At 41.1% G+C, this 259,576-nt stretch overlaps 4 protein-coding genes across 7 annotated transcripts; 2 read left to right on the forward strand and 2 right to left on the reverse strand.

Annotated features, from left to right (window-relative positions):
• Positions 1 to 1,142: 1,142 nt before the first annotated feature.
• Positions 1,143 to 10,480, reverse strand: LOC137295522 (uncharacterized). The gene is made up of 6 exons (XM_067826895.1): positions 10,314 to 10,480; positions 5,638 to 6,489; positions 5,016 to 5,391; positions 4,539 to 4,709; positions 3,848 to 4,150; positions 1,143 to 3,394 (listed from the first exon to the last, which is right to left on the reverse strand). The coding sequence occupies exons 2-6, from the start codon at positions 6,474 to 6,476 to the stop codon at positions 2,387 to 2,389; spliced, it is 2,697 nt and encodes an 898-aa protein (XP_067682996.1). The 5' UTR covers positions 6,477 to 6,489; positions 10,314 to 10,480; the 3' UTR covers positions 1,143 to 2,386.
• A 3,096-nt stretch (positions 10,481 to 13,576) lies between these two features.
• On the forward strand, positions 13,577 to 44,404 carry LOC137295523 (pseudouridylate synthase 7 homolog). Its single transcript, XM_067826896.1, has 16 exons — positions 13,577 to 14,136; positions 17,101 to 17,191; positions 20,104 to 20,205; positions 21,497 to 21,623; positions 27,461 to 27,575; positions 27,860 to 27,937; positions 28,178 to 28,243; positions 28,573 to 28,635; positions 29,303 to 29,428; positions 29,624 to 29,685; positions 30,032 to 30,189; positions 39,473 to 39,620; positions 39,831 to 39,953; positions 42,026 to 42,095; positions 42,480 to 42,631; positions 43,602 to 44,404. The coding sequence occupies exons 1-16, from the start codon at positions 13,880 to 13,882 to the stop codon at positions 43,751 to 43,753; spliced, it is 1,890 nt and encodes a 629-aa protein (XP_067682997.1). The 5' UTR covers positions 13,577 to 13,879; the 3' UTR covers positions 43,754 to 44,404.
• An 856-nt stretch (positions 44,405 to 45,260) lies between these two features.
• Positions 45,261 to 122,918, reverse strand: LOC137295520 (filamin-A-like). Of its 4 annotated transcripts, none has more exons than XM_067826888.1 (39): positions 122,447 to 122,864; positions 99,453 to 99,704; positions 98,927 to 99,024; positions 96,014 to 96,280; positions 95,732 to 95,809; positions 95,181 to 95,343; positions 94,555 to 94,761; positions 93,630 to 94,031; positions 93,074 to 93,264; positions 92,334 to 92,597; positions 91,908 to 92,028; positions 91,482 to 91,706; positions 90,416 to 91,009; positions 88,973 to 89,146; positions 88,552 to 88,662; positions 87,915 to 88,127; positions 87,410 to 87,580; positions 86,858 to 86,981; positions 86,402 to 86,555; positions 86,047 to 86,236; positions 85,527 to 85,771; positions 67,303 to 67,341; positions 65,594 to 65,720; positions 65,220 to 65,360; positions 64,742 to 64,870; positions 64,166 to 64,339; positions 61,056 to 61,217; positions 59,287 to 59,490; positions 58,923 to 59,075; positions 58,267 to 58,395; positions 54,330 to 54,494; positions 53,829 to 53,930; positions 52,128 to 52,265; positions 50,570 to 50,700; positions 49,911 to 50,034; positions 49,412 to 49,582; positions 48,990 to 49,205; positions 46,861 to 47,058; positions 45,261 to 46,659 (listed from the first exon to the last, which is right to left on the reverse strand). In XM_067826888.1, the coding sequence occupies exons 1-39, from the start codon at positions 122,778 to 122,780 to the stop codon at positions 46,472 to 46,474; spliced, it is 7,269 nt and encodes a 2,422-aa protein (XP_067682989.1). In that variant the 5' UTR covers positions 122,781 to 122,864; the 3' UTR covers positions 45,261 to 46,471. The 4 variants fall into 4 exon arrangements, with proteins under 4 accessions (XP_067682989.1, XP_067682988.1, XP_067682992.1 ...); XM_067826887.1 differs by having other exon boundaries at positions 94,555 to 94,803; XM_067826891.1 differs by lacking the exon at positions 90,416 to 91,009 and having other exon boundaries at positions 122,447 to 122,918.
• Positions 122,919 to 213,783: 90,865 nt separating this feature from the next.
• LOC137296399 (vezatin-like) lies at positions 213,784 to 232,366 on the forward strand. Its single transcript, XM_067828199.1, has 13 exons — positions 213,784 to 213,870; positions 214,730 to 214,843; positions 215,396 to 215,491; positions 215,663 to 215,820; positions 216,240 to 216,527; positions 218,317 to 218,466; positions 219,224 to 219,431; positions 220,041 to 220,131; positions 220,286 to 220,508; positions 222,545 to 222,732; positions 223,623 to 223,720; positions 230,582 to 230,662; positions 231,187 to 232,366. The coding sequence occupies exons 1-13, from the start codon at positions 213,838 to 213,840 to the stop codon at positions 232,174 to 232,176; spliced, it is 2,718 nt and encodes a 905-aa protein (XP_067684300.1). The 5' UTR covers positions 213,784 to 213,837; the 3' UTR covers positions 232,177 to 232,366.
• The last annotated feature ends 27,210 nt before the right edge of the window (positions 232,367 to 259,576 follow it).

Below are 259,576 nucleotides of genomic sequence, written 5' to 3' on the forward strand. Positions count from 1 at the left end.
CAGGACATGATTAATACACACTACAATAAGGTGAAGCCTTTCATCGTTTTAAATTAGTATTAATTTATTGTTATTTATTTGATATAGGATATTTATATAGCGCACATATCCACGCAACTATAACATGCTCAAGGCGCTGGAATGTTTCCCCTTGATGACTGGATGTCTAATGTCAAGTCACATCCCATTATCAGTCTAAACTTGGTGATATCTAGAACAGGGATGATTCATTCTCAGAAAGTTCACGACATATTTTGCCCGTACACGAGTAATCACCCGGATGTGAATATGGCTTTGCCGTGTGAATTATTGAGTCTAATGTCGTATTTCCGAAATGTCTTTGATGACCAACCCGAATCACACCCAAATCAAGACAAAAACTATAATCAAAATAATGACATATGTCGAACTATTATTCGCGTGAGGAGAGGACTGAAATGTTACTATTAAGATTGCTTTTTAAACGTATTTATAAGTAAAATTGTCTCCAACTGTATTGTCCACAACGCAGCTGAGAGGATGGGTTATCCACCTCTGGCTAAATTTATGTCTATTGGCTCTGTTCCGAAGTTGAACACACACTACTCTCCACAGACAACATCGGGCTCCTGTACAACTGGGTTTTGTTTATTTTTGTGTTTTCGTGTTAATTTATTAAACAGGCGAGATGTTGCAGCTTCCGTTGTATCTATCAAATCTCATGCATGAGTGACTGGCCGGGGACAGAGACTGATGCAAAGTGTGGGAGGTAGGTGAACGCCGTGACGAGGTAACTCTATACATGCACGCAACCTCACTGTACCTCTTAAAAGACTCACGCACAGCGTTATTAGGCTGAATATATAGCATTGTGATGCTGACAATTAAACCCATTTAAATTGAAAAGGAGCCCAGTGAGATGGGAGATTCAGAACCTGGGAAAATCTAGACTTGCTTCATTTGGAGTTCTAGCATTGCAGGAAGTTGTGCAAATATTGTGAACTGACAATGGTGTCATAAGATCGCGGACCAGGAGCCGGAAGACACTTCCGCATTTCAAAACGAAGCCACACTTCTATTTTCGCAGCTTGTATTTTCTGTACCACTGGAGAACTAATGATTTTCATCACAAATATTTCAGAAGAAAAATATGAAGACGGGGGTTTCTTTTCGATTACATATTTTAGTCTGGAAAAACAAAACAAATACATTAAACAAACAAATTTATCAGACACTGCTGCCTTCACGATCTACACTCAGTTAATTAATATGATAGACAATCATGAATCTAGTACATGACATTTTTCAGTCCTTTGACAAAACATTCAACAATATTCACGCATTCATCTGGACATACCAGCTACATTTTTTTTAAAAAAGTTGTGTTATTCAACTGGAGACGAATTTAATCATATTTCTAAAACACCCTTTCATCTGGACATGTCGATAGTGTTTTCACAAAAGCACGTATCCACCTGGACATGAAATCAATCACAGTCAGATATATCAGCGTCCATTTCGGTAAAATATTCGTTTACCTGCTCTTTCAAGATATGTTTTCACTTTAGCACTTATTTCCCTGGACAAGAAATCAGTCTTTCCACTAAACCAGTTAACTGGACTTCCGACATACGTATCCGATTAAACACTCGTTAACTTAGACACACCATTTATAGTTTCACGATTTCATTCAAGCATCAAAGCACGGTGCTGAGGGAAGTTTTCCCACCTGAATCTAAACTAATTTGTGTAAAGTAATAAAATTCTGTTCAAAAAACGTATTATAATTTCTTTCCAAACAGCTAGAGGCTTCGGTGATCATTTACAAAAGTCTTGCATTTACTAAATTTACTTCACAGGAAAATGTGGTTTTAGGAAAACCACACGACTTACAAAATGATCCCAATAAAAAGAAAAACAAACAAACAAACATTGCACAGGTCTGTTAAATACAGTCAGATCTAATATAAAAACGTATGTGAATAGAATACACATTATTTTAAAAAGGCGATAATATGTTACAATTTACAAATGCGGAGTATTACTAAATAGGAAATGATAAGAAGTCACGATAGCTATGGTTCGCATTGTGTAATGTCTTTCAATTTCACCAGTATTCCACGCTGGAGAAGTGATTTAACTGAAAATGGAAAAAAAATATATTTAGCACCATCGCGTCTCGTCCCCTTGGTCTTGCATTCTTCCATGATCGTCCAGAATATTTGAGAGGTTTCTGGTGCTATATTTATTCAGATGATAGTTCCAGTAACAATATTGAAGCCAAATGGCAGTAGTAGCATTACGATGGAGGTACTGCCGCGCATGGCTGCTCCGGGAGCCTTCAGCCGGCCAGTAACCCTATCGTGTGACTACTGCAGTTGAACCCGATTCAAGTATTTTCAACTGTCTACTTGACTGCTTTCTTCCCTTTGCCTTTCGCCTTTTTGGTGGATGGTTTTGTCGTTTTGGTTGGTTTTACTTTTTTAGTAGGTGCTTTTGTCTTGCTTGGTTTAACAGTTTTAGCGGTTGTTTTTGACTTCTTGGTTGGTTTTGCCGTTTTAGCAGTTGCTTTTGTCGTCTTTCCTGGTTTAGCCGTTTTAGCAGCTGCTTTTGTCGTCTTTGTTGGTTTTGCCTTTTTAGCAGTTGTTTTTGTCTTCTTGGTTGGTTTTGCCTTTTTAGCGGTTGTTTTTGTCTTCTTGGTTGGTTTTGCCGTTTTAGCGTTTTCCTTGGTAATTTTGGTTTTCGTTTTTGATGTCCTAACTGCAGCTGCCTTTGTCTTTTTAGATGCGCTCTTACCCTTTGAGGCGGCTGTTTTCTTAGGTGTTGTTTTCTTCCTGGGAGTGGCAGGAATCTTTCGGACTCCACTGATGAGAAAATTAGCCTTTTCAATGGTTCTGAAGTCTTCAGCACTTCTGTTGGGCCTGTACCAAGCATAGTTAAACACTTTCTTGATACGCTTGACAGCATCGGCGAAGGCAGTTTCTTGACCGGGAGGGAACTCAACACGCCTCACGAAGATCTGCCCTCGCTCGTTTATTACCCTATTCACCGCATTGAATACTCGTTTATTCTTCAACAGGAACTCATCCCATCTCCGAGTATTGCTAAACCCCTTGGAAGCCTTAAACAGCGTCGTGTAGATGCGCTTCCGTCGGGTATTAGGAGGTCGTACGCCAAGTTCGTAAATGGCTTGGACCTCGTGCTCGTAGTCGAATATGCCAGTATTCATGTGTCCGAAACCTCCTTTGAATAAGCGTTTAGGGTCGCGCCAGAACCTGGACCGGCGGGCCTCCATCGGATATACGACTGGGTAGATAGCGCGCTTCCAACCCGTCCAGTCCATGTCCTTCAAAGTGCCTCCTGCGAAGTCGTCGTCGTTGAATTTATTGTCGCTAACGTTTTCACGTAGAAACCTCTGAAACAGAACATCAGCTTTGAATATAACATTATATCACTTTAAGCTGGGAGTGTTGGGGGTCAAAAGGCACGTAGGGATTGTAAAGGAATTCCCCACGTACCCTGCAAATACCCCGTCACAGCCGCCAAGAGGGAGCAGGTTTAATTACTTGTGGCAGGTAGTGGACCCCGATGACCTTTGCCGTATATATACTAATATGCTCATCACTGTCACCACTTGGTATGCCTGATGCAGCATTTCCACTGCATGTGAGTGAATGGGAAGGGGGAGGGGGGAAGAGGGAGGGGGAGGGGTTGGAGTGAGTGAGTGAGGTTTTGTATATAATCAATATTTCAGCAATATTACCGGAGAGGGACACCAGAATAGCCGTAATATAGGTTGGATATTGCTGACACTGGGTTTCAAAATAATGCCGACATGTAATTGTCTGGGAACCTTGTGCCATCATACCTTAAGTTTCCTTGTTTTCCTCTTCCCTTTCCTTGATTTCGATATTCCTTTGGTTTTCCCTGCACCCTTGACCTTCTTAGCTGCGCCTTTAGCGTTCACCACAGATTTTAATTTCTTCAAGGCTGAGAAGCTCGGAAGGCCCTTCTTAGCCCCAAACAAGGACATGGTGGGGATTTTCTTCAAGGATGAGGACAATGTCAGACTGGGAGGGCCACCAGCATCCCTAAGCGTCCCGAACAGTCCCTCCAAATCCTTATTGATAGCCCCTCCTCCGTGGCGGCCTCTAACTTCATCCTCGTATGCCTGTAATGCACAAAAGACTCATTTTTCTGTATGCCGAAATTAATAGCATTCCTTGCTCGCATTCCTTACATGTATATATCTATGCATGCTTGCGCGCATGCCGAAGTCACGATAGATAGATCGCTACAGCCGCAGCTCCCTTACACACACAGGTAACTACGTCTTACACACCACAAAAATCCACGCCTTAGACACACCCAAGAAAAACCATCCTTAAACACACCCCTATTTATCATCTACCCATAACATCAGATCTACACATCTCTCACATACCCATATTTTATCTACTCACCCTTACAAACAACGAAAATATCCACCCCTTCATATGACCCACAGGTACCACACAGAGTACACACTTAGCACCTCAACACTGAGTCATGTGCCTCACCTCCAGAAAGTCCGCTCCCCTCTCTCTGTAGCAGATAGCCATGATCATATCGAAGATGTTGGAGAACTGAGCCAGTTGCAAGTTGCGACCATGAGTGATGTTCGTCATTTCTGTAAAGAACTGAGTTGTCTCATTGCTTGAACCGGCCTGTACTCCGTAGATGCGGACACCCTGCACGAGTAAACGTCATCATTGGTCAGCTAACTAGTTTTCCTGGACAAGTGGAAACCGACACCATTTAAACACTTGCTGTAACTGATCTCAGTTTTAGTATTTGATAAACCTGTTTGGATTTGCCTCATAAGGTGTCCGTATAATGGCTAATATTCTACTAAAAACTGACACAATCAGCTCTAATCCTACTACGATCACACACCTGATGCTAACAGCCATAGACAAACATGGAAAGGTACCATCAAACTCAATAAGGAATAGTTAAACATTGACTTTGTGTGCACACCGTTTCGTCTCACATACCATGTCTCTCAAAGCCCTGCACTCTGTCTTCCAGTCGATGTTCTCCTCATTCTGTGGATCTTCAGCCTCGTGGGGGATGGCGTCCCCGATCATCACCAGGGAACGCTGACTCCCGGGGGTCCAGGACAGAACGCTCTGGCAGCGTCTCAGGACCACTTCGTAGGCCTCCGGGAAGTCACCTCCTCCGGTAGGCTTTACTTCTTTAACAAACTTGCAGATCTCCGGGGTTGATGCACCAAAGTCGATCCACTGAACAATGTAGTTGCTGGCGTCGCAGTAGTCACCGTGGGCGAAGATGCCGATGCGGATGCCGGGAATATCTGCCTGGAGGCGCTGGACCATATCCTGGATTTGACTCCGAACCTGCTCCAGACAGCTGCCAAAATAAGATGAAACCGTTACAGCGGCGTAGTTAGTTTACAGGATGAGGCACTGTGCAGTCTCGCTCTAAATTGTCCCTTAAGGAGGAAGTGAGTTTCGACAGGGGCCTAGATTTTGAATTCATGCTAACAACCATAATATTTACCAATTACCAGTAAGGCATTACGAGTATGCTTCACATTGCTATTAGGCAACAGTGTCAGTTTATAAGTTCGCCCCCTTCCGACCCCACATCACTCACCTCATCATGGAGCCGGTTGTATCGAAGGAGAAGACGATCTCCATGAGTCCCCCTGGTGGAAGGGGAATGTCCACCGTGACAGCACCGTCACCATTGTCTTCATCAGCAGCTGCAGCTTCTTCGACCGCGGCACTGATGAGACTGGCAGACTTCTCCTTCGTCAGTGACGGTTTGGACAAAGACTTGCTTAAACTGAGCACCTTCTCCAAAGCGACACCAGTCTCGGAGCCTGATTTCGACGACACCGACTTGGACTTAGACGACGACTTGCTGAGAGATGGGACGTCTCCCTCGGCGACAACGATGCTGCCCCCTCTGCTGATGCTTTTACAGATGAGAGGCGTCTTGGTGGTACTGGATGTCTTGGACAGTTCCTTGCTTATTGCAGCAGGTGCTTCAGACAAACTGGTGGTGCGGCCAACAGTTGACCCAGAGCCCAGCAGTGTCAAAGTCGTAACTCTATCGTCACCTTCAACGATGGACGCTGTTTTTGGCAGTGATGGGGCAGTAACGACCTCGCCAACTACAACAGATCCTTTCTTGGACAAACTCTTCTTGCCAGATAGAGGTGAATCCGACTTCGACTCTTTGTCCTCCAGGGTTAGGGTGGGGGCCCTTCTCAATCCCGGTGGAGGGGACGCGTCTCCTGGTCCCTCAGGGGTGGCGCTTTCTTTAGTCGTTTTTCTTTTAAGACTTGGCCATTTTGGCAAAGGCAGTGTTGGACGGGCGATTGATTCCTCCCTGACAGGGCTGACCGTAGTGGAGGTTCGCTGTTTGGTCAGTTTATTGACCGGTTCATAAGGCGAAGCACGTGACGCCTTCCGTTTTATTCCCGGCATGTTGCTAGGTTACCTGCAATGTTTAGATGAATATATACAGGCTATGTCGTCACACACTTTGAGTCTCTGTGTGTCTCGCTGTTTAATCAGTATGTGTGTACAGTGTTTGTATGAATGTATTATTGGATACTCAGGGACTCAGGCTCTCACGTTTCAGCTCCCTGGAGCCACGACATGGTCACTCGAAAATACCATTCAGCAGTACGTTCTTTCCCTGCAACGTCACATGTCTGGCCAGAATAAAAAAACAATGGACAAAACTCACTGTAAAATGGAAAAATGCATGTTGGAGACACGGCCTTTTGTGCATTTGATATGGGTTATATTTCATTGCTACGAGCGGAGAGCCTAGTGTTGCTCTGGTCTGCTTTAGAATGTGCTTGGTGAAAATATATTAATGTTGGGAGAATGCTTGTCCTTGTACACTTCACTTATAAAAACCCAAAGATCAGCAAAAAAGAACAGGGTTTAGTCCATAGTCTAGGGCTGTGTGTAACAGATAAACTCTCAGAACATAGGAGGTTGGGAGTAATGCATATGAAAATCATGCTTTTTCTACTTCCGTTTTCAATTATCTGCGGCAGTTCAGTTTGGATCTTTGTGGTTTACACATTTCTTATTACTTGTGACTGTATCAATATCAACTATCAATAATCCCCTTTGAGCCCTGTGGTGGAGTGGTTAATGCGTTCGCTCCTCACGCAAAGGCACGGGGTCGATTCCCTACATGGGTACCGTGTGAAGCCTATTTCTGGAGTCCCCCGTCGTGAAATGGCTGGAATATTGCTAAAAACGCGTAAAACCAACTTCACCCACTAGCAAGCCCACAGACGTTTTGCCGTCATAATCAGTCATCACGCAGGTAACTGTGGGGTTACAACGGAGCCCGTAAATACGGGAAACAAACAATGATGGAACCATTTAAACTGGAAAATGTGAACGAATACTTTATTCGAACGAGGATAAATTTTTATCCTAAATATGTCTCTGTTCATACACGCGGACAAATTTTTGTCGCTATTTGGAATGGCTTTCAATGGGACTAAAGGATCGATAATTTAAATAAGACCACATCAGTAAATGAACAGAAATTACATGTATTTCTATTTTTATTACCATTTCTAGTCCTTGTCATATGGGTCCTAAAACTCGATATTTTGTACTTATTCTGGAGTTGTTTTCTTCTTTTTAGAAAAAAAGACTGACAGGTAGGGGCGGTGTCTAAGCGCTAATCCATGACAACCGGAAAGAGACGATTTATTGGGTTTCATGTGCTATCTTGCACGGTATAAGGGAGGTAATCTCAATGTTGTCAAACATATGTTCAAAGCAGAGGAGAATTTATTGTGTCAGGTCACTGTTAAAGTCAAACAGACTTTGGTGGCATGTTGATGCATTGCATCGAACGTTTTCTTTTCAATAAACTGTAACAACACAAATGAACAGAGGCGTCGGCACATGGACACGAGGAAGACCTCAAGGGGGGTAACTCGCCTGAATATTCGCACTCGCACCGTCTCTGAAAACATCAACCACGCTCGATATCATTCTGAGTGACAGAATCTTATGATGGCGGAATCGAGATGCCAGATTCGCCCTGGTAACGACTCCTGATTTGTGTCGTGCCATAGTTGCAGGTTATTGTGGTGGGAAACACGGTGGTACCAGAGATCATATTCCTTCTCAATCTACTGTGACAGAAACGGTCAAATGGTCACAAAATCAATTATACACGGTTACTGTATGTAATGTACATTGACGTTTGTGAAAATGGTCCTCGTGGCTTTAGTAGTTCTGAGTAGCTTTCCTTTGCAAAAAAAAACAAACCATATTATAATGTGCGTATGTCTCCGTACGGCTCCGAAAGCATTATCACTGTCAGCCCCAAACTGGCATTCAAACAAACGTTACTGTAACGTTCGTTGATAACGTGAAATCATGTTTCGTTTGTACTATCAGCTTCATAAAGTTACGCAAATTAATATGAAATCAAAATCAGAGACTAATAGCGTCATTTAGTGAACCACCAACCAGTGGCACACGGATACTTTTAAAAAATCATGAGGTTATGTGATGAAGTTCAGCGAACATCGGGGACATTGACAACAGTACTGTTACATGACTGGCCTAAAACGGCACGGATTTCGCGAACGATACACATTTTCAGCGATTTTGTCATTTGACATGTGCGACAGTTGAAAGGTTGACATCTTCTGAGAGACAAGATAGAGATTACGATTATTGTAATCAGTTTATTGGAGCTGTTCATGTAATCTTTGACTGTCAGTCGCATCCAGTGAAATCCAGCTAAGGAAATAACTCTCGGTCCGGATATTACGCAATATTGTTTACGTGGTTACCAGAGTGCTCATTTGCGAATGTCTGCGCATCTGCTGCGCATGTGTTCCGGTTACCGGAAGTTAGCAGCAGGGTGTCGATGCGTATCAGTTACACGCCAGACCGTAGCGCTGATGTTTAATGATAAACTGTTGGAGAGGGCCGTCCCTCTATTATATGGTCTCTGGTGGTACACGGTGGTAGGACTGAAAATGGCACAAATGAGTGTAAACTGTTCAGGATAATATAAGTGCATCACGGTATGAAATGGATTCAATTCTAACAAAATAGTAGTGCATTTGGGGTTTTTTTCTCGTAAAGGACTAACGAAACCTGCTCTTATATCGCCCATGTTTGGTTGTTGTGTTTTGTTGTAGGTGCATGTTGTTATTTACTGTCCCTGGAAACATGCTGCAGGTCGAACTGAGACTCTTAACAGTCAGTCATTGATTTTGCAGCAACAGCTACCTGCACTCAAGCGCAGCCCCGATTATCCAGCCAGTTGCTAACTTCACTCTGTTTAACAGACTAAAGTACATTGTTATCCCCAAATCTGCATGTCTTATCTTCTTGATACTCTTTAACCTATCAAACAGTATTATTCAACAATTGTCATAAATATGAATATTCATTACAGCAAAGCCCAGAGACCATAAAATAGCATTATGGTCCCTGAACAAAGATATGGCGTTTTCTAGCAGAGGTTGAGCATTGAAATATCGATAATATTTTCTCACAGCTGCTTTTATCGAAACTGTAAAATAACCAAACTTGAAGCACACACTAGGTTTTCTACAAATGTTAAGGAAAAGTACAATTGTTTCAAAAAAAAAATAATAATTGAGCTGATAAACATTTACACAATTTGCTAAGAATCGGTATCACCACTTTATAGTGGACTTATTGCCACCTCATGAGTACCTTGCATTTCTTGATTGACAAGCACTGATACGAGCAGGTACATGCAGCTTAATGCAGGTGGCGATATGCTCTAATGAACGGGATTATGACAGAGTGGGGAGGGCAGTGAGCCAGGACAGACTGTGTGAGACTAGCGGACACTTTGACGAGGCGCCGTCTACAATGCCGGTTAATTCCAGCATTTAAGTAATGACAAAATGATAAAGATATTATCAAGCACTTGCAGAACAGGAATAAAATTGTCACTGTCTTTGGAAAGACGGGTGGTTGTATGATATCACTATGTATTCTCTATACATTTTTTCTACACAACCATATTCAACATTCCAACATGGAGGTTGTGTTCCCTGGCAGTGGGTAAGGTGACCGCGACTTACTAAAGAACAAGCATAATACGCCGTAGACCAGATGCAAAAATAGCATCTGAAACAATCAAAATAATAACTTGTTTAATAGCGTCCGTGTCAACTGGTTTAACTTCTCCGATGCCACGCCCATCTACAAAGCGGTGCATGTTCCCAGTTCGTATGGCGCTGCATCAACTGAGTGTTATGTTTAGTGTCAGTATATAGGACTCACCTCTTTCCTTTGCAGATCTAACCTCTACTTCCGTGTGTCACACTCAGGTTCCTTGTTATATAGGAGTATTCGTACAAATTTAACAAGCGTCAGCGCTGGTTAAAATAGATCGAGTGAAAGGACAAGTCTGAGCTTGCTGGGTTGCTCAATGGAGCCGGAAGCACCTCGTTATAACGTGTGATCGATGTCCTTCGTATACGCTGTATTAGGTAAATATCATCGGGGAGTGTATTTGCACTGAATGTGTTGTAAGACATCTATATGTCAATGAATAACAGAATAAGACACACCGGTAAATGTAGACGTAACGGTAAAAGGAGAGATGTCAGCAAACTGCCTCGTTAATACTGAGGTCGATTGTTTTGCGCATGTGCGATGCCCATAACTGACACGTCATGAAAGAGATAGAGAGAGAGACAGAGAGAGAGATTGATTTTCTCAAAAGCTTTCTTATTTTAATATTTCATTTCGACTGAAATATCACTATGCCATCCAAGTCCACATTCATGTGCACAGAAATAGAGAAAGTATTTGCATCGCAAATAAACTCGTCTAAGTGTGGACGCTTGTTGAAATAACACCACTAGAACAATATGTCTCTGTGAAACATGCAATGTCTTAGAAGATGAACAACGCCATATAATATAACTTGTTCCAAGTATAGCAAAGAAAGGAAATCACTTCTACAAACAATGCTTTATCGTGATAAACCATTTGCTACACTCTGTAAAAAGAACTATTCTTCACAGTCTTCGCAAACAGAAATCCTGAAGCAATTTCAGAAGTTCGTCATTATATTTTCAATTTTAAATGAATTCTGTCTATCACGATAGTATCCTATATTGTTTCCGTGTGAATATACTTCACATGACTTGTACAATTGTTGTAATGTACATCATTTATTTGTGAAATATATCTCCATATTTCCATATGTTTGTGACTACTAAGTTTATATAAGTAGATTAAAGAATTTCGTAACTGTTTCTTCTTGGAATGCTCTGCAACATATATATTATCACTGGGGGCGGTGCAGGAGCTGACGCGTTGGTTCGTTCGTTCGTTGGTTCGTTGGTTCGTTGGTTCGTTCGTTCGTCTCATGGAAGACCCGTGTTTCATTAACCACATGGTCACAATCAGTAGTCCCATTCGTAACTACTCGCCTCTTTCCCTAATGACCCGAGTAGTTACGATTGTCAGTAGTCCATCTCTGCTATGACGTTGAGAGGATATTGATGAGAGCGACGAAAAAAATTTACTCACTCACTCATGTAACACTGAAACCAGCGCTAGAACCATTTTAGGGTAAACGGATGTGTTCAAACCAATTGTCAGTAATTATACAAATGAGAAACATGGAGCTGAACAATTTTTTTTTAAATTTATAGCTATAACAACATTTGTTTTTCAATACATACGGACTGTGCATTCATCCGAGTTGACATTTATCAAATACGAAACTGTCTGTCTACCACTTCTCAACAGCAAATGTCTAGGCATCGTCATCTTCAAGACCTGGTTTCAGGGGAGTGAATAAGGTCACATGGGTCAAGTTCCGGTCTGCAGTGAAGGGATGATCTATTGTCAAACAATGGCATGCCCGCCCGTGAAAACTGGCGGTTTCCTGTTGAACTACTGTCAAATAGAGATCCAATAGGGCATCCAATGGATGTGCACAAGTCTCTGCGGTAAAAAGTAATAGTTTAAATGATTATCTCTAAAAAATATATCACCAAGATTTGGGTTCGCTTATCTAGATTTGCCTCCTCCAAGGATATACTATGCACCCATGAGCTCAGGATTCAGTACAGCCTTGGAACAAAGCAGAACAGAACAGTACCGAAACTTATTCTAAAAACACACACAGGGGAAATAGAGAACATACAGACACATAAACATATAAATATTATATTCTCATGAAGAGGCACAAGCAGTGTTTCACATATTTGGATAAATTGAGGGTAAGTTGGTGATAATCACATTTCATGATATAAATAAATGTACATATTGAGGATACACACAGAAATATTTTGGCTAAAAGCTGGGTATCCGTGTGTCCACAGTTGTGGTAGGACAGTGCGATGACTTGTCAAAGTTAGCCGAGCCACAAATGGGTTAATCTGTCTGTTCATGCTGCATCACAATCGTACTTGAGACCGAACAGTGGGCATTTAGAATACATTTTACTGGGTACAGAAACGTTGTGCCTGATGGGAATCCTTTTACATGTGTCCAGCTGGCAAGAAGTTAAGGTTCTGTGTCATCCCCCTTGTACCTGAAACAACAGCTCCCTTCTCACGTCACAAATTATCATTTATTTTTTTAGTTCTCTAACTGGCACATTTAGACAGGCCCAGAGATTTATCCATAAGAGTGCCATAAACTTGATTACTGAATCACTCTCGGTTATATACTTTACGACACAATACATTCAACACAAACTCCCCAAAGCTGGAACATTACATCAATATATAACTGAGAGGTGGAACATAGCAACCCGACTAACGCAATACAGAAGCGTGAAAATGAGAAGAATGGGAATGTGCAAAAATCACTGTGAGAGTGGAGTCTTTGTGATTTTTACGACTAATTAACACTGGTTTTGTGTGTGTGTGTGTGTGTGTTTTATTTTTACACTTCTTTATGGGGTCATTTGCAACAGTATACCGATTATTTATCAAAAAGGATTAAGTTCGTGACAATTGATGGTTTTACATGATTATGAACAACGTTCTGAACAACATACATTTACTTATTACTGGTGGCAGCCTAATGTAACTAAATGTGAATTCAGCTCTCTTGTAGCATTGATTTTGTAGACATACAAGCCATTTACCGAACCTTACCCACCCTTTGCTGACGCTAACAGCACTAAGACACTGTGACATACCGCAAAGTTTCCGTCATGAAAGTCACAAAGACTCCTCTCTCACAGTGACCAAGTTCCCTATCAGTGGAAACGGTTATGTTGGGCGCGTAAATAGAATCGTACCATTTGAATACGAAGGGTTTTCTAACTTCTAACTTTCTCAGAGCATTGTGTGGTTCATTTTTCACGTCTTTGATGTCATAAAACGGTCATTTACAGATTCAGGGTGGGCAACTGACCCAGGCCTAATATAAAGTGCGACTGTTTGTCTGGGACGGGCATCTTTCCACATCTTACGCTATAAAAGTAGGCCCGTAAAGTACCACTACCACATACAGGACATAAGTTATTTCGTAACCCATTTTACGACCGCATCCTTTGAAAATGTGGAGGAGGTAACTCTAAATTCATAAGTGCACTTCCGGTGTAACCTGTAAACTAATACACGTGCGGACATCATCAGTACTCATAAGTACTCATTCGCTGACAAAATGACCGTGACATAACGAATTGTTCCTCCGAGCGTTGGAAATATTGGAAATCAATGTTTCTCCAGAAACTGAACAAGTGTGTAGTTTTTCTGTAGAAATTTTCTCGTTTGACAAACCTTTTTGCAGACGGTTTCGCTTACTTTAGAGTATCGGGTTTGATGGAACTCTTCCAAATAAGAGGATAAAGTACTAAACTTTCCAAATACTAAATGTTTCAATACAATATGGATTCGGACGCCGTCGCAGAAACCAGCCCACCTCCAGCGAAAAAGGTGAGGATAGAAAATGAGGTGACTGACACAAGTGAGCACAAGTCATGTACAAAGTCAGAAGACAAGAAGGACAGTTCTTCAGCGGAAACAGCTGACACAATCAGTGACACTGATGGCCATGTCGCCGAGGCTGATGTGGGGATCACACAGTACGTCAGCAGTCACAAAGGGTTCTCTGCCATCATAAAGCAGAGGTAATGAATACAACATTGTGTACAGTGGGTAAGGGTATTCCGGATCACAGCTATTCCGGATCACTGCCATGTACATTAACCCCTAGAAACTGTAAATCTCGATGGATTTCTTCCCTCAATCTCTCATTTTAAAGCCGATACAGTGCTCTTTAAGGTGATATATTTTGTTTTACTTGATCTGAACCAGAAGTTTACTTGCACGCCCTGCAACGAGGATACCTATCATCGCGTAATTTGCCGTTGGCACGTCATTCGGAATGGCGCGTCTCAAATAAGACTAGAATCAAGTTGCTTCACGTTAACACCCCATTGCATGCATATACTTTTCACCTGTGAAAAGCAACAAAAATCTTCTCTACATGTGCCATATTTTTGGAGAAATTAGCAATTTATGGAACCACATGTTTAAACTTTAAGCCAGTACTGGATCACCAGAAAATAGGAATCACCTCAAGACTGCCAAACGCCGAAAAATGTTGATTACTGTTGAAATAAAGTAATTAGTTTCACGATCTTACTTCGGTTGCCTTTATTTAAAATATGTACTCACTAAAGGATCCGTCTTAGATGTTCTTTGCATAGAGTAGATACATGAAACGTTTTGGCCTTCATTTCGCCAAAACGTAATTTGCGGTACAGAACTGTCTGTCAGGTAAAAGGTTATGAATATTGGAAATAACCATCTTGACAATGCTTTGGGGTTGAAATTGTTTTGTTTTGTTTTCAAGTCATATTATTCTTTTTTTTAATAACTTGATGCATTTTAGTATGGTACGACTCACTACAAGTGCCAAGCAGTCTTGCAGGGTCATTCAGGCAAATTCTTTATGTAGGTGGCAGTGTGTTTGCTGAGCCAGCTGGAGAACCTGTTCCACTTTTTCTCCATTGGCCTGCTGCCCCGGCAGAGAAAGGAGGAGGCATGGTCTTACTATGTCATTATGTTATTACCCACAGCAACAGAAAGTGACCTTTTATGACAACCAAAAATACCCTGTTACTTATGCCAGAGGCGGAAGCAATGAGGTTGGAGTAGACTCGAGCTATAGTTTGTTTCATTTTTAAACGCAAGAAGATACACACCCATAAAGAGTTCATATAGGCTGGTATTAATAGATTTTGCTCTTTAGCTTTACAATCTGTAACTGATGATGTGATGTTAAAAAGCTCCTGACTGAATTGAGCGTTAAAGGTTCTGAACAAATGGGTTATTTTGCCTCGATAATTGTACTTTACAAGTTAAAGCCGCATGTAAAAGTCACGACAAAATAATATAAATCAATACTGAAGAGATCAGTACCATAAACCACTTATGTATTAACCCCAAGAAAATATTTTCAGCCCACATTGGTACCTGGAATCATGATTCTGGAGTATGTTGTTATGAGCAGCAGGTGTTAAAACTATCTGCCAAGTGGATGTTGTTATCAACTACAATGTTTGTTAATTATTCATTTATCAAACATTATGGATATTGTTAATGCATCTATGTAATTAAACGCGTGTTACTGTTTGACACAGACCCCTGTTGCCTCAAACGAGTACCAATAACCGAACAAATCCTCGTTATGTCACGTGATCTGGAATACCCTGAAATGATTCGGAACTGCCATATTTCTAAAGTCAATCAGGATCGAATTAATTTCATATTTTGGTGTAAGTAACATGAAACATTGTTCAGTCAGAAATTGCCCTGAGGTGCTTCAGATATATTTTTGCGGGGGCGCATGCAGTTGGTTTTTCATTAGTGATCCGGAACTGCCCTACGCACTGTACTGACTTTTTGGTACACATACAGAATACGGGATACCTACCCAGCTATGTTGTTTACCCTGAACCCAACCCTAAACCTAACCCTAAACTTTTCCCCATGCCCTTACCCAGCTAGAATGCAGTCTACCAGGGGCAGCTTCAGTGCCCATGTTGTCTTGCTGTATTCTTCAGAAGAAAACAGCCATTGATGATTTGGCTCCCCTTTACAATCCTTAGAGTTAGGGTTTTGGGTTAGGGTTAGGCACCCTTTGTCATTTTCAGGTTAGGGTTTGGGGTAAAAGTTAGGCTTCCTTTGTGATCCTTAGGGTTAGAAAAAGTGCATCTGGTAAAGTGCAGTATGTCCCCTTAAACTAAACCCTACCCAACCCTACTGTACCCTATTCTACCCTACCTTAGTTCTAAACCTAACCCAAACACTAATCCTTACCCTTGCCCTTACTCTAAACACTAAACCTTACCCTAAACCTAACGTAAACAAAAGTAAACTCGCATGCTTTCAGAGTAGGGGGAAGGTATCCTGTATTGTGTTGTCTTACAGACTTTGGGCAGAGTATGATAGTGGTGAAAGTGTTTGCTCATCACAACAAATTCTTCACATTCGATTCCAAACATTGGCATATTGTGTGACTTACATTTGTATTATCCCTTGCTGATGGACGTTGTTTGAACATGGATAAAGAGTGTCCAATTCAAATTCCACTCTTCATTATTGGATATCTAATTATACAGTGCCTTGATTATCACTTGTAACAGACTGGTAAAGCAGCAAAGCTTTCACTTGTTGAACATGTTGGAGAGTGAATTCTTCCACACTAAGTTAATAGAGAATTGTCTTCTAAAAGGTGATATTTGACATTGATTATCCACACATTGTTTATAACTTTGTTGTGGTGTATCATTTGGCCAGTAATGTAAAACTGGCTGTAGTCCCAACTAGAACAAGCGTGCACAAGCGTTCATGTATGTGCAGGCTTATTAGGGCAAAAATATTGAAAGCAATGTTGCACCCTATTTCATCCAACCAAATTAATAGCACAGGTATTTGTCAAACTATGGCAGTAGTTCAGCAGTTAAAATGATCTTATCTAGTTTTGAGCTAATGTTTATTGACCAGCAGGTGAAGTGATATTTAGGACTGATGCAGTCTGATATTGTCTCTGCTGACATATTCCATGATGTAGATGTGTATTCCAGGTACTCCGATTTCATCGTTAATGAAATAAGCGATGAAGGAAGGGAAGTTCACCTCACCTCGACAGACGTGCCACAAGAAGTGGAGGAACAGGTTGGCATTTATTCTGCAGTTGATTGAGTTTGAGTTGTTCATATGCAGATATTTTGTGGATCAGGCCTCCACATTTAGGTTTGTAGGAGTAAATACACTTTATATTGCAGGCAGAGTTATACTGAGATGTCTGAGGGATTACTGACATATTTTTGTGTGAGCAAGCCGGTGATGTGGTTTGTTATACTTATTTGTTCTACTTATTCATAATAGTAAACAACTTTTCAGCTATTAAATTTTATGTAGATTATACGTACAAAGGTATTCATGTGCATACATGTCACAACTGAAATCTTAAATCTGTCATACGTCATTGATATTTAGGTGTACGTTATGCTTGTACACCCCATATCTGTGGCCCTGGCGGATCATTGCTCACATTACTGATGAATGGATTTTGTTGGCCAGATTTGATATTTGTGTAAACATCACTGTCATGTTGCTATAATCGTGATAATACTGCTTGGTGCTGTGTTAAAACAAGGGTAGAAATTTTAGAATTACTAGTGTACTTTGGTACAGTAGCACATGCAGAATAACTTGCCTTGATAATTTTTCCACTATAACAGCTGATTTTTTTGTTGATTTTTTACATAAGCCACATAATGATCATTGAAAAGTCAACTGGAAACTGGTACAGCATGATATACAAAACTGCTTGTCCGACAGAAAAAGCCCACTAGACTGGGACGTCAGACAATGGGTTATTTCCACCCCAGTAAACAACACAAAAGGCAGAGTAACATATTGCTGTAGGTCACCAGTCAAAGATTGATGAAGTTTCAGTCAGACAGGTTGTTTACGTATGCAGGGAATATGGGTTTCTGGATGTTTGAGAGATATTTGTTGTTCTGTTGCTAATCACTTGAAGTACCATACAATATTTAACTAACTAGTGAAAGACAACTTTAGACAAATGCAATCATCAGAGTAATGGCAATATCTGTGTGATGTAACAAGCATTGTTATGGCTCAAATAAACACTACTACAGTCGAACACTGTTTATCCAGACGTTTTGGTTTCACTCGAAAATTGTCTGGATAGCAAGACGTCTGGTTAAGTGGATCAAACAAGCAAACCATGATAATTAAGTGAAAGCAAAAAAATTCATGTACATATATCAATAAATCAACGGTCAATTGTAATAATAGTGAATCATCATTACATATAAGTATGCCGATAATACATGGAAGGCGGAACAAAGGTTATCATTTGTCAGGTTGTCTCAGACGTAATCATGTAACAAGTGGAACTTCAGGTGGTAAGTTAGATGAATTCCGTAAATCAATGACAAAAAGTCTCTATTTTGCCAGTTGCATATTCTTTCTTTTATTATTTTAAATGCACTTAAAACATATGACATTGCGTCAAACTTATGCTGTCTGCAGAAAGTAAACTTCAGGACGGGATCACGTGACATAGATCATGTGGCAGGCTATTTTTAACTTGCATTGTGACAGATAGTAGGGGGCAATTTATAAGTGTTACATACAGTACAATACTGTGTTGTTTACCTTAATCCTACTTAACATGTGTTTTCATTACTGATCAGATGTTCTCACACCTGTCAAATTCTAATGAATAACCTGAGTGACACGCTTCCCTAGTGTTTTCAGTTCAAATTAAATCAGTTCAAATCAGATGCCTTCCAATAGATTAAGAATGAAATCACATAGTTGTGCGGTAAACAGTATTGACGTGACACGTACACATGCATGTTGCACAGATCTCTCCGTCTGGTTAGCTGGATCATTTTTCAATGGAAATCTATGGAAATGGTGTGAAAATTTGCCGTCCGGAAGCGTGGGGTCCGGTTGTGCGAGTACAATTAAAGAACATAAGTTTCGCTTCACATAAAAATCGTCTGGAAGGCGGGGTTTCCGGATATGTAGGGTCCGAGTAAACAGGGTTCGACTGTATATTAATGGAAAGGTGATATGTGGACTTTTGACAGACAAAAATTCTTCCTCTTGCAACATTTTAAGCAAGGAATGATATCTGTTTCTGCAATCTGGAATGGTATCACATGGATTTGTTATTATTGACCATTGTTTTGAAACTTTGTTTACAGTCTCTAGCTATTGACTGAATACATTCCTTGGGTGCAAGTCATTGTCATATGTTTCAGTGTTTTGTGTCAGAATCACTGAAAGCAACAATATGAGAAACCATCATTCTCTAACTGTTTAAGTACAAAACTTCATATTCTGAAATACAATAGTTTAGTGTAGCTGCTGTGTGATAACAGACATGTTCAGACATCCAGAGTTAAGAACATGTCACCATGGAAAGCATGACAGACAGGGTGTAATGGCAGCTGTTTGTAAGATGGATCCTCTGTGTCATATCCTGAAACATAACAGACGATCATGTTGAAAGTGCAATAAGGGTAGACAACTCCGACAGATCACCCCAGAAATACTCAGTATTGTAAGCTCTGACTCTCTTAATCTCTGATGTTACTAGCCTCTATTTCTTATACATTCACTTCCCACCATCAAACCCATGAAGATCTGGCTAGAATGCAACCCATTCTTCTTGTAAGAGGCAGCTAGATCAGGTGGTCTGACTCCCTGAATTAGTACACATGCCACCATATCCTAATTGATTGGATGGATGATCATGGTGTTGATCACTGGACTTTCCGGTCCAGACTTGATTATTTACAGACAGCTGTCATACAGCTTTATACTGCCGAGTGTGCTGTCAAAAAAGAAACAAACAAAAATCACACCATCAAAGGGTACCTGTATATAACTAGTTGTATAGCCATACCTACTAGGTTTCATCTCTATGTAACCATTGTGATATAGTTTTGACATGATGGTATAGTTTTGAAGCTTTTGCACTCTCCATATGCAGTCCCTCCTTGCATGACATTGTGTTTGTATCAGGAGATAAATATTGACAGGTTGCGCCAACTCATGACCCAGGCATCTTGTCAGAGGAGCATAGAGCCAAGCTGCAAACACTGCTGAATGATGTTGACAAGAAGGCAGCCATCATGCTTGAGGTGAGGGTTTGTGTTTTTGAGACCTGAAAAAAAGTCAGCAATGGTAACAGAGTTGCATTGATGTTCAACAGCTGATGAAGGTGTCATGGTTGATAAACTTGCCTGTTATTAGGTATCATGAAGGTGTCTACTGTTGTACCAGCTGATTAAGGTGTTGGCTGTTGTACTAACTGATAAAGGTGTCTTCTGTAGCACCAGTTGATGAAGGTGTTGGCTGTTGTACCAACTGATGAAGGTGTTGGCTGTTGTACCAACTGAAGAAGGTGTTGGCTGTTGTACCAACTGATGAAGGTGTCTACAGTTGCACCAGTTGATGAAGGTGTTGGCTGTTGTACCAGCTGATGAAGGTGTCTACTGTTGCACCAATTGATGAAGGTGTCTTCTGTTGCACCAGCTGATGAAGGTGTTGGCTGTTGTACCAACTGATGAAGGTGTCTTCTGTAGCACCAATTGATGAAGGTATTGGCTGTTGTACCAACTGATGAAGGTGTCTACAGTTGCACCAGTTGATGAAGGTGTTGGCTGTTGTACCAACTGATGAAGGTGTCTTCTGTAGCACCAATTGATGAAGGTGTTGGCTGTTGTACCAGCTGATGAAGGTGTCTACTATTGGACCAGCTGATGAAGGTGTTGGCTGTTGTACCAACTGATGAAGGTGTTGGCTGTTGTACCAGCTGATAAAGGTGTCTTCTGTAGCACCAATTGATGAAGGTGTTGGCTGTTGTACCAACTGATGAAGGTGTCTTCTGTTGCACCAGCTGATGAAGGTGTTGGCTGTTGTACCAACTGATGAAGGTGTTGGCTGTTGCACCAACTGATGGAGGTGTCTGCTGTAGCACCAACTGATGAAGGTATTGGCTGTTGTACCAGCTGATGAAGGTGTCTACTATTGGACCAGCTGATGAAGGTGTTGGCTGTTGTCCAGCTGATGAAGGTGTCTTCTGTTGCACCAGCTGATGAAGGTGTTTGCTGTTGTACCAACTATTGAAGGTGTCTACTGTTGCACCAGCTGATGACAGTGTTGGCTGTTGTACCAACTGATGAAGGTCTCTACAGTTGCACCTGTTGATGAAGGTATTGGCTGTTGTACCAGCTGATGAAGGTGTCTAATGTTGCACCAGCTGATGAAGGCGTTGGCTGTTGTACCAACTGATGAAGGTGTTTGCTGTTGTACCAACTATTGAAGGTGTCTACTGTTGCACCAGCTGATGACAGTGTTGGCTTTTTGTACCAACTGATGAAGGTGTTGGCTGTTGTACCAACTGACAATGGTGTTTACTGTTCATTGCAGGCTGATGTTGACAAAGAGGCACGGACAAAGATGCACAAGGCCATCAAATCTCTCTTCCCATCCCTGAACAGCAACACAGTGGAGCAGGATGGAAAGAAGATGCTCAGGATCACCAAGATGAAAGCAGGTGAGCATAGCAAACACATGATTTGGTATTTTTATACTGTATGTTAAGTAATGTATAAAATTGTTGACTCTTCAGGATTTGTGGCAGATTTCACTCACATCCAGAGGAGTTCGAACATTTTGAGAATCACAAACTGCCTTTTTTTTTACCTTTTTGTAGTTCAGGGAATCTAAGACATGGATCTGTACAAAGAAATAATTTAAGTTTCCTTATCCTGTCTAATGCTTATTACCCTTATATCCTCCCTCTATTCAAAGATAGTGGAACTCGTGAAGGTCTAGGGTAGAATAGGCCTTCAGCAACCCATGCTTGCCATAAAAGGCAACTATGCTTGTCGTAAGGGGCGACTAACGGGATCGAGTGGTCAGGGTCCCAGTTCCGCAGATCGATGCTCATGCTGTTGATCACTGGATTGTCTGGTAGCTTGTCATATAGCTTTAGCATAGTGCGGCATAAAACTAAACTCACTGACTCACCCAAAGATAGTGGAACACTTGAAATCCCTTGAAATTCCCTTCTAATTGAAACGGACATACAATGCACTCACCCATCAGAAGCCTCGATTTCCCACCACTATGGTCGCATGACCAGCCATATCACTCTCTCTTTCATCGCCTCACAGGATGGTTGGAGGCACTTGGGGTCCCGATATGTTGATAAATGTTTGCTTGTATTTTGGTCCTTTAAACTAAATTGTGTTATATTCGGTTTTTGGATTGTATTTATTATCATCATGATGTAAATTTATTGCTGAAATATATTAATTTTCATGTGTTTTCGACTTGTTTTCTTCAACTTAGACTTAGTCTCAGTTGATAAAATCGTGCTCCCAATGTAGATTACGGCTGTGCTGTTACATGGTAAAAGGGTTGTACGAGGGCTGTTTTGATTTAGTTTATTCCCGGTCAGTGCAATGCTGATTTATAACTGTCGCTCATGTTTTATATCATGAGTAAGTCATCAACGTAACTTCTCAGCCCTTGTTTATGTCATGACAATCTTTATTTATGTGTAAATCGAACTAAAAGCATTGTTGTTGAAAAAGAACATGGTCTGTATCTGGCTACTTGTTTATGTTGTGAATAGGAACTCTCAAATCAAATCTTAGATTTTTAACTGTCAACAATAAGCCTCAAAGTATTATTCAACAGTTCTTGTTGAGAGATGTTGTAATACTTTGATATTCTGGATTCTTTGAAGTTATGATGACTGATTGTTAGTACTGCATGCGCCCAATCTGGATTCCAGCTTTACTGTCAAAACATGATTTGTATTTGTTCCAGCTTCTTATTCTTTTGCTCTTAGAAAATAAAGCTGGAGAGACAAAGAGCTCATGTTCGTGATGCCTGAGCTTCGGACATTACAACGGCTGTCAGCGGTTGATCCGCATATATTATGTCCTTCATGCAAACCTACTTGTTCTTCCACTGTTTGCTGTGAGATTTGTAATAATTTGTCTGATTCAAAATTTACCTGATATTTACATAATGTTCAAAGACATGCTAAGGACAAACAGCATAGGCTCCCTCAGGTCATGTCTAATAGTCGGTTGATTCTGTGTCTAGTAACCATATGTTGACCATGGCTGATGTACCCAGGGGCATGGTTGAGATACCAGCGAGACTTTGTCGAGATCACGGAAGTGGACATCGTCAGAATTGGGATCATCTCAATCTAAGAAGTTGAAATCGTCGTCATCATCGAAGACTAAGTCTTCAACTACTAGATATAGCGCAGGAAACTACACTCAACATCATCGATGAGTTTGTCCCTCCTGATAAGCGTCACATCTACAACGAACCTCCACTACTGCTTCCTGAGGTACAGGTCATCAGCACTTCTGATCAGCATTCAGTGTCTGTTAGACTTTCATCAACTACAACAACGCTGCAACCTTCAGAGAGTCTACATTCTGCGCAGACATCTACAACGTCTATGCTCAACACGCCAGATGCTTCTGAGAATCAACCTCCGCTGCATGCACCACAGTCACTGGACTCCGGCCTCTTCGTGTAACAGCTCACCACTCACATGATCAATCTTGTGGATCATAATTTTAAAGATCAGCAGCTGCACTAGGTCTCTCAGATGAAGAGAATGCATCATATGCATGTTCCCGTTCACAGAAATCATTGTGTTCGGCTTTACATCTCATCACAGTCTGAATGAAGTTTCTTCCATCAATTTACCGAGTGCTCACACTCTTAGATTCCACTACAGCCACAAGCGTTTATTGTCTGCATCCCCCTTTCATTGGAGACAGCGTCGTTGTTCATCTTCCTCATCAGATGCGGATTCACGCTGGTATGCGTGAAGGCATTCATGGAATATTAGTCATTTCAGGGAGACACACAGACAGGAGGATCACACTGATGTTCACTGCATGGACATTGTTCCCACTCATGAATGCATTCGAGGAAGGACAGAGAGGATTCAATGGACTGGGTTAGTCGTCGCTGATCTCCATCACAGAGGTATCCTTCTCTCTGACTCAGACATCATGTGGATTACAAACGGGTGTACCTCGTCTCACAAGTGAAGAACTCTAACATAGATCTCACCTATAAGATGAGTAATGAGGACACTGACACTTTGACGTTTGCTCCGAATGCACCGATATTACAATCCTAGAAACTTTGTCAGCAGCCTTCCAGACGGTGACCAAGTACCAGCAGCAACACTTCCCAGCCTTCAGCACTGATAGATTCCCACTACATCACATGGAGCCCTTCACAAGCTCATCAGTGAGACTTGCAACAGGTCTTACAAAGTGAGGGATAAGCGACTGGCTCAACTGGATACAACCACTCAGCGTACCTTCTTCGGACTCGCCCTTTCAAGGCCTCTCATCTCCAAACTCAGCAACCTGGAGACTGAAGAAAATAGGACTGGACTCTCTGAAGAAGGATCAGCAATTGATATCAGAGCATCTGGCTTTACGTCTGCCATGGAACAGGACATCCTGCCAGGGGCACTAAAGGAGGAAAGGGCTGAAGATCTTGTTCGAAAAGAATCAGCCAATAGAACAAGCTTTACTCTCACTGTTAACACTTTGACAGTGGCAGCATCTACTCGGTCTGCTCGGTCTGCTCACTTCAGCACATTATTTGACCAGATAAGGACGCCTACAAACTACGCCCATTACTGATTCAGTACCTCAACACCTCAGATTGGATTATTCTGTCGGACAACTTGAGACCATATCTACTATAGTGGACTTGCCATTCGAATGTCTGCGCAGGGAGCTATTTACTAGAGCCAGTCTACGACAACAATCCCTACATAGAAGGGTTACCACAAGGTTTGGGTGCTCACCTAAACAACAAGGTGGCAGCAGGAATCTGGATGAGCAATGAACGCTTTCTGCGTATCAGCCACCTGGATATGAAAGCTGTAATCACTGATCAACAGCACTGAGGAACAAACTATTGATGGTTCATACAGACAACTAGACAGTAGCGTTCTCCATGAACAAGCAAGGGTCAACGCGATCTCACAAACTGCTACAGCTGACCTTTCAACTCCTTGACATTGTCAACGACTTGAATCTTCACATAAAGGCATGTCACATCCCAGGTGCATGCAACATCATGGCCGACACGCTGTCACGCCCTCTAGAACCATCTCCAACCGAATGGATGCTACATCAAGAGGCGTTGGGACTCATCAGTCTGACGTTTAGATCTCCACAAATAGCCACAAGATTCAACAAGCAGATACCAACATTAGTATCACCAGTGCCAGACCCATGAGTGTGGCCAACAGACGCTTTCAGCTACTTGTGAGAAGGGCTGAACACTTATGTGTTTCTCCCATCCAGTACTACTACTGAAAGTCACCAGAAAGATAAAGCGGACAATGCTGATACAACTGATTTTGGTCGCGCCTTCGTTGACAGCGAGAGATTTGTTCCCAGTACTCATTGATGAACCCTGACAACCAACACTACAGCTGCCAGAGGAACATCGTCTATTCACACACCAAACAAGCATACAACAATCTGGCATCGTTCCACCTTCACATTTGAATTGTGTCAAAGCTTGCTTAAAACATCAAGGATTTTCTACATAGATCTACCCACACATTATACAATGATAAATGGATGCAGTTTGAAAGATACGCTGGGAAGAAAGGCATCATTGCAATGAAGGCCACACATCCTCAAGTAGTGGACTACTTATGTCATCTACGACATACCAGAGGACTGAAAGGTTCTACACTCCAAACTATACTTGGCAGTAGTCAGCTCTGTTATCACCATGAAAATGGGGATCAAGCTGACTAAAGTACTGGAACTACTTGCCTTACTATGTTTGTTCAAGCTGAAAGACCAACAATGCAGATTTAAGGCTCCAGCTAGGGATTTGAATGTTGTGCTACAACACCTCATGAGTGATGTCAACGAGCCACTAGACCAAACATTGTTTGAAATTATTGACACAGAAAACGCTGTTTCTACCTGCCTTAGCAACAGCGGCACAGATGTCAGAAGGACATACCCTGGACTTCAATCACACACGATTTGACTATAGTCATCATGAGATTGCCACAGACATTGCAACGGAGGATGTCACTGGCATTCACCAATTTATGCCACTTGTTGTTGTGAACAAGTAACGATTCCACAAAGGCGCTGGGTTTCACTCACCCTTTCATCACATAGCTTGAGACCAAGCCGCTCTGCAGAGTATCTTGGTTGAGAGTCCACGCGCATGTCTAGAACAGACTAGCATGATTGATTTTGACCCTGTACTTATAATGAAGATACTTGTACATAAAGAAGGATCATGACTGGTCTTGATAGAAATCTTGACATATAGTTGTATTAGAGACTAGCAGGATGCTAGCTGATCTAAATATCATCACATTCCAGTCAAAGAATGCTTTACGAGAAGACATGTTCAGCTGGATGTGATCCCCCCTGTCCCACAGATGGATAATGGAAGAACGGGACTGCACTACCACCGTTATGGTTTCCCAAATAGGGGTCATTCTGGACATGCCTATATTGCAGTCAACAGAATTGAGCGTAGCCTGACCCACAGCCGTTTCTGTCACATTCTGTAAGCATAATAAATATACGTCAGGATCAGGAAAAATATGTAATTTTTTAATAAAATTGATATTTTATACTTATCCTGACTCTTGGCATCAAGCCCTCCCAACCTCCCATCCTAGACATGGTGAATTTTCCAGTATTTCTCGTATCGGGCTTATGTGACAAGCATGGCTAGTCATGTGACTGTATTGGCGGGAAAGGAAGGCTTACAGTTCAGTCAGCGTATTGTACATGCGCTTCAGTAAGAAGGGAACTTCAAGGGATTTCAAGTGTGTTGCTCTATCTTCGCATAGAGTGGGGGTGGGGGGGGTTAAGCATGATAAGCATGAGTATAAAATATTATTTTTATTCAGAAAATTACATTTCCTTGTGGCACATGCCTATTGCTGTTTCCCCTTTCAGTGTAGGCCGCTGTCCTATGTTCCCAATAACAGTGAAAATAGCACACCCCAAATGAGCTTCTCCTGGACCCTGTTCCACAAAACTCTTGTAAACCTAAGAGCTCATGACTTTTTTCGTAGCATTCACACCTCCAGTGTTACAGTATAGGAAGTACGAATGGTACAAGAGAAATAACGAGATCTTAGGTTGACGAGAGCTTTGTGAAACTGGGCACAGGATGGGACTCGACCAACCTCAACCCAACAAAATTACTAGAATCTATACTTTACCCAGAAAGAGTATTCCCAAACATTATGTATGTTACATCTTGTGAAACCAATACTGTTTGTTACAGGTACCATGCTTTCTGTGGTTTAATTTACCTTCTCACTTTCAGACCAGCGAACACGTCCTGAATGGAAGCCTAGCCGTGGCAGTTACTGCCGCTTTGTGTTGTACAAGGAAAACAAGGACACTATGGATGCCATCAACCTCATCTCAAGGCTAGCCAGGTGGGTAGGGTCCCTTCAACCTCATCTCAAGATTAGCCAGGTGAGTAGGTACCTTCAACCTCATCTCAAGACTAGCCAGGTGAGTAGGTACCTTCAACCTCATCTCAAGACTAACCTGGTGAATAGGTACCTTTAGCCTCATCTTGAGATTGGCCACCTGAAGGTATCCTTCAACCTTTTCTTAAGACTAGCCAGATGTGCAGGTTAACTTCCAACTTTAAAATTGTCAACTTTAGTTGTTTGTAAGTTTCAAAAGTGTCTAATATTAATCGCTTCCCTTCCAGGTTGAAGACTCACTTGTTCAGCTATGCAGGTACAAAGGACAAACGAGCTAAAACATCACAGGAGATCACTGCATTCAAGTGAGGCTGCATTCTTTTTGAGAATTTGGATGAAAGATGGAGTTATTTCCCTTCACAAACAAGTCCTGGCTACATGAATTACTTCAGAATTGTTACATCAATAGCACCTATGTGGTGTTGAAGCGTGAATATACATGACTCCTACTGTGTTGGACTGTTCATTGACATTATGAAGATATCACAGACTTCATATGATCAGTATCTGTGGAGTAATAAGAGATTGAACAAATTGGGTTTCAGAGTCACTGCCAACAAGCTTCAGGCTGTCAACGCAAGACTGCGCAACATGATGATGGGAAACTTCAGGTAGGTGACAAATGGCCTCTGTCTGGTTGACTGCTGGTAGACTGTATATGTGGACAAAGTTAATTGCCTTCTGTACATGTTGTTATAGTTTGATTTCAAGTCTTAAGATATCTGATATTTGTACTTCACACTAGTTGGAGGGTATATGCATACACGGTAAACATTGATTGTCAAAATGAGATGAGATGTGTTAATAATAACTATTATGGATGTAGAGAGACAAAATGTTGATGTAAACAATTGACATTGAATGATGGCAACATTCATTTACATGTGATTTGTTAATGACATGATGAAAGGTAAAAAATTTAAATGTGTCCAACTTCTAGTTATGTAAAGGATCCATTGAAGCTCGGACAGCTGAGAGGGAATCGCTTCAAAATAGTGCTGAGGTGAGTGCCCACCATGTCTGAGGTATGGAGGTCATGACTCCATACTTCCACAGGGACGAAAACACATGGGTATAGGTTAATAGGAGAATGTTGTTTGGATGTAAGTTAATGACCTGTTCTTCTTATAAAAGTCAACTGAAATCTGTCAGTGGTGTGGTTCAGTGACTATGTAGATTGTGAGACATTACACCTGATGGCTTACATCTCGGGCCATGCTTTTAGTGACCTGGCTGTTAAATAGCCGTAATGTATGATTGAAATATTACCGACAACATTGATTGTGGCTGTGACTGGAAGATTGAGGATAGGAGCGGTTGAATAAACTCTGCTTGATACTGTGGCACGAGTGGCTATACAGACTGATGAACATTTCTGTAACTCTGTTCTCCTGTTTTATGTGTTAGTGGTTATGATAGCAATCTGAGATGTAATCACTGTTGCTACATCTGCTTATACAAATTTTAATTTTTCAAGGTGTATAAAAATGCATATACATATTGTATAAATCTTAATATCTACTTGCTGTAAAACAACCCTTGTGTGTGAACTTGTTAGGAAGCTGTTGGTGTGATCCCTTACCAAAACTGCCATCCCTCTCTGGTTGGATCATCACTGTTAGGGTCACTGGAAGTCTTAGCGTGTTCACTACTGTTACTGGTGTTTACAGAAATGTGACTGGCACAGATGACCAGGTCACTTCAGCCATGACATCACTGAAGACACATGGTTTTATCAACTACTACGGCATGCAGAGATTCGGCACCACGTCCATTCCCACACATCACGTGGGCAGGTAGGTCCATGGTGGAGTCATAAAAAGATGTGTCCAATAAAGGGAGATAGAAACGTTATTGACTGTCACTTTTCTCATGCTATGATGTCATGTTAATGCTTATGTTGACAACTCACTCACTCGCTCACTTGCTTACTCACTCACTCACCAAATCACTCACTCACTCGCTCACTCTCTTTCATGTTTCTACTGCAGGGCTCTGCTGCACTCACAGTGGATGGAAGCAGTGGATCTCATCCTCAAACCACGGAAAAGTGGTACGTTGGTTTGGATGTTCTTAAATGATTCATCGTGCCGAGGACTTATGGAACTGCTCAGTCATTCAAGGAGCCTGAACTTTCACTGCAGAGTAACATTCCCTGACAGAGACAGGATCCAGTACTAGAATCTGTAATTCAATAAGAAAGTGTAATCTCTATTATAACGTATGTTACATCTGACCACTTTCTACGTGGCATTGTGTAATCATAGCTTTTGGCCGTGGGTCCTGTGCCAGTTAACACGTATCTACATGGCATTCCAAGTTGTAATATGAGTGAGACATGATATGAAGGGGTTAAAAACATTCAAAGGGTTATACCAGAATATATCTGATGTTAACAGGGGACGACAGTATGAAGAAGTGCCGTGAGGAATGGGGCAAATCACGTGATCCGAGTGCTGCTCTGAAGTATGTCCCTAGTCATCACAACATTGAAAGGACTTTGCTGGAGACACTGATGAAGCAGGGGGAGACAAACTATGCCAATGCTCTGCAGGCGGTGAGTCAGAACAACAGAAGTAGTTGCAATGAAAGTAGTACCTAAAACCAATATTAGCAGCAGCCAGATAGTAGGTTCAGAAATAACTGTGTTGAGCGTACCATTTAGATTCTTGGATGGATTTATGCTTGTTATAAAGACCCTAAAATATTTAGTGTTTATTTGATTATGGCAATGTCTCAAATATCCTTACTTCATGAATTCACCTGTGGAATGGGTATCTAACAATGCATATTTTTCCTTATCCTTACTCATGCTTATAATGCGTTTCTCCTCCTTCGATATGAACCTAGTGGAACACTTGAATCCCTTGAAGTTCCCTTAATTGAAGAGGACGTAAAATCAACTCTCACTCACAAGAAACCTCCCTTTAGCCCATGCATTGGCATGTAAATCGGTCACATGACTGGCCATGCTTGTCACCGTCTCCTCCATCGCCCAGCAAGATGGTCGGAGTCAACTTGAGATTTAAATATCCTTTTATATTTCGGTTCTTTACCCGAAAGTTAGTATTTTACGGCATTATGATATGAAATTGTTGATAAATTTACAGATTTTTTCTGTTGTTGAACATGTTTTCATCATGTGAGATTATGTTTTAACTGATGTAATAGTGCTGCTAGTGTAGGTTACATCTATCTACGAAGTAACAGGGTATTTAGCATTCATTCCATCCGGTCTGTCCTTCTTGGTCTGTCCTTCCTTCCATCCCAAAACATTGTGTGGAGCATATCTAAAGTTTACAAAATAGGTTCACCAAACTTCACACTCATGTTCATCATTACCCATAGATGAGAATTTTGCTGTTTTGAAGTTTATCAGAATTTTGTTTTTGTGTTTTCATGGCAACATGACAAATGTGTTTGATGGTTTTGTCTGGAGGGTATCTATCCAAATCTACAGGTTAGGTTCACTAAACATCACACACATGTTAATCATTACCCATTGATAACCCATTTTCTAAATTTTTTTTCGGAATTTGTTTTGTTGTTTCTATGGAAATATTGACTTGTGTTTGATGGTTACCTAGCCACAGTATGTCACCAAAGCTATACATGCTAGGTTCACCAAATAATTCACAAGTTAACCATAACCCGCAGATATGCCATGTGTTATTTAGGAGATAAACATCACGTGCTGGCCAATTTCCGGGTGTTATTGAGTATTTGAAGCCCGGGAATGCATTTGGAACCGACGGCGTCAGCGGCGTGATGTTTTGTGTTGTCAAGTCCTTCTTTTTTTAGCTTTCTTATCATGGACAAAAATACATTGTTTGCTGTGTGAAAATCTTTATCTTGGAGGATGTTTATGTTGCGATCATAAGGAGACGCTCCTATGTGCCTGTGAATAGCAGCCCTTAGGCCGACAAAGGTTGACTTGGAGTACATATGGCCATTCACGTTCTGAACTTCGGCATAGAACAACCTCAGCCTCTCATTCAGCTCAGAGCTTGCCAGAAACTCGAATTCCCTTCCATATCCATGGAAATCCAACCATTCTGTAAAAGACATTGCCCCAATTTGAATCCAGTGAGTATTTATATCTACATATTTTTTCTAACAAAATTTAATAGTGTCAAGCGTAACAGAACGTGGCATTCACCGGTAAAGTCTGTAATATGTCCTTATTTGTTTTGAATTTGGGGTGTTAATTCGTTTCACAAAGAGGAAAGTAAATTTCGAAGTTATTACAAGTTTTCTATGTATTATGAACAGTGTACAAATTAAATGCAATGTCAAGCCCTCCAGGTTAATTTTTGCAGAGTTGTTCTTGTCATGTGGGTGGCAGGGGACATAACTCTAAATGTCTCAGTTTGTTTACATTTTTGGATTTCTTACGTTTGAAGACCTTTACACCCCATGCAGTGTTTCTTTCAGTAGCTTTAGATAATGAGGTTTCCATTATTCCCCTCAGCCCCACTTCATCCACCATAGCAAATCTCCCCGTTTCTGTTGTTGCCTTTATGTCAGCTGTCTCCGCCTGAACGCTGGGTTGAGAGTTTGCAGTTGAAGCAGACGTTGATGGAGCCAATTCCATATGTTCATCAAAATCTGTAATTTTACGATGATTTCTAACTAAATTACGTGAAAATCATACGTTTTTGTCTGTTTTTTTTTTTATAATACTTTACTTGTTATTTTTTATTTTAAAAACTGGCAAGCAATCTGCATTACTGCTTCCAAGCATGTTATGTATTTCTTGATCTACTGTCATTTCAATTTAATTACTTACTATCATCCTGCATTAATAATTCCAAGATGTTCTCGTCTATTCCTCAATGGTGCCAACATCGAAATTTGGAATGTCCAAATTTTCATGTGCTGTGGAACACATCTTGAAAATGGTGGAAGCGAAAAAAGTGCTGATTATTTGAACGTATTTATACGCAGCGAATAGTCTTGAAATTTCAGGGAATCGAATGCCATTCGATCATGTTTTTCAACCAATCAGATTACAGAACACACTGACTTTTGGTTTACAATTATTTGCAACATGATACACAGTCAAGTTCAATTGTATATTGGGTTTCCACGGAAAGCACAAAAAAATAATACTTCCATGAATTCCTACTCTAATCAGTACATGGCAAAAGTTTTATCAAACATGTACGTAAAGTTTAGTAGAGTCACATAATATATCAATATCAGTCATTTCCATGTGGGAGGCAGGGGTAAGTGAGCTTCTACACTTGTTGCATCTGGTAGCCATGTGCTGACTACTGCTAATATTCAGGGTTATATTGAATCAACAAACATACCATGGGGGCGCTGTCAGGATAGCATGGAGACTAGGTCCTAGTCCCAGAAGAGGGTGTCATCAGAATCGATGTCATTTAAACTAAAGTAGTTGAAGTCTCTATGTCCTCCTAGACTGGTCTTCAGCTACTAGGGCTTTGCCGAAACAATGGACCAGCTCTTCTTTATAGTCCCTCAGCAATGATATCGCCCCTCCCAATGAACGAGACGTCTATGATGTATCACCTACTACCTGAGGTACAGAACTTCAGGGAATCAGCACAACATGCAGCATCTAGTAGACCTTCATCTACTGCATCTACGGTGATGCTGCAACCTCCAGAGTGTCTACTTTCAACGCAGATATCGACATCGTCCACACTAATCATGTCGGATGCTTTTGTGAATCTGCAACCACCACAGCATTTGGACATCATCAGTCAAGTACAGTCAACTACAGTCAAGTACAGTCCAGTACAGTCAACTACAGTCAACTACAGCAACCTTGCGTGACGATTAGACAGGTCCATCAGGTGAAGAAAATGCTTGTGAAAACTCCTGTTCACAAAGATCTTCACCATCAGTGGTATCATCTTGACGCAGTTTAGAGGATGCATGTGAACGCTGCCATTCACATGGATCTTCTCCATCAGCTGTATCATCTAGATGCAGTTAAGAGGCTCGAGACTCGAGGGCACGCACTCACATATCCTGCTACAGCTGAAAGGATTCACCAACTGCATCCCCCTATCGTCACAAACGTTGTCATCTTCGTCGGATGCGGTCTCCACACGTAGGCCTGTGTGGAAGCATTTACAGAATGGTGACCATTCCAGAGTTGCGCCCAGACATGAAGATCACGCCAACATGTGGCGCAGGGACGACATGCAACAAATCCTTTCGGACAACTCACAAAGAATAGAGATGACTTATGGCACAATCACCAGCTTATTTCAGAGGGAAAAGAAGTCGTCTTCTCAGATGCAGAGATTACAGCTTGAATTACGGCTGGGCTAGACCTCACTTCACCATCAGAGTCCAGCGCCCTGACCTACAAGATGATCTATGACAACTTGACATCTTGACCTTCCCTCCGATTACGCTTATAGCTACTGTGCCGGACATCTTTTCTATACTGCAACAAAGTATCAGCATCAACACATGCCATCCTTCAACACTCAGAGATTTACTCTACAACTCACTCAGCGAGTGAGCTCAAGCACTGTCAGCATTTCAGTAGGAAGGGTTCCCTGTATGCTTCATCTGGACACTACAGCTTGAGATATGGGTCGTCATCACCCTTGAACACGGATCTTCATACTTCACAGGAGCATGCACTCATTCATGTGCGATCACATTTGAGGAATGCAAGCTATTCTACTAGAAGACACATGCAGAATCCACATACAAATATTTGCCATTTGATGCCAGAAGTTTCCAACTTCAGAGAGGGCAAGATGATCTTATCTACTCTACTTACATCAAAGGAGAATCAACAATTCATCTCCACGCGTCTGGCACTAACATCAGGTTGCTGTGCACCAGCAGTGAGGAATCCAACAAGATTAATTTGACGCTTCATAAAGCCCGGTTACTACAGTGAACCTCCACCAATAAGCCATGGGGAAGCTTGGAAAATTTTTTTTGCAACATCTGGTTTAGACTGGAAGACTACAACTACAACTTTCAACTCATCAGTCAGACATTCTGATCACCACAAATAGACCTATTTGTCACCAGGTTCCAACAATGGACCAACAGATACCAACATTTGTATCTCCAGTACCAGATCTGTTTGCATGGACAACACTCGCTCTCAGCATCTTGTTGGAAGGAATTAACACTTTTGTGTTCCCGCCACCAGTCTCACTACTGAAAGTCATCGGAAAGATATAATAGACTACAATGCTGCAACTGACTTCGGTTGTGCCTACTGGCCAGTGAGAGAATGGTTCCCAGTACTCATCAGGAACTAGGACATCCATCACTGAGTCTTCCAGAGTGGAGACTCATCCATCCACACACCAAACAAGCACCTTGCATTCAGATATGATTCCAAATACAAGTATGGATCATATCTGAGGCTGCTTGAAACATTGAGCAGTGAAGGCAGTCACCTTAGATCTACGTAGATCTACTCGCACCTTCTACGACGATAAAAGGATGTGATTTGAGACATACACCAAGCGGAAGGACTTCACTGCATCGAAAGCCACACATCCTCAAGTAGCAGACTACTAATGTCGCCTAGAGCATACTACAGGACTTAAAGAACAACTAAACTCAAATTTTTGGTACTCTTTTTACCACTGCATATGAAAGATTTCTGGTTTGTCATAAACGGAACACCATTCTTTTTTTTAAAAAAAACTTGGGATTAATTAATACCAAGCACTTAAAAGTTGCTAAAAAGCCGTCTGCTTCTCTCGCGCCCTCAAACGAAACCACAGACAGGTTATGTAACACAGTCGCCTGAGCCCAACAGTGACGTCATAGAAGGAACGATTTTCAGTTATTTGTATAGAAAATGTGTAGGAAGCTCTTCGTTTTGCTGATTTCTCAACGTCACCAAAGGCATGCCGAATTGTTGTGTTGCCGTCAATTGCTCCTTGGGGTCGGGTGATGGTGTCACTATGCACAGATTTCCATCGGACCCCGTAGTTTGTGCTTAAATTGGTTGTTTGTGTGTGCGAAGCGAGCGTTGTGGAAGCCTGTGGTTTATACTATATCGGATGGTTCGCCCCCTACCACTCTTCCAGGATACAAAATGGAGTTCAAGTTTCATCAAGTTTATAAAATAAAGACTGCTTACTACACACTGCTGACCAAAAGGATTTTGCATGAATATAACGCTTTCTTCCTCGGACGCGAGGTTGTGGTCAAAGCGCCAATATTATAGTAAGTAATATTATTTCGACTCCCGCCTCGATTGAAAGAGTGAAATTGTTATGTTATAAGCAATGTCATGTAAAATCCTAATGTCCATCAATAAAATACATATTTTACTACCAATGAAAAGTAGTTTTGATTTTGTAAGTCCGTGAAGAGAAACTTAAACAGCATTTATCTTCAGACAGGACGCTGCCATTTTTGAGAATGGTGAAGTCGCGGGCTAAAAGTCTGTTCCAAGTATTGAGATTACGGTTTGTTTTCATCAAGTTAGAAAATCAAAACTACTTTTTACTAGTAGTTAAATGTGTATTTGAATCATGGCCAAAAGGATTTTGCATGACACAACTTGTAACATAACGACTTCTTCCATGGAAGCAAGGTGGGGGTCGAAGTGACATTAATATTGCAAGTAATATCATATTGCCCTCCACCTCGCTTCCAAGAGTGAAATTGTTATGTTATAAGCAATATCATGCAAAATCCTATTGTCCATCAATAAAATACATATCTTACTACCAGTAGAAAGTAATTTTGATTTTGTAAGTCAATGAAATCAAACTTAAATAGCATTCATTCTCAGACAAGGCGCTGCCATTTTTGTAAATCATGAAGTCACGGACTAAAAGTCCATTTGAATTATTGAGATTATGGTTTGTTTTCATCAAGTTAGAAAATCAATCCACTTTCTGCTAGTAGTTAAATATGTATTTGAAACATGACCAAAAGGAGTTTGCATGACACAACTTGTAAGCGATCTGCGAATGTATAACAGGAATTTAAATATCTAGACATTTTATAGTTTGCCTAAATGAATAATAATTTGCATGTATGCCCTAGTGTATGTCGTCTGTATCATTACAACTTCACGACGAAAACAATGATTCTGTTGAAAGCTATGACAACTTAATAAAAACAAAATGCAAATATTAAAATTAAAACAAAATAAAGTTACAGGAGAAATGTCAGGCTCTTACCTTGTTCGAGGAATGTATCCATCAATATCCACAAAAACAAGTGATATATAATTCAACTGCAGATTTCCCAAGTGATGTGTCTTTAACAGTCTAATCTACGAAATGTAACGTTTCAGGTTTTTCACATTGCTGTATAGTCTCATTGGTCACCCAAGATAGCACACCTGGCCACTAATTGCATAATGTGCATCATTCCTTTAAAAAAGTAATTTAGTTAGCCAATAGTGAGCAGTCAATCAATGTATTGGTGGTTAATCCTTTGAAAGACGGGTGTTGTTTGTACAACGTAGACACAGATTGTAGTCAGTATAGATTAGTAAATGTACAGACATAAACACTACCTTTTGACAAATCCCCATTGAAATCCGCATAAAAGTAATTAGTCAATCAGTGTGTTATCGGTTAATCCTTTGATCGATCCAGATACAATTAATGCCAAATGGGGACCTTTGTCGGGTAATCTAAGTGGCGTTACCACTAATTATACCTGTTATAAATTCATTAACCTGAGCATCAAGTGAATGATGACAAATAATGAGTAGGTTTATACCACCTAACACGGATTACAACCTAGCGTCACCAAGTGATTTTGACAAAATCATCTATAAAAACTCAAAAACTAGGCAAAGCAGGAGACAAAACTAAGTGATAGTAGATTGTGATAACATATAGCTTTCTTTTTGCACAACAGCTTTCGCGATTTCAGGTTTGTACAAACCTGTAAACAAAATAATTTAACCCCTGAAATGTAGATGAATATTGCACAGACCCACATTTCTATACCTACAGTTACGTCATGGAGATGTGCCGCTCTGATTGGTAGAAATTTCGTTTGCGGCTGAGAATTGTGCACTGTTGACAAAAAGGATTACAAAAAGGTTGATTTAAGTTAATTAAAGGTCGAAATGAGTAGTTTCAATGGCGGGGTTTCATTCATAGCGATCTCAGCAAGTGATTTTGTATTTGTACCCAACCTGAGTATATGTGATCTTTAAAGGTCATCAGTATCAGCCTTCTAAGTGTCACTCAGCTTCGTCATCACTATGAGATTTGGGATGAGCTGATGAAAGTGCCAGAATTACTCGCCCTACTACGCCCGTTCAAGCTGGAAGACCAGCAATGCACCAGCTTGGGATGTGACCACTGACATTTACAAGCCTCTAGGTCGGACATCCTTCAAACTGATTACACAGAAAATGCTGTTTCTTTTTGCTTTGAAAAAGGCCCCACAGAAAATGCTCTGTACATGATTTGACATTGATCATCATGAGATTGCGCACCAAGGACCGTGATTTATCAACTGCCGGGACAACCTGTATGACAATTCCACATCCCAGCATTATTGCCAGTTGTCAGAGTACAAGGAGACAAATTTCAAGCACCTTTTCATCCCACTATCTACTGAGACACGTACGGACGTATCCCACAACACTATCTCAATGTGGATGAGAGTCGTTATACTGAGAGCCTGCAAAGGAGCAGGATTTGAACCTGCTTGAGCCTCCAATCCACATGAAGTCAGAGCCTTGGTGTCGACACCTGCTCTACATGGTTCCACAAAGGCACTGAGTGTCACTCACCCCTTTTTTATCAAGAGTGATGATGACCCTGTACTTGTAAAGGAGTTACTTGTACTTGAAGAAGGGTCGCAAATTCATGCTGAGGACATCATGAAGAAAGATTTGTTATAGATAGCTAGTCAGAGGAAGAAACTCGTATATCTAAAATCTCACCTTATCATGTTGCTTGTTGAGACCAAGATGCTCTGCAAAATAAAATGATTGAGGGTCCATGGGCACGTCTCAAACAGACTAGCATGAGTGATTATGCTCCTGTACTCGTAATGAAGATACTTGCACATGAAGAATGGTCATGACTGGTCTTGACTGGAAATGTTGACATACAGTTCATTAGACACTAGTGGGACACTTGCTGAGAAAACAGAGAGAAGTAAGCATCTGTAAGCATAACAACCATGAGTCAGGATAAGGAAAAATATGTAATTTTTTTAGTAAAATTGATATTAACATTTTGGATTTCAGTGTCACAAACTCCAATACAGTATTGTATAATTTGCTATTAATTTCATCTTGAACTCAGCACATTTATGTCCAGTTCCTGCTTCAAACTTGGGCACTTGGCAACTTGTATTTTGCTGGGAAGAATTGTGTCCCCTACGCATACTTATCATCACTGGTTTAAATATGGTTGCATTGATTATGTTAAAGGGTTTGTCAGGCCCATACATGCATTTGTGGGTTTCCCTAATGCAGAGTGTGATACAACCACTGGTCCACCAGGCCTTGGCCAGAAAAAACTTAGTCAGGTCAATAAATCTCCACAGTCACTTGCCCAACTGGCTAGTAATTTTTCATGGGGTAATTTTGTAAATGTATCGCTTTCTTTGACTTAAGTTAATACACCTTTAAATCATGCAAGATTATGGCCTGATAAAAATGTCCATCATATCATCAGTTTAATGGTGAAACCCTTGTCTACATTCACATTTCTGGCTAGTGAATTATTTGGAAACTATGTTGCTCACTGCCCAAAAGTGATAAATATCTCCGAAGTGCATCATGTTAGGATTTTCTCCCATTCCAAAGTGACCTGCCTTGATATAATGGAACACTGTGTTTTATACTAAAATCACTCATTCCTTCAGTTTATAATTGCTTGTAGCTGCCAAGAAATACCCGGCTTATGTATGCCCACGCCTACCAGAGTTATGTTTGGAATGCCATCACATCCCGCAGACTGGCGGAGTTTGGTTACAAGGTGAAGGTCGGTGACATGGTCATCCCACACAACATCAGCTGGGAAGGGAGAGGTGAGAGGAACAATGTGATTAGTGAACATGTTGAGAACACCCAGCTGCTTGTAATCAAAGGTCCAACAAAGCTCTATATTATCTGTTATATTGATATGTCTTGTACCCCTTGTCATTCATATCAATTGTTTGGATGCGTAACTAAATATGATATTAAACTCTTTTCTGAAGAATGAAAATCCGATATTTGAGGAGTAGTATATATTTCAGGAATGGATGATGAGTCTAAGTTGCAGCCGATAGTTGTGACAGATGAGAATCAATCAGAATACAGCATGCAGGATCTGGTGTTGCCCCTCCCGGGACATGACGTCATCTACCCTAGTGGTAAAGGTTAGTAGTGCACCATGGGAATACAAGCATGGGACGGAGGGAGGCATATGGTGGACAGCTGCAAAAGTCAATAGACAAACTTGTGTGTTTTCATGTAAATCGTTTCAATGTCAACTGGTGAAAGTTAAAAAGAAACAGATCTGAGACTTTTATGACTAAATGTTGATATATTTGATATCAAAAGATATGAGAGCAACTTTCTGTTTGTCATCCAAAATCATTGTTCAGTTTGTAAACAGTAATATGCTGCTGATAGCATCTTGAGTGTGAGCATACACCTGACTAGTTTCAGTGACAGATTCATAAGTAATGTGATATGATTGAAATGTCAGTGTGACAGATATTATCTTAACTCACACATAAATGTCGTTTTCTGATTTGCTGAGCGCTCTTCTATTATTTTCAATGTGCCCCACTTTCAAGCGAGTGAAATTTCTATATACCCTGCTGGGAATGCTCAAATAGCATTGAATTACGAGTGATGTATGGAAATTGCAGATGTTTTGTGAATGCATACTCTACAACTGTTTTCTTGTCATCTGCAAAATCTATCCATTGCTCCATAAATTTGTACCCAAGATTCAAACAATCCAGAATTAACATTGAGGTGTCAGGTAGTATAAATACATTGTTCACTGGTCACGAGGGGAACATGGGTTGATGTACCCTCGTTGGGCTCAGGGAGCATAAACAAACATCAAAGTTTCATCAAGCCATGTCCCCCTTGTGTCAGTGAACAACTTATGTTGTTACAACTGTCTGGGGGGGTGATGTTGCCTAATGGTTAAAACGTTCATATGTCACACTGAAGACCCGGGTTGATTTCCAACATGGGCACAATGTGTGAAGCCCATTTCTGGTGTTTCCACCTGCGATATTGCAGGAATATTGGTAAAAGCAGCAAAAAACAAAGCTCACTGACTGCGACTGCCTAGCAGTGGATGATAAAATTTATGTTTGTACTGATCATTATTTGGTTTCCTTCAAAGAGGCAGAGGTTTGTTATGGTAAGAAGATGTACCAGTAGTGCTGGTTGTAGTCCTGGTTGCTGTGGGTTGTGATTATAGTCCAGGTTGCTGTGGGTGGTGATTATAGTCCTGGTTGGTGTGGGTGGTGATTATAGTCCTGGTTGCTGTGGGTGGTGATTATAGTCCTGGTTGCTGTGGGTTGTGATTATAGTCCTGGTTGCTGTGGGTTGTGATTTTAGTCCAGGTTGCTGTGGGTTGTGATTATGGCCCTGTTTGTTGTGGGTGGTGATTATAGTCCTGTTTGCTGTGGGTTGTGATTATAGTCCTGGTTGCTGTGGGTTGTGATTTTAGTCCAGGTTGCTGTGGGTTGTGATTTTAGTCCAGGTTGCTGTGGGTTGTGATTATGGCCCTGTTTGTTGTGGGTGGTGATTATAGTCCTGTTTGTTGTGGGTGGTGATTATAGTCCTGGTTGCTGTGGGTTGTGATTATAGTCCTGGTTGCTGTGGGTTGTGATTTTAGTCCAGGTTGCTGTGGGTTGTGATTATGGCCCTGTTTGTTGTGGGTGGTGATTATAGTCCTGTTTGCTGTGGGTTGTGATTATAGTCCTTGTTGCTGTGGGTTGTGATTATAGTCCTTGTTGCTGTGGGTTGTGATTATAGTCCTGGTTGCTGTGGGTGGTGATTATAGTCCTGGTTGTTGTGGGTTGTGATTATAGTCCTGGTTGCTGTGGGTGGTGATTATAGTCCTGGTTGCTGTGGTTGGTGATTATAGTCCTTGTTGCTGTGGGTGGTGATTATAGTCCTTGTTGCTGTAGGTTGTGATTATAGTCCTGGTTGCTGTGGGTGGTGATTATAGTACTGGTTCCTGTGGGTGGTGATTATAGTCCTGGTTGCTGTGGGTTGTGATTATAGTCCTGGTTGCTGTGGGTTGTGATTATAGTCCTGGTTGGTGTGGGTTGTGATTATCGTCCTGGTTGCTGTGGGTTGTGATTATAGTCCTGGTTGGTGTGGGTGGTGATTATAGTCCTGGTTGCTGTGGGTTGTGATTATAGTCCTTGTTGCTGTGGGTGGTGATTATAGTCCTGGTTGCTGTGGGTTGTTTCAGTGGGCTCATGGTACCGAGAGCTGATGGAGAAGGATGGCATTGACATTGACAATATGAAACAGAAAAACAAGTAGGTCCCAAGTTCAAGATCTCACTGATCCAATAGCAGCAACAAACACCTGTTCTATGACTTTGTTTAAATCTATGTTGAAACCCAGATGACAATGTGCAGACACTTAAAGATGTAACAGTGGCTAATGACAGTGTTCGAAATACCTGTCTTCCTATTCACCCAGATGAATTATTTTCAACTTAAACTGCCAGATTCTTAAATTCACAGTTGGGTTAAAATTTAGACGTGTATGCAGATATTGTGTGAACAGGTACAGTTTAGTCTGGGCTGGCAAGTTTTACACCTAACAGGCCATGTGGTCTGGCTGAAATTTAGGGATTTTCATACCCTGCTAGAGACCAGTAAAATACGCTTTTAACTGAGACCATTCATGTGTTACAGGGATTATTCCCTGCCCGGAGACTATCGCCACCTACTGGTGACCCCAAGAGATGTGACCTGGGACGTGGTTACCTACAATGACTTCACAGTACCCCTCTCACAGGGAGATCTGGATATCATGTTCAACAAACCTCAACCAAAGAGTGTCAATGGTAGGTGTACAAAGAATATTGTTGGATAAGGTATACAGTGTAGGCAGTGACTGATGTAGAGAATATAGGATAGGCATATGCTGATATAGATGAGAAATTAGAGAAGGCATGCATACAATGAAGGTTTGTACTGGGCTACTGATAGAAGGCATGCATATACTGAAGGTTTGTACTGGGCTACTGATAGAAGGCTTGCATATACTGAAGGTTTGTACTGGGCTACTGATAGAAGGCTTCCATACATTGAAAGTTTGTACTGGGCTACTGATAGAAGGCTTGCACATACTGAAGGTTTGTACTGGGCTACTGATAGAAGGCTTGCACATACTGAAGGTTTGTACTGGGCTACTGATAGAAGGCTTCCATACATTGAAAGTTTGTACTGGGCTACTGATAGAAGGCTTGCACATACTGAAGGTTTGTACTGGGCTACTGATAGAAGGCTTGCATATACTGAAGGTTTGTACTGGGCTACTGATAGAAGGCTTCCATACATTGAAAGTTTGTACTGGGCTACTGATAGAAGGCATGCATATACTGAAGGTTTGTACTGGACTACTGATAGAAGGCTTGCATACGTTGAAGGTTTGTACTGGGCTACAGAGAGAAGGCTTACAGTGGAATCTGTTTACATATAAGGCATAGAGGATGTTTGTAGGTAGTTACTGCCTCCTATTTATATCCCTTGTGTGGGGTATCACTGAATTACCCTCAGAAGGCTGGAACAGGCTTCAGGAACAGAAATAATAGTTTGATGCAGTCAACATGTACCTACCTAATGTCAGGGGACTAATCCTGCTAGTCATAAAGAAAACTTTGTGAAACATGTGTTGTCACTTTGGCTTAACTGTATAATAAAGCCAGTATGAGATTTAACACTACTCAAGAGGAGTGATTGTAGAAATGTTTTCTGTGACTGAAAGGTGTTTGCTGTTAAATGTAGAAGTTGTTCCTGTTTGTCTCTCCCCAGAGGGCAAGTTCCGAGCTCTACGACTGGAGTTTTCCCTTCCCTCCTCAACCTATGCAACAATGGCTCTGCGTGAAATCCTCAAGATTGACACTTCCTCCACTTTCCAGACATCGCTGAATGTCATGACACCAACAGATTGTGAACAAACTTAAATCTACAGTCAGATAGTGAACCAATTAAAATCAGTCAGTGCCAACAAGCATGGCATGGAGCTCAGATAAACTCACTTCAAAAAGCTGGTTTCGGGGATGGATGAGTGTAGCTTCAGTCTGATCCAGCATCTGGAGACCTCTTGATGTGACATTTACGTCACCAGTGCCACCTACTGGAAATGGGAACAATCAACAAACAGGTGATTCCTGGAAGTGTTTGTGGAGGTTTGTAATCAGGGTTACTAATGCAAGCATATATGCATAGTATTCCTGCCCTACAACACAACCCCGCTGTATGTGGCCACAGAAGATTCATTGATTGGATATTTGTTTTGACCTCTAGAGGTCAACAGTTGGAAAAGATTGGACATAAATATGCTTCTGTCTAATAAATGTTTTGGGCATTTTGTCTGATCTCTACAGATGTCAGTGGTTGTCATGTACTGAACATTGATTTTGGACCTTGACATATGACAGTATTTACCAGCAGTAGGTGTGGTTGTTTCTGAGTCTCTTGGAAGTCATAGTTCTGACTGGCCATTTTTGCCGGGAACAATGGAAAGTGATTGGCTGGTACTGAGGCAGTACTTGAGCCTGTCCTTGGTTATATGTGTGTAGTTGTAGCTAATAATACAGGAGGTGTCTGAGGAAGTAATGTCTGTGTTTTTTATCTATAATGGTAATAGGGACGTCAGTGTCAATGATAATTACTTCACACACACCTTTTGTTATCATGAACACCCAAAAGTAGTAACATCAGGAAACAGCAAAATATTGTAACTCAAGACCCACCCATTCTAACTAAATTTAAGTTAGCATGCCAAGGATTACCGTCCATCCTCGGCCCCCATGCAGACAGGATGTGTACTATGTTGAGTGTGCTATCCCTGGTCACAGTTGTTGAGCGTGCTATCCATGGCCACAGCTGTGGAGTGTGCTATCCCTGGCCACAGTTGAGTGTGCTATCCCTGGCCACAGTTGTGGAGTGTGCTATCCTTGGTTACAGTTGTGGAGTGTGCTATCCATGGCCACAGCTGTGGAGCGTGCTATCCCTGGTTGCAGTTGTGGAGAGTACTTTCCCTGGCCACAGCTGTGGAGTGTGCTATCCCTGGCCACAGCTGTGGAGTGTGCTATCCCTGGCCACAGCTGTGGAGTGTGCTATGCAGTGTCATCCCTGACTACAAGCTTCATTACAGAATGTATTATCCTAGGTTTTCAACCTCTATAGAGTGAGGAAGTTTGGCTTTACAACGCTTTTGCCAGTATTCTTGCAACATAACTGCAGGGAATACCACAAATGGGCTTCGCAAACTGTACCCATGTAGGGAATCCAACCCAGGTCTTCGGCATGATGAGTGAATGCTTCAGCCATTAGGCTACCTCATCGCCCTTTTTTTTTAACTGAAATCACTGTGACTTCCTGTGAGATACTTGTATAACATGCATGTATATGCCATGGTGCAAACCTTACTCATTCTAATTGCATGCAAGAACAACAAAATTCAAGTCTCCATTATGAAAAAAGAATAGTTTATTGATAAAAAAAATCTTAGCCTACAATATGCTTATATGCAGAAGCATTTTGTAAACATAAAATAAAAATATGTGATGGCAACTCGCTGGCAGAAGCACTTATTGAGCATATTAGTCCTTGAATATGTTTGACATCTGCGAGACATCTCGGTAAACTGGAGCTCATCTACACCACTTCGTGGAGAATCTAACAGATCCTGGGTCAGAAAGACAGACTGGGGATGACGCTTGATTGAAGCTAAATAAACACCTGCCATACAATTTGCACAATTATGCAGAGCCAACGGCAGTCGCCAAAATGTCTATTTTTTTATTTGTTACAATTTTTGCGAATATTTGTCGTATTTTAATTGCGTAACACAAGACAAGTTTACACTCAAGATCATATCACCCTGTGAAAAAAACAATCCTAAAAATACATACACAAATAATATTCACAGTATATTGACAGATCTTCAATAATTGAGATTTCACTTATTATATCCATGGTGGGGCACAAGGGTATGGGCAAAGCAAGTTAACGTATGGTTTGCAAATGAAACATTATGACTATAGGAAGTATTTTAGTAGATGACTTCATATGAAACTAGCAAAAACATCTATATTTGATTTTACACAGAAATTAAATACATAAAATCGAAGTCTTGTTGCTATATAGACCAAGTCATATAGATTTAATGGTAGCCAGAAAAATTTATTTCCCTAAACCTCAACCCATCAAAATGGCTACTAGTAGTAACAAGTCATTGTTCACTGCTCAAACTGGCTTCATAAATTGTATACAAAACATAACTTCATGTAACCATGGTAACAGCAAAGAGCACCTTTGATAATTAGATAAATCCGCTACCCTCGGTTTTATATCGAGGAAATGGAAAGTAAAAGATAGAAACATTGACACAAAACTATCTTTCCATTCCCATTTCCTTGGCATGGCAGTTTATGCTGGCCTCAATGACTGCTCACTGAGAACTCGCCACCCCTACATCATCTTGTAGGATCTCCCATTCCTTTCAAGTTGGGATCACAGAAGATGGTTGGATGTGTGCAAGGAAGAAACAGATGTCTTCATTGCAAGGATAGTTTATCTACCCTTTCCACTTTTGCTGGCAAATGTGATCTCCATGTCATGTCATGATGGAAGCGTCTATTGTGATTTAGGGGTGTAAGGTGTGGTAGGGCACCTTACTCGCACTTGACACAGAAGGGACTGCCTGGTATTTGCTCGTCTCCCCACTTCACCATCAGCATATAGGTGCCACGTTCCTTCACCATGTAGTTGATAGTGTACTGGTTATTGCCCTTGTGAGCCACGATCAGCTCCTCACAGGGACCCTTAGGACCCATCATACCCACATACAGGATGTTGTTTCCTGAAAACAGACAAAGTCTTGTGAGAAGTTTGCATCGTTTCAAATGACAAATGTGACAACATACCAGGTCTCTCTGAGAAGTTGGAATGTCTTTGTGCACTAGGAAATAATTCATTTATAAAGATGGTGGTTCTTAACATAAAATAACTGTATGTGAGCAAATGCTTTCTGTTATTATCCTGTAAAGAACTTGCAACTTACCAGCTCCTGATGTGTCAACTGTAAATGTAGACTTCTGTCCTCGGAAGGCTTTATTTAATCCATTACCCTTTGCAGACACCTTGCTAGCATCAGAGCTGAACCTTTGGATTCCGCTGAACTTTGTCATAGTGCTCGTCTTGGTAACCGTTTCCACAACAACTGATGCATGCTCCTGTACTGAAGAGACTTGTCCTTCCCCTGAAATACAAGTTGTTACAGCCTGAGAACTTGGTATAGAGTGCATGGATGATAAACTATGGGGATGGGTTTACAGTAAAAACACAGATATTGATTGAGGTGTTAGTAGGAGACAGTTGCAAGTTTGTGGTTACTGACAGTGTTAATATTAAGGAGAATAATAAAAACTAAATACATAAAAAGATGTATGTTCTGAAACAGTTAAATTTTCAGTAATTAGTCAACAACATTGTTATTAATTATTTTTACACATCAAAATAGAAAACATGCAGGTTCAGCACAAGCTGAGAAGTCTGCAGACAAAAATGTTGTCATGTCTTTGCACATACACACGGCAGTGAGTCATGCACGAGCAGATGAACAACATTCTTGTCCGGTGCTACTATCCTACTGAAGCATACAGGTTCAAAACAGCAGAGTTTGTGATGAAAACCTTGTCCAACACCAACAAACCTCAGTGCAATGCCACACCATACAGTCACGTCTGTTTTCCTTCCACGTTAACTTACCCAGTCAACATATAGGAATCTGAATATAGCCATGCAATTCCTTCTTTCTCATGCTAAGAGCTTTTCACATGAAGTAATTTTAAGAATGTTATTTCTGTCAAATTATTTTTTATTTTCAGTTACAAATGTAACAATTTGAGATTCTAAATTTGTCCTGAAAACCTCCCCCCAAAATTGATGTAAACTCTATGATATAGGTAGATAAAACTTCTCATGTGAGAAGGGGCACTCTCTACTGTATATCTTAACTGTGTGCACAGCTCGTGTGATCAGAACTTTGCTAAAATGGATTTTCTAGATGTCAGTCTACTAAAACCAAGCAGGGAACACAACACGACCAAAGTGAAACCTTTGACAGTCTGTTTGGTGTTCACAAAGCTTTTTGTGTTTTCATCGAAGATCGGAATATCCTGTTGAGATCCGTCTCCCTGAGTTACTGGAATGAAATCTGACTATACAGCATTCAGAGTCTACAGCAGGTCTACAGATGCTGTCATTCTCAGCTCCCATAGTCAGCCAGGGTTGCTAGGGCAACAGCACAGTCTGAGGCAGTTTTAGAGTTCAAAATTTATTAAGAGAATTATTGCTTCTTCTTTGAACATTTAAATTAAATGTTTTGATCTGCAGAAAGTGTTGAAATACACATCCACTACAAACTTTGATGAATGCACACTGTGATCTACAGGAAGCTCTAGAAACCCTGTCTGCCATCACGTCGCTTTGAGAGAGAGGAGCCAACACTGGCAATGCAAGGATATTAAATAACTGAACTCAAGTCAGTTTGTAAGTGCAGTAATATAACAAGACACTAAGTGATGGAAAATGAAAATAAAGCAATGTTGTATACAATTATGAAAGTCAAGGCATGTAAATAGTTAATAAAAAAAACAGAAACATTCTATGAGATTATGAAAGTGGAGCTCATAACTGTGAGATACTTCCATTAGTGTTAATGTTTATGACACAATGGAAACACGTGTCAGTGAGGTCTGTTAGTCAAATAGATACAGGAATGATAAACCATGATTAAGGACAAGACAATTACACTGATTTCACTATTTTCATTTTCAGTGTGACAGTTAGTTGGGAGTTTACGATTTTGACCACAATGTCAACTGGGTGTTTCTTGTCACTACAGCCATGATGTTCACAATTCTGTACCAACTCACCCAATAATATCTGAACCATTCCACAAAGTGATCTTAACATTAAGATATTAAACTAACAACAACAATACTTTCACCCAGATTTACAAAACTGTAACTGTAACTTTGTGGAACATGGCTCTGATAAAGAATGCTCTTACATGTTCTCACAGACAATTTAATATTTCACCTAATTTCCCATTCTAAAGCTTCCACAAATCTGTTTCCGCTGTTGACTGTGATAGTAGTGATGCTTTGGAAAAGTTATCTCCCTTACCTTCCACCTTGGCCTTGAATGGACTGCCAGCAATGTGGACACCAGCATATCTGATGGTGATGAGATAGTCGCCAGGGGCATTGGGTGTGTATGTGAACTCATAGCCCTCTTCTGTTTCCTTGCATTCAAGTCGGACCTTTGATGGTCCCTCAACAGTGACAGCCAGGGCACCAGCGCCAGCATTGACGGTGTTGACAAAGAACTTTGATACTTGACCTTGATAAAACAAAAAGAATGCAAATTCACATACCAATAATATTCTCAACTGCCATTTTCAAATTTTTTTAAGCATAAACGTCTACATTTGATTTTTCAGGAATTATGCACATAAAGTAGAATTATAATGGTGACCATTAATCTTATATACCAAATATATTTAGTCCTCTAACACAACATAATGGCCGAACCATTTGCATGCATACCAGTTTTGCCTGTCTTGAGACCATCCCCATGTGCGGTGACTCTGCCAGGGTCGGCGTCAACTTTGCCCACAAGGATCCTGAAGGGGCTCTCGGGTATGTGGTAACCATCAAACATAACATGGACCAGATGAGGTCCGTTCTCGCGGGGGATGAAGCGGACTGCATACTCGCCTGTTGGAAACAAAAAAATTGTAAACAACGGAACATGTATTATGGCAGATTAGAATGACTTCCCGGCAAATAAAAGCTTATTTTTACTGCATCATTACTATAAGGAACGGAGTGAGTATATAATCTTTCATAATCTTTTTATTTTTTGATTGTGTATTGCTCTTAGCAATGTTCCTGCAATATCACAGCAGGTGACACCAGACTTCCAGACATGGGCTTCACATATTGTACCCATGGATACCTGGGTATTCAGCAAGATGAATGAATGCTTTAACCACTGGACAACTACGTTCTATCACTTAGAGAAAAAGTTCAGTGAAAAACCTACCTTCATCAATTTCTTGGATGATAGCCTCATCTTCAGATCCAGATGGTGCCACAACTCTTGCTGTCAGCTTGCCACCACGCTTCGCACCATTGTAGTTCACAATAAATGCAGCTGGTTTCCCAACCTGACACACAAGAAGACAGATCTTAATACATGCATTACAACTCGTTAGGCAAGTGTTTGTGGGAGGGTACAGAATTTGCTGACAAAGACAGTCTTTTAATTAAAACTGTACTTTCTAAAACCTACTTTAATATTTCACACACTCGTACCTAGCATAAATGTTTGTCTTTGTTTCTAATATAACAGAGAATACATGATATCAGCACACTAATTTTACTTGATGAGTCTCCTATTGACTGATGCTGAAGACGACATGATCTGGAATATCCATGTAATGTCAGGAATTACCCTCGACCTGCAAAGTGGACCATATGCGGTCCTACATCTGCAGCAATGTCAATAATATTTCCTAACCAGAATTACTATCTTCCTATTTACTGATCATGTCTATAGTCGTGGCGTGAAATGACTTATGTATACAATTGACAATTTTGATCAAAATGACTGTCTATCCCTCCGATTGCCTGCCCAGCACTTAGTCTGGAGTCTTGGATAAATCACTGAATGTAGATGTTGTATGAAAATAGTTCTCTCACAGTCAAACCCTTGTCTTGCAGTGCTGCCACAGACAGTTTGCGGGCATCACCGATACTTGGAGAGATCTCCACACGGAACGGGGAGTCAGGTATGTGCTCATCGTTGAACTTGATGGACACCAGGTACTCGCCTGAAATATACATAGATGTATAATCATTGTGAAATCTACATTATCTGGGCATTATAGCGAAATATACATCATCATGTCATCATAGAGAAATGTATATCACCATGTCACTTTTGGGAAATATACATTAAACTTACATTACAGGCGCCTAATACACACTCAAGACTTTAGTATGCAGTTCCTGACTTTGGGAACTGTGACAGCTCTGTCCTAGTGTATAGTTTATGTTCCCATATGATAAATAAATCAATAAAAAATTCTACTAATATTAAAAATTTATTAATCATTTTGTCAAATCCAAAGTTTCTTCCGAAGAACAGGTTACATACATACTGAATACAATATAAATTATGAACATTTCCTTTGGAACAATTGTTTATTAACACTTACCAACCAGAATCAGTTTATATTATTAACAACAGGACAGTTAATGGCATGATGTCAAATATCTTACATTTGATTCTCCAGATTGTAATAACAGGAAACTAAATTATATGAGTTCACAGTAGAGAAGCCTTAACTCCCAAGTAACCCTGATTATTTCTAATCTAAATCCTTGTAAACATGTAACACACAGATAATTCTCTCTGATTCACACAGCAGGATATTCCATTAATAAATTTTGCAGTTCAGAAAGAACAGCTTCCTCTCCTTCAAAAGAGGCAATCGCCTGAATCACACCACGCAATTCTACGGAGGGAGACCTGTATTAGGCAAACAGTCAGACTGCTGTGGCTTCCACTCGGAGCCCCTGTAACCTGATACCCTATAACAGAGATAGCGCCACCAGACATATGCCAACACACAGATCTGAGTTCCAACTGCACTAATGCTAGAACAGCAGCCTCCCCTACAACATCTAGTCCTCCATACTGTACATCATCAAGTCCTCCCTTACAGGGGTATTGAGTGTTTCACCAGGCATGGCCTGCATTTATCCAGTCTCTAGCTACTGAAACATGGCTTAAACACATGACTGATAGTTGTTCTGTGATGTCATACCCAGTGTTATAAGACTGTTATATATCACGCAGTTATTCAGTGCAACATTCCACTATTGTTTTCATGATAACCAACTATTCTGTTATTTGAGTTATGTTCTACATGTTATGCATGTTATCAGCCCACCGTACACAATTAAATGTAGAGTTCTACTGTTATTCAATGTAACATTCCATTTCTTTATTCAAGATAACAACCAACTTTACCTGACTGAACCTAGTGTTCTACTGCTATTCACTGTTATAGCTGTTGATGTGCTGCTCAAGTACTGGTTTGGTAAACTAAACAGCCTATGGTCTCACATTAAATGTAATCTTCTGCTTGATGTGAATTACTATCCGGATACCCCAGTGTGTGCAGGGTATGTGTATTGTGTACTATACTTTGTAATGTAACACTGTGTGGCACTGTGTGACACTTCAACTAACCTGGCTCGGTGACCTTGTATGTGACCCCACATGACCCATCCTTGCGATCCTGGAAGTCAATCTCCGCCTTGGATGGACCTTCAACAGCGATAGACAAGCCACCTGCACCTGCCTCACGTGTGTAGATATTGAAGTCACCTGCAGATTAAGAACATATTCTTCACATACCTCATGTCTGCAGCTATGTTTTAGTTAAGCCATAAACCGAGACTGTTCATTAAAAACAAAAATTCTGAAATTCCCAAGAGAACTAGTTTTTCAGGATTACTTAACACACCTAAAATGAGCTATTTCACCTCTTCTTTGTTGTTTACATCTTTCTTCAAAGGGAGACACAATAACTTCAACATTATCTCAAACTTCAAAGGACAGCTTGCAATCACCTCTAAACAACCGCCAAGGGACTGTATGATCCACTAGGTGTCTATAATTATCTCCACTGAAAATCTTCTAAACACAAACAAGAGCTGACAGTCATCCTTTTCTGCAGACTTTCCTGACAGCCGGAATGTGAGGAATGCAGCCACTGGGGTGTGAGCTTGGCCAACATCATCCTCACATCCTCCATGTCAAAGACTACTACACTCCAAGAATCATTCTGCATACTTCTGTCAGTCCTGCTTCATCCAAGCTAGCTTTACTACACAGTTCATGTTATACTAGACAGATATACATGTACAGCTCCGGATATACAACATGGAACACCTACAAACACCTCCTGATTTACAAGATGGAACACCTACAAACAGCTTCTGGTATACAAGATGGAACACCTATTAACAGCTTCTGGTATACAACATGGAACACCTACAAACAGCTTCTGGTATACAAGATGGAACACCTATTAACAGCTGATATACAACATGGAACACCTCCAAAGAGCTCCTGATATACAAGATGGAACACCTTCAAATAGCTGATATACAAGATGGAACACCTACGAACAGCTCCTGATATACAAGACAGAACACCTACAAACAGTCAGATGCACAGGCTCCCCCTGCTGCAAGTCCCCTAACCCCTTGTGCTGAGGTCAGCAGGTGGCATCTACTAAGCTCCAGGTGCCTCCCCTTCACATTTGAAGAACTCTTGCATCAACATGACATATCCGTACATCTTCCATAATTCTCTACCCTTGTCTTGCCTCTTCCTTTCTCCTCCCCCACCCAGAGAGGTGAGCAAGTAAAGACACTCTGAGCCAGGTGGCTGATTCTGTGGCAGCCATTACCTCTCTCCCCCACTCTTCCTCAAGCAAGATTCATGCCACTCTTAACATCATCCACGAAGGGTAATTGCCACTAATGAGCTTCCCCACTACCTATCTGGCACTGTGCCAAACAGGTAAATCTTGTCAATGGGCTCTTCCTCTTCCTAAGGTTCCTGTATTTCTTGTCTGTGTCATGTCTGCCATTCATCAAGTCATCCAATTGCTTTCAAACAGGAATGCAGCAAAGGGGAGGCAACTCTATGCCATATCAGACAACTGAGTTAACCAAGGTACCATGCTACAACAGACACAAGCTTAAAATCACTTGAATAATGTACTGCTCTAGAATGGCACGCACAGACAAGAGAAGAACTCTGCAAGGAAACTAATCCATGACATATGGAGATAACTCTGCAAGTAAAAAGTATCCATTTGAACACTGTATCAGAAGTCATATTTAACCTGAGCGAGTGTTAATACTTGAGAGCACTTACATGGCTGGTTGATTTCACCTCTCTCCAGACCAGGTCCTCCAGCCCTCACTTTATGAGAGCCACCGCCAGCGATTGGGCCAACTGTGAACTCAAATGGACTACCTGCAAGGATGAAAATACCACTCTAACCAAAACTTCACTGCAGAAAGTATATACTTAACCTCAACATGCAAGTTTCTTTCAAAAACAACTTATATTGCTTGCTACAGACTCATGTAAAAATCAACACTGGAATATCACTGTCGTTTTATCAAGGTAGCTCATTCTCTATGCCCTCCTGTCACATATCTAACTAACAAAACCACTTGAACATATTCACTAGCATTTGCAGTTGAATACTGCCACAAATATACTGAGTGCTTCCTTTTATGAGATTTCATTTTTTTTTAAATTGTGGTTCTTTTGCTGTTGAGTACACATGTACTGAACATGGAACACTTGCACTTTCTTCCTGAACATGTTTCTTTACTTTCCACCCTGAGCATATGTATCGGGTCATACCTGGGATGTGCATGTCCTTATGCTTGACGCTGACTGTGTGGACACCCATCTCCTTGGGCACAAACTTGATGTTGTAGTGTTGGTCATCCTTGCTCATCACGTCACACAGCTCCGTCACACCAGATGGACTTGTCACAGAGGCCGTCATGTCAAAGGGACTTGTTCCTGAGAAGAAACAATAATGATAAAATATAAGCAAACTATAGCCAAACTCAAAGCAACAGAGGAAATACAATTTTGCTGAATCTGCAAATTTTGTCATTATAACTTTACTGATAATTACTTATGGGAAACCAGTGGGTTTCTGTTCCTAATAATCGAACATAAGGGCATAACATTGATTCTCATGTTAAAACTAAAATTCATGAAATTCACACTGGCTTATTGTTCAATTCAAGCTAAATAAGAACTAACATTTTATTACAAATGTACATCATTATTAATCCTCAGGGAAGAACATGTACCAGACAGTGACTTCACAAACTCCAAAATGAGCAATCTTTCAATATATCATAGAAACGAAAGCCTGCACTTTCACTAAATGTAATAACATAAAATTATTTCCAAATATATCATAGAAACGAAAGCCTGCACTTTCACTAAATGTAATAACATAAAATTATTTCCAAAGAAACGAAAGCCTGCACTTTCACTAAATGTAATAACATAAAATTATTTCCAAATATATCATAGAAACGAAAGCCTGCACTTTCACTAAATGTAAAAACATAAAATTATTTCCAAAAGAATGCATATACATACTACTTTCACAACAACTATACATAGGTACACAGACAACATGAACTATGAAAATACCTGCTAAATCAGCTGAGTTGATTCATCCCCACAATATGAAATTCATCTCGGAAAGATTCCTGCTATTCTCACCACCTTACACAACAAATACTGCCCTAAGATCATCTGACACTACCGTCATCAAACGTTTATCCTCCCACTGGGCTATGCAGTATACAAGCAGACTCCACTACTGACATACAACCTGAGATAAATACAGTCTTCCTTGTACCAGCTGACACAGTTCAACTACCTCAGTGCCACATGGGCAACGATTTTATCTAAAGAAAGGTTTCAAATGCTATTCTTAGATTCTAAAAGTGTCTTTGGATTTGTTCTCAATCTAACATTCTATTTTAATTTGAAATCTGTGAGTCAGATCTTGTTAAGATGCAACTGCTGGAATGTCAAGACCAGCCGGTCTGCTTCCAACATCATTCTTGTCAAGATAAATCACAAAACTACAATAATATACTTCAAACACATTGACATTCTTACATATATGAACAGAAACAAAATATTCATGCAGAGAATCAACATTTGTTTTCAGAATCTATTCAAGGAAACCATGCTCTTACCCTTAAAAATAAACCACGTGAAGACAGAAAAGAAAGGAGAGAGAGACAGTGAGAGAAGGAATTGAGCAGCTTTGTCGATTTAGCATTACAATACACAACGATCGGCCAAGAGGTTTTCCTCCATCAAGGTGACTTTTCAAGCACCTGCATTCCTGCCCTCCTGAAGCCAAGTCCAGATACTCTTTTAATTATCATCTCAATGGCCCTGCCTCATCCCACACTACCCACCTGCCCCACTATAACGCCACTCTGCCTCACTATTAGGTAACAGGTGGAAGGATGATTTGCAAATACAGGCTTAGTGATTCATACAATTGCAATCAATATTTCTCGTTTCAATGTTTATTCGAAGTTTACAGTCAACATATAACACAGATTGGGACCATAACTACATCACCAGGACAAAATAATACATGTATTGTATGAATTTTGGAAAATTTGTTGATATACTTAAGATATGTGTATTTGTCTTCTATGATATTTGCCTAAAACATATTACAGTTCATGGATATAGTTGCATTAGTAAAGAGGCAGAGCATGGCATATTTATTACACAGATCGTGGTAAGTTAATTACAGGTAGTGTAATTAGTTGTGTTTGTTAATTACCTTCCTGCTATGGAACAACAGCAAAATAATCAATTATCTCTCCACATCTGGCTAGATTCCAAATATTTACAGTATATTACACATTACGTCCTGCTTGGCTGGTACAACATGGACAACCAAAATAGATATTTTATTGCTTTGAGGAAAACATGTTTTCTTCCCCAGATTATTTGTTAACAGTTTTATTCGATCTTCACGAGCATGTGAGTGTTTGTTCATCCCCTATGTAGTCTCATAATCATGTAGTAAATATTGTACATATTGAGCAGTCTGTTGTACTAAGTGGCCACTGAATCAGTGTGCAGTCAAATATCATTCTAAACTCCCTGTGGTGTCTACAACAGCCATGATAGGCACGTAGCTTCTGGTTACTACATTGTCAAGTTTGAATTTACCAAAATTGCACTTTAGTGGGCTTTAGGCCATAAACTTTTCACACAGGTGGATGTAATACGTTACTTCTTTTTGCTTTTTTTTAAACATTTAATAATTAACTATGCAATTCTCACAACCCAATATTTTTTCAGGGCATACAAGTCTGCATCATGTTTTACAATTATCAAGAATGGGTAGAGAGATAAACAAAACGTTCCATCACTGATATACATGATTATATGATATCAGTGGCGGAACACAGAGATATCTGCATCAACAATGTAAACATTCCTAATGAGTACATATACGGATGGCACATAGGGATGGGTGTTTATCCAAAGTGTTTATTTCTGGGATGATAGTTGATGGTTCTTGGCGGGCTTTGTGACAGATCCATTTGCTAATCCTATTGCTAATTAAAGTTTCTCCAGGCACTGCGAGAGTTTTTGCTTCAGTATCTGACAATGTTTGTTTTTGGTGCCACTCTAAAATAATTGGCATTCCTGCTAAATCCATGTAAATATTTTACTTCCTTTGTTCTGTAAAAGGATATGGACCAGACTGTAAAAGTTCCTATGCACGTTCACAGATACATTTTCTATGCCAACTAGCCCTTTATAGGACTATCTGAAGCCAGTTCCCCCTTTAATCTGCATATGTCATACAACAAAAGTACCAAGCTGACATAATTAAAAATGTGCTTTTTTTCACCCTTGTTAACCTTTACCCCTCACTATTTGAATAATACTATCAACAGACTGTTATACTTCTATTCTTTTCCCTCATGCCTTCATGTATCTGGAGTATCAAATTCTATAAATCAAGTAATCTGTTGAGAAAATATTACTGGACTGATGTAAGGCAAGCTAATGCTGATTCACATCGTACCCTCCTAACAACAACCTGTCTACACTTGCGTCACCAGCTGGGTCAGTCTGTTTTACTGAGCAATGTCCGTATTAGCCCATGTTCGACTGTGGTTGTACCAAACAGTGTGAGAACAATGCTACAGTCATTTGTAGAATATTCTGGCAATCTCTTGCAAAAGTTATTGCTAGCTATCTGCAATCAAGTTTCCATGGCAATTAAATATGGTACTGGCTGGTCCATGAAATTTTTTTCTGAGCTGGGCAGTTGCCAACAACTAGTGCTAAACTGGTTGCTTTTTCAATAAAGACTGATTGGAAAATGTCAAGAATTAGATTATTTTCACCATTTAATTTATTTCTTAGCATATAATTCTGCTCTTGGTTACAGAAAAACAACACACTACTGTTCACACTATCTTCAAAGTATATTAAATTAAATGACAAAACTTGTTCATTCCATGTTCAAAAATACTTAGCATAAAACTATCTTGTAAACACTTCTCAAAGAATCATCAGCTTTCAGAACTTACTTAACACCCTGTCTCGTAATTTGAAAATAAACCAGAAAATTCCCTATTAAGCTTGGCAACACAATTATTGATGGATATGTACTACCACTGATTTCCTTAGCAACCTGCCAGATGGTTTTCCATCCTGTTCCTGTTCCTGTGCATGATAGATGAACACACAAAATGGTGACTACGAAACTTACCCGGGATCTTGAGGCTAAGTTCACACTGACTGCCGATGTGGGTGACATCTACAGCTTCCTTATGTCGGGTAATCCTCTCTGTGATCCGTGATGAAGGCTCGCCGCCGATCTTAACACTGTATGGGCTGCCTGCAATCACAGATCAACAGGTAACACAGGATATCAGATGTGTGGTTTGAGTTTTGTTAATTCAATTCATGACAAAGTGTGGGAGTTTTACTCCATTCTTATCAATACTAGAGTAGTTTTATGGATGGTGTTTGTGAAGAATCAAACACATGACTTTCACAATGGGGTGACCACTACTCACTGCCGTTACACCAAAGTAACAACAAGACCCATTGTCTACACAATCCAGTAATAATGCAACTAATCTTGTCTCTTACAGAGCTACTTTGTCCACAGTGCACAGACAGACTGTAATTCACACTTCAATTATCAAGTAGGCATTCATAGGCATTCAAAGTCCCAATCTGATTTTCTGGTTTTCCTTTCTAATGGTGCACATTTCTGTTATTGATTTAAGTCCAGAGCCGTGAATTTACATCCAGTCTGAGATTCCGTTTTGGCTGGGCGACCCTCCCATCACAGTGTCCTTACAAAAGGAGAGAGCTCCTTGAGCTCAAATCTAATTCTGTCCATTTGGAAGAACATACCTGGCACATGTTGATCTGCAAACTTGATGTTGATGATGTATGTTCCTGGCTCAGTGGGCTTGTACAGAACACGGCAAGTGCCATCCTCGTTGTCATGGCACTCAATGTCTGCCTTACTTGGGCCTTCAATTGACAGGCTCATTCCACCATAGCCTGGAGCCAGAAACATGCCAATGTGAAACGTTTGTCAAAAAGGTATTTTCAGATGAATTGAAAACATATCTTTTATACTGTGCTACTATTCATATCTCAAAAAGTAATCTGAATGTTTGTTACGTACAACTATATACATGCACATAATTTGATGCACTCCTATAGGGAGATAACTCTTAATATATAACAACAAACTGGAATGACATCATACCTGCTTCACGTGTATCAACGATGAATTCATTGATCTCATTGGCCATTCCCTCTGTGAGACCTTTGCCAGAGACCTTGACCTTGCTGGCATTGCCAATTTCACTTTCACCCACAATTATCTTAAAGGGACTATTAGCTATGTGTTTTCCGTTTCTGAAGACGTTGACCAAGTGATCACCAGTTTCACGTGGTGTAAATGTAATACCTGAAACATAATGATGAGTGTAATCTAACTGTCAAACTATTTAGCGAATATGTGATGAAGGAGAGAGATGTGATATTGAACTCTGTAGCAATGTACTTGCCTATGTGTGTGTGCTGAGAGAAAGAGTAAGTTTGTGTGTTCAGTTTTACGTCACTTTTAGCAATACTCCAGCTATATCACGGGACACCAGAAATGGGCTTCACAAGTTGTGCCCATGTGAAGCATCAAACACGCGATTTTGGCATGACGTGTGAATGTTTCATAACCACTAGATGCTCTATATACACTAGATGCTTCATAACCACTAGATGCTTTATAACCACTAGACTGCCCATCAGCCCTACTGAGAGAGAGTGTGTGCGAATTAATGTGTGTCTGTACATGTGTCTGCTCATGGTTTTGTGTTTCCGTGTATGTGTATCTGTCTGTATGTACTTATGCTCACCCTATGATTTACGCCTTTAGATACCATCCCACAGTTTAATATGGCTACTTTAGCTATGAACTTTCATCTTTCCCCCCACACCATCATACATTCGTACACAGGAAAACCACAAGAACATGACGAACTACTACTCTATATTATTATTCTTTTCTACATATAACTCTTGTTATTACATAACTTCCTTTTCTCAAATATAACAAATCTTCAGAAAAATATTTTCAAAACTCAGTGCCAAGCCTATTGCATGCCTTTTGCTTCGGTCCATTACTCTCTGCACAGTTGTGTTTCCCTCATAGAAGCTCTGGCCACAGTAGGAGGCTACATCCTAGCTGCCCGCCAACTAATTACATGCATTAAATTGCTGCCTGTACGGTCTTTTTTTCAAACATGGTTTATCTTTCACTGGTGTTACTTCTGCAGATTAGTGAAGTGAGAACTGCACAAAGAGTTGGACTTCTGACACATTAATAGAACATCCTTACTTAACAGCCTGTCAAAACTATTACTGAAGGTGTGAATGGTAAAAGATCACCACATTTGTTAGACATCAGAAGAATTAAGAACACTCGTTCCAGCCTCATAATCTCTAGTTGATAAACATCACCGTGTCTTTGGCTGAAATATCATACTGAAAAATCTGGTAAATTAAGTTGCCTGGGAAATAGCGCCTTAACATTCTAGCTTAAGCAGGTTATGATTTCCTATATTTTTTAAATATTACTATCCTATTACGCAGTTCTCTAACTAGCATACATTCTACAGGTAGACACTGATAGGTGCAGGTAGCCTGTTTCCTTCAGTAAGATACAGATGCGATTTTGATTAATTAGCTTCCATAAATCCTAGCATTTTTCCACTTCACAACACCAGATAGTTTCTTGGTCCAATGTTGTAATTAGAACATTTTCTACCTATGTCCCCACATATTCCTATCCACATATTTTGTACACTTACTTCTTATAATGAAAAACAAACTAAAACACACACTTCCTCTCAAATCCTTTCTATCATCTGTCATTTATGACATTCTCAACCCTGAATGCTTCAACACATTCCTGCAGCAGAGCTCAGTGAAGTAGATGCACTGTGAAGAGCTCCCATCTATCCATCACTGCCTCACCTAAATGTCCATTGGCAAGTCTCTTGAGGATACATGGCTCCTCGCGGCCAGAGGGGCTTCGGATAGATGCTGTGAGACTGGCGATGTCACTCTCAGTCACTTTCAGAGAAACCTCACTGCTACTGCCGACTGAGATCTGAGCCCGACGCTTTGGTTCACTCGCTACAAACACAAAGCCAGCATTGAAACCATTCTGTTTCCTGTTCATAATCTTTGATTAATATGAAACATTGTTAAACACTGGTATCACCAACCTTAAACAGTGATGAATACTACTATTCATATGAATGGCAATGTCTAGAGTGGTTCATAAATGCCCTTGAATTTAATATATGATGTCAATATAATACCAGCATATGAACAGGTTAACATACACATCCCTGGTACACATGCACCCATGTGACAACCATATTTCCTCTCTAGTGACAGAATCACTGCATTGATTCATAATATACAATATTATTTATTCACACAAGACAAATAAAATGTTCTTGACAACCTGTATTCAAAGTAGTATTTAAAGCAAAATGAAGTTAGAACTTCAAGCAAAATACACTTCTGTACTCAAGAACCAGTGTTATCAATTTGCGAATATAGTGTTAAACTAAGGAGACAGGTTATCATGTAAGCAGCATATTTGAAACTGCAATAAACATGAAATCAAGTCCACCTTACTCTTTCAACACAATTTCCTCAGTTAAATCGGGATCTAAAAATATTTGTCAGATTCTACATGGAGAATCTTTGAAAAACAAGTTTTTGCTCTCTCAGTATTAATTACGAACACAAATTCCTCCCATGTGACGTGCACAGCTTGAAGGTCTCCACAACACTGGGTTCTTTAACACTGAGTTCATCTCTCCAAATATATTCAAAAGGGAGTTGTCATGTTGTAAAAGAACCAGTGAAATAACCTTTATCTTAAAAGAATTAATCATTCTGACATCCTCCCAGACAGTCTCTATGTTTTAATACAAAACAACTGACTGAGCTGTCACATGAGCTTAATCAGAACCATTTAGACGAGGTTCTCATTAACCTACACTCACAGGCACACAGCATACATTCCTAATTTTCTTGTCTCACTGGCAAAACCCTTACACAAAGAATTATCATGGAATTCCATGACTCCAAATGGATTCTTTAATGGCTAATCATCCTGTTCATGACTCACAATCTCCGAAGCTGAGAAGGACAAGATGGGTTAAATGCCTTCACAGCGTATCCCAGACATAGCTGGGTGGGAGATGTCCCAGCAGGCTCAACAGCAGTACTCGTGAGGACTGAACCCAGAAACATGGTGTGACAAGTGACTACTTTAACCACAAGGCCCCCCACTAAAAGGAAACATGAGTGAAGGAGTGGGGACTACTCTTTTAGAAGCACTGTGACCATATACAAACGTAGTTCTCAAAAGAATTCAATGCACTGGTATTAGCTACAATCACAAATTCCTCCCTCTGGACCAAGCAAAATTCACATGTATGCTGCATTACGTGCAAAATTTGACATTTTTTAAATTTTTTTTATTTACATTTATGAACAAGACAGCTACCGGTCTTACATGTTCTGGTACCTCATCTGCTCAATTTTGCCTCAAAAATGCAAGAAAAACAACATATACAATGATCAAATTATCAACTGATAAAATATAAGGAAAATAATAAGCACGCATCTGAAACCAGATACCATAGAATTGTCACAGAATCATGCACATGCATGCCATTAAAAACAAGTGCAGATAACTGTAAATATGCCTCATCACCATAATCCATGCCAAACAGAATTCCCACTCTTGAGTTTTGTGTGAAAATACTGTTCACGCAATATCATTTTCTTGTGTTAGTATAACTTGCAAGGATGAAATCTGCATGCACGTAATGTAATAAGTTTGTACTATTTGTCCAAGCTGTTTCAACATGGAATACTCATCATCCTTTCCACGGGCCAAACTGATTTGTTTCATAGAAATTTCTTACATGTTGACAGAAGATAAAGTAGACAAAAGATTTATGACTGACAACTATCTATTATACTTTAACAGAGGCATTTCAGTGCAGATAATTACACTGCCAAACAAGTAAAGAAGTTAAATGTTTGTCTACTTCACTGCTGCAAACCGTTTTAAGACAGGATATAAAAAGTTGTGCAATTACCCAAAGCATTTCACGTCAAGTTGAAACATTTTCTCAATCACACAAAGGAATGTACATCCTTTTAAAAACTTTCACAAAAGGGCAGGTTGTTGATGTTAGAAAACCATCTATGGGTTGTAATCTAGGTGGGGGTATTTGAAAGGTATCAAATCGGAGGGACTGAATCCCTCAAGTGAAAGGTTAACATCTAAAACTCATAATGATAACTTCTACTTGAATCATAAAGACGGAATCTACACCGTGAAACAAGAAAAGCAACATAACATAGGCAAATAAGCAAAATTTGTTTTAGTGAAAAAACCTTTGATTTTATTCATTCACTAGCAGTAATATGATGTTTCTGCCAAGCAGACATACTGAGGCGGGAAAATGCTATCTATATGTTGGCAAACATGTCAGACACATGTTACATGATCAACATTCTCTCCACTACACGATCGACTGCGATGAATAAGCAAAATCAGGATCATTCATTAGTGAAAAGTTATAAGACCTTATATTACCTTTTTCTGAAAAGACAGAACAAAGACATAAGATAGTAGAAGGTTGAGATACTACACTCATTCAAAATGATGATGGTCTGTTAATTCTGAGCCAAACTAATAATTACATAACTTACATAAATTTAGATATCTATTGTCCCAGAAGATTTGATTTTTTGGAAGCATATTTTTGTTGAATGCATATTTTTCATGAATTTCTTTCTGCAATTATTGTTTTTTCTACATAAAAGTATCTTCCTGTATACAGCCATGCTAAGAATAACTAACCATGAACAACACATGTCCATCCATTAACAACAGGCAATAAGACAGACAGACTGATGGTTAACAAAATATCTCTCGTATAAAAAACAGTTGCTAAAACAACAAATTGAAATAGTATAGAAGAGGTTGGCATAAACTTTAAATTTGAAAGCATTCGATCAAGACAGTTAGCATTGTTTCTACTTACGGGTGATTTTGGCCTTGAAGGGTGATCCTGTGATGTGCTTGTCAGCAAACTTGACGGTGATGCAGTACTCTCCAGGGGCGGTGGGGACATAGCTGACGGTGCAGGTGCCATCCTCATTGTCTTTACAGTTGATTTCAGTCTTGGATGGGCCCTCAATGGCCAGAGACATACCACCTGCAAGCATATCAGTGAGTGAGTGAGTGAGGGTGTGACTGGAGTGAGTCAGTGAGTGAATTTAGTTTTACGCCGCACTCAGCAATATTCCAGCTATATGGCGCCGGTCTGTAAATAATCCAGTCTGGACCAGACAATCCAGTGACCAACATCAGCATCGATCTGCGCAATTGGGAACCGATGACCGATGTGTAAACCAAGTCAGCAAGTCTGACCACCCGATCCCATTAGTCGCCTCTTACGAGGGTGTGACTGGAGTATTGATCTACAGAAATCAAGAAATATAATCATGGATGGGTTTTACTATTTCAATGATGAAAAAATAATACAGACATATTATTTCCACTTGTTGACAAATTCCAGATGATGAAACAGAACAGTTTCTGTTGCTAGGATACGTACCAGCACCAGCATTCTTTGTGTTGATGGTAAAGATTGCAGGCTCACTAGTGACACCATGGCTCAGACCAGGTCCATAGGCGGTTACGTAGCCGGAGTTGACAGCATCAACATGGAACAAGAAGGGGCTTCCTGTTGACAGAACAATTTGATTAGAGCCCTTTCTTTCAGATTCATAAGCCCATTTACTAATGGTGAGCAAGCAGGAAAGTCAAGAATATGTCACAACTTTTAATTTTGCAAATGACTACATAGGTCTATTCACAAAGCATATTCACATTCAAACAAGCCAATGAGTGAGTGAGGGAGTTTGGTTGTACACCACTTTTAGCAATATTCCAGCAATATCATGGGGGGGGGAGGGGGGCAGAATTGTGCTCAACACACTGTACCCACAGGGAAAAGAACACAGGTTTTCAAGACGATGAACAAATGCCTTAAACAGTACCATACCGCCTGAACTATCCAGTGACAAACTGACCTTCAATGCTCTGGTTGTTGTAGTTGACATGCATCTCATGGAGTCCAGTCTCAGAGGGCTGATACTTGATGGTGACAGTGCCATCTTGGTTGTCCTCAATCTTCGGGTACGCTCGCTTTCCTGACGGCATTACGACATACGCTGAAACACAAACACATCAACAGAAGTCAGGAGAGGTTATCTCATTCATCATCACAAGAACTATATCAAACAGAGATATAAGGTACATGTATTCTGAAACACAGAAACAAAAACTTCTTCTCTCTCATGAGCATCACCTGTCAATTGCTATTATCTCTGGTAAGTGTTCTTAGCCTCTGATTCTCTTGTGTTCATGTGAAGTTGGCTTGGGTTGACAACCATTGAATATTTACCTGAGACAAAGTTGAAGATAGGTCCAACTGGGATGCAGAAGTCGACAGGCTGGTACAGGCCTGATCCAGGTGCAGCACTGACACTGTCGACAGTTTCCTGCACAATCAGGTCCTCAGCAGTGCCAACCTGAAACACAACACAAATACAGTATGGTACACAACAGGTACTTTAGCTTACCACTATGTAACTCAGGATGTGGGATATTACTCTTAGTATCTATATCAATACTCTTAGCACCTATATTATTCCAGAACCCTATGCAATATTATTCTCAGAACCTCCGTGATAATTTTCTCATCACAAATATGATATAATTAAACACCTGTGAAATTACTCTCAGAGCCAGACTACTAACTGGTAAACATTCTCACTGCAACTGACAAAAATGGGCAAGATAAATACCATTAAGTCACCAGGTGCTATTAAACTGCATGTTAGAGTTAGGAAATGAAATAAATTATTTTTAGAGAAAGTTTGGAAAGGTTATTTTAGCAGCTATGGTGCCAGAGAAATATTGACTTTCTCTGAGATTCGTGTGTCTAATTAATGCAATGAGTTTGAGGTAAGTGTTTTGGCAATGTTATGATTAGGCACTGACACCAACTGAGAGACTGAGATACACCATGTGCAGACTTGACAGATAGCATGGCATTTAACTCTGATGAAAACTAGACCTTTACTATAACTAGACATCAGTGGATCAGTGGATGTTGGTGTATTATCTAGTCATAAGCAGACTTAATGAAAGCATGCTATCAGAAAGACTGGCTTTAATACTCTTTTTCTCATTTTGTTTTTCAAACATTAAACTTGATTTTGAAGACAACAGTTGAGCTGTAGACTGATGAAACAAGTAGTAATTAAGTAGATGTGATGTGACTAGACATCAGTAGATGACAAGTAAAGCCATGCTGTGTCAGTAAGATCTCATGATTATTACCGCATGATCATAACGGATCAGACAATGGAGACAAGTACTACAGACGTGCAGACACTAGCACACAAGTGGTAATGTAAGTCTCAAACAGCTACTGCAATAATGTTCTTAATGCTACAATCTAAGACTATTAAGTCTAAAACTGTTTGAAGGAGATCTGCTTAAACGGCCAAGATGTTAACTTTACAAATTATTGCTAAGAAAACAGATTAGTCTGAGCTAGTATGGTCTTACACATAGTTAATCTGATCATATGTAGATAACCAGCAGAGACTATTGCTGTGCAAGTTGCTAACTTGATCAGGTCTAGCTTGTCACAAATTCCTTCCCCTCAGACCACCCGATTCTGGATGAAATGAACTATCCAGTCAGACAGTGGGCATGGATCACATGATCCATCACAAAGAATTCAAGAATAATGCGTATACAGGCTACTGCAGATACATGTACTCCAAGTACCTGTCTGTATTCCGAATGTTCTTAATACACACATGTACTCCAAGTACGTGTCTGTATTCCAAATGTTCTTAATACACACATGTACCCTAGCTTTATAGGATCAAACATGAGTAAGTCCATTCAATAATGATTGAAAACAGCCTCACTGTAGACTTGACAGTTTCAACTTATTAAACGGGTTTGTCAATCACAGAACTAATCTGGCGAATCTGTTGGCAGCGCATGTTAAGATGCACTGTTTGTTAGAGCGGCTATTAGTGTTAATGGCAGTGTGTGTTAAAATGGTGAAGTGTGTTAAAGTGCCAAACTCACCTGACTTCTCCATAGGTCATACTCTTCGGGTGAGACGGCCTGGGAAGCAACACACAAAAACGGGGTGAGACATGCACATGCCACACGGCAATAAACACAACTTGCAATATCTTAACACACAAATTTTTATCAAACAAAGTCTAAAAACATCTTTGTTTCTCATAAAAGAAACAAATGAAACCAATTTGACTTCTAAATATAATCACCAGTCTTCTTGTCAGATCAAAAAACAATATTTTCAAGAATTGGTTTTTGCTGTTTGTGTTAAGACAGTGCTAACAGTACTCAGGCAGTGTTCCATATATCCTTGTTGCTGCACGTACTACTCAACTTCACATAGGGACAATTCTATACTGGACAAAAAAGTGAGGGGTCATTCATATTTTGGGTATGTTCTTGTAATTAAGACAAAGAACCAATTTCTGAAAAATATGCAGAAAAATCCTCATGATCCCTCATTTTTCCCCCAGTATATTGTTCAATAACACACCTGACTATCAACTGAGTATTTTCGAACACAAGGCTTTCATACATCTGTATTCCTACAGTTATTTATCTATTTGTTTTCTTAATAAATAAAGATATATCACTCAAAACAAAATAAGGATATATGAACACTGTTGGACAAATTGTGTAATGTGCTTGAAAATTTGTTCCTTATGCCAGAAAACTTAACGCAGTGGTGTTTTTCACTGTACCTGACTTATCTGACAACACTATTGTTGACAAGTCTATTGATAACAACTCTATTGTTGACAAGTCTATTGATAACAACTCTATTGTTGACAAGTATATTGATAACAACTCTACTGTTGACTAGGCACTGACAACACATCCCTGACTAGGACTAAACAGTGACTAAACAATGACTGACTACACACTAAATACACAATGCACCACTGAAGACACTCAAACAGCATTCTATGTTTCACACCTGATCCAGTACCAATGTTCCTACTTTTTCAACAACCCATATCACAAAAGTGAGTGAGTGAGTGAGTGTGGTTTTACACCACTTTTACACTGTTAAAGCAGTATTCTAACAATATGGCAAGGGACACCAGAAAATGGGCTTCACCTATTGTACCCATGTGGGGAATCAAACCAGTGTCTTCAGCATGATAAGTGAATGCTTCAACAACTAGGCTACCCCCACATCACAAAACACATTTATAACTATTTTAACATTGGCCGCAATAGTCATAGGAGAACTGCTCCCAGATCATCATTTACTTGAAACAGGCTTTTTGCATTTGAGAGTGCCTCAATGAAAGGCTGCTCCAGCTTGGAGCATTCACAGAATCTGCCCGATACTATAGTAGACTGAAGAAGGGACGATTTATTGGTTAACAGGGCACCTCTTGAAATTAATTGCTTCAACTTCCACTACCCACATTGCTATGGTAACAGGTTTACATCTCTACTACTTTCAAGCACATTACACTTGGGTTCAAGTTTTCAAATATTAATGAGAACGCCTGCATCATGATGAGTTTCATGCTTTAGTTTATTTAGGTCAAGGAACTGAAAATGGTAGCAAACACTTTAATGTGCACAGCACACGCTTATGCATTCATGTTAACACCTGACATGCGCAAAGCAGTTGTTACACACATCAGGATTCACATATCAGGACACATGCTTACACACAACCACACATACATGCACACACTCACACACCCACTCATGCACTCACACAGTCACTCACTCACTCTTTGTTAACATTTCGATGTATTCTAGCTGTATGATGACAGCCTGCTGAAAGTTGACTGGGACCAGACAATCCAGTATGAGCATATTCGAGTACGAAGACCAATTAATAAATTAACCAATTCTCATAACAAACAAAGATAGCCAAGGCCCTGCTCTTGTCCAGTGGGGAACAACATGCAACCTTGCTCTTTCCATTTTTAAGTCATCACAAATTGCAAAACTACTCTAAATTACTTCAGTCAGGGTAATGAACACATATCACAGCTAAGAAGTTGATATTGTACAAAGTCCTAATGAGAAAACTCCTTGTCTTATCAAGTTCCTCTGTTAACTGCCCTCCACCTTTCAAACTGATCTACAAGTCAACTATCTGATTCCCTGCACAAGTGCCACTAGCAAAAGTTCACATGAACTAGATTATTTTCCTTTCCATGCTCTCCACACATGAGGATCCAAATATCCTGAAATTAACATTCCCTTAATGGCTTACAAGAAAAACCTTTTAAAGAGAGATCTTGGGACCTCTACAGTCTGTGGACATCAGATCTTGTAAATAATTTATGAGTTCACATAGGAATACATTTTTTACTCTTGATAAACACCCCCTGAATCTATCTACACTTTTGAATAGTGCATATTCCTGGTGTTACCAACAGGGGAAATCTTTAAACCAAACTTCTAACATGCTGTGCTTTAACATCAGCTCCTCCACAAGATTCGAAAACAGAATATGTCCTATGCATCAAATGCTTTGAAAATGCCTACTCATAGAGGTTTGTGTTTTCTCAATGGCCAGCTATAAGTCTCCCCAGATGGTGTTGACCTGTTCATACTAGGCCAGACAACAGGTTGGTACATATAGAGGTGTAAAACAACATTCACTCTGCTTCAACCATGCTGACTGGATACATAAGCACGCACATTATGACAAGCACAACAGACAACAAAACAAATACTAACAATGCAAAAAGGCATTCAACCCCAAATATCCATGACTCTTTAGAAATAATGGACACAAATTTAATAACAATACCTCAAATCTGATATTAATAGCTATGTGTTTTTCCACAACAAAAACATCATGTTGGAAATAGATATTATATTTTGTGTGCCTTTGGTGCACATAAAATATCTGATATTTCAAATCATGATATTTATGCTGAAGAAACCAGCAAGATTAATGATTACTAAATCATATAGTGCCACTCTTCAGATCCACTAAAACAAGTAAGTTTAAAAAGAGTGTATGAATACAATGTTTGGATGAAGTGCCCTGTTTATGAAACAGTGTTCCTGGCCTTGCAGCCATGTTTATAAGCCTATATGGCCTACTGGTAACAGTAGCCAATACTGCATTGATGTAGGGGTGGAAAAGTCTCCTTATTGGAGATTTCATTTGCATACTTACTGAAATGTGATATCAAGTTAATGTGACTGTTCATTGAATCTATAACAATTTCCACTGTAAAGGACCTGTCCTAATTTTCTTCCTATGCTTTGTTGGAAGTCTTAAAGTGTATAATGTCTGTATTTGCTTTCAGAAACATTCGAGCAATGTCCTTAGAGGGTTAACACAAACATCTTTCACATATTGCACCCACTGAGTAAAGTCAATACTTATACTGCTAATGCTAATTTTTGCACCTACACTTCAACATGATGCTGCTCTTTGGCATGACAATATGACCCTGACAGAATTGTACTTTCAAAGCTGCTACTAAGTGCTGAGGGCAACCATATAGGTCTGTACATTCCCTTCTCAAGCAGCCATTTTAAACAGTTGGTTGGACTGAGTGCAATGTGGACAAAGTGCCTTGCCCAGGGACACAACACAGTACTAGACCCAGGTAACAAATATGAGGTGTCTCCACCAGGATTCAAACACAGCTCTTTGGTGTGAGAGGCCAGCATGCTAACCACTACACCACAGAGGTCCAGAGATCTTCAGCATAACCAACAAATGCTTCAACATTGAGGATCCTGCCCAGTCTACAAACTACAGGCTGGGAGAGCTACTGAAAATAGTTGAAGACCAACTGCCAAGACCATTTTATTTAAGTGGGATTTGATTCCTCTCCTTATCACTCTCAATCCATAAATAATGAACTGACTGTCACTTACATGAGACATTCCATCAAATACCTTGAACTTCTTTGCATGTCAAAATCTGATAAGATTAATGCAGGCACTATCATGAAATATAACCCAGCTAGGAGTTTTTCCAGCAGAATATATTCCTAAGACTTTTTTAGAGCAAAGGCAATAATAACCAGGAACAAATTTGTATATATTCATCTTTTTATGTATCCCATGCTACATTCTATCCTAGTTTAGAGAAGACCATGACATAGTTCCCTCTGTCACGACCCTCAACATAGATTACACAGCCCGCATGTCATGACCCTCCTACTCTATTCCATCACATCGTCTTCTCCACACATTAACATAAAAACTATACATGTTGCCTTTCCTCCTCTTGTGACATCAGGTCTTATCTCGCCTAGCCAGATGTACAACTTTTACCATGCTATCTGTGTAGGTTTACAACTCTATGGAAAGTTTCAAACTCATGAAATGTGACCCAGTCTGCATGATATGCTGTCTGAACAGCATCCATGTATTCATTTCAAAATTTAACATTTCTGATTTACGGCTGTTTGCATTCTCAAGAGGCAGGATAACATCCAGTTTGATGACCAACATGGAACACTGCAGTCTCCTCGTCAGAGTGTCACATGTTACCCTGCACAGACATGTAGCATCTGTTACTGTCATTTCTTGGATTTGGCTCCATATTTTTTTCTGTAGAAGGTTTAGTTCTGGAGTTTTTTTCACTTAAATTTGTTGGTGAACTTTCAGGGGAAGATTTAGTTCACTGTTTTTTTTCCTTTAAAGATGTATTTTGCTGCTTTTTCTTTGCAAGGACTCATGCTGATGACAAGAGCATGAATTCAACATGCTGAGTTTATCCATAGTTTTATGGAACAGGACACAAAGAACAGAAAACTGTTCACTTTTGTCCTCAAAACCTTCAGTCTGATTTTCCCTTCACAGGTTTGCAATATCCATCAACTATTTGCTGTTTTCTGGTTACCCAAGAAAACTTAATGTACCATTTCATCATTAGACCCAGTTGTTACAGTGAGTGCAAAACATTACACAATCTCGCTGCCCAATGAACACAGCCTCCTGATTAAAGACCAAACTTCCCCCTGTTTCCATGGTAAAACAATTAATATATCATCTTATTTTTACACTTTTGATTTATTATGAAAATTTTCACTCATTTCTCATCAGAACTGACAAAAAGTGTAATCCTTGGAGAGCTTCCTTCACGAGGATTTAGTTCAGGGCATGAAATGTTGGCATGAATCCACATACCTTCCTTGTGATACAAAGCCAGCTCTAGACCTGTTCGGTGCCATCTCGATGCAAGGAGACACCCCACAGTGCCAACATTCCACGCATTGCGGTGAAGAATACCAACAGGACAGAGGTACTTCATCCTGTTCATGCCTCCTTAAGGTTGTATAGTTACCTCCAGGTCAAGTCTGACTTGACCATCAAAACTTTCATACATCCCACAGAAGAGAATCAACCCAAACTATGTCCTACAGAAGAGAATCAACCCAAAACGATGTCCTACAGAAGAGAATCAACCCAAACTATGTCCTACAGAAGAGAATCAACCCAAACTATGTCCTACAGAAGAGAATCAACCCAAACTATGTCCTACAGAAGAGAATCAACCCAAAACGATGTCCTACAGAAGAGTCACAACCCCATAACTATATCCTACAAAAGAAAAATACAACACACAAAACTAAGTCCCACAGAAAAGAATCAAACCCCTATCTATGTCCTACAGGAGAGATGCAACACCAAAACTTTTTCCTACAGAAGACAAGCTGAACAGTCACCATAAGACTTCATCATTCTCCATATGGGCACATGCTCCAACATCAGACAGACAGACATTCAGTCACTGACATACATGTCAGACTGACTTCTGTCTTCAACAACTCTCTAGGGCTCACCCAAACTACCATTTCACATAGTCTTACCACAGCAATCGCCTGAAACCATTCTCATTTGTGAACAGTAAAGCTACTGTTTATGTCCCTGTTTGTTTGGCATCATGGCTAAAGAGGCTGTTTCACATTGTTGTTAGATGTTGTACATTAGCTACACACATTCCAGGAATATCTAGCTATAACTACCTATTTGTTATTAAGACCTTAATTACTGTTGTTCATCACGGGCCTGTCACATAGGAATATCTAGCCGTAACTGCAGACTTGTTTATTACTGAATCACTCCAATTTATCATGATTTAGTTCTGGAGTTTTTTCCATTAAAAGAATATAGGAATATCTAGCCACAGTTGCCAACATGTTATAACAGAATAACTGTTCTCAACAGAGGCCTGTCACATGGGAATATCTAGCCATAATTATCTGAATCAATCAAACATCTACAATTGATCAAGAGTACTTCCTCATGCAAAACATGCTTCTTGATAACAAAGCTCATGTAAATGATATTTGTATTACTTACATGTAACAATCAGCAGTTTATTGTTTTAATATACTATTGTTTGTCTACTATCGACAGCAGTGTTCTCAGTACCCCTCAACACCTTGTCACAGGAAGGCTTGGAATCAACTGATCACGAATCCTATAACAATGCTGTAAAGATTGAGTGTATGTCAAGAGTACCCTCAAATGTACTTTACATTCCAGATATATATTCCAAAACCAGCACATTGCCAAAACAAACAGTTACTGAAATTTACTGAAAATCACCCAAACAGACGGCAATGTATCAAGTACTTATTTTATGACATGGAAAACAAAATTTTACTTTGGAATATAAACCGACACATGTTTTGAAGAGATTTTTTAAAACACTAAATCATCTTCCATGAAATGTCAATGCGAAATGCAAGCTTCTGCCCTCAGTGCTGGTGAAAGTTGTGCTTAGACGAACACATGTAGCAGGATGTAATGGGGTAAGCATGAGCTCCCAGAAGTGCTGAGCTACTGATGAGTTACCATATGCCATCACAGGTAATCTCTCTAATGTTCCTGACTGTGCTGGTAGTTACAGATATGCTTACAAACAACATAAGGTCCTGATGCCAACACTGGGAAAAATGTTCAAACTCATTACTCTGACAGAGAACATTTCACTATGACTGTGTTGGTTTCATTGTTACCTTGAGTTGGTGAGTGAGGTCTCATGAATACAACTTTTAAACCAAGTACAAGTAATTTGGAAACATTAACAGTTCTTGGCATAAATTCACGACTTAGTAGTGACAAGGGATTACAAAATGACAACCATCAAACCAAGAATGTTAACACTTGACGTCAAAGAGACACAAGAACCATCATGAATGGCTAAAGTCTTGTATCAGTTAAGTAAAAAGTTTGAAGTAAAGAGTCTTGAATTACTGTAAAGACATGAAGAAGGTGTTAGCCTAAAAAGATGCATTTTCTCATCCAAAGCCTATTACCCGATTGAAGATACAGGAACAATCTCAACTAGGTCATGTCCTGAGCTAGGAAGCACATCACTAATTCAGATTCCTAATGGATCAAGATGCTGTTTATATAGGACAAAGGTCATGGATAAGCATGTGAATGAACCTGTTACTTGTGTTGCCAACAGATGGCGCTAATGCATTGCCCAGTTATATTTAATATTCCACAACACCTGCAAATGTATCAAATTGTCTGGAATAATGCAGGCCTCCATTCAGCCTCTTCTCTGTTAGGTGTAACGGATAGAAAACCAGGCCAACCACATCCAGTGTGGTTCATGGCAGGTGTTGGAACCTCAAGACATCTACATCTACTGATTACCATCAATACTATGTGTGCATGCCATATTTGTGATAAGACCCTTGCCAAATTATGCTATAAAATTTCAAGGCTATTCTTAGAAGTATTGGTATGATTTTAATACAGCTTGTCCTTGTATGCAATAATGTCAGATACTGGAGGATAATCTTGTGCCATGAACCTTCTTGCACCATTGTGTTGGCATTCTGTATGTACATAGTTGCACTGGTTGGCCATTCTTGCTCTCTACTGTGTCATTGCTGGTGGGACATTGTTGAACTCTGTTGTGACATTGCTGCACTCTACTGGTGTGACATTGCTGCACTCTACGGGTGGGACATTGTGGCTCACTACAGGTGTGACATTGCTGCAATCTACTGGTGTGACACTGTTGCACTCTACTGGTGGGACAATGTTGCTCACTACTGGTGTGACATTGTTGAACTCTGTTGTGACATTACTCCACTCAATTGGTGGGACACTGTTGCTCACTACTGGTGTGACATTGTTGCACTCTACTGGTGTGACATTGTTGCGCTCTAATGATGGGACCCTGCTGCAATCTACTGGTAGGTTGGGAATGTTCGACTGTGTTGGTATATACATATACAAAGGAACACTCTACTGGTGTGACATCACTGGACTGTGTTAGCTCACTAGTTATAGATCATGAATGTTGGTACACTGTTTAGTGTTCAGTTAGACCACACACTAAGTGTACAGACTTCAAAAAAGATTCTTACATTTATGTATAAGCAAACTATTTTCTGTGTTCTATAGAAAGGGAGACAATCAATAATTCCAAGCAATTCCACTGTCAAATATATCACAAATATATTATGATATATGTCACAAATGAAATTAAGGAAAAATTGAAATTGACTGGCAAATTTCATTGTATCCACATACTGCACAGTAGACAACAAATCTCATTTCACTCAACATCTCATCACTGTGAAAAAAAAATCTTTCCCTCAACCAGTTCAAGGTAATAGCTTTCTGCCTGTGGAATCAGCCTGGTGTAAGGAATGATAAGAGTAAGCCTTAGACGCACATTCCTATTAACTAGCAACTGGTGTGAAGCATAGGCTTGTCAAGTCTACATGCAACTCCTACCCTTGAACCTGAGTGGACATTTGCTATAGTCATGCAATAAACTACCTCGTACAGGAAGTGATATCTATATCTTGGCCAGCCTCAATGAGGTCTGTGATTAGTTTACGTTCAGATGCAGTGTATATCACAGTAATGGCCTGAGTCATGGCTCAGTGGACTGAAAGTCTTACATTGCATGAACTTTCCAGGATAATCTCTGAACATTCAATCTACTTCCATTACAAACACAGGTCATATTGTAAAGACTAAATTTTACTTAAAGTCAAATAAAAAGTGATAAAGTTACTTCTATTAATAATTTAACTCCGGTATATCCTGCTGGCTTATCAAATATACATGCATTGCAGTCAACACAACTTATCATTAATCTGACTGAAATAGGAATGATAGTTGAAATTGCATTCCAGTGACAAAATGCCTTTAATCTCTGCCTTTTCATGTAAATCCTTCTGTCTCTACTCAATGCTTCATCAAATGGTTGTTGAACATGAGCAATGTTATAGTAACCTGATGACGTTCCCCCAAAGTGGCCTGTAAACATCCTACTCTGCAATGATCAGAAGGGACAGGTGAAATGTGCAAACCAATTAAGTAGAGATTTCTTCTGCAGCTTGATGTGCTGACAACATTTGAGTGCACCATGTAAATATCCTGACTTGGAGATGTATGTACATGACTGACAACATCCTACTAAACCAAACATTTAAACAATTAACAAAATTTATAATCCAGGCAAATGATACACTTAACACACTCCTGGGATATATCAGGTTAATCAAAAGAAAAAGGAAGAGCAAAAGCTGAGAGAGTGAGTGACTTGCATTCTACACTATTTTCATAAGACCATAGGCACCTTAACTGACATCACATGGCAATCAGTCTTCAGCAAAACAATCCATAATACCCTGACTACCAGAAAGATCTTGTGTTTTCAGAAGAAATTAAGTTCCTTCATATCCATGCGGCTATTTATCATAAGACCAAATACTGCATACAAAATACCTGAAGTTATTTAGATAAAGACCATAGTCCTGCTACCCTAAGCACTATGAGTTCAGATAAGACATGCATGGAACCCTTTGGAGGAAGCGTTGCACTGCTGGCTACTGCCCCTGCAATCAAGGACTAAATTACTCTCTTGCTGAGATGATAGTCTTAACAGTTTGGTACTATTCACTCAGATACAGATGCTACTGAAGAGGCTCCAAATGTGCTTTATAGAATAACTATCCACCATTCAGATGCAGTGACTAAACTACCAACGATGCCAAAAATGTCTTCTAGAAGATGCTGAGCAGATGGGTACTGTCATGTACATTCTGCATCACCCTCAGCTACAACTTCTCAGAGAGGGCTCATCACTATAGGAAATCAAAACTGATTTTCAACACTTATCAGTATTCACCGAAAAAGGTTCTTTTACTGACATATAATGAAACAAATACAAGGTTGCCATAGCATCCGTTCATCTACTTTTCTGAACACTAAACTACTATGACATACATAATGATATTAAACGTTTCTATCATGATCAGTTCTTGTAGTCATGTGTGCACCCTTAGTGTACATTGTCTCTCTTCAATGCGCTGCATTATGTAATGGTTATAGCTTCAGTACACATATTCCTTTAAGTCATAAAGGAAACATGTACATTGCACATGACCAGGCATCACAAAATACAGCCATTGCACAAGGCTTAACTGCAAACCTTTCATACTGTTTAACAATCTGGTATCTACCATAAGACATACTATACCTTAAAGAAATATCCTCAAAACAACCTTATAATCCACAGCAGCAATTTGCAAGACAGTCGAAAAGCTTCTCTTATGATGCCAACAGTATGCTGCGAAGGAGATAGTAAAAATTGGAGGGAGTTGGTATCCCTTCCACCATGGGCAAGCGTAATCCAGTGAGTGAAGCTGCTGTTTAATTTCGTGAGGCGCTTGCTTCTCTACAGGGAGTGAAAGATAGAATACTCGGAGGCTGGTGTCGCCACAGCTCACTGTACTCAGCCTCCATACATTTCATTCCCAACTTCAAAACATACATTATCACAACTATAGATGGGGCTATTTTTGTTAATGAAAACTTAGTCATGAACAGACTTTGGCTCAGTCTTCTAGAGTGTAAGGTGAAACAGTCAGAGGGTCAAAGTAACAGCTGTTAGGATTCCCCTTAACCATAATCTGTTGAGATGATCTTGTTTTAATGGCTCAATGCATTAGCAAGTAGCTTAACAGTGCCCATAAATGAACAAGAATTTCAAAACTGTCATGAACCTGGAATTTGAGCTTGGTCCAGCCAGTCTGAATCACAAGACGAACAGGTTTTAAGCCAATCAGGAACTATGGTTATGAGACTCAGTGAAATGTAAGCCAATCCAGTTCCCTTGTTTATCTAAGAATCAAAGGTCCAAAAAGCTGCAGAAAACTTTCATAGTTACAGACTTGACAAGATCCCAAGTGAAGGAGAAAGAAAACAGTGAAAACAAAGAAAAGACAGAGACTGATTAGAAAACAGGATCTGTACAAGAGATGAATAATAAAAACATAAGCCTTTAACAAGCCAGACCTCTGCATGTGGAATTTTTCTGTCTGTATTTGTACAAATGCAGTGATCATATTAGAGGCAAATGGCAGTAAGACATATAAGTATGCTTTCATAATTCTGTTATTATTCACAAGACATTATTGCAACCAATTCTCGCTTCTGGTAATCACAGAATTGTATTCTAATTGAGGGGAAAAAACAATTGTTCATCACATTTCCTATACTGAACAGTCTTCTGTTTTAACATTTTTATATTTTCTGCATGATTAATGTTCATTTTTTCCATGGAAAGTAGTTCCTAATTGTACACACACAGTAGGACTCCCTCCTGCACTTCCTGACAAACTGAATGGAGTGATAGGTCAATTAACAGAAGCACAAACTATCTCAAACCTCTGGGCACTCAGTCACAAATAGCTGGGGCCATGTTGCCAGGCCGTGACACCAACTCGGCACTTAACTATAATGGTTAACTGGGTAGGGCTTAATGGGGTGGAGGCATCAGGTGATATGGGGTGTCAAGGGGGTGAAAGGGGTGGTATGAGTGTGTAAGGGGAGATGTGAGAGTGTATGGGGAGATGTGAGGGTGTAAGGGGAGATGTGAGAGTGTAAGGGGAGATGTCAGAGTGGAAGGGGGAGACGAGGATGAATATTAACAGGGTGGGATGCAGATAGGAAGGAGGGTGTGTATGTAGGTGAAGGTTGGGGTGGATCAATGGGTAATGGGGTTGGGTGTAGGGAGGTAGGAGAGTGTGTGGGTGGGGTGAAGATAGGGGTGGAATTATGGGAAAGGGGGATGACAAGTAAAAAGGAATGAGGGCAGGTATGAGGATGTTTGAGGTGTGAAGACAGAAGTAGAGTTGGAAAGGGGTTGGACAAGGTAGGATGAGAGTTTGGGCAAGTTGCAGGATGATAGAGTTGGGGCAGAAGAACAGGGTAGATGCTGTTCAGAGGAGAAAGAGCTATCAAATGGCAGAATGAGATCATGGAAGGGTATTACTCGGAGACCATTAAACTTCCAGACTCAGCCAACTATTGTTCCACTGAGACAGATACTTCAATCATTTAATAGGTTTTCCTCCTGCAGAAGTACATGAATGAGGAATTTGATGACTTGTAGACTTATCAGCTCGCTGAAAACTGCTCCATGTAAAGACAGACATGCCTGTGCTGGAAAGTAGGCATGAAGAGATGAGGAATGACTAATAAACACTGGAACACTATGAAGAGTCAATAGATGGGCTGACATGTAGGGAAAAACAGTCCTCACAAAGTAAGTATTCCAACACTGATGTATTAAAACTGCTACATGTTGCACACTGCCATCTACCTCCAAACCATTAACACTATGCATATGAACTATGATCAGCGCTGGTAACAAAGATAACAGAGATACAAAGATAACAAAAACTGACATACACTCAAAACAAACTTTAAACAACCAGACAGTTTCAGCTTTTAAGCCCTATGTCTGCACAATGTTTCTGAGTGAAGGTTCTACTCTAAGCGTCTGAGGCAGCTGTCTAAGTTAATCAAAACTCTCCATCTCATTCATTTCAACATCTACAGGGAAACATGCTGATTGATCGTGCAGTTTTTTTCACAAATCTGTTGAAGTCTCAGCTTTCCAGTCAAAGTTGTTATTTAAAAGATTTTAAATCTTGATTAAAACATTATTTCACCATAACTTAGTGATCCTTAATTATTCTGAGATGTGTTGTCTTGTTTGGTACATACAGGGCTGAATGGTTGAAAATTGTTTACATAAACATAAAATTACACCTGTTTGGATTATCAATTATTTCAAGAGTATTTTGGATTAAAAAAGGTCACAAATATTGTACATATCAATCATTTACTCAAAAGATCCCAAAAAGAAACTTCATCAATGTGATTGACCACAGAACCATCCGGTACTTCTGATTAAGAAACACAATTTGGATTCCAAGTCAAATATTTACGTTCCCAATTTCGAAAGACATTTGAGTAAGAGTGTGAAACGGCTGAGGCAGCAGCAGCTGTCTTGTTTGAAGCAGTGAAAATTAGATCATAATTGAGCTGCATCGCCACAGCTCTCAGTGCCTTCAACAGACCATGGCTCTTCAGCAAGGTCCCCGTTTCCAGTGTAATCTTTAGGCGATAAGCAAAGACTGCTCTGCTGCCTCATTAAAGGCCTTCAATGACATGCTCCTGCCTAAACACTTTCAGGGGTTGAACACTTCCGCGTATGTGGAATGTCTTTAAGTGCAAACTCTCAACAAGATGAAAACTTTCATAATGAGCAAGTCAAATTGTTCATTTGTTGCATGAACCTTGTGTTTGAAATTTTCTCACAATTATTTTTTACATTACAATTTTAGAATAGCTGGTGAATGCTGAAAGCCTAATAATTCCTTTTGATACCTCTAAATTAAGCCTTTTCATACAAGAATTGTGTACAAATACACATTGATTCATGAAACATCAGAATTGTAGGCTTGGAGGTTTAATTTAAGAACTTGATATCATGTGTTTTGTAAAACGATTTTTAAGTCCTTGTGCTAATGCACTCAGTATATGTAGTGGCATCTTCTCCTACATACTTCATATATAATTTTGAAATTGGATTGTGTAAAGTGATTCCTCCACCTAAACCTGCCAATACTGTCAGTTCAGAGCCTCCCTCCATGAAACCTTCCCTTGAGTCACATCATAACATCAAGCAGCTATATTTCGAACATACAGGACAACAATAATCATAAACCTTCCCGCTGTTTCAAGTAAGGACTGTGATAAATTTTGCTTTTCCTTGAAGTGGAGACATATCAAGATATATTTCTCAGTGTGGAATCCCTACCTCCCTAATCAACCCAATCACACCCAATGCTAAATACAGCCCCTTCTGTCCCTACACTTCAATCTCCATGGGATTAAGGGAACACCAAGACTAGGTTCAAAGCCAGGTTATCTCCCCTTTCTCCATGGGACAAGCAATAATGGCAGATGAATCAGTCATTCAAACACCTAATCTTGCTGTGTATATGATTTAAGCATAATGCTGGCGAGATAAGAAAAACATATTATCTTAATGAGAGAACGGTACATTTTTTAACAGCTACTTTTATGCAGCCTATGACTGGACCTGAAATTGTTTGGCCGATAACGTAAGATAGCTGACTTTATAAGCTATCATGAACCATAGTATGATTATCAGCATAGCCAGAATATTTCCCTGCATGCAAGTTAAAAAAAGGCACTTAAATCACTCAAAACAGCAAACCGACCATATGCTGTCATTTTGATCAACCATTTTGAAATCGTTTTTCTTGCAGCTGGCATCATAAAGCAATTCTGATCAAAAGATCAAATGATATAAATTATCAATATTGTTCAGTTTCAGAGTGTTCATAGTGATACATTGTTGATACCATCCTTTGAATGGCTGAAAATGCATTCGTAGCCACATTTTTTCTATTTGAAATGTGCTCTGAAAGAAATTTGAGATTTCCAGGAATTGAAATTCAGCTTTTCTCTTGACTGTTGACTTGAAGAAGGGCTGAGCGGCAGTAGGCAGTTTGGGAAAGCAGGAAAGGCCGGCTTGAGAAGAGGAAATCATATGCATGTGTGTGCTGCCGCTGTTGTTGCTCGCAGGTCATATACTCTGATTGGATTAGACAAAAAAGGGCTTTCTTCTCATTAAGCCTGATTTTCTTTTAGTTACCCAGAGTTATTTCATTAATTTTTTTTTTATCAACAGAAATGCAAATTATGTATGATGCTGAAGAAAGTTCCATGATTATATTTTACATTCTCTAATAAATAAGAAACATTGAGGTAGACTTAGAAAAAATTCACAAATGATTAATGGAAAATGTAATTCATATGACAAAAGTCATATTCACACAGTTATTGTATTTTGCTTCTGGTTTTCCAAACACTATCAACAGCAAACTAAAGAAAAACAATTGTAGATATAATCTGGCCTGTGCCCTAGTTTTTGTTTCAATCAAGACAAAAGTTGTTAATAAATTATCTGAAATGTTCACGGGTGTCAATTCTTTTTGCCCCTCAGCAAGACGTAATCTTATTTAGGAAGTTTGTCCAAGGCAGCAGAAGACAATGACATTCCTTTGTATGACATCATGCTTGGTGTATAGAGATATTTCTGTGATATGTCTGCAAGACCCCCTCCACATCGCACTGTATGTTCTGGTCTCATCCTTCATGCAGCACCAGACATCCACACCCAGGATGCTGCGGTCAACATTTACACTAACTTCAAGTTATTTTGAAAATTTGAAAAGATAAATAGCTTTTTCCCACTGAGCAATTACACGCAACATGAAATAGTTTTTCACGAGTCTGCCTCAAACATGTGCTGTCTCGTTTTCATGGTGAGGTCACATGACTAACGTGCATCAACAACAGCATCATGACTACATCTTCACAACTGCATCAGCTTGAAGAGGAAGTGAGCAACCAATACCTTAAAAATGTCTTCGCTTACAAAACATTTTCAGATAGCCCAAATAGTTCCTTGTGCTGTCACTGGATTGAGATTTGTGTAGAAATGTCTAAGGCCAGAAATGGTTGCATTGCCTAGCCCAAGGGCCCTCCTCTACTTATTATATAAGAAAATTTGGTGTAATAAATATTAATGGCAACTGTGTAGATATTCACTTCCTTGCAGCTGGAACAGATACAGCAGCTCTGGTAATCTCCTTTAAATGGTTCCCATTCAGTAAAATTAAAATAACTCTACTTCTGGGTATTGCATCTGCAGTAGCTGTAACTGAATGAGGTGCAGAGCAACATGACCTAACCAAGATACTGTACCTCGCCACATACACACCACACACCAATAGATCCACACCCTCGGTATCGAGTCCACTACAACAACCATGATCAGACTTGACAGTGGGGTAGCCAAGTGGCTAAAGAGTTTGCTTGTCACTCCAAAGAACCAGTTTCAGTTCCCCACATGGGTACAATGTGTGAAGTTCACATCTGTCGTCTGGTGAGACATTGCTGTGGAATATTGCTAATGTGATGCATAATTAAACTAACTCACTCACAATAGGTAAAACGTGACTTTACATAGCTACATTCATCCACAGTTTGGATACGCTAACAGTTCTTTGTAAAAGTTGGAATCAAAGCCAGAACTTGACATAAATAGTCAAGGATGTTTTCAAAACATAACCAGAAACATTACTGCTACCTGCCAAGTGTGAAGTGTTTATAATATCATATACAGTTGCAGACCCAAAGTAAGTAAACCAGTTGCATAGATTTATACGATATATACATCCCTGACAGACAGATAGACCTGTAGCCATAATGTAGGTTAAAGTGACTTGTTCAATGTTTTGTTTACCCTCATGCTGAGAGTGTGCCACAATTCTTGTTGACTTCTAACAATAAAACTTTACTCAACACCCATCAAAACAGCTATGCCTTCCAGACAATTGGAATGTCCTTCAAATTAACATTTTTTCATGTTCCAAGCACTAAATATAGCACTAGAGGTACTTCAGCACATTCTAAAGGTTTATTTATGAAGTGGGAAGAGTAAAATATGGCTTGATCTGCTTGCAGCTAAACATGTTGTAATGCCACAGACATTAGAAGAGTCCACACATCTCATGATTACCTCGAGAATGGCTTGTGTCCAACACTTCCAGATAACATCTTGTCTAATTAAGTTAACATTATCAGTTGCGGTGTAGCCTTGAAGGATGTAAGTAGTCAACATTGCCAACACTGCATACTGCTTTCCTGATGAACATCCACACCAGCAGCAGGTGAACATACTACCTCCCATTAAACTCATTCACAGCAGTTAATAAGATGCTTTCAAAGGCATAGAGTAGATTATCTTGGAATTTCCCTATCATATCTACAACATAATAACAATCTGCTGTTAATAAACTTATGGAATATCATTATCACTTCAAAACTCATCGGAAACCCATCTTAAATGGCACTTAGTTTATGAAACCATGAACTGTTTTACATGTAGATGTTCCTAGCATTGAAGGGAATCTCATTCCTGACTCTTCTACATAGTAACAAACTCACCAAGATGTAACATATAATTTCACTGTACCTAATTAATGTGAAAAAGTTAAATGAATTTCAACTTGATAGCTTCACATTGGACCATGGCGTCATCAGTCAGTTGTCAGTTACAGAGGAATGATGGTCTCTTTAAGCAGTTCTAAAAGTCAGCCAGTCACTGTTAGCAATATTCTAGTAATATCATGCCCTGGGACACCAGAACAGAGCTTCACACATTGTACCCATGTGAGGAATTGAACCCAGGTCTTTGCATGAAGATCAAAAAACCAAGCACTCCAAACACTCCAAACATTGCATTCATACGTCTTGAAGCTAATTCATCACAAGAAGAACATTATTTTAAGAATGACACTATATGATTAAGAGATAAATACCCTGGTACGTTCCAGAGCATAAAAATCACACATTAAGAATAACAATTGTATTATGGAATTTCTATTCCTAAAATGTGATATTTACAACAGGAAAGCCACTCAGCTAATAATCTCTGTGTCTGTCATCAGTTTAGACTTCAGATGATTCTCCCCGAATGTTGGCTCAGACAAGTAAATAATTTGACAAGGCCAAATCCAAACCTTCTGTCAATTTTATCTTGAAGCCACAAACTAACAATATAAAAAATTAGAAAAGCAAAGGCTTTTTTTCAGGTTTTTTAACCTCAGTTCTTTTTAAGTTTTAATTAGTTTCCGCTAAACAGTACATGGCTCAAACACACACATGTTAAATTTAGCCTTGTCAAATAATCCTGAAAATGTGAAAGACTCAACACTTGCTTAGCGCAACAGCTGATGCAACTGGTGCTTAGCAAATGTTGAGTGGTATATTTTTTAATTCTGTGAATGCATGCAAAACATGCAGATATTCAGTCTGAAACCAACACAAACTGGACTGTGCATAACACTATCGTTACAGGTCACAAGAGTTGTCTGCCCTACCTGGATGGTGTAGTCGCCCTGGGGGATCTCCTGTCCACCAAACTTGATGCTGATGGTGTAGTCTCCAGGAAACTGGGGTGTGAAGCAGATGCTGAAGGTGCCGTCACTGTTGTCGATGATGTCAATGTCAATGTCACTACCACTGGGACTGCGAATACGGCATGTCACCTTGCCAGTGCCAGCCTGAGCAGCATCAACGGTGATGACAGTTTCCTTGTTGACGGGAACACACTTCTCAGCACCATCTACAACACATAACATTGCAAGGTATTCTGAGAAGTGAAAAACACATCCAAACAGACATTTGCTGGTTCCAGTCCCAACAAATGAATTCATAATTTAATATGAATGGATTCTGGGAACTATTAATTATATAGATATGAGCAAAATGGTTCTCTTATAAATATGAAACAATAATTCACATTTTCTAACATGTAATTAAATATATATTTGCCTAACCTATTTTACTATATTTTTTTTTGCAGCGGAACCAATTTTCAGGTGTCAAAACAGAACAAACCTGTGATGCGGCATTTAGTGGCATCGCCTGTTGGCGTGGCCTTGACATTGAATGGTGAGTTGGGCACATCCTTTCCACCATACTTGACCTTGATGTCGTAGACGCCAAGATCCTCAGGAGTGTAGGTAACGGCGAAGGTGCCGTCACCATTGTCCAACACCATAGGGCGGATGTAGGTACCATCAGGGCGCTGTGGGATAAGACATAATCAGGATAGCCAGGTGCTCAGTTTGTCTCTTTAAATGTTTGATTAACTCTGTCACTAATTACAAAGTCACAAAACCAAAGTTGCTCAAAAATGTGACAGAATGGGTATGGCATATATTTGGAAGTTTCAGTCTGTATTGACAATTACCTGCACAAAGACCTCCAGATCAGCGATTCCAGCTTCCCTTGTGTCAATGTCAAAGGTCACAGGCAAACTTGCTGGGACAGCATTACTGACGCCTGGTCCTGTGACCTTCACCTTGCTGGCATCAACACCAGGTTGCACATTCACATTATATGGACTGCAACAGAAGAGAATCAAACATAAATAATGACTCACCAGCACCAGTTAATACAGTAGTTGTCAAACTAGCAGAATAATGACTACTTTGAATAAGAAATGATAAACATAAGCCAATGAAAGCTATGTTAATCTTATAACAGTTACTGAGGAAACCAAAGTCAGAAGTGTCACACAAGTTATCTCCCCTTATTCTAGACTCCTCGCAAACCTGATAACATTAAAACTCACAAAACGGTCATTACTAAAAAAAACCAAAAAAAACCCCCTAAAACAATGTTTATTTTCATGAAGTTACATCACCTGTTTGGTACATTCTGTCCTCCATATTTGACATCCACCTTGCACTTGCCCTCGTCGGTGGGGACATAGGTAGCATTGAACACACCTTCCTCTACTGGCACAATCTTAGCTTTTTGGGGTTTTCCTAAAGAAATTGAAGAAGAATTGTCATTAGTTACTGTATCATTAGATCACTGACATTGTGTTGCCATGACAACATTGCCAGTGTACTGCTATTTGCTCCTTTACCATGCCTATAAAGACAAGTCATCCCAGCACACTCAAGTTACCTCCCTTGGTTTTCTGCATGGCCAGTTTTGCCTTAGCTGTATGTTTGTGTGACAGAGAATTGTTTTGAAAATGTTGATATCCGAAAGAACAGGCCTTGCTCATCCATTTCACATCAAATGACATTCTTATAATCTTACACTGGCGACATATATGAATCGCTATTTGTGACATCTGGATATCCTCACTTGAAGAATACAGGTACTCATACTGGCTAACAAGTTTTCAGAAGAATACTTTTCCAATTCAGTCAAACAGCATTTCAGTTGCATATTGATTCCTTACCAGTTTGATCAGTGCATGTGACATCCACAGGTGCCTTTCCAGCCTCCTTGGCATCAATGGTGAAAGTGGCTGGTTCCCCTGCACGCACTTCCTTCGAGTCAAGTCCAGGGCCGTAGCACTTGACCTTGCTGGCATCAACAGGGTCGCAAACACTGACACGGAATGGACTGCCTGCAATGCATCACGGGGAAGTCAAATATTGCAAATGTAAAACATATTGATACTATCTACTTAGAAACACCAGTAATTCAAAGACCATTTCAGTGAATAATAAAAATGAAACAAAATATGCAACATTTGTTTGTAAAAACTTTTCTGTTTGTAAATATTTGATCTCAAGGGGTTCAGAGGCAAACATACATGTCACTCTGCAATGAAGAATATCTTTGAACATAAAAACCCTGAGAAAGGCTTTTCAATCAAAATTTGAAAAAAATAATCCAATCATGGTGGAACTTTTATGCCAAAGAATTTGCATCAGAGACAAACAATAAGTCCATCACACCAGGGATATCTTTATCAGCAAACTTAACGGCGATGTCGTAGTCTCCGGCCTTGGTGGGCTGGTACTGGACTTTGCAGGTGCCATCACGGTTGTCTTGGCAGTTCATCTGTGCCTCCACTGGGCCTTCAATAGCTAGGCCAAGGCCTCCCTTGCCAGCACCACGCATGTCCACAGTGAACTCAGCAGGCTGGTTGGTGACTCCACCCTCTAGACCTGGAAGTGGGCCATAAGTTGGTTATGTTTCAATTTTCATGGTATTACTACTTAAATTTGGTTACATTTTCAACAGAAATATATCATATTTTATAAGTGTATATGAAAAATAATTAACATTTTTTATTCTCAGAGACTAAAATGTTCTAATTACCCTTCTCTGTGTAAGCTAAGTAATCATTTCAAACTCTCATAACATAACAAAATATGATACAATTGCAAAATGTAAACGATACATAGACATATTGGAACTGATACTTTCAGAGCTAAATATCGATAGTTTTGAATGCATCAATAATTGTATCATCTTGTATGATACCATCCCTAATAACAGGGCAATACGGGCAATATCTATATAATTTTAAGATGGTAATTCCATTACAAACAAATCCTAATTGAAAGTAGCAACAGAAGTTGTGTTTACCTGGTCCATAGGCCTTGACTCTGTTGGGATCGTTTCCAGGAACAGCTTGTACTTTGAAGGGGGACTGAGGAATGGGGGCCTCGTCATACGTGACATCTAGTGACACGGGACCTGTCAAACAAGCACCAAGGTCAGTCAATCATGATGTGCTTTGGTTCACTGGATTGAGCGATACATGGAGACTATTCAGATGACATGGCAGATCAAGTTAAAATATCATCATGACAGATATAGCTTTACATAATATTTGCAACACTGCAAAATGTCAAAAGAAAAATGATAAACTAATGATAAATTGTGCTATTCAGACTTCTTGGTCGAAACATTCTGTCTATGGGAGACAACTCTTGTATAAAAATTACAAGACACACAAGCTCATGATGTGGCTTTAAAATCCTGTAATGTTTCACACTGTACATACCTTCTTCAAATGGTGTGTACTGAACGTTGTAGGTCCCGTCGCCATTGTTGCGGACAGCAGTGTCATTGAGGGTGCCAGAGGGGTTCTTGAGGATGGCTCTGACTTTGCCCTGTCCAACTGGGCTGACAGACTTGGCATCAACAGTGAACTCGGTCGGGGACTCAATGAAGACTCCTGGAAAACAGCCCACCAGATGTTAGTACTGTTCTTTGTCAGATTCAACACAATGAATGGGAACGGACATATGATTGGAAGACAGGTAAACAAACATTTCAACACTACAACACTACAAGAATACATGACAATACAAGTGGACAGAGAAAAGTGGTGTGCCTTCTGAAGGCAATATACAAAAGAAATTGCAGAATGAATTTTGAAAATATTCAAGAACAATTTACCCAACTCAATGACTTGTACACATCTGCAAGTCCTAAATTACCTGAGAAAAATCATCCTAATTTATCCAGTGTAGGGTATCTATATCCTCTATATACCCTCATCGATTTGCTTCAACTATTTGTGTAGTAACATGTTACATCTCAAGTTTGTGTAGTAACATGTTACATCTCAGGTTTGTGTAGTAACACGATACATATCAATCCCATCACTCTTATCACTAACACAGCAGTTGTTGTGAGCAATTCAAATCTAGTTTCCAAACAAGGATAAGATGATGAATGGTTCAAGGTACAAATAGGACACTGGATTATCAGTGATGAAGCATGACAGAAAGGAGCTCTTCGTAAACCTACACATAACCACAGAAGAACAAAATGAAAGCAAGCAGTGTCTTTGAAAGAATAATGTAAGTGCTACCCTGACATCACTATTCCCACCATCGTGTACATTATGCAGAAAGCTGACAATCAAACATTCATGCTATTCTCAGCATGTGAGATCAAACATTCCAGTCTGAGTTAGGACAACATTCATTAGTGACAAGAAAAATGGAAACATTCTGGGCAAGAAGCAGCAACACTGCCAATCTTCTCTAATTCTGGTTGTGAATAATTAAAAACACCTTCAAAATAAGCATCTACAGGCAAAAATGTAAAGCTGTAATCTGTAAAGCTGTAAAACTGGTATCTATTCTTGCTACCTGTACCTATGCCCTTTTGTAAGAATAGTTGTAAGAAACACAAATTAATCCAAAAGTGAAAAACTGATGAAAACAAAACAATCAACCATATTAGTAACAAATGGTATCAATGATAAATTGTTAAGGATCCTGGAAAAAAGTTAGAACCGATGCAAGGAACATAAAATGAGTGAAACAATGTGTTTTTGGACAAGACATGCATCTGATACAAGACAAAGAGTTATCTTTTCCTGGTGTTGTTAGTGAATGATCAAGGTGCACCACATTTAGTCATTGTGAGTGATGCATCATGGGAAGCAGACGATCCTTGGCGCTAAAGACCAGTCACTCCATGCAATGTTTACCATCGGGTGAAAGTCCAGGGCCATAAGCTGTGACCCCCTTGAGGTCAGGCTTCTTGACAGTAGGTCCTGCTGGGACACCGGTACTGGGAGTAATCTGGGCTGTAAAAGGCGACATGGGGATATGCTGGTCGCCATAGGTAACATTGATCTTGTAAGTTCCCTCCTGAGGGGGCAAGTAGGAAACACCACAGGTGCCATCTCCATTGTCCTTACATTCGATCTTGGATTCTCCTGGACCTTCTACAGTGACGCCAATGCCACCTGGTGTCTTGGCTTCTCTGGTATCTATAGTGAACGTTGCTGGCTTCATTGCCTCACCTCCCTTCAAACCAGGACCATAGGCAAGGACCTTTGGAGGTCGGAAAGCTTCAACCTTGAAAGGTGACTGGGGCACTGGGTTGCCACCATAGGTGACATTAACCTTGTGAGGTCCTGGCTCGTTAAAGGAAACCTTGGCTTTGTGACCATCAACAGATTCAGTGACGGGCATGTCCTTGGTCTTTCCAGTAGGGGATGTTACCTTCACTGCGGCATTGGCCTTGGGGAGGCCTTTGCTGATGATGTCGACCTCGGAGGTCACACCGATTGGCATTTCTTTGAGGAGAAAGATTGTCATCGATATAGATTCTGTGCATTAACTGTTTACTTCTGCTTTTCTAACACAGATTTTATCAAAATCAACATCTACTGCCTACTAAACTTACAGGATCATGTCCTAGATGTCACGTGAAGTGATTTGTCCGCAATATTTCAGCTCTATCACAACAGCCAGAAATCTATCTGGGACAGGCTAAGCAGGGGCCAATGGCGTGAGTGATCATCATACAGAAAGCGTGTGAGCAAACACGGCCAGCAAGGTGAGGAAGTCTTCCTGTTATCACTTGAAACATACATGGACTTCATGAAACCCAATGAAACCCATAGTTGTAACATCTAAACGCATCAATACTAAAATACCTTGTGAACAGGTCATGTTTTACCTACAATTCTGAATGAGCAGGCAAGAAAAAGTTTCTCAGATTTTCAGTCTGCTTTTACTCATGTGAATGATTTAAGGGCAACTCACTTGGTTCTAATCCAACAACCTTGACCTTGCTGACATCGATGCTGGATTCCACATTGACCTTGATGGGGCTCTGGGGGATGGGCTTCTCAGCGAAGTAGACCTGGACAGTGTATGTTCCGGGGGATTTTGGTTCATACTCCACAGTGAAAGTACCATCACCATTGTCAGTGGTCTTAACTGGGACATCACGTCCATTAGCGTCCGTCAGTGCAATAGCAACATCACCTGCAACAAACACATGTTCTTCATACTTCCATGGTACCACAAAGAGCTTTCTTATGATGTATCAGGAACAAACATATCGCTAACAAAATCTGCCTAAACAGAAGAAAAGAAAGTCTTGTTTCCTGTGCATATTATCACACAAATAGAACACAATCCTACACTCCCTTGATATTTATTGAGCTGTTCCTGTTTGATGCCTACCTGGTCCAGCCTTGGAACAGTCAACCTTGAAGTAGGTAGGTTTGCCAGTTTTGACTCCCTTCTCTACACCAGGGCCATACACCTTCACATTGGAAGGGGTGCTTGGCTCAGACACATATACCTGAAAACACATACACCAAAATTGAATACTTCATCCTTTACAACACTTGAAAAAAAATAATCTTGGTTGCTACAACCACTGGCAATGTTTGAAAATATCTGACAGTCTTCAAATCTGGAGCAACTGCTGTAAGTTTCACCTAAGACAGGAACAGCACCTGAGTATTTAACATAACAGGTGAACACATTAACCACTAGTTACCACACTGTAACTATACACGCTTCCCCATAATGACATAGTTCTCCATCATGGTTTAACCATTTTCCTCAAGATATCTTGTACATTTAAAGCTAGCATCAACTTACTCGGTATGGGCTGTTGGGAATGGTTACGCTGCCATAGGTGATCATGACAGTGTGCTTGACACTGCGCTTGGGCATGTAGCGACAGTTGAAGGTGCCATTCTTGTTGTCAGTGACCTGAACGTCCACAGGTTTGTAGTCTACATCAATGCAGGAGATCTGGAGAGGCTGAGGAGTGCGGCCAGCGGAACGAGTGTCAACCGTGAACTCTGCCCACTTGCCAGTGGTGACACCTGTCTTCTGTAGGCCAGGACCCTTGGCAATGACCTGGCAAAGGAGGAAGGTGACATGGGTTAGAGAATGTGACAAACACACCTAGTTTCAACCAAGTCACATCATGAAAAGTAAAATGCTCTCCTAAATGTACACAAACAAAAAGTAGAAGAAATACATCACACAATCCTCTAAGAAACATAATTATCTTTCAAATTTCATCTCCCTTACTTAACATACAAATACAAATTACAAATCCATCAATTCCACCTCCCCTAATACATTCTTTTCCCAACCATTCTCAACTACTTGTAGGTCAGTGCCATTACTCATGGCCAATTCTTGTCTAAATTGTCTTCATCAACTCAACCCACTCAATACTGAAAATGGTCGCCATCACAGTGGAAAACTGTTGGAGATAGCAACACTCAGGTAAACCCAATAAGAAGGCTACATAAACCAGATGCAATGTAATAGAGAAAATCTGGGTCTCTCTCAAGTCCTGTCATCTGTAACTGAATCCTAAATACCTTTGAAGCATCGAAATCTCCTGAGGGAGAGATCTGTGCCATGTAGGGTGACTTAGGGATGTCCTGGTCGTTACACAGAATGTGCACAGCGTATTCTCCCGCCGTGGTTGGCCAGTATGTGACGTCAGCTGACCCATCTCCATTGTCCTTACAGTCGATCTTTGCCTGAGATGGACCCTCAATGGAGAAGCCTGATGGGGGAATACAAGTAATACAAACTCAGGAGTAACATCTGTATGCTAGTCAGTGAGTGAGTTTAGTTTTAGGAGGCACTATGCAATATTGCAGCTATGATCGAGTTTGGACCAGCCTGAACATTGATCTATGCAATTAGGATCCAATGACATGTGTCTACCATGTGAGCGAGCCTGACCACTGGATCCTATTAGTCACCTCTTATGACAAGCATCGGTTACTGAAGATCAATTCCAACCCAGACCTACATGGGTCCATCTTTATGCTAGCTGAGACTGCAAATAGTTTACTGATTTCAGGCACATCACTATGGACACCATAATTTATTTTATTTATTATATTATTGGACAAATGATCTCACCAAGAGCTCCGACCTCGCCGTTGGTTTCCACAGTGAAGACAGCAGGCTGTCCGACTACGCCAGCCTCCAGGCCAGGGCCGTATGCCCGAATCTTGGACTCCATGTATGGTCCCACCTCCACCTTGAAGGGGCTCTTGGTGATGTGCACATCTCCAAATGTTACATTGATGACATAGTTGCCAGGCTTGGTTGGTGAGTACACACAGTTGTAGACTCCTTCCTCGGTGGTTGACATGACGACCTTACAGGGGACGTCAATGCCGCCGGGGCCAATCACCTGGACTTTGACGGTGGCTTCGCCAGCACCAGCAGTGTGGACCTTGAAGTCAGCCTGGTCGCGCACCCGGATTCCTCGTGGCTGAATGCCACGCCCAGTAGCATAGCACATCTTCGCATTGGAGGCTGGAACAAGGATATACTCGTAGATAATCCAATTGGGCAGAAACTACATCAAACTGGTATAACACTACCTTGAAAGGAACACTGAGTGAAACCAGCTTTCCCACTTCAAATCACAGTCTTATTGACACCATTCATTACATATTTCTTGATTCTAGACAGGATTTCAGTAAACCAACATAACAGCATAGATTTTGGCAATAGGACGGGGGCCTGAAATTAATTGAGTTTGGACCAGACAATCCAATGATTGGTATTGTCAGCACACTATCAGGATCAGGATGACAAGCAATGAACCAGGTCTAAACATACCCTTCCATCTAGTCACCGCTCACAACCACCGTAGGTGTGGAGAGCCCACATTCCAACCCAGAATCTCCATTAGGCAAGAAGAAGAAGGTTGTACAACATACTGGATCTTTATGTTTTGCTGTTACCAGATCAAAGGCGTCAATGTAATGACCTCACCAGATACACTACTGAAATTCTGGAATGTCTGCAAAGCTTCAGTAAAATTGTCACTTACGTGGTGCAACATTGACACCAAAGGGGCTCTTAGGGATCTGGTTTCCTGAGAAGAACACGTTGATGGAATGAAGTCCAGGAACCATGGCGATGTACTCCACGAGGTAAGTGCCCTGTTTGCCAGGAACAGCCTGAATGCTTGGCTTGATGGTGTCCTTACGGCCATGGGGGTCAAGGATGACAACGTCAACCTTCCCATTGCCTGCACCTACAGAGGAACGAGGGGGTTGGTTGGTTATTGGAGATTTCACTATTAGTAGGTTGTTCAAAAGAAATGGTAAAATTAGTACATGATCATAAGCATGATGTTGATGCCATGTGTCAGTGTGCTATGACCATTGCATCCTGGGAGGTAAACTCCAAAAACAAAAATATGTGTTGATGAAGGGATATCCCATGTAAATAAAGTACTGATGGCTTTATGTAAGGTGCTATTACAATAGACTTCTAGGACGTACTTGACAAGATGAACGCTTAGCGATACAGGAGAATTTTCAAGTTGCGCTTCCAAATTCAAGCTATACCTGATCAGTGCCCTGACCAGTACACACTATCCTAACATATTCACACTAATGATATGAATGGTGATCATAGCAGGTAGTGAAATGGCCAAGAGAACATGCATACCTTGGGTGAAAACTTCAAAGTAAGTCTTCTTGCTACAGATGACACCTGTCTTCTCCAGACCAGGTCCCTTGGCAGTCACCTTACTGGGGTCACCAGCCTGGCCCTCCACATTTACAGTGTATGGACTCTTGGGGATCTCTTTCGTGTTGAACTTTATAATAACCTGTAAAGGAACAGGCAGTGGGTGAATGAGGCACATAGGCCAGGTACAAAAACCTCTACATTCTCAAAAAGGTACTTTTTACATCATATTTTCTTAAACATTAACCTGAATTGCAGCTGTATATGGACAGTTATGCTGCATGAGCCTGGGTGTACATGGACAGTTATCCTGTATGACCCTTGATGTATATGGACAGTTATCCTGTATGATCCTGGGTGTACATGGACAGTTATCCTGTATGACCCTTAATGTATATGGACAGTTATCCTGTATGATCCTGGGTGTACATGGACAGTTATCTTGTATGGCCCTGGGTGTACATGGACAGTTATCCTGTATGGCGATGGGTGTACATGGACAGTTATCTTGTATGACCCGACATACTGACCCTGTATTGTCCCTCCATGGTTGGTGTGTAGCAGCAGGAGTAGGTGAGGTTCTTGTCATTGTTGAACACCACCTCACACTGAAACACAATACATACTGTCATTTTCTGTACTTGTCTGCCCTTGCCTAATGCTACACAAGGTTACGGTTAATTTTAAACAGAAAATGAAAATCAGCAAATACCTCTGAAAGGCCAGAAATTGGTTACAGAATTTGTGAAAATTGTGCAAATTGGGGAAATGTATTGGAAGAACGTAACATTAAAGAAGGATTATATACTCACTGGTTCCTGTTTGCCCTTGGGGTTGAGGACGAGGACGGTTACCTCACCCTTACCAGCGCTGTATGTGTCAATGGTGAAGCGGGCTGGAGCACCAACCTGGTTACCCTTGGGTTCTATACCAGGACCAAAAGCCCGCACACGATTGGGGTTGACACGAGGGCGGGTGGGCGCTCCAGGCTTCAGCTTTGACTTGGGGAATTGAGACAGGTATGTCATCATACTCAACTCATCCACCTTGGGGTTGGTCAGTTCTGTAGGCTTGATCAGCTGCAAGGAATGGGCAATAACAACTATGAACACACAGTAAGTGCATATAGAACATATTCCCCACTACTACTGTTTTCTTACAGCTGAATCACTCATATTCATTTTATTTGTACTTAAAAACTGGAAATTTACATATCAAGCCATGATAGCTTTCATGCAATCCATTTTGCTGACACTTTTTTAGACTTCATAGTTTCTAAATGCATAAACACTTTATTAGGATTGCCAAATTGAACAAGCAAATGTCTCAGATTTAAAGGAATACCTAATCCATGTGTGCAATAAAACTGCAGAAATTATTAGAAGTGAAAAAATATTTTTGTGTTTCCAGATGGAAAGCAACATGTCTGAGATTTCACTTGGTGTGTTCCCACTTCAAGTACTGGCACACATTATCACCAGTTACTGGCCTGTGTGTCACAGTGGGATATGGGCGGGGAGTGTTCTAAATGTCAGCCTGCACTATTCTAAGTGGTGATAGGAAACTTGAGATTTGATCAGGGTGTGAACTTAACATATTCATTACACAATGTCACATACTAGACACTTGCACAAGCCGTCAAGTGGACTTAGAACCAGCTTTAAACAGATGCTGCATTAAGACATTCGTCGTGCACATTCACTAAATATTTCATAGCTCAATAACCTGACACAAATTCCTTATAGGAATAAGATAGCATACAAGGATGCATTTCACTGACAGTTGTGAATGGTTTTCATGGATTTTGGCAGACTTTTAGTAAGTCTTCATAACAAATCAGAACACACTATATCTAAGACAACACCCTATGTGTCCTATTTGTCTCTCCCTTTCAGTTACTGATGGAAATGTGGCAGGTCAAGCTACTAGACTAAACCATGTCACATCTCCACAGTAACATAAGCAAAAAGTAATTACCTCCCTTTATCCTTGCCTTATAGGTGAAGTTATTCCATTTTCTTGAATGTATGTGAACAATTAGTCTGCTGAACCAGATTTATTTTATTATCCTAATAATATGGTTTGAATCAGCGAAAAACTGCAGCATTCCTATCAGTACAGATAGAGCCATTTTCTTATTACTCACCAAACTTACAAGAATATGAACTGGTACTTTATGGTTTATAGTAACCATGGTAACGATGTAGAAATTAGTGCCTATGTTTATGTAGAAATATGGTTAGTTTTTGCAACCATTTACTCATAACCTCATAAATGCAGTCTAATGAAGATATAAATAGCAGTGACTACAACATCTGCATATCAGTTTGGGATAAAAACTGTTTAATCATAATGCATTTACATTGACCTTGATTCTGAAAGTCAGCAGAAATGGATGACCTTGACAAGAAGTTAGGAACCAAGATGGGCAGTTTGCCAGGCAGAATACTTCACCGATAGAGGCTGAAGCTGTTATGGGAGCTGCATGGCAGTGTCAAAACACTCTGGCTCCTGTCTTGTATGGTGTCTGCGCCACCTGCAGTATCGGGTTACACCACCAAATGTGTGCACCGCAATACCAAACAGGTTAGTCTCCAGGGAATGCAGAGGTAACCATCAATGGTTGATGAACCTTATTAGTTAGTTAACATTACTTAGGCATGATTATTGCAGAATCACATGTTGTTATGTTGCTTAAACATCTCCTTTCTGCATACCAAGATAACTTCTGATAAAACTCTGTATCTATATTTTATTTACATTTTCTACAATTTTGTGATTTTTTTTATCACAAAACACTTTTTACTAAACATTTTACATTTGATCACATTTTCTTCTGCGTGCATGTTTGGGTTTAATTTCCATACCTCAACATAACTATATATAGTCATAAAACATAATATTTACTTATCATCTTACTTCATTTATATTCAAATATTTATCTTATGAAAGTTTAATCCTAATGACACTCATCCAAAACATGTTTACATGCAAACTACTAACACATTAGCCCAAGAATGCAAGGTTCCTGCGGAAGGGAGAAGAACGAAGGAAGGGCGTGCCTTATCAGAATGTGCTCCATCCCCTCAGGCATTCTGCTCTGGGTGGGACATAGTTCATATCAATCCTAATCAATCATCAAGCCTGAAATGATATTCTAAATATCACATGATGACATGAACAGCAGTGCGTGCCACTAACCCAATCTGTCAGCTTCCATCTCACTTCCTGACCTTACATTCACAAAGCCGTTAAGTTCTTTACAGATTATTATGTCAATAGTGCTGAAAACAACTTGTGTGTTTAAACCATTGAGTGTAAGATCACAGTGTGAAAATATTGCTCAGCTACATCATGATTTGATGCATGTATAGTCATTAATTCAAGCAGCCTTTTTGAACCACGGAACATGATCAAGTGTGTGATCTAGTGCAGTTTGGGTAATTGTGGGACGTAGAGGAGATTTTGATAGCTATATTAGCTGCATTTAGATGTGAATTAGAAAACATGGTTACGCTATGGCGCTGCACTATATTACAAGCCAATAATGATAAATATAATATTCTTTGATTCCTTTACAATAAACTCTACAATTGATCTAATTAGCACATTCAATAATTTGCCATTACCAGTGTTATGTCGACCCTGCTGTAGAAGTACTCAGGTCATTACTGTATGTCACTACATGTAATATTGGTTTTATTCCCCATGTCATATCTGCCTACCTGTGGTACATCTAGCCATTGCTCAGCTGCGTCCATGGCCTCCTTGGCGTTGTCCTTGGCCTTCTTAGGATCCCAGGTGTCCCAGTCAGGGCACAATCCTAAACAAGGTAGCCATACCATACTATATATATATACTATACAATACAGTATTACATTCTTCCATCACAGATGCCTAACTGTCAAACACCCAAATAGCACCATTCACAAACTTGTAGCTATATAGGCAAAATATATGTTTAATTTGCTCCTTCTGTCCTGCAACCTATCATTTTCATAATTCCATTTATTGATATGTAAATATATATTCTGAGGCATACTATAACTTAACAAACCACACAGACTTAAAAGTAATAATGAGGTATACAAGAAATATCATTGTGACAAGTCCAAAACAGTTTTTCTTCTTTCGCTGTGAGATACTTGGAAACCAACGCTTTCAATAATCTTTGGTGAAACAGCACCTTTGATGACCTTGCTTGTGTAGAGAATATCCAAAAGTATGTATAAAGCAAATCCAAAGAAATACCTGGGCCGCAGGCATCAACCAAAGCTCCAATGGCCTTGCCGTCGTTCCAGTCGGTGGTAAAGTTCTTGATGGGCAAGTCGGGCACCTTGCTCTGCACCCAGTTGAGGAGCCTCTGCTTGGGTGTGGGTCCCCCCTCTGAGGGTGTCGGTTCCTCCCCCTCCCACATAGGCATGGAGATGGAGTAGTGGAGGATGAGTGTCCATATCAGACCCAGGATCAGCTTCAGCTTCTTGTCCACAATGTCAGAACTGTCTGTAACACAAGGAGAAAATGGTCAGTTGACATGATCAAAGAGCATCTGAACCATCTATAAAACAAGTTTCTCTTTGTTAACATTGTTTAATACTACACAGAAGAATATTCCAGCTATGTGATGGCATTCTGTATATTCTAGCATGGAGCAAACAATCCAGTGACTGACATCATGGATATATACAATGGCATGCCTCAACCAAGTCACAGGTCAGACCTCAAGCATAGGTTGGTGAGAACCTGTTAGGAACCAGGGCCCCGTTTCATAAAACTCTCGTAAGCCTAAGGTCTCGTAACTTTTCCCGTAGCCTTTGCACCTCCTATGTTACAGTATGCCAGGTACAAATGCTACGAGAAAAGTTACGAGACCTTAGGCTTACGAGAGTTTTGTGAAACGGGGCCCAGGTCTTCCAGAGATGTATGGTATAATGACATGATTTGACAATGCCTGGACTGTTTGTGATACCAGGACAAATGGGTCACACAGATTGATCAGATAGGATTTCTAACGACTAAGCTGACTTTCATGGCACCCTCTTAAGAAGGCTGAATTTTCTCTTTATTGATAATTCACAGACTTAGACACGGACTTAAGAATTATTCAGGGTCAGTTGGTAAAGCATCTTGATCACACATCCATTTGACAAGTCGCGTGGACCCATGGGCGGATCCAGAAATTTTGATAGGGAGGGTTCATGGGGTTCAAACCACTCCCCATCCCCTTGGCTCCACAAACGCCAAAAAAGAAATCTTCAATGTGGACCTGCAGCTGCTCTACCCCCTTGCCCGGCCCTGAGAAATAACCAAACAACCACATCTATCTCCCACACCTTAATGTCCTACATGACCCAGGGGATGTGAGTCCTTATCACAACCTAGCCCCTGCAGTACTTATAGCATACACTGAATGCTGCTGCTGCTGCTGTTCCTATCCCCCAAGTCTGCAGTGCTTAACACCCTCAGATAACACAACACATTAAAACACTCACAGCACCACAACCGTTTGACCTTCTATCTTATTCCAGCACTTGGGTTGAGATGAAGAGCTTCTTCAAAATGTTAACTATTAAACTTCCACCTATTCAGCAACTAACCATTAGTCTAAAGTAATTCTATCCTTATAAGTGGTAAGTTCAGATAAGAATGCCAATTGCATGGGGATAATTAATTTTTATTACACTTATATGATCTAGAAATTGGGACTTAAACAAATAATGATTTTCTAGGAGACTTGTGCAAGTCTAGCCTAAATCCTATTTTCAGTTTTAAGACTGCATTTCACAATAATAACCAGACTAGACACATGATTAACAGGAACGTTTGCTTAGTCTGTGTATAAACAGGCATTTTGTATATTACAATTTAAATACAAACACATGCTGTTGCATGTTTACTTACATATCCTGTAACTACTATCAGTTGTGCAGAATATAGCACACTGTGCTCTTTACATTCAACGCTAATATTTGCTGGGCTGTGCAGCATTCAACATACACAGAGGGTAGCTGGTATCAATATAGAGGTAGAAGTTGGTTGAATATGCATGTAACCCTGTAAACATTGTCTGTAAATATGGTTTAAAGGGAGATACTCTTGCATATTGATTATAGTAATGTGCTTTAAGGATGAGACAGGTGAGAGATTACACCTGACTATTGAGCTTCTGCCGTAGCTAAGCAGTGAAACAGATGGCCAGAGAAACTGGTTAGTTATTCAAATGAATGATTCATCAGCATAGTGTACTATCCAAGAAATAAGTGTTCATCCCAGTGTCGTGAAACAATGGATCCCCATCCTTTGGAGTTGCATGCTCTCCATATACAGCACATTGCAAAAACAAACATTTTACCTTACGATTACATCAATGAAATGTTCATGTGATGTTGTCTAGATTGTCACGTTTCCTACATCCAGACATGTTTCTAAAACTGCTAGGCTTATCTCACTAGTAATTACATTTGCCTCATTGTTACAATGTCAAGGTCACCTACTGCATGACAAGGAGGTAAATGGAAGTCCAGATTAGTGACGTCTCACAAGCAGCTACTTGAATTCCAGATTTGTGATGTTGTGTGAGACTTAACTCGTTTGAGGAGATCACCCTCTTAGAATATATTGACTTGAAGCCACACATGACAACAGGAGGGGATTTTCGAAACACTAATGAAACATTACTTTCTTTGGGGCAGGGGGCTACGTATGTAGGCTTTTTGAGGTTTTTGTTGCTCCTAGATAATAGTGTGTGTATGTGGGCAACAGTACCTAATGTCCATCCACACGCACGCACGCACGCACGCACGCACGCACGCACGCACGCACGCACGCACGCACGCACGCACGCACGCACGCACGCACGCACAGAGTAAAAGCCAACAAAAATTTTCTTGGACTACCTTACATATAAAGATGTTCTATTTTCATTGCACCTAGGACAGAGTGGGAAAAATCAAGGAGAGATTAGGTGTGGGTAGGTAAACAAGCAATAAGCATGGTGCCAATACTGCAGGCTGTGCACAAATGTTAATCCACTAGTGGATAATGCATGCTATCAACATACAGTCTGATTCATCATCACCTCCTTGAATTATCAGTCAGCGGCACATAGTTGTGCTCTTTGTGCCATTACTCAACTCACACTCTGACAATGTGATGTACACACACTGCCTTGAGCTGACAGGTAAAGGATACACAGGCAGATGTGGGAGGAAGAAAGAACAGCCAACTAACAATGACTATATTTGTTTGCAAGGTATTGTTGGATGTGAAACCTGATTAATGAAGGACACGAGTGACACACTCACAGCATACTACGTGTCACAATTACGAAACATAAATAATTTGTTTCCAGTAGTCTGTCAGATATTTATTACTCTAGTTAATGTCTGAAGCACACAGAAATTATGTTTGTACTCCAACAATAATGCCATTTAGAAAAATGAACTTTCACCATTAATAAACAAATCATGAAGAAGACTAAGGTTCTATTTAAATACTAGGAACCTAGGAAAGGGATAGGATAAGGGCAGTAATTTTCAAACACATGTTTAAGGGATGACTGCCCAATAAAATATACAAATGTGATTCTTTAACACTTGAGCTGGGAGCAAGAATATCGCAGCCATTGATGTTTGAGTTTTATATGTTTTCCATATACTCCTTACATTGGTCTGGCTGGCCCTGGAGAAGTTAACACTCGTACAAAAACAGCTCTTGTGTGCACTTAACTCGGTTACATGCTTCAGATTGAACATGTACATTGAGCAATTCATTCACACATTTCAATATGATATGGCTGAAATCTAACTCCGTGAAGGAGTTAATGAGCACAGTTACATTACTTCCCTGGCATGTTCCTCTGTGGTTGCTTTGAGTAGATGGAGGCATGTATGTATTTCTGTTCTACCATTTTCATATTACATTTCATGTCAGAACCAGTGGATTACAGAGTGATTCTTGTTCATCCAAGTCTCGGACAACAAGAACAGGTCGCTAGGGACAGTGATTATGCAGGTCTTAAGAACTGTGTGTAGAGATCTCTAGAGGGAAGTGTAGTATCTTCACCTTCACCCTGATCAGATCAGACAAAAGTTTAACCTTTCTTTGACATAATATGTACATCGTCCTGTGTAAATGAGTATCATGTAACACTATAACACATGCTACAACTACTATTGTTCTTCTAAATAAACAAGTTATAGTCACAATCTGTCATTCACCTACTTCCACATTGGTACAACCAATGCATACACTCAGCACAACAATAACAAATTTTAAACAAGTCTGAATTCACCCATCTGAGATGGCAATCCTACTGAACATCATTTTGTGACATTCTTCTTTACTCCAGTTTCCTTATAAGGAAATGTTTTACCATGTTAATCCCTCGCGGTGTAAATGGATGGTGTATGTAAAAGGTGACATCCTGGATGTACCTGAGATCACCAAGAGCAAACAACACCCGTTCACTCCTAAACGCAAACTTCACATACAAGCTACTTGTCTTTCACTAGTTGTGGGTCAAGTAGCATGTATCATGCCCCCACATTGCTGGTGGGGGAAGATGTTCTTTTCTATCCATTCAAGAACAAAAATACACCACTATAAAATGTGTAAGATGGGAATTTATCATGTGGTAATGTTAAACATTCATTCCTAATCCTACCATGATCTCACAAGGGTACGTGAAGGGTACACCTTGTCTCTAGCTCACTGCACATTCATACAGTATGCATTGCAGATTGTATAAATATATGTTGTGGCCATAACTACTCGATAACTTGTCACTTTCTTGATACACCTTTTAAAGAAAGAGCTAACCACTGTGAATAATTCAATGCATCACTTTTTTCACTGACAATCAAATAAACATTTCAATGAATTATGTACAATGTTGCCTAAGGTTGTATTAAATGAACAGGACCATGTTACACAACATGATCTCAGCGGCATGTCAGTGATAACCCTAAGGATGGCAGCTATGTCCATGTCAGTGATAACCCTAAGGATGGCAGCTATGTCCATGTCAGTGATAACCCTAAGGATGACAGCTATGTCCATGTCAGTGATAACCCTAAGGATGGCAGCTATGTCCATGTCAGTGATAACCCTAAGGATGGCAGCTCTGTCCATGTCAGTGATAACCCTAAGGATGACAGCTATGTCCATGTCAGTGATAACCCTAAGGATGACAGCTATGTCCATGTCAGTGATAACCCTAAGGATGGCAGCTATGACCATGTCAGTGATAACCCTAAGGATGACAGCTATGTCCATGTCAGTGATAACCCTAAGGATGGCAGCTATGTCCATGTCAGTGATAACCCTAAGGATGGCAGCTCTGTCCATGTCAGTGATAACCCTAAGGATGACAGCTCTGTCCATGTCAGTGATAACCCTAAGGATGACAGCTATGTCCATGTCAGTGATAACCCTAAGGATGGCAGCTATGTCCATGTCAGTGATAACCCTAAGGATGACAGCTATGTCCATGTCAGTGATAACCCTAAGGATGACAGCTATGTCCATGTCAGTGATAACCCTAAGGATGGCAGCTCTGTCCATGTCAGTGATAACCCTAAGGATGGCAGCTATGTCCATGTCAGTGATAACCCTAAGGATGGCAGCTATGTCCATGTCAGTGCTCTGATCGCTATGAGAACATGACCAAAGTCATTCTACCATGTGTTAACAAATGTTAACAATATATGCAAAATGGTAAAGAAACTGTGGCCATATCAGGTACTAACTGCATTGTTAAAGTCTGAATGTACTTTACAACATGGGGTGGTACTGCTTCCCTCACTATACATTCCATGGGCTGGGCTGACAGAAGAGAATTATGATCTGATGATAAGGTGACAAGCTACATAGCGAGGTCCACAAAGACTTTAATCCTACTGATATAGCCCAATAAAGCCGCACTGAGACCTGAAGCCAGTCTGGTTGTTATTACAAGCATATGGGGTGGGTATCAACCTGTGTACTCAAGTTGCTAAATGAGTTTGTCCTCTCCATTCACGTCTGAGGCAAGGAAGAAACAACAAAGTATTTACTTCTTAGAAATAAAGAAAAGACGGAAATACAATTTGTTCTTCTCTTATGCCACCATATTTTCAAAGTGTTAATGTGAAATACCATACAATACACAATTTGAATATTGACATTATGTGAAAATAGTTCTTTCACAGGAATTACAGATAAAAAACATCCGAAATGAAAGAATCAATTTTATCAACACTGTTCCAGCGTCAAGGTGTTTACAAGTGAAAGTAGATAAAGGTCTCTATGGTAAGTCGAACAGATTGTCAATAATCCGACTCAAACCACACTGTATTGAAAACAAGGTCACAAGAGATTGATTGCTTGTCAAGATCAATATATCATCCGGAGAGTGAGCTCCCTTTTGAAAGCCTTTAGTGAATATTGAAACAAACATCCCAATCTATCTTGTTGAAAATGAGGATTAACTGCTGTGTCAAATGAACTATGAAAAAGAAAAACAAAGTTTAGAAACTTCCTCTAACATGTACACACTCTCCTGTACCTAGAGCTTCAAAAGTTTGTTCTACAACAGACAGGTGTGATGTGGTAGTCAACTTGTTTAGCCTGAAGACCAGACCTTCCCAAATCAGTGGTTTTAACAATATGATTTGTCTCAGGTTACTGAGAGACCTTCATCCTAACTTGCTGACACAGCAAAGCCACATCTGCTGCAGCAGAACACCAAAAGGTCAACCAACCAGAACCAGTGTATCAACACATTCATCCCGATTTGATTCAGTGATGTCAAGTCTGTCATACAGTGTTCAGTCTAGTATTATGTACCTGTCTCTACGGTATGCCTGGACCATGGCAGTGTGAACAGATGCTAAAGTTGTGGAGCAGACGTCACTGGTAAAGCATGCATCCAAGTCAGTATCTATATGCCTTGCTTCCTAAATGCCAGACCTAGCCTCTGGCGAAACAGCCCTTAGCAGCTACTTCACAAACCAGAACTATCTGCTTCTATACCAGGCATATGGCCTTGAGCAGCTACTGGCAGCTATGCTGTTCAAGGATGGTGTTAATGTACAAATATTACCCTCAAAGTGAGCTAAAGGCTAATGTCAATCCTTGTGGAGCAGGTGACCAATTGTGTAACAACAGTGCCAGTTATGTATCCTACTATGACACAGTGAGAGTCTTTGTTCCTTACCAGTGATCAAGCCACTGAGATTGAGAAACACTGCTCAGTGGTGCATTCACCTGGAGTAAGGTGGCCCTGGTGTTGCAGAACTGGCTTTGATAAACCGTCGTTTAAATCTGTAAAGCCTCTTAATTATTGCTAGTTTGGAATAATAGCTGAGAATGGTGCGAAACAGTATTCGCCTTCAGGGCCTTGAAGCGCTAAATGCTGGATTGATTTGTGTGAGGAGAAAGTATGGTGTTTTGAGCATCTGGAATGTTGATGACTTGGTGGCCAAGTCAAGCTGTCTTCAAGAATCTCTGCTTTCATGGGCTCTAGTCTTGATGAAATGAGGTTTGGTTTGGGGGGTTACCTATGTGTACCTATTACCAGAATCCAGCTGAGATAAATAGTGCTGGAATGTTTCTAGTAGGGGATTCCTGCAGGCTGATGAGTTCTTCTTGGGTCAACACATGAAAGCATCCCATGTGAGCGAGTGAGTGAGTGAGTGAGTGAGAAGCCAGTTATGTTAAACAATCCTTTGAACTGCATTATAGCTGCATGCAGTCGTAGCTAATATGGCAAGAAAGCACAGACAGGTGTCTGAATATTTGGTGAAACGGACCCAAAGGAAGCTTGGTTTAAACACCTATATTTCACTTTCTGTTTCAACACAGCACCACATTGTTTTGACACACGATACAGGACATTTACCTCTCTGAAAACAGTGACATGAACCAATGAGCAGGATTTCCTGGCATGGCCAAGGGAGTTAACTCTGTGTCAGACATGGCCTGAGTGTGTGATCCTGCCAAGGCAGCTGTTAGTGGCTCCCTACAATAGGGGAACAATGGCTTGTTTATCTGTACTGCCTGCTGTAGATCACTGTTATCATCCAGGCAGCAGATACGGCTCAGCATGGTCTTCCCTGATGTGTCTGAATAGCCCAAGTCTGCACCTTACCATAATAAACCATGACGCATGCCAGTATCCTTGTCTTACATGGAGGAACATTATCGTTTTTACTTGTCACAGGATAGGAAGAATTAGGTTCAGTATTTCTTATCATATCATGTTGTCTGCAAGCAATACCTGCCATCGATAGAGTAACGATGAACATAAGGGACATTGACCTATCTCGAATCCATTGTGAGTAAGTATGGATTTCACTTTAACAGTTTAACTTTAACCAGTAGACTCTCGAATCCTCGGTACTGTGTGACATTGGTTTTATACAGTTCTTAGCAATATTGCTGATGAAACACCAAAAACAGCCTTGTAACTTGTATGTATGCAGGATGAGTCTAAAACTCACAAACAGCTACTCAATATTGACATGGTAGAGAATTAAAGTGAGTCACATCAGTTTTCACCTGCTTTCAGCAACATTGCAACAATATCAAGGTGGGAGACAACAAAATGGACTTCATAATCGAATCCATATAGGAAGTCGAACCCATGTCTTTGTCATGACAAGTGAGCACTCTAACCACAAGGTTAAAACAAAGTCCGAGTGAGTTGAATGTAAGCTTGATGGAAATTAAAAGTCCACAGACATGTATATAATTACCACTGCAGTGAAACACAAAACCATGAGTTGACAAACAAGAAAAATACAATGAGAAGAACACTTTGGTTAAACACAGAATCAGCGGATTGAGTTTACCAAGGGGAAGCAACTCTTCACAGTAAATTACAGCACTAGGCCGCTTATACCATTTACAAAGATGTCGTGGGCATGAAGCATACATGAACAATACAGACATCCTTGTATGCCAGATCCGACCATCAATTTTGTATGGATTAGATTAAGATATTACAGTATTGGTGGCATACACACAAATAGGACTCCAGTGTGTCACAACTAATGGCTGAAAATGGCAGTTAATATGAACTCCTTGATTTGTACCACCCTAATCCCATCCATCTTGGACTGTCTCACGACAAGATAAATGAAGGCGGCATCTACTTGGGGTATCTCGGAACACGTGAAAGGGAGAAGCCTATACGTAGTCACTTCAGTGAAATATGGTCAGCCACTTCAAGAGAGGAAACAAGCTATCATTGTCAACACACACTGGGATAGATTTATCCTCTCTCACTTCAAAACGCCCTAAACATCCAACCCTTGAAGCTGCTCTTCTACATGTGGACCAAGTTTGTCTTAACGGGTGTGGTCTCAGCCTACAGTTCATGGTGGGTAAGATTCCAATATGGCCGACTTTGCCTTGTCTGCATCAGCAAGTATCTTTTCTAACTGTAATGATCCTATATTATGATCTAAATGAGAATGTGAACATTTCTGTCATAACGAGTTTTAAACAAGTCTTCTACTTTCCTTAATCATAACTTAATGAGCTACATCCATTACATCCAGATTAAGGCGACTAAGATATGGAACAAATACACAGACAAACTTGAAATACATGTTTTCATACATATATTTGAAAACCATATAAGTAGGACCGCTGCCAAAATATTTGACAGACCACTGACTACACAACGAAAAACCTACACATACACTATGGTCATATGAAAGAATTAAGGTTTCATAACCTCTCTTGAGTAGTATTTATGCCAACCTCAAAACTAATTTGACATTTGCACATGGTATGTTATCTACCACACATGTGCACGCTGAAAGGTTTCCCATTAAAACTGAGCTATGCAAGGAACCTGTTTGTGAGCATTTGTTTGTTCTAATCGGTTGAATCTGTTGAATATACATCCTGCTATATTTAAGTGTCACTTGGGTGTAATCAGGGCCACGGTCATAGTACCCCATGGTTAGATGTTCCTTGTATTTTCCTGTGTATTATTTGTAACAATCTTTCACAAAAACATTGAATTACAAATACCTTGAATACCTTTCATAACATGTGTGACTGACAACATTCCATAGGGGCAACAAATGGTAACCATAGTCACCAGACTGATGCCAAGAGGTACCTAGGGGCAACGGAGGGGGTCTTATCTGTCTAGGGTCAGAAGCTGCAGAGGAGGGGTCAGATGAGGTGGGGCATGAAAGGGAATCAAGGAGGGGGGATGCTATGGGAGGAGGGGGATGCTGAGGGAGGGGAAAGGCTGCAATAAATGGTTTCTTGCTAAAGGTGAAGAAAGAGTTTTTAGCAGGGAGCATCTTGCCAGATTAGATGCTACAACAAAACATGAAGATTCTTAGACTGAGATCTCTTGAGTTTACACCAGTAGGGATTCAACTATACATGCACAGAATCAGCGCCATGAAAGACGTCATTGAAATGAGGCCTGAGTGAAGTTGAGGGCTCGGTGTTCCACAAGCGACATAGACATACATCAAACAAACCCACACCACCCCTGACCTTTGTACAACAATCTTACATCTCAAGAAACAAACTCGCCCAAACTACAAAGGGCACCTGTGTCCTCCAATATTGGCCCAGTACACATCTGTACACTTCACATCTAATTGCATGACTGGGGGTGAGTACTACTGGACCAATGTCAATAACCTGCGTGATTACCTCCCTTGTCTACATTTCATGTCAGTGTTAGTTTAGGATGGATGTTACCTCTGACAAGGCAAACAACTCCGAACATCTACTTACACTGCCAATTAGCACCAACTCTTGTTAGATTTGTGATCCAGGGGTTTGACAGGCTCATCTCTGTCAGTGAGTGAGTGAGTGAATTTAGTAGCAATATTCCAGCAATATCACAGAAAGAAACACCAGCAATGGGCTTTACACACTGTACCCATGTGGGGAATCAAACCCAGGTTTTCGGTGTAATATAAGTGAACGCTTTGAGCGCTAGGCTACCGAACCACCCTCTGTGATTTAGAGATTTGTCTGATCATCCCTGTGATATAGAGGTTTGACTGGCTCATCTCTGTGACTCAAGGCTGACCCACTCACATGTGTGATACACAGGTTTGACCCACTCTCAAGCAAGATTGGCTTGCTGACACTTGTGAAGTGATAAGGTTAAACAGTTAGCTATTAAGATTGCAATATGACTTATAAACTTTAAGAACTACCCTTGAATATACATCAATGTTGCTAGAGTTCATAAAGCTTACTGGCTACCAAGGTCACACTGACCTGTACCTGTAAGCCGCACCTTTGCTACCACACGATGAGTTACCGCGGCAGCATGTGTTTGTTCTATTCCACAATGCACTTGTTATGCACTTTACGCAGCTCATCAAATGTATTTTTAAACTACAATCCCAACCCTTTCATCTCCAAACTCAGTGCAAAAAGAAAAGTTAAAAAAAAATATAAATGAGACTGAACCTAGAATATTCACTCTGTGCGCATTAACAAGCCCTACTCTGCACACATTAACAAGCCCTGGTGAAAATGAAAGTCAAAATGGTCATGGAAGCCCTTCATTTAACTGACCGATCATACAAGACATACAAACAAAGCACAACTACCGCCAGATAACCGTTTCCTCACCAAGGAAGTCACATTAACATTACTTCATTGGTTCATTCCCAAAGAAACAAAGTCTATCTCTGTGTACTTCACAATGTCTACTGAAATATACCTTTAATATAAGTAGAGGATAGTGGATTTGCAAGATTGATAAAATGCAAATGATGAAGTAAAAGGAGGAAATAGATGATGAAGGGAAACTAAGGGAAAATGTGACAATTTATTCCATTCCTTTGGAAATGTTTCATCAGTATGGGTATATATTTTACTTTTTCTCATATGCATTGGCCTTGGTATGCCCATATTTCATTTAACTGTATATGTTTGATTGAACGAACATTTGAACCCTGGGTTATGTTCAATAACTTGAAATTGACTTCTAAAGTCAATAATGTTTTACAAACATGCAAGACCATATTGCTCCTTTTGAAAATTATTCAATAGTTTTCCTTGTGACATGACACTATCAGCGTCACGACGCAAAGCACTTCAAACACATATACATATATATACATCTCCTAAATAACGATCTATTAAACCTGAACAATGACAACGTCTTGCAGTCTCACACACAGTGCAGGAGTTTTTGGCTTGTAGAAACTGTGCACTGGTAATCCTTCCATGGAGGTTAACACCAAGCCTTTGTTGACTTTCAGACGAAGGTTTTCAGCATGGTGGGGTGACATACACAGTGTATTGATGTATATTAAGCAGACAGAGCTCAGAGGTTATTTTCTGTGTGCATAGCGCACAATGATGAACCACACTCAACCATAAGCATTCACACCAAGTGTCAAGTTTATGGTTTCCAGGTTGGGTTGTAGAGCTAGAGAGCTATCAACACTGCTGCATCCTGGAGACAAACATTGGTCGTAAGTCCAGGGAGATTCCAGCAAGGATAATTACACTGTCTACATTAATGTAATAATAACCTGTCAACTTCAACAGAGTTTGTTGTTTTACATCACACACAGCAAATATTCAAGCTATATGGCAACAGTCTGTAAATAATCAAATCCAGTGATCAACAGTATGAACATCGATCTAAGCAATTGGGATACAAGGATCTGTATAAACCAAAGCCAGCGAGCCAGACCATCTGATCCTCCTACAACAAGAATGGGTTGCTGAGGGCCAATTCTTATAAGCCCTGATCTTCATGGGTCCGACTTTAATAGAGACCAGGCTAGGACTGAATGAGACAGCTTTATATCAAGATATGTAAATAAATTTGTAACTAAATACTCAGTTCAACAAGGTGTTGTTATGTTACATCAAGGTGTGAAATATCTCCGTTAGCTGAGTGATACACTTCAAGGTCCATCCAGGTCCATCAATGTCCATCAAGGTGGAGAGTCAGTGAGTAAGTTTAGTTCTGTGCTGTTATTAGCAATATTCCGGCAATATCATGGTGGGGGACACCACAAATGGTCTTCACACATTATACATATGTGCGGAATGGAAACTGGTTAGTCATCATAAGCGAATGCTTTACCTACTAGGCTATCCCACCGCCACATCAGGTGGAGAGCAAGGACAACTCTATCCAGCCACCATAATGTTTCCCCGTCCACAACATACACTTTCAGACCATCAAAACTGGATACTAGACAGTATTTGAACACTACCATCTTCACCTATCAGGTCCTGATATAGATTTTTAAAATGCATTGCAGGATAATCAGCATTGAAATTCAAGGTTGAAATGCTTATAGATGTATTTAACTATGTCAGAAAGTTACTGCCTTTGACAGAGGAAGCTGGAACACTGTAAAAACTAGAGCATGAAATGATGGAAATCCTGTTCTAAAAGAGTACTTTTTGCTACGCTAAGTGGAAGGGATTTCCTCCCTCAAATGCCATGTGTGCATGGTTGGCTGTGTACTGCATAGTTCTGCCTCTAGTAGCCTGTCAGCAGGCTGAAATACCATAGGTCATCCCTGAGGACAGATGGGGCTTCTTGCCCTCCAACTTCCTGTCATGCTCACTGGAAATGTCAGGATTTTATTTCGCATGTTATTGATGTTGTTTAAAATTTCTGAAACTCATACATGTTCACATGGGTAGGTGAAACATGAGTAAGTTCAGCTATGTTATATAAACAGGCTGTTGAATTGTTAGATTGGGTGACGTCATGACCTGATGCACAATTTGGTGCTCACGCTGTCAGTCACAGGCTTGTCTGGTCCAGAGTTTAGTATGTACTGGCAGGCCAGATATAGACATTTTAATCTCTCAGTTACAGGTTCATCTAGTTCAGACTTCCCCTTAGTGACTAGGGGCTCAGAAAAGGCTGCATTGTTGGTTGCTGGAGTGTTCAACAGCATACACACACACACTGTTCAAAGTCAGATTTGAGTAGAAACATCAAGTAGGGTTGAGTCTGTGCTCCTATCTAAGGATTCCGGCAAGACATCAACAGTCAGTTTCACATATGATATACCCCAACAGGCTGGCATTTGGTCTCATTTTATAGTCATTAATTGTTTTTAGCCATCATAGGTGATCCATATTACTGTATGATGACAGGCAGGATATTAGGAGAAGATGAAAGGCACTAATACAAGGTGAACTTTTGGTTCTATCTGGTCCAAGGTGACCTGTTCAACCAGGCATGTCATCAGCTCACCAGACAGAATGGTGGCCTTCTCCAGTCAACAACAGGAGACTGACTGACTGTCAACTACTGAGGTAGTCAGAAACCTGTCATCTCTGACACTACACATTTGGTGACAGTTGCATTACATGTCAGAGCAATGTGACTATTGGCATTAAGTTCATCATCCAATTAAATCTTGCCTTGTCGTTTGTTCACCATTTATCAGAGCAACGACTTTGCTGTAAACTGGCCCCATGCCTCCACTACACATACTGATTCCATTACAGCTTCGTCATTGTCACTGTTGAAGCAGTAGCCATAGATCCACACATACACTTCCTCATAAATCAGGAAATTATCTGCAGGAAGAATCTACATCAGCCATGGACACTGGACACATAAACACCAGTCCTCAGAGAGCTACTAAATCTTGGTTCAAAACATCAACTCTCTTCGTTAATAGTTTTCTCAGTTTGTCAGAAAGCAGACAGAATATTGATGAAGACTATTAATGGATCACAGAAAATCACCAAGGGCACCAGATGTCTGCTACCGACACACACAGTCATGATTGCTTCAAGTCAGTCATATACATCCTCTCACTTGAGAGCCAGTATCTCTGTCACAGAATGCCCTGTAACAATATCTGGGACAAGACGCCAGGCAATATATCATGAAGATTACAGTCCCATTGCAACATCATAAATGCTTTGCTTGTATAACCCACAAGAGCTCCTGGCTTTTACACATTCCAACACCTGAATCCTTCTTTGTCAAGAAACTCCTATGTGGTGCTGTAATAAAACAGGACCTGACACTACAACACTTGGGGCCTCTTGGTGGTAGGTTAAACCAATGTATAGGTGTTTCAAGCTTCAGTCAGAGGCTCCTGTTGCTGTTGTCTTGCCGATGAAATATATGAGATTCTTCACATTCCTTCACAAGTTGACTATGACATTGAATTGTATCCCCAGCAGCAATATCCTTCCAGCTGTATCCAACTCTTCAGACAAGGATGCTATATCCATATTCCATGTCTACATATACAATACCACTTATAACATCTCCTGGGGGATATATCTTTATAAAGACCACTACTTTACTATATCAGACTTTGCTGTTTTTGAAGTTGACTGTACAGAAATTCAATCACCTTATAAGGCCTGTATCAACACCTTGTATAACGTCTGCATCATAAATCAATGGTATATCAATAACTGTAGCCATAGAGCACCTTAGTTTGTTTACAACCGATCTATATTACCTCACAAATCTCTGAACAGGTATTTGTTTCTTGATTTCTTGGGCTAAGCCAGAATATCTCAGCCAGCAGACTGTCTTCCCATCAGGACTGATAGCTGTCTGTCAAACCTTGCTATCAACAACTGGTGGATGGGTATACCTCCAGTTTCCATGAAACTCGACCCCAACGATGCATGTTTGGAAAGCGAAGCCTTAAATCTCTGAACGCTTTGCAAGGCAGGGGGAAGTCAGTCATAAAGAAGGTGTATCTTGACAAACACGCACCGGTGTACAGGTGGATTTGGAGTACATGTATGAATTTCAAAACTTTGTTCTTCAATGCTAATTAAATACCAACCACACAGGTTAAAAGTACTTTTTCTCACAACGTTAGGAACAGAATACTGCATCAGATTACTTGTGTTTTTTATTGAAGACACTAATATTGAAGATCTTGACATATATTTACAGTACATGGTACTGAGAGAAATATTTGTATGTTGTGTGTTCACATGTGTCACCCACAGAAACCTGAAAACTTCATGCTCAACATGTCTCCCTAAATAGCAATTCAGTCACTTTTTTCCATATGCCACATCTCTTTGAGCTGCTACCACTGTGTTTTTCACCTGACAATTTATTAATAAATGAAGGTAAAAGTTTCACAGAATAGAGCCCTTCAGCGTTGTGGACACCCACCTGTGAAGGACACATACTGGTAACACTGACTGTCAAGTACTCCATTCAAGCCATCTATTACCTGTGTATCATTTCTCGTGCCATATACCTATGTACAGTATCACAGGGATCATACAGACAGTAGGCCAGACATTGAAAAAATCACTGAAGTTTTGTACCTCTTTCTGCATTAGTGTAGCAATCTAACTACTGGAATTCCCAGATGAGGATTTACAGCCACAACTCATGGTGGAATTAAATGTCTGTGGTATGCAAGTGAACACAATACACACTGAACTACTCTACAATCCTTGAATGTTACAAGGATTTATCAAGATATTCACCAAATTTGTCATACAAATAGAAGATACAAAATATATATAAAGTTTGTATGAGAAAACAGGAACACAATAAACTGACATTCACATATAAGTTTTACCATGGCAACGCCACATGTAGGAATGCCTTGCTGACGCAACTAAAGACGTATCACCTGGCTGGGAGAAGGCTGTTTGCTAACATTCAACAAAGTTTGCCCACATAAACTATAAACGCTTTTCAAGCATAAACTGCAAACGAAAGCCATTCCCGTTGGTCTCAAAGTATGGAGGGGATTAAAAGTGGCTGTTTCTCAAGTTACATAGCTTGATCCCCATAGACCCTGCCCAATGTACAGATCTGCCCACCCCACAAGGCCCCTGGGGGTGTGGATCAGGGGAGGACAACTTACATCTAATGTGGGTGAGGCAGTAACACACAGGGACCCAGGGTCCATTATCATGTGTATTTAACACAAGGTCCATATACAACAGATTAATACAGGGTGGTTGAAAAGTAGTTTACAATACATAACATTGTTGAGGTGAGATAAGAATGATGTATATTTTCTTCTATCCAATTGTAAGCCATTATTATTGTATATATTACAAAGACATGACAGCTTTGTAAACACTGTGTAAAGGCTCTGGGATGATATACATGATAATCACAGGCCTCCTTGCTCTAGGTTGATGTGGGACAATCACGTTCCAGCAGGGGCAAAAAGATAATATGGCCCATTAAGTTATTCTCCAAGAACTGAATCTTAACACAATTGTGACAAAGGTTAATATTATTGACAATATCTGATATGACAATTCCATCATGCCATGAATATGCTCTTACATACTTTACAGTCTGTTACAGTCTTATTAAGATGCCGTCCAAAGACAGTTTTGAGGATTATTTGTTTTCATTTTTTGAAAACTGAAACTCATAGTAGTGAGTGCCTACATGACATTGAGGCACAGTTAACCACTGTGTGGACAAAACATCACCCACTTTCTATAGTACGAATTTAGTCATGAGAGACAATCCCATGCTCAGTCCAACGGAAATAATTTGAATCAGCATTTTTCCTGTTTTCCCATTTCACAAAGGTTATATTTTGATCAACAAAAGAAAGTCAAAGTTCATGCATTTCACTGTTATCAATCCCCCTGCACCCGTGTATTGTACATGGTCAATACACCTATAAAGTATAGATACAGTGTTGTGCAGCCTCTCATCTGTGCACTGACAATACGTTTTCAGACTGGTGTTGACAGTCATTTCTTCACAGCTGTTGAGGTAATACAACAGACGGACACAAACCATGTTTCACTTGTGACAATATCAATTTACTATGTGTTACTGTGTTCCATCTAATCAATACAAAGTTTGTCAATACAAACATCCTCACTACACTACACTACTGTGTGATAAAGGGGTTTATCATATACAGCAGAGATATTAGTACAGAAGTAATACTCACAATTAACATATATCATCTTATATATCATCTTAACCTAGATGAAAAAGTTTTTGATGTTTTTCCACCCAGTTAAAAACACATGATCATCAAGTTGACACAAAGAAATGCCTGAACGATTTGCTTGAGAGTGTCCATACCACAGCTGATTTGTCAGTCTGTGACATATGGTATCATGACTACATCATGACATGGTGTATGACCTTGTCTCACGATGGTGTATGACTTCAGCACAACATAGTCTATAACCTTGGAATGACATAGTGTATGACCTCCGCTATGAATTGTGGCGGAAGTCCCCAAGTGCATCCAGGAATGAAAGCTGCTTCAAGGTCTATATAAATACCAGACTGGTCCACATAGTAGGCTGTGTGAGTCTTATGCAACTATGCAGTGGAAAGAGCCATCATGAAAGCACCCAGTCTACAACCCATCATTACAGGTGTCCTTGTGACAAACACTTCCACTACAGGCCATGTACTTCTCTCTAACTTGTTCCATCTTACAAAGCTAACATCAATGCCTGAGCCATATATCCTTAAAATATATCCTTTGATATATCCTTAAAATGCACATACCAGTGGCCTTGAGATGCACATGATCTACTGCTTGAGATGGTTTGATTAATCCCACGGGATGCTTGCAACAGAGGATTTGATAATTTGATATACCACTTAAGGGATACTAGGCATACATGACATTAAAATACACATGTCAGTGACTGTATCGAAGCCTGTTTTATTATGTATTCCACAGTATATTCTGAGTAGGAAATATTTCAACTTACTACTATGAATCTATGCTATAAATGTCCCTTTGTCCCAGTCACTATGTGTTAACACTTGTCAAGACTTACATTAATGCACTCTTTGCTGAAACATGTAACACCTCATTTACTCCAAGTCATGCACCACATGTAACATGTGGCTGCAGTAATTAATGGGTGTGGTCACTCACCTACCCCTCTACCCCGTCCCCCTCAAACATGCTCTCAGTGCTACCCTGCTGCTATCTCTAAAGGTCACAACCTCACCAAACGCCCCCTCATTTGAATAATTTGAGAGCAGGCAGGCTTTGTGAATCACATCAGTTGGAATCCAAGCAAGGTGTTAGATTTGTGTTTTGAATTAACTTGAATTTGAGTTATTTTTGTACTCAATGGCTTTTCCGACATCAACATCATGGAAAGACAAATCACAAAAAGACAAATATTTTAAAAGTACATTCGCTTGATTTATTATGAACACACTCTCTCTCTCTCTCCTCTCTCTCTCTGTCCCTCTCTCTCTCACTCACACACACACACACACACACACACACACAAACACACACACAAACACACACACAAACACACACACACACAGAGAGCTGTATAAACATAACAGTCTAGTATTCAATCTGTAAACCTATACTTGACGAAAATTAAAATGTTTTATGTTATAGTTGAGACTCTTGATCAGCAGCATGGACTCATATACAGGTGACGTGAGATACAGGTGTACATCAATACCAGGTGTGAAACAGGTGTGATATACAGTACAGCCTATACTCTGACACGTCGGTCTAAGTCCAGTCAAACACTCCGCCCACTCTATCCCAAGTATCTCGTGACATGTAATAATGTGTTTAACTTGCTGCTAATGAGAACTGTTTTTCACCATTGTACCAGCATGGTGCAGGAGGCAAAGGTAACTACTTAATGAGATTCAAATATTCAGTGATGTGCCGGAATGGGTTTACCGCAGATTGCTTTACCTCAAGGAAATTACACAATGAAGATTTAAAAAAGTATAATTACTGTGGAACTTATACTATTAAGAAAGCAGGTGATACAAGATTGATAAAATGCACATGATGGAGCCAAGGGGGAAACAGATGTTGAAGAGAAATTATGGGAAGATGTGACTCCACACCTTTGTAAGTGTTCCATCTGTATGGATAAATATTACTTTTTTCATATGCATTAGCAATGGCTAGGGGTATGTTCACAAAATGGAATATCCCAAGCTATTTTTACATGGTATATGTATGGCTGTATGTTTTTTTCCTGCATGAAAATTTGGTTTTCTGCTCATTCTGAATATGTTTCAAGCTTTGTTGAAGAAAAAGTATTTCATAAAAAGACAATCTGATAAATGTATGGTTCATTACAACATCAGTCATGCATGCAAGAATGTCTTCCAAGGGCACCTGACGCGTGGTTACATAGAACACTCCCTAGCAAAAAGGTTCCGCTTGAACGACCACAGCAAAGGTTTACCTCTACCAAGTCTTCAATTTTGAATTCACAAGCCTGCATTTCCCATTCATACCTGACAATGAGGCCCTTATATAGCCACAAAGCCATTCAAGTTGAACTTTGTGTGTACCCCTTTCTCTACAGCTTTATCTACAGCGTGCTGGTCCGTTCTTTCTAACAGAGCCAGGCCACATAGCTGTACAGTAGAACTAACAGCCCAGAACAATTACCCACTAAACAGAATCTCTTGCCATATATGGCCACCAGGCTGATCAAGGTGGGGGCCTACTAAATGAACAAATTGTGTACAGCCTACATCATATCCTGATATGGATAATAGACAATTACAACAAACACTCCCATGTTAGCTGCATATTGTCAATCTGTCATCTCATTCTGGCAAATGTCAAAGGTCAGTCATGGCAGACACACTCTAAACCACATCCTCACAATAAATCACCTTCATCGGGAGGTCACCATTATGAACATAATCACTTTTCATCTCTCAACACCAATCTGAATGAGAAACAACTACGATGATCTTTGACTGACTTCATTAATTAATAACTACAAGATGTCCTGACACCACAAGGGGCTCACTGATGTCATTACCACATTGATTTTCCCACCTAGGGACACCAGCCTCAGCAACCCTGGACAATATCACACACTAACACACTCTATATAGCTCCCCTGGGAGGAAACATATGGCTTTTACCCTATAATTAGTAGATACTGAAGTGCCAACCTATGCAGTTTCCATCTATACATATATATTAATATAATTATTTAACAATGTACTTAATTTCTTGTTAAAATTTCAACTTCACAAATGATAGTTCAGAAATTCAGACCTCATAAAAAGTCATCACTATCAACTATATTATGCATGACATTAATAAAAATTGTTAATCCATTTCAGCGGAATAGTTTCAATGCATTCAAAATGTAAAAAGCACAAACTCATGATGCTTAGTGTTTATATATTAATACTTTCAATGTTAACCTTGCCAGGTGTGCAAATATAACACCTGTCTGGGTTGAGTAATTGTTAGTTTCCAGGCTTGACTGACTCTCAATCAACCAATCAGCCCTAATCAATACTAGCTGACCCTAACTCCACCACAACATGGCCGTGACCTAAATACTGTACAAGCCAATCAACTGAAACCTGATTGCTGTGTACAGTTACTAGCTTCACATCTCCATGATGCATTCTGTATCCCCTGCATATAGCAGGTAACATATTCAACAACATAATATCCATGGGGAACTGACTGTGAATTTTCAAGGTTTTCATACACTGTTGTACATTGCTATAATGTTTAACACTGAATGTAAATTCACAGCATTTCATGCTTTGTTGCAGTCTGTTTTCAGCTGCATAATAACATCTGTGGACACAGATGACAAATTGTGAGTTATGTCACCATAGGCATTTCAGTGTCTGTAGTGGTTGGTAAATTATAACAGTAAATTCATCCACATATTGTTATCTTTCCTTCACATAGGGTTTTGGCTTGGCTATCAGTTTGGGCATCTAGGAATCTCAGGCCTTAGGCATTCCAGATTGACTACTCGGGGTCACAACTTAAAACTGGGTATTTGAAGAATATTTTTCCTCTAACAAGACATGCATGTTTCAGTGAGTGACACGACTGCTGATTTGATCTTAACTCATGAAGCTGTACTCTTTGCCTGTTTTCTGATTTATCTTATACATAACTCTTATGTAAAACGTCATCAGTCACATCAATGATGGTCTTATACTTTCCAAATTAATTATCCATTTATATCTCAACAGTGGTAGGTATTTTTTCTGCTTCAGAGTTGATGCACATTTCTTTGCATCTGTTCTTACTTTCTGTAGTGAGTGAGTTTAGGTCTATGCCACTTCTAGCAGTTTCTAGCATTACATCCATGGAGGACACCAGAAAAAGGCTTCATATATTGTACCCATGTGGGGAATTGAATCCAGGTCTTGAGTGTGACAAGCTAACACTCTGTCCACTAGGTTACCCACCTAAGTTTCTACAGAATGCAGGACTTCACATTCAGTTACTCGTAGTTCATGCATGCATGTTTAAATTTATGTCCAACCCTTATCAACTAAATGGATCTTTCCTCATGTCACATGTCCCAAAGTTTGCACTATTTGTATATACTTAATGATGTTGGTAGAGTAACTTTACATATATCCAAGCTGAGATTTGCACATTCTCGTGTATCTAGCCACCCATATACAGGTGTCTGGGTGTACGTCATGGGCACCCACGCTGTCTGCTGCAGGTCCGGGGCCACTACAGGTATTGATTATAACACCCACTACATGTAGGTCAAGGTGGAATTCCTGCTCTCAGCACTTTCTCTTAAGTTTTGTTGATAACTGTTTACCTATATTGGCAGGATTAAAATTTGAGTGTTTCCCGTTACTGAACTGCATGTAAAGTAGTGATGGGTCTGGTTATTACAGATCCGCCTCAGTAATTAATTCTAATATTTTAGATTCTAACCTGTCAGTAATAAAACCTGATTTGTCTCGAGAGAAAGTAATATTTAGTATTATACGTAGTCTATGATATAACGATTTACCTATCCTTGGTCCAGTGCAAACTGACAGATGCTTACGTTGTTACACATGCACAGGTTAATGTGACATGGCATGATCCGTTTCACTATAGAACACAAACCAGAATACAACAGCAAATATGTAACGACGTAATTTTCTGTCCTGAATATTTATCTGAAGTGAAACGCTGTCTAGCAGTACTGCCATACTTGACGGGCGAGTCGTGAATGTTGATCTGTCACTCAAGAGAGGTGTGGCCGTGTTGTCCTCCCACCGCTAACCCGACGCATAAATGTTAGCGCCTTATTTCTACAATGATGGGAATAACTGTTTAAGAGACACCAACGCGTGGACTGGGGGATATCTTTACAGCATGCAACAGGTAGATGTTTGTGGTCTGGAAAACCGGTAGTGTGCCCATCCGAGCGTGACAACTGCTACCGGTTCAGGCAGAGGGGACAGTCCACTGCGGCTAAATAAATAGTCCGTTTGGCAATAATTTTCAGCTGAATGAGAAAATAGCAGTCACCATGCCACTTACCTATGTTGACGATCCTAATCCCCTCATCCTCCTCTAGGAAACGCAATGACATCGTCACATTTTCCAACTTCTGAGTCCTGAAGTTGGGTCGTTTGTTGATATGCTTGAATTTTTTGCCCGAAAGCACCTCAATAAGGGCCAAAAGTCGCAATCCATCGCTAAGGTCAGATTCTAAATCCCCGAGTGTCTTGTTTACAGTCTTCAGGTGCTCGTTAGCCCACCTGGAAAAGGTGTTTTTCTGAATAAGCTTCCACTGAGCATCGTCAGCGAGATCTCGCTCGGTGGCCGGCATATCTTCGTCCTCGTCGAACTGTTCTGAGTCATCGTACTGCATCTTGCCGTATTTATCTCCCTTTGCCGCGACAGGTGACCGAGATTAGTTAATGCTGTAATGGCCTATGGAGGACCGTCAGCGCAGCAGGAGTGCCGATATTCAGGCACTGAGTGGGCAATTCAACGGATCGTCTCCTTCCTAAAACAGAAGAAAAGGAAAGGGAGAATGAGCATTGTTATCAGTGGAAATATAACCATAAGAATGTCAACTGGAATATCAAACGCGATATCCGTTTTGTCGTGTTGAAACTGACGTAAAATACCACACGTTTAAAGAAAGCTGTGGAATTCCGTATATACCTTTAAACGATTGAACTACAAATGCAGACCTACAAATAACTGATAAATATCATAGACCAAAAGAAACCCGCCGCTTTCCAGAGCTGCGTCCCTTTTCACAGGAGTAAAATGACAGAGCTGTGAATCACAAGCGGTGAAATTCAATTAAATTATCCCCTCTGTCATTCGCCAGTGCACATAAAACAAATATTTATTCTCTAACTTTATAGAGAAATGCAGGACTGGCGTCCCGTGCGTCATGTATAGGGTTCGGCAATGCCCCCATACCGCAGTGTATATCAATCTATTGTCACCAGCGGAAACGACGAATCTGTTTCCGACTAGCTTTCCTTCTGATAAGCACACTTGGCAAATATATGAATACTATAAGTGTAAGAATTGTAAAGATCTGGTGATGTAATACCACGGTTATTCCCTGAATGTGAGATATGCCGAGGCTACATGGCAGCTATCATCGACTATACATTGTTCACCATTCACTGTCTCAAACGTCCAAACATATCTACTTAAAGTCTGAAAGCTCGCCTCGATATATGGACGCTTAGAAATATGACACGATATATGAATAGTTTTGACACTATATATGAACATTTTTGACAAAATGCATTACGATTTATGTTCATTTCATTTATCGTTTTCATTTCCAAAGTTACAACTGGGCAATGCTTCCACTGAACTGTGGTGAATATATGAATAACACACCTAAGGTTATTAAGAGTTTCATTTTGAAAACTGCTTATTGCCTAGTCGTGTGATTATTCATACAAATCGATACATTTATCAACAACGTTATCTGTCTTCAGGAAATGAAGCGACGCTTAATTATATGTAATCTTGTACAACATGATTATTACGTGAAATTTTGTGTTAATTATCTAAACAGGGATAAACTAACTGCAGAATTTGAACCAGACGTCATTGATGACTTTAACTGACCCTCTTTCAAGGGGATTAGAAGTAGGGGGTCGGCAATAACGCCAGGGGTCGGGACCTTGACTGTAATATAATAGTCTTGGACATAAAGATGAACTTTATCAGGAAGATAGATTTTCCAGTTATTGCATGCCCCCTGGTGACCGGTACTAGACTCACCCCGGGGCCAGTGGATGGGGTCGGGAAACACGGGGGAGCTTAGATAAAACTGCGCGTGCATGCAATGCTCTATTCCATGTTTGGGCATGACTAGGAATCCTTAATTTCGAAAGGTGTTGAACGGTCTGAGTACAATAAAATCGACAGTAGAAGTCTACAGGGACAGGATGGAAGCAGTGCTTGGTGAGTTCATTCCTGAACAGCAGCTTTGTAGTATTAGTTCGTTGTCGTGGTGGCGTCATGTGCAACAATGGTGACGCTCCCTTCACGCGACGACGTAGGAGTTGGCACAAATGTGCGATATATGAGTCGTAGGTAGACAGCAATTACTGCATGTCATACCTAAAGCTGAACAAGCGACACACATTAAGAGACTGAAGTACCTACGACACCTACCCCCGCCACATCAACATCAACATCTCCGGTGTCTGAGAGGGAGAGAGCGGCGTAAACCACCTCTACCTACAGCATATCTAACACCACCCCAAATACAACACCGACTACTGCCTCTGATGTATTCTACTCGCCCCATCACTACGTACAACAATGACTGTCTGTCCAACTACGTCAAACTGTTTATTTCTAAAACAATACAGGGAATGCGGCTACACTGACCTTGCCGGACACACATGGCATCTGGACATTTTACATTTTCATGATTTCTCCACATGCGATGGGAATCCATAAATGCAAAGTGCGCGAGGACGTGCGTGCGTGTGTGTATAATGTCTAACCTAATTTCAGTGTAAGCTCGTTGCGTCCATAAACCAGATCTATCTCAAAGCAACACACTTTGATCCATACGGGTATGACTGAGACATAAAGTAACACGAGACATTTTTCTCTTTATTTTTGTTTCGAGTGTGTAAATATACAGGTTTACTCTTCCACGCTACTGACTTTACAACTACTAGTATTACTCCCTATACGTACTATTACGAATTCAACGGCGATACAACTACTGCTTCCACTACAACTACTACTACTGCTGCTGCTGCTTCTACTACAACTACTACTACAACTACTACTACGACTACTACTACTACTACTGCTGCTACTATTGCTACTACTACTACTGCTGCTGCTGCTACTACTGCTGCTGCTGCTTCTACTGCAGCTGCTACTACAACTACTACTACGACTACTACTACTGCTGCTGCTACTATTGCTACTACTACTACTACTGCTGCTGCTGCTGCTTCTACTGCAGCTGCTACTACTACTACTGCTGCCGCTGCTGCTTCTACTACTACTACTACTACTACTGCTGCTGCTGCTGCTGCTGCTACTACTACTACTACTACTTCTACTTCTACTTACCCCTTCTCACCATCACTCTCACTACTACCACTACTTCAACACTCGTCCAACCCTATCGCTGGTTCATCCCTCCACCCGTTACCCCTTAGAATAACATGTAAAATGACAAATACGTAACATTGGTACCGACAGCATAATATCTCCCGGGAGGGATGCGTGTTACCCAATATACCACCCCTGGCGTCGTTCAAGGTATGTAGTCTTTTAACGCTGAACTGAAAGCATGTCTGAGAAAACAACGAGTCACCTCTGGGCAGCAGATCTTTATCTCTGTTAGGCCATGGCCAGGTTCATTTGTGTAAAACTGCATTCACTTCAACTGTTTAAAGTGTCACAAATTGGGTATCATATTGACTGGATGGGAAATGGAACCATATGGCACCTATTCACCCGAAAAACAAAAACAAAAAACGAAAAACAAAACCAAAAAACATGACAATTATCGCACAAATTATTCCATAATATCCAGATCACGTGACACACTGGTCAGTGACCATGGCAGCTTGTCCGAAACCAACATTCGGTACTCATTGGGGTTCAGTGGCAGTCGCTATATATGGTAAAGATGAGCTTGTAGATACCTTCACGCGTACTTACAGTAAACAAAGCAGCCACGGTGTTCGGTCTAGACCAGCCTTGCTCCAAGACTATTCTGAATTCTGAGCCCATGGATGTATAGTAATTCTGTCCTAAGGATCTAAGGACCCGGCCTGTTATTTGTTACTATTTATTATTTTTTCTTTATATTTTCTACCTTAGAGACCTGTGCAAGTCTACATCTAGTCGTGTAATTACTGGCGTAAATAATTATCATATTTCTATATGGAGTCAGGGTTATCATTCTGATCCGAGTCAGGCGTATCAGATGATAGACTAATTACTGTTGTCCAAAAGACGCGATTAATCTCCCAGTCTTTGAACCAGAATATATTTCCTTCCCACAGCCCCTGAGGAAGTAAATGAAGTAAGTCTAGACTTTCACCAAGTTCAGAATCTCGATGTGACTCCTTTCTGTCAACATGTCCAGAGGCTAAGCGTTAGTCCACAACGTGCCATACACTGTCGGGTAGTCAGCTTAATGCCCAGAACGAAGAATCTGGATTTTCATCACGTTCTGAACCTATGATACCTCACTATGGTTTCTTAGATTAAAACTTACAGAAAGCACGCGACGTCATCTAATCCGTCAGGAGTTGAAAACTTAGATTCGATTCTATTTCACCCCTCAATATGTCAGCAGCCTGAAAAAAATAACGGGGTTAACGGGGTTAACGGGGTTGAAGATAATGTTTGTCACTTTAACGCAGTTGTATCACGTGACAATGCTTTCGACAAGGATCGTTACGTGCCATTGTGTGCCAGACACTTCACGATATACCTGACCGGTCAGATCCAAAACACTCACTCACTCGACAGGGGAGACGTCTTCATATTCTGTGCTCACATTCTGTGCTCCATACTAACCCGTGTAACCTGATTACAGGTAAACCCCATGAAATCGACATGGCGTTGATTAATTATAAACGAACGACTCACCCCTCCTTGAGGAGTTCCAATTAAAACTGGTCCCCACCAACCTGTGCTAGTTGTAACAGGCGACAAAAGGGTTCGGGTGGACAGGCTCCATACTCCAAATGACGGTATTGCTTACCAAATAACTCACTCACACAGTGTACACATTATTGAGTATAATACAATATCTTGTTTCAAAGATTTCACCGTTTTGTGACCAAAACAAATGTGAGTGATTTCAGTTTAACGCCGGTTTTAGCAATATTCCAGCAATATCACGGCAGGGGACACCAAAAATGGGCGTTACACATTGTACCAATGTGGGGAATCGAACATGGGTCTTCAGCGTGACGAGTGAATGCATTACCACTGGACTACCTAGCCGTCGGAAAACTGATGTGAATAACAGGAACGTTTTTTCATGTATAGACAACATTTTTATTGCAATCGATGCGGCGTTTCGGTGTAAATGCTAACATAGATTGTCATAATCTAACACAACGTTTGCATCTATACAGAAACAACGCATTGATTGCAATAAAAGAAGTTGTCCATCCACCCATAAACAAGTGTGCGTTTATGTGTAGATTAGCATATACCTAGAAACGCCACATCGATTGCAATAAAGAAGTTGTCTTACCATGAACCCAAATCCTGTACATCATTAGTCCCACGATTTGTACATTTATTGCATATATTAGACTGTTAAAAGATATGTCATGCCACGACACGGAACAGGTTTATTTGTCAGCTGCTGATGAATGGCATTCCGTTCCTTTGTCAGGATATTGATGGATATTTTCCGCGAGCAAGGTGATATGGCCTGATATTACTGCTCTAACTTTAATCGAATTTGAATCAAATATTTGTATTTTGGTTTCATGCATTTGTTGTAGCATCCAACAGATTCATCCCACTTCATTTTGTTCGCCATAAAGTTCGATGTGACACACAACGTACACAAGGTCGCACTTACTGAGGTTGTCTGGAATAAGGTTCACGTGAAGACAATCTGTAAAATGTCTAGATAGTATGGCCATGTTATAAATTCAAAACAAAAACAACAACCAGTCATGTGGAATTTCTGCGGATCAGTGTCCCATTAAGTACCGAGAGCTAACTACCCCCTTCTGCTGAAAGCATGAGACATCCCCGCCCTGCTTGCACGTAGCCATTTGATACATACGTCGGATGAGTGAATGGGTAGTTACATGTCAGAATCTCGTTCAGCAAGAATGGGTTATAATTATGTAGGCGCTTCGTAGTCAGTAACATCACTTATATCTCCCATCAACAGGTACTCAGCAATGTAACAACTTTACCCTAACTACCCGTTATCAGCAACGTTACAGCTATACCACAACAACCCATTATCAGCAATATTACAGCTATACCAGAACAACCTGTTATCAGCAATGTTACAACTATACCACAACAACCCGTTATCAGCAATGTTACACCTATACCACAACAACCCATTATCATCAATATTACAACGTTACCCTAACTACCCGTTATCAGCAATGTTACACCTATACCCTAACAACTCGTTATCAGCAGTATTACAGCTATAACACAACAACCCGTTATCATCAATATTACAACGTTACCCTAACTACCCGTTATCAGCAATGTTACACCTATACCCTAACAACTCGTTACCAGCAGTATTACAGCTATAACACAACAACCCGTTATCATCAATATTACAACGTTACCCTAACTACCCGTTATCAGCAATGTTACACCTATACCCTAACAACTCGTTATCAGCAGTATTACAGCTATAACACAACAACCCGTTATCATCAATATTACAACGTTACCCTAACTACCCGTTATCAGCAATGTTACACCTATACCCTAACAACTCGTTACCAGCAGTATTACAGCTATAACACAACAACCCGTTATCATCAATATTACAACGTTACCCTAACTACCCGTTATCAGCAATGTTACACCTATACCCTAACAACTCGTTATCAGCAGTATTACAGCTATAACACAACAACCCGTTATCATCAATATTACAACGTCACCCTAACTACCCGCTATCAGCAATGTTACACCTATACCCTAACAACTCGTTACCAGCAGTATTACAGCTATAACACAACAACCCGTTATCATCAATATTACAACGTTACCCTAACTACCCGTTATCAGCAATGTTACACCTATACCCTAACAACTCGTTATCAGCAGTATTACAGCTATAACACAACAACCCGTTATCATCAATATTACAACGTTACCCTAACTACCCGTTATCAGCAGTATTACAGCTATAACACAACAACCCGTTATCAGCAATGTTACAGATGTACCATAACAACCTGTTAGTGGCAATATTCTAGAAACTGTATTTGCCACAAGTTGTGTACAAGCCCTTTCTGGTGTACCATTTCCATACCTCTTCGTCGCTGAATAAAAGCCATTACAAATAAGCATTGTGTATAAAGCTGTAACTTGTCTCACACACGCCAAGCGTGGATGGTGAAATACATACATATATTGTATGATATCACACTGGACACTCAAAGTGAGGCCATGAAAACGGGGACAAGGGGTAATGTCCTGCTCAGAGTGAAGGCATAGTCCCTGGACCGCATTATTTCCCAGCCCTGCACTCCCTGCAGTGCTCTGCCTTACATATGACGCAAGTCCAGATTTCCTCAGGTTCTGTATCTCCCATCTCAATGGGATTCCTTTTCTAATTAAACGTGTTTGATATGGATGCCAAAGCTCCATCACAGATTTCATTATACACTGGTCTAGAAGGGCAACCAATTCTTGTCACATGTACGCCTACCAAAGACACCTACATACGGCGGCCATCTTGATATTGTTAGGCATGTTTCATAGCCCGCCAAATCTGCCTATAGTCAACAGAGGTCATGTGAAGAGTGTGGAGACGGGGTGGGGACTGAATGTGAAACTTCCGTCTTTCTGAAAGACGTGTACATTCAAGGAAGCAAATGGGAACATGATCAAAGGTGAATGAGATGAAAGGTGAATGAAATAGGATACATGTACTTAGTCAATATATATTTAACAACTAATGGCTTGACTTTGATTGAGTTATTGTCTTTCAACACCATCGATTACCTTTAATCGCACAGGCTCTTGTTGGAGAGAGCGTTGGTCTAACATACTGGTGCTTAAGGTATATTTGTCGTGACAATCGGGGTCTACATATGTCGGAAAAGTAAGTGAGTTTAGTTTTAAGGTACCTTTAGCACTGTTCCAGCAATATCAAGGCGGGTGACACAAAAATTGGGTTTGGCACATTGTTCCTCTGTGGCGAATCGAACCGGGTCCATTGCATGACAAGTGAAAGCTTTAATCAAGATACCCCCAGGCACAATGGAAGGAAGACCCATGGGGTTGTAAACTGTAACCCGTGTGGGTTGTTGAGAAACTCGGGAGCATATCCCAGATTACCCAGGATTCAAACGCACAATCAGCGGGATCCTCGGTTTGAAGGCAATCCTCGCAACTGCAGGTGAGTTGGCCTGAACGCCGCCTTTAAAAGTATTCACGTCATATGATTTAATGTCCTCCAGTGAAACGGAAGAGAGTGGGTATGGTAGAAACAAACATCGACACTTCGAGGCGAACCAAGATTCCAACATACGACCATAGATGTCTCGCGTGCACTTTAGACGACGGGGCCATGCTACCCCCGGTAGGTCCATTTACCGTTATATCATGGGTTTATCAGAAAGACATACAACATGTGTCTAGTTACGTTATGCCTGGAGATATTAGTTCGACTCCAGGCTACAGCGGGTTATCGAACAGCGTCGGCGTTTCAACCTTTGCGTCATTGACGATACGGATGGGGGTCCGGATGACTATGATTGACAATAACCTTCATAGGGATTTCGAAATACTGATCAGTGTTGACAAATCAAGAACCATTGGGGCAGTAAGTTCAGGTTGGTAATTAAGTTGACAATTCAACATCTGTCATAACGCATCTAATGTATATGATTTACTTAAAATTAAGTTCAACGTTGAAGATGATGCATATACTTCTAGCATTATATACAAGGCACAGATGGGCAGTATTATTTCATCTTGATAAGCGAAATAGTTTAAGCTGTTCAAAACTACACAAAACATGTTTCGTCGTGAATGACATATCGGAACACGCTTTAAGGGGGACCGCCATATGTTAGAACAATCAACTGCTAAAGGTGAGATATTTAAGTTAGTTTGCAGCATCGCTGGTAAAACATTGTTTTCACGAAACATTATTTTCACGAAAAGCAACCTCCCAGAGATTAAGACAAACCAAAAAGTGAAGTTTCACTGAATATCTTTTTTAAATGATGTTTGGGCCACTGACAACGTCTGTCGACATTAAAGGCGATGCGCAGATAGGGGAACAGTGAATCTGTTGATGATGAAATGCACACACACCGGCCGCTACAGTCCCGGAATACCAAACCGTGGCCTTCAACTTCGTCGAAACCTCAATGCCGAGTACATTTCACTATAACGCTACACCCATGGATAACATACACGTTGTTAATATAAGTTATTTAGAAATCTTTACTAAATGTAAATAGCATCTGCATATACTTTCAGGAAATTAGATGAGAAGAAAACATTTCAGTAAATACATTGTTCGCGGTATAACGAGTAGATTCTTGGCACCGTTGGTAGGTGCCCGCATTGAGATGTGTGTATATGACAGTCTCTGGTTTCAGGTAACCTGTAGACAAATTAGGAAGTACGACGTCCATATAGCCCATGGGCTTATCACAGACAGCTAACTGATAACATCAGAGCTGTTGTGTGTCCTTCCGATACTTTGACATCTTGGAAAATTCAGTACATTCAAGTTGACCTTGAGATTTCTTGACGCAAGCGATACTGTCTGAATTCCTGGTTTGATGGGAGGGTTCTCTGACATGGAGGGATCGCACTTTAAGATTCTATGCCTACGCGTGAAGATCACAGTTCAAAACAATGTAATTGTTTTCAGTTCATTTAAGGTCATATAACTCTCCCAAACCAAAACAATATGGCGACGGTTGTCATGGTAAATACCCTGGGCGTGGATTACTCTGAACCACTGCCTGTTAGAACTGGAGGGGTTGTATCCCTTCATTAGTTATAATAGTACTCGTACACAAAGACGTGCAGAAAATTATATTCAGGTAGAGATACAAGCTCTGTCTGCTTGGTGTCATATATTGAATTACCTTCAAACTTTTCCACCCTAGTGACGGAAACATGGCATTTTGGGATAGGTTCAGCGCGTCACTGAGTAAACAACATGCTCTTGCGGTGTATGTAAAGAACAGCTCGCTCAAGTCGTTAAACAAATTCAATTTAAACGGAAGAATAAGAAATAAGAGCCACAAACAGGGAATTATAGAGCTTCTGTTTCACAACTTCATATAGAATGTACCGTTATCTCAGCGCTTCCTACTCTAGCAAGGGTTCAGAGGCTACTTCCGGAATCCAGGTAGGTTAGGAATAGCTGATAAATGAAAACAGCTTAAAGTTAAATAACGGTTTTCATGAGTTATATGCTACAATGACAATAGTACAAGACTTAATAATTACAGTGCAAAGAAAGGCGTGAATAATGATAGTCAGCTCTATTGCAGACCGTTGGCCTGCTCGAGGCTGAACCTACGGTCATAACATCTTACCCGTATTTCCAAGAATGTTAACTCCGTATAGTATGATCACAATAATACACGTCTAGAAGAGTATATTGCCGTATATCCTGTAGCTGACCAGGGACTGACCTCCCCGACTATATACCCTGTCTTTATACCCCGTCTTACCCCAGATATCCAGCAGCGTCTGCGTAATCGGGAACAGTCAGTGAAGATGGATACGGCCACTCTCTCACCTCTCTCCAAACCGGGCTCGGATATAAATATTCTCAGCCGTGCATTGGCGGACGAGGAAATGGGAGACGCCGTGGCTCAGCTGCCGATACTCTTGCTATGATAAAACGAAGGGGAGGTTTTGCGCTCGCGCGCGTTCTTTCTCCCTAATTTGGAAACAGGGGGGAAGATGAGCTTGCGGCAGTGTCATCATGGTAAACAGGATGGGGGCGACGATATACCCGGACTCACCACTCAGTCTCAACTATTTGTTCGGATTGCACGTGGACGCCGGTGCTGGTGACTTGAGGGTTGGGGAAGGAGAGTTTGTTTTAGAACTTTCAGGAACTATCTACATTGTAGTCTAACACGTGGCTCGCGGATCAAGTTTCAAAACAGCTAAAGTAAGCGGAATAAAACTCCTGTAGCAGAGTACGTGGTACTCCCTTTCATGGTTGTTACGCTACAGGTGGTTTGGTTATCAGAGCTGTCGCCAGAGGTTAAAACTTTCATATATCACTGGAGATGCGTATTGGGTCCGGAAGAAAAGAATTGAGTGGATTCTGAACGTCTAGAAAGCATGTGGAATCTCTTTTCTGTACACGCACTGTCTACCTTGTCTACCTTTGTGTCTTCTTGGTGTCTGTCTGAGTGAACTTCCGGTCAGTGACGTACACCACTTCAGTCACACGGGCACCGTGACAGCAAGGCCGGTAGCCTCTGAGATTCGAACCCATGACTACTAGCTTAATGGCCATAAGAGACATAACTGTTGACTGCTCTATTCGCCCAACCGGGGACAGGGGAAAAATGAAAACCAAACTATATGTCGGGAGCACCTGTGTGGTGTGGGACTTCAGACTTCAGACATTAAAGCAGTACTGAACAAATTAAGTGACCGTAAGACACCGGTCCTCTGATACGACATGCCAGGCTGTAAACAAAATCATCCACAGTTTTCCTGTTATAGGAAGAAACTGAGGTTCCCATATGAACCAAGCTTAACGTACTTTGAACTACGTGCAATATGACAACGCTCGGAGGACCCATATTTAGACCCGTTTCATATTTTTTTTAAAAATAGGTCTCTACGGTATTGATACTAGCTTCACGTTTCAAGTATAGGTGTCAACGGTATTGATACTTGCTTCACATTTCAAATATAGGTGTCTACGTTATTGACACTTGCTTCACATTTCAAATTTAGGTGTCTACGACCTTTACCATTGCTTCACATTTCAACCAAAGATACTGACATATGCTTCGTATTTTAAAAGGTGGCAAAGATATTGAGGTTTGCTTCATATTTAAACTGAGGTGTCTACGATACACGAGAACAATAAGAACTAGCTTCCATCCGTCAGCTGTTATGGCATGCAGATAACTGACATAGGACACTTACCGCACTCTGGCTGTGTATACTTCCCTGTATGATAGAGCATGAATAAGCCAGGACCCAGAGTCCGCACACAAATCTTAAAATATAAATTCATCTATTTCCCGAACCCTGCCCAGTTCAGTCCATGACGGATGTCGCGACGCCCCCACCCCTACTTCATATACGGAGGTGACACTGTCGCCGCTGTAGCCGCGCCTAGGTGACAACATCACAGCCTCAGGACGGTATACAACAGGTTATTTGTATTAATCTGAAAGAACATCAGCCCGGGCGGCAGCGTTCTTGTGAAAAACTGAATGGCTGAAACTCTTGCAGTTCCAAGATGACTTGAGGTTCGCGTTTAACAGTAAGACACGGCCGCATGGCATTAATAGGTACATGTGTGAAAACGTCCACAGTATTGTTTACTAAAACAAAACATGTAATTCACATTATAAATAGAATCTTTAACACTCGGCTCCTTTTAAAACATCTCAGTCGACACCACCCTGTTAAACAACCACTCCAACAACACATCCGCCCACTTATCACAGCATAATGACATGCATGGTAAAAATCAACGACTGAGGAAAACAAAATTGCTCTACACTTCGATGGTGATTAATGCACTTATAATCATCTGTATTATAGCAAGTCGGTATGGATACAAAACATATTCGAATACTGTGTAGGCTAAAGTGACGGGAAATCCTAGTGTTAACATTTGAAGTGGGGTAAACTCAGTGGATGGTATACAGTTTCCTGGTTTTTCGATATTGGAAGATTTATTACGTTTCTCATTTCGCGTTGGTCCATCTCCCATACTCACCCCGAGTGTTAGTGCCCATTACCTATACATGCCACTTACCCTACAGCTTACAACAACATAGTTTACGCTCTGTTGCACTGTTAATCCGCTGTTTGTTACCTATTCCATAAAATGGATTAATCCAGTTAAGAGACACAACTAAAAGATGGAGTGGATGTTCCGCTGTCTGTTACCCATTCCATACAATGGATTAATCCAGTTAAGAGACACAACTAAAAGATGGAGTGAATGATCTGCTGTCTGTTACCCATTCCATACAATGGATTAATCCAGTTAAGAGACACAACTAAAAGATGGAGTGAATGATCCGCTGTCTGTTACCCATTCCATACAATGGATTAATCCAGTTAAGAGACACAACTAAAAGATGAATGAATGATCCGCTGTTTGTTACCCATTCCATACAATGGATTAATCCAGTTAAGAGACACAACCAAAAGATGGAGTGAATGATCCGCTGTCTGTTACCCATTCCATACAATGGATTAATCCAGTTAAGAGACACAACCAAAAGATGGAGTGAATGATCCGCTGTCTGTTACCCAATCCATACAATGGATTAATCCAGTTAAGAGACACAACTAAAAGATGGAGTGAATGATCCGCTGTCTGTTACCCATTCCATACACTGGATTAATCCAGTTAAGAGACACAACTAAAAGATGGAGTGAATGATCCGCTGTTTGGTACCTATTCCATAAAATGGATTAATCCAGTTAAGAGACACAACTAAAAGATGAATGAATGATTCGCTGTCTGTTACCCATTCCATACAATGGATTAATCCAGTTAAGAGACACAACTAAAAGATGAATGAATGATCCGCTGTTTGTTACCTATTCCATACAATGGATTAATCCAGTTAAGAGACACAACTAAAAGATGAGTGAATGATCCGCTGTTTGTTACCCATTCCATACAATGGATTAATCCAGTTAAGAGACACAACCAAAAGATGGAGTGAATGATCCGCTGTCTGTTACCCATTCCATACAATGGATTAATCCAGTTAAGAGACACAACCAAAAGATGGAGTGAATGATTCGCTGTCTGTTACCTATTCCATACAATGGATTAATCCAGTTAAGAGACACAACTAAAAGATGGAGTGAATGATTCGCTGTCTGTTACCCATTCCATACAATGGATTAATCCAGTTAAGAGACACAACCAAAAGATGGAGTGAATGATCCGCTGTCTGTTACCCATTCCATACAATGGATTAATCCAGTTAAGAGACACAACCAAAAGATGGAGTGAATGATCCGCTGTCTGTTACCTATTCCATACAATGGATTAATCCAGTTAAGAGACACAACTAAAAGATGGAGTGAATGATCCGCTGTCTGTTACCTATTCCATACAATGGATTAATCCAGTTAAGAGACACAACCAAAAGATGGAGTGAATGATCCGCTGTCTGTTACCTATTTCATACAATGGATTAATCCAGTTAAGAGACACAACTAAAAGATGGAGTGAATGATTTAATGAAAGCTCCTATGATCATTTGTTATCATCAAGATTTTAATAAGGATTAACAAAAAGTAGTCATCATGATTAATTAATGAACATTAACAATTAATTGTTAACATTCCATGTTGACATAGTTAGTTATGCAGGATCAGTTGTCAAGTGTTTCAGTCTATTAATTTTCAGTGTATTCCCTCATATATCAGTAGGTGACAAAACATGTCCGACCGCTGGACCATATAATACCTACATCCCTCTCGGGGTTCCTTGCTAAAACTCGGCTAAAAGTCCGTGATACGTACAGCTGACGTATATCGGACATATGCGGTGCCCTGTCAGGTACGATGCTGCAGTCATTGCTCAACCCTAAAGACAGGATTTCTCTGAGGAATCACGCCATTTTGAATAAAATCAAATCAAATTCCATTACATGATAAAACACATGAACATAAGCGGGCCTTACGTAAATAAACACGGACATAGTATTGCACTAAAATGATTATACAACTGCAGCAGATGGCAAACATCTCCTGTGTCCAGAGTTTCACTGCAGTGAGTTGGGGAAGAATGGACTTCTGGATGTTTCCACATAAGTGGCGCCCTGCGTCTAGCCAGCCGAGGGGAGTGGAGGGGGTCGATGGTAGATACACTGACATTACGGAATCCGGTAACGCCACACACCCCACCCTCCCTACCCCAGTGTATATTCTGTGTTCTCCCCGTTGTAATGTTACTGTTGTCCATTAGGATTCGTCGACACTGAAACCATTCTAATCAATGTAACATGTAGCTCGGTTGATTATTAATAATAGCAGTTGTGTTGTATTAGCTAGTGATTGAATATACATGTATTTTAATACGAGAATTACATCGCCTGTGCGGCCATGTGTGGCTGTTTATTTCAGTACTCTCCACTGAAGTGCCATAAAGTGGTAGTGCTCTACACGTGTGGAACATGTGGTTCTGCTCCTGAGTTACCTTTATGTTAGTAATACCATAGACCTACTTTGATTTCATGATCACTGTGTCGGCTGCCGTTTTTCTCGTTGTTAATGTTACAGACCGCTTCCATCTTGCTGGAATATTGCTGAGAGTCGGGTTAAACAACAAACCGTGGTTCAAGGTAAAGGGATACACATACAGTGGTGTTAGCAGGTCGGACTGGGTGCACGTCTCTGAGAGTAAAAACGCCACTTTATAAGGACGGTGCTGTAAAATTCAAGGATTATAATCGGATTCAGTGTAAGATTCGAACCCAATCCACGACTGTGAATACAGGGTAGCGATGTTGGGTAATCTAGGCCAAACTGTCACCTAAGTCCATAGGTAAAATGCAAATGCAATCAAGCATGAAGAAGATCTACACCGAAATTTAACATCTGTTGCAATAAAGAAGTTGCCTCTTCATCATACTAACTCTCAAATGCCATCGAAACAAGTGTTAGCATGCCAAAATTTATCAAATTTTGCCCTTTAGAGTAATGGTCAAAATCCAGTTTCGAAACCAAACATTTCACAATATTTAGATCAACCAAGTTTAACGAAGTTTAATGTAGTAAAACTAAATTCATCTCCCGGTCAAATGCATAACCTATTATCGTATTTCAAAGTCATTTTGCAATCTACCGACCGCGGTGTCACGCCATAGGCTACACAGCCTAGGGCTATACGAACAGGTTATCCCCAAACTATAGCCGGTCTTGTTGTTCAACATTACCTCAAACGCAGATAGAGAAAGCCACCGTCTGTATTTATTATATAATTTACTGACATTGATACAGTGAATTGCCGACATACCTGCCTTTATAAGCAGCCCAGTCCCAGACCCAAACCAGTGAATATCTGGGACTGGTAGTAAACACATCGAAACTCTGCTTCAGGTATGTTGGCCAATATTTCTATTTCTTTGACATCGAAGTTATTTTTAAGACTGAAGTTCTGTGTCACTCCATATTCTGGCGGAGTTTAAGTTGTATGTATTATGTATTATATATTTCTATTTCTTTGACATCTAAGTTAGTTTTAAGACTGAAGTTTTGTGTCACTCCATATTCTGGCGGAGTTTAAGTTCGATGTATGATGTATGATGTATGATGTATGATGTATGGTGTATGATGTATGATGTATTATGAATCATGTATTATGTATTATGTATTATCCACTATGTATTCTGTCAGTGAATATCTGGGACTGGTAGTAAAAACACATCGAAACTCTGCTTCAGGTCTTTTGTATGTTGTGTAGTGTTGGTGTGAGTAGCCATCCTCTACCCCGAGTTAAATTCCCCATTGACAGCCACCGAAATACTAGTGCCGTTAGGCGTTCAAGAAAAGCTAGTTTATACGTGGTAGAGAATCTCGTTCCGGTACATGGCTACTTATCATCAACCTACCAACTACGGAGTCCAGACCCGAAGCCAGACCCAGCAGCAGAGTGAGACAGGCACCCAGACAGAACCCCAGATCAGCAAGGAGTCTGGATTACCACCCCCACCCAGCCAGTCCCAACCAGGCCCAGTTGTTGGAACAACAGGTGTGCCAACCCCACCCAGCGACCAATTTCCAACAGCAATGGCAAGCCTGTCAAACCTGGTACCAAGATTCAACGGTACTGGCAATGCCAGGCAATGGCTCAGAAAAGTAGAGTGCCTTCGCCAACACCAGAAGATGACAGATGAGGTATATCTTAATCTACTACCTCTCTATTTGGAAGGTCCCGCCATCACATGGCTGGATTCTCTTCAGCCAGCTCCAAGAACCAGAGCAGCGTTTGAAACAGCATTCAAACAGAGATACGTCCAGGATTCAGCATCACAGACGGCCTTCCTGGGAGATCAGCAGAGACCTGATGAGTCAGGCGTCGCCTTCATTGAGAGGGTCATGGAGAAGACCACAGGCCTGGAGATACCTGAGGTATTTCTAGTTCAGGTCATACTGAATGGCCTGTCTACAGACCTGAAGAGTATTGTGATGCCTCAAGGCGCCAGAACCCTACAGGCCCTATCCGACCAAGTGCGACTGGCTCAGAAGACAGTGGATGCCACAAAAGCTTCCAGTCCGAATGTGTCTGCTGTCACAACACCGGATCCAGCCCTCTCCCAGATCGCAGCACTGCTCACAGACCAGCAAAAGCAGCTGAACAACCTAGCTGGTCAGCTGGAAGAGACCAGGGCTCATGCCAAGAGGCGGGAGCAGAAGCCACAGTCTCAACATCGACAGCAGTGGCACCAGAAACCCAGCAACCAGCAACCTCAGCATCAACGGTCCTATAATCAAGGTAAATGCAATGGATGCGGGTATTCTGGCCATTCTAGATTACAATGTTATGCTCGTGACCAAACTTGTAACTACTGTGGAATTGTAGGTCACTATGCTAGGGTTTGTCGGAATAGGTTACAGAAACAATAGGAATTTCCGCCTGTTCATAAGGATCCTCTTGTGGACAGGCATACTAATGTAACGAGCACAGGCAACAGAAAGGTCATGAATACTGTTAATGTCAAAATTGGAATGCGTCAGTGTCATGCTTTAGTAGATACAGGTGCATCTTTATCAGTTGTCTCCCTTATTACATTAAAAAGGGCTAGTGTCAATTTAAACAGGGTACAGAAATGCTCTCTTACACATGTGACAGGAGTAGGGGGTGAAAAGCATTCCATTCATGGCTCAATAACTATTGCAGTATCAATAGGTGGCGTAGCCATGGAGCATGAATTTCTTGTCTTAGAAGCAGTACAGCATTCAATTATTCTAGGACAAGATTTTCTTCAGGTAAATCAAGCAATTATTGACTATGCTTCACATTCTATCTCCTTCCATCATGGTCTGATAGTAGTACCCCTCACCACAGTTGGTTCTGATTTAATCCGTACAACAACTGCAGTTACTATACCACCCAATAGTCAAATGATTATTCCAGTAACTTTGAAACGTCACCAAGGTAAGTCTCAGACCTTAATCCTTGAACCTGTGCCGCAGCTGTCATACATGAACTTGGCAGGTGCCAAATGTGTCATCAACCCAAACCAAGGTAAGACATATTACACATTGTTAAATCCTTGTAGTGACCCAGTAACTATACCTTCAAATAAGGTCATTGCTGTAGCTCATCCAGTTGAGGTAGCATCTATTCAACCTATCAAGGAAACAGAGAAGCCACCACATTCTCAAACCAAATCAGAAATATCATTTGATCTTGGTAAGGCTGATCTTGATAACAGACAGAAATCAAGGCTTTATCAAGTATTGCAAGCAAATAATGATATCTTTGCATCTGATAAGTCTCAACTTACTGTTACAAACTTGTACCAGCACAAAATTGAAACCACCCCTGGAGCCAAGCCAGTTCATCTACCCTTTTATCGGAAGAACCCGGAAGCTAAAGCTGAAACTGATCGCCAGACACAGGAACTCCTCAAGCTGGGTTTGATTGAACGTTCCAATTCCCCGTGGCAAAGCCCAGTGGTTCTTGTAAAGAAGAAGTCAGGTGAGTTCCGCTTTGCGGTGGACTATCGCGCCCTCAACAGGATAACGACCCCTGCTTCATACCCTTTACCTCGCCTGGAAGATGCCCTTGATGCAATTGGAGACTCACAAGCTAAAGTCTTCTCCACTCTGGATTTGGCTTCTGGCTTCTGGCAGATTCCTATGGATCCAGAAACAGCCCACAAAGCAGCATTTGTTACCCAAAGTGGCCTATATTCCTGGAAAATAATGCCATTCGGTCTGAAAAATGCGCCCTCTACCTTCCAAATGGTCATGGCGAGAGCGCTACAAGGCTTAACATGGTCATTTTGCTTAGTATATGTAGATGATATTCTCATATACAGCAAAAACTTTGAGGAACATCTGTCACACTTACAAGCAGTTTTTAATCGTCTTCGATCAGCCAATCTTAAACTGCAGCCAAACAAGTGCCATTTTGCTTGTTCAGAAGTCATGTATCTGGGTCACATTTTGTCAAAACATGGTGTCAGAACAGATCCTTCAAAAACAGAGGCCGTAAGAACATTCCCAACTCCTAAAAACGTAAATGATCTCCGTAGCTTTTTAGGCCTTTGCAATTACTATCGAAAGTTCATAGAGGGTTTCTCCAAAATTGCCCATCCACTGAATAACCTTTTGCAAAAAGACACAATCTTTAAATGGTCACCTGATTGTCAAACTGCATTTGAAACATTAAAATCCAAATTGACCCATGCCCCTGTTTTGGCTTACCCTGACATGAGAAAGCCCTTCACTCTGACGACTGATGCCTCTGGATCAGCAATCGGTTACATTTTAGGTCAACTTGATGATAAAGGTCGTGAAAGAGCAATTACTTTTGGGGGTAGATCTCTAAAACCTTATGAGAAGAATTGGACAGTTAGTGAACAAGAATGTTTAGCAGTTGTAGAGGCAGTTAAGGCCAATCGGATCTATCTCACTAGCAAACCATTTAAAATTGTTACAGACCATAAGGCCCTTGTTTGGTTGCAGAACATCAAGCATACCACCAGTCGATTACATAGGTGGGCATTGGAATTACAAGAATACTCATATGAAATTGTCCATAGACCAGGAAAATCCAATGCTAATGCTGATGCCTTGTCAAGACGAGACTATCATGAAGAACAATCCACAGCCATCAATGAGGTCACAGCACCACAAGAGGACAAGGAACATCTTGAAGTTGAGTTCTTTTATGACTCTATCCCACCTATCATAGCTCAATTAGATGAAGCTGCAGAGCATCATGACCCCCAGCCTCTGGATCTACTGAATGTTAGTGATCTACAGAGAGAATGTCCTGACTTTAGTGGAATCATTCAGTACATTGAAGACTCAACCTTGCCAGATGATGAAAGGCTCCGAAAGAAGGTACAAAATACTGCACATGAATATCAGCTTTTCAATGGAATATTGTATCATTTTTACCAGCCACGAGCACGCAGGACTGAAGATGCTGATAAACTGATCCGTCAGTTAGCTCTTCCCAAAATCCTTCGTAAAGACGCTCTATTGTCTTACCATGATTCCAAGGCAGGTGGTGGACACCTTGGCGCCGACCGGGTCTATGGAGCCCTTCGTCTTAAATTCTACTGGCCTGGTATGTACCAAAATATCCACGACTACATTAAGTCATGCAAAAAGTGTCAAGCTTCAAAAGTTTCAAGACATCCGCCTAAGGCACCCTTGCACCCTTTGCCAATCACTGATGTCTTTGATAGATTCCACATGGACTTCCTGGGACCCTTGACAGAGACTCCAGATGGCTTCAAACATATTTTACTGATAGTAGACTCCTATAGCCGTTGGTCAGAAGCCTTTCCTTTGAAAACTCAAGAAGCCACAGAGGTAGCAAGAGTCTTATATGAAGAAATCTTCTGCCGCTATGGAGCGCCCAAATCCATCGTTTCAGACCGAGGCAGGAACTTTGTCTCAAAGCTTGTAGGAGCTATATGTGAAATCTTTCAAGTCACAAGACACACTTGCTCCTCGTACCATCCTGCCAGCAATAGTGCGTGTGAGAGGTCCAATAGTACTATTCTACAATCCTTACGTACTTATTGTGATACTAATCACTCTAACTGGCCCTCTCTAGTCCCTGGAATCATGATGGCATTCCGGATGTCACCATGCACCCAGTCAACAGGATTCTCTCCATTCCACATGGTGTTTGGCAAGGAAATGAATATCCCCTTCGACACAGCTATTTTACCAAAAGAAAATATGGGTAAAACAGCTACTGAACATGTCACCCAGGTAATGAATAACCTGAAAATAGTAAAGAAGATAGCTTCTGAAAATCTCAAAGTCGTTCAAGAGAAAATGAAAGAACGCTATGACAGAGGAAGCAAAGAACCCCATTATGATGTAGGTGATTTAGTTTGGATTACCAACCATGCTGTTACAAAAGGTAAGTCTCCTAAACTAAACCCCAAGTTCATAGGACCGTATGTAGTAAGTGAGATTTGTTCGAAGAGCACTTACAGACTTCGTGATAGAGCAACAGCCAAAGATTTGCCCTCCAAAACCCATGCGAACAGGATGAAACCCTTCTACTATGAACCAGTAGCAGGATTACCTGACCCTCTAGGTATAGCACCCAGAAATGCACCAGAGCCTAATCCAGATGAACCCCCATCTGACTCACAACAGGACTCACAACAGAAAGGTGCTACTGAGGAGACTAATCAGTCTAAGGAACCTCCTCCAAAGAAAACCAATGATTCTAAGGAACCGTCTCCTCAAAAGGAAGCCAATAATTCTAAGGAACCTCCTCCCCAAACAAAGGTAAGTGGAAAAGATAGTAACATTGCTGACCAATACTACCCAGTTGAAAAATTGCTGCGTCAACAAATGAAAAATGGTAAGCGCCACTATCTAGTGAAATGGGTAGGTTATTCACAAACCTCGTGGGAACCAGAAGAGAATGTTTCACCGGATGCAATTACTGCTTTCCATGAGAGATTCACTAGATCAGGTAAGGTACGACGCCGTCCCTACCGCTTTTTGAAAGTTACTGATAGTAAGTAGGCATTAATAGGTAAGTAGTCCTATCAGTACGAGGTGAGGTAGATGTGTCCAATATCCAGTCATTGTCAGTCATGCAGATGCTTCACAGTATTATAGTGCTAGAAGCAGATGAGCGCTCCTGCTTCAAACCCAAACCCTTGTGTTGCCCTGCGTGGTGCCAATAACAGTTCCCTTTCCATTGTAGGTACTGGACACATATACCGAATCCTCATGCTGGTACTCATAATTCCGCAGTTGGTTTTGGCTACAGTCAATCCAAGTCACGACATTCTCAGATCAAATTATGGTGTGGCCTTTACATCCAGAATGAAGATCCAACTATCCGGTGATTTTTGGTTGCATTCTTTCCAAATTCCTTTGCCAGAAAACAATCTGCCAGAGTTCAAATTTGAATGTATGTCCAGTGAAGCTAGATGTCACATTGTCCATAGAGTTTTCACGCCCATGTTCTCGTTTAAGGCTCAATTTGCCCACCGCTTAAACCACACTATAAGCAAGTTACATTCTCTGCTGCCAGAAAATAAACTTCCAACTTCTAGGTCTAAAAGAGCCTTATTAGGGTTCATAGGCACATTTTCGAGGTCCCTCTTCGGCACGGCTACTGTCCGGGACGTCCGTGTGTTGGCACAACACATGGTTAAGCTTAGCAAGCAAACAGCCAGTCTATCCAAAGTTTTTAGCCAGCATGAAGCCGATTTGTCCTCTTTTATGAAAACTGAAAATAATAGACTTTTGAATGTCTTTCATGCTGTAAGAGAAAACCATAACGATATTGTAACTTTAGAAAGTGATTTATTGAAGTCTCAAAAACAATTACACCATTTTTATATTAGAATGTTAAATCTTTTGGCAAAACAAATTACACATACAAATAATTTGGAACATAATCTGGACGATTTACTCATTGCTACACAGGAATTAGTAAATGGTAAATTATCCCCATATTTTATTCACCCTTCAGTTTTAAGTCATACTCTTGACAAGATTCAAACCACATTGAATAAACAGTATCCAAATTTTCGCCTTTCCACATTTGATCTCAGTTCATATTACCAATCTGGAAACTTTTTGTATAGTCGAAATGCTTCAAATTTATACATTACAATCAAAATTCCTCTCACGTCCTTCAGATCTCAGCTTTTTCTGTATAAAGTCCATTCGTACCCTGTACCCATTAATCAAACATCTGCCCATGCTTCCCAAATTTTAGATCTTCCAGCTTATTTCCTCATTACAGAATCAAAAGATTATTACAGTTCCTTGTCTGCATCCGATGTGACTGTTTGCTCTAAGCAAGACGATCTCATGTGCCCATTTAGTAGCGCTTTTCATCCAGCTACTTCTATGTCATGTGTTTTATCTTTATTTTTGAATCAAAAATCCAATGTGTTTCAGCAATGTAACTTTAGATTTAGGTTAGACGTCATTAGACCACAACTTCTGGAACTAACCCCTTCTTCCGTTCTGGCGTATGATTTGAATTTTCTTGCTGTTGATTGTAAGTCACATCAGCAAGTAATGAAGGGTTGTAAATTTTGCATTTTAACTGTCCCATGTCAGTGTTCAGTTTCCACTAAAGATTTGTACTTTCCCCCTCGACTTGCCTCATGTACCAATCTCGCAACCTCTGTTTCCGTTCAGCATCCAATTAATTTAGCTTTGATACAATCCTTCTTTTCGGATTCTCCATTACTGGTGACACAACCTTTTCCAAACCACTTGATATCGAAATTCCTCACTTTCATTTGTTTAATCATTCTTTAGATACAACCCTCGCTCAGGATCAAAAAGCTCATTTAAGTCTTTCTCGATTGGTACAAAGGGCCAAGAAACGAAAAGTTATTTTTACCAGTTTAGCTGACCCATTATTAGATGGTTCGGCAGTTCCAGAATCCTCATGGCCTTCATTTGATTCGTATCTTACCCTAGCTTCCCTTATCCTTAGTACCATATCCACCATTGCATTTATTTATACCTTTATACGCTTACGATCAGTAAGCACCATGCTTCTAGTTATGCAAGCCTCCCATGTAAAAGCAGACACTGAATTTCCACAGTTTAAGTATAATGTACCAACAACAACTCCTTATAACCCATTTCAGGTTTTTAAGTCAATTGAGTTTTCCTTGGAACACACCCTCGCTGTTGCCTTAGCTATTCAAACTGTTATTGTATCTATTTTGATTTTGTACATAGTTATTACCCATTGCCGACGGCATTATCGCCAATCTTGTACAGTATTGTTAGAAATTACTTCTGGATCTGAATGTGTATTTATTCCTATTACTGTCTTAACAAAGTGTGTAACCCATTATACCATTGTACCACCGTATGATATTGCCAATTTTCAAGTACTTGGTCTTCTAAGACCACGATTGTTTGTCGATTTACGTGGATTATCCATTACTGATAAGACTTTTAACAAGAACATTCAAATACATCCATCACTTTGTATATCAATTACTCAGGCTGTACGTGTACGAAAATTGTTACATCAACCATTCTGTGCTTTCATCGTTATTGAACATCAAGGTTATCTTTTGCCACCAACATCGCCGTCAATGGATGCGTGTCAGACACCTCAGTCGGTTTATCCTTGTTTAGATTTTAAATCGTAAATTTTGGAGGACCAAAATTAAAAGAGGACCGGAGAGTACTGTTAGCATGCCAAAATTTATCAAATTTTGCCCTTTAGAGTAATGGTCAAAATCCAGTTTCGAAACCAAACATTTCACAATATTTAGATCAACCAAGTTTAACGAAGTTTAATGTAGTAAAACTAAATTCATCTCCCGGTCAAATGCATAACCTATTATCGTATTTCAAAGTCATTTTGCAATCTACCGACCGCGGTGTCACGCCATAGGCTACACAGCCTAGGGCTATACGAACAGGTTATCCCCAAACTATAGCCGGTCTTGTTGTTCAACATTACCTCAAACGCAGATAGAGAAAGCCACCGTCTGTATTTATTATATAATTTACTGACATTGATACAGTGAATTGCCGACATACCTGCCTTTATAAGCAGCCCAGTCCCAGACCCAAACCAGTGAATATCTGGGACTGGTAGTAAACACATCGAAACTCTGCTTCAGGTATGTTGGCCAATATTTCTATTTCTTTGACATCGAAGTTATTTTTAAGACTGAAGTTCTGTGTCACTCCATATTCTGGCGGAGTTTAAGTTGTATGTATTATGTATTATATATTTCTATTTCTTTGACATCTAAGTTAGTTTTAAGACTGAAGTTTTGTGTCACTCCATATTCTGGCGGAGTTTAAGTTCGATGTATGATGTATGATGTATGATGTATGATGTATGGTGTATGATGTATGATGTATTATGAATCATGTATTATGTATTATGTATTATCCACTATGTATTCTGTCAGTGAATATCTGGGACTGGTAGTAAAAACACATCGAAACTCTGCTTCAGGTCTTTTGTATGTTGTGTAGTGTTGGTGTGAGTAGCCATCCTCTACCCCGAGTTAAATTCCCCATTGACAGCCACCGAAATACTAGTGCCGTTAGGCGTTCAAGAAAAGCTAGTTTATACAAGTGCTATCAACCATGTTTATATATACACATAAATCTTCGTATCCACCAAAGTTATACATTTAACCCACACGTAGTGGAACATAGTAAGTCACAAAAAACATAGCGAAATTATGCATAACATTTGTTTTGAGTAAAAAGAAGTGTACCTGGTTCTTCCTAGTCAGTCATAAAGACCCTGAAACAAATATATCCAAAATGCCTATGCAAATCTAAAATAATTGGCAAGTCTAGATTCAAGAAGAACTCAAGGATTCTTTTTTTAATGATTAGCATTTATGAACAGGTTTGTATTTCGTGTGTTTGGGTTTTTTTTCTTTTCTGTAGCGCATGTTCATTTAAGAGACTAGAGGTTATAGGTTCGTTCTTTCAAAGACGATTTCAAAAGTCTTGAAACGCTGATAAAAATTATTTCCGGAATCAAACAAGCTCATGTAATTGCCAAGTGTTGGTTCCACTACAGATGTTTCTGCTCCCTTGGCAAACGACTAACGGCAATATTTCCACACCGCCTTGTTCTAGATATTCCCACAGGAGATGATGCACGTGCTGTCAGGTGAGCTAAGGTAGACGCGCTACGAACACTGGGGGTTTCCCTAAATACAACATCTGGGTAATATATTTCCGTTCTTTGTTAAAACAAAAAACACATTGATATTTGGATATCTTTTTTAACGGAATCTCGCCTTGCATTTCACCAGAGCGCACTTCTGCAGGGCGTCACTGGAAGACGATCTATTCCTGCTCTCACTTGGGTCGGAGGTGGGGGAAGAGCGACGATCACGACGTTGTCTCGTTGCCAACGTTGTCCCCGTTGGGATCTGTGTGCCTCTCTATACTGCTGATGTGCTGGGTGATCACGGGTCACAACACTGTCTTTGGTTGACAATAAGGCTTTAGTGGGTAACGTCAAAACATAGTGGTCCCCAGGGGGTGATAGGGGCTCACGTGAACACTTCCTGGATGGTGCTCGATGTTGAGGTCGGTCATGCCAACACGGCTCTGGGGGGTGCTCGACGTTGAGGTCGGTCATGCCAACACGGCTCTGGGGGGTGCTCGACGTTGAGGTCGGTCATGCCAACACGGCTCTGGGGGGTGCTCGACGTTGAGGTCGGTCATGCCAACACGGCTCTGGGGGGTGCTCGACGTTGAGGTCGGTCATGCCAACACGGCTCTGGGGGGTGCTCGACGTTGAGGTCGGTCATGCCAACACGGCTCTGGGTGGTGCTCGACGTTGAGGTCGGTCATGCCAACACGGCTCTGGGTGGTGCTTGTTGAATTTTGTCGACACAGACTCTACACACATAACCTCGATTAGTCCACCACACAGTCTCTGATTTTCCCTACAGCCAAGCCCTCCCTGCAGTGCCAAGGCTTTAAAAGAAGCAAGTCTAGATTTCCCCAGGTTCTGAATCTCTGGTCAGCCTTGGGCTCCTTTTCAATTTAAATAGCTTTGTTTGCTACAATCAAAATTATACGTTCAGAGACTAAGTCTTAGTCTAAACCTCGATGGAAATCTCGACATGTTTGCAAATCCAGATACCTGGCGTCACTCCCATTTACTGTCAGTGGTCGGGAGAATTCGCTCAAACAGTTAGTATTTATGGACCTCAAACGAATGTCAGAACACAGTTACTTCGTGGAGTAAAATTTCTAGCACTAAGCGCACGAGAATTGTCAGGGACCGGAGTAACGAATCCTTCACCGACAAAGAGGCGTGTTTGTTTCTGTCGGTTTGTTCATTAGCTAGAATGAGTGAGGGGTAAGTTTAGTTTTTGTTTAAAACTGGAATATTGCTGAGTGCGGCATTAAAAAGCGAACTAACCAACCATCGTAAACCTTACTGACAGTCTTTTCAAGCACATTTTCGGAGCAGTTCATATTTTTCAAATACTCGAAGTTTGGACTACTCAGCTTTGCATCTCCCATTGCATTGACGAATAGTACGTCAAACACTGGATGTCCTTATCAAACTGTCGTCTATCAGTGCGCCGTTCACACTCACATGACAGCATGCGTCCACACAACATGAAAGGAGGTTTCTTTGTCATTGTATTAACATCATCGTTTTCCTAACCCAAATCTAATCTTATGCCAATATTGGCTGTAGCCGCCTGGTGTAGTCTGTTGTGATGACATTTACCCGCGCTCTCCACACCTGTGTGGTGTGTACTATAGTATATAGTCCATGAGTTAGCAAGGTATAGGTATAAACAGCATGAGAGAGAGAGAGAGAGAGAGAGAGAGAGTGAGTGAGAGAGAGAGTGAGAGAGAGGGAGAGAGAGAAGGAGAGAGAGAGAGGAAGGTTTGGGCGTGGGACAGAGTGATGGGATGTCCCTTAGTCAGGGTATATGTGTATTATATGGCCACCGAGGATCCCTTTTGTGTAACAGAAACTCTCTTATGGTGTCAGGGGCTAGGACGGCCTTGTGTGACTTGGTCCTGGCTAGACAAGTCTTCCCTTCACTTGTACACAACTTAACAAAACATATCACATCATTACAGAACATTATAAAGCTACGGCAACAACCCACAAAGCCGCTATCAGGCGTGTGTGTGTTATATATGTTTACCCAGCAATCTCTTATCAGACCGTCTTCTCTATCAAGACGACTCTACACACTGGGCTCAGGTTCCGAGCAATTGCACAAACTGGCATTGTTCCCACTCAGCGTGAACGCCCTATAGAGGGCCACTGATTCATGGCTGACATATATGAGTGTTCGGGACGGAATTGGTGCGCGGGACACTTTCATCTCACAGAACATTACACGTTATCAATATATCTGCTTTTCTTCCTTGACTCGCCAAACAGGTATTTGTGACACGCTGCCAGGTAGCTGGTGGTGAGTAGGAAACTGCAGGAGGCTGTTGGGAGATTGTGGTATCATCAAAATAACTTATACACAGATAGATGAATAGATACAAAGAAACCTGAAACACTCTTTGGTGTTGGATCTGCCGACCATTATGGGGATAGTAAACAGGGACAGGTATGAAACCACAAGTTACAGTGGTAAAATATTTTGAACAACGTAGCGAAGATGGGCTGGTTTTTAAAAGACCGATTGTGTATCTCTGAGGTCTCGGGGTCAATATTTGTCTACAGCCACGCATCCCTGTGGTCAGTCTAACACATCCTCTGTATGAACGGAGGGAACTCATGGATCGCATGACCGGTAGATAAGAAAGTGTCTGACAAAAGTAAGTATACCAGAGTCTAACACATCGGATACTGGCATAGTCGACAGGTAATAAAGCGTCTGACAAAAGTAAGTATACCAGAGTCTAACACATCGGATACTGGCATAATCGACAGGTAATAAAGTGTCTGACAAAAGTAAGTATACCAGAGTCTAACACATCGGATACTGGCATAGTCGACAGGTAATAAAGTGTCTGACAAAAGTAAGTATACCAGAGTCTAACACATCGGATACTGGCATAATCGACAGGTAATAAAGTGTCTGACAAAAGTAAGTATACCAGAGTCTAACACATCGGATACTGGCATAATCGACAGGTAATAAAGTGTCTGACAAAAGTAAGTATACCAGAGTCTAACACATCGGATACTGGCATAATCGACAGGTAATAAAGTGTCTGACAAAAGTACGTATACCAGAGTCTAACACATCGGATACTGGCATAGTCGACAGGTAATAAAGTGTCTGACAAAAGGAAGTATACCAGAGTCTAACACATCGGATACTGGCATAATCGACAGGTAATAAAGTGTCTGACAAAAGTACGTATACCAGAGTCTAACACATCGGATACTGGCATAATCGACAGGTAATAAAGTGTCTGACAAAAGTACGTATACCAGAGTCTAACACATCGGATACTGGCATAATCGACAGGTAATAAAGTGTCTGACAAAAGTACGTATACCAGAGTCTAACACATCGGATACTGGCATAATCGACAGGTAATAAAGTGTCTGACAAAAGGAAGTATACCAGAGTCTAACACATCGGATACTGGCATAATCGACAGGTAATAAAGTGTCTGACAAAAGGAAGTATACACCATATTTGATCCTGGATAAGAATGCAACAGCATCAATGTGTATACAGTGATGTGTTTAATGCGAGCATCATGATGTCCTCTGGATCAAGGTGAGAAGTGTTTCGGCGACTGTATTCAGCCTAGCAACCTTCTGATGATGATGCTCCTAATGGTTCGAATCCGGTTCTCGAGCCCGTCAGAACATTTGGACCGTCAGAACATTTGGAGGGTCTTGAAGGATGGCAACCAAACTGGCATGGGCTGCCTGTTGAACAGTCTAGTTTCCCTTTTAAACGCGGCACCAAGGCAGGGTGTTTCGGTAGCTCTTTATCTACGATCTGTCTGTCTTCAAGTTAGTTTCTAGGGTGTAAAGATATATGACATGAGTGGGAAAAACAGTTCCTTAGGTTTCGAAATGCGAAATGAAAGTTTATCCACTCATGGTACTACTTTTCCCAAACGAAGAGAGCTTATGTGACGGTTTAAAATTAGTGCCGTGCGCCATCCATCGTAAACCTAAACAAATACATCTTGCCAGTGAAGCCAGATATGGAATATTGTCCCTGAAAATGTATAATTTTGATGAAAATCTCCACATATCTGAGGTGAAAAAACTAGGCATGCCTTCAGAAAGACTGGGCTGAAGTGAACGTAATATGGTTCAGGAACTATGAGACAGGCTACATTGATGCTTAAATAAACAAACTTGTTCCCACCAATAATGTCATCTTGCTTTAAAGCTTCAAATTCGATTTTCAATACATCCCGAAAAGAAGCGGTTTGAAACCTATTTATGACCGTTATTCTTTCATTTCTGTACACACACTGTTATTAACTTTGGCGCATGTATAGATAGCATTGGGGCTATCACATTTCGCAATGTTGTTTGGAACCAGTCTGCAGCAACCATAGCTTGTTGTAAGAGGCGACTAACTGACTTGCTGCCTAAGCGAATACGCGTCATCCTATCCAAGTGGTGTAGATAGATGCTTATACTGAAAATCACCAGATTATCCGGTCACTGCTTCATATAACTGGAATATTGCTGAGTGCGACCTGAAACTAACAAATCTTGAAGGTGAGCTTCAGTGCTACCATGTTTTACTCAGGCAAAATGGGGAATGACGTGATCGCTTCTAAAATTACTTCCACTTCAATGAACCAAGAAAGACATTAGCCCAAGTATCACTGATTATACACACCTGACACAGGTTTTCGAGAAACAAGAAATTCGGTCAAATGCTCTCTGTTGTGGTGTGGGTTTTGTTGGTTTTGGCAAAGATCGGATTCGATAAAAAATGTTATCATAGAATGATTATTCAAGTTGCCATACAAAAATGTTTCGTTTGGCCGTTGATCCCAAATGCTTCAACTTACTCAACAACATTGACATTAACGAGGTCACAACATGGCGGCTGGGGTCATGGGCACTGCGGAATGCTGGGATTGCGTCAGAAGGAGTTTGACTGTTATGTAATTGGGGCCATTAGGAGAGGCAGACTAACAATGACATCTTGACATGGGGGAAGCTTGCTGGTGTGGTGATAGCAGCCATACTGCACAACTCAAATTGGAGCACATGATAGACTACTTCTGACATGTGGATGACGCAAATATTCCAAAAAACCGTTCTCATGTCTGAACTGGACGGTGTCTATAGAGGGTTTAGAAGGTTTACATTTGCCATAGGGACGAATGCATTAACTGAGTGAAGGAGCGAACGAATGTGTGAGTGTGAGTGTGAGTGTGAGTGTGAGTGTGAGTGAATGAATGTTGTTACACGGTACGTTCTGGCTCTGGTCCTATTATGTCATGCACCCGTGTATGATCTGAGTCAGACATATATGAACGATGACTGGAAATATGAACAATGGTGACACACAAACAAGAATGACCACTGGTCCCAACTTAAGTCGACCTACTGGTCCGGACTGAGTGAAAGAGTTTAGTCTTACGACGCACTCAGCAATATTCCAGCTGTATGGCGGCGGTCTGTAAATAATCGAGTCTGGATCCACTGATCAACAGCATGAGCATCGACCTGCGCCATTGGGAACCGATGACATGTGTCAACCAAGTCAGCGAGGGTGACCACCCGATCCCGTTAGTCGCCTCTTACGAAAGAGCAGAGTCGTACTGATTGATCCGGAAGACAAGCTGTTCACCTTCTTGACCAGCTGTCCAGCAACCCCCGTATTTCGCCTTGTTGACCACCCAATTCCCGCTATAGTTCACAGTTCCCCCACAGTTCTTGTATGAGAGGATTTAGAAATTAAGTATGTAGCTGAATTTCAATTTTTGACATTTCTACAATTCTGCAGTATCTGTACCTGACATCGTGGTCTATTGACTAGCCCTATTGATGAAGTATTACCTGACCCCGATACCCCTAGTTTGATTCCAAACGTAAGAGTGTTAAGACCATTCCTTGTACCTCTTTCCGTGGTTCACCTAAGTGTTATCTAAACAGACGTAGAACCTGACTCATCTAGTGTATCTGCTGCAGAAGGCATCGACAGGGCTTCTCAGAAGGTTGGCAGTTCCCTAGTGACTCCTTCGACGAAACCTGGTCTGAGCATGTGTCTGTCATACCGACGTCTAACAACAGTGATGCACTAGTACAGGCTGGGTCAGACTTCTGCAATCTGCTTTCATACGAATCTTCTGGCAAATTGGCTGAGATGTCGTCATGACTACCATTTCGCGCATCCTTTGCTGCCAGGAAGTGTACTAGTAGTGAGGAGAAATCTGAGTGTGCCGAGCAGTCTGTTGTATTGCAGCATCCACGTGTATATATGTGCATACACGGCCTCACCATGCGCTGTGTGCAGACACACCACCTGCCGCCATGTCAGGCCTTTAGTCTGAGAACAGTGATTTCTGTTCACCGATACATCGATACGTCTTTCACCGCCTTGACAATTACGACAATGTGTAAATCCAGGTAACACTTTATTCATGAAAGCCAGAGCGTACCAGTTTATTCCAAGTACCACTTTATTCGATTACTGTCTGTTACCACATTATTCGAGTAATGCCTGAGCGTAAATCCAGCTACCTCTTTATTCGAGTAAATCAGAATGCCTGGTTCGCAGTGGAAGCTTGTGAATACTAAGTCAAATAATAACAGAGCACTTTTCTTAAATTTTATTTCATAGCTTTATTCCCAAATATGAATAACCCCAATTTGCTCAAATATATTTACACATACCAACTACGACATTAGAAATGTCTTCAAAAAGGGCACCATTCAAGTGTTCAAATAAGACACTATCAGAGTGTGTCCTAGAATGACACAACAGTACTAGTGTCCAAACATAATACTACAATAATGTGTCCAAAATATGACACTACACCATAGATACACCAAATGTGTAATCTCCATCCTTTTCAACCATATGTCTACAAACTAGACCACTTCCAAAGACACCCAATTAAACATAGAGAGAGCCACCAAAGTGTGACTGCTCTCATTCAAGTCGACCATCGAAGTGAAACAACCATGTGCTAATCTGCACGTTTTTCAGCAGAAAAGTTCAGTTGCAAAATGCGTTCCCGCGAACGTTACTGTGTCCATGAACGGGGTTGTTTGGGCGAATCCTTCTGTCCATTCCCCCCTCCATGATAAAACTATCATTCAACTTGAGCACAAAATCAATCAGTTCAATAAGAATCTTTTCAATAAGAAAAAATCAAGTTTTATCATCACGCTATATTTCTAACAGTAAACTCTACACCCACAAGGTTGGACTTCATAGAATTTCTGAAAATAACGTCCAAAGAATCAGGAACATATGCTACATGAAATAAAGGCACATGTAAGTCCACATCTGAAATGAGATAATTCTTTTAAAAACATGAATATACACATAAGTCCAGTTCTGGAAATAAAGCATATTTTCAAAAACACATATATACATACATATTATTCAACCTGCACAGATGTAACACCGATCCTGGAATTCTTTTGAACATGAATCACATCTCAGTAGTATATAACACAACACTCACTTTACGTCTGTTTTTCCTCATTCTTCTTTTTCACTTATTGTGTCCTTTCTCTTCATCTGTCCTCTTCATCTGTCTTGTCCTTCCTCTTTATCTTCTCTTCATCTGTTGTGTCCTTCCTCTTCGTTTCTCTTGTCCCTCCTCTTCTCTCTATTTCTTCCTCTCCATCTGGTCCTGTCCATCCTCTACATATATCCTCTTTCGCTATCTCCAATGGACATACTTTTGATACTGGCCTTGTTATAATTTTCGTTTCAGTTTTTATGTCTACTACTCGTACATGCCCGTCTGAACCAGGGTATGTTTTGACAATTATCCCAAGGTTCCAAGTACCGCGTGGTGCATCAGGTGAAATGACTAGTACTACATCATTAACACGAAGATCTCTGCTGGGAGTGAACCACTTCTTTCTACATTGAAGAGAAGGTAGCCATTCCTTCATCCACCTTCTCCAAACATGTCGAACTAGTTCTTGAACCCTTCTCCATCTCTTTCTGGGACTGAACGAGGTAGTGTCTACCGAATCTGGTGCAAAGATTCCTCCACACTGGCCATGTAAGAAGTGGTTCGGTGTTAATGGAACATCATCAGCAGGATGTACACTTTGATATGTAAGAGGACGGGAGTTAATGAGTCCTTCTGCAGCAACGAAAGCGGTTGTCAACTCTTCATCGGTAATATCTCCAGAACCAAGTATAGCAAAAATTGCCTTCTTCGCTGACTTAATCATTGATTCAAACACACCTCCGAAATTTGGAGCCTGAGGAGGATTGAAAAGCCAACGAACACCCCGATTTGCTAAAGATTGTTTCACTTTGTCTGAATCTAGCTTTGAAACTAGTTGCTTCATTTCATTTGCGGCCCCAACAAAGTTGGTACCATTGTCAGAAATCACTTCTGATGGCAATCCTCGTCTACTTGTCATTCTAGAGAAGGCATTGAGAAATGAATCCGTATCAAGGGCATATGCCATTTCAAGGTGAACTGCTCTTGTTGCAAGACAAGTAAACAGGCAAAGATAACGTTTGTTTCTTGTTTTTCCACGTCCCTGAATTGTCATAAATGGACCCGCGAAATCCACACCTGTTTGATCAAAAGCACGGAGAGAATGCCTCAGACGAACCTTCGGTAGTGGAGCCATGATTTGAGTGACAGGTTTTGCCTTTCTACGACGACAAAATGCACATTCGCGTTCCCATTCCCTTATTTCCTCGCGTGCAGCAATGATCCAAAACCTGCTTGACAACATGGACAAGAGATGATTTGTCCCAGCTGCATGATTAGCATCTTCATGGTGTTGCTTCACGATCAGTTTGGTGACCCTGTTCTTTCTTGGCAAGATAATTGGAAATCTTGCTTTATAAGGCAAAAACTCAGCATGCTCAAGTCTGCCACGTGATCTAATGAGACCATCATCATCAATGAAAGGATCCAGACCTATGAGTTTGCTACTTTTGGATAAGGGCTTTGAAGCCTTTAATGAAGAATACTCCTCTGCAAATGCTACTCTTTGCATTTTGAAAATTATTTGCTTTTCTGCATCAAGAATCTCTTCTGCTGATAAACAACCTGTTAATCTTTCAGAAGAATCAGAAGAGATATTGTTGACAAATCTATACACCCAAGCTGTAATTCTGACAAGTTTGTTCCAACATGAAAAATCTGATGGTTCCACTAGGGAAACTGAATTTGAATATGCTGCCAGAGTGCGAGTTTCTTTGATGTTTTTTGAGTCAACAGTATGTGTTGATTCTAACTTCAATGGTTGTTCTGGCCAATCACATTTTTTCATTTTTAGGAACTTTGGACCACAATACCAGGTCTCTGACGACAAGTTAGAAACTGTTGTTCCTCTGGTAAGTATATCTGCCACGTTCAATTCTGTAGGAACATGCTTCCACTGTGATGGTTCACTATGCTCTTGGATAAACCCAACACGATTAGCCACAAATGTTTTGAAATACCGACTGTGGTTTGTTATCCAAAACAAAACATTCAAGTTGTCAGTCCAAAACGTTGTACATGAGATCCCTATTTCTAGAGCGTGGTCAACAGACAGCAGTAACTTAACTCCCAGTACTGCAGCCATTAATTCAAGTCTTGGGGTCGAGACTGTTTTCAAAGGAGTAACACGACTCTTGGAAGCCACAAACTGGCTGGAAACCTCACCATTTTGGTAAGTATTTACACAGTAGACAACTGCGCCATAAGCATCTTCTGACGCATCCACAAAAACATGCAACTGTTGTTCCTTAACTGAAAGGTTCAGTTGCAAACATCTAGGAAACCTTAACTCATTCAACTCTGACCTTTCTGAAAGCCACACTGATGCCTTTTGTTTCAGCTCGCCAGTGAGTTCATCATCCCAATCCAGTCCACAAAGCCAAAGCTTATGCATAATAACTTTTGCCCGAATATGAAATGGAGGAAGGAAACCAAGTGGATCGAACAACTTTGCAAGTTCCCTGAGAAAACCCCTTTTGGTCAGTATGAACTTATCATCTGAGGAGGAACTTCGAAAACAAAACTCATCATTCTGAGCAATCCATACAAGTCCAAGAGTCTTAGCAGACGGCAACTCATTTTTTATTAAGTTGACTTCTGATGCCCTATCTTCTACAGGAATGATCTCTAAGACTTCTGGTGAATTCGACAACCACTTTCTGGACTTCATTCCAGCTTTGCCCCAAAGTTCTGTAAGTTGTCTATACAGAGTCTTGCCTTCCTTAACATCTTTCACCGAATCCATGCTGTCGTCCATGTATGTTGACTTGCAGACAGTTTTTGCAGCTTTTGGAAATTTATCTTCATGTCTACGAGCATTCTCTCTGGAGATATATTGTGCGAGGAAAGGTGAAGCATTTACACCAAAAACAACCCTTGTGAATTCATAAATTTGAGGGATTTTTGTTTCATCCATCGATCGCCACAAAAATCTGAAGAAAGAACGATCTGCAGGAGATATGCCTATCTGTAAATACATTTCTGCAATGTCACACACTAATGCAATGGGATATTTGCGAAAGCGAAGAAGGATTTCAAACAAGTCACCTTGGAGTTTTGGACCTTGATGTATGGTATCATTAAGAGATATACCCTGGCACTTTGCTGATGCATCAAAAACTACTCTCACTTTCGTGGTAGTCCGATCTGGTTTTACAACTGGAAAATGTGGCAACAACCACTGATTCCCTGACAATTCTACATTTTCCACAATCTCAATATATCCTTTTCTGAGGTAATCTGTGATAGTTTTCTCATACATTTCAGCAACAACATTGTCTTTTGACAGTTTCTTCTCAGTACTACATAACCGTTTATAGGCCATATCATAATTTTCCGGGAGAGACTGAGGTTCAGCCTTCCCCGGTATGCCAATTTCATATCTGTCATTCTCATATTTGATGGTATCTTGGACAGATGAAATGACGGATGCATCTTGTTTTGTGAATACAGGACCGTTAGATGTAAGGTCGTCTACTTCCCAAAACTTTTGAAGCATTGAATTGAGTTCAAAGTCCTTTTTCGACCCAGCTGTGAAAAAAGTATTGGAACTATGTTCATTGTTATGACCAGAAACGTTTCCAACACAAGTCCATCCCAGTGGGGTTAGTCTAGCGATAGGTTGCCCCTCACCTCCAGCTACATCCTCGTATGAACGATGGAGTTCCAGGTAATCCATTCCAATGAGTAAGTCAACAATCAGTGGAGTCTGAACTTTTGGAAAAGGTATTTGTTTCATTTGTGGCCAATGCTTCGAGTTCTTTTACCAGTCTACAACTTTCATCTGGCCCGTAACTCTGGTTGTGGTCAAAGCAGAAAGAGACATATTAATTGCACCATCCAAACTTTCAATACCAAATTGAACAGATTGCGAAGAAAATTTCTCATTTTGACCATTGAGCACATTGACCGACACCATTTGATCTTGACCCATCAAACCAAGTTGACAAGACACATCTTCATTGATGTAAGTCTGAGTACTTGCATCGTCAAGCAATGCATTTATAACAATACGCTTGTCACCATTTTTTACTACAACAGGTACCGTGCGCAAAGAGACAAGCTCTGTCTTGTGACTATGTGTAGATGACATTGTTGTGACCCTAGAGTCACCTTGAGACGTAACTGATGTAAGTTGCCTTTCATTGCAAGAATTGTCTATGGACTTGACAGAGTCACTTTTAGCAGTTTTAGTTGCATTGCTGCGAATACTTGAATGTAATAAATGATTATGTGAAGCGTCGCAATTGTCAATACCACAAGTGTCGGTCAAGTTGCATTTCTTGCCAAAATGATTGGAACCTAAACATCTGTAGCAAAGATTTAGCAGTTTTGCTATTTCCCATCTCTTTGGTATGGGCATAGATTTGAACTTAACACAGTTTGTGATAGGGTGGTTCATTTGACATATTCTACACCTCCGGCCAGTTTCAGCTTGTTTTCCAAAAACGACCCTGGTTTTCGTACATCTCTAGTCATTGTTCTACCCATTTTGGAAACCCCACGAACAGTTTCTGAAGCAATAGTACGAAACTCTGCTTCCATCAGTACCCACTCACGCAAAGCTTCAACTGACTCCTGTCGTTGAGTCTCATAGATCCATCTTTGGTAATTACCAATCATTGATTCCGTCATTTTCTTCAGTAGCTGTACATACAATGAACCATAACCCAACTCCTCAACCTTATCAGATTCTTTCATGTTCACAACTACCACATCCAACATATCTGCAAATCGCTCGACATCAGCTGCACTTCCTGGACGAACTGGTCTGAAATTACATATTTCCTCTAGTTGCAATGCAATATGACGTCGCATTCCCCCAAACTTCCTATCCAACCTCTCTAAGGCAACGTCATATGCAGTGGCGCTGTGCCCTAAATCCTGAATGACCTTCAAAGCTTCACCCCCTACGTACTGACGCAATTGAAGCAGTTTGTACTCTGGAGTTGCAGGTGCTTGGTCTATGCAAGCAATAAATGCTGCCTTCCACGCTTCATATGCTTTAGCATCACCAGTAAATACTGGTATTGATACACGTTTTAACTGTTTCCACATATCTTTGCCAATGTCATAACAGTGAGAGAGAACATGTGGGTTCTGATCAAAGCTATCAATAGGTTGCCTAGAAGCTGGAGTTTTTGGTAATTGTAACTGTTGTGGTGTAGGAGATATTGATTCAGTTTTATCTCTTGTAGAGCATTTCGATGAAGCATCTGACCTTGATTTTAGATAACCCTGGGCTTCATTTTGAACCTCTGTACCTACTTCATCCAAATGTTCTCCTTCAAGCATAACCTTCTTGCTATTGTCTTTATCATCTAAACACTCAAACAACTCAGAGAGCTCAACAATAACCTCAAGGGCTTCAGTCTGACAATCATTGACCTTATCAATGGCATCCCTAACATCTCTTCGTGACGGGATTTGTTCACTATCAATCAGTTTCTGTAACATGTTCTTTGATTTAGTAAATGCAGATTTCACAATCATTTTTTGACGTTTTAGTTTGACAACTTTATCTTCGTCATTATTCTCATCTTGTCTTGAGGACGGAAGGGAAAGGTTTGCCGCAGTTTCTAATGTGATCTCATCACCAATACTAACTTTCCTGATCCCTTTCGGGGACTTATCACTTGACTGTGACATTTTGAATTTATCAGATCTATTCACACTATATACAATTTAAAAATAACACACACTGGGACACAACCAGTGTAGTTAATCACTCTATTTTTTAACAACCACCAGTACCACATCCAGTGACCGAAAACTATGAAATAAATATAAAGAAAGTGTTCAACAATGCATGATTAAATAACCACGCTCTGCTACCAATTTTGGTTCGCAGTGGAAGCTTGTGAATACTAAGTCAAATAATAACAGAGCACTTTTCTTAAATTTTATTTCATAGCTTTATTCCCAAATATGAATAACCCCAATTTGCTCAAATATATTTACACATACCAACTACGACATTAGAAATGTCTTCAAAAAGGGCACCATTCAAGTGTTCAAATAAGACACTATCAGAGTGTGTCCTAGAATGACACAACAGTACTAGTGTCCAAACATAATATACTGAACATCATTGAAAACGCACCACCTGTAAATTTTGAAATAAGGCAATAGAATCTTTTGGAAATGGAAACTTAATGGTGGGAATTTTGATAATAACACACTGGATCGTAAATAACGCTCTACAGTAAAAAACGGATCGTTCGAACACATCATCGAAGACATCACATGAAAACAACAAAATTCATGCACATCACACACGAAGGGCACAAATTGCATGCAGAAAGCATGCTGTTCAGGGGTATAAATGACCTTCGGCACAAAACCGTTCTCATTTTCGCAGTACTTTCGTAAGTAAAGTTTTTTCGCCATGCCAAGATTGTCACCAGAGGAACGAGAACAGGCCTTGGGTATGTTGCAGGTCGGCGCTTCAAGCAGAAACATTGCACGACGATTTGGGTGTCATCATTCGACCATTCTGAGGCTTGCTAACAGATACCAACAAACAGGAACCAGCAGGGACCGGCAACGCCCAGGTCAGGCACGTGTTACCACCCCTCGTCAAGATCGAGACATTGTACGGCGCCATATTCGGGATCGAACCTTGCCCGCTGCCAGAACCGCCAACGCTGTCCAGGGTCGACGTGGTTTGATCAGCGCTTCCACCGTCCGACGCCGTCTCCGTGCGGCAGGGTTACGTTGTCGACGCCCTTACGTTGGACCCATCCTGACTGACAGGCATCGCCGTGAACGCCGACAATGGGCTGAACAGCATCGTGTGTGGTTGTTACGACGTTGGCATGGTGTGGTGTTCTCCGACGAGTCGCGTTTTCACTTGCGAAATGCTGACGGGCGTCTACGGGTATGGCGTCGACGGGGTGAACGTTATCATCAGGATTGTGTTGTGCAAACCGATCGGTGGGGTGGAGGCAGCATTATGGTGTGGGGAGGGATAAGTTATCACCACAGAACCGCTCTGATTGTTTGTCGTGGCAGAGGGAATGCCGTTTACTACCGTGACAACATTCTTCAGAACAACGTCGTTCCCTTCTTTCACCAGCATCAAGATCTGCACACATTTCAACATGACAATGCACGAGCCCACATTGCACGTGTTTCGATACAGTATCTGGCTAACAACAACATTCCTCTACTTCATTGGCCTGCATTGTCACCAGATTTGTCACCCATCGAACACTTGTGGGATTACATCGGCCAACGCCTCGCACGTCGTCCGCAGATCAACAACCTTGGGGAACTCGACAATGCCTTGCAGCAAGAGTGGAATGCAGTGCCTCAGGACTTTATTCAGAGACTTATCCGTTCAATGAGGAGACGTTGCACAGCTTGTGTTGCTGCTAACGGGGGTCATACACGCTACTGACTTTCCATTTTGACCCCATCTTTATTTCATTGTCAGCTGCATTAAATCTTCACTGTTTTGCTTGATTGTTTTTTTGCTTCTTTTCTTTATCAAACATTGGTCTACACAAATATGTAAAATTTACATAGATTGCTCACTTCTGCTCTTAGAAATCCACAATTTTAGGGGTGGTGCGTTTTCAATGATGTTCAGTATACTACAATAATGTGTCCAAAATATGACACTACACCATAGATACACCAAATGTGTAATCTCCATCCTTTTCAACCATATGTCTACAAACTAGACCACTTCCAAAGACACCCAATTAAACATAGAGAGAGCCACCAAAGTGTGACTGCTCTCATTCAAGTCGACCATCGAAGTGAAACAACCATGTGCTAATCTGCACGTTTTTCAGCAGAAAAGTTCAGTTGCAAAATGCGTTCCCGCGAACGTTACTGTGTCCATGAACGGGGTTGTTTGGGCGAATCCTTCTGTCCAATGCCCCATTAGTCAAGTAACCACCCTGCGGGTAAGTTAATCTATCAAGGTATCCGGCTGACGTCTGCGTGTAAATCCAGATAACCCTTTATTCGTGTAACGCCAGTACGTAAATCCAAACACCACTTTATTTGAGTGACATCAGTGTGTAACTCAAGACACCACTGTATTCGGGTAAAGCCTGCATGTGAATTCATGAACGAGGACCTATCCTCTGAAGAATCATTGCCCCTTCTATAAGTTAATTCACATTTTTTCATCAACCCTACCTCATTTATCTCGTTAATTACTTTTCTGTCTGGGTGCACCGTTGTCGTAACGAAGCCCTACCCACAGCGCAGCGTGTGTTTGTATGTTGAGGCTGTTAATAACCAGCCACAGTTGCAACTCAAGAATATTGGTGGTTAGTCCTAGAACTGAAGTTATCTTTTTGGAAGATGTATATCAACAAAACCATGAAGTAACATGTTAAGGCAGCGACGAACAATGCTTAATCTCTGGAGTAAAGGTAATCCGTTGCCCTATAACTTTGATAGGTTCCTACACATTTGAACCCATTCGACTGAAGGTGGAAGACACTAGACACAAGAGACCGATGAACGTCCCCCGTTTGACTAGATGAAGTATCACATGATTAAGTGCCACTTCTACACTAGTCTCACTGAAGACATGAATCAGTCACAATATTATCCAACAGTTGCAAGAAGCATTAACTTGAAAGTAATGGACACTTGGGTAAGATACAGAAATACAACCAATATCACCTACATACAAATATTAATATAGACGGTAATATTTAGATTCAAATAGTGTAAAAGCTTCGTTTTTGTGACTCGAATATTTATTGACCACCGTCATTTACTGTTGCCGAGTCCAGTGTTAAACAACGATGAGACTTTCAAGCGGGGACATTTAAAGCCTTGGAATATAACACAGCAATTATTCACAGTTTGGGATTTGATAAAAATACGCAGTTACCAACCCACCACTCTGAAAATGGCTGGTCGTGTTCAGAATACAAAGTACATACGGTACCTCATGAGGAAAAATAATCTGAGATAAAATGTTTACTAACGATATCAAATTATATGTATGTGATACTTCCCAACACTGAAGCCCACAACCTTCTGTGGAACAGAAAGCTATTCGGAACAATAACGTTAACATTTTGAATTTATAACAGTTTTTTAAGCGAGTAGTGATGAATTACTAAATGTACACTTAAAATATCGCCCCGCCTCAATGGCACTGGTTTTTGAAAATGCAAGGTAAAATTATTACCAACTCATACAACATTCTGCTTTTCTTGGCACATAACAGATCTAGTACCCCCCTTGACCTAATTAAATGGATGTTTTCCACTTGTCGACACGAGGCTGAGATGAACATGTGACGGGAATAGACCGTCATGTGTTATCTATTTGTTTCGCTCTGCACTTATGATGTACCTTTGGAATGACGCCCAACTATAGCAAGCGAGTCAGTAAAGGTTACATTATATATAAGTCTACAGAATGGCTATGTCTGAGAAACGCCGTGGTCCCAGATTCAGTCTCATGTCAGGAGGAAAACCATCGTAGCAAAACATTTTTCAAATACTGCCGGGTGCTAGTTTCTAAAGTAGGGGGCACGTGGGTCATGGCAGATTGTTCCTCGAGCTTGCAGTGGAAAGGAGGTGATGTTGCATGGTATTGGTGCAGTAACAGTAGTTACAGTGGATGTGGGTCGTATCGGCTATATCTGTTCCCTGTATACCCTCCAACGTCAACGTTAACCCAGGTCTTGGTGTTCTCCTTCCTTCACGAGAAAGGCAACGACAGTTACTGCACTAATACCAGCGCTATAACGTGCGTGTATACTAGATGGTGATTTGGTATACGTGAGATTCCTTCGTCTGTCGGTGCCAAACAAGATAGTTTGTAGCGATTCAACAGATTCGCTACGAATATTCAGTGACGTGTTTAGATAGCTCTAAAAGTGACACGATGGAAACAAACAGAAGCCTTTGTGTCAGTATCAGGACATTCTACTTTGGCGATGAAATCCGACTGCAGCAAACGCCTCGTAGGTTAAAATGGTTAGCCCTGTTGCCAGTCGGGTCTAGTCAGTAACAGAAACTACTGGAAAGTATAGACAAGTGTTAGTAATTACAACATGCCGATGTGATGTAGGCTGTCAGTGCTACATTAGGCGCATATACTAAAGATTGATGCTGACGGAAGTCCCTGTATCCAGTTCATCTACTGAAAACGCAGTACCATACATTCACGCCCCTCTCGAGTACTCAAAACAACTTAAGTCGTCTTGATCGACATTAGTCTGAGAAAACAATGTTGAACAAATAGTGCAATGTCCAATATGTTTTGTGACTCAGCAGTTTAATATAATTGTACAAGTACGTATCGATACAAGTAATGGTGGTCTATGTTCTGTTGGACTACTAGTCTGTAGTATGTATCTACTAGCATGTACAGTACTGGTATGTTGCCCAAAAGAACAGATCGAGAGCCAGCCATTTTAGCTCCCCGATGCCTGTGTGCGCCACGTGGAGGCGGGAAGTAACACACTGCTTACAACGCTCGCTTGTCACGCCAAAGGTCCAGGTTTTATTCCCTGTTTGGGTGTGGTATATACAGTCCATTTTTGGTGTTTCTGTTGATATTACTACCAACTAGAATATTGCTAAAATTAGCATAGAACCACATTCGCCAACTCATTAGCACGAGTCATGCGGCATGCCCGTCTTAACTACATGGTGCAAAGAGTTCTGTGTCTTGGACTACATAATGATGTCAGTACATAATAGAAGAAGTCTCATGATCTTCATGCAGGTCGTACATGCCGAGTAATGACGATCTAATGGTCAGGTTACATGGCTAATTGCAGATCAAGGGGCGGCCCTGCTGGCGTGAACCACTCTTCATGCTCTTCTGTTTCTGTCCAGTCACGATCATTTGAAAGGGTCATGGTACACATGGAACAAGCTGTGTGTAACAATATTCACTCGGTACTTAGTGTTAGGCACTGTAATTTGAACGTGTATGTCTTGAAGCGACAAAAAGTTAGTACATCGTCATAAAAATAGTTTTTCGTCATAAAGATAGTTTATATGACCACTACACCTCCAGTGACAACTACACCTCTGAGGTGTCTGATAATACCCAGATCTGGCGCAGCGTAAACATGGCGTGACCTGTACCCGTGTTTGTAGGTTAGTAGATCGGCAGTGGAGCAGCTGACCCGCCTATAAATCACACCGTTGGTAACCTCGATGTCAGAGTGGTGGTCGAACAACTGTTGTTACGACGTGGGCTACATCAGCCCCAGCACAGACCACGACCATACCAAAGACATGGCAGCATCCCCACCAGTCAAACCGACTCATCGATGATGAAACTGGGGACGTGTATCACTGAGGTAGTAACAGAGTGAGTAGGGGTGTAAAGAAATTCAACCACTATTGAGCGAGAGACAAAGAGAAATTACTTCAAATAATGTGCCCACATAGGAATCGAACCCGAATCTTTATCGTGACGACGATTACCTATGTCAGTGTGGGCTTGTACACTCAGGTATATATTAAGTAAGAAAAGGACAGTATTAGGTACGAAATACAACTTAATGTCGATCATACAGGTGATTTGCTAATTAGTAGTGCAGACAAATCTAAAACCCCGTAGAGGCTAAGCAGGGAAGGAAACATTCGCCAGACTCACAGGGAATCAGATCTCTGATCCACAATGGTTGCACGTTTTAGACTCAAGGGCTGTACTATCACGTATGAAATGGCATTTCAACAAGCTGTTGATCATCTCTGAGCAAAAAATGTAAAAAATATTCTCTACCAACAGATTAACATTTTTCACCCATATTTATACCGGTGAGATTTCTCCACAGAAAAACATGACTGGGATGACACGATAAGACTTGGCATCTGTTGGATCACCTCGTAGATTTGGGAGTCTATTCGGTTTGATGTGAGAAAATCGGACACTTCTGTCTGTCAATTTCACCCTCTCTATTCTTCCTATGCGGCCATCCAATCTTCATCTGCTGGGTGTTGGACAGTTAGGTCCAGGTCGCGCGTCAGTTCAACAACCGTTGACGCTCGTGTGGAGATGTAAGACATAAATAAACAAACAAGGTTGACAAGGAGTGTTTGCGACGCGCGAAACACGCGGTTACCATAGAAACAATCAGTACTAGTTGCGTAGGTACTCTGTACGGTAGAAATGTCAGAGAGACTGCAATGTATTCGATATGTGCAAGAGATACTGAATGCATGTTACCCACGTGACATCCCCACCATCCATATTCCTCTCAACATAGAGGTATCAGGTATGCCTGCCATGCAATATTTGATTGCTTGCTGTCTAACCTTGCGTTCAGCAATATACCAGCGGACAGCGGTTTGTAAACGTCGAATCTGGATCGGACAATCCACTGATAACTAATATGCACTGACCTAGTCAATGGACCTAACGCGATAACGTTAGTCGCTTTTGAAAAACAAACAAAGTTTCCACAACAAGTACGGTGGCTGAAGAAGAATTCTTACCCAGATGTTCGTGGGTAAACTATTTCACGAGACTGATTCTATAATCGTGCTAGTTTTAAAGGGTGCATATGTACATATGAAATCAATAACATTCTGACAACCCCACCTGTATTTTCAAAGCATACACATCGTTTAACCTACAGGAGAAGCATTACATAGGCCTTGTTCGGCCTCTGTGAGAGCCCTTTGTGTTCTGCATTGTCCTAATGTATTATCTTTATTTTACAGTGCCTACAGTACCAAGAATACCCGGTGTAGATCTCTGTCTCGTCTCTTAATAATCCAACTTACATATCCGTGAGTATAAGTGTCTGTGAACCCCTTTCTGTGTATATAAATGTGTATCTAAGCTCTGTCTGTATACACCTATGTGTGTGTGTGTGTCTGTGTGTGTCTGTGTGTGTCTGTGTGTGTGTCTGTGTGTGTTGTCCCTCTCCTCATAACGATCTTCTGTATAGATTTTCCACAAAGTCTGGTCCTTCATTTCCATATCACTAGTGCACTGTTTTAACGTTCTGTGTGGCATGTATACATTTTCAGAGACCAAACATTTGCCGACCTCAATCTTCGTGTATCAGTCTTCCACCTTTCTTGTAAAACTCCTCTACCATGACGATATCCAACGGCGAAGAGTAAACAAGAAATGCTGAAAACATGATTTGGGGGTTAAAGCGTAGATACAAAGGTGAAAAAGACTGGAATAGACCAAAGTGGCATTTTAAAATGACTATTCGAGGAGACACTATTCCGAATGAGTGGGTGATGTATGACACGAGGTACACATACAGATAACAAGTTAATTAAACAATGTCCACCATCAGATAACACAGTGTATTCGGAATTTGTTCAGCATGAAGACACGCAGTTTGAAATAACAGTTTATGATAACAGACGCATAACTCTGCACCCTCTATGTGTATAGCACTTCTAAATGTCACTCAAAGAGTTCATATGACCTCAGATGTATACGAACAGTAAGGCATACACTGGGTCTCGACAAGGCTGGTCCTTCTCACCTTTACTATCTGTGGGTTTGTACGTAATGAAAAGCTCATTGACACCGATACAGTAACAGTGGGGGAATTATCACCTGGACGCTAGTTACTATAGGGCCGTTCAGGCACACTTAAACAACATCAGAGGGGCCGACAGTGGACACAGGTAAATCAGAGGCGAACTGCCCAAGAAACTCTCTTTTCAGTTGAAACACATACGTGGGTAGTTCAAAAGGTAGTCGGTCTCCGCTCGAAAATGAAACAATGGCATTGCACAAAATCTGCTATCAAAACAGTATCCCCTAGAAGATATCGTATGATCTCACACAAGCGGTATCTCCTGTGGAATATAGTTTTGAATTTGAAATTAACATGTCTGAAACATGGCATAACTGATTAACAGGAGACAGGAGACGGATTTTCAGACAACGTGCTAAAGTAGATAAGATAACTTTGTTCCGCTATAACGTAGCTGCAGATGGATGAGGATGTCACGACAAGACACGACACAATAACGATCATACAACTTGACTGACCGCTGCTCGCGTGCAAAGTAACGCTGAGTGCTGAGTGATATTTTGCAGCGGTGCCCAGGAGCAGCGGTACGGACTGGGCTGGTGCAGCGGATAATACGCCCACGTTAGTTCCGTGTTCTTGACTCATCTCAAATAAAAGGGTTAATAGCATGCTTGTTTAAATTACAGCGAGTAGTTGAAAGTATAAAGAATATATGCTTCTACATATACATACCCCACCCCCTCCTTTATTTGATATGTGAGTAAGTACGATTTTAGGCCAGCAGTGTAACAGCGCGGACCTCAGAAACGGTGCTCATTCATTTCACACATGTGGGTATTCAATTTTCTGTCCTATAAACAACTGCACGTTTTCAGAGTGTGCGCCTTTGTCACGTTGTTTCCTTACTTGACGAAGACAGTGTAATGAAATGAACTTGATACTGACTGAACTTGATGCATCTCCTGAGTGAGTGAGTAAGTACGGTTTTACGCCACGTGCAATTACACAAGAAATGGGCTTGGAGACTCGGACAGAGGTTTTCAGCGTGACGAGCAGACGCTATAACCATCTGGCTACATCACAGCCCCTTGTCATCATAGACTGGCATGTAACAGTTATAGAGATAACCGTCAGTGCAGTCGTCTCAGACATGGTGGATTACACGTGTCTAGTCCTCAGTGTTTGCAACACGGCGATGATTGATCAAGTTCCTGGTCGCATTTAGCCAGGGGCGTAATAACTCAATAAATGCCAGTTTATCATGTACTGGTATCGGGGCTGAACAGATGAGTTACTTCAAAGCATTAGTCAAGGATGTTTTGAAGCAGTGCAACATGTAATCCGTGTCCCATAAAGGGGATTCTCTTTGCAATATCTAGATTTGTTTAAAAGACATTCCGCTCAATAATTCTTCGTTAATTCGGATATATATTGAACAGCCAAAGAAACGCATTTTTTTTAAAAAAAGGAAATCTCATAAAAGTAAGCGTTCTTGTTTGTGTCTTCTGTTTAAAAACTTGACAAAGTGTTGCGTTTCTTTTGCTGTTCATTATATTTTTTTAAATCTATATCATGCAGTCCGGATTAAAAGGTGTTACTTAAATCATTTGTTTGAATATAGCAGTAAGTAACAACTTTGCATACAGACTGTGCCGCGTTAATCCAGACGGTATCTTCCCATTGAACATTACGTGTCTGGCGTAACCAGCCATATGACACAGAATGACATATGGCAACTATTGGGATTCTTCATGCGCAGATTGTCCGGGCTAACGAGGTTCCATTGTTGTACAGACTCACACCACGTGCCAGGCGTCCCACCCTCAACCAGTAAAGGCCTTGGCGTAACTCTGTATGTAGGAACGAGGAACGTCTATCGTCGCAGTTAATGCCACATAACGTTTACATGCTACTCGGGAAGTCAGTTGAAAGTTGTCAGAGCGACCTGACCCGTCCGACACTCCCAAATCTCACACGATTCAAAATCCCTCACCTCAGATACCACCTCCCCGATCCCTCCCCGCAACCATGGTGTCCGTGCTACCCTCGATATATCAGATGGCGAGGATGGACGCCTGCAGCAGTGCAGACTGGGCTCTCAATACACCTTCCAGCTGGTTAGACGAGTACACGGTGGATCATATATCATAATAACACAACCAGAGAGGTGGAATGTACGCATTTACATTTGACACGAGCAATTATGATTACTTGCAGAACTTGCACAATATTGCAACTCTGAGAGTCGTGTAATATGTCAAGCGGATTAATAGCATTTCAACCACTGATTCAGAGTGAAACCAAACCCGACTGACTGACCGGTCGACTGATCAATCAATCGTGAACTCAAGCCACGTACGCCGAGGCAAAGGACTAGTACATGAATGAGTTGGTTTAAAGCCGCTTTAAACACGATTTCAGTTCAAAATGTATCAGATCGGTGTGATTTCCTCCAAACACACACTCACACATCTCATCCAGTACAGTCTAACATGCAGTATATAGACGGCAACTTAAGCTGGCCAACACATGACAAATATGTGCTCTGTCACTTAGTTCCTGTCCGATGGAAGCAAATATCATGTGACATCTACTCACGCCAAAATCAAGTTTGAAAACTGATTTTCAAATTATTGGTGAAAACAGACACCGTCTCTATTTTTCCATTGCTGTTTGGCACATTCATAATTTTCCTTCACACTCACAGACCTAATTGTACCCATGCAGGAATTCAAACCAACGACTTCCGCGTGAGGAGCGAACGTTTGTACCTACTTGGCTACCCACCTGCTCTACCTACTACATGGCTTGCACGTGCTTCACCCACAGATATGTACGTCTGCTACAGACATGTCTGCCGACATGTACAAGGATACTGGCCTCAAGTATTGCGGTAGGGGGAAATGTTACGAGCGAGGTGTATACCAGCTTGAAGCATTGCATGCGCATTGCTGTATCTTGCAGCATAAATGCCATAATTTATAATTATGTTCGTGCAATGGTTCTATCAGCTACCATGATCTTACACCGCAGCATATTTTTAAAGACAGCTGGCAACTTTATTTGGTGACGAACTTTTGACGAACATTTCATGAAAGCTTCGACTAATTATACATCACGTCCGAACAACATATCTCCCTTCTGCGGCCCTGCCTGGGTCAGTTGGCATATTTTCCGTCAGTCGGCCAGTCCTAGGACGTAACCTAGGTTACTTAGTTCTAAATGTTCAACTACCCGACCCACCTCGACACCAGCAAACATGGAGCGGTTCGAAGAGAGTGCCAGGCCAATGCGTCTATGTACTTAGTTATGTGGCAGAGGTCACGGAGTTATGCATGTCACCGGAATGCAGTCACAATGAAGACTTTTAATTTTCATGCTCTTCCGCGCATCAGTTCACTTCAATTATAGACTGTTTGGGGAAGAGTCTGAGTTTCAAAAATGCAGATCATGCGCCTACCAAACCCGTGCCGAAGATTGATCGCTTCCTTGCTACGGCCGCACAAAGTTCAACGAAACATTCCTTGACAAATTATCGGAACACAAACTATTTATATTAAAACACTAAAAATCTCCATCATTCATTAAATATATCAGGTTTGATGGCGACACACGAACACTAAATGTACACTTTCAAATACCAGTATTTAGAGGACCATTTCAGACATGTTCTTCAGCGTTACAGACGACACAATTGCTAGAGGTGACATAATCATCCTGATTTCGCTGAGTCATCTTCAGACATGCCCGTTAGCCAGGAACCATGCCGTTGCCATGGAAATAAAGGTCCTTGACAGCATTATTTAAACAACTGCAGAAAGAATCAGGAATTGTTCACCGAATTGTCAAATAAAGACGTGTCTCGTCTGCTCATCACCATGTCGCAGTAGAAGAGGCTTGGCTAAAGTGTAATGAAGGACAGTTGTTGAACAAAAAGATTTGTGCAAGGAAATACTGGAAACGTGTATTTTGTTTCAAGTAATGCACACACGTCCGTCTGTCATTAATGTATAACAGTGAATATCTACTACCACTTGTCACGTTCGCATTTCGCATGTAGTTTTAGTTCTACCTTTTATGTAAAGGTGAATCTCATTCAAGAACATCATCCTGAAGATTAATGTGTTTCTAGGCATCAAAAGTAATAACGTTCATCACCGAAAAGCACTATCACGTTCAGGTTACGTATCAATCAAATTAACAGAAGTGATCTATCACTGGGGATGGCGGGGAGGGGGTTAGTGTCCTGGGGGCGGCAGGGCGGAGGTGAGTATAAGGGATTATATCACATTGACAATGACGGTCTGTTAATGATAAACGAACTCACCCACGCTGCACCGTTCTGTAAGTTATATGCAGTTTGTATGCAGCGCAGGTACACCACCAGCAATATTCCATCGAGATAACCGTTGGGTTGACCACCACCCAGTGACTAACATCATGAGCATCTCGATCCAGTAAGTCGAGAGACAGACAGATATCTAGAGAATTGTCCCCTTTTCTCACACCAGACACACATCATAAATATATATCATAAACCTGTTAGTAGGTAATGATTTAATGTGTTAACACATTTGTCACCTTTATGGAGTTCACGTTTTATCGTGCCATCCGAGCATGCTACACTGTGACCACATGCCATCCGACTTCACTAAGGTCAGCTTGATCTGGAGGGTCAGCATGCGGACAAGACTTGAGGATGTATATGGTTTTTGACACCTGTGTGACACATTCCACTTCCGTAAACACGGACAGACTGATGCCGGAAGTGCGGTCACGGTGACCTCTACAGAGGTCATCAATGACGTTCACGACGATACAGGTGAAAATTACCAAAGAAATCAAACGGTCAACAAATTTTCACACAAATTATAGTTTGTTATTTTGAATTAGTTTCTAATCTAAGAGTATTTTACCTCAAGTGGGTCACTCAAATATATATTAGCACTTATCTTCAAGGGTTAAATGTGATCATGTACTGCTTTCACGGGTAAAGTAAAATAAGGTTTTAACGAACTCAAAGGGACCACCAATTTTAGTTCGTTATACACGTAGAAGCTATATACATCTCTACTGAAAAATCAAGAACTAGCCGAGGAAAAGCAATGCCATACATTCAGATCGTTAAAAGCGAGTTAGTTTGTAATTTACTGTAACTGACCATATATAAACAAATCACTAAAACATCAACTTCCTTTGACAGCGGTTAACTCTGAAAGGGATATTAAGTCGAGTTATTGTAATTAATTAACCTGGACAGATGTCTGCTTCATACAGATACACTGAAATTTACATTGCGAGTTTACACAGGATTTGTTTCTATTCAAGAAGCCAGAAAAGCTTCCCAATGGCTATATGTCAGTTGATTAGCTCGTGTAATGGTTTTGCATTCACCTGGCACCGCTGTTAGTGCTAAATGTAATATACTATTGCCACGGAAAGAGGTACGTGGAGCTTGGGTACGGCGTTCGGTCGAAAACACCGTTGGTTAATGGCGGCACAGGTGCGTGCTTATTTTACACCGAACCTTAAAAGGTTTTCCCTTATCACCATCCAGCCATGATTTGCCACCGACGAAAATTTAAATATCAAGCCTCCATTAAAGTACTAAATGTAGACACCGAGCGCGATAAAAGTGTAGTTTATCACTCGTTAAATCCTTGGTGATGGCAAAAGCGGAGGAGGAGATCCCTTCTTACATTTAAAACACTTATTAAACTTTGGAATCAACAACAGCCAACACTGTGTATCTTGAATCTGCCCCATGATCCACTATTCAGAATTTTACTGTCAGGCGATGATAAGACAGAAATATTGAGACAGTCCAAAGCGACTTTCTGTCAAACACACCTACATTCTCCGGATTCAGGCAAACCTAAGACACGCATCTTCACAGCAAACTGTAGTGGTCATAAATCCTTCTGGACTGAAAATGAGTGATTTTGGTTTAATGTCTCTTTGGATTTAATCCTAGTTATGTCGCCGTATGTCTGGGAGAGAAAATCTTGAAGTAATGCCTGTCTTAGACCTATGTTGTGAAACCCATGAGGACAGGCATGGTGCCGACAATCCTAGAAACATATTTTGTCAGGCTGAACACCAATTCCAACCTACGCGTTTCCTGCATGCCTAAGGTACGCAACTCCGCAAGGAGAATCGTCGCGCCTTAGACGACTGGGCCATGCGTGAAGCATCAGTAAAAGAGGGATTGTCAAAGGCGTATATATGCATCCGGACTCAAACCACGGTTATCCCGACTTCTAGTCAAAGGACCTGTGTATTTAGCGGTGAATGTGTAAATATGGAGGTTACGGTCTGGAGCCCTCATGTCAGTCTTAGCGATTATTGTGGAAGTTGTCCAACTTTGACCATTTGTCTCCCCAGTCTAAGTAAACTTAGTCTCAGTACTTTTCGTTACACTCCACCACTGAGTCTAACAAAACTTTATGGGAGGTCGTGTCAGGTAACCTTTGAGATTGACCAGTCAGAACACAGCTTACCAAATCGCGAAAGTGGACATTCGCACATACCTTTTGAACTTTTTATCTCGAAAAGGTTCGTACCCGAACGATTCCGAACGCTATTTAACTTACGCGTGCTTCTGGGTGATGCACACGGCGTACGTACAACCATGACAACGGTGAGTAAAAAGTTGCCGATAATGGTGTTTTTGGCAATATTCAAGGATGTCATCTTGCGAAAATATTAGCTAATGGTAACCATGTCAACAGAAACCCCAAAGCGTATATACTGCAGGTCAAATAACTGTGTTATATGCGGATTTTTGTTTGTGGAGAGATCTGTGTCAGTGACCTGAATATTTTGAAAGTCCCTCCGATCCCTAAATGGTAGCCGTTGTCTGATTGGTTAAATCTATTTAACGCGTTTTATTGGATGGTCATTGGTCGCTCAAAGGGTAACTGACGCGACCTTCTACTAGGTTTTGTTAGACTCAGTGGTGGAGTGTAACGAAATACACTGAGACCAAGTTTACTTAGACTGTTGTCTCCCTTGTTTTGATCCGTGCTGTAGGTGTCTTACAGACTACACCAGCGTCGGCATCTTACACCGTCGTCTCTTGTTGGAGTGTGTCTGATGCATCAGGTGCACCATGGTAAATGTGAGGCAAATACATAAAACCTTTACATGAATACACGAAAACATCGAAACATACAGCGGTATAGGAATTTTAATCATATCTTGTATACACATTTAACTACACACATCTTACATGTTTTATATTACGGTTCAACCCTCTAGATAAGCATGCTTATACGAAGCCAATATGTTTAACATTTAAAATGGGCGTTTACTGCACTGCTATAATTAGACTGATGAGAGTTTCCTGAGGTTCAAGGACTTCAAGTTAACAGATGCAGAGGCTAGGACGTGTAGACGGGGATAGCTAAAATACATGATCTAACATGCGTGGGGTAATGAGCGACTAGACGATATACACTGGATCCTCACGGGGGAAGGTGATATACACTGAATCTTCTAGAGGTAGGTGATATACACTGGATCTTCTCGAGGGAAGATGATATACACTGGATCTTCTCGAAGAAGGTGATGTACACTGGATCTCCTCGAGGGAAGGTGATATACACTAGATCTTCTAGAGGTAGGTGATATACACTGGATCTTCTCGAGGGAAGGTGATATACACTGGATCTTCTCGAGGGAAGGTGATATACACTGGATCTTCTCGAGGGAAGGTGATATACACTGAATCTTCTAGAGGTAAGTGATATACACTGGATCTTCTCGAGGGAAGGTGATATACACTGGATCTTCTCGAAGAAGGTGATATACACTGGATCTCCTCGAGGGAAGGTGATATACACTGGATCTTCTAGAGGAAGATGATGCACACTGGATCTTCTCGAGAAAGTTGATATACACTGGATCTCTCAGTTACAGAGCAATTCATCATGGAATCACATGGCTTAACACTCGGCCAAGTGAGGGATGCTGACGACACGGCTGACTGACACTAGTACATATTCTCTCAGGGCATTCAGCATCCATCAGTGTACAACATGAGGACCAAGAACCGCCTTTCATCTTCAACCTACATATGTGAGACTGACTGCTAGCGCGGCTGTGTGATAGAGGGTGGAGAAGTAGGGGAACGCGGGAATATTTCAATTAACGTTGTTCTTGAGATATGACCTGAGGGTACCTGTGGAGGTCATAGTGTTGTTGCCCTACTGTTCAGGTATATCTTGTGAACTCGGATGATACGACTAATTGTTCCATTGTAAAGATTCACTTCAGTCACCCGTTCTTACTTAGCATTGCCTGGCAACCACGGTTCCTGTGCTTGGACTCGGTTAATGGTTCGATCACTGTGGTTACCCAAGAATAACTTTGGCAGTACTCGATATGAATTGAATACAATGCAACCTGAGACATCACGATGGATGCCAAACTGTTTCCTTGTTTGACTAGCAGTACTATATTTACAGTCTATATATGTGTTTGGACCAACACCCATACATATATTTGCCTTTGATACACGGGTAAACAAACCCAAATACATCCGTCTGAAATTCGGCGATGGAAAAAGACGAGAAGTAGATGAGAGCTGTCGTGTTAATCATCGAGGATGATTCTGCTACTGCACGAGTTAGGTGTACATCATGAAATTCCCAACATCAGAGTTACGTGTCGCATGAGGTTTTGGAACAGGACACAACAGTACTATTTCTTTTAGAATGGCCGGGTGGATCTAGGGAATATAAACACTGCGGCTTTGATAGAACTAGAATACTAACTGAATTTCTTCCTCCACAATCCCCCCCCCCCCCCAGGCCGGCAGTCTTACCGCAGTCTAAATATACACCCAGAGATGTACGTGTCATAACACATCTGTTCCCCCATACCTAAGTATGGGAGGGGGCACGTAGGATGGATCTTCCAGAATGTACCACGGGTCAAAGGTCAGGCGTAGGTGCAGGGTGAGCAAATCGTCCTACTGACTGGGCGCCAGTCAATTTACCACATCGCGGCAGCGTATTTACCACCTGTATGTCTGGGGGTTTGTAACTACGACTGTTCACGTAAGGCTTCCGTGGCCGCCATGTTTTGAAATAACAACTGTTGTTGCTGCTGATGAAGCAAAGACACGGTATCTTCTAACGCTGCCAACCGTCAGATATATACCAATAATGTAAAGGGATTTATTTACCAACGCTCGAATCCCACAGAAGGTATCCCTAAGCACATATATAGACTGTGCAACTGAAACTATTATTACCATTCCTACATACACTACTGTAAACCTGATACTATTCCTAAAACACTGTAGACCTGAAACTATTCCTAAAACACTGTAGACCTGACACTATTCCTAAAACACTGTAGACCTGACACTATCCCTAAAACACTGTAGACCTGACACTATTCCTAAAACACTGTAGACATGAAACTATTCCTAAAACACTGTAGACCTGAAACTATTCCTAAAACACTGTAGACATGAAACTATTCCTAAAACACTGTAGACCTGACATTATTCCTAAAACACTGTAGACATGAAACTATTCCTTAAACACTGTACACCTGACACTATTCCTAAAATACTGTAGCCCTGAAACTATTCCTTAAACACTGTACACCTGACACTATTCCTAAAACACTGTAGACCTGACACTATTCCTAAAACACTGTAGACCTGACACTATTCCTTAAACACTGTAGACCTGACACTATTCCTAAAACACTGTAGACCTGAAACTATTCCTTAAACACTGTAGACCTGACACTATTCCTAAAACACTGTAAATCTGACACTATTCCTAAAACACTGTAGACCTGAAACTATTCCTAAAACACTGTAGACCTGACACTATTCCTAAAACACTGTAGACCTGACACTATTCCTAAAACACTGCAGACCTGACACTATTCCTAAAACACTGTAGACCTGACACTATCCCTAAAACACTGTAGACCTGACACTATTCCTAAAACACTGTACACCTGAAACTATTCCTAAAACATTGTAGACCTGAAACTATTCCTAAAACACTGTAGACCTGACACTATTCCTAAAACACTGTAGACCTGACACTATTCCTAAACCTTAGACGTGAAACTATTCCTAAAACACTGTAGACGTGAAACTATTCCTAAAACACTGTAGACATGAAACTATTCCTAAAACACTGTAGACCTCACACTATTCCTAAAACACTGTAGACCTGACACTATTCCTAAACCTTAGACGTGAAACTATTCCTAAAACACTGTAGACCTAGCACTATTCCTAAAACACTGTAGACCTGACACTATTCCTAAAACACTGTAGACCTGAAACTATTCCTTAAACACTGTAGACCTTGACACTATTCCTAAAACACTGTAAATCTGACACTATTCCTAAAACACTGTAGACCTGAAACTATTCCTAAAACACTGTAGACCTGACACTATTCCTAAAACACTGTAGACCTGACACTATTCCTAAAACACTGTAGACCTGACACTATTCCTAAAACACTGTAGACCTGACACTATCCCTAAAACACTGTAGACCTGACACTATTCCTAAAACACTGTAGACATGAAACTATTCCTAAAACATTGTAGACCTGAAACTATTCCTAAAACACTGTAGACCTGACACTATTCCTAAAACACTGTAGACCTGACACTATTCCTAAACCTTAGACGTGAAACTATTCCTAAAACACTGTAGACGTGAAACTATTCCTAAAACACTGTAGACATGAAACTATTCCTAAAACACTGTAGACCTCACACTATTCCTAAAACACTGTAGACCTGACACTATTCCTAAACCTTAGACGTGAAACTATTCCTAAAACACTGTAGACCTGAAACTATTCCTAAAACACTGTAGACCTGACACTATTCCTAAAACACTGTAGACCTGACACTATTCCTAAAACACAGTAGACCTGACACTATTCCTAAAACACTGTAGACCTGACACTATTCCTAAAACACTGTAGACATGAAACTATTCCTTAAACACTGTAGACCTGACACTATTCCTAAAACACTGTAGACCTGAAACTATTCCTAAAACACTGTAGACCTGACACTATTCCTAAAACACTGTAGACCTGACACTATTCCTTAAACACTGTAGACCTGACACTATTCCTAAACCTTAGACGTGAAACTATTCCTAAAACACCGTAGACCTGACACTATTCCTAAAACACTGTAGACCTGAAACTATTCCTAAAACACTGTAGACCTGAAACTATTCCTAAAACATTGTAGACATGAAACTATTCCTAAAACACTGTAAACCTGACACTATTCCTAAAACACTGTAGACCTGACACTATTCCTAAACCTTAGACGTGAAACTATTCCTAAAACACTGTAGACCTGAAACTATTCCTAAAACACTGTAGACATGAAACTATTCCTAAAACACTGTAGACCTGAAACTATTCCTAAAACACTGTAGACCTGACATTATTCCTAAAACACTGTAGACCTGAAACTATTCCTAAAACACTGTAGACCTGAAACTATTCCTAAACCTTAGACGTGAAACTATTCCTAAAACACTGTACACCTGACATTATCCCTAAAACACTGTACACCTGAAACTATTCCTAAAACACTGTAGACCTGACACTATTCCTAAAACACTGTAGACCTGACACTATTCCTAAAACACAGTAGACCTGACACTATTCCTAAAACACTGTACACCTGACACTATTCCTAAAACACTGTAGACATGAAACTATTCCTTAAACACTGTAGACCTGACACTATTCCTAAAACACTGTAGACCTGAAACTATTCCTAAAACACTGTAGACCTGACACTATTCCTAAAACACTGTAGACCTGACACTATTCCTTAAACACTGTAGACCTGACACTATTCCTAAACCTTAGACGTGAAACTATTCCTAAAACACCGTAGACCTGACACTATTCCTAAAACACTGTAGACCTGAAACTATTCCTAAAACACTGTAGACCTGAAACTATTCCTAAAACATTGTAGACATGAAACTATTCCTAAAACACTGTAAACCTGACACTATTCCTAAAACACTGTAGACCTGACACTATTCCTAAACCTTAGACGTGAAACTATTCCTAAAACACTGTAGACCTGAAACTATTCCTAAAACACTGTAGACCTGAAACTATTCCTAAAACACTGTAGACCTGACACTATTCCTAAAACACTGTAGACCTGAAACTATTCCTAAAACACTGTAGACCTGACACTATTCCTAAAACACTGTAGACCTGACACTATTCCTAAAACACTGTAGACCTGAAACTATGGACCCGTCTTTAGCAGCCTATGCGTGCCACAAAATGCGACTCTGCTTGTCGTAAGAGGCAACTAATGGGATCGGGTCGTCGATTTGCACATGAAACTGGTTCCCACTTGTACAGATCGATGCTCATGCTGTTGATCACTGGATCGTTTGGTCCAGACTCGATTATTTACAGACCGCCGCCATATAGCTGGGATATTGTTGAGTGCGTCGTAAAACTAAACTCACACACTTACTGAAACTATGCCTACATACACAGAAGCATTGCAACTATTCCTTCAGAATGGGAATAACTAAAGTTATTCCGACATACCCAGTGAAACTGTACTTAACCCTTCTTCAGTTTCAGTTGCAAGCAGGCAGTCAGGTTTAGAGGCAGGTTTATGTGAGTCATCGTGATATGAGGGATACTGGTGCGTCCAGTAGTACAACACCTATCTGACAGGTGATCTACATCACAAGAACACAAAGGTGTGTTGATAGACGCCCTGTAGGTGATGTCCTACACCTCGTCGTTCACGTCGCCATGCACGACGTGGGTGAAGTTTAGCAGCACGGGTTAATGACCACTGCATGCTTGACATGGCGACACGTCTTCTCTACATTACATGCAGCTTGGGGTCGAATCTGGGAAACCATAGACGATCATACGTTGGATGAATTCTTTCATGACGTCTGTTGAAATATATTGTGTGATACTTATCTGACTGCAGCTGACCAGACATGTTTTTGTATAATCTACACTGGTTTTCTACAATTACATCATTTGACAACGGAAATAGGAACAGCGGTGTTGACCTTCTTAAACTAAACTTTAACAAACCGTACCTTGATTTACCTATTTCTTGATCATATAGACCTGTCAAATAATTCCAGACTTGACTTGAATAAATTATAATTTAGTCAACGGCCGTGGTCTTAGAGATGGACTAAGTATGGCTTTTCAGGTCGCTCTGGATATAGAGGCGTCTTGTCTTTATTGACAGCTACCCGTGGTGTCCATCTGTCTATATCTGTCTATAAGGTCTCTTCATATGGAATTCTAACTAATTGTTTCATCAATGTTCTGGACGAAACATGGCAATACAAATGTTCCTTCGCCGAAATGATATACCTTGCCAAGGCCATTTGTAATCAAGACACCTGCCTCAAGCATGGCACACAAACAGCGCAGCGCCAGCACTTTGCAGGTACTGCAGAGACGGGCCCGACACGTGATGTTTTCACTGATGGACGTGAAGGAGATAGAAGAGGGGATAGCAGGGAGATATAGAGTTGGGACGTGGAAGACCCACTACGGGGGAATCTACAGGACAGCGTTAGGTGATCTCTTTCACTAGTCTTCAGTAGTTGTATTGGGCAACAAGCTGTTGGGGAAGAACTTCCACGATTATGGTCTTGTACCAGCATGTGTAGTGTGTTGTGCTCCAGTGGATGACGTTAACTATTAACATGTACAACCAAACTATGGGAAAACGTCATTACATCTGATGACTTAATCAAAGATGTGGCAAACAAGCTAACGTGATTTAAGATCATCGAGATCCAGTGTCTTGTCTGTTCACTGCCAATATCTTATTCATCTATATGACCTCAATGTCATCAGCATATTGCTGATGTTCTGCCAGTATACTGTCAGATTATCAGTACCTTGTCAGTTTTGTACATCGTCAGTACCTTGACAGTACATCGTTAGTACCTAGCCAGTACATCGTCCGTACATTGCCAGTACATTGCTAGTACCTCAATACCTTTCCAGTTCCACGTCCGTACCTTGCCAGTACCTCTTCCATATTTATCTCCCAGCTCATGGTCAAGTACTCGTCACTACATAAACTGACGCTAGCTGTGTTCCCACACAAGCACAATGAGTGAACAGTTGTATATATTCCCGACCAGTGCCTATCATCCCATCTTCATTAGTAGAGAAGATACATGGAGTATAAAACAGCGCCATAAAACCAGAGACAGCAGGCGCCTCGTAGGTGGTCAAATATCTCCATGGAGGCAACAATCTCCCCACGATCACACGTTGCATACCAATACATTTACAGTAGACCTATATACTCAGTGGTACTAGGTCACTGAACTATATTAATACCGATGCTATGCAATTCACATACACACGTACTAAGCACTAATAAATATCTAAAATAACTTGAACTAAACTCTTCTGCCTGATCAAATATATGATCTGAAAATTTCAATTAAAAATAGACGCGTATATACTAAATTGACAAATTATGTAAATCGTTTATCATGAAATGGACCAATCATCTTATTGATATTTCCACCCTCCATTATCCAAACATCATGAATATTGTGTTCAGCCAGCACGACATTAACCTATATCCCCGTCCAACTGTTTACCCTAATACTTCGCGTTGAGTGGATATTAAGTAGATTTAAACCGCTGGTTGAGGAGATGAAACATCCAGGCCTTCAGCCATGGACATTTCAATACCGGAATGTTTGTTTACAGGAAACCTGATATGAAGGTTTGGTCACAGAACACAGGAACAGTCTCTCTCCATGTATACATGCATGGTAGTGACTATGTTCTCTCACGGGGCGTCAGTACAGACGGATATGGCGCTTTCCTGTGAAGCAGGGGTAGGGGTAGGACGTGTTGTCTCAGACACAAGGTTGGTGACGGAGTAGTGTTGAATAGCTGCCTTGTTGTTGTTATCTACCCACTATCGTCATATACCAACAGGTGCAGGCCGAAGTTGTACAGCATGGGGGGAGCCCTGTGGTTAAAGCGTCCGCTCGTCACGCTGTTCGATTCCCCACTTGAGTACAATGGAGCCATTTCTGGTGTCCCCCGCCGTGGTATTGCTGGAATATTGCTAAAAGCGACGTAAAACCACTCTCAATCACTCACTCACTCACTACTGCCTAGACCTCTCAGGGGCACAATGTGTGAAGCCCATTTCTGTTGTCCCCCGCCGTGATATTGCTGGAATATTGCTAAAAGCGACGTAAAACCACTCTCAATCACTCACTCACTACTGCCTAGACCTCTCAGGGGCACAATGTGTGAAGCCCATTTCTGGTGTCCCCCGCCGTGATATTGCTGGAATATTGCTAAAAGCGACGTAAAACCACTCTCACTCACTCACTCACTCACTACTGCCTAGACCTCTCAGGGGCACAATGTGTGAAGCCAATTTCTGATGTCCCCCGCCGTGATATTGCTGGAATATTGCTAAAAGCGACGTAAAACCACTCTCAATCACTCACTCACTCACTACTGCCTAGACCTCTCAGGGGCACAATGTGTGAAGCCCATTTCTGTTGTCCCCCGCCGTGATATTGCTGGAATATTGCTAAAAGCGACGTAAAACCACTCTCAATCACTCACTCACTACTGCCTAGACCTCTCAGGGGCACAATGTGTGAAGCCCATTTCTGGTGTCCCCCGCCGTGATATTGCTGGAATATTGCTAAAAGCGACGTAAAACCACTCTCACTCACTCACTCACTCACTACTGCCTAGACCTCTCAGGGGCACAATGTGTGAAGCCCATTTCTGATGTCCCCCGCCGTGATATTGCTGGAATATTGCTAAAAGCGACGTAAAACCACTCTCAATCACTCACTCACTCACTACTGCCTAGACCTCTCAGGGGCACAATGTGTGAAGCCCATTTCTGGTGTCCCCCGCCGTGATATTGCTGGAATATTGCTAAAAGCGACGTAAAACCACTCTCACTCACTCACTCACTCACTACTGCCTAGACCTCTCAGGGGCACAATGTGTGAAGCCCATTTCTGTTGTCCCCCGCCGTGATATTGCTGGAATATTGCTAAAAGCGACGTAAAACCACTCTCAATCACTCACTCACTACTGCCTAGACCTCTCAGGGGCACAATGTGTGAAGCCCATTTCTGATGTCCCCCGCCGTGATATTGCTGGAATATTGCTAAAAGCGACGTAAAACCACTCTCAATCACTCACTCACTCACTACTGCCTAGACCTCTCAGGGGCACAATGTGTGAAGCCCATTTCTGTTGTCCCCCGCCGTGATATTGCTGGAATATTGCTAAAAGCGACGTAAAACCACTCTCAATCACTCACTCACTACTGCCTAGACCTCTCAGGGGCACAATGTGTGAAGCCCATTTCTGGTGTCCCCCGCCGTGATATTGCTGGAATATTGCTAAAAGCGACGTAAAACCACTCTCAATCACTCACTCACTACTGCCTAGACCTCTCAGGGGCACAATGTGTGAAGCCCATTTCTGGTGTCCCCCGCCGTGATATTGCTGGAATATTGCTAAAAGCGACGTAAAACCACTCTCACTCACTCACTCACTACTGCCTAGACCTCTCAGGGGCACAATGTGTGAAGCCCATTTCTGATGTCCCCCGCCGTGATATTGCTGGAATATTGCTAAAAGCGACGTAAAACCACTCTCACTCACTCACTCACTCACTACTGCCTAGACCTCTCAGGGGCACAATGTGTGAAGCCCATTTCTGATGTCCCCCGCCGTGATATTGCTGGAATATTGCTAAAAGCGACGTAAAACCACTCTCAATCACTCACTCACTCACTACTGCCTAGACCTCTCAGGGGCACAATGTGTGAAGTCCATTTCTGATGTCCCCCGCCGTGATATTGCTGGAATATTGCTAAAAGCGACGTAAAACCACTCTCACTCACTCACTCACTCACTACTGCCTAGACCTCTCAGGGGCACAATGTGTGAAGCCCATTTCTGATGTCCCCCGCCGTGATATTGCTGGAATATTGCTAAAAGCGACGTAAAACCACTCTCACTCACTCACTCACTACTGCCTAGACCTCTCAGGGGCACAATGTGTGAAGCCCATTTCTGTTGTCCCCCGCCGTGATATTGCTGGAATATTGCTAAAAGCGACGTAAAACCACTCTCAATCACTCACTCACTACTGCCTAGACCTCTCAGGGGCACAATGTGTGAAGCCCATTTCTGGTGTCCCCCGCCGTGATATTGCTGGAATATTGCTAAAAGCGACGTAAAACCACTCTCACTCACTCACTCACTCACTACTGCCTAGACCTCTCAGGGGCACAATGTGTGAAGCCCATTTCTGATGTCCCCCGCCGTGATATTGCTGGAATATTGCTAAAAGCGGGGTAAAACCACTCTCACTCACTCACTCACTCACTCACTCACTCACTCACTACTGCCTAGACCTCTCAGGGGCACAATGTGTGAAGCCCATTTCTGTTGTCCCCCGCCGTGATATTGCTGGAATATTGCTAAAAGCGGCGTAAAACCACTCTCACTCACTCACTCACTCACTCACTACTGCCTAGACCTCTCAGGGGCACAATGTGTGAAGCCCATTTCTGTTGTCCCCCGCCGTGATATTGCTGGAATATTGCTAAAAGCGGCGTAAAACCACTCTCACTCACTCACTCACTCACTACTGCCTAGACCTCTCAGGGGCACAATGTGTGAAGCCCATTTCTGATGTCCCCCGCCGTGATATTGCTGGAATATTGCTAAAAGCGGCGTAAAACCACTCTCACTCACTCACTCACTCACTCACTCACTACTGCCTAGACCTCTCAGGGGCACAATGTGTGAAGCCCATTTCTGCCTGGAATATTGCCAAAAGCGGCATAAAAATACACCCACTCACAATATCAACAAATATAAATATGTTTATGACGGTGATGATGATGATGAAAAATGAAACAAAGCGGCCAAAACAAGGGTAATTTTTCTAACCATATTTCGTTAAGTCCACTCTTGTTTTGTCATGGCACACGTTAGAGAGTAAACACGGTATATCGTTTGTCGGTGAACATTTGATGATGTTATTGATATATATATATATATCCCGCCTTGCCTTAGCCACTGGTAGATATCACCCGTATCAGTACACACTGTAAACAACAACACATTATCTTGACATGTGCCTAACTGGCCGGTGACAAAAAATCTAACCACATACATCTCATTGATTCCGATTGGGGAGCAGTTCCTAAACAGATCAAATCTATTACTTACCTATCTATGGTACTTTTAAAGCATACGCGTGTACGAATATGAACATTCGTTAACATATATATAAGTTTATCACACTGGTTTTTAACAGTTTTTAAGTGCTGCTAGTGTTATCTACTCATCATGTTTTATTTACACTTCTTTGACATTTGCCTAGTACTTTACACGAGGCCTGACTAGTCGTCGGCTCTTTCATGATAACGTCCGTCAGACATGTATAGATATAACGGGTTTATCCCTGAACAATCCGAATAAACATTACGTAAGCTTATCGCTCGATCATAACGGAATTATGCCAAGCATTCGAACACCCCCAGTCGCATTCCAGAGGGGTATTCCTCACAACTGGCTATGACCAAGCCAGTGAGTCAGCGGACGTCAGCTGGTTCAGCAGTGTGTGTACTCTTGTGTGTAGAAGCGACTGAATCACGCCTCAAAGTGAGCCATGGCGGTTTCTGAGTGATCGTTTTCTTGTGATTGAGGCTCTACACCAATAGCTTCACCACAAATATATTTACCTCGGTCCCATGATAGTTAAGAACATGGATACACGCAACTATTTACATGACGTCTTTGAGTGGCATTTTAGATGGGAAGTACAAATTTGACAAACTTGAGTTTTGGCATAAGTTAGACTTTTCACTCAAATTTGAGAAAACGCCGGAAAATATATTTCCCAAAATGAACTGAAACAGATATCAAGCATGGGAGACATTTTGAGTTTGGTGGAAAGACTTTTTTATTTTAAAGTGCAGTTTAGTTAAAAGTTCAACTGTTTCAAATTGTCAAACTCAATTTGGAATTTGAGTAAAATTTATGTATGCTTCGAGAAATCGAGGCCAGTTTAAACACGACGTGTGCTATAGATACGTTCAAGATGGTGTGTTACAGAACAAACGTGCTTGTCCATTTTAATCATGACAATCGCTAAGCCGCAAGGTCACCAGCTTATATCGGCACAATACGCTAATTATCCCCCTGTTTATTCCTGAACACCCATCCACAGCACCGGCCTGGCCATTATCACCCTGCTGTCACTTCATTAGTATTACTAATGAACGATTAACGTCCATCAAACAAAAGCACGTTAATGCGACTTGGCCAAAAATATTCAGTCATGAATTTCTGCCCCCGGCAACCTGACGAAGGACATATATGTGAAATGTATACATATAACTACATACACAAAAATGAAATCAATTATTGTACACACACACACACACACACACACACACACACACATAGATAGATATAGATAATGGTGACGTTATGTGTTATTAAGGCATATATGCGTGTAAACGTTATTGGTTTCCTACGTTGGTGACGTTATGTGTTACACGCCACAGAACACCAGTATATATGTGATATAATGTTACACATTAGAATGTCACACCACACACTGAAATAAACTTACCCAATACCCACTAGAATGTGCGGAAAGTCTACATTACTACAGTTGCGGGTCTAAAAGTCTCGGGGCTCCTTTTTATTATATGTAGTTAAATATAATTTATTAACCGTATTTATTTATACACACTACGTGGTACCCACTCCTGTAGACCCACGATCATTCCACCCGTCATCCGTAGCTGTCTGAAGTTCGACTCATCACTTGCTGACCTTCACCTTTATACCATAAGGAATCTTCATCTGACAGATGCGCGGGGTATTTTGTACACATTGTGAAGCTGCTTACCTTTACTGTGCACAGACCTGTTGCCGAATGTGACTCACTTCACAGATATATCTCATCTCATATTTATTCACACAGGTATTAAGTAGATCTTCACTAAAAAAACCACGAAAGGCAAAGCTCCAGGCCATACGAGAGTCAGAGGAGTACATAACGGGCACTAGTTGTACTGTGACACTTGTAGTGATCTGGCAGGGCTCCCGGTGTTTACTCTACAAGTCCTACGAGTTAATAAAGCAGCGGTGTACCTTCTATCTACACCGTGGCTACAATGTATAAAGCCCATATTTTGGTGTCCCCTGCTGTGACATTGCTAAAAGCAGAGTAATTCTATACTTACTTGTGTCCAAACAACTGGATGAAACGTTTAACACAATACACAATATAATTGTGTCTTTCAGAAAATTTAGGTAGCAATACTCCAGCTAAAAATGCGGCGGCGGTCTGTAAATAATGGAGTATGGACCAGGCAATCCAATGATCAACAGCATCAGCATCGATGTGCGCAAATGGGCACCAATATGAGTGAGTCTGACCACCAGTTAGTCGCCTCTTGCGATAAGCAGATTTGCCTTTTGTGCAACGTCTGTGACATTATAGGAATATTGCTAATGACAGCGAAAACCAAACCCCAAACCCCAAACCTCGCAACATTTGCTGCAAGCCAGTACCAATTATGTCCTGCAAGCGTTGCCTTGATCTTTGCGTGACGTCAAGAGAAACACATGTTATATGTGGAGAACTCAACACACTACACGTAACGCTTGTGAAACAGATGTCTCACAGTTCGGCAGATATGTTATTTTTGATTACGTAACATAAGCATAACAATTTTCCGGTTAGCAATTTACGTCTGGAATTTCGCGAAGCGAATAACGGGACCGTTGATTGTAAATCCACATGTTGCACAGGTATTCAGGAGTCTTCTTTTTACCTTTCTATCTACAGTTCCAGATACACAAAATGCCACGGTGGTACCGCTATATGTCATCAGTGGGTCTTAGACGGGGTATACCGAGCCAGCGCGCGTTGAAGGACTTCACTGCATACCTGAGCCTCGTTTATCCAGACACGTGTCCGCAAAGTTGCTGGGATGAGACTCAGACTTTCTGACATGATCTTTCCGTTATCGCTCATCTGTTCATGTTTTAATACTGACGTCTGACACGTGGAACAGGCGGTTTGACAACTTGACAAAAATACCTTTTTTACCATAATTATATGTTAGAAGTCTTCAGAACAAGCCGACCCCTTTCGTCCACCTCCGCCTTACCGTCTCACAACCACCACCATCAAGTCATACAAAGGCACAACGTCTTTGAAAGAGAAAATTTACAGACGACACGGATCCACCTCTGGATCCGCCTATAGGCAATACTTTCCCATGTGCCATGCATATACTGTGACAGTACTACGGCTCACGACGCTGTTAAACAATATTCACTCGTGACCGCGACTCTCATTGATGAACCTGTTGCCATCTTGCATACAATGCTTAAAGGTCACATGCAACCAAAAAATCAAACATAATTAAAACACATTTATCACTTATTCATGACATATAATATACATTGCTGCTTTTAAGAAAACAAATAAACAAAATTATAAGCGTACAATCGCGATTCAAAAGTGCAATATTTTGTACTTGGGCTTACTTCCCCCGAAACGAAGCCCTCGGGAGACCGAACCCAGTCATAGCGGGTGGATATGCACTCAAGTGTAACGACGGCTTCCGATTGGCTGTTCCATTTGCTGACGTGCTGAGGGTTCATGGTGTGTACAGAAAGATGATCTGTTTGATGGGCATTTTAGAAGTATAGCCAGTCACAAGAAAGTAAGATTCCTTGTGGATAACAACATCTTTTTGTGTACTTGATGCGTCGTTTCAGTATGGATTCATATACTGTTGTCAAGCAAAATCATATACACCAAAAGAAGTCGGTATCCATGAAGAATGTATATAGAGATGTTGGGCTTAGAAAATACATGTTCTCTCAATTTGCGCTCGATCCAATAAAAAATCATCTCAGTAGAGATGGTAAACTACTGTGTGGCTGGAATCTGTCATTCGTCCAAGTACAAAACAGGACTGGAATCTGGAGTTTGCACAAGTTTCCGTCAGATCCAGTCATCCGAATAAAATGAATGTAGTTTGTTTGCAACCCACAGACATAAAAACATGTCATGTGTATCACACGTGCCTAATTACATAATGTGGCACACACGGGACTCGGGTGCAGGAGTCATAAATCAACTTAATTTCTTTATGTCGTATAGTCTGATAGGTGTTAAGTTCAAATTGCACGTGGTCAATGATTGAAGCTGTGTATTGCATGTTGTCTTTAGCAGACAGGCAGGCAGACATGTAGGTGTGAATAAGCGAGACACTGAGTTTTCTCTGTGACAGAGACTGCTTACCACAATCAACAAGTTGTTTTACGTAACGAGTAGATTATGTACTTGTTTGTGTACACAACCAAGACTAAGAATGAAGATTTTTATGGATATCAACTTCTTTATGAGAGAACACAACGTTTCGGAGTTAATGCTTACTCCTTCATCAGGTGATTGAGAAAGGGATACAGAGGTGAATTTATATGTACAGGTAAAACAATAACAAAGTAACAAGTGGAATGAGTTAACGAAAGCTAGTATAAACAAGCACTGATAGGAAGCCGATAGTTAAGATAACAATGATGGAAGCCAATGGTAATGCATTACAGTTGATTGGATATGTTTACATAACATGATTGGGGATAAGGGTGGAAGCCAATGGTGATACATTACGCATGATAGGATGATGTACATAACACACGATAGGGGGTGAGCATGTTTACATGAGGATTGGTGATGTACAAACACAAGTATGTACTCGGGTAGATAGGCTATACATGAATTACATAGATAGAATGTACACAGGTAGATGAGATTAATTTATCAATAAGTCCCAGGCACTTGGTAGGTACACTCCTTGGTCGCGGTTGATGGCTGGTTTCTGTCTCCGGATCTCGATGGCCTCTTGCAGTTTCCTTTGGCGCCAGTTGTTGTTGTTGGTAGATAGTATCCTAGTGTCCTCCCATGAGTGTTCAGGGTTCTTGAGTATGTGTTCAGAGATGGCCGATTTCTGGTCGAGTTTCCTGACTGAGGTCTGATGTTCCTTCATTCTGGTGTTGATTGGTCTCAGCGTTTCTCCAATGTATAGGTCGCCACAGTTGCAAGGGATCTGGTAGATGCATCCTCTCGGGTTAGGGTGTTCACAGCTGGGTCCTTTACCGTTGGCTTTTAGGTAGGTCTTGATGGTCTTGCCACTGGAGAAGGTGACATCGATGCTGGCTTTGGTCTTGATGAGGCGTGATATTTGATGACTGATGGGGCCAAGGTAGGGTATGGTTACTCTGATGGGTGATGGAGAAGGTTTGGGGCGGGGTTCTCGGTCCTTAAGGGTCTTGTTGATGGTGGCTGTGACGAGCTGGGGAGGGTAACCGTTGAGTGTGGTGAATGTCTTTCTGAGGTGGTCCAGTTCATTGTTTAGGGCATCAGGGTGGCAGAGGGCTTTGGCACGTCTGGTAAGGGTGGCGATGATAGCTTGCTTGATCTGAGGGTGGTGGCAGGAGTTCACTTCTAAATGACATTCAAAGACAACCAAGACTAGACTACTGCTTACGACCACAGACGCTGGGCATGCATACTGTTTCAAGCTCCGCGAACCTATTCACTGCGCATGCCTTATGGACGCAGCGCAGCACAGCTGTTGAAACTAGTTTTCCCCCCAGCGCTGGGGGGAATTTAGTGAAACGTTTGAACTCCGATTTCGCGGGCTTTATTTCATCGCGTTTTTTTTCAACTTTACAGGTTGAATTGGCATTTTTTATGATTTGTTTCGGTAAGTGCACACCGAAAGGTACCAGAATCTGCAAAGTTGTGTTTTACGTTGCATGTGACCTTTAAGAATGTAGTATAAAAAACGTTGCCAAGCAACACGTGCCTAAAGTAACGTGGACTTTGTGCTTTAATCACTTTTTCAAGAGTGAGTGTGGGTTAACGCCGATCTTAGCAGTATTCCGGCAATATCACGGTGGGAGACACAAGAGCTTTACATGCTTGGAAACCGAACCCGGGTCTTCAGCGTGACAAGCAGACTGTTCAACCAAAAGGCTACCCCATCGCTCTCCGGACGTACGTGATCGCGAACGAAGAGTCATATAATTCTGTTGCTGTGCCTTATGGACCCACCACGAAAACTTTTTCATCTTATAACGTGCGCTACAAATCAAATATTTGTCTCTGCCATCTGCATTGAGTTAAATTGTGATGATATGCAGTGACATAGCAATCCTATCGCCACCTATAGACGTCGCATACTTGGGGAAATAACAGTTTGACAAACAGGAACTGGATATAGGAGGCCGGTTCAGTGTGGATGTACATTAGCATCTCTCCTAAGTGGTTATTGACCTGTTTGCCCTGTCGCCGGGGACACTATTGGCTTCCCTTGCCGCCGAAAGTCGTGGATATCTTTCCTAAAGACGGTCTCATCACCAGCAGGCTGGGAGGCTTTGTAACATTGGAAATTCTTTGCTCAAGAATCTCCGCATGATGTATATTTTGTAACCATCAATATTCGGCTTGATACCAGGCCTAAATACAGGAAACATGAACGATGCAATTACCAGTACTACTATATGTGACGGGGCGGTGGGGTAGCCTAGTGGTTAAAGCGTTCGCTCGTCACGCCGACGACTCAGGTTCGATTCCCCACATGGGTACAATGTGTGAAGCCCATTTTCTGGTGTCCCCCGCCGTGATATTGCTGGAATATTGCCAAAGGCGGCGTAAAACTACACTCACCCACTCACAACTAGTCGCCGATGTTCATGATGTTGGTCACTAGATTGTCTTGTCCAGACTCGATTATTTACAGACCGCCGCCATATAGCTGGAATATTGCCGACAACGGAGTAGAACTAAACTCACTCACTCACTAACAACTAATCTCTGAAATTAACATACTGTACAGATTCATTCGTGATAAAAAGGACCCTGAGACTTTCTTCATTTTCAGCAGTATAGTTTCTCAAAGCACAACAAAGCTCCCGTAAAACGCCCCAGGGTGTATACTCTTCTCAACAAACGAGCAATCTGAAAACCACCGGAAGATACCTCTTCAAGAGAGACGCTATGAGCTACATATCGGACCTTGTTTGATTGGCGTCACAAATGCCACATCAGCTTCCTTCGTGATTTTCTTGTCCCTGTGCAGTGTACCGCTAGGTGGCGGCAGGTGTGCGTGTGGCACGTGCAGACAGTCGAGGTGAAGGACAACTGTTGCGGTTTTTCACCCTTTCGGAAGGTGTTGAAGAACGCCTAGGTATGTCAGTAGAGGTTTGGCTTGTCGGAAACAACTCGACTACATATTAGATAGGACTTCATGGCAAATGGTGTGAAATTAACGACATAAATATCTCATTAATACAAACAGAGATCATATAATAGATGGTCTCTGATATAAATGATGCAAATGTACGTCTGAAAGGTCATCTTAAGATATTTCATCTATATTTCAGTTCAAGATCGTCTTGTTATGACGTGTTGTGCTTTATAACAATTAGATTTATCTCCCCTGAAGTACAAAGTAATTGAAGCGGGATACATCTCAAATGTATATTTAGACATGCTATCCAGGCCCTACAAAGTAAGAAGTATACCGCTGATGTCTTGGAGCATCACGCCATTGTCTATTATGATAATAGGGTGGTTTCAGGGTGGTGGTGTCTGGGTCAGACAATCCAGTGATTGACATCATGTGGATCGATCTACGAAACTGAGATGAGATAACATGTGTCAACCATGTCAGCGTGCCTGACCACCCGAATTCACCAGTCGCCTCTCGAGACAAGCATGGGTTGCACAAGACCAACAATTTTAACCCGTTTTTTGACGGGTTCATCTTTTCTTTCACAGTAGATAAAATTCATTGTAAGGTTTCTCAGATTTCTGAACACAGTAGATAAAGCTCATTGACAAGTTTCTCAGATTTCTGAGCGTAGCTCATTGACAGGTTTCTCAGATTTCTGAACACTTTCGATGAAACTCATTGACAGGTTTCTCAGATTTCAGAACATAGTAAATTAAACTCAATGACAGGTTTCTCAGATTTCTGAATATAGTTACTGTAGATAAAGCTCATTGACAGGTTTCTCAGATTTCTGAACATAGTAGATCAAGCTCATTGACAGGTATCTCAGATTTATATCGTTGCGTATGGGTTTGACATCAAGAGACGCACGACTGAGAGCATCCTAAATGATTCGTCTTGACAAAAACCCAGAACGATTCAAATCGAAAACCGGTATGAATCGAGAACAATGAAGAACGAGGCGTGGTTTGTGTCACGCCAACTTATTGTTCCCTTATGACATCATAATTCTTTCTTCTATATGCGCATACAACACAATGACCATAAATTGAAAGACGCTTATACTGTGAGGGTACTGAGTTGTTCCCCTTAGCTTGTGGGTGGACGCGCAGATAAAGACAATACCGGAACGATCCACTCAGTGGTGTCCAACTTATGCCAAGCCTCAATGGGACAAAAGATACCACAGATTGTCTCGCATTGTTATTGTTTGTGAAAATACTCAGAAAATGCAAAACAAAACCCCTCTTTTCATGAGTGGACTTGTGCGACATATTTGATGTTAGACTATGTTCACGGAATCGCAATTATTCCAATATAGGTAAACATTTTTCAAAGCTATAACTTTTATGAACATTCTGTCCATATTATTTATATCTTGTACGAGAAAATACCCCTCGCGGAATGCGTGATACAGCTGATTTGCGGTACATCTTCAGATTTCTGACTACTAATCAGTTTCACCTTTTTGTGATGCACGTAGGGGTCGTGCGTATTTTCACCCTCACCTCTGACCCCAGTCCTGCGTTGACAGTTGTGGTAACGCTGCTATTTATACCACGTTTAACAGGCGTGCAAACACTAAGTCGACACCGCGATGACGTGTTGACATGTGTGGTATATGCACAGTCGGCACTCCCCGCCAACACCGATAAGGTCACACTAGGTCACTATCCTACACATCCACACACGCTCTGGTAGTATCATGTGGCATAATGGCGAGTTTGTCTCTGCGTTGTGCAGTGCCAGCAAATTGGAATGCGGTCCCTCATTCCACTGTTCTGCTTCTGATAACCATACAAAGTAGCCGAGAAATCAATCCTCCTCTTTGCATGAAAGAACAAAGGACTTAACTGTTTGAAAAAGAGAAACAGAGGCCCATCTTTTCTTCTCTTTAAAGGGGTCTCTCGAGGAAGAGGTGACTGATAGCGCCGGACGACTGAGGAGTGTATCCATGCATTCAACACACTACTAAACATGCTCATATTCATTTAAAAATGACTATACTACACAGGGCGTGTTCATTCAAGCATGTACTACACAAGGTGGTATTAAATGAACACACCTGTACTTCATTAACATTATCAGATCAACATATCTTCTACAACACAGGCTTGTATACATTCAAGACACCCTGTATTTCACAGGCTTGTAGTTTTATCCCACATACTCCTTACTGCACACGCTTGTATTCATTCAACAATATCTGTGCTTCACTCGCCTGTATTCATTCAACACAGCTGGTACTACAGACTCGTGAAGGTCCGAGTTAGAACTGATCTTCCGTAACCCACGCTTGTCGTAATAACGGTATCGGGTGGTCAGACTCAAGTCATCGTGTCTTAAATGCGTAGATCGATGCTCATGATGTTGATCGCTGGATTGTCTGGTCCAGACTTGATTATTAACAGGCCTCCGCCTTATAGCTGTAATATTGCTGAGTGTAAAACATAACTCACCCACTCACCTGGTACCACAAAGGCGTATTTGGTTATTTAATTTCCCATCCTTAGTAACCCGATAATTACTTCTCTCTCGGTATCATATAGGATAAAGAAATACAGGCATCGTTTTCTCATTATGGAAGTCCGGGATCAGCAATAACGGGCACTTGATGGATGAATCCCCCCAGATTTGGGATCCTCCACGCAAACCAAACTCACAAACATCATGGTGAACACCCGGAGATTTTACAGTCGCTTTCATGTCATTCAAACAAAGAGGCACAACTCACATCACACGAGAAATAGTGACTGCTCATTCATAACAGGGAGGGAAAGAATCACGACACTGGTTCTGGAATCGAGAAAAATAAAATGTTACGTAAAATAGAAGGTCAGGAGTGGTAGGGTCAGACAATTCATTCTATGATCAGCATCACAGACACTACTCAACAGATAATTACATGTTATCGTCATAGCTTAAAAAACACATTTCTGCCATATATAACCTAAATTACTAATGGTGTCCAGAACGATATCTACTCTCTGACACAATAGAGTGTTGCTAAATCTTATAGATGTGAGATGGGTTCGATACATTCGACAGGGTGAGGTGAGGTGAGGTGAGGTGAAATGGTGTACTTAACGTCGTACTTAAGAACATTTCGCTCACATGACGACGTGTATGTGGGCTGCCTGTGCTAGCCCAAATTTAAGCCAAATTTATAGTACCAGTTTGAAGCCGACCTGTCCTCGTTCCGATTTCATGCCGAGCGCCAGGCATGAACCAAGTACCATATTTTAGCGTCTGTTGATATGACGCGCCAGAGAACGAATCCGCGACCTTCTTCATCTAGGTGGACGCTCTAACCGCTACACCACGGAGGCAGTCATGTTTGACTAAAACAGCAGCGGACAGTGATGTGACATCTGTTTCGGCGATGTAGTCACACGCTAGAAGTGTTAGCCTTGTTTATGTCACGTCATAACATTGTGTTTGACGTATCACATGGATATAAAAAAGGTTATAGTCTGTGAGGGGTGGTGGGATAGCCTTGTGGTTCGCTTGTCACGCCCAAGGCCCGGGTTCGATTCCCCATAGGGGCACACTGTGTGGAGCCCATTTCTGGTGTCCACCGCCATGATATTGCTGAAATGTTGCAAAAAGTCGACGTAAAAATAAGTCAATATAGCAGCAATGATAATGATCATGACGATGGTGATGGTGATGGAAACACTCACTCACTCAGTCTGGTCTATGATTTTACGACTGACAAAAAATTGGGCTAGTGTACGCTAGTGTACACGATGTTTTTCAGTGTCTTTTTCTCCCCTGAAACTTTATTGCATATTGAAACGAGTTCCGTCCGTCAGCCAGTCCGTCCGTACGTACGTATGTACGTCCGTGCCTCCGCCATACTTTGTCCGAAGCATATCTCCTAAACTATTCGTGATAGCCTAATCAAACTTGGTACACAAGTCAAGTATGATGGCAAGATGTGCCTTTTGGGAGGTAGAAATAGACATGAATTTTAGCTTTTGCGGTTTCCGTGGAAACATGACTTTTTATCAGGCTGTGACTTAGGGTGCCATCTTTTCCGGCGCAGATCTTTCAAACTATGCATGCTAGCTTCATCAAACTTGGGAGACATATCAAGCATGATCCCTAGATGTGGCTTTTTGGAGTTTAAACCCAGACATTCAGACATGAATTTCATTTTTTTTTGCGGTTTCCATGGAAACATGACTTGGCTATGTCTTTGAGGATGTCATCTTGTCCGGAGCAAATTTATCAAACTTGGTACACACTATGTGTTTAATATGATCCCATGATGTGCCTTTAAGGGGTTACACCAGAGTGTGAATTGTATTTTGTGGTTTCTGTGACAACAAGTTTAACTTTGAATGAAATAAGTGGTTGTGCTCTTTTCAGGAGCAGAACGTTAAAACAGCCCATTGTTTCTTCACCAAGCATGGCACATAGATAGGTCTGGTGGCATATTGGTGTATTTTCATAGATTTGTATTTCTGAATAAAATATATTTTGCGTTTCCATGACAACAATTTCTGCCTCGACTGAATTTGGTGCAGAACTGTAAAACCTTACAATACCCCTTCCACTCTGCCATATGCACACCAACACAGTGACATAGTGTAATCATATTCATGAACAGTATTTTGACGACGTTGTATTTTTGTTCACTTTCGTATTATAAAAAACCTCCTTAAACCATTAAAAACATCCTAGTTATAAGGATTAAATATAATTCTGGAGACCAGGTTTGATCATAGAGTTGTTTTTACCATTTAAACAACGTAATGAGTAGTGGAAGTTGCCGAGATCTTCATGTAGTACTGTATCCCCGAGAGTCCGCGGCGACTTCGTTATGGCGTGCACACATAGCCGGCACAAACATCACACCTTCCTCAAAAAGTTCATGCACCATTTTTTCAGCCAAAATTTGTAGAATTTGTCTCGCTAAGCACATTCGTTACCCGTGCGTCATGTTTTAGCACATCTACGTCAACTCAAGCATCGCTTGTGTAAGAGCAGGTCACGTTGACCTGACATCTCCTCACAACATTCCGCCCAAATAGGTATCTCTCTTCACATGCAGGTATTTTTTGCCGCGTTCACATACAGATATATCTTGCCCTGTTCACATACAGGTGTATCTTGCCTGTTTACACACAGATATATCTTGCCCTGTTCACATACAGGTGTATCTTACCTGTTTACATACAGATATATCTTGCCCTGTTCACATACAGGTGTATCTTGCCTGTTTACACACCGGTATTTCTTGCCCTGTTCACATACAGATATATCTTGCCCTGTTCACATACAGGTGTATCTTGCCTGTTTACATACCGGTATTTCTTGCCCTGTTCACAAACAGGTATATCTTAACCTGTTCACATTAAGGTAAATCTTGCCCCGCTCACATGCCGGAATAATTTGCCCTGTTTACATACAAGTATATCTTACCCTGTTTTCATGCAGCATGAGGTGTACGTTGCACTTTTCGCATGCAAGTATATATTGCCCTGTTTATACACAGGTATATTTTGCCCTGTTCATATACAGCCCGAGGTGCATCTTGTCCTGTTAATGTACTGTATTGTCCTGTCCATATACACGTTTATGTTGCCCTGTTCATATACTGTATTGCCCTGGTCATATACACGTTTATCTTGTCCTGTTCATATACAGGTATACCTTGCACTGTTCATATAGACGTATATATTGCCCTGTTTATGCACAGGTATATCTCGCCCGGTTCATATACAGTATTGTCCTGTTCATATACTGGTATATCTCGCCTATTCATAAACAGATATATCTCCCCTGTTAACATACAGGTATGCCTTGCGCTGATCACATATAGATTGTCCTGTGATGCTCATATGCAGGCATGAATTACCCCCTTCATTTACAGGTATGAACTGATCTGTTCATACACAATTCTGCCTTGCCCTGCTCTTACGAGTACATAGAATGGTATATCTTGTCTGTCCATATGCAGGTCCTCATTGCTATGTTGACACACGGGCCCCGCCTTGTTCATACACAGGTATTTCTTGCCCGCCAGGTGTCCGGGTGCAAGACGTCATTGCTGACAACGCACATCATCTCAAGACATTGCTGATGTTTACAGTTCTCTCGTACAATCGAGTAAGACATCACTTCATTCAAAAGATTAACAGGGTCGACACAGGCGTGCCAATTCAACTGCATCGTGCCTCAGTTGGGCTCAAGTTTCTTCACCGAAAATCAACCAATTTCATTTCACACCCCGTAAATGTTAAACTGTCATAATTAGCAACATAATTTGATTGATAACTTCCAGTAATAGGTTTTCAGTGAAGGAATATTGTTGTATATAGTTTTGTATATATGCCCAGGTTCCGATGCATAACTTACTAACGTATGGTTCGTAAGGCCCATAGTTTCTCGTGTAGCATCTGCCAGATGCACCCGGTGAGTCCATATCCTCCAATTACGTCATACATGGCCAGGACATAACGTCCACATTTAAACGCTCCTTTGCTCTGTTAATATTGATAATGGTCTTAAGATCTGAGGTTAAACCGACCTGTCATTATGCCTCCACCTGACAGCGACCTGACCTATAACGGGACAGCTCTGAATTCGCAACTACGTGTCATTATTTGAGGGTCGACGTTATAATGCCGTTATATTGCTGTTACATGGTACGAGCCTAGTCAATAGGCTGTACCGGGCGATATATGTCCGGTGATCTGGACACAAAACTATGAATGGCACGGTCTCGAGCACTGACCCAATGTTTGTGCAGTTGACTCTGTGGTATTGATGACCACACGCGCCGTCTACAATGTTTGGCGCCTTGTTATTGTCTATATTCGCCAATAGTTCTGGATATCGCTGAACTTCTAGTGAGTGGGCGAGGTTTAATCTAGGCGTGGCTCAGTTGTTCCGACGAACGGGAACAATGGCCCTCTATAGCTGTCTTTGTAACAACTGGTAACAGAAATAGAGGGAATATAGATGTGTGGCAAGTGTATCTTAATCGGTGTTGTACGCAGGCATATATAGAAGCACCTGTATCTATGCAGAGTAAGTGGGTGTATAAATTTAGTGTAGGCTACCTTCGTGTACAGCGAAGTGGTCAAGGTTGATCAAATAATGTAAGCATGTGTTATGGATGGCCATTGCGAACGTGAATTTATATTAGGGTCATATAGAGTGAAGGCTGTTTTTAATTTGGTTTGTTGAAAGTCGAAATTCAAACCATACGGAAAATCTATGATTACACGATGCCATTTAGAAAGTGGTCAAATGCAACATATGTCATATTTGGGACTTCACTCTCTCAGTAAAGTACAGGTTCTACTACTTTTTTTGTTTTGGTTTGTTTGGTTGAAAAAAGTACTAGAATTTGTACTAGAATTTGTACTTTACTCAGACAGTGAAATCCTAAATATGACATATGTTGCATACGGAAAAACAATCATTGCCGATATGTTGAAGCCTGCGATTTGAATAGTTATATCAAGATGAACCCTGTTAGAAAATATCAGAAGATGTGGATGGCTAGAGTTGTATCAAACACATTTTGTATTTGGGGTAATACATTCTCAGTAAAGTACATAACTTTTGTTTGAATGAGTCCCATCCCACCTCCACTCTCAGCGTCAGGCACATAATCGCCATCATACAAAGTCAGCCGTCGTACCCACTCAGCCACCGCTGTTTCCACATGTTACCCAGAATGTATAATGCCAGACATAACACGTGTCTGACCGCTTACTTCCTGTCATTTCCTATATTACGTGACTTTCACTGGCTCGTTTCCAGAGTGCACGGATGATGCATTTTTTCGCTGCAAGGTATGAGGAAATTATTCCTTTTTTTTCATAAAAGCATTTCCTTGCTTGGCAGCAACTACTAACTATACACTTCGTCCCCGTAACGTCGGTGTGACGTGTCTCGGTATATACATGACTCAAATACTGACACGAGCTTGTTGAATTCCGAGCGGCCCTGTTAGGTATGTGGTATATATCAGAAGCCAGTGTCAGGTCGAAGTATAATGTCAGGTCAGTTTAAACTGAGATTTAAACGCCAATACAAACCTAAACATGTCATGGAACTGCTTGGATTATATCTGTAACAATAACACGTTTTGTTATTACATGTATTACAAAACATATATACGGCCCATGACTTGAAGTACATGTCGCTCCTCTACAGCTAGCTCCTCGTTACAATTACTGAATAGATCCAATCATATTAACTGGATAATCATGGACAATCATCTAGCTTTCAGCAAAAGCCTGATGAACTATTAGAAACAATCGCTGAGAGACGAAAGCGAAGGTTATAAAGGTATCTCTGAAGAAATAAAAAGCACATTAGTTATTTTCCAGTGTGTTTTTGAAACCTAGGTGTAATACTATGCTATAATGCTATAACGCCAGTTGTACATCATCTGACGTTTGCACTAAAACACCAATTGTACATCAACAAACGTATGTACATGGACGTCAAATGTATTGCACTTGAACGACAGTTGCACATTAACTATCGTCAGCACTAAAACATCAATAATATTGTTGTTGTATATCAACTGTCGTTTGCACTAAAATATCAGTTGTATATCACATGAGATATATTCTATAAGGTTAACTGTTTATCAGTCGAAGTTTGCATGTAATCATCAATTGTGTATCAGCTGACGTATACACTCAATGTATGACTTGAATCCACGTATTTGCTTAAACTAGATGGCATGGTTTCATCAAGTTACGGAATGTATATTTACGTAAAAACCTTGTATATAAGTCAAGCATGCACATGCTGGATCAGCGGGACTAGATAGTCGAAGGTTTTGTGTGAATACCTCCCGAAATTTAGATTTAAGAAAATGTAAACATTATACGTGACCTCCAAATGACTTCGACTCAATACTCAGAGGGTCTTTTGTCGGCGACAGTGCTGACATTGAATGGGGACAACTCCTCCGTCTTTATGGAAGACGAGAGATCTTTGATGGTTTGTTGCAGTTGCAGGCATGATATTTACATATGCTGGACTGATTCAAAGAAGAGTCCCCCGGTTACGCAACTTGACTGCGGTGACTCCCTTCAAGAGGCACTGCGCTTTATGATGGAGGCTGTAGGTGAGAAGGGGGATGCTTCGCGGAGAACACACGCTAAATTGTTCTCACATAATTAACAACGGACCTGTACCTCGAGCACAAAAAAACACGTTTCCTGGATCGGGTTATCAAGTGCCAGTGTGAATCATTGTGTGAAGTGGCTGCACATATTGGGACACTCTTACATCACTTCTAAAGGATAAACTCAAACACATCTCGACCATCTGTGACCCGATGAAGACCACATTGTTTGGCATTAACCTACAAAATGAAATTCCACCATCAGTCTGAGATTATACTGTACGATTCCGACAATATCGTTGGCACGTGTTCATTCATCCAGCGTCGACGGTGACAGTAAAGCGTGTACGACAGCGGTAGACAATGGCCCAGTGACCACTGTATGGCCGACAAGGCTGAACGTAATGGCTGCAGTTACAGAAACATCTGGTGCGTGTCTTACGTCTGCCGGCAGAGAGTATCAGATAGAGTCTTCGACATTTACACAGCTAAGCAAGCCAAGGCGTGATAGTTTCCGCGGACACCTTCCGACGTACGTATCCATGTTATAACAACACATTACAGACACCCGAAGTCGATAAGTCTTCACATATCGCAATCTATTCTAGGCGTTAAACACCTCATTATTTCCCCGTCGGGCGTCAGGCACCGTTGATCCCAGTTCGAAGCCAGGTCGTACGGTCTGACTCACAAGTAGTTGGCAGGAATCACGGTGGATGTCAACACATGATAAAACTTCAGCAACACTGTCACCATAATCTCCAATCCCGGCAGCTGGCTTTACTCGGAAGCATGTCTATTCTGCCCCCGTTACTCCATCGTTATATGCCTGGCGTGTGTATGAATGAGATAATGAGTGAAGAATTTGGGGCCAAAATATATCAGCTATGTCAGAGGCATTCCAGGAATGGGTTTCCATGGATACATATTTCTCATTTACTTTGACTTAAATGTCCAGTAGAATATGTTTTGCCACATTATCGAGACTGACTGTTCTGATCTGCCGATTTATGGAATCGAACCCAGACGAACTGATACTACAACCGCCACGGTACTACACCGGCCGTGGGTGTTTGGCCGTTTCAGTGTTCAAAGAAATTAAAAGGGATCTGTCATCTGTGGCCATTTATAGCAAAGCCTATGCCACATTTAAGTGCTGTGTCGCAGTTGTGTTATCCGTCGTTGGTGGATTTGTGTAAACCGAAGTAGTAATTTCTCGAACCACAAACTCACAGCAGTACTGCTGAAGTGCATATAGTTGTGCTCTTAACTCAACGATGACAAATTGTTTCTTGTGTCAAACTGAGACATAACTCAGTGTAATCTGAGTAATCATCGTAATTATAGAAATATATTTAGCACAAATTGACTTGCAAGAACTACCAATTGCCCCGTTATACCGCCTCTGTCAAATGTATAAATCATACATATCCGTTTAACACGCACATCACTGCTTATTAAATGAGTATCTTTCAAGACTTAGTTAACTCTACAAACATCACAATAAACACAGATATCTGCCATAAATACTTACCTCTGTTGACTGTGATCCAGTGTTGTCAGGCAAGTAAGCAGTATTGAGTAGGCCCTGTACATCCACAACAGCCTTCGAGAGTGTTACGATATACTCCAGCACATGGTGGGTGTTGGCCGGTATAAAACATGTAAACTCCACATCAGGGTGCGGTGTGCGGAGACAGCGGGGTCAGTTCAAATGTTACCAAATAACCTGATCCTTGGGATGTGTCGGAGTCGCACATCTCACATACCAACCACAGCTCCCTACAGCGAGTCAGAATGCCAATTCTGTTATTGTAAGATTGTAGATATTTGAAGACGATTTAGTTACTCTCCCGGAGGGGTAAACATGTATATGTCTAGACCTGGCACAGGCAATTAGACCTGAACCATTTGAGATAATAACATTGTATTGTCCGCCGTTGTAGCAGCAGGCAGAACGCGAAACGGCTGATCTGCGGTGATATAATCCCACCAACGACTCTCCTCTGACAACTTTCAACATGTGCAACAAGGTTTACAATTCAATTTGAAATACACTGTTCTCATTCAATGTTTGTTGTAAACGTGTATGTCCATTTCTAGTCCCAAGATTTTCACCAAATAAACACAGCAGAAACTTCACCGCCACTTGACGGAACAAGCAAAACAACGCTGTTGTAAGCCTATGAAATAGTATTGTATTAATATAACAAAGGTCGTCGTTATCATTATCATCATCATTATCATTATCAATATTATTATATTTGTTTTATACTGAAGAGGTTTCAGGCCTGTAGTACAAATACAGTGGACAAATGATCAGTTAGAATTTTTGAGAATGATGTTTTCCGTGTGTAATAGATATACAAAGATAAATTTTCTAAATATACTTCACGAGAATTGGTTACAAGGGATATGAATATGTAGATGTCAGGGCGTACAAAGTAACAGCTCTGAATGTACGTATTTCTCAACATATACTAGGCTGAACATATACAAAAAAAGTGGTACTCGTCTTCAATTACATTCAGATTGCACATTTCTTTTATTAATCCTAAATACCTACCAGATTCTATTAGCAATGCATGAGATGAACAGTGGAATTGCGCAAGGCATATTCGGAATTTTCTTACGTGTAGCACAGACACGTACTGTTCTTTGTGGATAGAATATTTAATCATTGTCTAGTGAAAACATTTGTTAGATAGAGATAAGTTTTCAATCCAGATTTGTATGCACATATCTTTAAGTCGTTGTTTAACACATAGCAGGAATAACGAGTGAGATGCTGTTTATATACCATAACCTACCAAACCCAATAGAAAATAATCATTCTTTTACGTTTGTGACACAATTCCTTTGCCCATTTCTGTCACAAACACTCATAATATTATAACATTTTTGGTAATCTACTTGCAGCCATACTCAATAATATTATTCAATATTAAATAACCTTCATGTATGCTTCAGTATATAGGGACAATATTCCACTCATGCGATTTAATGCTGAATTAGATGTGTTGTTTTTTACCCCAAGATATTTCTTACAAGCATATCAATAGACCTTTTCAACGGCATCAGAAGCTCTGGTTCCCCAGAACTCAGAGCCATACAAAAGGATAGGACATATTTTGGCATCAAAAATCTTGAAAAAAGAGTTGTATGATAAGTCACCAAGTGTTCTTATATATTCCATAATGCCAATTATCATCAACAACATCTTCGTCGTTATCAGCAGCAGCAGCAACATCATCAGCAACAACATCATCGTCCTCATCATCACCATCATCATCATCATCATCATCATCGTTATTATCATATTTCATTACAGCTATATGTTTTTGAATGGTAAGTGATGCAAACGTACATCTCGATATCAACTATTAATACAGCGGACTAGTTTGGCGACTTCTGTGTGAACCCCCGTAAAGTACATTACATAAGTTATATCCCCCCTCCCCCGTCCCGCCCCCGAGAACATGATGAGGGATATATCCTTTGACCGGCGCCCAGGGTTGACCTGGGTCAGCGTTACGGTAGGTGGAAACCACGGGCTGCGACAAGTATCGAGCCAGTGGAGCTAGTGTCGTCGAGGTGTTAGTCGTGCTGTGTACACGCCGCGGCAACGTACGAGGACGTGGGAATTAGTCAGTGAACACTGAGTTTTGTTTCCTGATGGTTCTGTTTGCTAAATACAAGTGTTACGTACTTATGAACACAATGTGTACATCGTAGCTGAAACCTGATTATACTGCACGGTCTCTGATCTTGCGTATGCACAGAACATTGCGTACCTAGGTCGTCGGGAACGTTGTCTGACAGACACCAGTGCTGGTTCTGTCCTCGATCACCATTTGCGATGTTGTCGCACATGCAACCAGTGCTGTTCCAGTCGTACAAATGAAACGTTGTCGTCGTCATCGTCGACAACCACGTCAAACATGTTGTACTGCGTACACAAGAAACATTTCTCGTACTTGGTCGTCGATGACGTTACCAGACAGCAGTGTTGTTACAATGAACAATGAAAGCCGTACACGTACTTGGGCCGCCGAAAACAAAGTTGCGTCTTTATTATTGGTCTAAATTTGGTTGATCTTTGTTTATTTTCTTTGATAAGTCACAGTGTAAACCACACAAGAATGCGCTTAAATTGAACAGGGTTACATGCACGTAAGATCTTTTACGTGGGGTGAATACATATCTTGTTGTCTCCTCCACGATACAGGTTAACGAGTTACGGGTCATTAAAAGTGTTGCTGTTGCTGCATGTCTCAGTTTGGAGACGACGTTCACGAAAGCTGAGGCAGTCGCGGTGGTCGGCTTGAGGGGGTATTTGCACCATCACGCGACATTCTTCACCATGCGGTGAGGACGAACCTTTATATGTCCAACATGGCAGTCTCACCTGACGACCATGGCGATAAGGGTGTGAGCAATGCAGTGGCTACATGGAATCAGACAGGCGGTAGACAGTACACTGGCGTTGTTTCCGCAGACCAGTTGTGCGAACAGGCTGTGGGATAACAGTGTGGGTTCTTGTCACACAAATAATCCAGGTTCGATTCAGGTTCAGCTGAAGTTGAATGCGCAATTAGAGTTCCAGTGGACATCCAATTTATTTCACAATTAACAAGATAATAATTTATTTATTGCGCAAACGTTCCACGTAGAAACAGTGACACTATTCTATAAACTACAAACACGAGATAAATAATAAGCCAGAATAACAAGATATGCCAATACAGGGGCTGATGCAGCTTTTTGAGAAAGGAGGGGTGCACGTCATTTTCACACGTTTTCCCAGGGTCATGTAATAAATTTGTTATGTCATATATAGACTGATTGTCAAAAGAAAGACTACTAAAAGTTAAAATATATTTCTGAAGGTAAATTATGCACTGAAGCATGTCGCCCCAGCGTTGCAATTTGATATCGGCAGTGAAAATCACGTGCACGCCTGAACAAAACGTCGAAGTGGTCAATTTTATAAACCATGATTTTGGGCCTCTATTTGAGTTTTAAATGAACTAAGGGTATAACAGTCAGTGTGCGGACAGATTACACATGCAGTTTGAAAAGGATCACCACAGAAATGCCACGACTATCAGCAGTTGAACGTGAAACACTCACACGTTACAAGAAACTTCGACTGCATCCGTATAGTCGTCTGCAGAGGACACTACACCTGAGAAACTGTTACACCTGAGAATTTAAACTGTTAACCCGAGAAACGTCATCAGCTGCGAATTCCCTTGATCACCGTGTCAATCGATTCACGGTGGCTATACATCTTCAGACAGCAAGTATCTGAACCTACAGACCCCCCAAAGGACATAAGTTGACCCCTGAACTCAGACGTCACAGACTGCGTTAGGCCCGAGTTGTGGGATGCACTTGGAAGAGTCGTGCAGAAACGCCCTAACACACACACAATAGACAGCAACTTGCACAAGCCCTCAAGGACGAATGGCGTCGCATACCACGTGACCTTGTCCGACGTCCGACGTGTTCGGCTAGAAGGAGGCTGCGTGCCTGTATTGATGCAAGGGGTGGACATACAGGAAGTATGTACAGTGATGGTACCTGCTTATCCTCTGTGTGACTGAGGAATGGTTTTCAGGACCACAAGTGAACTTACGCGTGTCTCACGACACGTACGCGTGTTTCTGCAGCATGCGAGTGATTTTTAGCTCAGGATGAGTCAAGATATTGTAACACCACTGTATCATGTTTGTGTGTGTAGGCAGTCTGGGTCAATGGTAATGACCTCTTGAAACGACGTAAACGTTTTACAGTGGCCAGCAGGTTCTCGAGACATGTCTCCGATCGATTACATGTGAACTGCACAAGACAGACGCGGATGAAACGCCCTAGCCAACCCACCACATAATTCACAGCAACTTGCACAAGTACTCCAGGACGAATGGCGTTCATCGTAAAATAAAATAAAATATAATGAAAAGTGAGTATAGGCTGGGTTTTACGGTCCCTTTTAGCAATATACAATAACACGACGGGAAACAGCAGACATTGGTGTATTCAAACACAGACTTACGACTTAAGACGCGATCGCACTAACCACTCGGCTACCCGACCTCTCTTTGAATCAAGGGAAAGTGATTCAATATTACTATTAAAACAGCAAACGTCCGTTATGTGGGGTATCCTGATAACTGGGGGACCGAACTACGGAGGTGTTACCGTCTTCATTCTGGTCAATGAAGTCCATACTTGACCTCTAGCCTAACGTCTAACAACATTGACATGACACATTTCAGTATTAACCGCTAAATATTTAACTCGGTGTTGGCTTTGCGGGCCATGAGGGCAGGGGTGAGACCAAATCCCGTTAAGCATACTGTATCCACTATACCTACAAAGGTACATGACCATACATACGGGTCGTCCCTCGTCAGGTAGGTACTCCCACGGGACACAGCCCCGACACATAAGCCGCCGGGCTGTCATCACGCGCTGGTGTCATGGTCGTGTTGCCGTGTGGCATGTTCATGCGAAAAGTCCATATGTAACTGGTTCATTCCACAGAGGGAACCACGTCTTCCACTGAGGAACAGCAACACATCAGAACCCTCCTCGTCCTCCTCCTCCTCCTCCTCCTACTACTACTACTACTACTACTACTACTACTACTACTACTATCCCTAAACGTGCTCCTACCACTGTTTCTAGTATCACCCTTTATGTGTCATATTTAGAGTTCCTGCTTATGTACAGCTTTACCATTGTACAAGAATACGATAACACCATGGTGTTAAGACTGAATATTGTTACGTGTCGCACCATTGCGTTCCCTCAAGACGTCTCCCCACCAGTCTTGTTTGGGGTTTATTTCCATTAGCGTTTAGCACAAATAGTATGTTTGTCACGTCGGTCTTATAACACAATACACAATTACTTTTCCTGCACAAAGAGTAATTGAAAAGAGCTGACCTTCACCTCTAGACAGCCGCGTCTACGTACATTGTCATGGTAACCGTGACACCCACGTCGTACCTGTCTACAAAATCCTGCACACACTTACTCGAACATCCCCGAAATATTCGATGCCATATATGGGCATACATCAGTGGACACGTGTCCCGGCTGATGTACGTAAGATCGACGTAACGCGGTCGGGTGTGTACACTTACCGTCGACAACGGGAGCGGCGATAATGAGATGCATAGTCACGGACAACCCTCCCGGGACAGCCACATTTGCCATCAGCAGATTTAGGGGGTAGCTCGGAACATGGAGGGTAAATACCTCATAGCCAGCATAACCTGCGTGCTGTACACGCGTGGAGAGAAAACTGAATATTTCGACATGTTCTTGTCTAGTAACAGAACCTCGTTTATGCATACGAAGCATTTTTGACACTGTATGGTTGGTGCGACATAAATGTATGAAATTTCTGAAAATTCAAGTGTCACACACCACTGCCTGCGTTGGAATAAGCATTGCAAACTGTTCATCAACAAACGCGTCACATACACAATGAGTTTCTGACCCAGTGGAAATATCATCTTCTAAAGAATTTCACTCGTTCCGTGGTGTAAAAAATTGAGTGGTCTTTAAGCAAGCTCCTTTCAACACTACAAACCAGTAATCGGTTTTATCGACCCTACATGAACCCGATGTCAGTTTGGTTTATGGAATATATTTGCAACAGTGGATGCTTGAAGAGGTTTATTTACTGATTGTAAGAACTGAAGGTGTATCTAGTCTCTAGTCACCATGGATACAGCCTGGCTCCATATTTCCGGTGCGTGATTTTAGTGGATCTCTGTAGTGCAGGCCGGTGTATCATATATATGTATAATCCTTTCAATCAAAACCGAGGTAAGGTTTTGTCTCCATGATATCCAAAATTACCTGGCTGACGATGTAACAAGGTCAATAACTTGAATTATTATACTGATATGAAACATAAATTATACAAGAACATAAAGCGTTAAACTAATGCGAACAAGCACCTACCGGATGCCACAACGCTTGAGCACAAATCTCAGTATACTTCTTTAACTAGTCGTTCCGTCTTCTCTCAATCCCACACAATCAATGATCTTCATCAAACGCCAGTGATAGTACCATCCCACTACGCCGACGTTGAAAAAAACTATCCGCGGTTGACGAGTTTGCAACCTGGGGAGTATGTTTACTGTGCAAATAGGTGCAAATGAAACGGGAGAAGGTTGGATTTGAATGAATGCCTGTTAAGCCCTGAGTACACATCTCACGTTGGGGAATGTACAGGCGATAGACGTGGTAGATAGAAGATTGAGGTGACGAGGTCGAGAGCAGCGTGGACGTCTCATTACGACACGGAGTGATTACGGCGATGTGACATACGGGGAACTGACACACGGTAACAGTGTCAAGTTTCGTGGGGAAGTGCGGTAGTCTGCCTTTATCGGTGTTAAACTTGTCCACGGTAAATAAAGTATGCGCTAGTGATAATTGATTTCAGTCATTTAAGATACAATTTTCAATTCGAAAGATTTCTAGATTATACTTAAAGGAAGTGTTGGGTTTCATTCATTTGAAACCAGTGTTAATGGCCGTAGAACGCTGATAGAGCGTGACGACTGTATTACAGCCCCTATACTGAAGGCAGGTGCTCTATGGTGAGGACAACGGGTTGGATCGCTTTCAAATATTCCGCAAAAGAAGCAAACTTCAAAAATCACTTACGGTCGTGATAAACATATCTCGTCACAAGTTGCGTTCTTGAGGGGAGGATACGGAAGGACAGTTTTGCAAGAAGAAACCTATTCATTTGTTAGAACATACTTGTCTTAGAGAGTTATTCCAATATTAAGCAGTATTCTACATACAGTGTCGATCGCGGCCAATACGACCTCTCCCATTCTTGGTGGCCCGGAAGTCCAAGGCGCCGCAATTTGCTGTACAGGGTTGCGTCCGTTGGGCACACCAGAAACCTGTGAGCTTGCGTCGATGATGATTCTAGGACGTCAGCAGTATATCGGTGTCAGAGGGTGTCTCCAAAGTGATGAACGCGTTGGGCCTCCATTACTCATGATCAACTGCTGTTGAACAGCGGCATTAAACCCATCTCACCCACTCACTCACTCACTCACTCATAGCTTAACACAGCTCATCGTTTTTTTATGTTCAGCGATACAAGGTAACATGATTTTTATTATACAAGTGTGCTTTCTTACCAAGCCTAGTTGAGAGAGAATGCTGATCATCAGCAGACCAACTACTCCTCGGCATGTGTTGAGCAAACAAACCTTGCTGTGGCCAACACACTGTACAAACGCTGACAAGGATGTCTGACACACAAACAGGTCACACTCTTAATGGGTTTATGTCTTACATAACGTATCCTGGACCTGGACCCAGGCTCAGGCTCAGACTCAGGCTCAGGCTTAAGTCAAGGTTCAGGCTTAGGCTTAGGCCCAGTTTTATGCCCACGCTCAGGTCCAGGTCCGGGCTCAGACTTAGGTCTAGGTCCAGGTCCAGGCTCAGGCTCAGGTCCAGGCTCAGGCTCAGGCTCAGGCTCAGGCTCAGGCTCAGGCTCAGACTCAGGCTCAGGCTTAAGTCAAGGTTCAGGCTTAGACTTAGGCCCAGTTTTATGCCCACGCTCAGGTCCAGGTCCGGGCTCAGACTTAGGTCCAGGTCCAGGTCCAGGTCCAGGTCCAGGCTCAGGCTCAGGCTCAGGCTCAGGCTCAGGCTCAGGCTCAGGCTCAGGCTCAGGTCCAGGCTCATGCTTAGACCCAGACTCAGGTCCAGGCTGAGACACAGGCTCATGCTCAAGTCCAGCTCCAGGCTCAGCCTCTGACACAGATACAAAACCGATCTAGACCTGGACACATCCAGACTTGTCATGGACCAGGTCAAAACCTAGATCTGGACCTTAATGAAAACCTTAACCCACATCTGGACCCAGACGTCATCACCAAAATCATTCTTCGGAAGAATACAAAGGGTTTGTTTATTGTATTCACATTTCATTATATTTAACTATTAAAAGTATGTCTCAGTTCAGAGAGCAACGTTTCTATGAACACAGATGCAGTTGTCAGTCGTGCAAAATGTTTACTTGTAAACACTTTAAGTTATTAAAATCTAATTTATATTTCACTCTCGTTTCATCCAATACAGCAAACGAAACTCCGTAAAATGAACCCCTCATAGTTAAGAGTAAAGAAATTTGCAGTCAAAGGGAGGTCACTCTCAATCATCATCCTTGAGAGACCATGGAAGATTACGATGAAGATGTAATTTTCGAGGTACTATTAACATTTTAAGAGATCTATTTTGGAGCAGCAAGTGGTTTCGTTTGTGAAAATCGCTTGCACTTTCTAGTTCACACGGATTGTATATCGTGCCAGAGAAAGAAAGTACTGGGGAGTAGTATCCGAGTTGTCCTGTTTTCGATCACAACAGAGATCGTCAGATCGATTTCTAAAACTGTGTGATGCTTGTTTACATGCTTTCAGATTTAAAATATGTAAAGTAGTGCTCAGCGTTAAATAAGGTTTTTCTATGTGGCATATTTCTTTTTTTTGCTATGAATTTTTGTTGCTGTCTATAGTGGTACTGGTTGTACTGTCAAAGGCTGCCCTTAGTAATAATTATCAAAATCCTGCACAATCCATGTATTTTTAGCCTGCATTAAAATATAGTGTGTTTGACTTATGATTTCCATGATCCTTGATCAACCACGTCACTTCCACGTAACATTAAATAACTTTTGCTTGCTGTTACCCATTAATTATAATATCTTAGTCCCGTAGATAAACTACATTAAGTAATGTTTGCAACAAATGCTGTCTTTCTCCCCATGTCGGCTGGAACAGCTACACTGCATGCAGTTTTAGGAGGTACATGGTGTCTGTCAAATATTTCGTGAATTTCTGCTACATGTTCAATTGGTAATCTTATGAACCAAACAATATAATGGACTTGATTCAACAGAAATTGGTAATCCGTCATGCACTATCATAAAAATGTTGTGACTCAGGTTTTGTGATTAATGTATATATACTGTTTTGGTACAAGTTGATGTGAACACCTCTCCTATAAATATTTGTGATATTTGTTACCTGTATTATGTCATATCATTAATAATAGTTTGAATGTTTTCAGAATTCTCCCCTGTACCAACACCTGAGGGAGGCAGGAGTGGAGGGCATAGACGCAGAACCGGTCAGAATCAGTGGGAAAATCAGCCACCAAACAGATCACTTGCAAACACCTGCTGTACGTGATGTAGGAATTCAGTACTTTGGCAGCGTGTATTCTGCAAAGCATTGACTTTGTAACCAGTAGGCTATTGAAGCAGTATATTAGTGTTCACATATTTGACTAAAAATGTTCTCAGATTTCCCCATGTGTTGTTCTATCAATGTTTGCGTTAACGCAGAAACCTTTGTTTTTCATGCAAACAAAATAATAGAACCACACAAAAACATTTTGCATGCATGTTTTGGATGCATAGATTCTGATCTACGAAATTTTAAAAAGTACCTTAAAACTGCAACATGTAGATAAAAAATACATCTTAACATGATTCGGGATTTTAGTGAAAATTCCACACGCTAAAGATTTGGACTGCATATTTACAATTTAATTTCTGCATGCATTTGTACAAAACCTGCCATGAACACTGTCTATGCTAATATGTGATCAAAACTATTGATGATAACGTCAAATGAAGCCCACTCAGAATGGTGGTGTGTATCAAATATCTTGGCATTTCATGTGTTAGTTTATATATAGACATTATCACTGGCATCCAAACATGTGTTTCAGCCCTCAGCAGTGTCCAGAATGTCGTACATCTGCAAAAAGTGTTTCAACTTTCTTTCAACGTTCTTCCGTAAACACAACAATCGGACAGACACAGTGGTAAGTAAGGGGGACATTCTGCCATTGTAGGAATGTTTATTCCTATATTCATGTGTGTGCTGTATGATGATTTACAATAAATTGCCATTCAGGGTAATAAAATGTTTCTTCTTCCCATGCCACTGTGACCTGTTCAGTGTTCACACATGATCATATGTCCCTCCATGACAGGTGGACCAGTACAGGCATCAGGTGCTCTCTGCTCTGCAGTCGTCCAGAGTTCTTCTGGAGGATGACCAGGTATTCCTGCAGGACTTCGTCAGGCAGGAGCCACACCCACCTGAAGATCGTCACCTATCCACAATTCACAGACTCAGGCTGAAACTCATGTACGTGCATCCTGGCTTGTATGTCATGTGAGATATCCTAGACCACTATCTCTTCATGTTTGTAGCAAAGGCTGTCCAGTGTGTTTTTAATAGTGATCTCTTTGTAATGAGGTGGTGTTAACGTTGCATTCAAGACTGTTGTACTTTTAAAGTGAGTGAGTATGGTTTTACATTGCTTTTAGCAATATACCAACAGTATCACAAGTGGGGACACAGTAATGGGCTTCACACATTGTACCCTTGTGGGGAATCAAACCGAGCTTAATGAGCCAACATTCTAGCCACTAGGAAAGAATAGCTAGTGGCTAGTGCCAACATTAAAATCTATGGAATATCTATGCATCATGTGTGTCATCTTGATCCTCCTGTTTGTAAAGCAGATGACTAAAACACTTTCTCAACTTTGTCTTCATTTGCAGATTCCTGACAGTCCTTGTACCATGTATTTTAGCCTACATCGTAGCCCGTCTGAGAGACGGTGGCTCCTCCTACTTTGTGACCTCTGACCTGGTAGCAGGAGCTGTGGCAGTGTCAGGTGTGGTGTATGGAGCTGTGCAGGCAATGGAGTACAGAAAGCGCCGTCAGTACAGTCAACTGTACGACACATTCACACATTGCCTGGACACTTTCCTCAGTCTGTTGACTGTTTCACGCAAGAGTCTTCGGTTGATACAGGAAACCGAACTTGTTGCCAGAGGCTTCACCTTGTAAGTGCAGGATTTCACCAAGTTCAAGTAATTTTTTCATTCTCACTGCTGATTGGCCATATGAAGGGAAAAGGTGTCACGTTGCCTCATTGTTTAGGTCAATACGAGATATCGTCTTCTGTAGAGGAACAAGTTGGATTGATAACTTGTATGTTGCAATGGATGTGACGTCTCAGTGAAGATACTAACAACCATGTGAAACAACTGATGTCAGATTTAAGATTTCATGCTTTGCTTTGTAGAAGTTGTCAGTTGGTACATCTTGTTCCTCTTCATCTTATCCACTTCTAAATGCCTCTTGAAGATAGCATGTAGTAGTATATACTATGGTGGTTCTGGGCCAGTTCAAACTAATTAGTATTTGATATCAATAACAAAGATCTAGACCCCCATTACAAGACACCAAACCCCAAATGGCACAACCCATCTCCCATTCACACAAGCTCACAGTGGAAGGGCAACAACCACTTTGGGCTTGTATTCCTTTTATTGCACACTTGTCTAAATGGGGAATCGATCGATAACTGGTTTACAGCAGTGAGCGTTCGCGTCAGCTGACAACCAATTAGACAAATGTTTCACATAAGGTATGAACCTTGTGTCATGACAACAGTCCGTGAGTTGAGATTGACAACGAAAGCCCTTGGTATGCGGGGTTACTTTCGTATGAGAAAGGCTGAATTAGAAACTTTATTAGGTATAACACATCAAAAACCCCTACTGTGAAAGATTTAAAAGTACAAGCACATGAAAGGGGATTGAGAAGTTATTCACGTATGAGAAAGTCTGAGCTCATTGAATTACCCAATGAACAGACCCCCTATGGAATTACGATTCACGCCTACTGAGCGTGCTATAGGGAAATATTTGAGAGGTTCAAATAAACATAGACGTTGAAGATATAAGGCAATTGGTATTTGATAAAGTGAATGAAGAACTGAATGATTTAGGAGGTATTAAATATCAACTCACATTAAAGATGACATTAGGGAATGAAACAATTGACCAGACCATTGTTTACTTCAGAGGTAATCAGGAAGTTACAACACAACCAGCTACTATCAACACTTCTATTGACAGGTCATTTGAAAACATTCATGAAACACTAGAACGTTACACCAATATGGGGTCTGGTTGAGTGGTTGATAAGGTCAAAATGATCTACCTGGATATAGCAAACTATAGACCAATGAGAGGTGGATCGTACTTACCCCTGTGTTGTTCATCAGTAACCATCAAGTCAAGCATATCATAGATATTTATGTATAGACTATAAGCTGATATAATGTAAGTTTATACAATGTCAGCACACCTGAATTTCAGTCACATTAACTTGCATTCAGAAACATGGTTTACTGGTGCATGTTGGACATCTGTTGATGCCAAACATGTTCACTGTTGTAGTGTCTTTAAGTGCATGTGGCTCATCCCACAGGACACATTTACTCTCAGACAAAACACATGATACTGCTGCAGCTGATGATGCACAGGATTACTGTTGACTCTGAACATTCCAGGAGTTTTTCAAGCTAGATTCAAGGGCAAGATGAATCAAAACATTTCTCCTCTCTAAATCATGTTATGGTTGATAGACGTTTCCTATAATTTTGCTTCTTGTTGCATCTTGTTTTATTTGTTTTATGCATGTTTAAATGGCACAAGAACTCTGAGCTGAGAACCAGCCTCAAGGACAAAAGTATGGAATCATCATAATGTGATATGAAGTATTGTGGTCTGAGATGAACACTGTGGGGACATTAAGTCTGATTGCATGTTGTGTTGACTTCAGAGTGAGTCAGAAGACTGCAGTCAGTCAGCTAGACAGGAAGCCAACTGCCGCCACCAGGCGGCAGTGTCCTCAACTCCGCAGGTGTCTGTTTGCTACAGCCCGTACCACCACACTGCTGCTTAGAGAGACCACACTTAATCTGATCCATAGGTAAGGGAGGCACTGGTGTAGAATATTGCCTAAATATTGCCAAGGCATGGAATAGGTAGAACACTGCTGGGCAGATGGCCAAACATAGGTAGAGAGTTCTGAATGGCATCGCCAAAACTGAGTTTTGCCGGAAAAATTACCAGTATGTTTGCAGAACGTTGGACTGAGTTGCTGGAGGGTCCTCAGAATTCGGCTGGAGTGGCCAATGTACTAGGAAAACATTGCTAGAGTGTAGGCAGAATATTGTCAGTGTTGCCTAAACATGCCACATTGACAGTACATTGCTAGAGGTGTTAGAAAAGAGATAAAGTGTTAGTAAAATATTGCTAGAACACTGTTGGAGATTTATCACAAAGTTGGTAGGACATCGTTGCTGAGTTGGTAGGACACTGTCACAAAGTTGGTAGGACATTGTCACAAAAATGGGAGGACATTGTCACAGACATTGTCACAAAGTTTGTGTGCTGCATGTGACACTGTAAACTTACATATCACATCCAAATTGAAAATTCTTTTTATATTACTCAGCCGTTTCTGTGATGAAATTTGGTATATATTTACCTAAGTAAGAGTCTCATTTATTGTGCAAGAAGCCTGTTCCATGAAGATGACTCTGTCAGTGTCACAAGTTTGTTCCACACATACAACTCTCATTACAGATCATGTCTGAAATGGACCCAAAGTCTGCTAAAATTTATATAAATATATCTCCAGATAATGCGATCTGGATGACCATTTTCTCCATGTTTCCTTCCAGACACCCCTTAATTCCAGAGATAGATTCCATCTCGCACTACCTGGCAGGGATCCCCCTGGAGGACTATGGACCATGTCTACAGTCTCCCCAAGACGAGAAGGAGTCCAAACCATGCCAACAGTCTCCCCAAGAAGAGGAGGACAGAGATGCTATGGAGGACAGGATGTTGTACCACCTCACTGATGGGTATTCAGTGGCAGCACTCAAGGTGGGTCACTTACCGCCTCACTGATGGGTATTCAGTGGCAGCACTCAAGGTGGGTTACTTACCGCCTCCCAGATGGGTACTCTGTGACAGCTCTCAAGCTGGGTCTTGTACCACCTCCCAGCTGGGTACTCAGTGACAGCTCTCAAGGTGGTTCTTGTACCACCTCACAGTTTGGTACTCAGTGACAGCTCTCAAGATGGTTCTTGTACCACCTCACAGCTGGGTACTCAGTGACAGCTCTCAAGATGGTTCTTGTACCACCTCCCAGCTGGGTACTCAGTGACAGCTCTCAAGGTGGGTCTTGTACCACCTCCCAGCTGGGTACTCAGTGACAGATCTCAAGGTGGTTCTGGTACCACCTCACTGATGGGTACTCAGTGACAGCTCTCAAGATGGTTCTTGTACCACCTCCCAGCTGGGTACTCAGTGACAGCTCTCAAGGTGGGTCTTGTACCACCTCCCAGCTGGGTACTCAGTGACAGATCTCAAGGTGGTTCTGGTACCACATCACAGTTGGGTACTCAGTGACAGCTCTCAAGATGGTTCTTGTACCATATCACAGATGGGTACTCAGTGGCAGCTCACTCACTCTCTCACTCTTTTCACCAGGCCATGACAGAACTGTTCCACCTTCACCTGTCAGAGTTTGTCCGGAGATTGGCGCTGTGCTTTTCCCACAACTCCCAGCCAACTGATCACGGTATGTAACATGAAACAGTCTCACTGAATAGTTACTTTGTATTTATGTCTGTACTCTTAGCTAAACTGAAAAATATCAGTTTTATCAGAATTATCCCCTTCCTGTATTTATCGGTTGACCTTTACTTGTAAAAGTTGATGTTGTTATTTTCCAGACAGAAACAATCCATTTGACACAGTTGCTCTTGCCAGTGACCTCCAGAGGACTTTAATGACAGAGGAGTTGTCATTGCACCATCTGTATGACTTCCATAGGTGCAGTCCACAGGGGAGACAACCTAAAGGCCACTCTCCTCACATGAAGTGTTCCTCACAGACAGAAGAGTTCTACATAGCTGTGCACAGCCTTGACCTTCATCTACAAGCAACAATCGCTAGGTGGGATATTTATCATTATTGTATTCGTTTTCAACAAAGAGACATAAATCATTAAGATATTTGGCACTAAACGTGAAGTATTTTTGTTGGGTTGCATCCCATCCAGGAAGTGATCCTGTGCATGACTCCCATGGCTGAAATCTATGATTGCACAATGTCATTGGCGTCAATTATTACATATACTGAACAGCAAAAGATATACAATTCTGTTTTTGTCAAGTTATTAAATACAGTCCATTTGAGTGAAAATCTCCCCAATAATTGCACTCTAACACCAAGAGAGTGAGTGAGTGAGTTTACTTTTACACCGCACTAAGCAATATTAGAGCTATATGGCGGCAGTCTGTAGATAATTGAGTCTGGACCAGGCAGTCCAGTGATCAACAGCATGAGCATCGATTTGCGCAATTGGGAACTGATGACAACCAAGTCAGCAAGCCTGATCACCCGATCCTGTTAGTCGCCTCTTACGACAAGCATAGTCGCCTTTTATGGCAAGCATGGTTTGTTGAAGACATATTCTACCCCGGGACCTTCACGGGTCAACTCCAAAAGAAATGATTGTAAATGACACACCAATTCTGCAGAATTTTGTTATAATGTTTGTTAACAAAATGAAAGTTAATATACGACAAAATGTTATGGATGTCAACTTCTTCTTTATTGTTTTTCACAATGTTTCTGGGCTATTCCTTGCCCCTTCATCAGGTGGATGTCAAGTTGACATCCATAACATTTTTTCGTATATTAGAATACAGACTTCTAAATGCCTCTCAAGAACCAAAATAAAAGTTGTTTTACAAACCATCATTATTTTTATTCGATACAGCAAGATTTGTGACATTGGTGTAGCAACAGTTCAGGTAACAGTCAGGTGAGCAAGAAGCATGTGTGATGGTGATTTCATTGATAGGGGATGGTATCAAAAGTCATCACACTGTCCTTCTCAATTGGGCATGGAGTCGCTGCTGTCAGAGCCAGCAGTGTGCACTCGTTTGATAACAGGACCAATAGTCACCTGTTGTAAACCACTTTGAAGCCAGTACTTTTCAACTTTCTCAACTGATTTTTTCCATGTGTAGTGTGAAATTGCGGCCATGGATTTGTGGACTAGATTTTGAATGTTTGTCAGTTTAAACGTTGTGTTATTCTGGGCAATGTCAGATTTGATGATGCCCCAGATCAGTTCAGTCGGGTTGAAATCACAATGATAAGGAGGCAAACGCAAGACATCATGACCTTGTGATTTCAGATACTGGTCAATTTTATAGACATGTGCTCTTTTGTTGTTTTTAATGGTTTTATAAAGTTTTGGTTTTGTTGTGCTGTGTGGGAATCATGCATTATGGTTTTCTAACCATGTTATCATGTCTGACTTCCTTGAATTTGAAGTAGGGGCTTTCACATCAGGATCCTGGACAGTATGATATGGAGCATTGTCCATGACAATTAAGCTCATTGATGGCAACGCTGGTACCAGTTGTGTTTGTACCCATTCCACAAAAACCTTTCCATTTGTTTCGGTGTGGTAATGCTGGTTGTCTTTGGCCTAAAGCCTAAACACAAGAGAACACCTAAGTAAGAATCCCACAGATTTACAGCCTGCATGAAGCACTATGAGTTGCTCTCCTTTACTTATTGGCAGTCTTCTGGAACATGCTTCTTCAGTGCTAGCCTCCCATTGCTTTTCTGCAGTGTGGCTTACATTCGCCCAAGTCTCATCAAGATATACAGGCTCAAACCACTCTTTCCTCTTTCAACGTATGGTGCATAAATAATTATAATGTTGTTGGCAGTTGCCTGAACTAGTGATTGACATAGTGTGGATGGATTCAGGCAATAGAGATATGATGGCATGCATCAGCCAAGTCAACATCACCATCTGAACCATTTATTGACCTTTTACAACCAGTCTAGGTTGTTGAGGATCCTCATTCTTTCTTAAGAGCTTCTTGAGCATCAACTGAAGAATTCATGTTGATGCATGATAGCAGAGTAACACAACTACAGTCTTATGCTAGCTATGTTCTCCTCAGGGTCCGAGATCTAGCCAGTCAACTTGAGTCAAGACTGGAAGATGTTCCAACCAATCAGGAAGGAGAATCCGAGCAGGCAGCCAATGAGAAGTGGCAGTCCTTAATGGCAGGTATAAGGGCGGAACTGGAAGCTTGTAAAGGATGCTGGGATGAGGGAACGTCTCGTCTGGAGAAGGCAAGGAAGCAAGGTGTGTAATTCAATGTGTAAAATAGAGTGATTCTGTCACATGATTGGTTGACCATGCAAAACTTTGTTACACATAGAAATTCCATAAGCCAAAACACAATGAGGACTTACCTATTAACAGACCACAGTTTCCTGATTGGTTGATATAATGTATGAGTAACACTTGACTGATGAAGAAGTTTTCACTATTGTCATTTGACTCCTGCGTCTCAATCTGTGTCTGTATCTGATGTAATAGTATGACTTGTTGGATTACGTCACTTCACGATGCATGAGTCAGCCTCTTCTCAGCCCTTGGAGACAGGGGAGACCACTGCAGATGGTAATAGTGCCCAAATATGAAGCATTAAATTGTGTTGACTTAACCACATTGTTAGTCCTTCCTGCAGCTATAGTTTCCATAGGTTCCCATTTCAACAACATGAAAGTCGACATTAAAGTTGGGTTGCACTACTGTACAGAACATGTCACTGACTTTGTTTTATTCTTTTTTGTATGATAATGAATTGATAAGCAGTCTTTGATGTATTGGTAATATGTTTGTTTTTGTAGATTTGATTTCAATATATTTTTGAACTTATGAACATTAAAACCTGTGTCCACATGCCACAACATGGATTGAAATAACCCAGTCTGATAAATATGAAAGAATGATCGCATCCTTCCTCTTAAAACCACTGTCTTGGTTATACTGTCTACCAGCTGAGATCAATTGCCCCGATCGATGCTCATGTTGTTGGTCACTGGATTGTCTCTGTTACAGACCACTGGCATATAGCTGACATATTGCTGAATGCAACCAACCATGCAGCTTGTGATAATATAAATTTGCTAAATATATTAATACCCACACAGTAGCACTTAGACAGGAAGTTTCTGTTGTGTTTGCAGTTCCAAAACTGGAGGTTCCACCAGATCTATCATCAAAAAGTCCAGAATTGAGAGTAATTCCATTTGCTGAGATTGGAGACCCAATCATTGAGGATCAGGTAATTTTCATATTCTTTCACCTACTGTGCACCTGATAAGGGGAGATAACCATGTAATGCTCTAGTTGCTTCTCTTCACTGGACTGTTCTTTGTGAACCTCAGGAAACACACAACACTTAAACCTAACAGGATCTCAGGTGAAAATAGGTCACCCAGCAGCATAGGTCCATTTGAAGCATGACGGAACTGACTTAACTTGGGGCAATTGTCAGCAATGTAACATAGTGTCATATTTGGGACAATTGTCTGTGGTGTAACATAGTGTTACATTTGGGACAATTGTCAGTGGTGTATGATATTGTTACACTAGTGGATGAGTGGGTTAGACAGCTGACTTTGTATGCTGGCGATTAGGTGCGTGATTCTGAGGGTGCGGGTTTGAATCCCAGATGGGACTCAACTGAAAAAGTTCTAGACTTTGTACTTTACTGAGAAAGGGTAATCCCAGATAAAACTTATGACACATTTGACCACTTTGTAAATGACATTGTGTAATCAGTGTAACATAGAGTTTTATATGGGACTGTTGTCAGCAATTTAACATAGTCTCATATTTGGGATAATTGTCAGCAATGTAAGATAGTGTCATATTCGGCAAAATAACATTGTTACATTGGGACTGTTGTCAGCAATGTAGCATATTGTTATATTTTGGACATTTGTCAGCAATTTACCATAGTTTTATGTTATGAACAGTTGTCATCAATGTAATGTAGTGTCATAGTCTGGACAGTTGTCAGGAGTGTAACATAGTTTTATGTTATGAACAGTTGTCAGCAATGTAACACAGAGTTACATTTGGGAAACAACTGTTGTCAGCGTCAGCACCCCCCTCATTATCAAGCATCCCTCTCATTTTCAACAAAATCTATCTTTTCATCTTTAAAAAATTATTTAAAATAAGAATTCCAAATCATCGAAGGCACCTGCTTACCACTTGAATGACACGTATAACCAGTTTTGTCTGGAAATATGGTTTTATACTTTCCCTTCTCGAAACGAGCACTATTTGTATTTCGAGTGCAACAGGTCATCAGGAAGCATACAAAGTGAATAAATGAAAATACAAGATCATCAAAAAGCACTTATTCATGACTTGACTGATTTGTACACTAGTTTCATATTCATCCAGGTTGAGAGTTTTAGTCAGGATTCTGGTGTCCCAAGCCATGATATTGTTGAAAACACGTAAAACCAAAATCACTCACTCCACTCACGAAACAGAGGGCTAACAGATGGTCAGACATGGCTGACTGCTGTATCTGCCTGGAACCCGTTTCCAAAACTCTTGTAAGCCTAAGATCTTGTAATTTTGTTTGTAATTTTCCTACTTCCTATACTGTAAAAATTGACAATAGTCATAGCACTATGAGGACTTTGCGAAATGGGGCCCTGGTCTTCAAATCTGTGGAATAATTTGTAGAACTGCAATACATTTTCCTTGTCATGACATTTGTTGTGACTGTACAGTTTGCAGCGGCTATTTTGTGTGATACAAGTCTTTGTAATAACACATACTTGTTCACAGTCAACATAAATTACTCCTCAAAGAATGGGAGGATTATCATGTCTTTGTAAAGATGTCAACTTCGCTGATGAGTGTTTGCTATCCCATAGTAAATCAAGAGTGAGTTAGTTGAACATACCCTCTCTTGTGAATTCATACCCTCTCATTTGTACTCATTGCTGGCTGCTTCTGTCAGTTCTGGAAGAATATATCTTGATTCACACCGAACAAACACCACAAACATTTCACATTTAGGAGGAAATTATTATCAATCATGCAAATGAATTTCGAAAAGTATAAAACATTGGTCCCCTTGTGCTGGATTAAAAAGTATTGCCTGGTGTCAGAACCCGTAATTTCTTCTTTAAGGCTGGTAGATGTTAATACAGTGTCAGTTATGACAGGAGGGATTAGTGGTGGAACAGTGTCATCCAGTACGGCTTGGTTTGTTTCAGTGATGACGTTGGCTTCTGCAGTGTGTAGCATTAGTAACTAAGATCTATGTAAAGACATTGTAGATGTACAGATACTTCTAAAAGGAACTTAAAGACATGTGTTTGTCATCACTAAGCATTGTCATATGAAAAAAAAAGGGTTGAATTTTTGAGTCGCAAATATACAAGCTCAATATCCTGTTCTCTGACATTTTGGCCATTTTAGTCCCTTTCTGAATTATTTGAAATCAACCAATCTCATGACTGAGAATAGTGTGAATGCAAACTTATGTGTTATGTGTTGCCCACATAGTATAATACAGTAACCTACTGTCACCTACTGTAGACTATTACACTATGCCCTGTAACCTACTGTCACCTATTGTAGACTATTACATTTTACTCCTGTAACCTACTGTCACCTACTGTAGACTATTACACTATGCCCTGTAACCTACTGTCACCTATTGTAGACTATTACACTGTGCCCTGTAACCTACTGTCACCTACTGTATACTATTACACTATGCTCTGTAATTTACTGTCACCAACTGTAGACTATTACACTATGCCCCTGTAACCTACTGTCACCTACTGTAGACTATTACACTATCCCCTGTAACCTACTGTCACCTACTGTAGACTATTACACTGTGCTCCTGTAACCTACTCTAGACTATTACACTATGCTCTGTAATCTACTGTCACCAACTGTAGACTATTACACCATGCCCTGTAACCTACTGTCACCTACTGTAGACTATTACACTATGCCCCTGTAACCTACTGTAGACTATTACACTATGCTCCTGTAACCTACTGACACCTAATGTAGACTATTACATTTTACTCCTGTAACCTACTGTCACCTACTGTAGACTATTACACTATGCTCCTGTAACCTACTGTCACCTACTGTAGACTATTACATTTTACTCCTGTAACCTACTGTCACCTATTGTAGACTATTACACTATGCCCCTGTAACCTACTGTCACCTACTGTAGACTATTACACTATGCTCCTGTAACCTACTGTCACCTACTGTAGACTATTACACTTTGCTCCTGTAACTTACTGTCACCTACTGTAGACTATTACACTGTGCCCCTGTAACCTACTGTCACCTACTGTAGACTATTACACTATGCTCCTGTAACCTACTGTAGACTATTACACTATGCTCCTGTAACCTACTGTCACCTACTGTAGACTATTACATTTTACTCCTGTAACCTACTGTCACCTACTGTAGACTATTACACTATGCTCCTGTAACCTACTGTCACTTACTGTAGACTATTACACTATGCCCCTGTAACCTACTGTCACCTACTGTAGACTATTACATTTTGCTCCTGTAACCTACTGTCACCTACTGTAGACTATTACACTATGCTCCTGTAACCTACTGTCACCTACTGTAGACTATTACACTTTGCTCCTGTAACTTACTGTCACCTACTGTAGACTATTACACTGTGCCCCTGTAACCTACTGTCACCTACTGTAGACTATTACACTATGTTTCTGTAACCTACTGTCACCTACTGTAGACTATTACATTTTACTCCTGTAACCTACTGTCACCTACTGTAGACTATTACACTGTGCTCCTGTAACCTACTGTAGACTATTACACTATGCTCTGTAATCTACTGTCACCAACTGTAGACTATTACACCATGCCCTGTAACCTACTGTCACCTACTGTAGACTATTACACTATGCTCCTGTAACCTACTGTCACCTACTGTAGACTATTACACTATGCCCCTGTAACCTACTGTAGACTATTACACTATGCTCCTGTAACCTACTGACACCTACTGTAGACTATTACATTTTACTCCTGTAACCTACTGTCACCTACTGTAGACTATTACACTATGCTCCTGTAACCTACTGTCACGTGCTGTAGACTATTACATTTTACTCCTGTAACCTACTGTCACCTACTGTAGACTATTACACTATGCCCCTGTAACCTACTGTCACCTACTGTAGACTATTACACTATGCTCCTGTAACCTACTGTCACCTACTGTAGACTATTACACTTTGCTCCTGTAACTTACTGTCACCTACTGTAGACTATTACACTGTGCCCCTGTAACCTACTGTCACCTACTGTAGACTATTACACTATGCTCCTGTAACCTACTGTCACCTACTGTAGACTATTACATTTTACTCCTGTAACCTACTGTCACCTACTGTAGACTATTACACTATGTTTCTGTAACCTACTGTCACCTACTGTAGACTATTACATTTTACTCCTGTAACCTACTGTCACCTACTGTAGACTATTACACTATGCTCCTGTAACCTACTGTCACCTACTGTAGACTATTACACTATGCCCCTGTAACCTACTGTCACCTACTGTAGACTATTACATTTTGCTCCTGTAACCTACTGTCACCTACTGTAGACTATTACACTATGCTCCTGTAACCTACTGTCACCTACTGTAGACTATTACACTTTGCTCCTGTAACTTACTGTCACCTACTGTAGACTAGTACACTGTGCCCCTGTAACCTACTGTCACCTACTGTAGACTATTACACTATGTTTCTGTAACCTACTGTCACCTACTGTAGACTATTACATTTTACTCCTGTAACCTACTGTCACCTACTGTAGACTATTACACTATGCTCCTGTAACCTACTGTCACCTACTGTAGACTATTACACTATGCCCCTGTAACCTACTGTCACCTACTGTAGACTATTACATTTTGCCCCTGTAACCTACTGTCACCTACTGTAGACTATTACATTTTACTCCTGTAACCTACTGTCACCTACTGTAGACTATTACACTATGTTTCTGTAACCTACTGTCACCTACTGTAGACTATTACACTATGCCCTGTAACCTACTGTCAGCTACTGTAGACTATTACACTATGTTTTAGCTTAACGACAAGACTGTGGTGAGTGAGTGAGTGAGTGAGTGAGTGAGTTTAGTTGGTACGCTGCACTCAGCAATATTTCAGCTATAGGCAATAATATGTAAATAATCAAATCTGGACCAGACAAACCATGATTTATTGTCTGTGAAACTAAGAATCTGAAACTGACCATTGTTCAGATTGGTTTTTCATACACAGAAAGACCTCTGTGACATCTTACTCTGGATTGAAACCTCAGTGTAAAACTTTTCCAGTGGAGGAACCAATGTATCAGACACCGACTTGACAGTTTTGTTTAATCCTGCACTCAGTTAGACATTTGATGTCAGACAGGACACCTGTGGGTAAGATCTTGAGACAAAGCAGTCTGTTTGCTGCTGTTTTCATTGTTCCATCTAAATATCCTGACAGCTTTGGTCCTTTGGCCTGAAATACAAGATTTAATGGCAGACATTTATAGAGCATGAGTCCATACTTCAGAGTCAGAAGTATAATGGGTGTAAACACACATACAAATCTGTCGTTGACGTCTCTTGTTGCAGGTGTTAGAGTCTTACGATGACCCTGATGAAGTCTCTTGTTGCAGGTGTTAGAGGTTTACACTGACCCTGATGACGTCTCTTGTTGCAGGTGTTAGAGGCTTACACTGACCCTGATGACGTCTCTTGTTGCAGGTGTTAGAGGCTTACACTGACCCTGGTGTGTCTCTTGTTGCAGGTGTTAGAGGCTTGCACTGACCCTGATGACATCTCTTGTTGCAGGTGTTAGAGGTTTACACTGACCCTGATGACGTCTCTTGTTGCAGGTGTTAGAGGCTTACACTGACCCTGATGACGTCTCTTGTTGCAGGTGTTAGAGGCTTTCACTGACCCTGATGACATCTCTTGTTGCAGGTGTTAGAGGTTTACACTGACCCTGATGACGTCTCTTGTTGCAGGTGTTAGAGGTTTACACTGACCCTGATGAGGTCTGTTGTTGCAGGTGTTTCAGGCACACACTGACCCCAATGAGGTCTGTTGTTGCAGGTGTTTCAGGCACACACTGACCCCATTGAGGTCTGTTGTTGCAGGTGTTTCAGGCACACACTGACCCCATTGAGGTCTGTTGTTGCAGGTGTTTCAGGCACACACTGACCCCAATGAGGCCTGTTGTTGCAGGTGTTTCAGGCACACACTGACCCCAATGAGGTCTGTTGTTGCAGGTGTTTCAGGCACACACTGACCCCGATGAGGCCTGTTGTTGCAGGTGTTTCAGGCACATACTGACCCCAGTGAGGCCTGTTGTTGCAGGTGTTTCAGGCACATACTGACCCCAGTGAGGCCTGTTGTTGCAGGTGTTTCAGGCCCACACTGACCCCAATGAGGCCTGTTGTTGCAGGTGTTTCAGGCACACACTGACCCCAATGAGGTCTGTTGTTGCAGGTGTTTCAGGCACACACTGACCCCAATGAGGTCTGTTGATGCAGGTGTTTCAGGCACTCACTGACCCCAATGAGGTCTGTTGTTGCAGGTGTTTCAGGCACACACTGACCCCAATGAGGCCTGTTGTTGCAGGTGTTTCAGGCACACACTGACCCCAATGAGGTCTGTTGTTGCAGGTGTTTCAGGCACACACTGACCCCAATAAGGTCTGTTGATGCAGGTGTTTCAGGCACACACTGACCCCAATGAGGTCAGTTGTTGCAGGTGTTTCAGGCACACACTGACCCCAATGAGGTCTGTTGATGCAGGTGTTTCAGGCACACACTGACCCCAATGAGGTCTGTTGTTGCAGGTGTTTCAGGCACACACTGACCCCAATGAGGCCTGTTGTTGCAGGTGTTTCAGGCACACACTGACCCCAATGAGGTCAGTTGTTGCAGGTGTTTCAGGCACACACTGACCCCAATGAGGTCTGTTGTTGCAGGTGTTTCAGGCACACACTGACCCCAATGAGGTCTGTTGTTGCAGGTGTTTGAGGCGTCCACTGACCCCAATGAGGTCTGTTGTTGCAGGTGTTTGAGGCGTACACTGACCCCGATGAGGTGGAACCAGGGACCTGGAGCTGGGAGCCAATCCTGTCCCCAGAAGAGCGTGTGAGTATGAGGGAGTAGCTCAACTCAGCACAAATGAATTCTCTCATGTTTATTCAGTCATTCAATTAATTTTCCTGTAGTGTTGGCTTTAACTGGGATTCTGTTAAAAGCAGCATATAACAATAGTTATTCATGTTACATTCATTCTTTTCTTGATAACTTCAGCTGGCACGTTTTGGACCAGAATGAGTCATAGTGGCAATTTTCACCGGTAACTTAAGCCAGGGGATTGTAGTAACATATCAATGTTTTAAAGGGGATGTAAGTGAATTATCTGGTTGTGGTCAATTCGTTACTGTTACCTGAGCATGCAGGTTGTTTCTCATGATATGGATTACTGGTTTGCCTTGTCCAGTGATGCACAGGCTACTTTGTTGTTACTGGAATATGGAAAAATGGTGACTACATAACAGTGTACCAAATCAGCCTCTATTCAAAGAAAATCACATTTTGAAATGTGTGGGAATTGAGTTAATGCTTGTGATCGTCATGTTAGTGCTTCACATCATGTTACATTGTTTCAGGAAAAGAAAAAACGTGAGAAACAAGAGGCATTGAGGCTGCTTACAGAGCTTAAATCTGTCATTTCTGTCCGGGCTCACGACAGAGAGAAGAGGGAACAGATCGCCCTGTCAAAAATGGGTCAAGGAAAGACAACTTCTTCAGGACATGATACGTCTGATAATGAAACTCAAATCATGAACCAGGGAGCTGAACAAAATAGTTGTGATACTTTTAGTTTGTCTGGGAATGATAAATTAGAATCAGTCTGTGAAAGCACAGAGTTAAGTAAGTCTTCCAGAATGCACTGGAAGGGAGATAACACTGATAAGAGTGAGAAATCCAAATCAAACTGTGATAGTAACGGTCTTGATGATACAGAAGATAGGGATAGTATGTTAGGTGAGTTGAGGAAGGGTGAATATTCATTCTCTCAACAGCACGTTAGGACTGAGTGTTTGAAATCCCCGACTGAGAGCCACCGACACCTGTGTGAGGGTGGCATGTCAGAATACTTGCCCTCTGGTGACAGTCACAGTAACCCCGAGGCACTATCTGGTGATGGTCTCAGTAACCCTGAGGTACTATCTGATAACAATCACAGCAACCCTGAGGCACTATCTGGTGACGGTCACAGTAACCCTGAGGCACTATCTGGTGACAGTCACAGTTACCCCGAGGCTGGTCAGAGTAAGTCTGGAGCTCCATCTGCTGGTGACAATCCCAACAAGTCTGAAGCGCCACCTTGTGATGATGATCAGAGTTTGTCTGAATCGCCATCTGGTGGCGATTATGAGCAATCCAACACTCCTCCATATTGCAGAGACTATGCTCCAGTAGAGAGAGATGACTTGAAAGAGAGGCTTGAGAGAATCCATGGAACTTCTCTTGGTTTTACAGCCAATGTGGCGGCAATGGCTGCTGCTAGATCAGCACTGCTCCGGCAAAGTGAACAGACATTTGGTGACACCTTTGGAGACAGCAGTGAAGATGAGGAAGACGTTGTTGGATAGATGCTACAGCACTCACATTGAGGAGATCATTTCAACAGATGTTGTGGTGACATGCATGTTTTTGGGGGGGGTCTCAGCACATTATTTCCTCTTTTTAGAAGTACTTGTTTTTTCATGATAATCTGAATGTAAAATTACAAGAAACAGGTTTGATTTGAAAGTGTGTATTAAAAATAAATACAAAAAGAAATTTTGAAAATCATTTTCATTGACTAGGAAAAACTCATTGGCAGGTGACTGACATAATGGGCAACACTGTGAGAGAACTTCCATTTCATCGCCTTGCTTTTCCATTACATTCTGAGGCTTTCAGAAGCTGGTGTGGTGTTCCTCTTTCACAGTCATCGCAACTTCTGTTTCAGTGTTGATTTTGCAGCATTGGATTGTCTCTCTGGACAGTGCTCTTCTCCTCCCACCTCCTCCCATGCCTCAAAAAGCAAAGCAAGGTATGGCAGGCGGTAGCATGGAGGCAACCTTTGGATGTGTTGCCAACGTCGGGGGATGGGCTGTGTGCAGCTGTAACAGGTTAAGTACAGGTCAAGGACTGGGATGGGGCCAAATTTTCTACCCGGGTACTCCACCTGCTATTACCTTACACTACCCAGATACACATTATTTAAAATTCTTACATGAGGAGAACTTTGAAACCATTCACTATTTTGCACCAAACTTGACACATAGTGAAATTTTTTTCAGGCATTGACACATCACTGTTGTTTGTGCATGTAACAATTTTGTATTGCTATTTAAAAAAATATTTTTTTAACTTTACCGCATCCCAATCAGCCATTTGTCCACTGTATGAATGAGTGTCTGTAGGAATGAGTGTGACTGAATCTAGAACTCACTAACAGGCACGTATAAACTTTCCAAGCTGTATTTCTGAGAGAAAACAAAATGTGTTCCTCCCTCATCACTTCTTTTCTATAATTATTTTTTAAAAAAAGTCCTACTGCCCTCATCACTTTTGAAAAAAATATGGGCCCAAGAAACATTTAATTTTTTCTATGTATCTGTAATCTAAGTGTGAGATGATCAATACGGGTCCGGTTGTTGAGATGAGTACCACAGTCCAACTCATTACCCACTCATTCCGGGTACCTGGGTTACCTGTGCCAGGCTTATACATGTCTGTCACTAACTTTTGTATAAGTACCTGATAGCTAGACGCTTGTGTCGTTCACATTCAAAAAACAATCGGGGGAATATCATGCCCCCAACAAACATGCAAATGCCTGAATTGTGTGTCATGCACGTACATGTGCGTGTTGTACATCACTCCTTAAAGCAAGATTCCTTATAAACATATGAAGCATGGTCACTCTTTTACCTATGTGTATATTAAATTGAATTTGGGTTCAGACATCAATTGCAAAAGACAACCGCATTAAAACAGAAACATTCTAAGTATCACACAAAGTGAGAGACTGAATATTCCTTAATGCTGCATCAGCAAATAACGCATCCCCAGGGTAAGACCAACACAGGTTTTCGGGGATCTATGCCCTTTCTAGACCGAATCCCCAGGGTAAGTCCAGCACAGGTTTCTGGTGACCTATCCCCTTTCTACTCGGAATCCCCAGGGTAAGTCCAGCTCAGTTTTCTGGGGACCTATCCCCTTTCTACTCAGAATCCCCAGGGTAAGTCCAGCACAGGTTTGTGGTGACCTATCCCCTTTCTACTCAGAATCCCCAGGTAAGTCCAGCACACGTGTCTGAGGACCTATCCCCCTTCTACTCAGAATCCCCAGGGTAAGTCCAGCACAGGTTTCTAGGGACCTATCCCCCTTCTACTCAGAATCCCCGGGGTAAGTCCAACACAGGTTTGTGGTGACCTATCCCGTTTCTGCTCAGAATCCCCAGGGTAAGTCCAGCACAGGTTTGTGGTGACCTATCCCCTTTCTACTCAGAATCCCCATACAACACTCACAGTTCATCCTGTGCACTTCTACAAGAACTACTGTGCACCTTGCAAGACAAGATTTACCTCTCATCCAGAGCACGTGTACAAGACCCACAGTGTAGTGCACGTGTACAAAATGTACAGTTCATCCAGTGCAGTTATGCAAGATTTACAGTTCATCCAGTGCACGTGTACAAGATTTACAGTGTTTCAACTGCACGTGTTCAGTGCCCGCAGTTCTTCCAGAGCACGTGTGCAAGACGTGTCGTCCATGTCCTCATGTCTAAGGTGATTATCCCTCATATTTCCCTTCACTCGTGAAGATGTCAGAAGACGTTGACGTGGGTGACGAGACAGCTGATTGCTGCAGGCGAACTGACCCAGAGGCTGACCCTGTCCTGTGTTGACACAGATGTGTATCTTGACGGCCATTTATGGAGTTGGTAAATGGTAAAATATGGAAACAGTTCTCACCCAGTGTGACCTCAAGTCATAAAGACGTGCGGAATAAGCTGAAGAGATAAAACAGCAAAAAATGGTGCTTAGAGTCTATCTAATCTACCATAAGCGACTCTGCATGTCCATCTAAAGCCATAACTGACTGGCATACCTCAAACCACTCTAAACAAAACGGTCATCAGACTGTCAATAATATAAACATTGCAGTCATTATGGAACAAAAGTAGTTTTGAGTATACGTTTAAGAGTTTGGGATGAATGACTCCGAACACCTTCGTTGCCATATATTTCAGACAATAATAAATATTTGACTTTCTAACTTTGACATGAGCGACTGAAGGAACTAAACAATCCGTAGATGCTTAACGCTCATTATTTTAAAGTCAGATTCCAAAGTAACTTTTGCTTTTGGTGACTGTTCTGAGGAACGCATACTTGATATCTTTATATCCGGCAGATCCTGTTTTGCTGAATTCTGATTTGCTGTCATGTTTTTGCATATACCGACGTAATTATGTAAGATCTCATTGCAAGGTCAATGGAACACTGGCGATATTCACGCATACGCATCATGTATAATTCTTATAGATCTGACAGCTGGGCATATTATTATGGACATATTTTACTGTGGTTGTTAACACGATCCAGTCAACCTTAGGCTGTTTTTGCTCAACAAAAGTAGATGGAAAAATAAGTGTTTTGGACATTGTTAGTCCATGCAGCGTGCCAAACCAGTGAATTTAGTTAAATAAGAATTCAAGCTACTTTGTCTGTTTAATTGTTCTGTCACGATATGTTTCTTGTTTGTTTTTGCTATTTCTGTCGTATGAAGGAAGGATAGCAACATGAGGATGAGCAACTCTCTAATACTGTGAGAAGTAAGTAGCTCTCACTAATTCACTAATAAAGAAGTTATCCATCCACATGTTGTTATCCTTCCTTGCTGTCCCAAGATTTTTAATGACCCTCGTGTGAAGTAGGATTTTCTAATCGATAATTCAAACAGTCTTCAAATAGAACGTGTGCAGGTATTATTTATTTATTTATTTATTTATTTATTTATTTATTTATTTATTTATTTATTTATCACAAGTTAATAGTGAAGGCATGTATTTGCATAAGCTGATCTCAGCGGGAGAGCGATGTGAATGCAGATCAGTTGGTCTGATGTGGAATATGCATTCATTATTCATGTGTCACGACGAGGTGTTACACATACCAAATACAGCTGACCTGCTATTAACATCTTTATAGCGTTGATGAAGCAGGACTGGTTTTATGACACCGTGTCGAGTAAGTAGAGCAGCATGTCTATTCACTGAAAACTCCACGTGTTAGAAACAGAACATGAGGACAATAAAAAAAAAATCCTTAGAACTATATCGTTTGTAATGAGTGGCGAAGAGTTATATCCCTTGAACAGTGCCGGCGTAAACTCACAGCGTTCGATACTGGTTATGTAAATATTGACTATAAAAGTATGAACCTCTGTACATAAGTACGAAGTCAGTCACGTGTATTATTTAACGTGAACATACAAATAACGCGATGTTAATTATCGCTCTTTGTGTGCGGTGTGTGTGTGTGTGTGTGTGTGTGTGTGTGTGTGTGTGTGTGTGTGTGTGTGTGTGTGTGTGTACACACACATATCCTGAGATATATCTAACATTTGTAACATTTGTGTCTCACAGTTATTGCCCGGGATGTCATGTGTCTCAAAGCTATTGCCCGGGATGTCATGTGTCTCACAGTTCTTGACCAAGATGTCATGTGTCTCACAGTTCTTGACCAAGATGTCATGTGTCTCACAGTTATTGTCTGGGATGGCATGTGTCTCACAGTTATTGACCGGGATGGCATGTGTCTCACAGTTATTATCCGGAATGACATCTGTCTCAAAGCTAGTGCCCGGGATGGCATGTGTCTCACAGTTATTGGTCAGAATGCCACGTGTCTCACAGTTATTGCTCGGGATGCCACGTCTGTCTCGCGGCTATTGACCAGGATGACATGCATGTCTCATAGTTGTTGTCTGATTCATCCTGTGTGGTTCTCCATTATTGTCCGAGATGACGTGTATTTCCCAAATATTGGACTGACATGTCACATGTATCTCACGGTTATTGACCAGGGCGCCATTTGTGTCAGTGTTTTCGAGTAGAATGTCATGTTTGTATAGTTGTCTGCACTCACGTGGTTTCACCCCGGCCGCCTTTTTGCATTTCCCGTGCACATGGCACACGTAACTTATATTAATTTAATTCCCGTGTGTCGTCTGCTATTCTTGAAAAACAAGTATACCCAAGCGCGGCGTGCCAGTGCCCACGGCAATGTGTGGGTATCGTGCAAGGAATTTTCACAGAAATCATTGTATGGTGGTTATAAAATCATTTCACATAATTTATACATACAGTTATTGAAAATTGGGATAACACACGCGATAGCATTTCAGTTCATCAATTTTTTAACGTCAGAAATTGTGAAAGAGCTTAATTCTATACCTGTGTTGGCAGTTGTCTCTGTGTCTCCCTTCCGATAAAACACAAACAAAATGCGATTCGGCAAACGTACGTAATCAAATCGGAGCCCGCGCGATTGTTTGAGTTCTATAGCTAAGCCTCTATTACCATCCCGGCAATATTTACACTGTGTTGCTGTACCAAATGACACCATTAGGCATTACATTTCGAAACAAGGAAAAACAAATTTCTTTCCAAAGAAGCGAGTTTTCACAAAGCGCGAACAGGACTTAATTAAATCTGTATTGAATTGGCAACGATCAATAATTAACGGGTCTATGGCCATTGAAACGCACAGCTGCAGGAGTTGACAAGTTTATCTTTTCGCCTATTTTGGAAAAGGCAATATAGGCTTGTTTATCGAAAACGCGCTGGGTAAACAAGACTGTGGCGTGGTTGGTTTGGATGGCCGTGGATCGCGATCAGATTGGGCGAGATTTGTTTGTATATCTGTTGGCCTTATCTAGGGGCGTCTGGCCTGGGCAAATACTGCCTCAACGATTGAAATTTTGATAAACAAATGTTGCACATTGCCTCTGTTAAACGTGGCTCCTATTGAGTTGTCCCCCTTGTTTTATTCTAATTCATCCAGTTGTGTATATCTGGGCGAAAAAGCGAGAAACACAGAGCAGTTTTGAAGGAGCAAATAGCCCTTGTTTGCCGCTTTGGTTAAAACATGGGAAGGATGACAATGAATTACATGCAGGTGTAATTCACTGGACGTTCCATTCACCAACAACCCAAACAACACAATGAATACGTTTCTCGAAAATACACGGAACGTTTAGTGTAGAGAAAAATTGTAGAGAATATCTGTTCACGATCCCATCAAAGCTGTGTCTTGGTCGTAAATGCAATGTACACTTATTTCTTGCTTAGCCTTGGGAAGAAGTGTTGGTTACTTGGTTCCTTTGGTAACATACAATATTCGTGGCGTTAGGCCCACATATGTCTTGACGTCAGATCCACAAAACACCTGACCTTAGACCTACATAATACCTGAAGTAACACGTTACGCAACACCCATTAGGATCCGACGTTAGATCCACAAAACACCTGACCTTAGACCTACATCATACCTGAAGTAACACGTTACACAACACCCATTAACATCCGACGTTAGATCCACAAAACACCTGACCTTAGACCTACATAATACCTGAAGTAACACGTTACGCAACACCCATTAACATCCGACGTTAGATCCACAAAACACCTGACCTTAGACCCTCCTAATACCTGAAGCAACACGTTACACAACACCCATTAACATCCGAACGTTAGATCCACAAAACACCTGACCTTAGACAATAATACATATTACCTGGAGTAACACTTTACGTGACACCCATTAACATCTGCCGTTAGATCCACGAAATATCTGACCTTAAACCCTCATAAAATGTGACGTAAAGCCTACCTAATACGCGAGGTAACATCCACAGAACACGAGAGGTTAAACCCATATAATAAATGACGTAGGATCCTCATAATTCGTGACGCAGGACTCACGGTATATGTTGCTAAGGCAACCGTCACTCCTGTAACAGAGACTACCGAAAGTCGTAATGTTACGCACGGCTTGTGGAACGAAGGCCCGTTTCACAGAGCAATGATTTATCTTAGATCTACGTCTATCGTACGTCTATGTTAAAGCATGAGAGTTACGATCACATTAGCACTACGTTTACTTCGTGGAACGAGGCACAGGACTCTAGATTTGGTGCGTGGAAGACTATGAAATTGAAGTGTTCCGTCGTAACATTAGATCAGTGAAACCCCCGTACCCAATGCATCTACTTTGAATTTTTTTAAGGTTTTGTTAAGACCACCCTTGTTACGAACTAACGGAGTAGCGGTTTCCGCTATAGCCGACCATTACAGCAGTAACTTCGGGATCGTCGAAGGAAAGGATCGATCCCATGCATACCATCTTTGGGTGGGACACATTCACCAGTGTCGCCTTTCTAAAAATGTGGAACTCGTGTTACTGACGGATGCAGAATACGTTGCCCCTTTCCCACTAAGCCACCACAATCAACGTTCTGTTGTTCGAAAGGAAGTTTGTTCATCAGTTGTAGACCCCCGTCCCCACTGCGCCACCACAATCAACTTCTGTTGTTCGAGAGGAAGTTTGTTCATCTGTTGTAAACCCCCGTCCCCACTGCGCCACCACAATCAACGTTCTGTTGTTCGAGAGGAAGTTTGTTCATCTGTTGTAGACCTCCGTCCCCACTGTGCCACCACAATCAACGTTCTGTTGTTCGAGAGGAAGTTTGTTCATCTGTTGTAGACCTCCGTCCCCACTGTGCCACCACAATCAACGTTCTGTTGTTCGAGAGGAAGTTTGTTCATCTGTTGTAGACCTCCGTCCCCACTGTGCCACCACAATCAACGTTCTGTTGTTCGAGAGGAAGTTTGTTAATCTGTTGTAGACCCCCGTTCTCACTGTGCCAGAGAGGAAGTTTGTTCATCAGTTGTAGACCCCCGTCCACACTGTGCCACCACAATCAACGTTCTGTTGTTCGAGAGGAAGTTTGTTCATCTGTTGTAGACCCCCGTTCCCACTGTGCCAGAGAGGAAGTTTGTTTATCTGTTGTAAACCCCCGTCCCGACTGTGCCACCACAATCAACGTTCTGTTTTTCGAGAGGAAGTTTGTTTATCTGTTGTAGACCCCCGTCCCCACTGTGCCACCACAATCAATGTTATGCTGTTCGAGAGGAAGTTTGTTCATTTGTTGTAGACCTCTGAGTGTTTGTTGTTAAACGTCTCACTCAGCAATATTTCAGGTGTATCGTGGAGTATATAATCCAGTCGATTCCACACATCTCCTGTGACTGACACAATGAGCATCTATCTATGCAACTAGGATACGACCACACGCTCACTGCTCAATGCGTACATGTTGCATACCGATTCTACAGTGATATTTAAGGTGAAGTATGTGCAATGTAAACGACACTCCTCTCGCTCCATAAACGTATGTACAAAATAATTGCATGCCATGTAAATAATCAACAACACCCTCTCTGTCTCTCTCTGTCTCTCTCTCTGTCCCTCTCTCTCTCTCTCTCTCTCTCTCTCTCTCTCTCTCTCTCTCTCTCTCTCTCTTAGAATCGTAATCAAACTCAGCATCAAACACATAGCTGATGCTATGAAGTTTGACAATGCTGGCGCGTTCTACCTCCGGATACACTACGAGAAAACAAAATTGCACCCCGTTAACAAACAATTTTGAAAACATTTCTTGAAAGCAAGAGTATGTAATTAGGTGGGCCGCTTCGAGGAATCCCTAAGGTTCTATATGACAGCGAGGTGGACCCGCCTTGTGATTCACTCGCCAACACTGGCATTCAATGCACCTTAACGTCCGAGCAAACTTTTTCTTATCATTTTACAAATGCAATTATAAGGGAAATATTGTTTGGACAAGGGTCCTGCGTTATTCAGGCTTCGGGGCTGTGCATCTGTACGAGGTCGACTCAGTAAACTGGGAAACGCACAATAGAAAGTAGTGCGATTATTTATTTTCGCTTTATGCTCTGTGTTTGTGTGTACCGGGCGGCTGAAGTCGCCAGATAGCTTTGTTTATCAACAGGGATGATTTACCAGGGTGGGTCGTATATGGCGCGAACTAGCGCGTGGGTGGGCGACTGTGCCGGCATAACACATGCAGCCATACAGCTAACATTTCTGAAACTCTAAACACGCGGATGATACAGATATAAGAGAAGGCCAGATATTACATCTCACTTCACTGATACCAAGTTCTGTTAACGTGTTGTTGTTGTTTTTTCAGATTATATGACTAACTGCTTTGTGTCTTTACTGTTATCAGTTTGACATGAAACATTTGCCAGATCTTTGAACTGTTACGTACATATGTTTACATTTGGATTTCCATTAGTAAGACTGTGTGACAGTAATGGCATGAGACGCTGATATAGTTCTTAGTGTTTACTTTAGCGGTGAGGTGAAGTGAAACGGGTGATGTGAGGTGAAACGGGTGATGCGAAGTGAAACGTGAGGTGAAACGGGTGAGACGAAGTTATATGAACGGAAACGGGTGAGGTGATATGAAACGGCCGACGTCGACATGAGGAAAACGGGTGAGGTGAGGTTAAACAGGTGAGGCGAGGGAAACCGGGGGAGATGAGGGGGAGTGGGTGAGGTGAGGGGAAACGGGTTTTAACATCCAGTCAAGTGTGTGTGTCAAGCATGTGTGTGAGCGTGCGCATGTGTGTGGCTTCTTGTACTGGTCTGAACCAATGACCCGAATAAAATAGTGCTAGTCTGAATTTGGATGCCACAGTTCAAGTGTTCAGTTTCCAAGCATACAGATCGGGAACCTTTGGTCCTTATAGGGAGATGCATGATCTCGAGATCTCTTTGGTCCTTATAGAGAGATGAATGATCTCGAGATCCCTTGGTCCTTGTAGAGAGATGTATGATCGATCTCGAGATCCCTTTGGTCCTTATAGAAAGATGCATGATCTCGAGATCCCTTTGGTCCTTGTAGAGAGATGCATGATCTCGAGATCCCTTTGGTCCTTATAGAAAGATGCATGATCTCGAGATCCCTTTGGTCCTTGTAGAGAGATGCATGATCTCGAGATCCCTTGGTCCTTGTAGAGAGATGCATGATCTCGAGATCCCTTTGGTCCTTGTAGAGAGATGCATGATCTCGAGATCCCTTTGGTCCTTGTAGAGAGATGCATGATCTCGAGATCCCTTGGTCCTTGTAGAGAGATGCATGATCTCGAGATCCCTTTGGTCCTTGTAGAGAGATGCATGATCTCGAGATCCCTTGGTCCTTGTAGAGAGATGCATGATCTCGAGATCCCTTTGGTCCTTGTAGAGAGATGCATGATCTCGAGATCCCTTGGTCCTTGTAGAGAGATGCATGATCTCGAGATCCCTTTGGTCCTTGTAGAGAGATGCATGATCTCGAGATCCCTTTGGTCCTTATAGAAAGATGCATGATCTCGAGATCCCTTTGGTCCTTGTAGAGAGATGCATGATCTCGAGATCCCTTGGTCCTTGTAGAGAGATGCATGATCTCGAGATCCCTTTGGTCCTTGTAGAGAGATGCATGATCTCGAGATCCCTTGGTCCTTGTAGAGAGATGCATGATCTCGAGATCCCTTTGGTCCTTGTAGAGAGATGCATGATCTCGAGATCCCTTGGTCCTTGTAGAGAGATGCATGATCTCGAGATCCCTTTGGTCCTTGTAGAGAGATGCATGATCTCGAGATCCCTTTGGTCCTTGTAGAGAGATGCATGATCTCGAGATCCCTTGGTCCTTGTAGAGAGATGCATGATCTCGAGATCCCTTTGGTCCGAGAAGAAGTATACCATTGACAACAGGTAGGGGATTTTCCATTTTGCGAGCATACCACAAGCCAATGCATATGAGAAAAAGTAATACATATCCATACAGATGAAACATTTCCAAATGAAAGGGATAAATTGTACCATTTCCCTTAATTTATCTTCATCATGTGTTTCCTCCTTGGTTTCATCATTTGCCCTTTATCAATCTTTAAATCTAATATCCCCTACTTTGGCTTAATGGTATACAGTGTATATTCTTGAGAAGAGCACCAGACTCCCACTGTTTCAGAATAAAACATTGATCTTAAAGAAGAGCTGGGACATGCTACAACCAAGTCAGATCGGGGAGCTGGGACATGCTACAACCAAGTCAGATCAGGGAACTGGGACATGGTACAACCAAGTCAGATCGGGGAACTGGGACATGCTACAACCAAGTCAGATCGGGGAACTGGGACATGCTACAACCAAGTCAGATCGGGGAACTGGGACATGCTACAACCAAGTCAGATCGGGGAACTGGGACATGCTACAACCAAGTCAGATCGGGGAACTGGGACATGCTACAACCAAGTCAGATCGGGGAACTGGGACATGCTACAACCAAGTCAGATCGGGGAACTGGGACATGCTACAACCAAGTCAGATCGGGGAACTGGGACATGCTACAACCAAGTCAGATCGGGGAACTGGGACATGCTACAACCAAGTCAGATCGGGGAACTGGGACATGCTACAACCAAGTCAGATCGGGGAACTGGGACATGCTACAACCAAGTCAGATCGGGGATGACCACATTGCAACATAGGTTGCGAAGGCCAAATCTACCTGACGGCGACAAGCATTATTGCCGAAGTACTGTGTATCCATTCAATATGATCCATATAGATAACACAACAAACTTAATACTAAAAAATGCTTTGGAAGCAAATATAAATTTTTGTAATCATAATACAGACTGGTTTCATCAACTTAATAAGATAAAGCACAATTTTAAAACAGTGAACACAACTAAATGCAATGTATGAAATACTCACCAGTCCAAATGTGAAGACATGTTCAAGCTGTCATTGAGTGATTCTCCCACATCATATAACAAATTAAAAACCTACAGATTGGTCAGGTCATCCATAAATTTTGAGAATTATCTATTTCATTGTGAAAACAAACCTCACAGTTCATAGTTTTTAAAACTACGGTTAAATAATCATAAACTGAAAGCAGAAGCTGGAAGATATATAGAACCTGCAACCCCACTAGCATGTCGTCTCTGTGAAACGCGCAATGTCATAGAAAATGAACAATGCCATATAATATCTTGTACCAAGTATAGCAAAGAAAGGGAATCAGTCCTACAAACAATGCTTTTTTACTAAAAAAGAACAATTCTTATTTCTGAAACTATTTCTAAAATATGTCATGACATTTATATCTTAAATATATTTTGTATGTCACCATAGTTCCCTCATATTGTTCTCATGTAATGACACTAAATATCATTTGTAAAATTGTTGCAATGTACATTTACGTATCTGCATTTGTACATGTTTGTAACTATAGTTTGTAGTTTATAGAATATTGCTACTGTTTCTTCATGGAATGCGATGCAGTAAATACCCTATCTTATGTATGGTTTGTTTGTTTATTTGTTGTTTAACGCTACATTCAGCAACATTCCAGCAACCCACTGATCAACAGCATGAGCATCGATCTAAGCAATTAGGATACGATGACATGTGTCAACCAAGTCAGAGAGCCTGAGCACCCGATCCCGTTTGTCGACTCTTTGACAAGAGTGGTTGCTGAAGACCAGCTCTAACCCGGATCATCACGGCTCAATCCATCATGAATATCAGTGCTGGTGCTGGTCTTCAAGGATCCCGATATGAATGAATACACATGACGGAAGTTAACGGACGCTCGTCTTCTTGGCTTTTCACTGATATATGTAATGTATGCATAAAGCCATGATTATTAAGATATAGACATAGTCCCCGTACCCTCACTGTGTGACCCAGCCATGTTGTATAAACAACTGTTTGAAATGTCTACAATGCAACTCCATCTCTGACTATAATCAGAGACTGGTAAATATTGCCTGATTTACAACTCCAGTCGATGAGAAACTTGCTCGTCCCTCTCTCTCACACGGTTGTAATTGTTTTGTTGTTGTCGACCGACACGGGGGTCAAGCGTTGTCACACACAAACAAGGAGAGTGAGGGGCTGTTACATGCACTTTGTTTATGCTAGTGTTTGTGTTGTGAAGGGACGCCATTAGCTTGTAGCAGCTCTCGGAAACATTGTGACAGGCCCACTGGGAGGTTTGCATATTTGGCTAAAATGTTTGTAACTATGAATGCAACACACAGTCATCAATATTTTCAACAATCACCGTCTGGTGTACAGAAAGGGCTGTGTTGCTGGAAACATGGGCTTGAACTTCTAGCAGGTGACGTCTAACGGAATGTGTGAAACCATGGGATAGGAACAAGTACGACAGTCTCAAAACAAGGGGCACGTCTCGCCGACATACTAACTAATTCTCCCTCGCGAGCCACCTCCATCTGTACCCTGCGTCCATCGAGCGTGCGTGTGTGCGTGCGTGCGTGCGTGTGTGAGCGTGTTTGTGGGGCGTGAGGGGACACAACGAAAGGACCTGTGGGAACTGCAGAAGCAGTATAGAAGCAGTTGATCTGTTTCTTCTACCACCAGTTTGGTGGAAGCTTGGCGCCACCAAACCATAAAAGTCCTTGTCAGGGTGAATCTTGGATTAAAACCTACTATCATCGGATTCCGACACAGCTCTGCACGGCGACCTAGGTCGCCTTCAACTACTAGATTCTCGTGCCACCAGAAAGACGACGACAAGTTCACAAAGTTTACGTCTTTACGTGGGCGGATCCAGAGTAGGGTGGGGGTGCGCACCCCCAACCCTTTTGTCCTGAAGTTTTGTCAAATAACAATTGAAACTCTCACACCACGCCACATCACGCCACGCCAGCCACATCCCTTCTCGACAGCTTTCTCCTCTCCTCCCACCCCCTCCCCAACCCCTTTTTTCAAAACGCTGCATCCTCAACTGTTTGATAGCAGACGTGAATAAAACGCTTAAGTGAAAAAAATATTATTTACGAGCAAACAAGTACACTATTAACGGCTGAAAGTGACATCAGAATGATGTGTCGTAGTGAAAATTTTCTTTGGAATCGGCATGATCAATATATTTTTCATGAAGTTTTTTTTATAAATCTTGTTATATTCAGATTGTGTGTGTACAAATAAATATAATTATGCATGAATAACAACATTATGTAACTTATATAACGCATCAATATAGTGTTTGTTGGATGTTGTACGGAAGCATGTGTAAAATAGGCATACATAACCATCAAAACTGTGCACTATGAGTACTGACGAAAGACAAGTTTAAGACATCAGACAACTACATTAAGATTGCAATACAGTGATCAAATATTTCCACTTTGGTAGAATAAGGGCAGAGCGTTATTCTTCTTTGCAATATTTTTTTCAACATTAAAACATCCCTGGCAATTTTTCTAAAACCTTCTATTGATAACCTATTTTGTTTGATGCTTGTGATATGGATATATATCTCGGCAAATAAGATTATATGTGATGTCAATAGACCACAGGAGCTATTGCTAAAGAGAATATCAGGATTTGTAATCACAATGTCAAAACTGATATACAGATTTAAGAATCTTCTACCTGCCTCCAGGATTCATGTACAAATTTATATAAAGACATGGTGGGGATTTTCTGGATCAGATTGACAAAAAAAGAGCAGATATTTATATCAATAGGTTTCATTGGCAGCAGCCCATTTCTAGTGTAAATTGCTCAATTCAAGAACCTGCACTGAAAATCTGAAGTTTGACATCCTTGGTACAATTTCTGTACCTTGTAAAACAGTATTCCATGAATTTCGTCATGAACTTCATTATTTGTCTGTTGAGCATGCCACACTCATCAGCTTTATGGCGGCGGTCAAGTCGCCAAGTCAACGTCTATATTAGTGTCTCTCAGTCACCCAGTTGTATTTCCCCGAGGTACATACGGATACATCTGTAACACGGTGTAACACCAAGCTGTCTACATCGTATAAACACAAACGTATAAGTTTGGTTACTGTTGACTGTTGAAAAATATGTTTTTCAACTGGTGATATTTCAGATTAACCTGTTAGAATGTTATCAGTGCGTCCAAGTATATGCTGAAATATTAATGAATCATTACCATTTAATGTAAAAGTAATTATTAATGTGGTTCAAATGCATATGATATCAGGAGTCCGGCAATGACTATTGCAAATTTCAGGACTAATGGCACTGTCGTTGTCGGTGTGGTCAGGCGTCAACACGTCCGACCCGGGTCCATCGACGTTAACATACACGATGGAGAACACTGTACATGCAAGGACTGGGTTTGTTTGTTTGTTTGTTTGTTTGAGGTTTAACGCCGCGTTGAGCAGTATTCCAACTACATGGTGGTTGTCTGTAAATAATCGAGTCTGAACCTGACAATCCAGTGATCAATAACACGACCATTGACATGAAATTAGGATACGATGACATGTGTCAACCAAGTCCGTGAGCCTGACCACCGATCCCGTTAGTCGCACCTTACAAGCTTGGGTTACTCATGACAAATTTTAACACGAGTCTTGACGGGTTGCATGGCGAGTCTGATTCAGTGGTGAATTTATATTTCTTCTCCATTGTCAAAATGAACATTAGTTTGTACCAAACTGCGTTCGACGGGTAATGGTTAGAGACGTGACAGTACACAATTTATCATTATATTTTGTATATTTGCATATTTTTCTGTATGTATGAATTTTGTATATATTTGTCACAAGTTTCACTCTCATTTTGAAGAGTTACTAATATTAAAACGTCACCTAAATCATACTTCATCTCATTGCTCAAGCTGATGAAACGCACATCGCAAAGATAATTAACACAAACCACTCGGACTTTTAGCCAATAAAACCAGTAAATTTCTTAATGACCACCGTGTAGACATGCAGACCACGACTTTAATAAATCCAATCTAATCAGCCGAAGTTACTGTTGTGTCACTGTCATGTGATATCAACTATAAGAACTAATCTGACATCCAGACTGAACTGAAACCGTCATTAAGCTCATGTAATAATCCTGTCACTGTGTTTCATCTTGTCCAGTTGGTAACTATTAGTACAAATACATGATCTATGTCAAATAACCAAAAATCGTAACTAAAAAGATATATTATATGTTTTGGCAAATCGGAAAAGAATTCTAACATTGAACAGGGATGTTTCGGCTATAAAAGGGTCTATGATTTCCTATAATCACAGCTGACCTCACAATAAAATGTCGAAACATCTCTTTCCCTGATCACTGATTTAAGGAATACTACAATATTTTTGAAGGACTTGAAGTTGTTATCCCACAACAGAGACAAATCCTACGCTCGGAGAGTGGAGTCGATGCTGGTTCGAGGGAATCTTCTTCCGATAACGATCCGGCAGATGTTGTTTCTACGACGCAATACCACATCCAGTGTCACCGCTGACTTTCTTCACAAACGCCTGTGTCCAACAATGGCCTTCCAGCCCTCAGGACCTGAACCGATACAGCATCGGAAGAAAACGCGCCTCAACGTTAACCGTTGCTAGAAACCTTTGCACTGCAGAACAACTCTGTACAGGAATAGTGAAGGGGAATTCCAATGGACAACATTCGAAGACCTATTTGGTCTGTGGTGTAGACCCGTGATAGACATGAGGGTCACACAAGCTTGTGATCGTCCCTCATAGACGTACGTACAAACATTTCTACAGAACATGAGACTACAACCATCTGTTTCCCAATCAGATGAACATAACGTTACGTTGCAAAGTTAGACTCTGTATGTTTTGGATTTTGTTTATATTTTGATATCAACTAAACTACAACGTTTCACGTTTCCGTAACTGCAATAAGTTAATGAACGTGTCTGTTGTGTAAACACATGTGTTTGTCATCACATCGTCATCGTCCTCATGCACGGGGTAACACATTCTGCAAGGAGAGTGAGAGCGATCCCCGCACAGGCTGGTTTAATTCTACAACAACAACAAACAACAAACAACAACAAACAACACAAACAACAACAACAATAAAACCCTACAAATAGCACTAGTAGTAAATCTATTGAAGAGGGGGTTTAAGTAGTAACAAGAAGTATAGTCTGTCGTACAGACCCTGAAGTATATATATATCCAAGAAAGCCCATGCAAGTCTAGAAAATGTGGCATGTCTAGATTTCCATAGCTTCTGAAATGAAGAAAGTCTCAGAGCTCCATTGCATTATATTATTTTTTTTTCACTATGAACGTTTTTTTCAGTAAAATATGTTCATTTCAGAGACTAGCTGTTAGTCTACAACAAGTAGGCACCATGCTTTGATAGTCCATAGTTAAATTTGTTCTTCATGGGCCGATGTCATGCAGTTTCCTTGGTCTCTGTTGATCCAAGGTTTGTGACGACGGATTTCGATGGTTTTCTTTTTGTGAAGTCCTGATTTTTGGTTGATAGGACATGGAAATTCATCGAACGTGGCATGATGGTTAGGGGGTATTCGCCGGTGATCTGAGAGGGCTGATTTGCTGTCTGCCTTGGCTGTAGGGGTTCTGTGGTCTTTTGTGCGGGTGTCAACGGGGTGGGAGCTTTCACCTATATAGGACTCACCACGTTCACAGTTAATCATGTAAAGCACTCCTTTTTGGGCTGCGTTTTGGAGGATGGAATACGGCCATTGGCTTAGAGGATGGATGGAATTAAAGTTGGGAAGTGCACTGCATGTCGTATCATAAGAGAGTAAGATTATTTATGGATAACAACTTCTTTATTACCATATATAACAATATCCAGCCCTTTTGATCTTCGGGTGGTCATGCCACCTACAAATTTGAAGACACTTTCTACGATGCTTTTCAATGGGTATCAGGTATCATACAGTTTTACATATCTTAACATAAACTAGACAAATAGGATGTTAATCAATAGATGACACACCTTCAAACACATGAAAAAAGCACAAAAAATCTTAGAGATCACCACTTCTGTCAATAGGCAGCCATGCATTTCATGCCAAGTGTGTCGACTTTCCGTCGTCATACCTGTCTGAGCGACCTAATTGTCATCTATAATATAGTTTGATATTGTTTTCAGCAGCTGTGGTATTTTTTCTAAGTTTTGCCCGATTGTAAACATGCTTTTCCGGATATCCTGTTTCTTATCCCACTTATTAATGGCCAGGTAGTCCGAACTAAGTTATTTCGACATATCCTGTTTGAAGATATGTAAATTTGAGGGATACAGAGTAACAGCTTAAAAACCGGCAGTACTTTAGGCTAGTGTGATACTAGTACACTGAATAGTCTACAATAACAGTATACACCATATACAGGATAACAGCAACACTGATGAACAGTCTACAATAACGGTATATACCAGATATAGGATTATATTAACACTGAGCAATTTACAATAACGGTATATACCAGATATGGGATAAGAGTAACACTTAACAGTCTACAATAACTGTATACACCAAATATGGGATACGAGTAACACTAATGAACAGTCTACAATAACTGTATACACCAAATATGGGATAAGAGTAACACTAATGAACAGTCTACAATAACTGCATACACCAAATATGGGATAAGAGTAACACTAATGAACAGTCTACAATAACTGCATACACCAAATATGGGATAAGAGTAACACTAATGAACAGTCTACAATAACTGCATGCACCAAATATGGGATAAGAGTAACACTAATGAACAGTCTACAATAACTGCATGCACCAAATATGGGATAAGAGTAACACTAATGAACAGTCTACAATAACTGCATGCACCAAATATGGGATAAGAGTAACACTAATGAACAGTCTACAATAACTGCATGCACCAAATATGGGATAAGAATAACACTAATGAACAGTCTACAATAACTGTATGCACCAAATATGGGATAAGAGTAACACTAATGAACAGTCTACAATAACTGCATACACCAAATATGGGATAAGAGTAACACTAATGAACAGTCTACAATAACTGCATACACCAAATATGGGATAAGAGTAACACTAATGAACAGTCTACAATAACTGTATGCACCAGATACGGGATAACATTGAAAAGTCTAGAATAACGTTATATACCAGATATTGGATGACAGTAACACTGAACAATTTACAATAACGGTATCTACCATGTATGGAATAACAGTAACACTGAACAGTCAACAGTAACGGTATACTCTATATGATAACATCACTCATAACTGTCCACAACAACAATGGACAACCGTTCTTTGACAACAGATAACGGTCACAATAATGAGCCAATGCCTTGAAAACACTGTACTGAACAACGACTAACAAAGCTTTACTGGCAATCATATTGTATTGTTGGATGTCAAGCGACCAACTTGCTATTCATCTGCTCCCGTTATTCACCCTCAGATAGTATGTTGAGAGCATCGTATATCTCTCCATACCCACACCTGGATGACAGTAGTGCTGGTCCCTCAGTGCTGTCCTTAATCTCCCCAGATTTGGAACATACTTTTATTTCCTTTCTGGACAAGAATTATCATTCTTATAAAGAATAACTTATCATCATTGTTTTATTCATATCTTATAGCGCCGGGAAGCCTCTGTCAGGCTTGGGGATTAGCGGTTATTCGATATCTGACAGCGACTTGACAGTTATGCTGGAGCCTAGGTGCACTGTCAGTCCTATGGCAAAACGTTGTATTAACATGGACAGTGTAAACAACACTCCTTTCACTTAAATGTATCACATGTTTAATACAGTAGAATCAACTGAGAATTTCTTATTTCGGCGTACATCGCTCAAGACAAACCTGAAAAAAACTTGACTGTAGCATTGCTACAATATAGACATCGTTGTCGACGTCTCGCCATGGCGTCATTCCCAGTCAACATGGTCATGCATTATAGTTTAAACCCCCGTTTATGATCTCGACGACCACAGTGAACCCTGGCTAGCCAGGGGGTAATGATCCTAGTTCCTTTTAGCTGACTTGTGTAAGCACATGTTAACTGATTAACATCACAATTCGGCTGACCTACATTGTCCATACCTTCTGAACCCTTGGTCCTGAGCCGTCCTCTAGGTAACACACTTCAAATGACGTCATTGTTAAACAAAATAATTTTAATGATTCTATCGAGAATAATGTCATGAATAATGCAACTTTGGTGGTCACTTCGTCTCTATAAGTATATCACCAAAATCTGTCACAATCTGACTTTTAACGTTTATGTTTTTGAATATAGAACTCGCTCCGTTGATAATTTCCACGACGAAAGATAAACTTGTATACAGGTATATATTGTACCTACAATGTAAGCCATCCGGTCTGTAATTTAGAAACAATATCCCAAGGCAAAGTTTTTCTTTCACACAATACAGTATGTACACAAAATATATTTACATGTGGGTTACCACAAACTTCTCCGATCTATACAACTGTACTCCGCATCGTAACAAATGTTATATTTGGGATTACACTTTCTTGGTAAAGTACAAATTCTAGTATAATTTTTAGTTGAGTCCCATCCGGGGAAACAGTAATCCCTAATATGACACATGTTACACTTGACCCCTTTCTAAATGGTATTGTGCACTTATGTTTCGCATCTTCAATAAATTTCAATAAATACATTTGGATACCAAACAGATGTCCTTTCTACTTGCAAAATATATTCGATCGTCCAGAAATCATGATTTCCACAACGGAATTGACTTAAACATCAACGTGAACAATTCTTAATATTTACGAGGTAATTTTCTGAAGAAACACACATACAGTCCGTCAGCAAATATATCCAGAAAGCCCATGCAAGTAGAAATGTGGCAAGTCTAGATTTCCAGTTTTTCCGGAAAATGAAGAAAGTCTGAGCTCCTTTTCATTATATTTTAGTTTTCTTTGAATTTGTTTCTTTGATTTTGTTTTTGTGTCAGATATGTTCATTTTAGAGACTAGCTGTTAGTCTAATAGTTTCACAGAAATATCATCTTGTTATAAAGTAATATGAGTGCATATTCCCTTTTCCCCTTTCATAGACACCTTACCTTTATTATTATTATTGTTTAAAATAAGAGATAATATTCCCAACAGCACTTCCAGGATAAAACATAAGGTAAATAACAGCTGTAATAACACATCTAATAGATATTTACTGATTTATTTACCAGTTTTCTGCTCTCATGCTAGCAATAGGACTCATCCGTTAAAGATGCTTCATCTTGAAATGGTGAAATTTCTTACTATCTGCAGACATATTCTTGTTGTTGACAAATTTATTGACGTTAGGGATTTGCTTGTTTCACAGTAGTTGACTCTTTAGTATTCTTCGTGTTGTCGAACCGAAGGCAAGGGACAGATGATATTCGTTGAAGTGCTTTCACACTTCCCTAATAGTGGGATTAGATGTGATAATATACTGATAGCGGTGGGTGAGCAGAGTCTGTTCAAGCCAGGTATTTCTACTGTCGTCCAATATCCCTTCCCAAAATGTTTAACGAACTGTGAGTCCTTACTTTAACAGGTTTTGTTTCGCGATTCACTGAGACAGCTCAATAGTGTTGAGAAGGGTGATGACGTCAGGGTTGAGGAGGAACATGACGTCAGAGTTGTGGAGGAAGGTGACGTCAGGGTTGAAGAGCAACATGACGTCAGAGTTGAGGAGAAACATGACGTCAGAGTTGTGGAGGAAGGTGACGTCAGAGTTGAGGAGGAACATGACGTCAGAGTTGTGGAGGAAGGTGACGTCAGAGTTGAGGAGGAAGGTGACGTCAGGTTTGAGGAGGAACGTGTTACTGTTGTTCGTCTCCATCAGACTCTGTCCAGGAGACACAGTGGACAGTGGACACCAACCTTTGTGTATTTCAGGGTGCAATGCTGGAAGTCAGAGGATACTGTAATGAAACGATATATGGTGTTCTTTACGTAGCTAACACAAGTGTAACCTTGACAGACACCTGTCGTGTTTGACCCTTATGTTGTACCATCTGTAGTTTCGATCTCCGTTTCACGAGAGGAAAAGGCATTTTGCAGTCAGCTAAAGAGGATTTTCAACACTTTAGTTTACACATTTATTAGCAATATTTAGCTTTTCACAAAATATATAAAGATTTGGTTCAAAGGCGGCAATACTGCCCGAACATGTCTTGTGATAAGAATTGACGTATTCTAACGTAAGACAATGAGTCACTTGCTCTTCCGTGTGCAACTGTTTCATGTCATTTTACCTGTATGAGAGGCATATGCATTCCCTATGCTCGACTGGATTTGAACATCAGATTACATGGAGGCCAAAAGCGGAACAAAAACACAAACAGTTTGATTAAAACTTTGAATCAGTCTATTTTATATCCACAAACGATGATTGTCATACTGTAAACAGGCAGGCATACTGTGACAGGCAGGCATACTGTGACAGGCAGGCATACTGTAAACAGGCAGGCATACTGTAGACAGGCAGGCATACTGTAGACAGGCAGGCATACTGTAGACAGGCAGGCATACTGTGACAGGCAGGCATACTGTAGACAGGCAGGCATACTGTAGACAGGCAGGCATACTGTAGACAGGCAGGCATACTGTAGACAGGCAGGCATACTGTAAACAGGCAGGCATACTGTGACAGGCAGGCATACTGTAGACAGGCAGGCATACTGTAGACAGGCAGGCATACTGTGACAGACAGGCATACTGTGACAGGCAGGCATACTGTAGACAGGCAGGCATACTGTGACAGTTGCTTGAATTGTTCGGGCTAGGGTAACAAAATCAGCTTTTCGAAGAGTTGGACAATGTGGACAGACATCTAAAATGATTCAAGTTCAATGGAAAAATCACACCAACATGGTGCACGACTATTCCCTTGTACAAGACATGCAAAGCTGTACAGAACACAAGTAATATATCTTCAGTCACGTGGGACACATCAACATTCTTCTTAAACGTTCTGTCAGTTAACTGGGTGTTGTGGTCGCTGTTGAATCCATGAAATCATGTCTTGTGGGTGACACACAGGGGTCACACACTGGGGTCACACACAGGGGTCACACACAGGGGTCACACACTGGGGAGTGTGTAGGCCATGCAACACGTTACCTGCAGGAAGGTTCTTAACAGTTCGTGATGTTTGGATGTCAGGCGTGTTTATTTTGAGTTCACCACTTGGCAGTTGGTGCAGAAATGGAAGGACAACTGGACAAATAATGGAGCATAACGATATTGGAAAACCAAGTTCTGTGGATAGTCAGCTTGTTTATTGCAATGGGCGCGACGTTTCGGTGTAGATACTATCACCGTTATCAAGTGATGTTTTTGCTTAAAGACGAAAAGAAGAATATCACCTGGAGGTGAACCCTAAGGTGGTGACTCAGTGACGGTGTGGGGTCGCATTTCATACGACTGCAATATGGATCTCATTATTGTACCTCATTATTACAGAGCACTCAAAAGTAACCGCTAACAAGGTGAAACAATTGATACGTCGTTCCACACTTTGGTAACCATTCCCTACACTTCACCGTTCAGGAAATATTATGATGGGCTGCCAGGAACCCCATGGAACATATGGTGGACTAAATTTCAAGTTAGTTTTTATGAGAGTAAATGATGTTTTACCATTTTAGTACGCGGCATTTGGTTTTCTAAACATAGATAACAACATATTCCTTACGCATATAGACAGATGGGAGGTGTTTGATCAATGCACGTGTGTTTAAGTGAAAATATGACAGTCAGCGCCTTATTTACACCTTTATATGTCAAAATCTCGGGCCGTTCAATGCCGATCACAAAATATAAGGCCTGTCCATAATTTGGAAAGTTTTATTGTTTTGTAATTGGAGATGTTACAAATTAAGGTACAGGTTAATGGCTTACTTTGACGACATTACTGACTACACGATGGACACAGGTCAGAACTGAAGATCCGGGTTATGATTGGTCGTTAGAAATCCATGCATGTCGTAGGAGTTGACAGCGGGTCAAATGTGCAGGCTCACTGACTTGGTTGACACATGCCATCGTATCCCAGTTGTACGGATCGATGCTCATGATGTTGATCAGTGGATGGTCTGGAGAAGACTCGATCATTTACGAACCGTCCCCCAAAATCTGGAATACAAACCTGTACAACGAACCTGAACGAAGCAGCAGCACGTACAACCCCTACAATATAGCGCATTTAACCTTTAAGGTAAGACTTAGCTCAAGATTAGCCATGTGCTATTTTTCTCGCCTCGCAAAGGTTAAGTGAGTGAGTCAGTTTAGTTTTACGTTGCACTCAGTAATATCCCAGCTATATGACGACGGCCTGCAAATAATCGCGTCTGGACAAGACAATCCAGTGATCAACAGCATGAGTATCGATCTGAGCAACTGGGAACCGATGACATGAGTCAACCAAGTCATCGAGCCAGAACACCCGATCCCCAACCTTTGCGGGTCGCCACGCAAAGAATATGGATGATTTTCCGCTTTGATGTCTAATCTCAACCCTAGATGTGAATTTGTGGGTGACAGCAAAACTATGTCCTACCTTTCTGATGAGAAACACATGCTACCCAAATGGTGTTTAAGAAGTGACAAATTAACTAAAGTGATGTGAATAAATGATGTTAATTAACTTCTTTTGAATAGTATATATACGTCAAAGAAATTTCTTGTGAAAGATAAGCATTTGTAGAGACTGCTATGAACTAGCATATATCCCCTTCATATATATTGGGGGAGATTTATCTACATGATGATAGCGGGTTGTTTGGGTGGCAGTTGAAGATCCCCCATCTTGGATCATTTTCTGGTCTTTCTCTCTTGCCTGACTCTGAGTATGCGGATTCGAATCCTGGATGGGACTCGTCCCACCCAAAAGTCCTAGAAGTTGTACTTTATTAAGAAATTGTCATCCCAGATATGACATATGCTACCATGGTTGTTGGAGCGAGACCTAGTTTGCCTCTTCTCACTCAGGCTCCTTTTCAGTTTAAAACCAATCGTTTGTTTCTATTAAAATTGCATACATAATAAGAGTCACTTAAAGACACAGTGGTAGCCAGTTTGACCATTTCAATCAACTGTAAAATCCTGTCGATGTGATGTCTAAAGGAACATCCTACTTTGTTGCCTATTTGATTACGACACAGGATCATAGCAGGGAATGTGTGGTACTTGTTGCATATAAATTGTTACATTTTCAGTCTACATCCTCCTCCTCTCCTGGATAGAGATCAATGCTGGACTGATGCACACAGTTTTGTTCATATTCACTTTGCCTTCATCAGAAAGACAACAAAACAACAGAAAACAATACAATACCTTTAATGCTCAACAGCACCCAAATATTACAAATAAAATTATATTGGTAAGTAAATACATCTCATTCAGTTCGATAGTTGATAGGTCATGTCTATGTTGACAATTACATGTTACATAGAAGTCAGTTTCAATGCATGCACTCCCCTGACATAAATTACAAAAGTCAGATCATACTTGGAGCACCTGTTGGAATCTTGTTACTTGACTCCAACAAGTTGGTTGGCCAGCCATAACATGACAGCACAGTTCCCCTAATATCAATTGCACTCTGTCATGTGTCAGATCTTGGATGTACAAGATTGTGCAGCTTGTAAGTCCTGCAAACCTCTCTGTTACCAAACACTACTGTTACCCGGCTGGCAGTTGGGGAAGATTAGCCTGACGGATACAGCGGCAATACATCGATACACAGGTCAAAACTCTATCACTGGTAACAGTGAGCTCACATGGAGCATAGGTATGATAAAGGGCTAGTAGTTCACCCCTGGGCTGCATACTCCAAGTAACATAGGGTGGGATTACACTCATTTGAAATTATAATAGCGCACATTTGATTTTGGGGTGCTGCTTCGCTCAAACCTCCTGACAGGATTCTAAAGCAGGACATGTTACCATTAACCCATGTTGGTTCCTCAGTGGGGATTCCAGGACAGACATGTTATCAGCACCCACACTGGTCGTCTCAGTAGCCCAGACTTGTCTTCCAGAAAGGAAGATGTTACCAATGAATTAGGTGTGTCCTCCAGAGGGATTCTCAGATGACAAATGTCCTCAGTATCCCAAGAGTGTTTCCCACAAGGGATTTCAAGGTAGGATAAGTGACCAGTGTAAGCAAACTTATGTTTATTTGTTACACTGCTATACTGAGTCTAACAAACCCTTGTAGAAGGTTGCCTCAGCTAACTTTTGAGCAATCTATTACCATTGAATGAAATGCCACCACTATTTAGTGTTTGGTTGGACTTACAAAACGGTTTTGGGATTTTCACTTCCTGAGTCGCTAACACTGATCTTTATCTGCCACTATTTATTCAGTGTCTATCACTAGAGAGAAATCCTGCAGAAAATAGTATTCTGAATCTGTATAGTATTCTGAGTTAAAAAGTTCAAACAGTATGTGTGAATGTGACAACAATTTGTTAAGCTTAGTTATGATTGGTTAGTTCAAAAGGTTAGCTGATGCAACCTTGTACTAGGGTTTGTTAGACACTGTACAGCAGTGTAACAAATAATCCTCAGCCTAAGTTTCCTTAGACTGGATAAGTTTCTAGCTTGTTCTCCACTGGGGATTCCAAGGCAGAAGTGTTACCAATACTCTCCATGTCTTCCAAAGCAATTTTAAGACAGAAACATCAACAGTGTGCCAAGCTTGTTTCCCACAAGGGATTCCAAGGCTGGATAGGTAACATGTGACTCTAGTTTGTCCTCCACAGTTCATTCCAGTGGAGAAATGTCTCCAACCAGAACTGGGCTTGTCCTCTTGAGGGTATTCCCAGGCAGACATGCTACCCTTAGCTGGTCCCCAAGAAAGGATTCTAAGGCAAGGCATGTAAGCAGTAAACCAAGCTTCTTTCAAGAGCAAGCAACATTCACTCACTCCAGTATTAGACTGGTCTCTTTGTCTCATGTCAAAGAATTCGACCATTCTTGAACAAACTGACAATAAACAGGCTGTAGCATTGGATTATCTAGGTTTTAAAGCATGACGCAACATAAGTTTCTATAAGCAATTCACAACTCTGTATAAAACTGGATATAAAATCATGTCAAGCTGTGTTACAGGTGCAGCATAAAGCATACAAAATAAATAAATAATACATCTAAATTGGACTGAAATATGGTATCAACTGACAAACTTGGCACCAAGATTAAGAAAAAACTGGAAATGCACTAATGCTAAGGTTTTGATTCAAAGCTTCTTCTGAGAGACCAAAGAGTACCATGGGATTCAGGGCATCTAAGGGTCAGGACATATCTGACTGACAACTGAGTGAGTGAGTGAGTGAGTTTAGTTTTATGCCTCTTTTAATGATATTCTAGCAATATCAAGATGCACACACCAGAAATGGACTTCATACATTGTACCCATGTGGGGAATCGAAACCAGGTCTTCAGTGTGACAAGTGAATGCTTTAACCACTAAGTTATCCCACCTCCCCCATACATTCAGGAATCCGTTACTTGGTAAAAGAGGAAAGGGGAGCATAAAGATTGGTGTAATTTTCTCACAGATGACACATGAGAGCTCTCTATCCCTCATTAGTTAAGATTGCCCAGTTTGCTCATCAGAGCTGAAGCCCTTTGGAATATATCCAAAATCATGGGTTTGAACCATAGATTTTCCCTGATCATATTCTGAGCATATGGATCAAGAGTCATTAAGGTATAAGATATCACAGTTGGATGTTGTGCGACATCAAAGGTAACATTCTGTGATACAACTGAGGTTATACCTAACACACTCACTCACTCACTCACTCTACACAGAGCATGCTGTCACACATACTTGTACAGCTTTACCGCATGGTACACAGCAATCAGCATGACAGTGTGCATCATACTGCCCTGTGCCCTTGCAAACACCATGCTGACATATACTGATCATGAATATTAACAACCGGATACTTCATACAATGTGCATCACAGTCTGAAATACAAAACACAAAAAGGTATAAATGCCACATTTAGAAGTACATTACATACCACAGATGGATTGTACAATGCATATACCAGTATATATATATAAGATA

Source organism: Haliotis asinina, chromosome 9, assembly GCF_037392515.1.
Source record: "Haliotis asinina isolate JCU_RB_2024 chromosome 9, JCU_Hal_asi_v2, whole genome shotgun sequence".
In the NCBI taxonomy this organism is placed as follows: Eukaryota; Metazoa; Mollusca; class Gastropoda; order Lepetellida; family Haliotidae; genus Haliotis; species Haliotis asinina.

Bases quoted from the DNA above. Each gene is read 5' to 3' on its own strand.
- LOC137295523 (XM_067826896.1), top strand. From the start codon at position 13,880: ATGTTTCAATACAATATGGATTCGGACGCCGTCGCAGAAACCAGCCCA. The intron at 20,206-21,496 runs GTGAGGGTTTGT...TGTTCATTGCAG, and splicing joins AGGCAGCCATCATGCTTGAG to GCTGATGTTGACAAAGAGGC. The intron at 28,244-28,572 runs GTAGGTGACAAA...TCCAACTTCTAG, and splicing joins ATGATGATGGGAAACTTCAG to TTATGTAAAGGATCCATTGA.
- LOC137295522 (XM_067826895.1), bottom strand. From the start codon at position 6,476: ATGCCGGGAATAAAACGGAAGGCGTCACGTGCTTCGCCTTATGAACCG. The intron at 5,392-5,637 runs GTGAGTGATGTG...TTATTTTGGCAG, and splicing joins ACAACCGGCTCCATGATGAG to CTGTCTGGAGCAGGTTCGGA. The intron at 4,710-5,015 runs GTATGTGAGACG...TTACTCGTGCAG, and splicing joins GCAGGGCTTTGAGAGACATG to GGTGTCCGCATCTACGGAGT.
- LOC137295520 (XM_067826887.1), bottom strand. From the start codon at position 122,780: ATGCAGTACGATGACTCAGAACAGTTCGACGAGGACGAAGATATGCCG. The intron at 88,128-88,551 runs GTAAACACAACT...GCCCACTTCCAG, and splicing joins AGTCAAGGCCTATGGACCAG to GTCTAGAGGGTGGAGTCACC. The intron at 67,342-85,526 runs GTAGGGCAGACA...GTTGCTTCCCAG, and splicing joins AGGGCGACTACACCATCCAG to GCCGTCTCACCCGAAGAGTA.
- LOC137296399 (XM_067828199.1), top strand. From the start codon at position 213,838: ATGGAAGATTACGATGAAGATGTAATTTTCGAG. The intron at 222,733-223,622 runs GTGTGTAATTCA...TTGTGTTTGCAG, and splicing joins GGAGAAGGCAAGGAAGCAAG to TTCCAAAACTGGAGGTTCCA. The intron at 223,721-230,581 runs GTAATTTTCATA...CTGTTGTTGCAG, and splicing joins ACCCAATCATTGAGGATCAG to GTGTTTGAGGCGTACACTGA.